Below are 252,200 nucleotides of genomic sequence, written 5' to 3' on the forward strand. Positions count from 1 at the left end.
GAATAAACGACAGTCCCTTTAACTTGTGTATCGTACTCTGTAAAAATTAAACGATTGTTGCGAAACACCGAAAACCAAACGCATTGATACTGGATGTCAAATCATTCTGATGCAAAAGGCCATTTTGCATTGCAAGGAACAAATAATGTGAGTATAAATTATGATTATGAGTTCTTTGAATGTAGAAGAAGAGAACTTATTTTTACGTACATTTTGATAAAAATGTTGTCTACAGAGTGATTTGTTATAAGAAACCTTGTCCGTGTTGATAGTACACAGTATAATATTAGGCATTTTAGGGGCATAGGGCAGACTACAACTCGCCGCTTGCAGTGTAGACTCTATTATTTATATATTAGTGGAAGTGAAGTTCTTTCCATGATTTTGATTGGAAACATTGTTCGTGTATATTAGTTATTACAGACCCATGTTAGGGCGCACTACAATGTGATTCATAAAAAGGAATCCTAGATTCAACCCTGAAGTTTGCTACGATTCATGTAGATCATTGGGTTTTGGCACAGAGAATTAAAGATGATAAAGGAATCATATTCCATTGTTTGTTTGCTTTCCAGATAACTTAGAGCCATTGAATGACCGAGTTACACGGAGGGATACAGAGCTGGATTGGAAAATGGTCTCAAAAGGAAGATATGTTCTTTTTATTGAGATTATTTTTGTCCTTCTTGGTAATTCTCTCGTCAGGAGTGTGATAACAGGTGATTTGATTTCTATTAGCAATTTAAATAGTGATATTTCAGTGAATGCAATATTTTTTTCATAATCAACATAGACTGTATAGACAGTAATGCCTAGGTCACATTTGCTCTACGGCTAGGATAAGGCGGTCGTACGCCCTCGAAATCGAGAGATACTTGCGGCGGCTGCAGAGATTTTGCGATGGCCTCAGGGTCACCTTAGGGCGCCTCTCTATCTTTACAGGCCGCATTGGTCGCCGTGGGATTATAACGCGGATTTATAATTGTTTGCATTTCTAGGATCGCCGTAGCCATGCCGTAGAGCGGTTCGACGGCGACCGTACGTCGGGCGTACGGTCGCCTTGCGTTTTATATTCTCCAGGGGTGAAGCTAGTCTGACCGCACGGTCGCCGTATGGTCCCCCTTCTGCCGCCTGCGGATACCTTGCGGCTACCTTGTGTCTTCCTTAGTATTTGTCAAAAACTTACGGCTGCCGCAAGAACGCCGTAAGGCGACCGTGCGTCATCACTTCAAAGGCCGTACGGCAGCCGCAGGTTTTCTGCCTCCGCAAATTAAAAATACGCCGTGCGGCTTCCCTAACATATGTAACTGCTACCGTTTGTGACCGTGTGAATGCTGCGGCGGCCCCATAATTGCTATTGGCCGTAGATATTTTAGACCCCACGGCCGCCACGGTGAATTTGACCTGGGATTAATGCAAATACGCACACAAAGATATACCAATTTTCCCCGGACAATGAATTCACCACAGCAGGGTGTAACGTAATAGTTGTACAGATAGATATTTTGTTGAAATAGTTATTAATTAAGATATATAAGTGTTTGAAAAATAGTGATAATTTAATTTCCTTGTTCGTATTATTGCATTATTGACAGAATTATCAGAAACAGCGAAAGCTTGAACCAGACTACCAGAACCTATCTCTCATGATTGTATGAAGGTTGTTTTTAATATTTAAACAAATAATGTCCTTTAAAATCCCGAGCCTTTCTTGCATCATTTTTATTTGAACTTAATTTGAAACGAGAATGATCACCATTTAATGAATAAATCCGAAATGCAATTAGGACCTAGTTTTCTTTAGTGCCAAATAGAAAAGAGAGATAAATTAGAATTTCGATATTGTATTAGAACTTCGAAAATCAAGATTATTCTAGGTTTTATCGTTTTACTAATAGTGGACGTAGAAAACAAATTTCATATTTATGTACTATTGTATACAGTATATATGTAGGCTCAGTCAGTAGAGCGTCCGCCTCACAACCGGGACGTCGTGGGTTCGAACCCCGGCCGCGTCATACCAAAAGACGTTAAAAGATGGGAGTTGTTGCTACCTTGTTTGGCGTTCAACAATAAGGGATAGAGCAACGTCGATCTGGCGCTGCTCAGTGGATGCCGGGCTCACGATCAATTGGGCAAAAAGAATTTCCGTTTCGGTTTAATAAAATTTGGAGTGGACTATTAAGCTATTATTATTATTATTATTATTATTATTATTATTATTATACGCATTTCATTTGTAAGCGATTATTTAATGCCTGAAAATGTTCACGTGACATCCAACGGTTAATTATTATAATAATAATTATAATAATAATAGTTTGTCCTTATATAGCGCATTTCAGGACCGCAGACCCTCTCAATGCGCTTTACAGATATATATTATTACCCCGGTCAACGGATTCATGCTTACCCGCACACAAGGTACATTCTCCACTCCCTGGGGAGCATTCCAGCCAGTCGCCATTTTACAAGCGCCATTGCTAATCAAACCACATTAGCTTTCGCATCCTACCGGGAATTATGTGCACGAGTGTGCTATATATACAACTTTTGGGGGGCACTTTTTGATTTCTTGTTTAAGACCGCAAATGCCTTCAAAGTGCATGGTTATTGCTCTTATTCTTATTTATGACATTTCTAGTGCCCTTTTATAACCTTAAATTGCTATGAAGGTATTTTTGGCTGGAATAAAACGTATAAAGCGGTATCTCGTTTGTTAACGGCTGGTTCAAAATTACCGAATATTTGTACGGCACCACAAATATTAGAAATGGTTATATTTACGAATATTTTATTTGTCTCTGAACCGATTTTCATCAAACAAAGATGATTTTGTCATTTTAATTGTATTTTCTTTCAAATTTGACACTCAATTTTTCATTATCTCACAAACAAATATTTTGTGTAGCGCCCTCTGCAACAAAATTCAACTATCACTTACACATAAAAAGGTACATTAGAATACGCACCTCTCTTCCTTGCGAAGTCCTTGCATTGTCTTAGCTGCGCGCATCTCACGCGAAGGCAACCTGAACATAATTGAGAGGGCCTTAATCCAACTGATGCAAACACCCTCAATTAAATACATTAATTATTGCATGAATTAAATTGTATGAATTTTCTTGTTCAATAACATGTACTCGATACCTTCAAACTTAGAATGTCACGGTACCATTATATTTCAACCTCGGTGAAATATAGCATCACTCGTGGAATTTGAAAAATTCGGTTCATACATTCTTTATTGTATGTTGTACGCCAGAGCATGCAATATTTGTTTAATGAAACGGAGTGAAGGGGAACTTGACGAACCCATTAAGAAATCATGTTCATTAATGACCGGTAAGGTTATTGTACAGAGCGAAAATAAAGACGAGTTGAAGGCTATACATTAATTACGAGGAGCTATTGTTTTAATATTGTTTGTGGATTTTTCTTTCCAGATGTAAGACTTGTCGGTGGTCCAACACCTAACAGGGGCACAGTACAGCTCAAGTTCGGTGGCGGTGCATGGGAGACAACACGCGGAGTAAATCTTGGTATCAATGACGTCATTGTCATCTGCAGACAGTTGGGATTCGCAGGAGCAAGCAGAGCAATAACATACACACCTAATGCTACAGTCACACGGCCATGTTACGGACCTGCGGATGCTTACGTATATTTCATCCGCAGCAAAATTTTGAGATTTTCAAAATTCCGCTGCGGATCTGGGTATGTCTGCGGATCCTGCGGATTGAATTACGGATGGATACGGATGCTTACGGATGATACGGATCCTTGCGGATGCTTACGGACTTTTATCCGTAAGCATCCGCAGCTACCGTAAGTGGCCGTGTGACTGTGCCATTATGGACAGAAATCATTCCCTACCAGAGGACTGATTTGTAATGGTGGTTAGTATGATTTGTTTTCAAAACTCAAGATTACATTATTTTATTCATTATTGGGTAAATTTTTTGTAAACATCTGTTTCATGTCTGATGACAATTCTTTCGGCATTCCTCCCTTAGAGCACTAGACTTGGACAAACAATTATATATCTACGATAATGACAACTCTAAAAACTATTCCCAAGCTATGCCTTATTTGTACCAAGTTTGGTTAACTTTAGAAATAAAATGTCAGAGAAAAATAAGCAGACATATTAAAAACGTCATATTTTTGTCTCTGACTTTTTAATCTCTGGCTTGTATCTCTTGCGTTTTTACTTCTGACATTTTTACCTTCAACATTTTCATCTAAAACATGTACCTCGGGGGGGGGGGGGTGTCATCCGACAGAGACTTTTATTGATTTCGTTTATTTTCAAGGTGGTAGTCATCGGGGTGTCGCATACCAGGAAGTAGTCATCTGGATGTTGCAAACTAGATGGTATTCATCTGGGTGTAGCAGTTGTAGTCATCTGAGTGTGCCATTGCAGGTGGTAGTCATCTGGGTGTGGCATACCAGGTGGAAGTTATCATCTTGGTGTGGCATACCAGGTGGAAGTTATCATCTTGGTGTGGCATACCAGGTGGTAGTTATCATCTTGGTATGATGCATGGTATGCCACACCAAGATGATAACTACCACCTGGTATGCCACACCAAGATGATAACTGCCGCCTGGTATGCCACACAAAGACCTGCATTACAGGTGTTAGTCATCTTGGTGTGGTATACCAGGTGGTAGTTATCATCTTGGTGTGGCATACCAGGTGGTAGTTATCATGTCGGTGTGGCATACCAGCTGGTAGTTATCATCTTGGTGTGGCATACCAGGTGGTAGTTAACATCTTGGTGTGGCATTGCAGGTGGCAATTATCATCTTGGTGTGGCATTGCAGGTGACAATTATCATCTTGGTGTGGCATTGCAGGTGACAATTATCATCTTGGTGTGGCATACCAGGTGTTAGACATCTTGGTTTGGCATACCAGGTGGTATTTATCATCTTGGTGTGGCATTGCAGGTGTTAGTCATCTTGGTGTGGTATACCAGGTGGTAGTTATCATCTTGGTGTGGCATTGCACGTGGTAGTTATCATCTGGGAGTAGCATACCAGGTGGTAGTTATCATCTCGATGTGGCATACCAGGTGGTAGTTATCATCTTGGTGTGGCATTGCACGTGGTAGTTATCATCTCGATGTGGCATACCAGGTGGTAGTTATCATCTTGGTGTGGCATTGCAGGTGGCAATTATCAATTTGGTGTGGCATTGCAGGTGTTAGTCATCTTGGTTTGGCATACCAGGTGATTTTTATCATCTTGATGTGGCATTAGCAAGTGGTAGTTATCATCTTGGTGTGGCATTGCAGGTGTTAGTCATCTTGGTTTGGCATACCAGGTGGTAGTTATCTTCTTGGTGTGGCATACCAGGTGGCAGTTATCATCTTGGAGTGGCATTGCAGGTGTTAGTCATCTTGGAGTGTCTTACCAGGTGGCAATTATGAGCTTGGTGTGGCATAAGCAGGTGGTAGTTATCATCTTGGTGTGGCATACCAGGTGGCAGTTATCATATTGGTGTGGCATACCAGGTGGTAGTTATTATCTTGGTGTGGCATTAGCAGGTGGTAGTTATCATCTTGGTATGGCATACCATGTGGTAGTTATCATCTTGGTGTGGCATAAGCAAGTGGTAGTTATCATCTTGGTGTTGCATACCATGTGGTAGTTATCATCTTGGTGTGGCATTATCAGGTGGTAGTTATCATCTTGGTGTGGCATACCATGTGGTAGTTATCATCTTGGTGTGGCATTAGCAAGTGGTAGTTATCATCTTGGTGTGGCACACCATGTGGTAGTTATCATCTTGATGTGGCATTGCAGGTGTTAGTCATCTTGGTGTGGCATTAGCAGGTGGTAGTTATCATCTTGGTGTGGCATACCATGTGGTAGTTATCATCTTGGTGTGGCATTAGCAGGAGGCAGTTATCATCTTGGTGTAGCATACCACGTTGTAGTTATCATCTTGGTGTGGCATTGTAGGTGGCAGTCGGCATACCAGGTGGTAGTCATCTTTGTGTGGTATACCTGGTGGTAGTTATCATTTTGGTGTGGCTTACCAGGTGGTAGTTATTATCTTGGTGTGGCTTACCAGGTGGTAGTTATCATCTTGGTGTGGCATTGCAGGTGTTAGTTATCTTGGTGTGGCATAGTCACGGAGTGCATGTGGCTTTATACGTGGTAGTCATTCACGGTTTGACATTTAAGTTGTTTGGTTAAGGTATTCCTGGTGGATAATACAAAATATTTATATCTCCTAACGTTTTGTATTCGCAATTTCAAAAGACATTACTTTGTTCTGTTATATTGTCTTAAGACAGTAGATCAAAGATTAAATTTAAAAAGTGTTTGATATTGTTTGAATCTTTCAGACGAATCAGACTTGTCCGAGTGTTTTACGGTTTTAGACACAACATGCTCGACGTCAGGTGCAGCTGCATGTCACGGTAACTATTATATTTTAATCAAAATATTTGGACTCTCAGGTACAGGGATGGTTGTGTTTTTTTTGCAGAGGGCGCTACATAAACAAATGTATAAAAGCAGTAGATGCAGATTCAAGTTCAGCTGATTCCAAGATTTTTTTCTGACTTCTTTTTCAATACAGATCTATCAATCGATCTTATTTACTGGGTGTAAGCCACAAATATGTTTAAATAATTGAAATTTCGCCCAGGAAGCATTACATTTATAAAAAGTTACAAAATAATTTGTTGTGAGATAATGAATAACTGACAAATTCATCTTTGTTTGACAAAAATCGGTTTAGAGAAGGCTGAAATATTCATAAATATAACCATTTCTAATATTTGTGGTGCCCCACAAATATTCGATAATTAGAACCAGCCGTTGAAAAAAATGAGATAGCGCCTTATATACGTTTTATTCCAGCCAATGCCGATGTTCGGTTTTTGATAGCTTTTTCGTGTTGGTCATAATACGCACAACCAGCCGGCCCGTGTATTGTTATCAATCAGGTTAAAGGTAAAAACCAGTTTTGGAAACGCCCCCCTCTCAAAAAAATGAAATGGAATCTCTTATTGCCAATCGTGTGAAAGAATATGTTTTGACCGCCTACTAATTGATATATGTGGTTAAGTATTATATCTATTTGGACCTGATAAATATCACGCATGTGTCGCGCACGTGTCGCGTAGTACCGTAGACACCTTTCTGTGTACAAACTGGGTCAAATTTCTTATCATTTTGATGATTCCAGAACCTTGCAGTACACACCAATACTGATATGCTAGAGAGCAGTTTTCTTCTTTGCCAAGTAGTGTTTTTAGGTTAGGATTCGTCACATGAAGTCTGCGATACATACGATTCCTCTGTCTTTCATATTTAGTGCATGATAACATAAAATGTTCGATAGTTTCGAAAATATGACAATTGTCACAAAGGCCCGTTAGTCCGTGGGCCAGATGGGGCTACCGTGCACCCCCCCCCTATGATCCTACTTTTTGGGTGTCATTTTGTTCATTGGGATCCATAATATCAGAAAAAAGACGTTCCCAAGAAAAAAACTCATTTGGACACTGTTTTTTGGCTCCTTATTTGAAGATATGTAAAAATGTCAGTTTTCGTGTTTTGCACAATTTCTTAGGGTTTGTGAAATATGTGCTTACATTTTACCCTGTTTCTCAGCAGATATAACTCTAATCTCCACTAAATTTATAAACAATCTTCGTAAACTGTACAACAATAGGTAGACAAAATTATTTTATTTTATTTTATTGTCTTCAATTATTAATGACGTCATAAATTTGCATATATTTTGATATGCAAATTTCGGTCTCAAAACCTGTCAAAATCACCTGAAAGTTGTATTTTGTCTGCTATTATCATGAAATAAGTTTTCAAACCCCCTAATTTGGTGTACATTTATTCATTGATATGTTAGCTGATGTTTCCTGCAAAAGAAATTCAGTCAACTCATGTAGACATTGTTTTTTCCCCATTATTTTGTATGTAAACATATCAGTTTTCCGTGTATTATACATTTTCTTAGGGTTTGTGAATTATGTGCTTACACTTTACCCTGTTTCTCAGCAAATATAATTCTAACCTCCATCAAATTAATAAAAAATCTTTGTAAATCATACAACAACAGGTAGACAAACTAATATTTTGATTTATTTTATTGTCTTCAATTATTAATGACGTCATAAATTTGCATATAAATAATATGCAAATTTCTGTCTCAAAACCTGTCAAAATCACCTAAAAGTTGTATTTTGTCTGCTATTATCATGAAATAAGTTTTCTAGCCCCCTAATTTGTTGTAATATTATTCGTTGATATGTTATCTAATGTTTCCCGCAAAAAAATAAGTATCAGTCAACTCGTATGCGCATCCCCCCCCCCCCCTCCCCCGCTTATTACAACTAGTACATTCTGTATATTATAATGTACATTTAATCCAGGTTGGATAGAAACTCCTCTGGTACAGTCCACGAATCACCAAGTCCTGTCAGAGGCTTGACAAATTTGTTGCGTTGCTGCAACAGTTTGATTGGCTTGACTTTGCGGTTCCTTTAAAGGCGCTTGTGGAGTCACAGCCTGAGAAAGCATGTAGTCCAACGAGTGCTGGGCAAAATTAGTGACATCTTTGAGCCGCTGCTTGTTGCCTCTCCCTGTATGGAAGAGTAATGTAATGTCTGAAGTGATATGAGCGTAATGAAGCAATATAACAAATATATCGCTGTTTGGGATTTTGATCTGCACATGATCACAAACTTGCTTTTTTACCGTATTGGCAGTAAAGGATCACGCGTGAATCTGTTTCTTCTTGGGTTGAGTTGAGAGATGGAATCTCAGAACACAGTGTCTCTCTCCCATTCTGAGAAGTGAGCAGTTGGGCTTCTCCTTCTTTGATGAATATCATCTTTTCCCATGCAGCCTCTTAGCCCGGCTCTTAGCCACGTCGTGCTTACTCCAGACATCCAGAAGAACTTGAATAAGTTGTTTGTTATTCTCATCATTCGTTAGGAACTGCTTCCAGTCAGATGGTCTTTTGGTCTTGCCTCCTTTAATCATCATTCTCTGCACACCTACGCCGTGTCCGTTCATTTGACTTCCAAGACTCTGGCTTGTACATGTCTGTGCTGAAGATGACATCGCATTTGGACAGCACTCCATTGTGAATTTTGATGCAAATATCGTGGAAGTATGCAGGCATCTCTTTTAGGTAGTAGAAAACAGCATTACCATCTTCCACTACTAAGGAATTGCCAGTGGTTGGAGGTTGCGAGTTCTCTACATCCTTCCGGAGATAGTGTAGGCCCTTAAATGTATCTGTCTTAGCAAAGAAGTTGTTCCAATGTTCCAACTGAGTAGAGAACAGGGATCAAAGAATTCCCATAGATCAAGTTGGCTGCCTGAACTGTGTGCCTTTACCATCAGCTGGATAGCAATGTCCCCTTGTTGCTTGTACTCTTTTACTTTTCGTTGGGATGTTTTAAGCTTGAATTTCTCTTTTGTCTCTGCCATGGTTTGAGCTTCAGTTTCTTGATGGGGTCAGAGAACGATGTCGATTTCTCTAATCGCTCTTTGATGAACATCTCTTTCTGGTCTTTCCCTGTGGTAATTGCATGCATGACATATCTTTCTCAACCTCAGCTGGAACGTGGGCACCGGAAGAAAAAACATACAATCCATTCTTGTCATCAACATCAACATGATTGAGGAAGCTTTTTACATCATCTATGGCCTTGTTTTAAATACACATCCCTCACTTTTCCTCATCTGAGTTGGTTGTTGATCTCTGTGTTTATTTCCACGGTGAGCATCAAACGTCATAATTATCTGCATATGTTTGAGCCCACCTGTGATATACACTGTAGTTCTCAATTATGCCAGAGACACCGACACCACTACCACCCCCACCGCGAGATTTGCCATGCTTCAGGATTATCTCCTCAATTGTCTTGTCGACAGCACATCGGTTCCCTGGAATGAGCGACCTGGCAACACTTATTGCACCTCTTTTGAGCAATGTCATGGCACCAGGATGTGAATCTTTAAATGTTTACCAAGAATACATCAAGGTAGGTCAGATATCGGGAGTAATTGTGACCAGGTCAGGCATAAGGAACAGGCAGTGCAAGTACAATGGACAGTCACTTTCTTTCACAGACCTGATCAATGAAAGATCAATCCAAACGCAATCAACATACGACATCAAAAATTGTGCCGTCTTCCCAAGAGATCCTCTTCGAACATCAGCTTTGGAGGTATGACTCTATTAACGCCTTCAGATCTGCATTAGCCACAACCTCAGCAAGCCTCTCCTTTGTTGGTGCTCGAATTAGCTCTTGGAAGATATTCTTTGATTCTTCAGCTATACCAACAAGTGCATCATCTTTTCCAGTCATTGACAGGAACTCATAAAAAGGAGCCTTTCTAAGCACTCCACCGTTGTCTTGTGACAATGCAGACTCCTGTCGCAGTTCTTCCCTGTTATGACGTCTTTCATAGACCCAGAAGACATGAGACCAGCTTCCAAGAGGATATCTTCAAGTCCGGATCCTTCCATTTTCTTTCCAAGCATCTTGGAGTATGCACAAATCAATTGGAAAGTGCCAATCAACACAATGTGTTTCTTGTAATTTTATGGATGACTCCAAATGAGAGGATATGCCTTCATGCACACGCCCAAGTCAAATGTTGTTATGACATAGTCTTGGCCAACCTTGCGGCTTGCTTCTTCTGCAGCTCTCGGGCACTCTTGGATTGTATCGAATTCTGTTATGGGATATTTTATAACAGGATAGTAATCTATATGGTCGTCACATTTGAAGGCACCTCCCATGTTACTGAGACAAATCCAGCCCAACCTGGAAGCTCTTGACCTGTCTCTCCACTACTTTTTCGGACAAGCATCCACGCCATATCATTTCTGGCACATTGTTTGAATGCTTTATATCGGTTGACATAACAAGGTGGAAGAGGACCTTCATGTTCAATAGCCAAGGAACGTTCTTTGGTTCATGTACGTGCTTCTGAGGGTACTGTGCTATTTGAAGATTCAACTGTCTCATTGTTAGAAATCTCCTGCAGCATAATCACATGGGCTGTGTGGACAGAGCTAGAACCACTTAAGCTTGAAATGTATTGGTTGAAATCGTCAACGTCTGAATGGAAGACTGATGGCTCCACGGGATGGCGGACTACCTGTCTAGATAGAATACCGAAAGTCTACTGTAGCGCTTGTGCTATGGCAGATTCAAGCTCAAGTGAAAATGAATAGCTTTCTGAAAGAACGAGGCGATTCATGAATGTGATCAATTGAGCACTGGGTAAGAGATGTCTCAGAGTCATTCATACCAGAATATGCTTGGACATTTTCCACTTTCCATTTGTGGCTGCCCTACATATATCTTGCCCAAGAGATATGACAAGACTAGTCACTCTTTGTGATGGTCGAGATGGATTTCCACTCAACAAATGGTTCAGAAACTTCTCTAGCTCAGTGGGAATCTGGTCATCTATACAGGCAATGGCTTCTGCGGTTGAGGGCCAGGTATTTCATCATCTACAATTTAATCTACATATGCTGGCAAATGCTTTCTTGTGGGCTACTTTCATTGTTCTCTGTTTAGCTACTTCATCGTACTTGTCACTTCTTCATTAATCTGGTTCTTAGTTCGCCACATATTTCTTCCGACAGTTCTTGTGATATCTTGCTTTTGCAGCAAACATATCAACTTCCATGATTCTCTAAAGTAGGTCTTCATCACCAACTCTCTTCGCAACATCTACAACATTTTGCCACCCACCAAAATATACATTGGTGACTTTCTGTTGTCCAAGAGCTTTTCACTTTGATTGATTTTGAGCCTTCCTTTTTACAAAAGATATAATCAGGATTGAAGATGATTTTATCAATTGACGATCTGGGTGGACGGGATGTTGAAGGTTCTGTGGCATCAGATAATATCTCTGACAGTCGATTGAGATTCTTGGTAAAAAGTTGGTAGCACTCCCGATGATAACCGTGCACATCTTAAATGTCTTCAAGAATGAGGATGCATGCTTCTTCCATTGCAAATTGTGTCAAGTGAGTTGAAATTCGTGAAATTGTACCCCGCATACGTTTGATTATTCATTTGTATAAACAACAAAACTATATTATAGCATATAATGGGATTAATGACCAACTGCTGAATAAGTTGGCTTTGTCTGATCCCCCCTCTTCAGGCTGATACCATAAAAGGAAACAATGATGTATGTAGTAATATACTGTATTTGATTTAGTTTGATGTTAACAGGCTAGCCCCAGTAGTAATTGAAATACTGCTTGTTGAGCTTTTGTTTTTTTTAAACAGGAACTTTAATTGAATGTACATTATATATACAGAATGTATTAATCGTAATATGCGGGGGGGGGACACAATTTGCGGGAAACATCAGACAACATATCAATGAATAATATTACACCAAATTAGGGGGCTAGAAAACTTATTTCATGATAATAGCAGACAAAATACAACTTTTAGGTGATTTTGACAGGTTTTGAGAGAGAAATTTGCATATTAAATATATGCAAATTTATGACGTCATTAACAATTTAAGACAATAAAAAAAAAAAAAAATAAGTTTGTCTACCTGTTGTTGTATGATTGACAAAGATTGTTTATTAATTTGATGGAGGTTAGACTTATATCTGCTGAGAAACAGGGTAAAGTGAAAGCACATAATTCACAAACCCTAAGAAAATGTATAATACACGGAAAACTGATATGTTTACATACAAAATAATGGGGAAAAAATAATGTCTACATGAGTTGACTGAATTTCTTTGCAGGAAACATCAGATAACATATCAATGAATAATTGTACACCAAATTAGGGGGTTTGAAAACTTATTTCATGATAATAGCAGACAAAATACAACTTTCAGGTGATTTTGACAGGTTTTGAGACCGAAATTTGCATATCAAAATATATGCAAATTTATGACGTCATTAATAATTGAAGACAATAAAATAAAATAATTTTGTCTACCTATTGTTGTATAGTTTACGAAGATCGTTTATAAATTTAGTGGAGATTAGAGTTATATCTGCTGAGAAACAGGGTAAAATGTAAGCACATATTTCACAAACCCTAAGAAATTGTGCAAAACACGAAAAACTGACATTTTTACATATCTTCAAATAAGGAGCCAAAAAACAGTGTCCAAATGAGTTTTTTTCTTGGGAACGTCTTTTTTCTGATATTATGGATCCCAATGAACAAAATGACACCCAAAAAGTAGGATCATAGGGGGGGGGTGCACGGTAGCCCCCTCTGGCCCACGGACTACGTATCATGCCTATTTATTGAGTAATTGTAATAATTAAGTCTACACTTACCGAGACGAAATTGGTGTAAAATTTGTTCATCCTTACGACAAAAACCTATTATCATACATGTATATTTTACATCTCGCTGTATGTTGTAGAGATATCTGGCTTTCTCGGCAGTTTCCCATCATTTCTGCCACGCAGTTTTGTAAAAATCATCACGCAAAGACGTTTGTTAAATTTATATGTATGCACGTGTTCAACGAAAGATGGCGGAATTGAAAATACATTACAGTAGTGGTAGCGATGTCGGTAATATACCCTGCCTTTGAAGGCCCACTGCACTACTTGTAGCTACTAGCGCCCTCTATATAACAATGCCTAATCTGTGACCATTGGTCCCCCATGATCCTCTTTTTCTTATGTTAACTGAGAGCTGAGTTGATGAGATAACCACCTGTCCAGTGACCTTGCAGGGCGCTCTAATCCCTCCTGTAAACTATGGCAGATAAGCTTTAAAGTCACAACAGTGGCTGATAATTTCGTGTACGGGGGCGGAGTGACACAATTCACACAAATATGGGGGAAGCAACGCTGACAAATAGAAATGGAAGTTGGGAAAGGCTTACCTGATTTGTAGGAGTGGGAAATTTCTGACAAGAAAAATAATAATGTATTCACATTTTTGAAAATCCTTACGTGTAAAAGAAATCTCAATAATGCAAAATAATATTTAGAAATGGTTCTCAATGTAGGCTAAAGGACATACATATCATGTCGTTACTTTGAAATTATGGCACATTATTTTGGTATATCCCCTTTGCCATCCGCCAAAGTAAATGGGCCAATGTGTAGTGCATTCATTCAGCCTTTTTGTCGGATGTATGGAGGGGCGGACGAGTGATTCGGTCTTATTGGCTGTTTTTAGAGCATCTTGTTGTATGATTCACAAATGCTTACATAAAGCTGCACCTGAATTACTCGGTGATAAATTTATTAATATCAAAGCCGTATCATCTCGAACAACAAGGAGCAAAAATAAGATGTTAATTAGGATGCCACACGCTCCTACGACTTTTTACCAGAAGTTATTTTTAGTCACAGGTCCATCAAACTGGAATGAACTACCCGGACGCATTCGATTTATAGAAAATATGAAACCATTTAAATAAGAAATGGCAAAATGGCAAAAGAAATCCTCGTTGTCAGCCGCGTACGCAGGGGGGGGGGGGGGTTCAACCCCTTTAACTTTTGCATGCGTGTGTGTTGGAGGAACCCCCCCCCCTTTGTATATTTTTTTATATACAAAATAAAAAATTAAAAAAGTGTGGTAATGGGTGACCCAAATAAGAGTTGTTGCGAAATTTTCGGCGTGATTTTCAAATTCACCCCCCCCCCCTCGAAAAAATTCTGCGTACGCGCCTGCTCGTTGTAATATGTTTATGTTATAATACATGTATAACGCTTCTTTCTCTCCTCTATGGAATAGCTTGCAAATAGAAATACGAAGCACTCCATCTCTCAATGTCTTCAAATCCAAATTAAAAACATATTTGTTCAATTGAGAGATCCTATTTTGTAGAATTTTTCTTTTTTTTAAAGGAGCTCTTAACCAGCGCAGCTTAATATATTTTGTATAAAAGCTGCGCTATATATTTATTATTATTATTATCCTCGTTGTCAGGCGCGTACGCAGGGGGGGGGGGGGGGTGGGGGTATTCTATTGCATCAGCTTCTTGTTTTCTTTTGTTTGTTTCATGTTGTTGCTGTTGTTGTTGTTATTGATTTTTACTGTTTGCTTCAATTTGGATATATGGTATTTACATATTTTTATCATGTACATATTACTCATTTCGTTAGTTTCTATGTTCAAATCCGTTTATTTATAACCTGGTTTGCAATTATTTTTGTTAAAGTCGTATTTTTTGTAATTTTCTATATTTATTTATATTTTGATTTGTTGAAGTGTATAAACTTGTTTGTGTTATGAAGGGTCCCAACGAAAACAAGTATTTGTTGGCTGATTGGGCTATACCCTTTTTTATACAGATGTGTAATAAATAAATAAATAAATAAATAAAATTGACTTTTATTTGTTAAATCTATCATTTACAGGTGAAGGTTATCTTGGATGCTTTGTGGACGAATCGCATGATCGAGTATTTCCCGGTTATAATTTAGCTACCGATCAAGAAATGACCATTTCCTATTGCATCCAGTTTTGTAACGAGTCAAACAGAGCTAGCTATAAATACGCTGGCGTTGAAAATGGAAAGGAATGTTACTGTGGTGAAGCTAGTGATAACTATTCTCGACATGGAGTAGGAACAGATGCTAACTGCCATGTCCAGTGTTCAGGAGACCCTACCGATAGCTGTGGTGCGGCAGGATACATAGCTGTCTTTGGAAGTGAGTATGAATTAGGCCTATATTTGAGAAATATCTAAACCTCGCGCCATATTCCAACTAAACTGGATATACCGAGAGACTTGTAAATAAAACTTCAGTTACACCACTGACCAGGCGCGTACGCAGGATTTTTTCGAAGGGGGGGGGTTAAAATTTGAAAATCGCGCCTACAACGACTCAGCCAGCCGCTGAATAAGCGGGGGGTGGGGGTAAGAGCACATTTTTTTTTTTTGGTCCAGGATTTGATGAAAAATTTCGCAACGACTCAGCCAGCCGCTGAATAAGCGGGGGGCGGGGGGGGGGGGTATGAGCATTTTTAGTTTTGACCCATTTTTTTTTGAAGATTTGGCCGATCGGTATTTCGTTCCGTTGGGGGGGGGGAGGTAAGGGTCACCTGTTCTGGATCACCCATTAGCAAAAAAATATATATATATTTTTTTTTTTTTTTTTTTTTTTTTTTTTTTATTATTTTAAAAATAATTGAGGGGGGTTTCTCCAAAAACACACACAAATTTTTTTTTGAGAGGGGGTTCGACTCCAACCCGACTGAGGCCATTCGGCATTCCGTGTAATACTTCAGTCATACCACTAACTGATTCTAAACCGACTCTTACTAGACCAAGGCCATTCTGTGTAATTTACCTCAGTCATACTCATACCACTAACCGATTCTGAACCGACTTCAACCTGACTGCGGGTATTCTGTATAATTTACCTCAGTCATACCACTAACCGATTCTAAACCGACTCCAACCTTACTGAGGCCATTCTGTGTAGCACCTCAGTCATATCCAGTAACTGATTCTAAACCAACTCACCTGACCAATGCCATTTTGTGTAATTTACCTTAGGCAGACCACTAACCGATTCTAAACAGACTCCAAGCTGACTGCCGCTATTCTGTGTAATTTACCTCAGTCATACCACTAACCGATTCCCATCCGACTCTAACCGGACCGTTTTTTTGGATGTCCGTGTTTATACCTCAATCAATTTTTATACAGACCCCAAACCTGACTGATCGAGCTAGTAATTATCTCAGTCATACTGTATTTTATACCGGTATTACATTGCAGCTTGTCATATTAAACAAGCTAATCGAGGCTGTGGTAAAAAATTGTGTAAGAATAGCTTACATTTTTTCTTTAGAAAGCTTAGCCATATCGGTCCACTTCTTTATTTCCATTGTCCTAAAAAAGGAAAAGAAAAGATTGTCTCCGTGATAGCCTTCAGGTTGCGAGTACGTGAGCGACAGTGGCGCAGTGAGTAAAAACGTTTGGGGGCAGAAAATAAAAATCAGCATCACCACGACTCTGTTACATGCAGGCCCCGCGGAACGTTTTTTAAAGACGGAGGGCGGCTTAAGTATTTACGATCCGGAAGAGCAAAGCTAGCGAAGCAAGTCGAGCGTAAATTGGCGTGGGGTCCAGGGATAAGGCCCCGGCGGAGTTTAAGGGGGCGGAGCCCCATGACGCTTGGGAGTTTTAGGCATTTAGTTACGGTCAGATGAGCATATTTTGATACCTTATTTGTGACACTGGCAGGTCACTAATTAGAGTAAGGTACAGGGGCGGAGCCCCCAGAAGCTCAGGGGTTGTTAGCCTTTTAACAAGGCCTCGGGACTCTGGCTATTTTCCACCCAAATCAGCGGCTGGGGAAATATAGAGACCCATGGTAAACGCGCGATCGAGTGGCGGTAGCAGCGAGAGCCTTTTGCAATCTAGATTTTACTGCTCCGCATGAATTATTCATAGCTTTGGATTTATTGACCAATTAGAACGGCCATCCCCCAGTTGGCTTCGTTCGTGATTCGTTCATTATCAAAACATGTAAGAAAAGGTAAAAGACGTAAACACGTTTTGCTTATGAGATGAACATATAATTGATAGATACAAAATATCACATTCAAATTTAGTTTACATGCAAAATAACAATGAAATAGGAAGCATTTGATGACTTATGCTAACAATCATAAGTGAGATAATTGGAATTTTCCTGTATATAAAATGAACCAGTTTCGTTTTTGTTCCATGAAGAGGTCAGTGGTCTTAGCCCGAACGTCAGTTCATAGTAGGTCCTAGCCTATCCGATAGGCGTCGGGCTAAATGGCAAGTGTACTAATCGCGTTATGGAGACTGACATCGGCGCGGGCGTCAGCCCGAGCGCCTATCATCACTGGTGAACTCGTCATTATTCATCTTATGTGTGTCGTATGTGTGACGAGCGTATTCTCATGCATGATTCATAAGACTAGCCTTATTATTTGGTGATCGATCACTTTGATTCAACCAATCAAATATCACCTCAAGTTTCCTCGTCGCTCATTGGCCTATTGTGGTCCATGCTACATAAATATTCATGAAAGAGCTTTACAGGAGGTTCGTAGATTTTCTACGAACGAAACAATGAAAATGAAAGAAAATAAAAGTTTTTGCATGTACCAGTGATGATAGGCGCTCGGGCTGACGACCGCGCCGACGTCGCCCAAAACGAAAGCACACTATACTTGTAAAGCCCGACGAATATCGGATAGGCTAAGTAGGTCCATGTTTGTACTACGTACAGTTTTTTTTTAAGTGTGTGTGTGTGATGGATACTATATGCTGACGTAATGCGAGGATACGTTCGGTGATTGGACGCTACCATTTCGGTAGAGAATTCCAGTCGGAAACAAAGGTTAACATAAGAAATTCAACCTGGATTGCTAAAGGCTAAGGGGTTGTAAGCATTTAATTACGGTCAGATGAGCAACCAGGGGCCCGCCCTATGGCCCTTGGTGGGGTTCAGGGGGTAGAAACCCCGAAAGCTAAGGGAAAAATCATGCCATTTCAGCAACATTTGTAATTCACTGGTATCGAATGAGAAATAAACCACGTTTTAATTTTACCCGCCTTCCTCAATCAGGACACCAGTAGTGCACGAGAACAAATAGGCCAAGCTTCGTATAATGGAATTCTTTATAATATTGATTGTTCAACCAGGGAAGTGTTCATTACAGCATAAATCTTTGGTCGTATTTGAAACTTGCGTGGTATTATGAGCTATCAATATCATAACGTGTCATATTCTAAAATCTTGCAGATGTATAATGTGTTTGAGTTTATTGGTCCATCATATTTCCTGCTGTAACAACAAATTTTCATTAGTTTTGTACGTAATTTTCGAGTCAACACCTTCCCCTACTACGATTGGTGATACGAGTCCTAATACTACTACATCTACTTCTTCTACTTTTGCATCAACATCGGGTCATGTGGATGTTAACACTGGTAAGACTCAAAGCAATTGCGATCGTGCTCGTGCTCGTCAGTACGGCGGATTTCAGCGAAATGCAGGTTTTTTAAATGTTCAAAGGCAGGGTACTTTACCGACACCGCTACCACTGCTGTAATTGATGTTCTATTACCGCATATTTCGCTCAAAGTGTTCATAAAGCGATTTCTGGTTCTTGTACGGAAGCATCGTCACGTGCGCGTCATGCAGTCAGACAATTTAAAGACAATTCAAAGACACATGAGCATAGGTTTTTGTCGGGAATGTGTCACCATTCGGGCATTCACCTGATGATAGATGTTAAGCCTCGGTCACAGCTGCTAAGAACGCCGTACCAACGATTTTCAGACCATTTCGTAAGATTTTCGTAAGAAGGCCGTACGAAACAAGTGTTCGTAGACCGTTCGTAAGTTTGCGGATTGGTCCGATTGTCCAAGATTTGTTTCAACCTCGTACAAAACCCTTTCTTCGCTTAGCATTGGTTAGTTGTAAGACTGAGGTAAATTACACAGAATAGCCTCAGTCACGTCTGAGCCCTCCCCCATCAGTACTCCAGTGGTGAGCGAGAACAAATGGGCCAAGCTTCGTATAATGTATTTCATTATATTATTGATTCTTCAACCAGGGAGGTGTTCAACACAGTATAAATCTTTGGTCGTATTTGAAACTTGAGTGATATTATCAATATCATAACGTGTCATATTCTAAAATATTGCAGGTGTACAATGCGTTTAAATGTATTTGTTCATCAACTTTTCCTGCTGAAACCAGGCTGAAACTACTCATTTTCATTCATTTTACGTAGTTTTCGAGTCAACACCTCCCCCTACTACGGTTGGTGATACGAGTCCTAATACTACTACTTCTTCTACTTTTGCATCAACATCGGGTCATGTGGATGTTAAAACTGGTAAGACTCAAAGCAATTGCGATCATGTTCGTCAACATGTCAGATTTCAGCGAATTGCGGGTTTTTAAAATGTTACAGGCAGGGTATTTTACCGACACCGCTATACATCTTTCGCTGAAAAACAAAGAAAATGCAATACATTTTCAATAATTTATTGCATTTTACCCGACCCCCAACATTTAAAAAAATCCTCTATGTGGGCATGCCTTGAACCATAATGCATGGCCCTACATAGTAATTGTTCCTGTTGGGGGCTAGGGGAAAATACAATGAATTATTGATAATTAATTGCATTTTCTTTGTATCTTGGTATTTGTGGGGGCGGTGACGTACCCTATAGCCCCCGCTGCGTACAGTCATGATTCAGTGGCTAAGCAATGCCCTCGTTACTGTGAGGCCCCAGAATAAAAACCGTGTCGATCAGCTATATTAGTGCCCTTTTGTGAGGCATTAATCCTCATTATTGTCAGTTAGAACTTAAGGACGTAGGTCCCCTAATTGATAAGCATAGTAGCATACACATGCTTTAGTAGTCACGCAAAACAAACTCTCACAAATTATTATTCAATAAAATCTGAGAATATATAATATTATTTAGATCTATTAGGAATAAATTATTGTCAAGATTATTCCATAAATTGGGGTAAAATTAATTATTCCACCTTTATGACCAACAGTGTACATGACATGTATTCATAATTCCTGCAAAGTTCTACAGAATTTGAGGTTGGCTGCAAAAGGGACATAGTATCTTTAAAGGGGAAGTCCTCCTGATATAAAGTAAGCTTTTATAGGAGCAGAAAATTAAAGGGAGAGGTAAATGAAAGTTTGAGCAAAATCATATTAAAGATAAGAAAGTTGTGAATTTCGAAGTTGTGATCAATCAAACGCAAATTGGCAACTCTGTGATTTATCTTGCGAGCTCCCTTCCCATTTGCTCTTTACTAGAAAACACAAAAATATTTGTTTTCCCTCAAAAAAAAATTAATATCATACATGCACCCTAAATATTATTGCAAATACATGTATATTTGTCTCTAACTTCTTTATGAAAATAATATATTCCGTCATAAATAACTAAGAAAATTAAAGTTATGAAGACAGTTTTATGCATTGCATCGACGCCTTTTTATGGGTTTTCCAGAGTGTAAATGGCAGTCCCCCAAAATACAAGATTTTCCAAAATGGTGTTTGGGATGTGTAAATGGGCCTATTGTCTATAAATTCTTTCTTCATTTTGTTTTTATTCTTCAGAAGTGGCCAGAACTCTCGCTATGGGCATACTACTCGCTTTTGTTACCCTGTATGGTATCATCATAACGTTAATGTACCTGCATCTCAGGTGAGATATAGATCGATTTGACTTTTAAAAGCCCACTGCCCCCATTCCCCCATATAGCGCCCGACCCCAACACGTGTAATGCCCCCCACAATCGCCCCATACCCATAATTATAGTAATGATCATAATAAATAAATAAATAATAAATGGTAATGATGATACATGTAATAATAAGAATGATACTACTAGTAAAAGTAATTATAATAAAAATATTTTGTTTGAATTAATAGTAATGATAAAAACAATTATAAAAAATCATACAATAACGATAATAATAATGATTTGAATAATGTATAGGAGGCGCTGATGGTATAACACAACGATGTTATAACTCCCCAATAATCTATATTTCCTTTATTTCAGACGCTCTAACATCGCTCTAAAGCAGTCAGCCGGTGACAGGGAGGACCAGGAACTCGATCCCTACACGACCTTAGATGCAACAACTATGAAGCAACCGGCCTACGAGGACATCAAAGCAACTAGAGTCATGGAATCAAACTGGGGAGATGCCGATGAGAATACTGAGTCAGATTACGAGTTGCCGATTTAAAAGTGACTCCATGAAGTAGGACACAGAACTTGGAGCTTTAAATACAGTCAAACCTGTCTACTGAAGTCACTCAACGGAAGAAAAAAAATAGCCACTAGCTGTAGAATGGTTGCCGTTCTACGACACACATTTCTTTGCCAAGGGAAACAACATGCATAATATTATACAGACAGAGGGTCTTAAACATATATTTTTGATGATGAAGTTTTTACTTTCCATAAAATGGAACAACAAATTACAAAGCCTTGTTTCATCCCGGGGTAGGGGTACTCAGATGTAGTGTGGACGGGGTGTGCCGCTCAAGCCTCGAAACCCCTACCAATATCATTATTAGGGGCCATTTGGGGGCATTTTTCTCGAAAAAATGCACATTTTCACAATTTTCGGATGTTTTTCGGGCGTTTTGATGGCACCCATGGGACCCATGTTTACTTTTAGGGATCTTTTGTGAAAAAGTGACCCATTAGAGCGGCACCCCAGGTATGTCCTAATATGTGAATTCCCCCCCCCCCCCCCGGGTGCTTCATGAGCATGAATCTCGTTATTAATATTGAAAATTTTAAAAAAAATTAAAAACTCCACCGGCGACCGAGCGATGCCCGGGCGACCGCCGCTCGGTGCCCGGGCTAAATTGGCTAAAAACTCGCTGACCGGCCGCCGAACAGTCTACTTTTGGGGGCTGTGACCATAGCTTTAGGAAGCAAATATTGAAAATATTGAAAACCAAGCAGTGCGATATGATATTTGAATAAATTAACCAAAAATATTCAAAGTTTTTATAGGGGAAAATAAAGGACCAGAATGGGTATAAAAGTCACTCCCTGTAGAAATTCGTAAAGCCTTCTTTAAATTCGCAATTTGAAAGAAGTATCAAGGTGTTTCTTTAATGAATTGTCGCACACAGCATTACAATATGTCGTATATAGGCCGATACTATGAGGGATTTATATAATGTAGAGGCGCGGATCCAGGATTTTCGAATAGGGGGGGGGGGGGGCCGAAATTTGAAAATTGCGCAGACCGTTTTTTCAACTCAACATACCAATACTGACAAGGTCATATTAGAAGCACCATACCAATACAATTTTTGACATTTTCATCGGGGGGGGGGGGGCTATAGCCTCTTGGCCGAAAAAATAATTTTTTTTTTGTTTCAAAATTCGGCTAGTGAACGATGCGAGCTAGCAACAATTTGAGCATAATAGGTATTTTGTGAAAGTGTTATTTATCACCAAAATAAACGAGAAAAGATATCACAAACTCATATTCGGACAGCTCGCTGCCCCCCCCCCCCCCCATTACGTGCGAAGCGCCGAAGCTTTGACCTTTCATTAATTATTAGAAAAAGAAGATGATTTGTTGCACCATTCTCGACTCGTATTCTTTGTCTGATTCAGTTTTCCCCCTCCCGCGGAAGCTTTGACCTTTCATAGTTTAATGAAATTATTAGAAAAAGATGATTCGTTGTTCCATTTTCGACTCTTAATCCTTCTCTGTATTAAGTTTCCCCCCTCCGCGCAAAGCGCAGAAGCTTAACGTTTCATTAAATTATTAGAGAAAGAAGACTATTCGTTGTACCGTTGTCGACTCTGAATCCTTGTCTAAATTCAGTTTCCCCCCCCCCCCCCCCCTCCCCCGCGCGAAGCGCGGAAACTATGAAGTTTCATTAAATTATTAGAGAAAGAAGACGATTCGTTGTACCATTCTGGACTCGTAATCTTTGTTTGAATGCAGTTTCCCCCCTCCCGCGCGAAGCGTGGAAGCTTTGATGTTTCATTAAATTATTAGAGAAAGAAGAGGATTCGTTGTACCATTCTTGACTCTTAATCCTTGTCTTAATTCAGTTTCCTCCCGCACGCGCGAAGCGCGGAAGCTTTGACCTTTCATTAATTATTAGAGAAAGAAGATTTGTTGTACCATTCTCGACTCTTATATACTTGACTGAATTTAGCCCCCCCCCCCCCCCCCCCCCTCCCCCTCCTCCGCGAAGCACGGAAGCTTTGGCCTTCCATAGTTTAATGAAATTATTAGAGAAAGAAGATGATTCTTTGTACCGTTCTCGACTCTTAATCCTTGTCTGAATTCAGCTTCCCCCTCCTGCGCATTTCTCCTCTTCTCCTTTCCTTTTTCCTTCCTTTTTTGCGCCGCCAATAGGGGGGCCGCGGCCGTTTCGCCCCCCCCCCCCGGATCCGCCACTGATGTAAATAATATAGGGAATGGCACATTAAACTTCAATTTATACAAAACTACAATGCATTTCGAATCTTTGTGTACAATGTTATTATTTTGGGCATCCCAGCGAAAATTACTATCTACCAATACTCCAAGAAAAGTATTAACAATAACATTTGATTTGGAAATGGATATTGAGTATAATTATACTTAAAGACATCTCTTTAAGGATGTTAAAAATATATATGTTATTATGAAATAGCAACAAAAATGTTAATTCAATATCATCCAAACCAGACTGTGAATAAATAAGAGTTGTACATAATATATTGCAATATGCGATAGGTTCGAATTATTATAAATCAAAACGAGTAACGGGCCAAGGGTTGATCCAAGAGGAACTCCAAGTGTAATGTTAGAAAATTTTAAAAAAGGAATTATTGAACACGGTGAATTACTGACGCCGGTCATTTAAATAGCTTTTAAAAATTGGAACACAATCCCACTTATCCCATAATAGTGTAATTTGGACAAACGTATTGAGTGATCTACTAATATTGAATGCTTCCGATTAACCCTTAAATATTTCAATACAAAAGTTATTATTTTCTATTGCTAATGTCAATTTTTCCTGTACATCAATCAAGGCATGAATTGTAGAATGATTACGGCGGAATCCATATTGGCAATGTGAAAGTGTAATAATAATAATAATAATGGTGGCTTCTTATATAGCGCACATGTCCGTCACGTTGTAACGCTCCTGGCGCTGCCCCGATTATAATATTTTTAAGGAAATCATACAGCCGATTATAAACAAGTTTATTTCATAATTTCGATATGCAAGTCAGCAAAGATATTGATCGATATTTTCTAAATAAAAAGCAATCATCTTTATTATAAATTGGGATAATCTTAGCAATTTAAAGTTTACTTGGAACTACCAGAGGTTTAGACAATAGCATGAATAATATTGTTAAGCATATTGCATCTAATGGTATTGTTTCCACATGATGTTTTAGTATTCAACGATCTACAGACATTGATTAATTCATGTTCAGTAATAGGCTTGAAAAATAATGAAACAGAATTTGGATTGGTTAATAAGTCAGTATGAGAAGTTATATTAAGTTCAGTTGTATTGTTCAAAACGAAAGAATGAATTAAATTAATTTGCAATATTTTGTTCATTTTCAATCATTTCACCATGTCTCATAAAATACGCATGTAATATGGGTTTAGACTTATTTAGAAGTTGTTAATGTACCTCTGATTTAATTTTTTAGCTTTCCAAACTGTAAATAAAAGTAATGTTTTTTCGCTTTTCTAGAGATGTAATTTACTCTATTCCTATTATTGTTTAACTTATGTTCATTTACAGATGACCTCTTGTCATTTTATTGTACAATCAGTTTTTCTTTCTAATGCATAGTATTAAACTTTCAGTTATCCAAGCCTTCCCTTTTTCAAATCTCTTACTTGGCACCAGTCTACCGGGAAAGGGAATAGAAAGAAAAGATGAGCTACAACTTTAACCATATCTCATTTTCCAATTCACGAGGCGTTACATAATGTGCGCATGAATAGCATAATACAGCAAAACACATTCAATAATGACGAATTGCATATTTAAAAAAAAATAAAAGCCTATATCGCACCCCTACCGGTCGTCCTGCGATCCGCTTTTCGAAGAAATTACAATGTTATTACTTAGGAAATTTCATCAAATATAATCTTCCTGATTTAGCGTTTAAATAATGACAAGAATAGTAACAAACATTGAACTCTTCTAGTTAAAGGTATTACAAAGTTTTGGTATGGGGTCATGAATTTGGTTCAATTTAACATATTGGAAGCGTATGCGTTCCTACAATATTCATTGATCGTTGTCGCGGTTGAAATCGAGTCTAAAATTATGAAATTGTAAATAATAAACTTCTTATGTCGTATAGCTCCCTCTCAAGGTCAAGATATTAATTAAGCTATAAAACAATGTTTTTTGACTAAAATCGACCGATTAGCTATTCCCATTTGGAAATTATATATCACAACTACATATTCTGAGATTTTCATGGTCGCAGCTACGGCCATAAGCGCTTTTTGAAATATATCAAAATTTACCGGGAGCACCGGTAAATTTTTATATTCAATTTTTCTCGAAAACAAAAGTGCTTTAGGGGCAAAAATTGTTAGTGCTTGTAATACATCCACAGGGGCATCCAAATATATCAAAATTGTAAAGATTCACTATCCACCAATTTTCAAAATTTCCCAAAACTTATACCTTTAAGATAAAGGCCGAGCCGGCTTCAACTCCTAGACAATCGCACTACTGGTCTGACGTCACTATACGATTCTCAGCCGATTAAGCTTTTCCTCTTCCAATTAAAGGCACACTGTCCTACTTGTAGCTACTTGCTCCCTCTATATAGAAAACTTCCCTAATCGGTGCCTGTTGGTCCCCCATGATCCTCTTTTTCTTATGTTACATGAGAGCTGAGTTAATGAGATAGCCACCTGTCACAGTGACCTCGCTGGATCGCTGGGTGGTATATAATCCCTTCTGGCTGAAGTAGTAAAGCCTGCCTTTAAGGAAGCATGAAATCTCTTGAAATTTATATTTTTAAAGAATTACAGTTTGACTCTGTTTTTACTCTGATCGTACATGATAGTATGTTTTAGTATGTATTTTGTTTTTTTGTTCTGTTCTTTTGTTCTTGGTTTCTTTTTTTTTCCTCCTGTATGTGTGTTTTTAGAGGTAGGCTTTCATATAAGGAATCCCTCCGTTCTGCCTTCCCCAAATGCTCTTATAAATTACCATTGTAATTTGTTATCACTTTTTTTTTAATTATTATTCCATTCTGTATTTGTATGTTTTAAATGTTTTTATGAAGAGTGTTGAATAAACTTTGAATTGAATTTGAATGTCTATTCAGATCAGGCGCGTACGCAGGGGGGTGACCCCCCCCCCCCCCTTAACTTTTTTAATATGTATGTTTAGGAGGAAACCCCCTCCCCCTTTTGTATTTTTTTTTTTTTTTATAAAAAAAATATTCAAAAGATTGTGGTAATGGGTGACCCTAAAAAGCTGACCTTACCCCCCCCCCCCCCCCCCCCCCCCCATAACGAAACGAAATATCGATCGGCCAAATTTTCACAATTTGGGACACACACAAAAAAAAGACATGTCCTCTTATGCCGATAAATGAATTTGGGGGAACAGTGCTTTTAATAGCCCGACTCCGCGCGCTATATAAATTATGTTTATAACAAGAATACGAATCTGTAATTAGTGTACAGCAGCGCAACCATAACTCTTCGGTCGGCCACTAGCAGGTGACTAGCACTCTCACATACTTACCCGACTGAAATCGGCTTAAAACAACCAAGAAATGGAAGTCGATGAGGATTAAGTGTTTTTCTGAATTGGCGGTAAAGTGAAAGGACAACTATCAGATGCATAGCTTTAGGACCTGAGGTGAGGTAAGTTGCCTTCGAGACTTTTTCTCTAGCTTGTTATTTCCCCCCGGAGAAAATTTTCGATACGCGTACGGTACAGTGTGCCCGCCGCACCCCCCGGCGAGGGCCCGAACTCCGGCTTCAAACACAACCTGACCTTAGCTGCAAAGCTCCAGTGGCAGTGCTTTCGGTATAGTCTATAACTATAAAGTATGATCGGATTTTGCTCAAACTTGCATTAACCCGATCTCTCATATGTCCGTGTTTTAACCAACCTATTAAATATCAGGATCAACTTCTCCTTTAATTGTTTAGCTTTTTCTTTCAAGAATTCACAAAATAATGACACACACAATGAGCCTTAAAAATTAAAGGTAATACAAAGTTTTGGTAAATTTTGAAAATTGGGTGGATAGTGATTCTTTACAATTTTGGTATATTTGGATGCCCCTGTAGATGTATCAAAGCACTAGAAAAATTAGCCCCTAAACACTTCTGCTTTCGAGAAAAATTGAATATAAAAATTTACCGGTGCTCCCGGTAAATTTTGATAAATTTCAAATAGCATCTACGGCCGTACAATGGTAGCTGCGACCCTGAAAATCTCAGAATATGTAGGATGGATATATAATTTCCAAACGGAAATATCAAATCGGTCGATTTTAGTCAAGAAACATTGTTTTATAACTTAATTAATATCTTGACCTTGAGAGGGAGCCATTCAACATAAAGAGTTTATTATTTACAATTATGATATTGTAGTGACGGAGCGGAATATAACTTACTCAGTTACTGGGCCTAAATCTTAACTATAACTACATAAACGACTAGGCCTATAATAAGGATTTATCCTACCATAGGCTGTATACTATACTGCTTGAAGTCTGTCTCAAGAAGCGCTTGAAGTGTTGCTCGTTGAGTGGAGCTCCACCGTCGCTAGTAGTAGTAGACCGAAGAGACAGAAGAGACGGGCAATCAACAGTGTTTGTCGCGTGCAGTCTCAGGTTCAATCTCACGTTCCCAGTGATAAGCACGCCCGCGGAAACTACCGCGGGTGTCGCCTAATGCGGGACTTACGCGCATATGCCGCCAGAGCCGTAGTGGCTCAGGCTGAATCACTACATTATTCCCCACTTAATGAGTTTGAAGCCTACTTCTAACTAAAACTAACCTAAAACTAACTTAAAACTACTCCCGTACCGCAGTGCGGGGTCACGCCGTTCCCGCTGGTGGATGAGTCAAAGACCCTTCTTGCCAGCACCGGTGAAGTTTTGGTCTTTCCAGGAGGCAGGCGCCTTTATCATATCTTAATAAGTACTGTATTCCAAAATCCGGTACAGGAAACATTATGTACAGTACATGTATATAGAGACCGAACAATCTCATAGGTAGAAAAAGAGCATAGTAATAATAGAGCTGCATTCCAAAATGTGGTATGGGAAACATTATATGAAGTACTTGTATACAGAGACTGAGCAATCTCATAGGTAGAAATACAGAATGGTAACATGCGCGCCGAAAAGGGGAAGAGCCAAACGGCTACATATAAAGACAACCAGGACGGTGCATGAATATACAATTATATAATATAACTAGCCAATCCCTTAGCCATAATGGTACATGAAATATACACCCACACAATATAAATGGTCCATCCCATAGTAATAATGGAATATACACTCATACAATATAAATGGTCAATCCCATAGTAATAATGGTCTCCATTCTGGTTACAGACGAGCCATGGTTAAGACTACAAAAACACCCGTTCCCAAAGGAAAATACTCATGGGAATTTCAGCTAGTATATAATGCTGAAAACCAGAAACATCCTAACGTCCCTAGCTTGGTATCCTTAATTCCTAAAATAGGATTCAAGTCCCGGGAAAGTCCCAGGGATCAAGAATATAAAGAAACAGAAACAGAAATATACCAGTTAACCCTTACCGTGCCGGTGTAAGTGTAAGTGACCAAAAATAGCAGTTAAAATAGTCATACATAATAAAATATTGCAAAATATCCGGCACAGGCGTAAGGGATTAACCGGGGTATTACATTAAATTAAGGCAAAACCAGGCATGCAAACCCAGAGTATAATCTCTGGGCATTCTCTGTGGAGTGCCTCATCACCGCCCTAAAAGGCTGCCCCCGAATTCGGGATACTAGTCGGCCAACATCCTCTAACAAGTAGGGGGTGTTGACCGACGCACCCGGGAAAACAGCCAGGTACGGGGAATCAGTCTCCAAGAGGAGCCGGTGGGAGGGAACACTACGGACCATATCTACTTGGGCCGGATTGAATGAAACAGCCAGGCCCGACACCCCGACATACACATTCTGGAAGGCAGCCATCCATGCATCCAATTCTTGGGCATCACCGGTGAAATTGTGGATGTGGATGTGCTGGTGACGCCCACAGAACTGCCCCAGAAGGTCCCTGAACTCTCCGTGCAGGTGATGGCCACACGGATCGCCCTGGGCTGGTCTCAGGTGTAGGACCAACACCATATTCCTACAACCCAAACCCAGGATTCTTCTGACCAATGCCCACTGCTTGGGCCATTCGGGCTGGGGAACACGAAAATAATCGATCCCAAGCTCGCTCACCGCCGTAACCCTGGGACATGAGAATAAGCACTCCAACTTAGCCCAGCCGTCATCAGTGAGCATAGATACACACTTCGGATGTACCCCGACGGCGATATGGAAAAGAGGGAGAAGCGGAATGAGACGGAGGGCCCGATCGAAAAACTGCGGGTCACAGAAATTAACCACACCACCCACCAACTTCATACCTGGGCGAGGAAAGCAAATTTGATCTCCTTTCCTCGCGATGGTATCCATCATGCGATCTAAATGAAAATGGCTATCAAAACCATTCACGAGAACTGAAGAGAAAGGAGCCGGCACCATGTCCTCGCGGACGAGCCGTTGAACTGTATCCGGCAAGTCTCCCACAGGATAGACTAGGGGGGAACGACTTCTAGAGTAAGGAGGAAGAACAGTAGAAGTAGCCGGAGCGAAAGGAAGAGAAGAGGGCACAGTAGAAGTAGCCGGAAGAGGAGAGATAACCGGAGCGAAAGGAAGAGAAGCGGGCACAGGAGCCTGTGGCCCAGTAGGAGCCTGTGGCTGTTCACAAGAGAACGGGGGCACAGGAATCTGTGGCCCGATAGAACTAGCCGGATCGAGAGGACTAGGTTGAGCAAGAGAAGGGGAATCGAATTGAATCAAATCGATAGGAACAGGAGCAGGAGGAGCAGAAGCAACAGTGGGAGGATGAATGGAAGGCGGAAGACCAGGTGCAGAAGGGCTCAGCTGAGGCGCTTGTCCCACTGAACCTGGTGATGGAAACAAAGGAGCAGAAGTGACAGTGGAAGGACGAATGAAAGGCAGAAGACCAGGTGCAGCAGAGCTCAGCTGAGGCGCTTGTCCCACTGAACCTGGTGATGGAAACAAAGGAGCAGAAGTGACAGTGGAAGGGAGACGAGAAGGTCGAACCGGGGGTCGAAGAAAAGGCATAAGGATAGGACGAAAAATAGGTGCCTGAGGAGCCGGCATCCTAGAAACAGGAATAGTCGGTCTCATGAAAAGAGACGGAGAAGTAACAGAACCAGACAACAAGCCTGACTGGTCACTGGGAGGAGCTGACTGAGAGGCAGCGGCAACCTGTGCAGAAGAAGGCACGGACCCAGCAGAGATCAGAGGAGGAAAAGCACTGACAGGGGGAGAAGTAGCATCAGAAACAGAAGAAACAGGGAGAAGAGAGCTAGAAGGAGCCGACTGAGAGTCAGCGGCAACCTGTGCGAAAGAAGGCACAGACCCAACCGAGAGAAGAGGAGGAATCACCACAGGGGCAGAAGAGACAGGAAAAGTAGACGGGGAACCCCAGGAGAAAAAGGTTGCCCGCAAAGAAGGAGAAAGCTTCAGGTGCAAATGCACCAACACCCTCCAGTGTAGGAGACACGCAGGAGAGTTGAGAGGAGAGATAGAAAAAGAAGACGGCATAGGCCATCCCTCAAATTCGATTTGCGCTCTAAGGGCTCTCTCTACCTCCGACGCAATAAAAGGGCGGCTAGGACGAAAGTCCTGATTGACGTAGGCCACCAATCTCCCAACCGGGTCCCGCCCATCCCCCACAAACTGAGTGGCCACCCACCGCAAGAACTCCCCTCGCAGCCGAAGCAATTCGGCAGACGGAGGGTTAATACCTAGTGGTACGAAAGCAAGGTTAGGAAGATGGCCATACACATGAAATTTAACATGCACCGTCCTGATCGCGCAAGCGGGATAGGGGCATGTTTGTTCGTGACGATAGCGCTTCCTCCTTTCCAGGAGGTTACCTGGTCTGTTGCTGGAGCCGCCCTCTGGTCTGGCATCCTCAGCTTGCCTTTTCTTCCTTGGGGGAAGATTACTGGCCCAGGAGCTTACTGGCCGCTTAGGAGGGCCCATGTCAAAAGAGAAACCCTAAAACCACTGGGGAGAAAGGAGAGAAATCCTTATTAGTTCATCATTGACATACACTGACTGGCTCATGAACAAGTATACTGCGCATTTTAACAATACAATTCATTTTAACGCTCAGCCCTAAATTAATCAGCTGATTTAAACAAGTTAATTCACTAAGAAATGCTCTTCTATTTCGTAAATGGAGCTGAAAGGAGTCATATTTAAAGTTAGGGCCAAAATGCGGCAACAATGTGTTAGAAATGAGTAAAGTATATCGACATAAACATATATAAAAAGTAAAGACAATGGAACAAAACCAGATTTACCTTTTCCTTGCCGCTCTGCACACGGGGCACACATAAGTTCCTATAGCCACCGCATCTGCCGGCAAAATATTCACACATGCCCCATGATACCATTCCAGGCACCTGTCACACTCGATCATGAGACGACCATCATCTGGCTTCCTACAAAGGCAATAAGCCTCCTTATTGAGCCGTGATCCCCCCACAGTCGGCAAGACTCGATCCCGACATAATTTCAACCTATCATGATTGAGTACCATTAAAACCTTCTTAAACCTAACCCGGTACAGATAAGGGGATAAACACGTAATAACCTGGGCCGGCCCCCTCCAAGGAGGACAGAGTTTCTTACTCTTACCCTTAACGGAGGCCAAGTCCAAAAAATAAACCCAATCATCTTCCTTAAAAGACTTAAGGTTTACTTTAACATCATGGTCACGCTTCATCCGGGCCTGAGTTGACTTAAGCTTGGCCCGTGCCGTGTCATGAGATTTCCGCATGGCTTCGGACAGGTTACGGCAATACTCATCCGGGCTCTGCCTCTGCTGTGACAAAGGAAGGGGGAACATTAAATCCGCCGGCTGATTAACCTCTCTTCCCAACATTAGCCGATTCGGGGTGAAACCTGTACTTCGGTTTACTGTAGCCCGTATAGCGCTGGCTATCTGTGGAAGAAATTGATCCCAATTATTCTGAGCTTTACCTATAAAGCATCTGACTGCATCCATAAGGGTTCGGTTATATCGTTCCACCTGTCCATTGGCAGAAGGCCGATAGGCGGTGGTACGAGTTTTGTGGATTGCCGTCATCTTACACAATTGTTGAAATAAACTACTCTCAAAATTCCGTCCCTGGTCAGAGTGGACCTGAAAAGGAAAACCAAACCTACAAAAGAATTCATTAACTGCAGCCCGTGCAGTCTCTTCTGCCGTTTGGGAGGGTAAAGGTATGCATTCTACCCACTTAGTAAATTGGTCAACTATCATTAGGATATGTTCATTCCCTTTGAGGGTCTTTGGTAGTGGCCCAATAAAATCGAGATGGACCCGCTCTAAAGGAATCCCTGCATGAAATTGAACCATTGGATGTCGGGAGTGACGAGTGGACTGCTTATTCCTATTACAAACCGCACAGGTCTGCACATACAATTGAACATCATTCCTCATGTGATACCACATGTACTTCAATTGGATTTTATCCAAGGTTCGTTTAATTCCCTGATGGCCTGATGAGGGCAAATCATGATGACCTTTTATGATTGACTCCCTCAATTCCCGGGGAACCCAAGCTAGCAATTTGTCATCCCGAGTCCAGCAGATAACACCATCACGCAGAGCCAAAAGGCTTCGGTTTATCCAGAGGAACTTTTCCTCCGGCCCCCACAGCATGATGGTATTCTGACTGGGTTCTTCCTTAACTGATAACCAAACAAAAATTGACTTCAGGAATAAGTCATCCTTTTGAGATTTCTGAAAATCAAAGCTCCCGTTATTCCAGGAATTATCTAGTACAGTGGCCTTAACAGAAAAACTGTCCCCATAACTAATATGAACACTTTCCTTAGCACTCCCACTGCCCGACGTGATAACCAGGTCCCTAGTCCCGGAACTATATAACGTCACTTGGGAGATATCAAACAATAACCCTGTCCTCGGAACCTTACTACCCGATTTCCGAAGGTCACAGGAAACATTATTGGATACGGATTGAACACACGGCCTCTGGGCCCCTGGCCTCTGGGCCAACGGCACCACATAATCTACCTCCTCAGCAAACTTAGACCAATTCCTATGCGCGCGTGTGCAATAAGAACACCCCCCACATGGCAAATCTTCTAAACTAAAACCGAGCTGATACTCATCACAAGTTGGACCGCGTATTGGAATCCTTGATAAGGCGTCAGCATTGGCATGCGTAAGGCCTTTGCGGTAGTTGATCTGCATGTCATACCGGCTTAATTCCTCGAGCCAGCGGGCCAGCTGGCCATCTGGGCTCTTAAAATTAAAAAGCCAACGCAAGCTACTATGATCGCTTCTAACAAGGAAAGGTTTGCCCAGAAGATAGTGGCGATACTGTCTAGTAAACAGGATCACCGCAAGCAGCTCTTTCCTAGTCACACAGTACTTGCGCTGCTGACTATTCAAACCAACACTCCCATATGCAATCACTCTTTCCTCGCCACCCTGGACCTGCAGCAGCTCTGCCCCTACCGCATTATCCGAAGCGTCTGTATCTAGAATAAAAGGATCTTGTGAATTTGGTAAGGTTAGTACAGGTGCGGATACTAAGAGCCGTTTAATGGCTTCAAAAGCACATTGGTGCTCCGCCTCCCAGTGAAAAGGATGCTTCCCAGTTAGTCCGTAAAGCGGAACAGCTAATTCGGCATAATTCTTTAGGAAAAGACGATGGTAGTTAACTAGACCTAAAAAACGTTCTACCTCTTTAGTATTCTGGGGAGCAGGCCAATTTTCCACAGCCTGAATGTGTTCTTTCATTAGGTGCAAGCTTGAATCACCAACATTACGACCTAAAAACTCAACCTCTTTCCGAAACAAAGTACACTTCTTAGGTTTAAGCTTAAGCTGATAGGACTGAAACCGCCCAAGAACTTCCTGAAGATTCTTCAGATGATCCTCGAAAGAATTTCCCAACACCAAAACATCATCGAGGAATGCTAGGGCTGTGCCCCAATTGAGACCATGTAAAATCAAATTCATAGCTCTCGTAAATGTAGCTGGAGCATTACACAACCCAAATGCCATTCTAACGAACTCAAATAAACCTTGCTTTGTAATAAAAGCTGTTTTTTCTATGTCTGATTCCTCAACTCGAATTTGCCAATAGGCAGAATTTGCATCCAGTTTGGAAAACCACACATTTCCGGCTAAGCTGTCTAGACATTCCTCAATGTTTGGGAGTGGGAACACATCTTTCTTAGTAACCATGTTCAACTTGCGGTAATCTAAGCACCATCTAACAGACCCATCCCTTTTCCTAATCAAAACTGGAGGGGAAGCCCATTCAGAGATAGAAGGCCGGATCACTCCGGCTTTCAACATCTTGTCTAAATGAGCCCCCTCTTCGTTAGCGAAATTGATGGGGGTTCTACGCATCTTCTGTTTAATTGGACGCGCATCACCAGTGTCTATCTTGTGGGTGATAGTGGTAAACTTGCCCAGGTCGAACTCGTCCTTCGCAAACACATCCTGATAATCATGCAACAGGGCCTCCAGCTTCGTTCTCTCCTCCAGCGTCAAAAGAGACTCGGATCTATCGCGCAGATCCTGAAGATGGGCAGGGCAGGGGTCCACCGTAGCTGCAGCCGTGGCCGTAGCTTGTCTAATTAAAGGACCATCGGCTTCAACCGGCTGCAACTCATTCACCTCCTCCGCTACCCCAAGTTGAGTCCCCCCCGACAGCCGGTGATAGGAGTCGGTTACGTTGATTACATAAACATCCAAATCCTTTCCCCGATCAAACACAATCCGAGGTACCCATACGGGGAGCCCGTGGGTGGGCTGGAAAAGGAAGAGGTCACTACCCTGGAGCCCTGGATCCCCCACAACCTTACAGCTTACCCGCTTCACACTGGAAGGAGGCACCATGGCCGTCCTAGCAATACAAACCCTTTGGATGCAGGCTACCTTGGAATCCGTTCCATAGTACATATGTACTTCCTCCCCCCCGACAATAAGCTTGGACTGAGTAATGGAAATATCAATACCATATTTCTGTAAGAAATCCAGCCCAAGTAACATATCATCCTCTAATGGGGCACAGTATACAACCTCCTCAAACCATGACTGACCTAACTTAATAGGAACCGGGCCGATTTTCATCGATGTCATTTTCTGACCCCGGCCGGCCGTCCTTAAGATAACAGTTTGAAGGATAGGGGGTGCCGGATCCAAAAGGGAGAGGAATTTATCCGAAACAATGGTAACTTCAGCAGCAGTATCTACAACTGCCCTTAACTTAACTTTCCCAAACAAAATAGGCACATAAAACATAGAATTACTGCTTACTTTATTCACCACTACCTCCTCCAAAGGCTCCAACGTGTCTGCATACCCCTTAAAGAGCTCCGCAATGAATAAACACTCACCCTCCCACACATCCGGGGGGGTTCCCTGAGCTCGAACGGACCACTTATCACTACTCGGCACTTTGTCCAGGGGACCGACCGAAGAACCAGGTGGGTCACTGACTGTACACACACTACCTTCCCCATAGGATAACCTACCCTTGTCTGGGGGACCGACCGATGAGTCAGGTGGGTCACTTACCTTATTTACCTCAACACTTACTGATTGTAGGCCTCCTCTTCCGCAGATCGGAGATCGACCTCGCTCTCCGATCCCTCCGGGTTTCCCGCCTCCTCAGTAGCCGCAAAGGACACCGACTTAACCGGACATTCCCTTTGAAAATGGCCTAACTGACCACATCCAAAGCAGCCTCTAGATCTAGGAGATGGAGAACGGGTCCTGGAGAACCTGGAGACCTCCAGAGACTTTACAGTCTTCAGAACCTCCGCCAGAATACTATCCATGTTGTCCATGCGGGTCCTCAAACTGGCGAGCTCTTTCTTCACCCCACCCATGTCCACCTTGAGACTGCCTATGTCCTTCCCGACTTGAGCTTCGAGAAGGGTTTTGACATTCCCCCGGTCCTCCACGGGAGCCGGGCGGGGAACATCCCTACCTTTAGAAACTGTTGGGGAACGATTCAGGGGATGGGGTTGCCTAACCTGATAAATTCCCGACTCCTCTCCCGTATCATACCCGTCCCTCTCTGGATCGAACAGGTAAGTCTGCTGTACCCGCTGTCGAGGAGCCGTGGCGATTACGCCATTGTAGTGACGGAGCGGAATATAACTTACTCAGTTACTGGGCCTAAATCTTAACTATAACTACATAAACGACTAGGCCTATAATAAGGATTTATCCTACCATAGGCTGTATACTATACTGCTTGAAGTCTGTCTCAAGAAGCGCTTGAAGTGTTGCTCGTTGAGTGGAGCTCCACCGTCGCTAGTAGTAGTAGACCGAAGAGACAGAAGAGACGGGCAATCAACAGTGTTTGTCGCGTGCAGTCTCAGGTTCAATCTCACGTTCCCAGTGATAAGCACGCCCGCGGAAACTACCGCGGGTGTCGCCTAATGCGGGACTTACGCGCATATGCCGCCAGAGCCGTAGTGGCTCAGGCTGAATCACTACAATATTATCATAACTTTAGACTCGATTTCAACCACGACAACAATCACTGAATATTGTAGGATTACATAATGCTTCCAATATGTTCATTTGAACCAAATTGACGACCCCATACCAAAACTTTGTATTACCTATAAGGTAATCCTTTCAGTAGCCACAATGCTATCCTTGAATGAGTCAAACAATCGTAATCAATAGGGGCATTATAAACACTGCAAGCAAAACCTGCTCTAAATACGTTAGCAGGGATGCGAGGAGAATCATGTGGAAACAAACAGGAATTATTTACTGATGTTTTGAGAGCGACTATTTACCCTGCAAAAACCATCAGAGTTTCGACTTTCGGCCAGCATTTGAAAATAAGAACAGAGGTGGGTTTTGCGTCATGTTTATGAGCAGTTCCCTATCAACTTCCGACAAAATTAACAAGTGTGAGAAGAAAAAAAAAAAAAAAATTAAAATGCCCCTGCAGGATGTACAATAAATGGAGTGTCTGATAACCTTGTAACAGACGTAATGCACAAGTACAGCTTCGTTTACTGTACATTTAAATAAATACTCAACCGTCCCATATGCTAGGGAAACATTGTCCTGCTTTTAAAGTACTACCCCACCCCCCTCCTTAAAAAAGGCCTAGTGTGGAATACAAATGAATTAGAGCAAGCTATTACAGTACAGGATCACGTTGAATGTAATGTTATCCTAAAAAGTTGCTCTCTTGAGAGAGAGAAAGAGAGAGTGAGTGATAGATAGAGAAAGAGAGTGATATATACATAATATACATACAGAGAAAGAGAGTGATATATAGAGAGAGAGGGAAAGGAAGAGAGTGAACAAAAGAGAAAAAAAGAGAGTGAACAAAAGAGAAAAAAAGAGAGTGATATAATAGAGAGTGAGAGAGAGAAAAAAGAGAGGGATATATATATATATATATATATATATATATATATATATATATATATATATATATATTCATAGAGAGAGAGAGAGGGAATTAGGGAAAGAGAGAGAAAGAAAGAGAGTGAACAAAAGAGAAAAAAAAAGAGAGCGATATATATAGATAGAGATCGAGAGAGAGAGATCTCTCTTGATTTTTTTATTCTCACTCAACAGCCAGTATCCATCTCTGTCATTCTACTTTCAAGAAGGACTGTAAAGCTTTAATATTTTATCTTGAATATTTGTCAATTAACAATCTTTTTATCTGTGCTATGCAGGACTTTAAACTGGGACCATCATGAGCTCAGCGGACGACAGCCGTGATGGATCAGGAAAGAAGAAAAAGAAGAAAACTGGCAAGGTTTTTCCAATGAGCACCTTTGAGGAGACGTCAAACGGCCTCAAAGAATTCTTTTTATTAAACAAAGGGGAAGATGGAGAAAAACTGGTGGCAAAGGATAACACGTACGAGTTCCCTGGCGGATTTATGAGTGACTCAGGCTCAGACAAAAACAAAACTCTGAATTGTACAAAAAGACCGATGCATGGAACCTCAGGTAAGCCAATGTACATGTTTCATTCAAATTTTTAAATGGTGGACTTTGATTTGATTGTTGATTGTATTGGTGAATCGATTTGAAATGATTCGGTATGATATTATGTTTTTATTTACTCTAATTTGATTATGATTTAGGTTTTGATTTGGATTTTATTGGATTTTATTGTCCCATGAATCTTAATACTGCAACAATATTTTAATGTTTGCTGAGATTTTATGTTGGTTTTTTTTTCTTTTTTAAATGTATTTCTACCTAAGAATTATACAAAAGAAACCTGAAGATTTAATGAATGAAAAATGTTATATTCCTTTATTTCAGGTTTTGATTTTTTTATAGATATATATATATATATATACATATATATATATATATATATATATATATATATATATATTTTGAACAAAATTGATATGATACTTCAATTGATAGAGAGTATTATAGTAGAAGTTGCTCAGCTTACTTTATTTATAATATTCAGGTTTCAGCTAACATTTCAAATCTCTCTTCAACAGAATTGATATTACACGCATCCTTAAAATGAAGAGTAGCAAGATGATAAAACAGTTGCTGACACTATGAACATGACTGACAATTAAAGCGGACAAAGTATACAGTTCCTCAGGTAGACAAAGGAACATCCCTTCACTGCTATTAAATGTAAAAATGTGAAGAACAGGTGTCACATGGATATTCACCTTTTTACATAATAGCAGTGAAGGGATGTTCCTTTGTCTACCTGAGGAACTGTATATTTTGTCCGCTTTCTTTGTCAGTCATATTCATAGTGTGAACTCATGTTGTATCATGATCTGTATACTGCATACTCAAATTTGTAATAATACAAGTTTCTACTTTATTTTGTTTATTTTTTGTGTAGCTTAGTTCAATCAATGAAAATCACTGTTTGTATTATTTTTCATTATCATTAACCTCGATTTTATCATAATTTTTCCTCATGCTTCGTGCAATTCATGTCATTTCATGAACCATTTACTCAACGTCTGCAAACCTGTGTTTATAAATGTTCATGTAAGTACAAGCTTTCATTCAGGACTTAGTGGCACATTTTTAACTACTGGTATTTGTGAAGTATTACATAATACACTGCAGTGGTGTTGCCTAAATGGTATTCATGTGAGAACTGTGTGTGTGGTATGCTACATGTACTGTATGTTTTATTTGACAGTCTGGCACTCTTTTTTCTGTTTTAAAGGTTATCTAACTTTTCTAACAAATTGAATTGGATGAAAACAGAATATTCAAGAGTAAGAAGTTGTTATAGTAATAATGGTAATGATGATGATGATGATGATGATGATGATGATGATGATGATGATGATGATGATGATAATGATAATGATAACATGATAATACCAATGATCATAATAATGAAAATAACCATCATAATAATAAAATTTTTAAATTATTATTATTATTCCAACAACAACAAATATTTAATAGGCCTATACATAATATGTATAGCGCACAATATTATGCAATATTTTGGCTTAACAAAATAACAATATAACAGACTTCTGTTATGGAGAAATATTTGCATATAATGAATACGAAGCATTATACCAAATGATAAGTCGGCGAAATGATTATTCGACCAATGGATAGCAGACAGGCTGGGTGTAGACCGTATTATATAGGAATAGACCAATTGGGTAGTAGACAAAATTGTAGACCAAATGGCAATAAGCCTTGAGTTTGAATAACATGTACTTAATCTTAACAGGTCCATGCATGGACCCAGCAATGGATGAATGAGCCTCTACAGTATGTTGCCTACCAACAGACAACACAAAGGGACGTCCTCCGTTCATTATTTCATTGTTCAAGGCTTCGCCTCAACAACCCTACACAATGTAATGGTTTGGGATAGCATTGGGCTCTAGGTTAGTCCTTCCAGTTATTGTTATGAAGCTGAGCTGTGTTGTGATGTGTGTAAAGGAGGAGCTAGACAAAGATAATTTGAAGAATAAAAAATGTTTGTAAATGGATAGAAGCTGGACTGGTTAAAACCTCTTGTGGACCACCATGCCCATAGAGATGTGTATTACACAAAACCCTGATGTTAAAGTCCAATTCGGAATCATTTTGAAGCCAACTCTCACTCAGACAAGTTCAGTTTTTGGAAAACCACTAAAATCAATCTTTAAGATTTAAGTTAAGAAATAATCAGCGAGTTTTTAAACTAAAATTTTTTTTTTTAAATAGACAAACACTAGCCCACCAACTCAAGGAAAAATAATACAATTCTGTTTTAATTTGTTATCTAAATGCTCATATTGCATTCTGAACAAAAATTATTATTTGACCTCCTTTTCTCAAGCTATCGAATGCATTGCTGTCCAGACTAGATCAACAATATTGATTATTCTACTCCCTTTCAGTTACATTACAATAGATTTCATTGCATTGTTAAGATTCTATGCAAGTGCTATAATTTCTCTCTGCCTTGCACCCCTTCTTATCTCTCTCTCTCTCTCTCTCTCTCTCTATTCTCTATTTCTCTCTCTCTCTCTCTCTCTCTCTCTCTCTTTCTCTCTATATATATATCACTCTCTTTATCTCTCTCTCTTTCTCTCTATCACTCTTTTTCTCTTGCTCTCTCTCTCCCTTTCTCTCGCTCTCCCTTTTTTTCTCTCTCTCCCTCTCTCTCTCTCTCTCTATATATATATATACATATATAAATATACATTTGTACATATATATCACTCTCTTTCTCTCTATCACTCTCTTTCTCTCTATCACTCTCTTTCTCTCTATCACTCTCTCTCTCTATCTCTCTCTCTCTCTCTCTCTCTCTCTCTCTCTCTCTCTCTCTCTCTCTCTCTTCTCCCATTGTGTTAATCCTTGCATTACAGATATAATGATGTGATTAGGCACACATTAGAGACATGATCAATCATGACTTGAAAGGTCGTGAATATATTTGTACGAAAGCAATTTCATGATGGGACATAAAATAATAAATTGATGTGTATTTCAATTAGGGTAATGAGAAGAGATGAAGAGAAATATACCAAATTGATATTGAACCTGCGGATAATTAGTGTTTGTTTGCCACTATCCGTACTGACAAATTTAATAGGCTTTTGATTATTAAAGGGAAATTTCACCCTGATATTAAGTTGGCTTTAAAAAGCTGGAAAATGAGAGGAACAGGTCTTCAAAAGTAGAGCAAAATTCTGTTAAAAGGAGAAAGTTATGAATATTTGAAGTTGCAATCATCATCAGTCAAACACAAATTGGCAACTCTGTGACCTATTTTGCGAGGTCCTCTCCAATTTCCTCAGTACAGAAAATTTCATTTACTTCCATTTTATTGAGTTGTTGATGATGAAATAGATTTCTTTTTCTTTCCGGTAGTGCTTTAATGTCTGTATATGATGTATATTTTGCACCTTTATTTTGGTAGATGGTATAATAATAATTTTGCAAAAATACATGTACTCCTGCACATCAATGATTACTAACAGGTTTTTTATCATTGAAAAGCTTGAGATGTGTTTCACATTTTTGCAAATTTTGATTTGTGGTGTTGTGTTGCCCATTTAATTTGCTACTATTGCTAAGAAGTGTTTATGTCTTTGCTAAAATGGTGATTGGGATGGTGTATACTATTATCATAACACATTCTAACCTGTATTTCACCTTCTTTTCAACACACTTATGGAAATTAAAGCAGACTTTTGTTATCTTACAGTATGATAATTTATAGAATGTGTTTTATGAATCTGTTTTATGAATCTTCATCAATATCATCTTTACTGTGCAAAAAGACCAAGGGGAATAGAAAATAAGTCCAAGGGTGTTTTAAAGAAAACATAACCATACAATGAATGAAATATATATTCCATAATAAATTACTTTGAAACGATAAAAATAGACAGAAAAGTGTTTTTGAATGAAAGGAAACATAATGAGTGTAAGCTCAGTTGAAATCAATATTTCCATCTTTCTCAACTCAAGATTATAAATTCGCACAAATTGTTGGTTTGACGTTTGAATCTTAATCATTTTTTATATGTAACTTCACAATAAGTATAATATGCAACACCAAAGGGCTAAATACCAGGGACCTTCTTCCCTCCAGGGACCTTCTTCCCTCCAGTAATAATAAAGATAATTTGATGATGTGACAATAATGTTGGTCTCCTCTTTATCTCTATTCAGGAACCTTTGAAACGATCTTTACAAACCACCAGCCGACGGAATCGATCCAAACATCGTATCGGGTCCCGACAACCCGAACGTTGCCAACGCTGAGCTGATCGGCTACTTCGGCCACCTGTCGGTGTCTGCTGACCCTAACATCAACGTTGATTTGGACTACCTGGAGTTGATCTTAAAAAGAGGTGCAGATATCAACACCACTGACCAGTATGGACAAACAGTACTCCATGAAGTAAGTGGGGGGTGTTCATGAATTTCAAAGGGTGTTTTCTTGTTCAAAAGATCAAGAAATTTCATGAAAAAGGGTCAAGTATATCAGTGTAGAGCCTACGTCTCCTATGACATTAGGCTTATTTCAAGAAAATAGGGTACTTTTTGTGTATGTGTACTCACTGAGCCAAAAAATGGGGTCATATTAAGAGCACACTTTGTACCTTTACTCTTTTTAGGCAAAAGGGTGTCAAATGTTGTTGAAAATGTTCTTGCTTTACCCCTTTGAATACAAAGTGTTACCACCACGATTTCAACTGATAATATTTCTGTGCTTGGTTTACTTAAAGGGAGATGGTAGTCAGTTTCCATGTACAATGGGTAATATTTTTGCTGACACCTGACTTGGTGAAAATACCAATTAATGGGTGTACAAGTCTCACACACAGCAAACCCGTGGTCCCATCAAGAAATACCCTCTAATACACTCTAGTCTTTCGGACAGTCTTTTGGTGAGGGAAATGTAAGAATATGACTTTTCCATATGGGTTGATTGGTCATAAAACTGAAGGCTAATAAGCGAGTTCGTAAATAGCTCTGGACCGCATGACCCCAAAATATCCACAGATCTTAGACACGATGGATACCTTCCACCTGTGCATTTTAGAATAATCACTGCCAAAGTGATGGAGGTGCTTCATGAATACCTTTTGTTTGCCTCTTGAGAAGAATACTTCCACCTGTGTATCAGATAAATGTACTGTTGGTGCATAAATGAATACTGATTACATAACTTTCATGAGTATTCGTCTCAATGGTTTTACAATTTGGATACGAATGACCTTTATCTGCCCATGCGCAAATCCTAATTACGAACTCGCTTATACTGGTGATTGACGACACCTGTTATTGGGTAAACACCAGAATGGTGTCAATCTCCTCATTAAAGCCCACTGCTACATGTACATGTATGTGTCTTTCACAGGTTGCTAGAACGTGGGACCCTGATGTGGCTGTGTTCCTCATCGAGCGAGGGAGCAGCGTCAACCAGTCTGATCAGTTTGGCAGGACACCCCTCCATGTAGCTGCTGCTGTCGACTTCCCAGAAATGGTCACCACGCTTCTAGATCATGGAGGTAAGTGATCGTAGTCTAGGATCATCACATTAGGTATGTCTTCATCAGCTTGAGATTGCCAAAAAGCCTGCTATTTCTGATTTGGGAAATAAGCCTGAAGTTACAAATCGCGTCTTTATCAGCTTGAGATGTGACCTTGTCGACTAAATCCACCTTCACAAATTACTTCACAAAGAGCCTGTATAGAACTGCCACAGCAAATTAAAAGTGTGGTGCAAAGTAAATATCTGTATCTTAAAACAATTTACAGATATCTAGATCCACTTTAAAAGGATCAACTTCTGTGTAGTGGTATACTATAGTTTTGGGAAATTTTCAAAATTGGGTGAATAGTGATTCTTTACAATTTTGATATATTATAGGCACTAGAAGATTTAGCCCCTAAAACACTTCTGCTTTCGAGAAAATTGAATATAACAATTTACTGGTGCTCCTGGTAAATTTTGATAAATTTCTAATAACCCCTACGGCCGTACAATGGTAGCTGCGATCATGAAAATCTCAGAATATGTAGCTGTGATATATACTTTCCAAACGAGAATAGCAAATCGGTCGATTTTAGTCCAGAAACATTGTTTTATAGCTAAAATAATATCTTGACCTTGAGAGGGAGCTATACAACATAAAGAGTTTATTAATTACAATTTCATAGCTTTAGACCCGATTTCAACTGCGACAAAGATCACTGCATATTGTAAGATCGCATATGCTGCCAATATGTTCATATGAAGCAAATTCATGGCCCTATACCAAAAATTTGTAATACCTTTAAGGTAGAGAGATGAGAAGGCTCAGAATCCACTAAGCACTAATTTCCTTCACGAGTTGATTAATCAGTGTACATTTGAAACTCTTGACCAAGTTGTTAATGCTATCAGTTGAGAATGAGAAGGGCCCTATTTCTACAATCAATACAATCAAATATTGGCTCTTATACAGTGCGTCCCAGAAAAAATGAAACTGAAAACTATCAATGTTTTATCATAACTTAATCACAATTGGAATTAATAAATGACACATATTTGGAAGCTTAGTTCCTCCTCTTTCATTTGATGCAACTCATATGATGCATATTTCACGCATGAGTGATTATAAGCAATTTGAAGAGAGGAAACCAAAAAGTCATTTGGCGGGCGGTATCTGAATTTCAAGGGGAAAATCATATTTCTCAAAAGTTCAATTTCTGCTCTTTTATATGACACCTCAATCAGGAAAAATGAGCCAGGAATAACAAAGTTCTGTTTGTTTAAAGTAATGCTTATATTTCCATAATTTGATCAATTTTGGCTCATTTTTCCTGATTGAGGTGTCATTTGAAAGGGCAGAAATTGAACTTTCTAGAAATGTGATTTTCTTTTTAAAATTCAGATACTGCCCGCCAAATGACTTTTTGGTTTCCTCTCTTCAAATTGCTTTTAATCACCCATGCGTGAGATATGAATCATATGAGTTGCATCAAATGAAAGAGGAGGATCTCAGCTTTCCAAATTTGTGTCATTTATTAATTCCAATTGTGATTAAGTTATGATAAAACATGGATAATTCTCGGTTTCGTTTTTTCTGGGACACACTGTATAGCACTCTTACAGTAACTGTATCACAGTACTTGACAGAAATTGACTCCTTTAAGTGTCATAATAGCAGCCTAACAACAGCTCGTCTACAGCCACCTTTTTCTTATATCCCTTGAGTGGTCTTCATGCACAGCTTTTAGCGTATCTCTTATCTTACTCTAGCTAACATTGAGGAGCTAACGGTGGGTGAGAAGAAGACCCCCTTACACTACGCTGCCTGCAACGATGCATGTCATAGTCTGAGGATGTTGATTAAGAAGGGCGCTTCCGTTCATCCTCTGGATTACAAGGGTAGGACGCCCCTCCAGGCAGCCGCAGAGCTAGGTGAGCTAGTCCACATCAATTTGATTTCATTTGCAGTTGTCGTAGGCTAGAATCTATGGCCTTACATAGAGCTGTGCCTGTTCAGATGTACTTTCATTTCCCAGACTCACTTCAGATATTCTTTCGGGTCATTATCTCTGTCATATTTTGGAAAATAGCAAAGACGAGGATACAGTGGAAAGGGAATAAATTAACAATTTTATGTTGAAAGACACACATTTCTTTTCTTCTCATTCACAAATTATGTTGTTTGTATGTATATATTTTCATCCAGAGAATCTGGCCTTTGACACAGGCACAACCCTAAATGTGTAATACAGTGTCTAACTGTAATATTCAAATCACGGAGTCAACCATGATTTAAATTTCCCCCTGAATGAAAATAAGCGTGAATAAGCAAACAGAAGCATATGATCATTCATTCATTGGACATGAGCCGGGGACACGTGTGCACTACACTTTTGGAAATTTTGTAATTGGAACAAGCCCAGTCAAGAGTTGAGAATGCAATGTTTTTCTTGTTTGCTACACAGATCGCAGTGAGACGGCTGCACTGCTCCTTGAGTTAGGAGGCAAGGCATCCGACAAGGATTATTCAGGGCACACTGTTCTCCTCCTCATGGTCACTAAGATGCCGGCAGTGGTAAGTCAACATCCTAATATTAATTAAATATTATTATTATTTGTGTACAACATGTTTAACGGTTTGAGTCCCGCAACTGCACCAATATCCTTTAGCAATCGTTAATCTACATTAGCCACACTGTCCAGGTGAGGTAAATGGGTACCTGGCAAAAATTAATGCTTTGAAATGCTAGAGCACCAGCATGGCAGCCATGCTATAGCCGGGTTAAAATCATAGAGTGCTAGGAGTGTCTGACGGACATGATCGAGTGCTGGATACAAGAACCCACAATTATTATTACTATGAATGGTCAATTTGTCATCTCTCCTTTGATATGGTCTTTTTAGGCGATGGTCGGTCTGAATCAGCTGTACCAGTGTGATCGTCAGAACAGGAAGCAGCACTACAACCTTCATCACCTGGAGCCTCCACCGGATAAAGAGAACAGTAATGGCGTAGAGATCAGGACAGTGGTAAGATTAGCCGAACCACTCAATTAATTAACCGTATCAGACATGTGAGCAGGGCAATTTTTAAATTGTATTGCCCTTGAGGTTTAATTGATAACCCAACAAAATTACAGGTGAAAAAAATGTATTGACTGCTCAGAAAAGGCAAAGGGATTTTGTGTGTAATTTGCCAGTCAATATTATTACACAGTAAACCAATGAACAAATATTATTGCCCGATTAAAAAGTCAATGGCAAAATGTGTGCTAAACTAGTGGGCAATGATATTAGAGCCAACATCCAGGTATTTTGTGGACAGTAATGACATTGAGATCAGGACAGTTGTAAGATCACCTTTAGCACTGGATTAATTAAAGGTATCGTTTTAACAATGTTAAATCTAATATGCGTGGCCCTACGTGTTATCAGTGTCTGTGATATGGTGTAATATTAAAGTCCTAACAAAATTGCACTTCAAAATTATCATGAAGTGCCTCAATATAGTAAAAATCTTTGAGTGACCGGCTTTACCATACTCGTTTTCCCCTATAGATTGAAGTTCTATAAAAACTGTTAAGAAAACAAATTTTTAAATTTCGATTTCCAATCATAAATATCTTGATAATCAGACAGGCGACCAGCTTGTAAAAGTCATGGGGTTCCTGACTGGCCTACAGGTTTATAATTATCATTGCAGCATAAGCTAAATCCAGGATTTTGTTTCAGAATCTGAGACAAAGTTACCCAATCCCTTTAATATTGTTCCTTGAAATGCACTGTGTGCTGATAATGGGAGCTAAAGCTAGGATAATATTTTCTGAAAGCTCTTTGAAAGCGCATAGGGACGATATGATGTGATATGCGCTATACAAGAAAGGAATATTATTATTATAATATCTGTATTGTTCTACTTAAAGGACTTTGGTCATTTGTTGCCCCATATGTCACCAAGTATTGTAGAGGTCTGAACATGGATTAAGATCATATGTTTGATATCCATCATATTTGGTCTGATCCTCCACTAGAGAAAGAGAACAGTACCGGTACTGATATAGATATAAGGAGGGTGGTAATATTATCACTGGAAGAGTGTATCAGTGACAATTATACATGGGGGTGTTTCACAAAGATCCTAAGTCAAACTTAACTCTAAGTTGGACTATAAAATTATTGGGAGCCATTTGTAGCCTTAAAATAAAATATATCCAAAAGCAAAAATTCAAGCAGATATGGCACAAAATTTAAATGGATTTTTTTTTTAATCTCATGAACAGAATGAAAAGTCATTGAGATTTAAGGTTCAATTAAATTAATATGTATTAAAAGAAGGGTATAATTATACTGTAAATATAAATTTAAGTTGTATAACAATTAGATTACAAAATTCCTTGTTGTCGACTATCAAAAACATCAGATCTCAACTGCTTGTGGCGTAAAATAATGAGACCCGAAAGAAGGATTTTTTACCAAAGTAGTCGCCACATTTTGAAAAGGGAGGATTTTGTTGTAGAAACCTTGTTTCAGTCTTAATGGTATATAGCACTCAGATTAGAAAGCTCATTGAGCTCTCATGGAGTTATTATGAATATTTTTTTTTAGCTTGTGAAAATTTTCACAAAAGAGCTTTCAGCCTTTAAAAAAAGGGGGAGGGGGAATACAGCAAAATGCATAAAAAACGCTGTAAGTTATTTGCAATTATACTACACCAAAGAGCTCCATCAACAGAAAACCATTTTCTACTCTGAAGTATATGCATTGATAAATTAACAAATTTTGCTATTTTTCTTTCCTTTCAGCTCCAAACTATTGTGGACTACAACCAGCTGGACGTGATCATGCATCCGGTCATCAGGAGACTGGTTGAGGTCAAGTGGCAACAATTTGGACGGTAATTAAGTACATGACTGCATGGTCACATCTGAATTTTGAGATAGTGAACATGAACGTACATATTCTGAAATGAAAATACTCAGAGAAATTCACTTTTTGTAAAGAAAAAGAGACTCTTGGGAATTCATCAGTAGATAGTTTTGAATGAAAGAATATCTTTTATTTGTGAATTAACTGTCGGATGAAATCTCACCTAGTGTAAAAAAGTGCAATTCTAACCCTCCTTTTGACCTGCATTTGAGCCCGGCTTTTGGTAGAGTATGTACAAAGTCAATGAAAAGTATCTGCTTTCTCATCAGGCCCCAGTTTAGGAGAGATTCTTAATGACTGAGATGTAATAATCACCATCATCATTATGATCATCATTATTACTTACCGTCATCATCATCACCATAATCATCATCTCCACCATCATTACCATCATTACCATTATCGTCATCACCATCATCACCACCATCATTAACATTATCATCATCACCATCATCATCATCGCCATCATCATCAACGCCATCACCGCCATCACCATCATCATTCCCATTATCACCACCACCATCACCACCATCATTACCATCAGCAGCACCATCACCACCATCACTACCATCATTACCATCATTACCATCACCACCACCATCACCACCATCATTACCATTATCACCACCACCACCATCACCACCATCATTACCATTATCACCACCACCACCATCACCACCATCATTACCATTATCATCACCACCACCATCACCACCATCATTACCATTATCACCACCACCATCACCACCATCATTACCATTATCACCACCACCATCACCACCATCATTACCATTATCATCACCACCACCATCACCACCATCATTACCATTATCACCACCACCATCACCACCATCATTACCATTATCATCACCACCACCATCACCACCATCATTACCATTATCACCACCACCATCACCACCATCATTACCATTATCACCACCACCATCACCACCATCATTACCATTATCATCACCACCACCATCACCACCATCATTACCATTATCACCACCACCATCACCACCATCATTACCATTATCATCACCACCATCATTACCATTATCACCACCACCATCACCACCATCATTACCATTATCACCATCACCATCATCATCACCTCCACCATCATTATCATCATCATGACTTGAACATGTATAATGATAGCCATATTGATGTTTCTTATTGCTAATTTCAGGATGGGTGCATACAGGCAGCTGCTCTTTAACCTCCTCTTCATCCTCATGTGGACCGTCCTAGCCCTGAGTCTGGAGAGTCCATTTAACCTCGAATTCCCCCAAGACATCTGGAGATTAGCATTGGAGGTAGGTCAAGAGGTCAATTGCTGTTTGGTCTACAAACAATTCGTCTACTTCCCAACTGTTCTTTTCCCATGTGGTCTACACCCAGCCAGTCTACTATTCAAGTGGTCCAATGATAATAATCATCGAATGATTATTAGATCTTATGGATGGTAGATGAAATGGGCATTAGACAATCTGGAAGTTAGTCCAATTGGTAAATAGACCCAACAAGAAAAAGACCGAATGGCGAGTAGACTTATTGGAGATTAGACCAAATGACTATTAGCCTAAATGGTCATTAGGCGAAATGATAAGTAACATGATTATTAGACCACGTGGATAGTAGACAGGCTGTGTGTAGACCAATCGGGAAGTAGATAATCTAGTTGGAGACCAAACGACTACAAACCAGTCAAGAAATGGTGACCCAAGACGCTCCCCTATTTTTGAGAGAAAAAAAATATATTGCTTCTTATTTCAGCATTCAGAAACCCATGTAGGGAAAGGCCTTCAATTTATTACAAGGTGCAGCATGCAGTTGAAGTGCATGTGAACTTGTCACAAATATTAGTAGCCATGTTGTTTTTAATACTAAAGATGACAGGCAAATTTTCCTCCGAGTCCAAACAGAAATTTGGACAAAGGCTAGTTTGGTTCTAGTTCTAGTCAGGTGAGTCGATAACCTGTGTGTGAGTGAGCTGAAACCATGCCGTTGCTCTTCCAGGCACAGTTGAGCGTCTGCATTTGTCTTGTATTATTGAGTAGTAATGTGTAATTATGCTATTAATGATGATGATATTCACTTCTGTATAGCGCATAATACTACGTTTTTACGCACTTTATCTTTTCATTAATATTACCTCAGTCTTTGGATTCAATTGCTATTCAGTTCATGAGAGTGCACACACTCCACCCCCTGGGGAGTATTCTCACCAATTTACAAGCGCACACATGCCAATCCAACCACATTAACTTTCGCATCCTACCGGGTATCCATTTAACACCTGGGTGGAGAGTGGCAAATGTAGATTAATGTCTTGCCAAAGGACATTAGTGCTGCGACAGGACTCGAACTGCGAACCATGTGATCCACAGCTCAGTGACGTAGCCACTAATCCACGACGCCTCTATCAATAATTCTATTTCATTTGTGTTTGATCTACAGGTGTGCGGAAGTCTCCTTACTATATTCCAAATCATCGTAGAACTCAAAGATTACTTTAGTTCAAAGTCCGCATTCCTGGTAAGCAACTTGCTTGTGTTTTTTTAGTATTATGCTCAAACCATGAGATATATATTATTATATAATATCTTAGATATTTCTTACAAATGCATTAAGTGAGAAATAATATTAGATAGGGAATGAAATTTTAAATTGATTCTTTAAATGTTTCTGTTTGAAATCAGATTTTTTTTTTAATGTCCAGCAGCTACTATGTACCAGTAATTTTGTTTTGTCTGGGCTATATGTACATGTTTGTCTCCTTTGTTTTAGTATGAGCAATAAAATGATGTTTAAAACTTATGTTTTGTTTCGCCAGCAAAAAGAAAATTTGAATGAAATTAAACTTATTTATATACCATATGTAATTTTTCTAGTGAATTACGACACAGAGCTCACTGAATATGCGCTAGACCTTTGTTGGGATCAGTTGCCATTAATTTACATGTTTAAAAAAACACGGCGGATTTTTAGCAACAGTTTACCGTGCCATACCCGCCGAACAAGCCTTTATTTTATTTCCCTTTCTTTTCCGTACACCCTCTTGATTATAGAAATGGAAGAAATGGAAAATAAACGACATTAAGAACGACTTCCAATACTGCCATCCAAGATGGCCACAGGAGAGACATTACCTGGAGCAGCAGATCAATGATATCGAGCACAAAGACCCTTCATACTTCTCTGAAGCCTGGTAAGTGATTGAAAATTACATAGAGGATGCACGATAGCTCAGTCGGTAGAGCAGTGGTCTCGTTATCCATTGACCCGGGTTCGAAACCAAGTGGATGCGCTATAGTGCCCTTTGGTAAGGCATTAATCCTCATTACCAGGTCCCTCGGAGAGGGCTTAAGCCGTCGGTCTTCTGGTTGCTTACTAACAAGCATTTATTGCTTTCTTAGCTGTCAATTAAATTAACCACCACTATCACAAAGATTTTGATTTGATTTGATTTGATATGGTCTATTGGTTAAAAAACATTCAAAAGCAGCCAGAGGCTGAAACAAATAGAATTTACAAATGATACTGGTTACATCAGGTAGCACATAACATACACGTACCTGCCAACCCTTACGAATATTCCAAAATATTCTGATTTTTCTGGATTTTTAGGACCTGAAAATTCTGAATATTCTGATTTTTCAAAATTTCATGTGTTTTTTCTGTGTGTGCTAAAGCCACATTATGCTTGTTTTATCATGTGCCGCGATTTGAGAGTTCACGTATTGCGTGCGTTGAATGGCTGCATGATCGAGTAGCAAATTTTTATTCACTTTTTGGTACAGATTTACTGCGTATTGCCAGTTACACTGCCGCTGCAAGTTCGATTTCTTTTTTTCGAAGGCATAGACCTACCTTGCTAAAAATTCCTAATTCTTATTTTCAAATGTTGGCTGGTATGACATCAGTATTGGTGTATAAATTGAGGTTTTTTATTAATCAAAGTTAAATTAAATCGTCCCAGTCTTGCTCAAAATCACATCCACTGTACACAGAAATATGTATATAGGACTAAACAAATATTGTGGTATTAGGTTGTGGTCATTCCTTTAATTATCATTCATGATTTACTGAGAATTCGTGAATTTGTCTACATCAGTGGTAGTCGTTCAGGGGAGTTCAAGCCTGATAAAAACCCGATTTAAATCGGTTTCCCGATTTTTTTTTTTTTTTTTTTTTTCTTCCCGATTTAAAAAAAAAAAAAAGAAAAACTATTTTTTTTTTTTTTTTTTTTTTTTATAAACCAGATTTTTGTTTCCTTCCCTATTTTACCCTAATTTTTCCCGATTCCCCCCTTATTTTCTCTATTCTTCCCTATTTTGCCCTATTTTTTTCCCAGTTTTCTTACTCGAAAGGGGGAATGTTGTTAGATGCCGTTTTTTTCCCCGCGAATCCTCTTCTCTTTTTTTTACTCAAGAGGGACGTGCCGTGGTTGAGGGGGGGAAAAAAAAACCTTTTTTTTTTTTAGTGCTCACTATCACCCCTGGAATCTTAACATTTATACATAATGAACTGATACATTTGCCTTCCATTTAAAGACGTTTCTGTCTGTTTCCACTTCTTCCATTCCTTTCTCTTTCGGTTGAAGTTTGTCTTGGGTTCCTTCATCATTGGTAGTTGATCAGGAGAGTCATCCTAGAAATCGCCCAAGAATCTGCTTAAAGCCCCACTGCACTACTTATAGCTGCTTGCGCCCTCTATATAGCAAACAATGCCTAATCGGTGACCATTGGTCCCTCATGATCCCCTTTTCCCATTAATTGAGAGCTTATTTGATGCAATAACCACCTGTCAGTGACCATGCCGGGAGGTATAATCCCTCCTGGCCAAACTAGTGTGGTGGGGCTTTAATGAACGGAAACATCCAGATGCCATTTAAAGACTTTTCTTTGATTCCACTCCTTTCACGTTCCTTTGAATCACCAGGAATTGGTTTGACTGGTTTGTCTACATCTCTCTGATCTGCATCACCGCCTTACACGTCACCGACATCTTTATCGATAACGACCTCCTGAGCCAAGCAACGCAGAATCTCTTTGCCATCGTCATCATCTTCATCTGGATCAGGTTGATGAAGAGTGTTAGAGCCTTCCAACAGCTAGGTAACCCGGCCTTAGCATTTCATATCGACTGCTATGAGAGGATTGGCTGTTTTATAGACTCAAAGGGGACGTTGTGTCCCCCCATGACCCCAAGGTGCGCTTGGGTGGGCACCGCGTCGAGGGGTCATGGAAAGACACAACGTCCCCGAAAGCCAACAGCCAGGCCTCAAATATTAAAAGCAGTCAATATGTCTTTTATATATCGAATTGACACAAGAATCTACCAAGAATTCTTACCTTATTGTTTTCCTGAGTATAGATTGGTTAAAACATCACAGAAAATCTGGGACACTGTCTGTTAATCTTCGCTGGAAAGATGACTGAATGTTACAATCATTTAGGAATCGCAGACAAAGGGCACTGTATGGTATCCGCTCGCACAAACCAAGTTTTAACACGTAAACCAACAGGGAGCTCATCAACATTTTACTATTTTCCTGGTACCCTGAATCTTGCGGGAATCTCACTCATGAACTATTAACCGGTACTGGCATTGTTAGTTTCGTTACGGGAATTGCTAAAATTATGACTCCAATTTGGACTGATCAGATGGCTAGGTTTCTAAAGAGAAGTATATAATTGTTTACATGAGTCAGTTTTTGTTCATCAAACCCTGGACTTTCCTAAAAATTATTTTCCTTGTACTGACAATTGTAAGCTTGTTGTTCATGTCTTCAGAAGTATATGCTGAGCTAATCATTATTTCTATTTGTTGATTTCTTTCTAGGTCCATTTATTGTGATGCTTGGATTGGTTTTGAAAGATTTTGCAATTTTCATCTTCCTGTATGCCAACTTCTACATCCCGTATGGTAAGCTTCTGTTTGAAATACCTTTCCAATACCATGAATGAAGATAGTAAGGAAACAACAACATGCTCTGGTTTCATTCAGTGGCAGTTTTTTTTGCGATGCACATGTACAATATGAAAACATGATGTCTTTATATGATTTTGTATTCTGTATCATGTCATGACCTGCATGGTATCAATAAACGTATGAATAAAGAGTGGCCTACTTGTTCATTTTTTCATTTACTATATAGATTATTTTATAGGGTGATACAAATGAAGGTGTGGGCATACTGATGTAGTCACCCCGGGTAAATTACTGACTAAACACTGTTTTGTATACAAACATTTCAAGGCTCCGACTCGCAGGCCCAGGTTTACAGTCTTTATAAACCAGCTCGCTGATCTCACATTCTTATTCATATTGTCCAGAAACTTTGCGAGTCTTCTCATTCTATAATGTATCTCAAGTTGGCCACCCAATATTCAAATGTGCATCTTCTTTTTTATCTAAATGTATATCGAATTGAAATCCAGCTTCCACATACATCTGTGAATCTTGATGTACACCCCCTCTTTCTTTTTTTTCTTTTTTTCTCTCTCTCTCTGTCTTTTACTTCTTTTACCAATACTTTTTCCTCCATATTTGTATTATTAAGTATCCATTGAGGGTAGTCATGCTATCAAGCTTTGCTTACTTTATCAACCCTCCTGTTTGGTGTTTTTGATTAGTTATAGGCAGCCTAACTTTATTTTACATTATATTTTTTTGTCATGTGCAAAAATTGCAATGATTTGTTAAATTTTGTTTGTTATATATTTGTAAAACTGCAAAAGAAATAAAAAATCAAACAGATATAAATAAATCAAATCAAATTAAATCAAATCAAATCAAATCAAATCAAATCAAATCAAATCAAATCAAATCAAATCACAATTAATATCTCAGTGATTTTGTTTTGTTCCTTTGAAATCCAGCTTGTGCCTTCTGGATGATCTACAGCAATAACAATGGAACCATCCCCAGCATGTCCACACCAGACTCCATGATGTACAGCCTCTTCAGGATCACCCTGGTCGATGAATACGACTATGATGTAAGTCTGCCCAGAGTGTATTACCACACATGGAACATGCAAGACTTCAGAATGGATTTTTAATAGCTATATTTGTCAGCTTTCCCTTCAACATTTCACCACAACAATAAATCAATGGGTGTACATGTAACTCTGCTAAGTACCCAGTCCATCTTCTAATCACTCTCTCACCTCAATATGTTGATTATTAGGACTTTTGTGTGCTTTATTGTGACTTTTTGTGTTATTTGATCTCTTTCTCTGTCCAGAACATGCGGGAGAAGAATATGATCATGACGTACATCTTACTGGTATCTTTCTTCCTCATCTCGGCCGTTCTTTGCATCAATGTACTGATTGCACAACTGTCTAATACATTCCAGAGGTGAGTTATGGTGAGAGAGGTTTGTATTGAGGAGGAGGAGGAGGAGGGGGAGGAGGAGGAGGCGAGGGGGAGAGGGAGGGGGAGGAGGAGGAGGAGGAGGAGGGGGAGGAGGAGGAGGCGAGGGGGAGAGGGAGGGGGAGGAGGAGGAGGAGGGGGGAGGGGGATGAGGAGGAGGGGTAGGAGGAGGAGGAGGGGGGCATGGATGATAACAGTGATACTGGTAACGAAAGGTACATGTGTTATGATTATGATGATGATAATGATGACGCAAGATAGGATGATGATTCTGATGCTGATACTGGGGATGATGAGGATGATGGCAATTTAATATGATGATAATCATCGTCATCACAGTCTTGCTGATAATATTATAACCTTCAAGAAATATTCCAAATACTCTTTAACATTCCCCCCACCCTTTATTTATGTCAGGGTCTATGACAATGCTACAGCCATTGCCCTTATGCAGCAGACCAAGATCACCCTAGGAATTGAGGACAATTTGTTTAAGGGGACGAGGAAGAAATATTGGAAACATATCGAAGAGAATTGCAGCCCCCTCAGCCTCTTCTACGATGACGATGTCGTAAAGGAACAATGTGATGACCTCAGAAAGATGACCTTTCACATTCAGGTAAAGAGTACTTTAATCTAGAACTTGAAACTTAAAGGATTTTTTGCAAGACTAATACTGTTTCTACCTATAAGAGATTGGCCTTGGGTAAGCCTTTAGCCTCTGCCAATCCCCCCACACACATACTCCTTATAAATTTAATGTTATGTATTATGTATTTACTCATTTTCTAATTTTCATTCCTTGCTTTTTTTTGTTACTTTTACCGATTGATGCCTTCTGTTATGAATATCTTCAGCATACATTTTGCTGCCTCTTTCCGATTTGTTACATTTCTTGAGTTATGTGTAAATAAATGAATTTGTACTTTGTTGTACGCAGTTGCCTTTCATTTAATACTTAGAAAAAATCATGGCAGTATTTTTGTGGTAGTTTAGAGCATCGTTTCTGAACATGGCTTAATATCTTCTTCATTTGAACAATGATATTAATTTCTAGGATGCACTGTTGGATCTCGATGAGTTTGTTCGAGATCAGCATTCCCCGGGACAGCGGGACGACCTGGCAAAGCTGAAAAGAAAGATGGACGTTCTTGAGGCTAACCAGAGGAAAGTCTCAGAGAAAACGAATGCAGACATGAAAACCATCCAGGCCTTGCTCATGACTGTGCTTGAAGAGATGGGCAAAGGAGGAGGAGTAGGAGGTGGAGAAAGAAGAGATGAAGATGGTGGTGGTAGGAGAGGAGGAAGGGATGATGATGATCGCGGGCAAGGAGGACACTCCGGGCGAAAGAGTAGAAGAGATGATGATCCCGATGATGAAAGTAGTGATCGGGATCGGAGAGGCAGTCGCGGAAGAAGCAGATCTTCCCGTCGCGACAGGAGAGATGACGATTACGATGACCACGGAAGAGGGAGACAAAGTCGGTCTGGTCGTGGAACCAATCAAGGAAGAGGGGGCAGAGATAATGGGGTTGGTCGTAGTCATGGACGAAGTGATGATGATGAAGATTATAACAATCAAAGTAGAAAACAAGGACAATCCGATGGACGATCACTGAGTCAACAAACCAGAAGAAACGGTGATTACCATGACGACGGCAATCAGGGCCGACAAGGAGACCGTTCACGAAGTAGATCTTTCCACCGTGAGAGGAGAGACGACGGAGATGACTACAATGGAAGAACAGATAGGAATGACGATAGAAGAGGAAGAGAAAGAGGTGGAAGAAGAAGTCGTAATGACACCAATGACGCAATGGCACGGAAGGGTAAGAGATGTGCCCTGAACCCATATTTACCATATTGCAAGATGAGTTTGATTAGCACAGATTCTTTAAGTTCATGTAACATATATGTAGTAAAAAGAAAATTGGCCTAAAACCCTCTAAAATATAGTAGTTTCACGTTGTTCTGCCTGTATCATTTGATATTCCATTCATGCTAGATCACTACTATACACTGCGCTGAGCTAGGACCTGTCCAATATATTGGCATATCTCATCCAATATTTTGCTGTACTGACCTCAAAACTTTCCAGTATTATACAAATATAATTGTATGATATAAATTTCATGAGATGTTAAATTAATACAATAACATTGAAATTTTAGATGTACATATACATCTAAAATTTCAATGTTATTGTATTAATTTTACTTGTTTTTTTACAAGGTGCATGGACTTGCTGAAAAGTAGTCTTGTTTTGACTGGTTTTACTGTGACTAAATAAATACAATACACATGTACAATGCAATACCTTATGTCTTTGTGCAATGCAGAACCTAGAAACCATTCTATAAGCCCGTCTCGGAGACCAGAGGGTGAAGATGACAGCGAGCCACTGTCTCCAAGGTACTTCAGACGTCGATCAACTCTAATGTCTGGCTCCCTCTTTCATCTACCAGCCTTAGCGGAAGATATCAGGTAAAGTGATCCTTCGCATCAAACGTTCTGTGGTCCGACTCAATAACTTTCGATTCAGAGCCCTAAAAAATATACCAGATACACAAGTAGAATTGGCAAAAAGTCTGCACACTGCATCCATTTTATGTTGCATGAACATATTGCGTTTGATGCTAGGAATTTAAAAGAGGGAAAAAAGCTTTAAAATCCTTAAGCTGGCAAAAGGATGAAAGTTTCAAATTGTTTTTAAATCAAAATTGGCAATGTTATCAACTATTCAACAAAATTACCACCCATGTTTTTGTTTTCAGAGACATTAAATTTTAATGTAAAATTGTAGCAATAAAAGAAAAATATATTTGTAATCAATTAAGCCCTCTTAAAGAATCTTGCCCCGAAAGGGAGATAAGGGAGAGTTCTGGGAAAGGTGAAAATATTTGAATTTTTTCATTCTTTTTGTGTCAGTGTGGGAGAATATCATAGAAAGGATGGCCTTTAAAATGAATTTGTATTCGAAATATGACAAGAAATGTGTAGCAGAAGTGTTTGAACCATATTTTCATGCCCACATGTTTGTGTAGTCCCTTATACATATTTCTGTGTACAATGCATCTGACTTGTAACAATAATAGTAATAATAATATTCAGCTTTTATATAGCGCTTAATACATCTCGGATGTCTCTAAGCACTATACAGATATACTATTAACCTGGTCATTGGATTCAGTGCTTGCCCTCTTAACAAGACGGTCAATTTATTTTCATTGATTCCTTAACCTCACAGTATACATCAATTCTTGCTTGCTACATGATCATCTTCCTTCCAATCGCTTCCGTCAAGGCAGTTTCTTTCATAATGCAATCACATGACTAGAACTCCATTTTAACACATTAGTGAACAGCATTACCTTGTGGTGGTGTTTTTGTGTTATCATTTGATCTAGAATAAAGAGTAGAAATTAAGAATTTGTAAGATTGTTGTTCCATTATGTTATGACATTCATGAATGAAAATGTTTGGAAGAAATGTTAGAGTGTTTTGTTTTGTTTTTGATGTGTTTTGTAATGTTTTTGTTGTTGTTCTGTTTTGTTATATGTATTGTATTTTAATATCCTTTGTACTTTTTTATCTATCATATATTTAACATCATATTATCATGTTACCACATTCAGGCCTGATAAATACCTGATTTAAATTGGTTTCCTGATCTTTTTTTTTATTTTTTATTTTTTTTTATTTTTTTCTTCTTCCTGATTTTACCCCTATTTTCCAGATTTTCACCCAATTTTTCCCCAATTTTCTTACTCAAAAGGGGGGAATAATGTTGGATGCCATTTTTTGGTTGAGAAGTGTTTTTTAGTCCTCATTATCACCCCTGCACATTATCATATGCATGTATCTGTTCATTGTAGAGTGGTTTATTCTATCAAGCTTAGAAATGTATTCTCATACATGTACATGTATATTGTATGCATATGCTTAAATAAGCCTGTGGTTTCAACCAGCCTTGTGAAATAAATGGTACTTGATACTTTATATATAAAACAAGTGGAAAAAATGTTTAAATTGGCAACACACCATGGTATTTTCTATTTTTGTGTAAAAAGTGCAATTTGTTAATCTAGAACTAAAATGAAACATAAGCCCTAACCTTTTTTTCAAAGAGATGTAATCTAGAATTGTCCTGCTTCTTCCTTCTTCCCCCTTTTCCTTCTTCTTTTATCTGTTTTCCTTCTCCTTGTCGTTACGTGGTTGTTTGCTGTTTTGTAATATTGTCTTGTGTTTTCCAAGTCTTCATAGGCACAATTTGAAACAATTTTATTTTTTCTGGGGGGGTTCACAAACCATAAGCAATTTCTTGTAATAATTTTATTATGTGTACCGGTAAAGTGTATTTGTATCATTACCAAGAAAAAATGAATTAACGTTCATACTTTCTGTAATATTATATGTAATACCTTTGTTTATCTTTCTGTTGGAAATGAAATAAATATAAATTAAATTGAATTGAATTACTTTTAGAACTGAGAGAAGAGAGAGTGTGCCTCCCTCATCAAGATTCTTCAGGCGACGCTCAACTCTAATGTCAGGATCTCTCTTTCATCCCCAAGCTGAAGAGCTTGAACAAAGGTAGCCCTTAGACAAGGCCTTCTGTCTGATGCTAGAAACAACTGGACGTTGTCAACGGCATTATTAGCCACTCTGCTGTGCACGTGCAAACTCATGAATATTCTCATCCTGTTGACTTCATAAATGATTCACGTACTTTATACAGATAGTTTTCAAGTTTTTCAAGTTTTATTTGTTCCACATTTTACAAAAATATAGACATACATATAAAATGAGCACGTCTCAATGATTCTCAAATCATATAATAGATTAAGTAGAATGTGAGGAACCTATTAAAAAGTAGGGCTGATAGAAATGCCATTCAGCCTTTACACACTTCTGAGATCATGAATATTCATATTCTATGGACTACATTGATAATTCATACTGTTATGCTCTATATGTCATTTGAAAGAAAGACGAATAAATATCTTATCTTATCTTATCTTATTTTATGCAGATAGTTGTAATAGAAGTGGGACTCAGCTTTTATGTACTTGTGAGATTATGAATATTTGCATTTTATTTATACATGAATCATTCATATATTTTATGCAGATATTCTTATAGTATTAAAAACTCATCTGCTGTGCTGGTACATAAAGTGCATATAGTCACGCTTTCTGATTAGTCCCATCTTGTGCTTATAGCAGTGTATTATTAATTATTATGTACCAAATAGTAAAGGAATTCAGTACGTAACATCATCTGTTAGCATCTTCTGTTCAGAGCCAGATAGGCATTCAGTCTTTTTTGAGTATTTTATGAATTACCAGGTAACACCCTTCTATCTCTCAGCAGAGTGAGCAGACAACATTAGAAATTCATAATTTATATCTTCCTTGCATATAGTTCTGAGAGGAAGCCATATGATCAACAACGAAGGTATCAATAGTCGCTTTCAATTAGATGTGTGATATACTCTTCATGTGACTTGTTTTATTTAAAAAAGAAAGCTTGTTTCGTTTTGCATTGACTTGAACAACACACAATGTATGCACATTATCCACTCCCTGTGGAGCATTCCAGCCAGAAGGAATTTGTTTTTCAGATGTGCACCATAATGAGACCAACAAAAATGCTATGTGCATTCTACAGATATTCTACAGATACCCAATCATAACTGTAAACAACTCCTATTTTGGAGGAATGATTTACATTTTTACCTTCAAACAAACCAGACCAGACTCCTCCCTTTTTCTTAAAAGTCTTTGTACAAAGTATACAAATATACAAAATAGACTCTACCAGGTATTCCTACTTTTGCCTAGCGAGGTTTCCTAATTTTTGCTGTGAAATGTTGGTAGGTGGATGACCCATTTAACACCTGTGTTGGAGAAGGAATGTAGATAAAATGCCTTGCTTAATCCGTTTGAGTGCTGTGCCGGAGATTGAACCCATGAGCTGGCATCTGCGAACAACTATTTACCGTAAATCTCTGTGTATAAGATATATATATATATTTTTTTCTTTGCCCGACTCCGTAGCCATCAATCCAGGTCCGTGTTAAAAAACCAACGCGGGAAAGGACCTCCATTTTACTGCGAGGTGCAGTTGGAGGCGCCAATATTTGCTTGTGAACTTGTCACAAATAATAGTAACAATCAAGTTATCACAGTGATGAACATCTAGTTTTAAAAACAAATGTTCATTATTCTGATAATTAGTTTTTAAAACTAAATATGACAGATATTCAGGTAGTGTTGTTCTAGTTTCCGAGTGGTATGACTGAGCTGGGGGACATTGCCAGGTGGAGGGCATAAATCGAAACTTTTTTTTTAAAAATTTAAAAATTTAAAAAAATATTTTTAAAAAATTTGTATCTGTGTATAAGACGCACCCCCGACTTTCAAAAAAAAATTAGGGAGAAAGTGCGTCTTATACACAGAGAATTATGGTAATCCTCGTGACTAAAATAGTCAGTATGGGTCAAATTCCCAAAAGAGGATTGATTCAGCCCACAGTCTTCACCTCTCTTTGAACTCAAATAAGCCTAAAAACAAGTGTACTGATCGATGCATATTATACACATAACTCTGCACAAGTCTCATCTCTTGGAACCATAAGTGTTGGGATCATAAAAAATAGTTTAACTTTCTAATATGGGAAATTCAACTCGGGAAGTGTAAATTACAAATTTTTGGCATAGCTTGGTCCTAACAAATCATTTGACTTGTGCCACTTCAAGATATGCAGAATCAACAGTATTTTCTGTTCCTTATACACAAGGATATGCATGTACTTCGCTTAGGCGCAAACAAAAAAGATGTTGTATTGCCCTTTGCAACCGACCAAAAAATCTTTAAAATATATGGTCAGCTTTTTCCAGTAATTTTTTTTTTTTTTTAAACATGAGTTAACCTCTTTGGTGCAATCCGGCCTATGGGTTTGTGTTACAATTGTAGTCGAAAGGTTTATGGTTCTGTTCTAGGTGAGAGCTGCTCTGTCCTGCTTCTTCTTTTTCTTACTGGTTTCTGCCATTTTAGTGCTACATTTATCTCTGGGATTCTGTCTTCTATCATTCTCAAGACATGCACAAGCCTTATCTTTATGTTTGCTTATTTCATTTACAAGATCCTCTTCTTTTACTTGTCATCTGTTCAGAGATGCAGAGCTAGAGGGGCATTAATGCTTTTATAGTTCATGAGTTAATGCCCTTTTGGCTCCAAACAGATACGTCAACGGTCTCTGCTTACAGTGGCAGATCCAGGGGGGCCTGGGGGACCCACCACCCCCCCCCCCCCCCTTGAGAAAAAATCATGTAAAATCACACGATTTTTACCTTTTGGGGGGTTGGGCCTCCCCCCTGGCGCTCAAGGGGGGGGGGGGGTGCAAATTTTAAAATTTTCGAGGACCAAAAAAAAAAAAAAAATTTTGCTCACTACCCCCCACACACCCCACCCCCCCCCCCCCCCCCCTCCCCCACTGAGCGACTTTTCGGCTGGTTGAGTCGTTGCGATTTTTTTTTTGGGACTCCCCCCCCCCCCCAAAAAAAGTGTCCGCTTACCCCCCCCCCCCCCCCCCCCCCCCCCCCCCCCCCCCCTGGATCCTGGATCCGCGCCTGTCTGCTTATGTGTTGATTTCAGTTCCTTACCAGTTACAGCATATCCATTCTTTCTATGATATCCCTATTCCTCTTTCCTCAGTTTCAATTGTGATGGTATGCTTTAATCCTTTTTCTACCTATATTATATATGTTCCTTGGTGACAGTTGCTCTAGTATTTTGTTATAAAACGGCCATGTGAATCCTAAAGCTTTGTGTGAGATATGACATGGTAAACTGCAGTGGTTTTTGTTATAACTAATTTCTTGTTTGGTGTGAAGTCAGTCTCGTGTTGGAGTGAAGGAGGTATAGATCTAACTTAAACTCAATGTCAAGCCTAACCTCAACTCATATCTATGAGAAAATTCATTTCCACCAGGAGGATATGTTAGTTATCAAGCAAATGCTGGCTCATGAATCCTAAAAAGTGTATATTTTCTCCATGTTCATGCAAACCTTTGAAATCACTAAAGATAGTTGTTGTTGGTTAGTGTTTTATGGCAATCAGTCAACTTTGACCATTATCATTAACAAATTATTTATTTAATTTTGTTATCATATGTAATAATACAAATGACTTCCCTCTTCTTTTTTGTTAGTTATTTTTGTGTTTTCTTTTAAATAATTAATATATATTTTTTATTTTTTGGTTAGGGTAATCATTACACGGTTGATAAATTTTTTACCCGACTGCTAAGTAAGCAACCAGGAGACTGACGGCTTTAAGTCCTCTCTGAGGGACTTGGTTATGAGGATCAATGCCTTACCAAAGGCCTGAAGCACATTGACTTGGTTTTGAACCCGGACCTTCTCCATTACGAGACCACTGCTCTACCGCTGAGCTATCATGCCTCCTCTTGGAGTTTAAGCTTCTACCAAGAATCTACAATTTAATAGCCAAGCTTTGACAATATTCCTAAGTTTGCTCGTCATTGTTATATTTACTTTTCCAGAATGCAAACGATCGAGGCGGAGAACAAGAAAGAACGCAAACTACGCAAGCAGCGGGAGGAATACCTTCAACAGAAGCTATGGAAGGAGGATGCTAACAGGCAAGGTCAGAGGTCACTCAGGGACGACTATCTGGACGAGGAGGAGAAACGTCTAGAAGACTTGGCGGAGCTGATCAAAATGAGAAGCACACCAAAAGTAAGTTTTTTTCTCCCTCCGAATCCCTCACCCTCACCCAATATCTCTCTTTCTCCCTCTATTGCCTCTATTTCTCTTTCTCTCTCTCTCTCTCTCTCTCTCTCGCTTTTTCTGTCTTTCTTTTTCTCTCACCTTCTTCCTGGTATGTCTGATCAGAACCAAAAGGGCTCTGGCTTTGTGTTGATAGTGTATGAGTTAATGCCCTTCTGGCTCCAAACAGACAATTATACTTACAGTTTGTTATTTTCTCTTTATACATGTAGCTATAAACTAATCCTTTCATGCTCTTGCACTAGTTTACTATCTCTCTCTTTTCTCCCCCCCCCCATCCCTCTCTCTCTCTTTTTCCTCTCCCCAAACCCACCTAACCCCCCTCTTTCTATCCCCCCCTTCTCTCTCTCTCTCTCTCTTTCCCTCTCTTGCTATCCTCCTCTTTCACCTCTTCCTAATATTTCTCTTTTTAACATAATGTTTTATTTTGTTTTATCTTCACAGAAGTAATTCTTGCCCCAACATTGCAACTTCGACCACATTCTTCTAGCTGACTGAGCAATGACTCCTGGATGATACTATTACCCTTCAAATCTTACAGCAGGGGTGTTTTAACAAGTTGACTACTGAATATTCTAGTCCCTATAGGCTAATAATAGAGGGATCACTCATTTCCATTAGACAATGGGTTGAGTTTTCAGGTGGGCCAGACATATATTGAATTGGCAAGTCCAAGCTGAATATTGTGTCCTATACGTTACCCAACACATCTATGGTTTTAGGTTTCTAATAGTTCATGTATATCTGATCATTGTAATAGCACTTCTTAGAACTTAATATACAACCATGATGGCATTGATCTCTAAATCCAACTAGGTGCTCAAGATTAAAGGAAGAAATTAAAGCAATCAAATAGAAAATTATGAAAGGTAAATTGTGCTACATTTTACATTTACAGGCAATTTGCACCAAAGTATTATAAGTAATAATGATGTTCAAGTATTTCAGACTACCTGCTGTCAGCAATCAATCAGAAATAGAAATGTGTTTTTATTTAGAGTGTAAAAGAGTTCATCATGTTTCTTGTAAAATGTTTATCCAGCAGGATTTTTTTTTTTTTTACTGTTTTGCTAGTACACCTCTATTTGTGTCCAGTTCAATTTTTTAATTTTTTTGTTGTTGATTTGTGTCAGTTTGTTGTATGATAATTTAATTTATATGTGCTCCTGCCAGTTGTAAATTAATCACCTTGCCTTTCGGGAGATCAAATAATCTTTTAATATGTATATTTTGAACAATTATCATAACTGCCTGTAAAAATAGTATTAACTTTGCACCTTGACTTCTACCTCTTTCATTTAATCCAGTTTTGTTCTTAGGATTGGTATTATGGCAATTAATTATTTCATATGAAAAATGTGCTACTTACAAAATGAAATCAAAGTACAGGTAAACTGTACGTGCGAATTTGAAACAGCAGATTTTATTCTTAGGATTCATGGTTATATGTTAATTTATTTGTATAAAAAGCTGTGCCTGACATATCAACACTGATGTGATGCAATAATCATCATCATCATCATCGTTTAGAGTCCATTTGTCCCACTTTGTGGGGTTGGACATTTCATTTCTTTAATGGCCGCCTTCCAAGCTTTCCTGTCTGAGGGATCCACACGGCCGACACCCGATGTTTTGGCATCCTCTCCGATGGCTTCCCTCCAGGTTTTCCTGGGTCTCCCACGAGGTCTTCTTCCGGTGACCGGGAAGTTTAGAGCCCTCTGGAGCCAGTGAGTTGCCTCTCTTCTTGCCACATGTCCAAACCATCTAAGTCTATTCATCCTCATAACCTGTGCCACCCCCATCAATCCCATTGATTGAAGGAGGACTTTGTTCTTCTTTCTCTCGTGAAATGATACCCTGCGCATCCACCTCACCATCCTCATCTCAGCTTTCTCCATTCGCTGTACACTGGATGATTTCATTGAATCAATAAAGTGAACAGTATTATTTGTAATTCACCTTTATACATTTTATACCTTTGATTTTACCTCATATTTAGTATTATATTCTCCATATCCGGATTCTAGACCATTGATTGGTCAAAGGTGCAGGCATAGATTTCACTATTGACTGCAGGGTAAAATAACAAAAACTATTGCCTGCTCAATAGCTCCATTTGTGTGTACAATGCAAGAACACACAAATTTGCTTAAAATTAACATTGGATACGCAAGGTTCAATATGCACGTTATGATACTGCTGTATATGGTTTGTATTTGTAAATACAGATGAAATGTAACTTATATAATAATAATTGGGTTTTTAAGGAATTGTTTATAATAATATCTGATTATGAATGCATAATTTCGGCAATACAGTACATCTATGCAATACAGTACATCTATGCAACCATTTTTTACACGTGCTTACAATGTCCAAGACAAGATCAAAATATGCTTTTTAACAATTTGTAAGTTTCTTTTGTTTTAAGTAATTAAATGTACCTGATTCCTTTAAATATGTTGGAAGGGTTCTAACAACTGAATTGAATTTCGTAAATATTGTTTTATGGACGATTTATAAACAATACCGGTAATCTCCCTTTTGTAAATGGTATGGTAAACTATGGTGGCAAAATAAAAAAATCATCTGTATCTTTATAACACACAAGTATACGAGTGTGCCCCCCTATTTTGTCTAAAAGAAATTCAAACCAAATTGGAAAAGATTGTTTTGGAGGCAGTTTACCATTTTATATCTGAATGAGGCTACATACAGGCACAATTTGGGGGCCTTCATGTAAATTGTGCCCAAATATTGAAGACATGCATACTCATATTTACGCTGAATGTCTAATATGGTCTAATTGCTGCTAATGCATTTAATTTTTATGAACGTAATCGTTTTTCAAATTGTATGTTTAGGGTGCTGATGAATTATCCATCCAAAGTGTAACGTTGAATAACCAATCAAATCAAAATCAAATTAAATCAAAAAGGTCTTCAATGTTCAAACCAAAAGACAAAATAAATGATATCAAAACCTTTTCTTCTCATTTATTGTGTGTGGAGTTGTGTTCGTTTCATGTATGTTTTTTTTCTAACGTTGACATTATGTACGGTTAACTCTGCACAAGTCGAATCTATTTGGACCACTTAAAATGGTTCAATTCATCAAAAATGCAACTGAAGTGTAAATAACACGTTTTGCATACCGAGTTCAAAATTGAATTGTGCGACTTTATGCCAAGTTAACTGCAGTTCTGTTTGGGGTGTGGAATAATGAAACTCAAAAGTCATAGCACGTCATTGCTTGGAAAGCTTTATTATTTATACACAGTACAAATAAAAAATATTATTCAGGTTTCTTTGGAAACTGAACCTTCCATGATACCAAAATGTCAATAATTATTTTTTCAATTCAACATGACCATTACTAGGTATTTTATGTCATTTTTAATTTATCATTTTTCTTTCCTTATTGACTGTCTGTAATTGCATCACCAAATACGTCCATATACTGTATTTACAGCACAATTATCTAGATACAAAGCACATGCTCTACATTATTATACACAAATCTCATATTGTGTTTCTTATAGCCTTTACAGTCAAGGCCTTCTTAGAGTACATGTAAAGTTTATTAACATTTGATGTTTCACAGCTTTTTCAAGGCAAAAAAAAACACTTTAAAGTCGCAATTTGAAGACTTGGGTTAGTTAGACTGGTGAAACCAGTACTGAATATATATGTCTCTTACAGTACCTTACATATCATTTACCATTATCATTTTTTCAATTCAACACAACCGTTTCCACTGTTATGTTTTCTTCCTTCTTCTTCTTTCTTTCTTCATCGAATGTCTTGTACTGCATTATCAAAGACATCCATTGTCACAACACTATTTGGTACAAAGTACATGCTCATATATGGTACAGTATGCAAAGTAGCATCTACTGTATATTACACTAATTCTGTATTGTCTTTTTTAAACATTTCCATTTAAAATGAAACCAATACTAGATACAAATGTCTTTAAACATATAAATAATAGAGGAACACGATCCTCTCATCACGATTGTGGAAAAAAAGACAGCTACAGTGGTTTGGGCATGTAACTAGATGGAAGAATAGCTTGGCAAACGTCATCTTGCAAGTAACTTGAGCTGGGGTCTATAGAAAAATAAGTGTAATACCAAAATCTAACTATTCAAACCAGTTAAAATTAGGCATGTACATTCATTTATCGAAAATCCAATATCATTTCAAGCTCCACAATTTATAAATATTAATATATAGGAACGTTTACAAATGAGAAATTTGCAGCCATCGAGTATGACCCTCATGGGCTTCTTTAGAGCTGAAAAACAAGTATACAGAGGCATTAGCAGGACTAACCTCAACACTAAGTTTCTGTCAGTATGTCAATATATAAGTTTCCCCGACATCAACACTCTATCAACATAACTGTGTCAAAAAACACCAACAAATAATTTCTTTCTACAGTTGCGATTGATTTAAATCGACCATAATGTGTTACCAATCGCAATTCTGTACTAAAGACAGGACTCAAGACTAATAGGTGCCCAGGGTACATGGGCACCTTTAATCTATGTCCGGGCCGCCAATATTTTGACATTTTTACATAGGACTCTAATATTCATGTACCGGGGTAGACTTCAAAGAAGAATTCAAATGAGACCCCCTTCCAAAAAAAGCTAGTGTGGAACTCTGCCAAAAGATAGGCTTCTGAAAGCTACTGACTGATTGGAAGGTTTGGATCTATCCATATCAAACCTGATTCTTTATAAGACAGACTCTAATACTGAATTCTTCTGTAAACAAAAGAAAACTGCTGACATAGTTCAAATGTTCCTCTATTAATGAAAAGGACAGATTAAGACGGCCCTAGGCGTTTGGCAGTCGATTCTTACAAGGCTTCTATCTTCCATGAGAACTGTAGAGCTTGGTGTTATGAGAGAGAGACGTTGGCAGCCTGAAGATATGCCTGGAGGAACCCGGAAGCTTTGGGATCCAGACCAGCGCTGATCATTCCTGTGATCTGTGAGAGGAGAAAAGACAGCAGGGGGTCATTGATGAATGTCATTGTAGCAACTTTCAAAGTGGATGGGTATAAATAAAAGTCTAAAAACCAAGCAAAAGATAGAATACACTCTGTAAGCAACACCACAAATTACGAGTTACGAGAAGAGACTAAAACATCTCAACTTGCCATCTCTTGCCTACAGACACCATAGAGCAGACATGATACAGATATACAAAATAATGCATGGCCTAGATGAACTGGATCCAGCACACTTCTTTGACCATCCAACTGATAGTAGAACCTGTGGCCATCGATATAAGATCGCTTAGAAGCAAGTCTACTCAAAGCTTAGACATGCCTCCTTTTCTCAGAGATGTATCAATGAATGGAACAATCTCTCCTCTGTAGTTGTGGAGAGCACGTCACTTAATAGCTTTAAATCCAATTTGTCTAAGTTTTGGCCGTCAAGAAAAGATCAATTTGACCCAGAAGAGTCCTTCGCTTGTCCATGCTCGTCAACTGCTGTACAGCGCCACTAAACATGTGTCGCAATATGGATTCTTCATCCTAATGTCAACAAGAGGCAAATAAGTTTTTAACTTTAAATGCCTACTTCCAAGGTATATAAAAACGACTTCTTTCTCAAGGTCTCAGGGTAACTTGTATAGGTATCTTTTACCTGTCCGGGATGAGCAGCGCAGAGTTTCTGCAGACTCTGAGCCAGGTAGATCTTAGGGTTCTGGATGGTTCCACTGAACGGATCTCTCGTTGCCTTGCCTGCGTTGGCGAGCTGGGAGTAGGCGGCAGAGTACGATGGCTGGTCCTCGACCTCGATGAAGTGCTCGTCGTCGGGTACGTTGTCGTCTTCCTCCAGTTCAAAGACATCAATGAGGGCTTGGAGTAAGGGTGTCCTGTAAAAACAAGAGGATTTGTTCATTATGAATCATACATTATTCAACAATATATTCTTCCTATAAATTTGCTTAAGTCATATAAAACCTTTATTTTTTCACATCCATTACCTACTACCGTTACAGTTATCCCACCACCAACATTCTTTGATCTAAGGTGTGGCTAGTGTTTTGTTATGAATGTACTATTTTTAATGATTTTTTAATACTATTGTCTTTTGTGCAGTATCCTTGTGTTATTACTTACCTTATGTAAATTGTACTTAATTCAGTTTTGTACAATATTTTTGTATACCACAATAAATAAAATATCCCTTAAATGTTTATAGTGTCAACTTTAAGTGAGGTTTTATTTTAATTTTTTGATCAAGAATACTCTACATTTATACCGATTGTGCATGAGCAGAAGGTGAAATAATCATGGGCAAATTTGAGTCTATCAATATGGCAGTACATTGTGCCATTCATGAATAAGGGCGATTGAATAAAAGATTAGCATTGGAGTCTCTAAATTGGCAACGCAGAGTGAAATTCATGATCACTATATTTGTGTACAAATATGCAGTTTCCTTTCTTTCTTTTAAAATATGTTATATCCAAACTTTTTCGTTCAATACACATTGTTTTCAAACTATGAAAGAGCAGTAATAATTGATGACATTTTGAGGAGAAAAGGTTGATTCATTTTATCCTTCAGACAACTCTGAACAGCTTTGTGTTAATCCATCAAAATCTTTTTAGAACTAACCATAACTTGAGGTATGCGGGGTTACTCATCATGGCCGGGCACTCGGTCAGAATCTTTGTCATCCCCACGGCAACGATCTTCTTCTCCATTGAGCCTGATGTCTTCTGGACCTCAGGAATATACAGTCTGTCCAGGACCATGCCAAACATGCTAAAACAAACAAGGACAAATATTGGATTATAAAGGGATTATATTCTTACCATCTAGCTCCTAATTCCTAATTCCCAAGATTTCTAATGTATAGATCCATCAAGAGCAGAGACAGCACTTCCCAGGGAAATCACATTTTTACAATGAAATAAAGCATAAGCCAAACTTAACTCTAAAAAGTTGATTTCTGACAACCGTTATGGTAGCACAGAAGAGGTTAACAGAAGAAATATGACCCTTTAAAACAAGAAACATGCTCCCTAAAACGAGAAATATGCTCCTTTAACTTCCACATTATGAGCAACTAGACTGCTAGACTGAATACGAAAATAGAATAGACTTCAGAATACTGGGCATAAAAACAATGATGCTTTGTAGACTACAAGAAAAACACAATTTCAAGACTTACTTGGGTTGAAGACTATCGACGATTTCTACTAATTTACAGGCACCACACTTGACTGCATACAAGGAGAAGAACACTAACAGACCTGCATAGATAAACAAACATGGGCATATGGGGTTTGAGTACTTTTATTCCTATTTAAAACATAACCTTGAACTCTGGTAACCATCAATAATAATTTCTAATAGAATCAAACCAAATCATAATAATAATAATAATAATCTTTTAAAGTCCACTCCAAATTTTATTAAGTTAAACCAAAAATGGAAATTCTTTTTGCCCAATTGATCATGAGCCCAGCAGCCACTGAGCAGCGCCAGATCGACGTTGCTCTATCCCTTATTGTCGAACGCCAAACAAGGTAGCAGCAACTCCCATCTTTTAACGTCTTTTGATATGACGCGACCGGTGTTCGAACCCACGACCTTCGTGTTGTGAGGCGACGCTCTACTGACTGAGCCAACACACCGGTTATAAAATATTTTAGGTATGAATACACATCATCTGCCAAATTATTCTGATCATTCTGAAAGAAAAATGCTGTATTGTTAATGAACAAATAAGCAGATAGACAAGGTATTCCAAGACAAAATCCAGGCCTTGTAACTTTGATTTCCTGCAAATTGTCCTACCGGTGCAAGGTCTTGACTACATGTAGTGATAAAAAACAAGTTGAACATTACTTACTCTTTACAAACTTTGTAGTCTTGGAACTGATCAGTCGATTGAAGAGAAGAAGAAAGATGGATTTGACGTGCTCATTGAAAGTATTACTGAAATGAAATAAAAAATCATGGCAAAAAGATTTACAGAACTATCCAACATATGCAAATGTACATGTAGCATGACATTTTACCATACACATAATTCATACCACCACTTACAACAGTACTCCAGCAATCATGCTACATTTTGAACCATAATCAGCTCAGTGTAAATTCTTTTAACTACATGTTAACATATGTATTTTACCTAACCCATTCCAAATACTGGCCACATTCTGTGGTTTCCTTCAATACCCTGCAAAATATACTAGATTCAAATCAGAAAGAGCTAAATATTCTGAACTTGTTATGCCAATATTATGTTTTATTACCATGTTTGATGACAGGATTAATGAAAGGACAATGAAATGGAATTCCTTCAATTTGGAAACATATTGGAAAGTTCAAAATCACCGTTTATAAACATCACTCGTAAGAAAGGGTGCAGTACATCCATTGGCTACTAATTTCTTTATAAAGGAAATCTTGTATACTTACGCTTCCATGTTCTCTACCAGACTCTGAAGGAGATAGAACCCTTGGTGATCATTCGTCTTGGAAGCCATCAACTTCTGGAACACACCCAAAAGTCCCATCTGTAAAAGTAAAATACACAGTTATGTATCAAAAACAAATATGCTGAGGAATATAAGATATTGCCCTTCAAATTGGCAACCTTCCCCCAAACTTCACAACACAATTATCCCTTTTAACCCTAAAGTCAGGGTGGTTGGGGGACCTGTCCCATCGAGGGGTGGTTGTCATAAGCTGTTCTAAGCAATAACTGATTACAGTCAAACCTGTCTATTAAGGTCACTCTAGGGAAACAGAAAAAGTGGCAACTGTAGACAGGTTTGTCTGTGGAAGTAAGTGTCCTGTGAAGTAGATGTTCTATTGGGTACTGTCCCAGTGAGTAATCACTTTCAGAAATTCTTAACCAGGGCAATCTCCCTGTAACCTTACATCTTACTGATTAGCAGCATGATTCACCAGTTTGTCACTTGCCACGATGCTAACTGGGTAATAATAATAATATTGGATTCTTATATAGCGCACGTATCGACCTTACAAGGTCCTCAAGGCGCTCCAACATTATCCGGCTATGCTAGGCTGCCGATTTCGACGCTCGACGTACAAGGGGCGAGCCATTACCCAGCCATTACCCAGCCTCTTCGACATGTCAAGCAGAAGAGATGTGAGGGTAGTTGTTCTAGGTGGGGTAGTTCACCAGAGGGGTATTTCATCTAGGGGTCGATCATACCATTCTAAGGGGGTAGATCTTCTAAAGGGTAGTTTAATTGGAATGGTTGTACAAAGGGCGACTGTCCTATGGGATAGTAATTATTCTAAGGGGTACTTGTCCAGGGGTAGTTGACAAGAGGCAGTTGTCCAGGCTGTAAATGTACAGGGGTAGTTGTAAGGTGGCATATGGGGAGGGGTTTGTTCCATGGGGGATTCGTTCATTGGGGTACTTGTTTGAAAGGGTTTGTTGTCCTTGGTGGATTAGTTTCCCTTGAAGGAAGCTGTACGGAGTTGGTAATCCTGATACATAGTACACTGTACGACTCAATGACTTACCAGTTTGTCACTTGCCACGATGCTAGCTGCGCCTTTCTCTATGATGGCCTGCAGGAGCCGTACAAGGGGCGGGATGTTGCCTGGTCTCTCCCACAGAACAGGCACCAGCAGGAAAGGGAACAGTTCCATGTATGGGCCAGGGCAGTCCGTACGGGACTCCAGCATCATCGACATCAGTTGGAAGATGTATGGGATGAATTCTGGAGTGGTTATAAACAAAAAATGAAGAGCAAGAAGTGATTGTAAGTATTGCTTAGGGTCTGGATATTCATCAATCACTGCTTTTGACAAGATGTTTGCTCCAGCAACAATTCGCCCTAGGCAATAGATTTTCACAGACGAGTACATAAGTTTAGAGTTCGTGTTACAATCAAGTTTTAGGCGAGATGTGTGTGTGATTGGGTTTTAACAGACATGTATGGAAAGGAAATGCAAAGGTCCTGGGTTCAAACCCTGGCACGGTACATGTCCTTGGGCAAGGCAATTTACCTAATTGCTCCTCTCCACCCATGTCTTGATGGATTACCTATTAGGATGCGCCAGCATTGTTGTTAGATTAGCATTTGAGGGCTTGTCAACAGGTGACTGGCTAGAATGCTCCCCAAAGGAGTGGAGAATGTGCACTGCAATGTGCAGAATTGTCCAATGAATTCAGTGACCGGGGTAACAATACTGTAAGCGTTTTGTTTGATAACCTAGTAACCAGAAAGATGCTATACATGTATGAGAAATAGTTCTTGTTATTACAGTGAAACCTGTATATGTAAAACCACTCAAGGGAAACATGAAAAGTGGTCTTTATGGGTAGTGGTCTTTATGGACAGGTTCCTTTAGTACAGGTTTCTATGAGAAAAAATTGTCAAGGGAAACATATAAATGTGGTCATTATAGACAGGTGGTCTTAATACAAAGCTGGTCGCTAAAGCAGGTTTCACTGTATCATTATTGAACTTACCTTGCACATCTGCTACGAGCATTTCTTGGAAGAGAGGAAAGAGGGAGTTCTCAAAGAGAGCGACGTTGGCATGGTCAGCCTTGCATCCCACCTTGATCGTCACGCTCATTGATTCAAATAAATAGTGGTTGAAATGAGGCTTGGAAGGGTTCTGAAAAGAAAAGAATATATTCAAGAATGGTCACACTCAAATGTATATTGGTTAAAGGGATTCTGCACGATAGAAATGGTCACACTCAGAGATTCAAATAAATATTAATTTAAGTGAGGCTTGGAAGGGTTCTTAGAAGAAAAAAAGAAAATTGTACAACATGAATGAATAGAAGATTAATGAGTGCATTAACTCCTTGTCTAGGGTTAAAAAGGTCCCTCAGCATGAGGGGGTAGAGTGCAACCCTACCCGCCTCCCCTTTAGATCTCAGCAAGAAGGAACAAACATTCTGAAATTTAGCACATGAGATTCATTTATATTTCACAAACACATTTGGAATTATCTCTAATTATTTATTTACATGCTCATATACATGTAGTAGAGATTTTGCAGTATATACATTACCTAATGATAAATGTTCATTTTGGCCATGCACAGCACAACAATTTGTTGAGACGATACCGGTAATTTAAAAAGGATACAAATTTGGTATCAAAGACACTGGGCCACAAAGTTATAAAAGCTTGCGGTGCAAAAAATCACCTTAAAAATAATGCGGGGTGGAGTTTACCCCCCCCCCCCCCCCACCCAAAACCCCAGCCCTTTTAGGGTCGAGGATCTTACCTTACTAACAAGCACCAGTTTTTCTGTGAGTTTGGTGAGTAGAATGGGAAGGTACGGTACAGCTGCGTGCTGGAGGACAGACATACATCTCATGATGGCTGTAAGAGAAAGAAAAAAAGCAATAGAACATTGTTTAACGATAATAATAATTATCTGGATAATGTGCACCATCTCCACTCCCTGGGGAGTATTCCTACCATATGGTCACTGTAATGACATATATGGCAATTACTACACACAACACATCACTCTACCAGGTCCCCATTTCTCTCCTGGGTATGGAGTGGCAAATGTAGATTAATGCCATGCCAAAGGACATTAGTGTAGTGTTGACGATCGAACCCACGACCTTTGCATTTCAAGTCAAGTGCTTAAACCCTCGACTACGACATCTCTAATTGTTTAAAAGATCTGTGGATTTTGGGGGTGATGCATGCTTGGGTAATCTGTAACCATTTGATAACTGGTCTACTATTCAGCAAAGCAAATGAAATAGGAGAAATAGGAATAAATACAGGAATATCATAGAAGAAATGTCCCCTGAAAAAGATTTCACTTCAAATGCACTCGTATTCAAAGTCGACAAGTAATACTTGTAGATGAAGTGTTTGGTCCAAACATTCATGTCTCATTTGGATGTAGTCCCATATACCCATTCATGTGTGCACTACATGTGCATTTCAGCTTGACTGAGCCAATTTCAAAGCCTCGCAGCCTTAATGCAGCATCATAGCGCTGAAAGCATTCAAGGAATAACTTCTAACTTAGTACCCATTTACTAGACCTGGGTGGAGAGTGGCGAATGTAGATTCATGTCTTGCCAAAGGACATTGGTGCTGGGCTGGGACTTGAACCATTGACCATGTGATCCATAGTCCAGTGACGAATCTACTAGAGCTGGAAGGGGGGTGTTTCACAAAGATCCTGAATTGAACTTATCTCTAAGTTGGACTTAACAATTATGGAAAGCCTTTTTTTGAAAAGTTATTTTGAAAGGCATAAAATGTTGATTCAAATCGTTCATATTTTCTATTATCAAGGAGATTTCATGTTCTTAATGTGGAATTTATAAAAAGTCTAATATACTTGAATTTTCGCTTTTGAATATTTTTATTCTAAGGCTACAAATGGCTCTCCATAATTTTAAAGTCCAACTTAGAGTTAAGTTTGACGTAGGATCTTTGTGAAACACCCCCCATGACATCTCTGTTAGGACTAATTTACCTTTCATAATGTATTCATTCTCCTCTGATCCCTGCATTGTGAGTGCATTGAAGAGGTTTGTAAGAAGGGCTTCAACATGAGGCTGAAGATGCTCTGCTTTGATCCTACAGAAAGAAAAAGAAACAAAAATCAAGAACTGAAACATCTGTACCCACAAAAGGTTTAAACATCAAGGTGACAACAATATATAAAGCTAGACCATCAAAGACAGATAAACATCTGGGTTTTTTCACCTCCTCAAAATTTACATTAAATTATTTATTTTAAAAAAAACATGGGTGTTTTTTGCGGAGGTTTCCCACTGCATATCAGAACAGGCTTTGAAGCCTCATTTAGATATGTGGTAGTAAACCGCCGAGTTTTATTTTTCTATATTTTATGACATAATTTAATATGACGTAATATGCTTTACATTTGTTTCTTTTATAAGACGGGTTCTAGAAGCAATCCGATTGGTCAGTTGACATCACATGGGCATGCATTTATTTTACCCACCGTGTAAAACATCTCCCATCAAAAATTGATAACACATGCTCGATATCTGCCGTTATCGCTTTTGCATAATTCAGCCAAATTAAATTTGTGCATATCTAGATATAACGTTAGAATATTCTAGGCCTATATCTAGTTAGATCTAAGTAAGATCTAGGTCTAATATCTATCTATACTCTAGATCTAGACTATATTATAAGAATGTATTGCCGACCCGTCTTATAAAACAAATAATGCACTGTTTACTCGTGTGTTAGGGCACTTCCAGTGCACTCGGGTTAGAACAGTGCGATATCGATATTACTATCAATTATTATTACCATTATCACTGACTAAACTTTGTGCACTGGCCCTGCCCTAACACACTCGCAACAGTGCATTATTTGTATAATAACACACAGCTAAGCAGGACCTATGTTGTGCTTTTTGCAAAGTTTCCATTATTTACACTTTTTAACGCAAGCGGTGGCTTTTTAGCGACACTTTGTTGTGTTATATCTACAGAAGCCTTTATGGAACACCTGTGGCCTACTTACAGTCTTTCATTGCCTTCCTTACGGACCAAGAGGAGTTTGTCCAGGGTGTTGGCTGCGTAGGTATGGACCACCTGACTCTCAGCCTTGAGGAGCTGGACTAGGAACGGTAGCGACCCTATCAACATCTCTGGAGGAAGGATGTTCCTGAATGTCATCACGTACTTCAGGGCATCAGCTTTTAGGACCGGTAGGCTGTCAACTGTTGAGGGAGAAGAGGTAATCCATACCGAAATTAGATTTTATGAGTTAAAGAAAAGAGAATATTGAGCCAATCAAGAGTTGTGGAAATGAAATGTATCTGTGCCTTGGCAGCACTCAATTAAATTGCCAGTGCTATGCATGTTACATAATTTACATAATGCATTGACCCACTACTACAGGAATTAGATGAAAAAAGATGCTCTCTTACATGTATGTCACAGAAAATGATGTAAATTGTCATGGCAAACTTAAATTGTGCAGAACTAACACTCACCAGTGGTGCTTTTACCTTTACGCAAAAGCAGCCAGCTTTGCACAAACAATAACCAGTGGAATGTCTTAGTTTTGATTTGTTATGACAATTACCATAGTTTTAACAACAAAAAAGATAATATTGATATCAGAATACCACCTCAGATGATTCCTATCAATCCTCAATGAACAAGAGAATTCATAAGTCAAGAGGTTTAGTGTGAGGATCTTACCTTCTGCTGACTGTAGATCTGGAAGAATGTTCTCTGTGTAGAAACTTGGAATACTGACGAGCTCACTGACTTGCACCGTTCCATGCTGGTACACAAAACAGGAAATACAAAAGAATATTCAGCACAAAGAACACTATTGGCCCACAGGCAAGGGACAACTTATACATTTGTTGGTATGGGACTTATGGGTTTCTCGGCAAAATTTGTATGATCACGTATTAGTCAAAACATATTCTTTCACAAGATAAGAGCTTCCCTTTCATTTTTTGAGAGGGGGGGCGTTTCCAAAACTGGTCTTTACATTTAAACCTGACCACAACCCTAAACCTAATCCCATATCTTTGAAGTAATACAAATAGAAAGAAATTGTCGCAAATGTTGGAGCACCTAAAGAAAACCTAAACCTGATCACAACCCTAACAGTGAACCTGACCCTTTATCTTTGAATTTCTTGCAGGAGGTCATGACGAAAAATCGTTGTTTAAAATTGAAACCCCCATTTGACTTTCACTACTCCTAGAGCTAAGCCTAAAGTAAACACTAGCGCTAGACAATGCCAGGGCAGGGCAATTATTGGCACACCAACTGTTGATGAACAATCGTCACCAGTTGATGTGTCTGATCACTATTTAGATAAGGCAACATAGTGTCAGAGCATAAAGGTGGTAAGACTCACCCTCTGTGTTTTTGACTTGGATGCTATTGATGTGACCAGATACGTAGCTGCGTCCTTCTGCTTCCAGTTCACCGCCGGGTTGCTCCTGTAACCCTGCAAAAAGGAACAAAAATATTTAAAAAATTGGGTTTCTACATTGTTTCATTTCTACATTTAGAAATAGAGAATCCGGTTTCTGTTTCCAGACTTTAACCACATACTTTGAAATTATCTGTCCCAATTTTCTTCCTTTTTTCCCTCCTAAAATTGTTCAACTCTTAGCAGGATGACTGATTAGCCTTTATGCCTAAAGAAAAAGTAGGATTCAATTTAATTGATTACCTTAAAGCTCCTAAGAGTGTTACGGCTGAACTACCATTTCTTTAGCTAGTACTCAATGTTCACATTTTCTTTTATGTTCTGTCAATTAATTATCTGTATTAATTACCTTGATGAACAAATTGTTAATGGTTATTATACATTTTATTGATTGTACCTGCAACATAAGCTGTACATAATTGGAGAAGATCTCAATGACAGCAGCCTCAAAGAACTTGGTGAGTGCTTTCACCAGATCACAAGCAGCCCTGCGCCTTGTGTCGATGTCTAGAAGAGGGAAACAATAAGAACAGATTAACATCATATGGAACGCCCAAATCAAATGACTTTATTGTATTTATAGCTACATTTGTAAAAATACATGATAGCAATAAACACAACAACACAGCAGCAGCCACTACAACAGCAGCAGCCACTACAACAGCAGCAGCAAAAAAGACAACAACAATACAGAAGCTTAGGAGACATGATCTGTAAACAAATCCTACCCTTTACAGACATAAGTTTTGATTAGTTTCACATTGAAATCTGTACCTACTGTATATCAATACATTTTCGCAGGCATTTAATGTTTGCAAATATCAGAGTACTTCAGTCTCATAAAAGTTTCATGCCACAAAATGGTTGAGTTACAAATGACACTTGCCTCTTGCTGTGAAAATAGTTGTCATTTACAGTTCACAAAAGATTCATGTTGTAGACATTTGTGGCCTTACAGTGTATAATTGCGAATGTGATCCTTGTCATTTCTATTTTGAGGTATGTGTGTGTCATTAAACTGAACAACAAAAGCAGAACAAATAATAAAATAATTAATACAAATCAAGTAGAATGAAGAATATAACCCTTACAACCACATCTACATAATTTTGTGTTTTGGAAAACATTCTGGCCCGAATTCACAAAGCAAGGTTTGAGCTCAGACCAAGGTTTGAGCTCAAACCTCCCTTTGTTTCGCCAAACCTCCTTTTGTTATTTACAAACCTGGTTTATAAATAACAAAAGGAGGTTTGGCGAAACAAAAGGAGGTTTGGGCTCAAACCTTGGTCTGAGCTCAAACCTTGCTTTGTGAATTCGGGCCTTTGAGACTGTCTCAAATTATATGCCATCTTCAAACATCAAAATATATTAGATAGAAAACATAAGATGCTTTAACTTAGGCGTAAAAATTCAAAGTCAATCAAGGTATTTGAGTATTTGAAGCCACCATACCTGAGCCTTCGATGTCTCGTCTGATATACTCTTCAGGATTGAGCTCAAAGAGTTCCTCATCAGCACCTAAACAGGATGGAGGGAGGGAGAAAGCACATACACAAGACTTGTATGAATATTTACTTATTTCTTAATCTGCTATCACAACGATCAAGGAATAGAGTAGATATCACAAGATACTATTTAAGAAAGCAATGTGTTATATTTCAAAAGGAGATTCTGAAATTTGTATAATTATATATACTAAATGTCACAGAAGTTTCTGAAAGGATTTCTAAGAGGTGGAGGAGTTGTCTAGTAGATCCCAGGGTCTGCGGTTCAAGTCCTGCCGCAACAGTAATTTCCTTTGGCAAGATATTAATCAACACCTGCCACTTTCCACCCAGGTAGGAAAGATTTCCTTAAATGCTGTGAGCACTGAAATCGGTATCCTACCTGAGCAGGGATAATATAGGAGGCCTTGAGCACCTTGCGTGGTGGATATGTGTGCCATATACACATCCAATACTACTATTATTGTTATTAAGCAGGAAAAGAATTGATACTGACCTCTAAACTCCATGTTGGGTACGATGACCTTCTCACAGATGCCCTTGAGTGTATCAGGGGACTCAAAGAGGTGCTTATAGTGATCTCTGTCTGCAACCGATGCTAGGAACTGGATGGCATTGCTGATGAGCTAAGAAAAATAAACAAAAAAAAAGAAAAAGAAAAGAAAAGTCAGTCATATTTCATAATAAAAATATATTTCTATATTTTTGCAATATATACTCAAAGAAAAACAAAGTAAATAGCAAAATACTGTCAAATACACTCATTGTAAAAGGTAGCCAAAAACTATTGTAATAATAATTATTCAAAAAGGTATAATAATAATTTAAAACAGGTAAAGTATGAATATCTCACATATAGATTCTTGCTTTGGGTACAAATAAACATGGTAATTTTAATATTGATTAACCGATCAGTGCAGAGTGTCGCCCTTAATACTTTGGAACGTATAAAACATAACATCAAACACATTACACGACAGCAAAAACAGACCTCAAACATTGTAACCCTAAACAAGATTTGAAAAACAAATAGTTTAGAGAGAATTCAAAATATAAGTGGATTGCAGTCGGATTGTATAATGCGCAGTGTCTTTAGAGGAAAGTGCCCTGACCCCTGACCTTTGACACTCACCAGATCATACTTGACCTGTGCTCCTGTGGATACGAGGAGATTCCAGACAGCCATCACAAAGTTGGGTAGGTACTCCTGGAACTCTTCATCATACTTCTGGGCATAGAGGGCGACATTGTCACAGATCTGGGACTTGAGCAGCTCCAGGGGTCCAGCCTCATCTTCATCCTGTAAAGTAAAATTAAAGATCCAAATTTTTACTATCATCAAATATACAATGCCCAATAAAAACATGCCGACTTAGTATATTAACTGCTTTGAGGGGCACGGTTAAAACTATTGCCCAACACGATCTTGAAACTATACTGTACCCCCAAGACGAAGTCACAGATTATATATAGCGCAGTCTCAAGATCACAGAGGAGCTACAGTTTTAACAGTAACAGTAAAAAAGAAGCAGTCAATATTTATTTTATATACCACATGACATCCCGCCTGTTGATTCTCACATAGAGATATTTTAACAAAACAGTGTTTGCCCATCAAAATGTAGTTATTTGTAGGGAAATTTACACATTGAAGAGTAATGAGCATGTCTCACTGCGCATATTCATTTAAATCTTCATGGGCAACCAATGCATCTTTGCATTGTACATGCAGGTAGAACTATGCCCGGTCATTATTTTTGTTGCACTACACAGCACAAAAGACAGTAGCGAATTTCATGCCTGCAGTTTTGACCAATCAGAGGGCTAGACTCTTCAAAGGCGGAGTGTAAAGACATTACTCAGACTTAGTAATAGGGGATTAGATTTACCTTTGAATGTAGCAGAGGGTTGTCTCCCGTCAGAAGGGCAAGAAAATGGGTCATCCAGATCTTCATATTGTCCTCAAAAAATTCTGGTAGGTCCTGAGAAATAGAGAAATTATAAATTCTTAGTCACTAGACCTGTTCGTAACCAGCACATGGTTTAAAGGACCTGAATATCCACAGATCTTTTAAAAGCAGAGAAGTCAGACGTTGTGCATTTTAGAATATTCACTGCCAAAGTAACGGAGGTACTTCATGAGTGCATTTTATTTGCCCTCTTAAGAATACTTCCACCAGTGTTCCAAAAAATGTACTGTTGGTGCATAAATGAATGGTGATTATATTACTGTTATGAGCATGTATTCAGCAGTCGTCTCAATGGTTTTTACAACATTGGTATAAATGAAGCTCTTTCTGGCCATGCACAGATTGTATCTACGAACTGGCTTATAACAATTAAAAAGAAATTCCAAGATGTTTTGTAAATTTCTTTGCCCATCTCTACACCCTTCAACTTATTTCCTTCTTTTCATCTTTATTACCATCTACTTTCCCTTGTTCTCACAAAAGAAAAGCCATCAAGTATTATTATATTAATCGTGTAAAATTTATTTCAATTTTCCATATGACATCTGGTCATCTGCGTACTTATGCCAAAAGATTTTTCAAGTCGGAGCAAAAGCCTTCATTCAAATAATACTACAGTGAAACCTGTCTATAAAGACCACCTACTGGAGACCAGAAAAGTGGTCTTTATAGGCAGTTTCAATGAGAAACCATTTTCAAGGGAAACAAAAAATGTGATCTTCGTAAATGGGTGGTCTTTCTATACAGGTGGTCACTGAAGCGGGTTTGACTGTACCTGATAATTCAAACTGTAGAAGATCTTAGAGATGAGCGTGAGTGAGTCATACAGGATGGTCGTTGATTCTTTGTTGTCCTTATGTTCCACAATCAAAGACATTGTAACCTGCATAGAATGAAAAAACATTAAAAGAATCTAATTCTTACCAAGAGCTTGAAAACTACCAGGTTCCTGGCGGTGGTGGTAATGGATATGGTTGTCGTGGTGGTAGAGGTATTCGTTTTGTAGTTGTTCTTCATCTTCTTGTAGTTTTATTGGCTCTAGTTCTTGTTGTTCATGTATCTACTGTTAATATTGTTGTTGTTGTTGTTGCGGTTCTGGATGTTGTTGATTTCATGGCTGTTGCCCATCAGTGGGTGTCACCGACCACCTAAATCTCATCCCACAACCAAACCGTGCTGTCCTGGTGGCCAAGGTGGTTACTAAACTCTCTCACCAAATGATTATCCTTATTGCAGTTTCATATTAGTTATGCCAATCCACAGTATAATAACGACCTAAAAAAACAATTCATGAAATTTGCTCCATATGACAGGGGCTTTGTTATCCACCTATTTACAAATATTAAACGACGGCTTCATTATTGAATCTCCTGCCTAAACTGTTGTCTAAAATAATTTTCTTAAATCTTAAATTGTAAATGTTTTGAATCATATCCTTTTCAAAATCAGAAGAGACTTACATTGAAGAGTTGTGTGAGCGGAGCAGCAAAGTTTGCCAGGACTAGTTTGATCTCACTCCACAGTGCATTGGATTTGAATTCATAGCGGTACCTTGAATAAATCAAACATAGATGAATTAAACATTTTCTTAAAGGGCCTATCTCACTGAGCAGCGAATGCTTGCGAACGTTGCGAATTTGGATTCGCCAACTTTTCTGACGAATGTTGGCGAAAATCAGCGACATTAAGTGACGTTTAGCGACAATTAGCAACATTAAAGCGAATGTCTCCGAAAGTGTTTGCGAAAGGCAGTTGGCGACTATTAGCGACTGTAAACAAATGTTAGCGACAACTTTTGCAAAGATTAGCAACTATTTGCCAATCCTTTGCCACTATTTGTGAACGTTTGAGACCTTTTGCTAACTACTGGTACTCAATGGGTCGATTTTATAAAGGAACCATATGGTAACGTGGTCGCTAGCTTTGGCGAAACACAGAGAACTGACGAAAACAAAGAGCAAAACCGTTTAACAACCGTTTGCAAAGGCTTACGACTGTTTTGCAAACGCTAACAAACATTTTTTCCATCAATTGGTGCCCATTGTTTTGTGCAATAAACAAAATAATTTAGATTCCATCCTAGAAAGTTAATTCTTATGACAACCTGCATTAGACATGTCAAACCTATGGGCACTGTGTATAAAGGATACACCATCAGAACCATCGTGGTGAAAGGATCCTAACAGTATGAGAGTATGAGACTATATAGCGAAGGGGAGAGTATAACCATTACCTAGCATTCCTTGCAGATATTTAGCCTATAATGCACAGGAAATCAGGGACAAAATACAAAGCGATCTTGAACATATGTTATTCTATACAAGGAGAACATGTGACTACATTTAACATGTTTTTGTCCATTTTCATTTTTTGCTACCAAACTAAGCTTTATTTGTACAGTGGAACCTCATCATTAAAAGCTCTGATAAAATGAGGTATCTGTTATGACAACATAATTTCCATGGTCCCGCGGACCTCGTCATAACGAGGTTCCATTGTAATTCTTTCTTTTTTGTTATCAGAGATTGTCTCTCACCTCTTGAAGAGCGAATGTGCAGTGCGGAGGACTCCGTTGATGACAGGGAAGTTAGAGTTCTCAAACTTGGAGGTGAGTTCTGGAAGAAGGGACTGCCACTTGTCTGGGAAATCCTCCTTGCCTATCATACTGATGGCATCGCTCAGCTAAAACATACAAGACAAATATAGTCATGAGTCTGTGTTTGAATAGCCCCGTCCAACAAATGAGTTTGTACAAAATCATGTCCTATGTTAAAAGGTAATACAAAGTTGTGGGAAATTTTGAAAAATGGGTGGATAGTGATTTTTTACAATTTCCATATATTTGGATGCCTCTGTGGATGTATTACAAGCACTAGAAAATTTGGCCCCTAGAACACTTCTGCTTTCGAGAAAAATTGAATATAAAAGTTAACAGGTGCTCCCGGTAAATTTTGATAAATTTCAAATAGCGCCTACGGCCGCACAATGGTAGCTGCGACCATGAAAATCTCAGAATATGTAGTTGTGACATATAATTTCCAAACAGGAATAGCTAATGGGTAGATTATAGTAAAAAAACATTGTTTTATAGCTTAATTAATATCTTGACCTTGAGAGGGGGCTATACAACATTATTTACAATTTCGTAACTTTAGACTCGATTTTAACCGCAAGAACAATCACTGAATATTGTTTCATATATGTTCATTCGAAACCAAAATTCATGACCCCATACCATAACTTTGTATTACTTTTAAATAGGTTAAAGTAGATATTCATTGATTTTAAAAACTAACTTTATTTTCATTATTGCAAAGTTGAAACTTTGATTCAACAAGATTATCAAAATTTAATGCTTGGAAACATTCAAAGTAATGATTATTATAAATTAAATAACGCTTAAATACAGGCCCGGCATAGCACCTGAAGAGCTCTCCGAGCGCTGCTGAGATGTGTGAGATCACAGTATGGACATGTTTTGCACAAGCAGACGATGTCCCATGACATCTCAAACATTTTCAGTGCCTGTGTTTTCATCTTCTCGAGTTCTTTCTCTTACTTCACTACCGTCAGGCTAAATGTAAAATCTATTGCCTCACTCCAAACCCCGCGCATTGTTTTATTTTGATGACAAATGCAGCGATACATAAATAAAGGAATCTGTCGCTTGTAAACAAAATAAGGCGCCATTGTATATTCAGCTGCACACGCCGGGGTATGTTCGGCATTTCAAGAGGGAACAAATGCCGTCCTTAATATCATTCCGGGGCTTTTCAATTTGAAAGTCTGGTTTCTGTGATTGTTAATTAACCCCTATCCTGTGTATTTACAAGCAAAAGATTTTAGTTATCAGAATCGGGTCATATCCCCTTTTGAATGGTTTTACAAGCCATCACATTTATATACACCAAACTCATTATAATTTGAGAAGTAATAGCTTTGCAATTATGTTCATTCTCTATGGGATGTCGTCTGCTTGGGCAGTGTTGGTCCATATAGTGACGTCATTAAAACATTGTTATTTTTCCAGCGAATCCGTCGTATATCCCAGCTGCTATGGAGGTTGTTGTATTTGTATTTGTATGAATCACCCGATATGTAGTTGACCTAAAACTTGTCCGATGGCCATCTGTTAGCTTACCAGTTTCTAGTGATACATTAGTTGACATATTTGTGATCGTCTTTCAATTTCACCTTTAAGATCTTATTCACCTGGGCAGCATTTCACGAAACTTCCAGAAGTATCACCGCCATCCCAATGACATGCATGTTAAATTTGATTCATACACGCATTTCGGGTTTCGTGGAATTATGCCTAGTAAATTAGCAGTATCCCTTTAAAGGTAAAGACCAGTATTGGAAACGCCCCAATTTCAAAAAATGAAATTGAAGCTCTCATTACCAATCATGTGAAAGAATATGTTTTGACTAATACATGATGATACAAAATTTGCCGGGAAACCGCCTAATAATTCATATATTTGGTAAATTTGTTTCTCTCATGGTCTGTGAGAGATATAGGGTAGTCCCATATACATATTTCTGTGTATAGTGCTTGTAACTTTACGAAGAATGGGCCAAATTTCTTATCATTTTGATGATTCCAGAACCTTGCAGATGCTAGATGCTAGATGATCAACCTTTTCTGATCGATTCCACAACGTTTCTTTCACAATGCAATCGCATGACCATAACTGGTCTTCACCTTTAAACCTTTTTTAATTCACATTACCTGTCTCTGAAGCTTAAGTGGGACGCTCAGCATCAATCCAACGATTTTTTGCTTGATTTTGTTGCGGTCATCCTCTGTAATTTTGTTAGCTTCATCTTCAACCTGTAACGAGAAAGGAAGGAAAAGTAAGGAAAAAATGGTTTGATTGGAAAGTGTAACAGTAATCTATCTAGCTAGCTGACATATTGAAAGGGTACCAATAAGGAAATTAAATAGTATTTTGCCCTGTATGTTTGGGATTTTACAACGCTATTCCACTTTCCATATTACAGTGAACCCTGCATATAAAGACCACTCAAAAGAGACAAGAAAAGTGGTCTTTATGGTCAGGTGATCTTGATGGTCAGGTGGTCTTGATGTACAGGTTCCTCTGGTACAAGTTTCATTGAGAAACACTATTCAAGAGATACAGAAAATGAAAACTTTATAGACAGGTAATCATTTTATTTGGGTAATCATTATAAAACAAGGTTTCACTGTGGTAATATTCATTATTCCATAATAATTTGGTATTAGACATGGAACATAAAAAAAGGACCAAATACGTTGGATCCTCTAACTGGAAAAAAGAGCACCCACAGAAAAATACAAAAATCTTGATATCAAGGGTTGTTTTACCACTCTCCAGTCACATTTGTCCCCCCCCCCCCCCCCTAAAAAAAAAAAATTAACGTGATGTACAATGACTATGAAATGTTTGCATCTGCTGGGTCAAAAGGACCAAATACCTTGGAATGGCTCGATGTGAAGCAAGTACACCCTCCCCCCCCCCCAAAAAAAAGAATACATTTTGAGGGATGCTTACCACTCTCCAGTTGCGTTTGACAAAGTTCTTGAATGTGATAGACGCTGATTGGCGAATGGTGGCATCGACGCTGTCAAGCTCAATCAGCATCAGTAGCAAGATGGCGTAGTTTGGACTGCCTTCCACAGACTCAAGAAACTTCTCAGCTACAAACAAAATAAAAAGGTCACACCATTTACAATGTGCAGGAAAGTGTCCACAAGTACTAGACAAGTTTTCAACATATTCAACTGTTCTGCATGCTTTTTAGCAAAGGATGTTCTTCACAACACAAAGCTTGCCCAAGGCTTGCCCAAGGCTTGCCCAGCAAAGCAACAAGTAATGTATGCAGACTAGATTCCAAGTATTGTAGTTCATTCCTTAATAACAGGGTAATGGAATGACTTATCACTTGCTCCCCAGAAAAGAAACATCCATAAATTTGTATGTTAGTAAACCAATGGGAAGGATTAATAATGTAGTACATAGAAATTGGTGAATACCATAAGGTTTAGGATCATTAACATTTTAAGAAAATATGAAATTGTCTCCATCTTGCTGTAAATGTCACATGCACTCCACAAATAAATGGGTATGAGGGACTAGTTCAGTCTACTAAATGTTTTGACTTTTTTGTCAAATTTTCTAATATAAGGGCATTTGAAGGGCAATCCTTTTCAGGGCATTTTTATTGTGATATTCTTCCAAACAAACATATAAAGCAGAATAAGAAAGCTCACAAATAGATTTATACCTTTCCCAGAACCTAACCTTATCTACAAGTATAAGTTATAACCTCTAAATGTACAAAGGGCACATTCACACCAACAGGGGTGCAGTGCCCATGGGCTCTCAAATATTTACACACCTTAAAGGCATCGTTTAACAATTTTAAATCTGAGAGGCATGGCCCTACGTATTATCAGTGTCTGGGATATGGTGTAATATTGAAGCCCTAAAAAAATTGCACTTCAAAATGATCAAGAAGTACCTCAAAAAAGTAAAAATCTTTGAGTGACCGTTTATACCATACTCGTTTTTCCCAATAGACTGTAGTGTATTTGTAATTCCAATCAAAAATTTCTTGATAATCAGTCAGGCGATTGGCTTGTAAAAGTCATGGGGTTCCTGACTGACCTAAAGGTTTATAATTATCATTGCAGCATGAGCTAAATCCAGGATTTTGTTTCAGGATCTTAGAAAAAGTTACCGGATCCCTTTAAGATTTTAGGTCCAGATCCACTCTAAAAACAAAATAGTATAGAGCTATATATATATACATGCAAGGGATTTCATAGGCAATTCACAAAGGGATACTTTGGGGTTTCAATTGATGTTCATTATATCATTAAATTCATAATGCTTATGAACATATGAGACATCAAATGACTGATTATGTTTGACTTGGCGTATTAATTCCCATAAAGCACATTTGATACCTTGTTTTCTCTCAGTGATGTTTGGTGACAGAGTCTGCTGCAGACAGCTGGCAAGGTTCTTCAGGTCTTGCTCACCCGATGCCATCTTTAAGGGAAGACTGCAGATGGTGCTGTTGACAGAATAATCACAGAAACAATAAATGGCATTTAATGACACATAAAGATGGAGTCTAGTTCTGGGGGGTGTTTCACAAGAATTATAAGTCGAACTTAACTCTAAGTTGGACTTACATGTAAACATTATGGAGAGCCATTTGTAGCCTTAAAATAAAATATATTTAAATGCCCAAACTGATGTATTTTAGATTTTCCATAAATTCCACATCAAGAACATGAGATCTCCTTGACAATAGAAAATGTGAATGATTTGAATCAATAGTTTATGTTATTGTCAAAGATGCTAACGGCTTTCCATAATTGTTAAATCCAACTTGAGTTAAGTTCAACTTAGGATCTTTGGGAAACACCCCCCTGGACATAAAGACACATATGGGTTTTCGAAGGGGAATTTGACACTATTCAGGTATTCAAGTGAGGGCCCCATTTCACAAAACTTGTCATCAGTGACAAATTACAGTTTTTGTTATAAGCTACTGAAATCCTTGCTTCTGATTGGTTATCAGCAGATTTGTCACTGATTTTTGTCATTGAAAAAAGGCTTTGTGAAACGGGCCCCAGGAGTGGCCTTTACTGTTATGACTGACACTAGATATTACATGTACCGTATATGATGCATTGCATCATCTTTCAACCGTCCCATAATGAAAGCTCATCATCCTAACTTTCCCTTATACAAACTACAAAGACACTGAGAGAATCATGGGAGCTATTTCTTAGGACATCAGTTTTTATATATCCTAGACTAGTACATCCATGACAGTAATGGAATTTTTAAAAAGCCCTATGTCAGAGAATGGGGGCATAGGAGCATAATGTACAAGAAAACAGAAACAGATACAATGAATGGCTTTGTCTGTTATTAATGTGATAACTGTTAATTAGAGTGTCTACCCGCATGTGGACACAAAAGGCCACCGATTCACTCTTCCCAAGCGAAGGGGGGAATTTTCATGGAGAGTGAATCAGTGGACTTTGCATCATCTGTGTGGGTAGATGTACAGGGGTTTAACAATAGAGAGTAGAGATCTACATCTACATGTATATTTTATCATCACAATGAAAATGGAAATCAAATTCTACAATTTCTGTACCATAGTCTTAAGTCAGTCTTTTCTGAACAAATGAGAAAGGAGTAAGAACGAGCTATTATTATTATTTTTATTAAGAGAATACAATACAAGTGCATACTGATCAAGGGTGTCAATTTGTATCCATGGTTGGTGGGGGGATGATAGGTGCCAAAATATTTTCGGCAATGGATCAAAGCAACCAAGATGTAGAAGCATGTGGCAGGTTGCATCCCCTCCCCAAGCGCGTAGCCAGGATTTCATTTAAGGAGGGGCGGTAGTGAGCACGCAAAGCGTGCTCCCTATAGGGGGTTGAGTGCAGGAAGGAGGAGTTTCCCCCTTTCCAGCGAGGCGCAGAAGCTTTGAAGTTTTATTTAAATTATTAGAGAGAGAAGACGATTCGTTGGAACGTTCTCGACTCTTAATCTTTGTTTGAATCAAGTTCCCCTTCCTCCGCGCGTAGCGCAGAAGCTCTGACGTTTCATTAGATTATTAAAGAAAGAAGACGATTCGATGTACCATTATCGACTTTTAATCCTTGTCTGAATTCAGTTCCCTTCCCCCCCCCCCCCTCCCGCGCGAATGCTTTGACGTTTCATTAAATTATTAGAGAAAGAAGATGATTCGTTGTACCGTTCTCGAACCTAAATCCTTAATGTTTGAATCAAGTTCCCCTTCCTTCGCGCGTAGCGCGGAAGCTCTGACGTTTCATTGGATTATTAAAGAAAGAAGACTCAATGTACCATTCTCGACTCTTAATCCTTGTCTGAATTCAGTATGCCCCCCCCCTCTCACGCAAAGCGCGGAAGCTTTGACGTTTCTTTAAACTATTAGAGAAAGAAGACGATTCGTTGTACCGTTCTCGACTCTAAATCCTTGTCTGAATTCAGTTTCCCCTTTCTCCTTGTCTCCGATCTCATCACGAATTTGTCACAGAGTTCATCTATGTTTACACTGTCTAGGATTGTCTGATGTGCATTGCAGATTGCTACTTTTGCGCTTTGTGCATAACATTTCGCTCGTTGCTTTTTAACGCTGCGTCTTTGCATTTGGTGCATTGCATTTCTATGATGCTGTTGATTGAACAAATTGAATAAATTCATGAATTCCTGATGAAGCCGTATGCACGAGAATTCAATTTATTCTTCACTCACATAATACGGTTGTCTCTTTTACTTCGTATATATGTATGTATTATGAAAATGAGATAGCAAAATGTGTATATTGATGGTCATATTGCGAGTAATAATCATTAACTACTCTCATCAGGCTCTCATCATTAATTTTTCTCTTGATTTTTTTTTTGATGGTGAATTATTGGGGAGGATGATTGTACAGGCCATCCCCCCCACCTGAAATATTGGGGGGGATATATCCCCCCACCCCCCATCCCCCCGGAATGGACACCCATGATACTGATGGTGATCATGGTGGGTTGCGGGCGAGCACGCGCCTGTGTGAAGATATCTACCGTAATGAGGATCTGAGACATTACGGTAGATAACTTCACACAGCACAGGCGCGCACCTGCCCCGAACCCACCATCGGTATGTACTTGTATTGTGCAGCAGTTTGCTGTGAAACCTGTGAGAAAGTGTATATTAATATCAACGTTTTTCCAAAAAATACTCCAAAAATAACAAAAAAAATGACATGTAACAGGTAAGAAACATAACAACTTTTAACTCATGTTCTTTATTTTGACATTTGATGAATATTTACTTCATTTGGGGTATGTTTTGAGAACTGATTCTGCTCCATGCACACACATCACTATCCAGTTTAAACATACATGTATGTATGAAAGACAAATGTTCACTTGACAAGACTTACGCCCGAAGAGAGATGGAAATGTTTTTAACCCAATGATCGATGAACAGGCATTGCCCTACAAGCATCGATGGATTAAAGTAAAGTAAGTAAGTAAAGTATGTTTTAGTAGTCTCTCCACGCCGGAGTAATACGGGTCAAATTTTGGATAGTCTACTGCTCTACGACTACGCCTCTACTCTAGGCTTCTGAACTTCTACAACTAGCGCCGATTTCGCATTTCAATTCAAACAGAAACAATCATTCAATTCATTAAATAATCATCATAGATCTAGATCTAGATCTATCATCATCTAGAGGGTCTAGGTCTAGACCTAGTCTAGGTCTATTCATTAATTATAACATGTGAATTGTGGAACCAACATGAACGACAAGGTGACAACTTTCTTATTATTAATTTGCTTTTGTTTTGCCACTTAGTACTAATTTTGGTCTGATCCTGCTGATTTATTTCAAACTTTCGCCATTCTAAATTTCTGTTTCCTATTTTTTTCTCTCATTAAAAAAATGACTAGAATCTAGACTAAGGTCTTGTAAGAAAGTGTTACTTTACTGTTATAAGTTACCGGTAAAATATATCTGACAATCGAGTCTTCTCTCCTCAGGCTCAGTCAGACTCTCAACTCAACAAACTTTTTAAAAAGTTTAAAGTGAGTCGTGATCAAGTCCTGTACAGTGGCCGTGGGCGCAAGCAGAGCTCAGAGTTTGTGCTCGGTACGTAGTTCCGTAGAGTTGGATGGGTCTGCGAAGGTGATGTATACCGCCTCTGTGCTGCACTGCTGAATGCCGTTGTTACCCCTATTGGCTATGCGGAAATATTTTCTTTCATTCATTCACGTGTGTTGTTCGTCTCGCGAAGAGCTCGCCGCGCTAACAGTTCAAAATGGCGAAATTAAAGATTACCCTCTAAAATAATATGCTAATAAAAAATTATTTGTTTATATTTAAAAAATATTTAAAACAATTAATACATTCTAAAATATTATTTAATTTGATACATATTAATCATTTTTTACATTTTTAGTTTTTTACGCTTAAAACTATATGTTTACCATGCAATAATAAAATCATAATGTAAAAGGGGAAAAGTACAGACAATCACGTGACATTTGACCAATCAACTTCTTCTTTGAAAAAAGCCGCCATCTTGACTATTCCACTGTGAATTTCAATGGAAACACTGGAAGTTATTTCTTAATTTCAAAGATTATCAACATATTCTGTCTAACTTGAAGGTTGCTGTGGCGGACAGATTACATTCAACTAGCCATGGCAACCCCGTCTGGTGGTAAATTTCGCCCAAAACGTTCTCACTACTCGCGTAAACCATACGAACGTCCAAAACCGAAGGTGAGTTTATTACGAGCACACACGCCGCAGTGCATGCAAACCGCGTTGAAAATACATGTCGATCGACGTATCTCACACGTAGCGACTGTGCAGTGTACATGCATGCATGCAATATGCATGTGTGAGCGCGCGAATGAATGGATACCCATGATACCGTGGCACTATTCAACAGCCACAGACTTTACATTAAATATATCAGTATCCCACAACATTATTGACTTTACACAATATAATTCAGTAAAGATAAATCAGCGATTTATATGCCTTTACTAAATTTGACAATGAATGTGCGATAGCCCTGAAAAGTGAAATCCTGTGCTGTGTCATGGTGTGAACGAATGAATGAAAAGAATGATGTCGGAATGATGAACTGAACGTGCTGCGTTATTTAAGTTGAGCAACCACCATGTCTATCAGACTTTGTCTTCATGCCATCATGGTCTTGTGTAGGCGCTAGTGTACGTGTTCTTTTGCACTGCATGGTCATGGACAAGGAATGAAAGGTGCAACACAAATGGCCAGTACGGGCGCTGGTCCGAGAATAAGGATCGTCTTCATAAACGAAGATCGTCTTTGTAAACGCGGACCATTGCGTCCTCAAAAACAAGGATCATCTGCTAAAAAGCAGATGTTCCATATTTTTGATCGGCACATCGGCGATGCAAAAAAACGGATTCCCGGATGATTTTCTTGATGCATTTTACATTGACTTTGTACAGAGACCGTCACATTTTGAGCAATAAATTCTTGGGAAGATGGACAACCCATAAAAGTAGACGGTCAACTAGGGTTATTTTCCCCTGGGGAATCCAAATTTGGCATTGCCAGCGGGCGGTTCGGTTCGGTAATCCGAAACCCGCAGAGCGCCGATGAAAAAAAACGTCCGCAAAAATGCAGACGATCCTTGTATATGAGGACGCATTTTGTCCGCGTTTATGAGGACGATCCTCATTCTCGGACCATCGCCCCTAATGATGGCAGATGAAAGAGTTGCATGGCGTGCTCTCATAAAGACCACAGCAGCACTTTACAGCGCCACCTGAAGTTGATGATGATCGTCATGCTGTTAGTAGATCTAGAGTCGAGACGAGTCTACTCTAGACAAATTCACACCAAAATTCCAAAAAATATTTTCACCACATCGACTTAAAAAACGCATCAGACTATTAATTAGAATCATGTCATGGGCAAATGGGACAATTTGAAAGATTTCTTTTTAGGTGCTGTACAATTAAAGAATTAAGGGGAAAACTGATCAGATATTTGTACCAGAAATTGTACATGTCAATCTTCCACAAGACAAGATTCATCAGCAGTAGGGAGATGATGATGATGATTTTTATTCGACAAGCTTCCAACATACAACAATATACAATAATAACAGATCAAAAAAAGTCAGCTTGAACAGGATAACCCACGAAAGCTCGAGAGCTTATTTCCAGTGGGGTCCCTTACAGACATGTATAAAATTAATAAGTTAAAATAGTAATATTTACAGACAGATAAGAAAATTAAAAGAACTACTTATTAAAGATAATAATAACAACATTTAAACTGATGATAGAAATGATATTAAGTACAAGAAGAAAAAGAAGAAGGGGAAGAAGAAAAAGAGGAGAAGGAAGAAGAGGAAAATAATGATGAATTTGTAGAAATTCTATAACGTACGAAAACATAAGTATATACAACATGAAAAAGTATGAACCGACAGAAGAATAAAAATTTCAATCATATAACATGTCATTCACTTCTCTTCTCTGACTGTCAAGTATTAGGTATTCCTTTAATTTCCTCTTAAAATGATCATAGTTTCCTATTTCTTTTACACCATTGGGAAGGGAATTCCAATGTTTTATGGCATTGTAATAAAACGAATTTCCAATACTACCTACTCTTTCAGGTAAGTTAAAGTTGAATCGTCTATTTCTTGTATTATAATCATGTACGTCAGTAACAAGATCGAAGTTGGATCGAATATAATGATTCGACCTAGTATGGTATATTTTATGCACATGATGCAATACGAGTTGTTTTGATCTTTGGTCGACTTCAAGAAAACCAGCTTTAGAAAGTTCGCTGTAGCCAACATGAGTTCTTGGACCAGAACAGTTGATAAATCTCACCATTTTGTTCTGTATAATCTTCAACTTCTTTTGATCTGACTTGTTTATGTTACTATACCATGCAGGGTTAGCATAGTCAAATAAACATTGAATAAGAGCAAAACAGAGTGTACGTCTTGCTTTTAAATCCATACAACTTTGATATCTGTACAAAAATTTCAGACGAGAATTTGCTTTTTTTACAACTGATTCTACTAAAGATGAAAATGAAATTGCGCTAGCCAACTCAATGCCTAAATACTTCACAGACTCTTTTCTCTTGATTGCTTGATTATTGTGTGTCACTTTGAATTCAAATGACTTTTTAGAACTACTTTTAGAACAAAATAAAATGCTTTCTGTTTTTCCCAAGTGTAAAGAAAGCTTATTATCAGTCATCCAATCGACACACGTAGACAGCTGTTCACTGAGCTTTTCCTCAATATATTTAGGATCAGGATTTGAATAGAGTAGTACGCTGTCATCTGCGTACAATAATAGTTTGAAGTCTTTTATACATATACACATATCATTTATATAACTTGAAAATAGAATTGGGCCTAAAATGCTTCCCTGAGGAACACCGCAAGTTATAGGCATTAGTTTGGAACGAATATCATGAATGGCCACTACTTGGTGCCGATTAGATAAGTAGGATCTAAACCAATCTAAACTTGCCTTATCAAAACCCATTAGTTGTAACTTCTTCAATAAGACGCAATGATTAACTGTATCAAAAGCTTTTTGCAGATCAAGGAGCACCATACCAACAAAGCGCCCTTGGGAAGTTTCTCTCCTCAAATAATCAGTCAAATGAATTAGACATGTTTCAGTCGAATAATCATGTCGAAAACCAGATTGAAATTCATAAATTATATCATTTTCTTTGAAGTATCTTTCAATTTGAACACAGACCGATTTTTCTAGAATCTTTGATGCTACGCTTAAAACACTAATAGGTCTATAGTTGCTAACATCAGTTTTATCTTTCTTTTTATAAAGTGGAGTCACTTTTGCTATTTTCATATCCTCTGGAAAAGTACTCGTCAAGATAGATAGGTTCATTAAGTAACTTAGAGGCTTAAATAAAACCTTCGCACCATCTTTTAGAAATTTAGCTGGAATCAAGTCTAACCCAGTACTTTTTGATACATTCAACTTACGTAACTCTTTGAAAACAAATTGTTCACTGATTGGTAATAACTCGAAGCTGTTTTCACGTACACCTTTTCTTTCGTAAAAGTCACGAATACAATCATTGTCTGCGCTGAAAAAGTCTTTGGAAGGGGGGAGTTTGTCTACTAATTTGGCAGCCACATTTGTGAAATGAGAATTGAATTCATCAGCGATGGCCATCTTATCATGACATAATTCCCCATCAATTTTAATGACAGATTCTTGTTCTTTTCGCTTCTTATTTTTCAATCCTAAGCTTTTTAGATTCTGCCAAAGTTTTTTCGAATCTTGTTTATTTTCTTCTATCTTGTTTTGTAAGTAAACGAGTTTAGCCTTTTTCACCTCTCTTTGGACCATATTTCTTAATACTCTGTATCTTTTATAGAGCTTCTCATCTTTTGCTTTTTTCCTCCATTTTTTGTATACTATATTTCTCTCTTGAATTAGGGAAAGAATATCTTTAGTCACCCAAGTTTCTGATCTTTGTTTTATTCTTATCCGTTTCAGTGGCGCTATCATATTCAAATTTGAGATAAAAACATGTTGAAATATTGACCATGCCTCATTTACATCTGTACAGTCAGTTATTCGTGACCAATCAACAACAGATAGTTGAAGATTGAAAGACTCTTCTGTATATTTTTTCATGGATCTGATATCATTAGTCCTGTGATGACCTATAGCCAGTCTAACATTTTTCCGTGTACAGAAAGTAAAATAATGGTCGCTAATACCTAGATCAATGACACCACTTTGACTTATTTTATTTTCTTTGGTACAACCAATATGATCCAATAGAGAAGAACATGTAGGTGTAACGCGTGTTGCCTCTTTAATGAGTTGACTAAACCCATGAAGACTCAACAAGTCAATATATTTTTTAGCCAGTGGCGATTTGCGAAGAAGACAAATATTCATGTCTCCTAAAAGAATTATTTCGTCATCCTTTTTTAATGTATCAAGAATATTGGACAATTTCTCGATAAACAAATTGTTTTTCGGAGGTCGATACAGAACGCCAACAACAATTGGTTTTGATCTTGGTATAAGCAAATTTATCCACAGGGATTCCGTATCTCCAGTACTTATAGCATCCATAATATTAAATGCAATATCATTTTTGATATAGAAACATACACCACCTCCAGAGCGGAGGGGTGCTGGTCCGAGAATAAGGATCATCTTCGTAAACCCAGACAGATGCATCATAGAAAATAAGGATCGTCCGCCTTTTCGCGGATGATTTTTATTTCCGATCCGCGCGTTGGCGATACGAAAAACATATTCCACAATGATGCTGCTAGCCTTGATGCAGTTTACACTTACTACAGTATGCGCAGAGACTTTCACGTTATGAACGATAAATCCTCAGGAAGACGGACAACCCCTAAAAGTAGACGATGAACTGGGAGTATTTTATTATGCCGGACCCGTTTTCGTATTGCCAGCGCGCATATACATTTGTAGGGAAACCATACCCCCACAGAGCACCAACGAAAAAAAACCTCAGAAATGTGGACGATCCTTGTTTTTTAAGACGCGATTTGTCAGCGTTTCCAAGGATATCCTCATTCTCGGACCAGCGCCCCTAGGGCCTACTGTTCATTGTACAGCTGATGGACAATGGCAATGCATACAGGTGCATAATTCTAGTAATGTGTGTTACTGAAACTAGAGTCGCACCTTAGGCATGAACAAACTGCCACACACACTCTCAGTGTAACACGAATGGTCTGTAGTGGGAAGCTAGTGGGCTTATAATTGGCCAGCGAGGCCACTTGTTCTTCTTCTTCTTATTCTTCTTCTTCTTTGGTGTAGTCTGCTTCCTTCAATCTTGAAGATTCTTGCAGAAAATTTGCGCTGCAAACCTGAAAAAAACATCATGAAGTATTCACATTTTCAACCTTTGAAGTTTTCTTTCAAAAAAATGAAATTCTGGGGATTTCATTTTTTGTTTCATTTTGTCCCTCTCTGCCACAGTCTCTTTTAGCTCGCGTTTCTGACTCGGTCAAAGACTTCATCACACCGTCATGGCTAAACAATCTGTGGAACAATCCCAATGATGACGATGGAGAGGGTAGCTCGCGATCCTCGACCCCAGAGCTACCCCAGCCTGATGGGCATGTGGCAGGCACCCCCAACTTCATGCCTTCTGCAGTTGCAACGAGCACCCCAGACATCAATCTGCGGACCGGTAAAGAGGCCCTGAGCATGCCTGGGCCTTCCAGGATGGAGACCACACCCATAGTGCAATTGCGAGAGGATGTTGTGCGGGATGGAGGAGGTAGAAACGTTGGGAATGAGGATGATGATGTGGTGATCATTGAGGAGGAACAGCCGAGTACCAGTACGGGGGTCAGACACACACCTCTGCCCTTCAGGAACTATGCTAACCCTATAGGAACATCAACTCCTAATGAAGACATGCAGTTGTTGGGTGGAAGGAAGCAAGTCATTGATAAAGGTAAGCTCCAGTGTAAAAAAAGATGCTTTTCTGTTTGCAGAAGCTCTTTTAGGATTTGGTGTTGCATGAGTGTAATTTTCTCAGTGACATTTAAGTATCTTCTTGTTTTTACCAGACCTCTTTTGAAGCTTTTGAGAAATTGCTCACCCCTCGCTTTATTATTTGTTTTTGCTGGTAAGCTCACAGACATAAACCTTAGATTTATGTACGTCATTCAAAATACAATTATGCAATTAGATACTCACCTTTCGGGACAGGCAAAAAATTAAGTTTTTCATTTCGGGGGCTCCATTTCAGATTTTTGGGAAATTTTCGGGGGCTACTTTTTCAACTTTCGGGGGCTCTTTTTCTGGGGCTACTTTTTCATTAATTCATAATAGGATAGGCAGGGAAAAAATTAATATTTATTTTTCGGGGGCTACTTTTCAAGTTTGCCTGCATGAAAATAACATTCTAAAATTTGTTTTGCATTGAACTCTATGCATATTTACAGGGGCTTTTTCTGATTTTTGGGGGCTCTTTTAGGCATTTCAGGGGCTAATTCGCCCCAAGCCCCTGTGTATTTTTTTCACTGAGGATAGGCCTACAGTTTGTTGAGATTTGTTTAGTAGGCTAAGGTTTCAGGCTTCCTGCTTCATAATTGCCTATTTTTAAAAAAAAAACCTTTTTCTAGTTCAATATCTAAGTTTTCATGCATTGATTTGATGCAAGAACTGTAACATAATAGACCGTAGATTGTGATTATTTCTGACCATGAATTTCAATAATCACAAGAAAATCAGACAGTCGTTTAAAAACGTAGACATTAGATAGTAATACTTTTACTAATTCTAAGCTCAGGTTTCGTAAATCTATTCACGAAACTATATTGACATCCCGGCAATAATGATGCAAACCAACAGATAACAATTTCAAAGTGTCAAATCTCTTTGACTCGAGCTCAGCTAGCTCAGCTCAACTCTCACACACTGCAACGTAACTGCAACGTAACTCCAGGAAGCTCCAACACCGGCGCCGCAGGCATCGGACGCCTGCGGTGCCGGTGTTCAAGCTTCCTGGAGTTAACTGCAGCTCAGCTCAACTCACACACACTGCACAACGGTGTCAGTCACAGTGATTTTGTCTGATTTTCTTTACTTTGAAAAAATAATTATCAAAATTACGAAAACATGGCGAGAATAATCACAAATAGGCTTTAATTTCATACCTCTATTTATGGAAACTTTATAAAATTGCGGAAATCGTGAATTTGTGATGGAAATTGATTGCAGTTTCATGAGTTTCGCTTTAAATGGTCTAGGTTCAGAAAATTTGATCTACCAAAACAAAATCGACCGCCAAAAACTCGACCCCTACGGATCTCGCAACTGCGAAAATGTACATGTTTTGGAATACTTGCGTGCGACATGGTAAGCCAGGTAAGGTATTGAATATGGTTCGAGTTTTTTATGACCGATTTTTGTGTATACAATTTTACACAAAGATTCAGTGCGCGGACCAAGAAATACACACAATGAATACGAAGCTAGAAGAGAGCGCGCAGCCACTCGTAATGGTTACGGGGGTGATTTGAGATCATTTCACTTTTTGATGTCGCCCCTGAAATAGGATTTTGAGCCTATTTCGGGGGCTGTTTATGGTGTTTCCGGGGCGAATCCGCCCTCCGCCCCTGTGTATTTTTTTCGGCTGTTTCGGGATTAAGAAAAGGTATACCTCCCCTTTCAGCATAACCCTTATATGCTTTACAGAGAATAACAGTAGTAAACATGAAGATGAAACATTGAATTAGCTCTATTCTACCCCTCCAGGAGAAATGGTGGGCTACCCAAATCGTTCATCGCAGTAGAGTATATTTATATAGAAGCTCGCATTATAAATTGATCTAATAGGTATTATTGTTAAGATTGTCATTCAAAGCATTTCATTGTGCATAGTGCATAGTGCCAGAATATAAAATCAAAATGCAAGTGAATGAATAAAACAATGAGATGATTGTTTAAATGATAGACAAGAATCCAACTAAGGCTGTGCACAACAGTGTAATGAGGTACCCGGGTACACTCCCAGGCTTGCAAGCAAATACTCTAATATTTATTCAAAGTTCACTTGCATGACGTGCGAGAAAAATTGCGAGTGGAAAAACACAAACATGTATTATTGGTCTCTTGATCGCTTTAAAATCTGTTTAGGTTACGTTAGCATAATAATTTCGTCGAAATAATATTTATTTCCTAATTTGTTCGCCAAATGCTGCAAATCCTGCATCAGTTTTGATATTTGAAGCCTCAGATTCATGCTCCGTTTCGGATCTTGATGTTGTACGATGTACGAGTGGACGCCATGTTGAATAGCACTTGTCTGTAGTCACTTTCGCTCAGTGCGTATAGACTCAGGGTACAGCTGTTATTCATCAGATTTGCACTCTAGCGCCATCTCTCAGTCATTCTTAATATTTACATGATCGTATTCTCCAGTAAATTCTCTTTCTTCTTGTATCAAAATTGAATTAAAAGTATGTTTTTCTGATATAGAAAAATTGTTTCAAACTTTTCACTCTGATTTTTCATGATCTTTTTGAAACATACCCCCATCATTTTTTATATGAAAATAAAGCTTAAGATGTGCTCTTTCCAACCAGTGGATTTTTAAAACTCAAAGACAAATGGCGTTCAAACGCATTGAGCTAAAACTAGTGATACGAACCAGCGATCAAATAAAAATGGGGACAAACGAAGTGACACGGTACAAATTAGAGGGTAAATCACAAGCAACTGTGTCGTAAGTAATTGATGGATTTTGATGAAAATGACATGACATGAAAGACAGAATCCTGAGCTTTCGAGAGACAATTTTATAATATTTATTTTTTCCATGATATAAAAATCTTCCTTGATAAAGAGAGAATTTGCATGGTTGAGCTCAACGCAGCTTTTCTGTGATACCTACTGTCAGTGCATTTAAGAAATATCTTTTTTTGTTTTAAAAAAAAGATTGTTGAAGTTGCCTTGAGCAAATTTCTAGTGACTTTTCCTATTCACACAGAGCCTATAAAGCAATGTTCAAATCCTTCCTTTGTTAATCCAAAAAATAATGCGTGACTACAATGTTCATACTATCATACATTATCCACTTTTTTATATTATAAAGCATTCGTTTCATTAGCATACAGAATAAATTATGGCACATCCAAGAAAAAAAATCCCTTGTCTCGAAGGAGATTAGTGAAGTTGTAGGAGTTCAATCTTATGCATTAATCCTCATTTCCTGCTCTTAGGTTTGTCTAGAGTGCTTAAGACCCTGCAGCTGCATCTGAGTTATACATGTCAAATTTGTGGTATGTGATTGAAATAGAAGACATCTTAATGATGTACATGTAACAATTATTCTTGAGTTGTCCTTCAATCATTCTGGATAAATTTTTTTCTACATTGAAACCTGCCATAAAGACCACCCAAGGGAGATAAGAAAAGTGGTCTTTATAGGCAGGTGGTCCTTATGTACAGGTTCCCTTAGTACATGTTTCAATGAGAAACCCTTTTCAAGGTAAACTAAAAATGTGGTCTTTGTAGACAGGTAGTCTTTCTATACAGGTGATCACTAAAGCAGGTTTCACTGTATTATGAATCCTTTTCGTATAAGAAAGGTAATTATATCACACTTGATTATTGTCTTGTGGGGGGATGAAATTCCTCACTGAGCGATTAATATTTTGATAAGGGTATAATTTGTTTTTACTAATTATGTGGTCTCCCCCCCCCCCTCATTTTCTTTGTCTCCCATTCCCTTTTCTTCTCACCTCACCTCCTTTCCTTACCTCTTCCTTTATCTGTCCATCATCCAGACGATGCCTCTGATACGTCCGTCTCAACCAGCGGCTGTTCGTCTCTCGTACCCCATGTAGATAGAATTGATCACAGAGAGAAGTTATCCAAGAAGAATCTAGATCGGTTATCAGGTGAGCAGATTTATCTTATCAAAGTTTCACTTTCAGGTCTTAAAGGCATACCTAGGGACAACTTCAATATAAACACCTTCTTTTTTTTGTAATATGAAATAATTTGTAAAAACATGTTTACATGTATACAAATGGACCATGTCACAAATAGTGTAGCTTAATTAAGTTAACAGTTTACTGGTATTCAGGGCTCTAGGTATCAACTTTATTTTGTCCCAGGTACTGTAATTCTGGAACAAAATTAATTGGTCCATGAACTTGAAATGAAAGATCAATTTTTCCACATGATTTTTGTTTTCATTCTTATAGTTACTGACATAATTATTTTAGTTTTACAGAATGGTGACTTTGACACTCGATGCTCCTTATGGTTTTATGTAGGTTTTTTTTTTGGGGGGGGGGGCTAGACTTAAGAATCGGTCAAACACTTGCGTGTCTTATAAAAATATTGTCACACAAGAATAAACAAATTTTGTTATAAGATTATAATCAATAAATTTTGTACATGCATGTGGTTAAAAATAATTTGTTTATTTCATGTTGATTCAAATCAAATTGAAATAAAATTGGTTGAATCCTCTCTTTTTCTTTTCTTTTTTTCACTTTTCTTTTTTTCACCGACAGACTTTGGGCACCTATGTGTTCCGGGCACCTATGTGTTCCAGGCACCTCTTAATGTCAAGCCCTGTCTATGTGATTACTAATGCCATTTCTACTATTATCAATTTATGTAAACTTAAACTGTTCTTTTCCTCCTGTCATCATCTCGCAGAAATGGGGCATTCCAACTCTCTTGCCAAGAGCAGCCTTTGGACAGACCTGTCTAGCGCAGGGCCCTCTAGTGCTGGTGCTGCTGGCTTATCGGCATCAAGACCACAGCCATCTGTTAGCAGTGCCAAGAGACCAGCCTTCAATAGCTCGTACTTTGGCTCGCCCAAAGTGGTGAGTGATTGACAACACCTGTTATTGGGTAAACCAAGAAGTTACTAGCCATGGAGTACTAGCTAGCACTATGAATATGACTGACAAAGAAAGCGGACAAAATATACAGTTCCTCAGGTAGACAAAGGATCATCCCTTCACCGCTATTATGTAAAAATGTGTAGAACAGGTGTCACATGCATATTTTTTTTTTACATAATAGCAGTGAAGGGATGTTCCTTTGTCTACCTGAGGAACTGTATATTTTGTCCGCTTTCTTTGTCCGTCATATTCATAGTGTAGCGAGAGCCGTCTGAGCGAGGTTCGAAGCCGACTCGTAAACTCAGCGGGTGTTCGCGAGATGATTTACGACAGCTGTTTTGGGTTCGCTCTCGATATCGCGCAGTGTGAGCATGCGCAGTTGCTACTTTCGTATTTTGCTTTCTTGGACTAACTATTTTGACAATCGTAAACAATGACTGAAAGCACCGATTCCGAGTACAACTTCGATTTAAATGACGAGTTATCTTTGTTATCTGAAATCAGTGAATTGAAACTCTTTCCAGATGATTTGAAAATCGGAATTCATAATGAGTTTGTTGAAGTATTATTACAATTAAGACTAGATCTATTAAAAGGAAGCACAAACGTTAGAGTAATGACTTCGTCTTCAGTCCCGTACATTGCATTCCGTGTTGGTTTTGCAATGTTTTGAGGAAATAGCCTTGCACGATTATGACAGGCTTTTCACATATCTTTTCAATGGTTATCATATCATTAAGTAACATATACATTAGTTCAAACCATCATGAATGATGTGATGCATGTCAGTAACTTTTAATGTAGATTTTGGATTTTGACAATGATCAACAGAATTATTTTCAAAAACTTCTAGTATTATCATTAGCAAGTTTAGCAAAATTAGACTTGATTTATCATTGTCGAGATCCAAGACCAATATAGACCCCCCTATATATTATAACGAAAATACAGCCATTATTATTTCCTGAACACTACTCCCCCCCCCCCCCCCCCCCCACCTCCCCCTCCATCAAAATCAACTAGGCCTAGGGTCTAGACCTTACTCCTTCCTTAGCCTTGCCCTGGAAAAATGACACTCGGACAGTCCTGAAAACAACAAAGTATAAAACATGTGATGGCTAAAAATGAAGTTTGAACCATCATGAGTAACTTTTAATCTAGATTTTTAATTAAGACTATGATCAAGGATTATTTTCAAAAACTTCTAGTATAATTATATTAGCGAGTTTAGCAAAATTAGACTCAATTTATCATTGTCGAGATCCAAAGTCCAAACACTATAGATTCTAAATATTATAACTAGGCTCTAGACCCTACTAAACTAGTAGACTAGACTAACTTTAAATTTGATTGTTCATAAAAGATTAACTTTGATTTACATAGACGTTAGACCCTGTAAAATTATGGAGATCGAGATCTAGAGTGATTCGTTAGATTGCACTCAGAAAAAAATAAACAAGCCAAATAGAAAATCAGAATCACTAGGTGCACAGAACACGAATTTAAACGCCTAGGGCTGGCATATCTTTCCCCAGCAGACGGCGCAATCCAAGCTGACCAAATGCATAGGCATCTTCACATGCAAATCTAAACGCATGGGCACCCCTGGGCACTCTTTCAATAGGGTGGGTTTCAAAGATAAAAACATGCTCTTTCGAATAAAATACAATCTAAATTCTGCAAATGATCGGAACATATTTATAACGAATTATGAAATTAGTACTAAAATTTAATATGGAGTCATAAAAAGTATCATAACTAGCCCATTTCTGGGTAGATTTTGACGAAAAATACATCGTTGGAATCAGAAAAACAATTGGAATTCGATAACAACAACTGCGCATGCTCACGACTAGTAGGTCGGTACCCAGTTGCTTTGTTCGTTTGCGAATCTTTACTCCACTCAATGTGAATGGGTTTGGACGGCGGCTTGGAAGCTTGTACATCAGAGAGCGGCCTAGCTGTTGCCTTCGGGCAAATTCCGGCGAGCGTCACTCTGATGTCGGTCGTTATCTCGCCTGTTGCATAATACTTCTGGTCGTAAAAATGCTGGCTGTAACTCCATTGCTAGTAACTTCTTGGATAAACACCCAATTGGTGTCAAATTCCCCATGAGAATTTTTTTTTTTTTTTACATTGTAAGTAATGTGTGACCGTGAAGGGTCTGTGATATGAATCTTTAAGAAATGTAGTGTGATTATAGCAGGTTGTAGCACTCGTGTTCTGGTAACAATTGCTCCACAGTCGTTATCATACACGAACAGAATTACTAACTTCAATCCTAGCTAAGACACTGTAACTAAACCTAGAGCTAACCTAAAACCCAATAGCACTAACCCTACATCTTTGATGAAATAAAGCCTGGAGCATTATGTCAGAACACCATTATAGCATGGCCCTACTAGGCCAGCATATTGATATTAAATCTCTCCAGGTTACCTTTGCTACTGGATATGCAGCTTTTACAATTGTATTGAGCAATCCCCCCCCCCCCCCATTGTTTTGCTCATAATGCAGTGAAAGGAAACAGGTGTGTAGAAAATGAATGTTTGTTCAGGCTCCTAAATGTGTTGATATTATTCTCACCTGGCACCCAGTACAAAACAGTTACCAATTTCAAGACTTGATCAATCCTGATCACTGTACACAAGCTCTCCAGTATGCTGCATGCTCAGTGTGCAGAAATAACCTTCAGTGACAGGAGCCCTTTTCGTATTTGTCATAGTAAAACTTGTTTTACCAGACTTCATTTGGAGTTTTTCGTAGCTCAATAGCTTCAAAATAACAGTCAAACCTGTCTTAAAAGCCACCTCTCCATATAGACCACCTGTCTATAATGTTCACCCACATAGGAAACGTGTGTTGTAGAACCTGTCTATAAAGGCCACTTATCTACAGTGGCTAGTTTTCCTGCTCCCCTTGGACTATCTTTTTTTCCCGCCTTGCTTCATCTGTCATTTCTGCTCTCTTTCTGATTCAGGTTGGAGAGCCAAGACCAAAGCATGCCTCTCCGTTCTATCCCGGGAGGACTCAGTTTGGAGGGTCATCAGCACAGCGTAGTGCCCTGAAGAGACCCAGGGATTCCCCTTATGAGGTAAGGCTGTCACAAAGTACCATTTGGTCCAATACCACTTCGTCCAGTTATCCACGTGCGTAATGATAATAATAAACCATTCTTGTGTAATCTTTCATCACTTCATCAACATTTTGTTCAATAAAATCATGTATTTAATTCCCTTTCTTTGGTCGAGTTCAATATTGTTAGCGTGTTGCTTTTTCTTTCGTACAATACGACACTTGACCGATGGAGAATCAGCATGCAATATCGTTACAATATTGCACGCTGAGCGTGATTTCCGAAGCTGCGCACAATTATATCAGCGTGCATTTACTGCAACACGTTTATTGCGCATGATTTTTTATTCAACTCTATTTGGGGGTAGGTTTAGTTATCTGAGAAGTGATTGTCCGGGAGTGATTTTCTTTGTAGCTTACTAGCATTCAAATTAGAGTAACTCAGTGTCTCATTCAGTTGGAATTATTGCCATGACAAGTCACCTTCAGTCTTGCTCATATTCTGCATGGGAACCAAATTTCTTTGCAACTTACGACTATGAAATTTTAACTTAACCTTGATTGTTGACCAGGTGCACCTGCCGGTCAAGAGGAACATCCGGCCCAAGCCAGCCCAGCTGAACCTCCAGGATGGCCTGGGAGCAACCAGCTCTACGGCCAAGAAGATCCTGGATACCCTAGAGAGGATGTCCACACCGCTCCTGGACGTCAAGAGGATCCCTCTCTCACCTACCGCTTCACCTTACTCCTTCAGGGTTAGTGTGAACACATCCGTGCCCCGTTTCGTTATGATTCAAAAGTGTTATCAACGGGGCTTTAGCCTAAATTCGAGCCCTGCTATCTCTTTGCGTCGGGCTCTTTCAGTTGTCCTGGGAGGTGTTTCACAAAGATCCTAAGTTGGACTTATCTCTAAGTTGGACTTAACAATTATGGAAAGCTATTCGCATGTATTAAAATATTTTGTAAAAAGCATGAAATGTTGATTCAAATGATTCATATTTTCTTTCATCATGGAAGATTTCATGTTCTTGATGTGGAGTTTATGAAAAGTCTAAAATACTTGAATATTTGCTTTTGAATATATTTCATTATGTGTGTGGAATGTACGGGGCTCCAACATTTTTTGTCTATTTTCAGGCTAATCCCTATATCATATCTTCTGAAGCATCCTTGTACATTCAAACCTGTATATTAAGCTCCCTCAATTGAGACAAGAGAAGCAGGTGGTCTTCAACCCTTTCTGTGTCGTTTTTTAAACAAATTTCAATGAACTTTCAAGTATGCAGTAGAAATTTATAGTTGATTACCCTATGGTAGATAGGAAGATAATATCATCTTTAGGCTCAAGTTGCAAGGCAAAAGTTATAGAAAACGAATTCTCACAGAATCAAACAAATTTTATACTGAATGTTCAAGATTACAAATAATTGTCATTTGCCAAACAATTTCGGTACAAAATTTATAATGGCTGAGTAATGAGCATAGAAAGATAAGGAAATGAAGGTAAGTAGGCCCGACACCATTTTTGTAGTCCCATAAACATCTTTCTGTGTACAGTGCTTGTTACTTTACCAAGACTGGGCCGAATTTATTAGGATTTTGATGACTCCGGAACCTTGCAGTACACACCAATACTTACATGCTACATAATCAACTTTTTCTGATCCATTCCACACCTTTTCTTTCACAATGCAATCGCATGACCAGAACTCAACTTTATCTTTAAATAAAATGAATGTTTGTGTCTTTACAGCCGACAAGTCGACTCACCGGCAGCCGACCTGGGACCTCCAGAATGAACACTCCTCCAACATCAGGTCTGCGTATCGCTCATCAGGCAAGCATCAAACAAAACAGACAACCTCCTGTTTCCACCGTCACCACAGTGATTGATCTGGACAGGGAGGAGAGGGTGACAGCGCCATCTAGTGCTGAGGTAAAGAAATATTCAACTATCCAAGGGTATAGATTTATAAATGTTATTTTTCTTTGTTATTTTGGTGAGAAAACAACTTGCGCTTATTCAAAATAACCTAGGGGTGACATTTTGAAAACTGTTATATAATAAATTAGTGAAATAATGTTGATTATCACTTTCATGATTGTAAAATATAACCAAGTTTATAGGATACAGCCCAATACTTGCAAATGAGGAACTGTTGTTATTAAATCAAATGCATATATTCAACACTTCACGCTTAATCTAATATGAATAGAATATGAAACGTGTCAATTTTCATTTGCACTTTATACTCTCTCCCTAGGTCTTACCAACAAGTACAGCTGCGCCAACAATAGTTACAGCGCCCTCGTTCCGGTAAGTTTGATTAATGTGGTTTGATTCATAATAACTATTACAAATATTTGGTTCTTGTATAGCGCATATCACAATATATAACGTCTCTATGTGCTTTCAAAGAGCTTTAGAATTATTACCCTAGCTTTAGCTCCGGCAGCTGCAATCAATGCACAGTGCATTTCAAGTAATAATCCTACCAGGTACCCATTTACCTCACCTAGATAGAGTGTGGCAAATGTAGGTCAATATCTTGCCATAGGACATTGGTGCCGCGGCGGGACTTGAACTGCAGACCTTGTGATCCACAGTCCGGTGACATATCCACTCGACCACGACACCTCTACACGTTTCATTGATGTATTTTCTCTTCACATCCACCCACCAACTCTGTCAGGGTTTGATAAAGGTCCAGGAGGCAGGGAGAAAACTGAGACAAGGTTAAGTCAAATTATTCACAGAGAATGTTCTCATTTCTCGTTTTCTCTTTTGTTTCTTTAGATACGGAGCACCCATCACCTCTTCGACTCCGGCTGAAGGTCCGGTAGGCAGAGAGAAGACTGGTGGCAAGATGAAATCAAAGAGTAGGCATACAATGCATTACTCAGCTCAGAAGGCTGACGAAGAAGTAAGGACAATCTACCTATCATTTGATCAGAGCCACAACGGCGCGAAGTATAGAGTAAACGCCCATTATGCTCCCATCAGCTATATTCAAAAGTCATTTCATGTAAAGTTTTCTGTCAATTCTGTGGCACTCTTTAGGTTTACATCATGATAATAAGTTAATAACATACTCTTAACATGATCTAGATTGAAAATTACAATTTGTATTACTTGACTGCTCCAAAGTTAAAAAAATAACTAGTTTTATATTTATTATGTGCTGTGTGTTTCAGAATCAGGTCAAATTTTGTATTCAAGTACTCAAACTTCTTTCAAATCTTGGTATGCTTTTGTGCTCGTGAAATGATTTCCTATTCTAGCAATTGGTTTACAATTAGGTTTTAGACTCTGTACAGGTTCGGGAGGGGATGATGTATAGCGTTCACTCCTGGATGGAAGTTACATGATTCATAAAGTGGTTGAAATTGAACACAGAACAACTATTGCTGGATCGTGTGACATAGAATGCACGAAAACATTCTCTCATGCTATATGATGAATTAATAAGTGACCTCAATCTTCCCACCTTCTGTTTTTTCAGTGTGAGATTCCAGATTTACCTGAGTTAGCACTTCCCTTACCCAAGGGCCTCCCAACATTCAGCTTCGGATCATTGACGTCGTCGTCATCGATCTCCAAACCCTCGTCATCATCCACTGCTGCCTCAACAATGGGCATTGGCCTTCTTAGTAGTAGTAGTAGTACCAGCAGTACAAGTAGAAGCAGCAGCATTAAACCGAGCCCAGCCCAGTCGTCATCTACAGTGCCATCGTTCAAGTTTGCCTCTCCGGCATCATCACCAGAAGGTCCTCAGTTCACGTTTGCTTCACCCATTATGAAGCAGACCGGCACCGGTGGTTCCACTTCGTCCTCAATTAATAGTTCTTCCACTGTGGTGAGTTCTAGGATACTTTGTTCAGTCAGTCCCACATGTTTGATTTCATGTGTGCAACCCCAGAGATTCTACATTCACTTCAGATATTTCTATCCATCACTACTATATCATGGCAAATAAACTTCTTTCAAAGCCCTCCAATTTTGTTTACTTGTAATGTTAGTGAACTGACATTGCTTTGGCTCTATTTTCATTATTGTATTGAGGGTCAAGGTTTTGATTAGGTTTGAAATAAGGTTTAAGTTCTTGATTGATATTGTGTTGTGTCCAGAGTTGAAAATGTGTTGTTCAATCATAATATATTTGATCAGTTTCTCTACTTTTTTTCTGCGATAAATTGAAGTCAGTCACTGTTTCATTTCATTAGTTTCTTGTCCGTGGAATTAACTTTAAAATGAGGCATTCCTCACCGGAACCCTATATAGAGTCCAATGTTTAGTGTTATTTCTAAGCATACTTTGCAATCATTGGTCCAATCTTTCCATCTCATCATCATCATCCTACTCTTCTTGCAGACCACCTTCAAATTCAGCATGCCACGCCAGACCCCCTACTCAACGTCCAGACCCTCCAGCAGCGCCCCCCTAGGGGGAGGTAAGAAGCCCAGTTTCGAGACCCCCGAGAGGACCAGGAGGAAAGGAGACGATGACGAAGACGTTGTCCAGGTTGAAGATGACGATGAGGAGGAGGAAGAGGAGGGTGGCATCAAAGTGGCGAAGGAACTCAAGACAGGAAGCTGTCTAGAAGCCTTTGGTATCCGTAAGTTCACAGTTCAGCTCCATTTGGTTACCGATAGATGACGTGAATCCCTGTGTTCAAGTAGACATTGCCTGGGGTGTTCACAATTGGAGAAACGAAAATAATACTTCACCCTTGGAGCACTACTCAAAATATATTATGGAAAGTATACTATTACAAGTCTTCTATAAAATTTTAAAGATTAAAAAGAGAAACGATTATCCAAGGTCATTCATATTGAAGGAAAATAAATGCTAGTCATTTTGTGTGTTTGAAGAAATGGGAATGTAGACCATCACAATATCACAGTGACATTACCGATTCAGTTAATTTAAAGAGCCCTTACCTTAACCCTATTTAGCCCGGGCTATTTTGAAACTGCATAGCCCGGGGGGGGGGGGGGGGGGGGGGGGGGGGGGGGGGGTCCCCCCCCCCCCCCCCTCCCCCCCCCCCCCCCCCCCCCCCCCCTATGATCTCGGCCGTTTAAACAACCAATCGCCGCGAAAATTTGCATACATGTCAAGTGAAGTGTATAGAATACTATGGTAATTTCAATTTTTTGAAAAATTCACTCATTTGCATATTTATGGTAATTTATGCAAATAAGGTCATCAAATTCACATTTTTGCCCATATATCAGACATTATTCATATTTAAGCATTCTTTCTCACTACATATATTTGTTAGACCATTTGGAATAATAATACAACACAAAAAATTGAAAAACCAGGGTTATTCCTTATTTTATCTATTGTTTTTGTTTTTTTATTCATTTCCAACTATAATTCAACTATTTTGACCCCAAAATAAACACCTAAACTATAAACAAGACCAAATAACCAATGTTTTATCTCTTTATTTGAAAAATGAGATTTCCATGTTTTGTACACAAATCACAAAAATGAGCGATTTTTTGGCTGACATGCAAAGACAAAAGGACAGGTGACTTTGTAACGGTAGATCCGATTTTTGAAAAATTTCTTTCAAAAGATGCGCAAGACTCGAAAGAAAAAAGTCACAAAATTTCAGTGCAAGATTTTCTTGCGTTAAAAAATTATCGCGAGAAATGTCGAGGAGGGGCTTCTAAAGCCCCCCCCCCCCCCCCCCCCCCGGGCTAAACAGGGTTAAGTGATTACAATTTTTTTTTAATCAATGAATTTTTTGTCAGATATGATTCATACTTTCGCCAGTCTCGTTCTCTGATCTTTCTACTTTATTTTTAGAGTTGTTTGCTATCAAGGTTGGATTTCCCTTTGAACAGGTAGAAAAAGGAATGTTTTGATTGATTTGTATTTTGACTTTTCTTCTTCATTGCAGGACCAACCAAGAATGGTCCCATTCCTTCATCGAGTTCAAAAGTGAGTATATCATTTCAGTCAAGGTTGAGTTATGGGGAGAGGTGAAAAATAATTTGCGAGCGTTATCATTGTTATTACGTAAGTGTGGAAGAACATCAGAGAAAAAATGTTCCCTGAAAAGCATGGCTCTTCAAATGCCTTCATATTTTAAATATGACAAATAACAGCTTAAAAATGAGGCATGATTTTCATGCCACATGTTTGTGTAGTCCAATATACATCTTTCTGCGTACAGTGCTTGTTACATTACCAAGACTGGGCCAAATTTCTTATAATTTTGATGATTCCAGAACCTTGCAATACGTACACACCCATACTTATATGCTTCATGATCAACTTTTTCTGATCAATTCCACAACTTTTCTTTCACAATGTAATCGCATGACCAGAACTCAACTTAAGCTTTAAGTGGAGGGTGCCGTTATTATAATTCACTTCCCCGGATGGGTATCTTTATTATTACTACCTTTCATTTGTTTAATATATTTCACTTGAGGAGGAGGAAAAAAACTTCACAGCAGCTTAGGATCTTCCTATATCATCTAAAATCAAAGAAATCTGACAAAAAGTTTTGAGAAGTTTCCAAAACTGAATGCGACCTCTGAACAGTGACCTCTTGATTAACATCCTGAGACACGGTCTCTGATTTCCATATTACTTGTGTTTTTTTTCTTTATCAGGTGCAAGAACATCTAGTCAAGGCATCCAAAACAAATATGGACAATGGTCCCTTGACAGGAGGTCTTAGTCACAAACCTGGTGCAAGCAATCTTCAAAACGACACCTCTAAGACATCAAACTCAATCTTTAACAAATTCAAACCACCTGCATCATCACAAAACAATGAAGATGTCAGTAAATGCGTGGCGTGTACGACGCCAAAGCCCGGACAGAGTGCCACGAAACCAGCAACGTCGACCGCCCCTGTTGGAGCTCAGTCTAACTCTCTCTTTAACAAATTGAAGCCAGCTGCAAATTCTTGGGAGTGTGATGCATGCTGGGTACAGAACAGTGGAGATGCTAGTAAGTGCGTGGCGTGTACGGCGCCCAAGCCGGGACAAAGCGCCTCCAAACCTGCAGCTTCGTCGATATCAGACTCCAAACCGCCCCCGGTCTTCAATAGCCTGGCAGATAAATTCAAGAAAAAGTCTGATGAGTGGGAGTGCGATATGTGCATGATCCGAAATAAAGACAGTCTGGACAAGTGTGCGTCCTGTACAACTCCAAGGCCGGGCAAGTCAAAGGCAACAAAGACGCTACCGAATGATCATGGAGTGAACAATGTGATAGCGGAGAAGTTCAAAGCGCGTGCCGGCGAGTGGGAGTGTGATATGTGCATGATCAGGAATAAAGCAACGATACTCAAGTGTGTAGCGTGTGAGACGCCTAAGCCAGGGAGCCAACCGACCTTGAGCGCACCTCCTGGTAAGTCTCTCATCCTACATTTGATCCTGAGAGGATTGCTCCAGGATTTATTTGATCATAGGTATAAGGTTCAGGTTGGGATAGGGTAAGGTGTGGTGTTGGGTTGAAGGTTGAAGGGAAGAATTTTGTTTGTGTAGGAGATTGATGCGAAGCAATTGTCACAGAAGCAAGTGTCTCACAACTGGTTAATCGCATTTTTACATTTCGATGCTCTTCTAAATTTAAACAAAAAAGGTGTTCATAAAAAGGAAGAAGTGTGATCTAATTGGAGGCCCTTTTTTGAAGGTATATGTGATTAAACCAAAAGAACAGCTCTACATTTGTAGCTAATCCTAATAGTCCAGAAGTATTTTTTGCTTGTTTTATATTATGGTTTGGTGGTTGGTTGTTTTTATTTTTGAAATGATATACTAAAGTGCTCTTTGAAGTTAGATTCTGTAACTGTATGTTGAGTATCACTTTTTAGCTTGCACGGTAAAAATATTGAACAGTTTATTAGAAGATCTGGACATTGTTCTTTACCCATCAATCTAATCAGCACATGTTTGACTTTGTTTTTCTTTCAAACCAATTTCCAGCTTCATCATTCAAGTTTGGAAGTACCCCCATGAGCAATGGAGATGCAACCGGTGCCTTTAAGTTTGGTAATTCCACAACCTCAGACTCGTTGAACTCAAACTCAAATGCCAGCGGTGGCGGTTTCAAACTTCCTGCTGGTATGAGTCTAGGGCAGAGTCTAAAGCCCGCCAGCACAGACAGTAACAGTATAACAACTCCTTCTGCTGGGGTTGGCTTTAAGCTACCACCCAACTTTTCTTTGTCCAAACTGTCCAAATCAAGTAGCAACTCGTCAACAACAGAGACATCAGCTCCGTCGGAAGCCAAAGGCGTAGAATCGTCCGTGTTAAGCCAAGCTAAAACGGAGCAAAAGCTTGAAGTCAAAGTGCCCAAGGGAATGAGTTTTGGAGCCAGTTCGTCCGAGTCAAATACCACAAGCAGTGGTTTCAAGGCACCCAGTGGAGGATTCAAGTTTGGACAGAACGATGCTAGCTCAAAGTCAAATAGTTCAGGTAGTATAGGGGGTGGATTCAAATTTGGACAAAGCCCTGCCACTGTGGGACAGACACAACTGGACAAAGAAGGGCCTCCCCCAAATGTGAACATTTTCCAATCAAATGTGACAAAGGGAGACGGTCCATCAGCGAAGAAAGCATTCAGTTTTGGTGCTGCCGCACCCACTAGTGGGGGAACCAGTGAGAAAAAGACTGATGGTGCAGCAGCAGGACCAGGACTCTCGTTTGGCAGCAGTTCCTCAACCAAAGAAACAACCTTGAACGCTGAACCCCCTGCATTTCAGTTTGGAGCTGGTGCAGCGGCCTTTGGTGGTGCAAAGACAACAGACTCTACGGATAAACCACCGGAAAGTAAACCTGCATTTAGCTTTGGAAGCACTGCAACATCAATTGCAAACTCCTCGGCACCTACCAGCTCTTCCACAACACCCAGTTTCAACTTCGGCAGCAGCAGTGCCAGTAAGCCTGATTCTGCGAAAGCATTGAATACAGACAGTAAGCCAGGCTTCTCATTTGGTAGTTCGGCCCCTTCCCAAGTCGCTGGATCTGGCCTTTCGTTTGGAGCCAAACCCCAAGAGCCTGCTGCCACATCCGCAAACGCCTTCACATTTGGACAAACTCCTGTAGCACCGGAGAAAGCAGCTACAGCAGCAGCACCAGCATCTTTCAACTTTGGTGCTGCACCAGCACCAGCAAAGACCAAGGAGGAACCGGCTAAAGGGTTTACGTTCGGAAGTCAGAACCCGAATAGTAATCAAGGTTTGTTCATGTCTTTATCAAAAAGCTTATAATTATGCAAGGTTCATGGAAATTTTTGTTTGGGGGGTTGGAGAATTAATGAGATTTAGGTAGATAAATAGATACCGGTAGATTCTTTTATTGATCCATATTCAAAACACAAAAAATTGGCCTCCACTGGCAGCACATAAACAAAATACAATGCATTTACAAGATAATTGATAAACACTTAGGCGTATACGTCACATAATGTACATAAATTCACACGAGAGTCATGACATTTTTTTTTTTAAAGCATGAATAAGAATTTCGTTATAATAGGGAAAACTTAAGAAAGGAGTCAACATTTAAAGATTTGATTCTTTGCCTGTGCAGGTGGATCGGGATTCAGCTTTGGAACTCCAGCTGCTTCATCAGCAGCCCCAGCTCAGACAACGACGGCGCCATCTTTTAACTTCGGAAACGGTGAGCATATACCCTGTATTCTTTTCAACATGGCATCTGCCAAGAACCAGAAGAACGTTTAACTCACATATTTGAACACATTCAATACCCCTCTAGCTTTCAATAGATGATGACTTGGTCTTACCAATTGTGGCCATACTGTTTTCTATTGCGCTTTGAGGTAACTAAGGGCATTTCTGAATAATTGTATGATTGGTATTCATAAATTCTACATCACATTCCATATATACAGTACTTGTTTGCATTTAAGACCTACTCTGCTTGCTAGAAATGCCTCGGCTACAAAGTACCCAGAGGCGTTATGTTTTTGGGTTTTCCGAACGTCCCGTTCTCGTGATCTCATTATCTCAAGAACTGATTAATGGATTCCCGCCAAACTTGGGTCATGTATGTATCTTGCAGAGCCAATGAACTGGTTGATTGTGGGGTTGACGAGGTGAAAGGTAAAAGGTCACAGGGTTCATTATGTATTCAAAAGTAGCTTGTGATCACGTTATCATTAGAATTGATGGATGGATTACAATCGAACTGGAGACATGTTTATGAAGATAGGTAAGGCAATGGAAACAAAGGAATTCCATTACATCATCATCATCATTATGGAGGGAGGGGGTGGACAGTGTCTGTATAGGGTGTTTAATATCATATTTGATTTTGTTTTACAAGCTTTGTGATTTTTTTTTATTAAGGCATTTATTCATCTTTTATTTGCCAATTATGTATTTATGACTGTTCATTTTTTATTTCCATCCATTATTTAGCTAACAAGGCACCAGCAGCGCCTTCTACAGGAGGGTACAACTTTGGAGCTACACCAAATTCAAACGCTCAGTTTACAGGTATGACATTCACTTTGTGTAAATACACTTGTCTCATTACTGACTGGGATATACAGTCAAACCTGTCTATAGACTAGAGACCGCCAAAGGGAAACACAAAAAGTGGTCCTTTTTAGACAGTTGGTCTTTGTAGACAGGTTCCTTTAGTATATGTTTCAGTAAGAAACCACTTTCAAGGGTGAAAAAATGTGGTCTTTGTAGACAGGTGATCACTATAGTAGGTTTGACTGTATATGCCTTTGGCATGTGACAACCCCTGGTATGCTTGATAATCCCAAACTTTATTTTGCCTAACAACCTAAATTATAGATAGAGTTAGGCCATTTTTCTCTTGCATGTATTCCATTGTAGAGTTAATGTAAATGGGTACACGATAACAACAATTCTTGGAATATTGTGAGCACTAGCTTAAAGCCCTATAAATTATCACGCCACTCTATGGTGATGTTTTCTATAGTTAATTTTAGATGCAATTTACGGATAGTGTATATTTTTCTTTTAGATTAACCACCTCTGATCTTCAATTGTTTTACCCCATTCCCCAGGGTCATCAACAACAAGTGGATTTGGAGGATTCGGTAGCAACAGGAGTAGCACCAACCCCTCTCCAGCATTCGGTGCCCCGCCTGCCGCCTCCCAACCCCCCTCAAGCTTCTCGTTCGGCTCCACAGCCCCCACGACAGGCGCCAACACCAACCCCTTTGGTGGTAGCAGCACCCCCTCGGTCAATGCCACACCCTTCGGTGGACAACCCACCAACCCCACCTTTGGATCGGCCACCACCCAGCCACAGGGGTTCGGAGCAGCCACGCCCACCCAGGGGTCGGTGTTTGGTGGTAGCAGTACCAACGCAACCAGCAACAGCACCTTTGGGAGTGGAATGGGCGGTACCACCACAGGTGCCCCGGCCTTTGGCGCCTCCACCACCAATGCAACGCCAGGGTTTGGCAACAAACCAGCTCCAGCCTTTGGGAGTGCACCTGCTAATGCCACACCAGGTAGGAGCTCCCAATGTCTTCAACTCTTAAACAAAAACAAGGACTCGGGGCGAAATAGCCCCTGAAAGTCAGAAAAGAGCCCCCTTAAATTTGCATAGAGTTCAATTAAAACAAATTTTAGAATGTTATTTTCATGCAGGCAAGGTTGAAAAGTAGCCCCCGAAAAATAAATATTAATTTTTTCCCTGATTCCCTTTCATATTCACTGTTTATAAGCGACCAATTAAACCAACGACATACATTGTATGTTGATAGAAAACATAAAATCATCCCTTAGAAAACAAAATGGGCATTTTTTTTTTTTTGTTGTTGCTAGCTATTTAAGAGCATAAATGGGAGATTTTGGGATTCAAACTGACATTGGTGACACTTCATGTGCACAAAAGTTTATGCCTAGTTGTTGACTCTTTCAAGCTCAAATCCTTTAACCTGTTTTATAGTATTATATTAGGTTAAACTTCTATATCTCATTGCAGAGGTTATGATAGTAATATGTTTAGATAAAGAATGACTTTACCAAAGGAGCTTTATTCATTTCCTTCTTTCTTTCTTTCTTTCCTTCTTGTTTTGAGAGTGGATGCAGGTCTGTGTGAACAGTATCAGAATAGCAGCATGCAATTCACAAATGTATCTCCTAGCTTAACATACCCATTACATTTCTTCCTTTTCCATTCAGGTGGTTTCGGGTTTGGCAAGACGGCACCCTCCTTCAGCTTCGGTGCGACCAACAACGCTACCCCAGCTGCACCGGCCCCAGGAGGCTTCCAGTTCACCGGCAACCAGCCCAACCAGGCTCATCAGGTTGCCCCAGCGGCAACGCCTCAACAAGCTGGTGGCTTCAACTTTGCCGGAGCTGGGCAACCGTCCTTCAACTTTGGGGCGAGTGCTGCTCCGCAGGCTGGTGCTACAGCGTTTCAGTTCCAGTGAGTATTCACCAGCTTCTTGTGCAAAATTTGGCCCCATTTCACAAAACTTGTCATCAGTGACAAATGACAGTTTTTGTTGTAAGCTACTGAAATCCTTGCTTCTGATTGGTTATCAGCAGATTTGTCACTGATTTTTGTCATTTGTCATTGAAAAAAGACTTTGTGAAATGGGTCCCTGGTTGTTGAAAATACTTTTGTCAATGTTTCGAGTTTGGGGACAAAGTAGTACCAAATCCCTGAAAGTGTCCTCTTTGTATCATATATCGGTAACATTAGTTGATTTACTGGAGATTTATGATTTTTCTTTACTTTTTATTTTTTGTGTAGGTCCTTTTTTGTGTGTTTGTGTTAACATTATATGTCTTTTACATATTCAACAATATCTGAGGCAACCTTTGTGAAAAGCATTTTTTTTTTTTTAACCATGATGTAAAAGGAAGTCATGCAGTTTTGGATACTTACTTCCCATACACAAATCACTAACCGGGTAAACAAATACAAATGTATGTGTCATATGCCAATCCAGCTATAACATACGCATGGAAAGAATGTTAGCCCGCTGAATACCGAGTACAAGATAACTTGGGTTGAGTCTTTATGGGAATTGTGTGTTATATCAATATGGGTATCCAAAAGGTTAAACCATGCCTAGTAAAAGCTATAACTTTTACTTTTCTTCATGCAGGGCTACATACTAACTTTTTTGGAAGGCAGTCCAGTCTGAATTTTTAATAATCTGTATGCATGAGCCCTATTTAAAAAAAAAAGAACTTCTTAATCTTGCTGGCATGTATAGACATTGATTGTGGCTGCTCATGTGTCCTAGGCGCCTGTTAGTGTTGAGCATTGTCTACATGTGACCTTTTCTTGTTTTGGTTTTGTTTACAGAGGGTCCGCTGGAGCCATTGATAGCAACCCATTCAGTGCTTCCGCGACACCAGGTGCTCCTCAGTCCGGTCGGAAAATCAAGAAGGCAGTTCGTCGGCATGTCAAGAGATGAGAAATATTGTTGAAAACAGAGCTTGATCAATTCCCTTTTCTGTACTCCCTCCCTCTCATCTTCCTCTCTCTCTCTCTCTCTCTCTCTCTCCCTCTCTCTCTCTCCATCTCTCCCTTTCATATCAAACTCATTGCGATGCCTCTAAAAGCAGCCCTCTGTGACCGAAATCTCACTTTTCATTGAGTCTCGGTGAATGTTCAAAATCTGTAAAGAAATGTTTTCGACGTTTTCATGTTGCATTCCAATTTCAAGTAGCCCAAATGCATTACCATGTTACTGTATTCAATTACCAATGCTGAAATGGTCTGGCTTCAAAAAAGCCCTGGAGAATCTACCTGTTCTGTGAAGAAATTTAACGCCTAGTATTGCTATTTATAACAATCCATTTAAAAAACGTACTTTCTTATGATACGCAACTCTGTGGGTCTTTGTTGCTTCAAGATAAAGTATGGTACTGGGCCCTGTCGTGTAAAGAGTTACGATAGATCCAATTTCAATCGCAAGTCCTCTTATCAATCGCCAGTTTGCAGTCCCCTATCTCTTATGCAAATATGTCGCGATAAATGTCAACTCTTTATAAGACGATGCCCAGGTCATGCTGTTATGTGATAAAAACTGTAAGAAAGGAATTGGGAAAGGTTCTTTGTGTAGCACATGTACATAAACTTTGTTAGTAGACTGTGAGGTTTTCGAAACATGAAAATGGAAAGAAACTGGCACAGTCTTCCTGAACGTTACAAGCACTGCACACAGATATTGGTTTATGGGACTGCTACACACATGTGGCATGTAAGTTTGGTCCTAAAAATTCAAATTCAGCCATTTCTGACTACTGCTATACTTACACCCTCCTTGCACTGAATTACAGAGAAAAGATGCATCTGAACATCACACTCTTATTAAAATGAAGACCATGCAAGTTGGTTGTATGAAAAGAATTGTGATTTGTTGTTATCCCAAAGTAATGTTCGGATTATAGGAATTTGTTATTTATTCAAAACCTATTACCTGGTAGACCAATGTACAAATTTGTTATGGAAAAATATGTATTATGTATTCCGGTAGCTGGAAATCTTACATTTTACCAAAACAATTGGGCATTATACCTTTTAATTTATCCATTATCTCAATATAACTTCTATATGCAAGAAAATGTAAGATTGCATAGTTCTACCTGCCAATTGAATATTACAGAGGATTGGATAGGAGGTATAACCGATGGGATATGTTCCCAAGTGCATGACAATTGGCTGTTTTGAATTATTGTATCTGTGTAACAGAACATTTACAAATAGGCATGGCTTTATGATAACAAAGTTATGTGAAGAATAGATGTAATGCATCAGGCCGTATATTGCCATGTAAAAACTACCATTTGATTATTATTATTCTTAGGATTATTATGTCACTTTCTGGGCTAATTGAGTACAAACCAACTTCATTACAGCAAAAAGGGCATGGCTAAATTAGAGGGGCAGGCATTGCGGGCAGCAAGTAGGACATCCTAGCAAGATGCTTGATCATTTGGTTTATGATTGTGACAAATGAGCAGTGAGGGAGGTGTTGGAATGAGTTACAATTTGAGGAAGATCTAGCAATTGTGTTGTAAATATTATATCATCTGAACATGTGATTGTAAATTTCTTGATTAGTAGTGGAGCCATTTTGAGTAGTATGACAAGAGTTTGCCAAATGTTTGTATAGAGCATCTGTTAGTACTGTGTAGACTTTTTTTTTTTTTAATTATTATTATTTTGTTTTATTATTGATTTTGTGTCTCTTTTTTTGGTTGGTACACTATATTTTATTTGTTTTTGTTTTAATCAGTGGACTTTGGAGGGACACTTAGAGTAGGATAAGATGGCGTATGTGCAAAGATTTGCTAAGTTGACCTGGAATGAGAATGTACTTGTGTTTCGCTTCTCTCACATCAACCATTTTCACCATCACTATTTTTTTCACTTGTAATCTGTTTGATTAATTTGTGTATCATAATTTGTCCTTGTGCATGGCACTTAATCATTGAGCAAGGTATTTCAATCTACATTGCTCCTCTCTACCCAGCTGGTAAATGGGTCCCCAGAAAATTGCAAACGTTGTGGTGTTTGGATGTAATGTGCAAGATCGCAAATGAATCCAGTGACTGCTGTGTAACTGGACATGAAACAGATATTCCCCCGGCCCACTTTTGCAATGGTAACAAAAGATGGAACAGGAGATCTGAAGCCCGAGCCCTTTTCCATTCATTTTATATGTTTATATTTCTCAATTAGGTGCTTCATACCCAATGTTAAACAGCTATGCATGTGTTTTAATGTGATCGAGGCTATTTAAATTGAACAAAAAGGATAAAGCAATGTCTGATTAATATCCTAGCTACTCTTTCTTGTCTCCAAGGGCAGTAATAGAACACTTCAAATGTTGTGTTTGATGACCTTCGACCTTTTCAAATGCACCAACCACCATTCATTGCGTAATTCTTCCCTGTAAATTTGTGTTGCGCTTGAAAATATCTTCTTTTCATGAAACCTCTATTGAAATGCCATCATAATACCCTGCTTACAATGCAATTGAATGCATATGCCCTTTGCTATGCATATGTCCTTTTTACCTGCATGTACGGTTAGGTTTTGTTTTTTCATGTTTGTAATGTTCCATCTTCTCCATTTATTTGACTTTTTTCCCCCATTTTGGGTCACTGGGTTACTGACTACGAGTACATGTAGTTAACTGTACACAAACTTTCTCTAGCTGTTTTCCTTTCTGTTTTTAAGTATCATTTGAAGCAAAGGTACACAAATCAGAACCATTTCATTCTTGATATTTATATAGTTTATTTTCTTTCAAAATTATCCTTTTCATATGGTCACTACTTATTTTATGTCTTCAGAGTATCAAGTTGTAGATGACGTACTGTAAGTTGACGAAGCACTTTTGTTATATATATATGTATGTTGAGCAAGCATCTTTATATAACACACACTGATTGAGGTGTGTTGTGAATAAGTGCACTAACTTTGAAAAACGTTGATTATGTCACAAAAAACGCAAGTCTCCAATAGTGGAAACACGCTTGTCGCTCTGATACTCTGATGTTGTATGTCATTTCATGTTATGTTAACACAGATACCAGGATTATGGAGTAAAACTATTGACCTACCAGTGTGTGCATAGTACACAGGCCTATATAGACCAGGCCTGAACTTTGAACTTTGACATTCAAGTGTGAGAAAGTCACGCATTTCATCATTTCTTTGTTTATCTTATGATGCAGCAAAAGTGACTTTTTCTCACTTAAATGTCCATTTTGTTCACAAACTCACATTTCTTTTGTCTTGATTATGATCTGATAACGTTTATTTGTGATTGTAATCTGTTCCACAGGGAACAGATTATTTAAGCCAAGGAAGGAAAGAGGTGATAATGTTAAGGAAATTATTTTTAATATCTTTTTTTTTTTTCTTTGGATAGGCAAAAATCAAAATAGTTATCATTTAAGAAAGCTTAAAGAAAGCCGTGAAAGAAAAAAGAAATCAAGCCAGCTAAATTATTTTTGTATTAAAATGTCTGATGAATGCTTGGAAAAGCCTAAAACAATTTGATTATTCATATGAATGAGAAAAGAAATGTACCTGTACATAAATTTATATATATCTAGTGTCTATGTATCGGCACGCCTGTAAATAGCGCACTCTACTGTTACTTTTGAGCCATTTCGAATTTTATTGAAGGTATAATCACTTCTATAATGTACTTATAATTTTTTGGTTACATTTTTTGAGAGAGATGACAATTATGAAAATGTGTGAGAGCTGTATATCAGGGTATGCAAGTGAAAATATATGAGAGAGAGATACAAGAACCTTAAAAATTGTCTAGAAAAATATTTGCTATTGTGTATTGATATGCAAACGAAATTGTAACTCTACTCTACACGAACTTGATGTGTGTCTATGAATTTCTACTTTCAACAGAATTAGAAATGGTTCAAAACAATTGATTCAGTTGTATTAAATTGTGTAATTAACGTGTATGATTGACCAGTAATGAATGAAGAAAAAAAATGATTTTTAATTTTTCCATGGAATGTAATGTATATTTGTACCGGCTGCACCAAACGTTACGTCTTCTGAGAGATATGTTTTCTTTATTACAGTTTATAAGTACTCGGAATTGCGAAGATTGTGGACAAATTTAAAAGAAATTATCTATATTATAAGAGACATGAAATTAATCTCTTGAATGCGTGTAGTATGCGTTTGACATTGAGGATGATTGTCTAGTTTACTGAATTCAAAGTGTGGACTTCTATGAATGTTATGATCTAGTGTACGCGTGCGTGCGAAAAATAGTAAGAATTTATTTCCTTATACATTGCGTGAATGTGATCTCTCAGAAGACGAAATTTGGTGCAGAACATGAACATTTGCATAAAAGAAAAAGATTTAATTTTTTGTGTTTGAATCTGTCTGGGACATTCATTGGATCGTTGATAAATAAAAAAAGAACTGGGAGAAAGCCAGCGTCAGTGATAAATAAAAGATCATTTATGTTCACATATACGACAAACGAAATAACTTTTGTGTTTTATGTATTCTTTAGTTTGTCAAGATTGTGATTTGAGAGAGGGGAGGGTCTTGCCATTCAAGTAACGGAGACATACGAGATGGTAAAGAACGAAAACGAGCAATAGAAACATGATTGCAACTACTTGAGAAAAAAATCACTCCAGGGCAATTTTAATAGCCTTGGCCATTACCTATTGAAAAGTGCGAACATGACGATGATGTATTCGGCAATCCAAACATGGTTTCTATGGAATGGGTATTGAAATTCGCTTCGTTTTGATATTTTAAAGGTACATTATGTATATGTAGATGCGATCATGTACAGAGGAAAAGGTGAGAAAATTGGTGTGGGGTGGGAGGAGATAAGGGATGAATGTACAGAAACTGGGTTGGGGAAAAAGAAATGTGACGCCAAGTATATCTGGAGACAACGAGTGAGAAAGTGTAGATTGTATATACTGTATGTTGTAGCCGTTCATTCCCGACCCCACCCCCCCCCCCCCCTTTTCCCCCTCTATTTCTCTCTCTCTCTCTTTCTATTTATCTCTTTCTCTTGCTCGCTTCTACCCCCTTTCTCCTTTCCTTCTGCCTTTACATGCACTCCCCTCTCTCGCCAGCTACGTTATAAGTAGCTCCCTCTCTTTCCCTTCTCTCCCTCCATCTCCCATCACTTTTCCTTCTCTCTCCTATCTCTCTCTCTCTCTCTCTCTCTCTCTCTCTCTCTCTCTCTCCCTCTCCCACTTTCATGAAAATATATCATAACCTTTCCATGCGCTCACCATATTCTCTCGTCTATCATTCTTCTACATGTATTATCAAATTCCCTCTAAAAACCAATTTTCTGCCACCTTTTCTTATCCCTCTTCTTGCCTGTTCTTATTCTCCTCTTGCCTGTTCTTATTCTCCATCCAATTTTCTCTTATGAAAAACGTCTTCTAGGTTTGTTTCTCTATAAAAACGGTACACTTCTAATGCCAACATATCAAACGTGATGTATATCATTTTAGTCATTATTTATTGCATAATCCCGTTTTAACATCACACAAAATATCATTTGAATTCATAAACAGAATGCAACAATAAAACAAGATTACATTATTCAACTGTTCATGTCTACAAACCAACTTAATATTTAACAACGGCAAAAAAATGTTTAACTTAGCTGCAAACTAAAAACGGTTTTCTTAACATCCGCTGACAAATAAAAACATACCCATGTTCGTGTTTCATCATTTTTGTCCGGGGCGTGATTCAAAAGGTTACAGCGACAAATTCTTCCATCACAAGCCCTCATACTCGGTATAATAATCCATTCTTTAAAAATAATTTTTGAACATTTAATTTAACGGGAATTTTGTCCTTTGATCACTAATCTCAAATACTATACTCATATGATACTCATGAAGACTCGGCAATACTTAAAGAAAAGTGGTGGGTCAAGGGGAGACATGACCTTCTCAATCTCGATCCAATCTCCTTCCGATTCATCTTATATTTGGTGTGAACAACACCGAAAATAAAAAAATTAAAAAGTTTCGTCACTCTCGTGTCAGTGGTTAATTTAAAAAAAACAGTCCATTATCATCTTTTCGTTTCTGTCCCTTATACTCCGTCCTATCCCTTAAATATAAAGTTGAGTTCTGGTCATGCGATTGCATTGTGAAAGAAAAGGTGTGGAATAGATTAGAAAAAGTTGATCATGTAGCATGTAAGTATTGGTGTGTACTGTCTGCAAGGTTCTGGAGTCATCAAAATCATAATAAATTTGGCCCAGTCTTGGTAAAATAACAAGCACTATACACAGAAAGATGGTGTCGGGGCTACTATAACCTCGATTTCCTAATCTTTCTATGCTCATTACTCAGCCAGTGTACATTTTCTACCAAAATTGTTTGGCAAATGAAATTTATTTGTAATCTTGAACATTCAGTGAAAGTTTCATTTGATTCTGTGAGAAATTATTTTCTTTTTTTTACCAGAACTCAAGTTTATCTTTAAATGTCCAATGAGCGCATTCTTTTAACGAAAGAATATATCAACAGCCTTTACAGTAAGGCTATCACATGGTGTTACCGAAAGCCTCAAATTGTAAATGATTTTGTCATCATTAGAATTCTGATTACTCAGTGACACTTTCTCTGTCCAAGCAGAAAAGTTAGTGAGAAAAAAACTTCTGCTGAGCAGCAGTTTTAACAAGTTAATTCTTTCTCGGACCAAGACAAGTCGTTTCAATCACTTATTTTATTTTTTTATTAGTTTTGATCAAATCATTAATATCTCATATCATAGACATATCATAAACATGTACCACACATTTTGATCTACTGGCAATGGTAATTTTCATAAAGTAAATGGAGTTCTATAGCGACTACTATGGCGTCCTTTGCACTGCGTTATTATCTGCGCCAATCAAACCTGTGAAGACAGTTAGCCCATGCGTCAATAATTAAACGCAATCTGTGCACTGTTCATTTTGCAATCACGTGATGCGTCAAAGACCCTCTAGTCACTGACGCAGTGCTACGTCAGACAATTATATGACGCATCGTGAGCAACAGACTAAAGACAAAAGGCTAAAGACTCACGCAAGTGGCATGGATGTTGGACATGCGCTACAACTACGGACGTAGAGCCACTCTTCAACCATCTGCTGCCGTGTTTTGTACTCGGTGGCCAAGCAGAACATGGGAGGTTCGTCCAAGATGATTGGTTTAGGCTTCTTCGGGAGTTTCTCCGTGATGTCTTCAACGGGTGGGGGCTCCTCCTTCACCGGCTCGGGTTCGGGAAGGGGCTCCGCTGGAGGCTCGGGCGATTTCTTCTTCTTCTTCTTCTTACCTTTGACCTTCGCACTGCCACTCTTGCTCCGCGCGCTCCCCGGGAAATTATTCTTCTTTCCCCCGCCCGACGAACTACGTTTGGGAGATTTTGTTCGTTCTCTTGGACTGATCGTCTTTGTGCTTGTGAGTTTCTCTTTGAAGCTAACTTTCTTCCCTCCCGTAGTACTCGAGTTGTCGTCTGCCTCGCCATTTTTCAGAATCTTCTTTCCCGCCTTTTTCTTTGATGAACCGCTGACTTCCGACATTGAATCTGACCCACCTCCTTTCCCTTTCTTTCCTTTACCTTTCCCTTTGCCTTTTCCCTTCGATTTCCCTTTTCCAGTCGTCGACATCGTTGATAGCGTTTCGAGTTTGGTGAGAGCCTCATCGCGCGCCTTTTCGACCTCGGTGAGTTGTGCTTTGATCGCTTCCGACTCTGCCCGCGCGAATGCTAACAGTTCTTCCGCTTCCTTCCTCGCTTGCTCCTCGACTATCAACCTCGCCTTCTCTTCTTCCCGCTCTCGCTTCTCCCTCTCGATGGCCTCTACCCTCGCCCGCTCCTCCGCCTCAATTCTCGCCTCCTCCTCCGCTTCCAAACGTTCCTTCTCCTCAATCGCTTTCTGCTTCCAATACTCATCAGGTGCTTCTTCCTTCTCTTTGTCCGTGAAAGCCTCTCGGACGGAGAAAGGTCTAAGACTGTCTTTATTCGCTACCTGCATTCGATGAACATCCTTCTCAATGGGTGGATGCGGTGACGAAATGGGACCCATCGCATGGGCTACTGCATACTTGTTCAGACTGCCCCTTACAAAGTACGTATCAAAACGTTCATTTTGTTGCACAAGCGCAGACGTACAACGTGTCGGCTTCACGTTCAAATATCGTCTACTATCGAAAAATCGCATCGATTCCCGATTCGCAGTACCGCCTCCGGTGAACGAACTTAAATCGTCTACAGAAACTGAGCGATTAGAAGATCTCGATTTTAAGTTATTGTTGTTATTATTAACGTTAACTTGAGTGGGAATGCTTCCCGATATAGCACCTTCCTCTGCAAACTGTACCGTCCTTTCGAAGAGGCATTTTCCCAACTCGCGTTGGAATTCAGATTCGAGGTCGCGCACTCGAGGAATCATAAAGTTCGAATCGACGATGTATCCGCGCGATTCCGAAGGATGAACCTGTCCCGTTCGGAGCGGCATTGTCGTGTTCCAACTGGCTCGGAGCCCCCTCCCCATCCGAGCGCTTACGCTACGAGGTCTCTGATTCGTTGAAGTCGCCATGTTCACTTCCAAATTCCAGACGAAATATTCTAATCAAAATTATCTATGAAATGTTTTGTTACGGGCAGCGTAGAGGCTAGTAACTCGTCATTTTGTTTACAGCTGTAGATCTAGAATCGGAGGAGCCACTAAATTCATTGTCGAGTGCGTCGAAAAGTTGGACAACATTGCGACTAAAGCTCATTATCTCTTTTCGATCGAAAAATCAGCGTCTCCTTGGAGGGTTTGGTGACTGATCAAACAAAGCTTCCTAATCAAATAGTTACGACGATCTGTCACAAGTGGTCGCAATACAATTACTGTTTAACAAGTCTGTTTGTCTTCTGTATAAAGGCACCTTCCACCACAACAGAAGAATTTTGATTAGATGAAAAGGGCTTACAAAGGCCGAAGGATCTCTAACGAAATGAAATGCAAATTGAAAAATCCGACCGCTGTTTGTTATGAAGCTGTTCTGCTAATCCATAGTTAAACGTTGATGTAACTCACCTCAAAGCGAGAACACTTAGCACTTTCTCCGAAATAAAAACAAGGGTGAACTGTGGTCTAACACATTCAAAAGGCCTCAAAATTGAGGATGACCAAAGTTTAGTCTCACTTGACTCGCATTTCATATCCTTCGTATTTCAAAAAAACCGAAACCACTGACAATTGTTAAATTTAGGGCGCGAAATTGGACAAAGATTTTCTGGTTTAGGTGTTTACAAATATTGATGCGGCGGTTGAAAACTCATTCGGATTCACAATGCTCGACCTTGAACATTAATGATCGACCGCGTTCAGAAAATGACGTATCCTTACTGTTAGTCAAATGCCATGTAGCGTATCACATGCCAATCGATGACGAATGAACGACTTTCTGAAGCTCGGGAATAGTGACTTTTAAGATCCAAGATTTACCTTCATTGTACTATAAACTTGACAACAGACTTGGAACGGTCATGAAAACTTTAATCCGTTGAGTTCCTTCCGTTCAGGTCCCGACTAATGACTCCTCGCACGCAAAGAAACACAAATGAAAGTTCTGTGGCTCCAAATCATTCCAACCTAAATTGCCGTTTTATAACCTTCTAGGAAGATTCTCAAGAGTTCTTCATACAGAACAGTTAATAAAGAACATCATTTCGACGGGATAACTGTTTGCGCGAAGTATTAACGATGTTGTTCTTGGCGAGATCTCGAGTGGTTTTCAGCAATTCATTCAGAGTCCTTTCTTTGAACACGATCGATGTTCTTGGAGAGTTTCTAGGCCTGTTGTTAGTCCAAATTGTATATAGGTTTCCACGAAGGGATGTGCGTTGGAGATGATAAATGCTGCGGTGCTTATAATTCGCTCAATTAGATCCGTCCAAAAAAAAATTTAAATGATCCTTTATTGGGTCGAGTCACTGGGTTCGCGTGCACTTCTTGAACAAACGCTTATCCAAAGATCGTGAAAGGTATAATAAGGCCACTCTGGTAATATATCCTCTAAGATGGGGTTGGCATTATAAAATCCACTTCTAACAAAATAATTGGCCGGTAAGAGTGTCAAGTTCCTGAACCTATCAAAGATAAAAATCGAAAAGAAAAGGGTCACGATAAACATCATCACTATTGAAACAACGGCAAACAATGGCTCACACGAAGATTATGTTTATGAATTTTCAAATGTGAGTTCATAAAGCGAGCAAGAATCCAATTTCAAAAAACATAAAGCTGGCAACCCATTACACTGACGTTGTTACAGTAAAGGGCATATTGTGGGCAAGTCGAAACACCACCACTATCGCATGACGAAAAAGGATCAAACAAATAAAATTAAAAGAAGGAGATGAGGAAAAGGGAAAAGGGGAGAAAGGGAAATAAGAAGGACCCACTCATGCACGCCCAATCGTTCTTTGTAGTTCATGCACCATTGCGACCAGTGCCCCCCTACCCCCCCCCCCCCCCCCCCCCCCCCCAATGATGCCAGTTCTTCCTCAATGTCTGGGCCAACACAACGAATCAAAAAGAAAGACACAAAAACATGAACTGGTTGTCATTTTCCGCAAGCAAATAAAATATGACAAGTTTATGATATTATGTTTATGAATCTACCTCATTTAATCACCCTTCGGTAACCTTTGTAACATGCGTGTCCTACTTACGCGGAAACTGGCTGTCCGGGGAAAGTCCCCTTCCTCTTGAGGTACTCCCCTCTTCTTGAATATTCCCAGACGGAGCGTGTTAGTTTCTCAAGCCTGTCAACATCAACAAAAAGAGATACGAAACATAATATAATTTATATAGATATCTATTTAAGAAAAAAATAATTACGAGAAGAAAAGATATATACAAAAAGCGGTGAAGCATAATTACATTCCGATTGAACCAAAATAAAAATAAAAGTGTAGGCTAGATTTCATTTCTACAAGACAGAAAATGCCAGTATATTTCGCTTTTTCATTAGAATGACAAAAATATAAGATAAACGCAATCATTTTGTTTTTCTTTTGTATGTACCTCACATGGATCAATTATTGAGTAAAATCATTTAGTTCTTTGCGACATTTTCTAGGTAGGGGCCTACTGTCATTAAACAAAATACACGTAACCTCTTTTGGTGTGTTTTCAATTAGTGTTTAGGAATGCTCTTTGCTTAATGGACACTATTACAGTACGATAAAAGCTAAACATACATGTATGTCTTTACAATCATGTATATTTTCTCTTTTGATTGATTTTATCAAGACATTCTAGATGCAAAAGATTCCAATTAATACTCCAAATCGGTCATTAACTGTTTAACATCACAATTTTCCTTTGTGTTTGTATTACAAAATTGTAAAAGTATGTATTTTGGAATAACTATTTAAATATTTGTGTCTTTTATACTGCATAATAATGTATAACTAACTTTACTTCTATTTTGCTTGATTATTATGAACGTTTTGTTTCCAGGGGTTTATTAATAACCATTATTATAATCATAATTCTTTCGAATTGTTATTTTGATTTGTAATGATTATGGACTTAAAATAGCCTTTTTTGTTTTAATCGATGATCATATGTTATGACAACATTTATATTTTAAATGGCAATTAGTACCTGGACTACTACTTTAATATTGATAAACCATATTGAATTGAATATTATTGAGTTGATTACTACTTTGTATTTCAACTCTCATAATGAAAGAAGCAACAGATTTAGAAAACCGCCTAAATTATGTATTTCCTATGTATTTCCTATATACACATAAACTTATATACATGGACATCAAACCAGCTTTATATTGGATTTACATTTACCATTCGAAAATCATTGCCGACAACAATGTCATATCTCGACATCCCTCAAACAAATCCATCATAATTGCTACTTCGTGCCTCCGTACAATACCAACCCCGCCAAGTGATGCGTCAATTTTAATCAACAAAATTACGATGCCATACAGTTTGCACGCATGCCATGGTGATGAAAACCACGCATCCTCTTTCGAAAATGAGATTCCGAAACCATTCGATTTATATTTAATATGGCCTCCTGCAGATGTGTGGAGTATTGTGATGCTGAACAACAATGGGAGCTCAAAACATCGCGTTCAAAAGGGGAAATTAATATACGAGAGCTATTGAGTAGGGAAACGAGAAGCGATGTGAGTAGCACGCGATGGCGGTGATTAAAAATATTATAATATTATGGTCGTATATGTCAATCAGATGACTGAGTGTTCATTATCGTATATACCTGCACGTATACAAATACATATCAGTGGTATGGTTTCTAATATACAGTGAAACCTATGTTAAAAGACCACTCAAGGGAGACAACGAAAATGGTCTTTATGAGCAGGTGTTTTTTATCTACAGGTTCCTATGATACATTTCAATGATAAACCACTTTCAAAGGGAACAAAAATTGTTCAGTTGGTCTTTCTATACAGGTGGTGACTAGGGCATGTTCGACTGTATGTACATGTAATAATGATTTCTTTTTAAATCACCCTATAATGTATTAAGCACGGAAACTATATTTGTTTAGACGGAAATTATATGTTTAGAACAGAATGAATATTATAATGGCCATTTCTTTTTATCGTTTTAAAGGTAAAGACCAGTTATGGTCATGCGATTGCATTGTGAAAGAAACGTTATGGAATCGATCAGAAAAGGTTGATCATCTAGCATCTAGCATCTGCAAGGTTCTGGAATCATCAAAATGATAAGAAATTTGGCCCATTCTTCGTAAAGTTACAAGCACTATACACAGAAAGATGTATATGGGACTACCCTATATCTCTCACAGACCATGAGAGAAACAAATTTACCAAATATATGAATTAGTAGGCGGTTTCCCGGCAAATTTTTTATCATCATGTATTAGTCAAAACATATTCTTTCACATGATTGGTAATGAGAGCTTCCATTTCAGTTTTTGAAATTGGGGCGTTTCCAATACTGGTCTTTACCTTTAAGAAACGTGTTCAAAGACTGTATTCAAATGTTAATACCTATATCAATATTGATTAAAATTTTATCAAACATTTTTAATGGAACTCCATGATAAGATTATGTGTGAGCTCTTAAAAATGTTATAACATGATCTTGAAGATAATTTGTTTATAAAATAGTATGAACATTGAAATTGGAAAAGGTAAGATTATTTTTAATTTCTACTTTGCTGATAAGCTCATACTGCAAATATAAATTTGACACTATAATGCAATGGTTAATATATTAAGTTATAGTTTTCACATTTTGTCTGAAATAAGGACAGTATGCCAGATTATTGTTTCCTTCACTTCTGAAACGGATTTTTTTTTTAATTGTAAACTTAGCTGGGCATATTGTGCTCCTTGCAACTCCAGGATGTAATGTTTATAGATCTGGGCCCCGTCTTATAAAGAGTTGCGATTGATCCAAATCATTATCAAGTCATCTAATCAATCACAAGTTTACAGTCCCCTATCTCTGAAGTACATTGATGCGATTGAAATGAATCGCAAAATAGTTGTGAATAATATCAACTCTTTATTAGATGAGGCCCTGAAGTGTGATATGGGAAATTAAAATGGCACCTACATAATAACCTATTGAATCCAGAATAAGTATCTAAAAAACATGAATCTCGACACATACGTTTGGTAAACATGTAGAGAAATGTTCATACACACATAATTAGATAGTATGTCAGATAAAAACATGTATATATATATATATATATATATATATATATATATATATATATATATATGTGTGTAGATAACGAATACGATGATCGAAAGACACTGTCTATAACTTACCAATGTGGTGTTACATCTGTCTACATTGTACAGTACATATGCAGCGAAAAGTGTACTCATGCCCGCAGTTGAATAGTTACAAAGTTCGCTTCAACATAAATATCCAAGTAATTCACGGCTGAAGTGAGAACAAGTAGCACTTTATGACACAATTGTCCCAGTAATTTCCACCAATTTAGCAATAAATCCACGAAATAACCCGTTAACAAGTGGAATACCCTTAGTAGTGTAGGGGAGAGTACACGCCGTTCACTTTGCTAAAGTTTCGCGCACAGCAGTTCATACGGCACAGTCCCACATATCGATCGTAGTGTGGGGCTTTTGAGTCCCCGATCTGTGACCTCCTCGCTTCCCCGTTGCTAGGCCGTTGCTATGCAGTGTCGTCTGACTCTATCTAACCCCTGTTATACCGTGCTACGCCCACTTCGCCTTATCAGCTTTTGCAAGTATTTGCTAACAACTATATCAGTTACATTCTACAGCGGTTTATACTATCTAGTGGACACTTATACTGATAAAATATGATAAACTTGGTTATTCATTGACAGACGTTAGTGACCATTTTCAGGGGTGTTTTGAAGTTGTCTACGCTGTGCGGCGAGGCGCGGAGAATGGGGTCCACTTATTTGATTATCCTCGCTTTAACAATGGGTCCACAGGGACTGGGGGCAATTGTTCACCCTTCGTAAGCCCCCTTAGTCTTTTTGTCCCCGTTACAATTGTTTGAACACTTTAAAGGATGTTCTAAAATCGTCTCGGTATTACCACTTGAGCTTTGCTGGCATTGTGTTGAGCACCATGTTTCCAGTGTCTAGGCAGAGCTGACATGGGCTCAAGAGGTTTTTTTGATCAATCCGAACATATTTGAAAGTACTCTTATTATCGATCATGTGACAGAAATAGAAACATGTCGTGAGTTACGGGAGTGTGCCATTTAGTAGGATTTGTTTTACATTTCGTCGTCTTTAAATCTCCGGAGAGAAGAATTACGAATAAATGTAATTGTTATTAACAGCTATGGTGATTAAAGGACGGGATATACCAATGGCGAATAAAACAGAATAAGTGTGACGAAAGTTGATTCACGATATGATAAATAGGTCGATTTGTTTTTCATTGGCCTTCAAAGACTTAGCTCCCGTCCATAAAACTCTAAAATGATAAGATTAGTTTTATCATTATTATCATTACTTCTGTATTGCAACCAAAACGTGAGGTTGAATTTCAAATAAAAATAAAAATACAAACCTAGATAACAATGGTAGAAATAATGTACACGAAGTCAAATTAATTTGCGAGTCTGATCCATAAATATATGAATAGCAGTACAATCAAATTATTACATATTATGAAATGAATTAAAATAAGCTCAGGACAACAATATTTCATAATGATTGTATATAACCTCAACATTAATTAGGGTATGTGTGTCTATAAACTGAGCAGTTTGGAATGAAATTGATAATAATAATGGATAAGAAAATAAAACACAGGTCACAAATATGATATCGATTCATAATCGAGTTGTGACCACCGTGTATCGTCTGCTGAGAGACAGAAGGTCGCAAACTCATAATCATTTATACATTCTTTTGTTTTTGATAAAAGAAGGGCACCAACAGACAATAATTGTCTCTTTAAGGTGTTGGCATCCAAATAAGCTTCCCCCCTACTCTCTCATTATCTCTCTCTCTCTCTCTCTCTCCCTCCCTCCCTCTCCCTCTCTCTCTCTCTCTCTCTCTCTCTCTCTCTCTCCTTCTTTCTTGATCTACCTATATCCAGCTCCCTTTTCTTTTCTTTTTTGCAGCTCAACCCGGAAAAGGTATTACATTATCATTTTGTTTACTGAACGCATATATCTAATCACAGTATACACACTTCAAAATATGAATAACCTAATAATCTATGCAATCAATCTCGAGGGCTGATTATCATCATTTATTTGAGCAATACGATTCGTGATAAGGCATTCAAATGGATAACAGCTATTTAAAAACAAACTTAATCAAAGAAATAATAATATGAATAAAATTAACGAACAGATTAACAAAAAAGCTTTGAAATTAAGAGACCTTTGCTGAAATATAATCACGTATTAATGACGGGAAAAAGAAAGATTTGAGCTAATGGATAGAAAGCCAGAGATACAGTAGGGGTGTGGAGGAACCCGATAGGGAGAGAAGGGGCAGATGGAGAAGATAGGGAAGGGTAAATTGGGAGAAAGTGGGGTGAGGGAGGGGAATGGTAGGGTATAGAGAAAGGGTTAAAGAAGGAACGTTGAGAAATAGAGAATGTGGGGTATATTAGCCGGAGATACAGAGAGACAAAGATGGATGGATAATTTAGAGAAATAGAAATGTGGGGAAAAGTTATGATATTGTAAATAATAAACACTTTATGTTGAATAGCTCCCTCTCAAGGTCAAGATATTAATTAAGCTATAAAACATTGTTTATTTACTAAAATTGACTAATTAGCTATTCTCGTTCGGAAATTATATACCACAACTACATACTCTGAGATTTTCATGGTCGCAGCTACCATTGTACGGCCGTAGGAGCTATTTGAAATTTATCAAAATTTACCGGGAGCACCGGTAAATCTTTATATTCAATTTTTCTCGAAAGCAGAAGTGTTTTAGGGGCTAAAATTTTTGGTGTTTTTAATTCATCCACAGGGGCATCCAAATATATTAAAATTGTAAAAGAATCACTATCCACCCATTTTTCAAAATTTCCCAAAATGTTGTAATACCTTTAACTCTCTCTCTCTACATCGTTCTCTCCCTAACCTTTTCTCTCCCTTTCGGTAATTGTTTAATCATGTTTCTATGATAAATCCTTATATATTGTGTAGCTTTATAGACATTCAATGCGCATTACGGTTCAAAATTAAACAAATCTTCAGTACTTACTTGTTATAACTCCATTAATCAGCCTCAATTTATATTTAAAATATGAATATTCCTCACTTAACAATGATTACGGAAAACAAAATAATGCCGAATCTATTTTATTTGTTTCATCAATTTGTTTGCAAATAGGGAATATGTAATTAGTTATGATCTACCCGACTGTGTATTATGTGTACTTGTCTATATCTAAGTTTGTTGAAATGCTTTTTAATACATGTAAAACTTGCAATGTAATTTAGCTTTCGGGCTACCATTTTGAAGTTGTCTAATAAAAAACCATTCTACTACTACTACTACTACTACTAAAAGGGGTGAGGTGAGAAAGTGAATGACAATATAAGAGAGACAAAAAGAACGAAAAATAGAAATATAGACAGAGTGAATGAGAGAGAAAAAGACAGATAGAAAGATAGAGGGAAAGAGAGTAAGTGAGTGAGGGAGGAAGAATTGAGAAGGAGGATACAAATAATTTGTTGTAAGACCTTTAAGTTATTGCATGAAACAGAAAAGTAAAACACCTTACGCTATGGTGGCTAATCTCTCCTTGGGTCACAATCAAAAGAAAACAAACCCGATGCATAATACATGATCCTTCTTTTCTTCGCACAGTTTTAAATCTTTTATTTGTAAGAAAACCCTTGTCATTGCATCATCTTCAAGGGGACACCAGTATTACACACATATAGGGCTCACTGATTTTATTTGAATTCCTTTATCGATTTAACGGGATGGTGTGCAATGGGATGAATAGTTATAACCTTTGAGGGGGTAGGGCAGATTGTAGCAAACCACTTTAAACAAGACAGCTTATACCACTTAAACTAGATTATACGATAGTTATGGATTTGGGGGTAATTTGTGTTTTCCTTGACGATCCATGTCATGCTCGTTAGTCATGCACGGGCCCTGAGACCGAATCGGACATTGGTTTTCTTATTACGCTCTGAAAGCGGCATAGGCATTGCGGAAATATCTGTTTCCAACTTTCAACACAAGTCTATAGTTTGCATGAGATAATGAAACACCGATAACAACAACAAAACTAAGAGGTCGTTTTGTTGAGAATCATTCGAATTAAGCTCGATGAGCATGATGATAAATCACGAATTATTATCTAAGAGTACCAACAACACAAGACATTTGTAATTTCTAACAAACCCTTTTTGTGCAAGTTATGATCCCGCAACTTTAATCCCAATAATGATGTCGTTTAATTTTAATGTCATGTTGTTTATACAATGGAAAATAAATGATTTGATTTGTTTACTTATCGGTGTCGAATGAATCCTCAGACATGAACATGATTATAGTCCGAAAATATTATCGTTCCTTGAAGGACAAAGCATTTGGGGGCTTCGTTCAAACTTTATGCAGTAGTAGATGTAAAGATTAAAAAATCGATTAAACATCGAAAAATCAAGAAATCGTGAAATTTAAGATACTTTTGTACTTTACTTCTATAACAAAATATTGTTCATGTATGGGCGTCATCTGTTTTGAATAAAAGAAAGTTTGAGAGCGCTCTGCCTTTTGAGACGGCTTTTCTGAACATTCGGAATGTTTGTTAGGTTTATCTTTTTCAAGAACATCGTTAAAGTTGTGCGGATAAGTCTTCCCCATGATACATTTCCTCAAGAAAGTTCAAATCGCTTCATCAAATGTGAAGCTTATCAGCTTATCTGTCACCAAAGCAATAATGATAATAATGATAAAGGTATTAATAATAATAACGATAATAAATCTGTTTGATCCTGAGGGCCCTACAACTATTATTACTCCAGGTAGCCATTTACACTTGGATGGAGAGTGGCAAGTGTGGATTCATTGCTTCCATTCCAAAGGACTTCAGTGTCAAGCTGATATTCGAACCCTTAACCACATGATTAAGAGGCAAGTGAATGAACCACGATACCACGGCACCTCCATTATGTCAATTCACGTCAATTCAATTCACACTGGCTTTAGTTTAGAATTTATTTTTTCAAAGAAAGTGTTTACATTTGAAGATTTAACTGCAAAAATGGTATATAAGAGTCAAATTAAAAAAGAATGTAGATACAAACTCGGCAGGCGGCAATTTAATGACACTTTACAATATTCCAAGAAAAGAAGTAGAAAAGATATAATTATGTTCAACCAAGGATGTGTACCTTAAGTAGTAAACTGCGAGAATTTCAGTTCAAACTATTGCATAATATTGTGTATACAAATCATCATTTACATAGATTCAGGTTCCATGAAAATGGGTTGTGCTCATTTTGCAAAAATTTTGAAGAAACTTATCACCATGTATTCTTTGAATGTAATACAATAAAGGAAGTCTGGGGGAAATGTGGAGATAGACTTAATTTACCAATTCTGAAGAAATTATCCTGGAAAGAAATTCATATAGGAATAGATGACACTACTTTTAAAACAGAGCAATTATTGAACCACATTTTGATTTTGATTAAATATATGATTTTCCACAGTAAAGAAAAGGGAAACCCTCCAAAGCAAAAGAAATATAATATAGATTGTTGGAAAATAGAAATGAAGAGAAAAAACTTTCATTGGAAAGAGACACACTTTCAATTCATTTAAGGAAATGGGAAGCCTTGGAAAGCTTAGAATAAATGTTTTCAGTTTTTAATTTTCTCAATATACAACTTCCAGACCCTCCTCTCTTCTCTACTTTTTTTTTCTTCTTCTTTTTTCTCTTCTTTTCTTTTTCTTTTACTTTTGTTTGTTTGTTCGTTCTATGTTGGTGTGTTTTTTGTATACTGTTGTACCTGTTATGTGTTTAAATGTTGTGTGGGGCGAGGGGTAGTAGGTGTTTTCTAGCTCTTTCTCTTTTTATATATATATATATATATATATATATATATACATATATATATATATATATTTTGTTGTCTCTAAAGGAAATTGAAGAGGAATATAGGTTAACAGAATATTGTGGAAAAGAAATAATTTGAGATTTATAATCAAACTGGTCGAAAAATTAGGGGTTTTTTTGGTGAAAATATAATTTTGTTTATGTGAATATTTTTCATCTGTAAATGTGTAACTTTTGTATGTAAATGTAAAATTTCATTGGCAAATTTATTAAGACCTATGTTAAAATTATTTTGTTATTTTGTATACAATGTTATAAATAATGTACAATTTTTCTTTATGAGAGAAATGAATAAAAACCTATGAAAACAAAAAATTATGAAGAAACAAAAATCAGAACAACAATTACATCATAATGCAGGAAATGTGGATATTTGTTCCAAATTTCAAATTTGATCTAAATAGCCCCCCCCCCCCCCCCCCATTCTCTAGCGACGCCACTACATTATACGGTATGTTTTGTATCCCGGGATAAGGCACAACTCTTCGTGATATACAGTATGTTGTTATGGGGGAGCTGACTTATTTATTATATACATTACACATTGACGACGTAACAACATGTCTGCAAGCACATTTTTCAAACAGCATGACATAAATACTCTCACACCAACAGGCAGACCGTCCCGGTAAGGGGTAACATTGTGGTGGTAGAGGGGGTATGGGAGGGGGTGTTAGCAAGGTGTGGGAGGGGGTTCAGAGAGGGTCGGAGGGGTGGGAGTGATATTCATTGGAAGGCAAAGGGATGGTGATGGATAATCATAGGTTTCGTACTGTATACGAAACTACATTGTATATAGGATATTTTCTCCAGCCCTGAAAATCATTATTAGAGGGTTATGATAAGATTCCCCCTCTCCTTCTGGCCCACATAGTACTTACATGAGGCCTTTCTCCTTGAACCCCTATCATGTCACTGAATTCAAGAAGGTACCCTTCATCTCGCCTCCCTCCTCCTTTGATTGTAAGCATACCTCCTCGCAACCATTGCGATGCCATCCCCGCTTCTCGAAAACACGGAGAGGCGTATCCAGCCTCATGCTATAAAGAGGGGCGGAGTGACCGTTTTTGTTAATAGTTGGCATTCATCATTACTGATAAGCACCTGTTTAAGTTTTAGGGGGAGTGGCATCAGACACTTATAATGGATGGGTTAACGATCTGATTGCGCGCGTTTAAGCATGCAGGGGAGGGAGTGATAAATGCACCCGATGCCGCCCCTCTTCCCGAGTCCACCGCAAGGGGGCCACATCCGAGTAGCGGATTTTAGGCGCACATCCGGCACGCACCACACCTTTTTATACCCATAATGTAAAATTTAGGTAGTTTATACAACAAAAATTGCTCCCTTAGTTGTGTAATTTTTTTCTCGGAATTATGCCTCCATCCCCTTAATATCCGGCACTGCTACACCCCACCCCCAGTAAATCGCTAACCTCCATTTAGCGCGAGCTGAGATGTGCTGGGAGGGATGACATGGCCATTTGATGCCAAGATCGATGCTCTTTCTGCGACGTGTTGTATCTGTGTCCAAATGAAAACAGTCACTCGCAGAAAGACTAAAGTTGCATTGCGCGCATACTTTCAACAAACCCGCCTCGCGTCAAGTCGCTCTCGAAATTATTTCTACCCTACACGCCGCGACAATCAGAGAGTATGAATGGCACCTGTGTCTAGCTGCTCTATAAGATCCACAAGTGAGCATATTATAGTTCTTTAGCGCGTCTTCAGCACGTCTTGGGCAAAGGCCACCTTCCTCAGAATTAGCTAGAAACCTTCTCAGCCATACTGGTAAGATTTTTTTCTCCGATTCGCGAGTGACCTGAGTCGAGCCCGAGTGACAAACCCGTACTGGACTCGGGCCCAGAATATCTCCGTGAGGAAACACCGGCTTAGCGCCAGGGAACTTAAGCAGCGCCGCCATGGTCTTGGAAAAAAAGATCCAGAGAGCAGGGGACGGTAAGAACCTTCAAACCTGCCCCTATTTTTTTCATCCATCATATTCTTGCATTTTCATTTCATCGGATGTAGGGAGCGAAAGTTGATTTTTTTTTTCGTCGAGCAATTGGTATCGGCAGACGATAACATACGGGCATGTCGTCCGACGTGCGGGAATTATTTGGCGGGATTAATATTTGGTTTGCACTTTGCGCGCGCCGTGGTGGTGTAACATCTGACACCGATCAGGACTTGATTGGTATGCCAAATGGGAGGCCCCTTCCTCCCATATAAGAATAAGTGAAGGGGCACGTATCCCGCTATTCACGCGTAAAGAAAATCGCATTGACTGTGGGGAATCGCCTTAAACTACATTAAGTGGAGATGGTGCACATTTGTGCAAGTTAAAAGTTAATGCTGAAACTTGAACGCTACATCTAAAGACGATTAGTGACTAACCAGTAATAGTTTAACATTTGGGTTGAACGATTTTATGAGTATCATACTTATTTCAGAGACTCTGTAAATTCATATACATGTTGTAAAAAATGTAAATTTGGTGTAACAATTTGGTAGAACAAAATTAATTCATTATTACATTTTTGTTTTATGAACGTTTCCATATGGTAAATTTTGCAAATAAAGAAAACCTTATGTATGTTTTATGAATTTGATTTTTTTTCTTCTTTTCGATTTAATTATTTTTCATCATAGTCTATGTTATTACTCTGTTACTATGATGTATATAATGGCAAGCGATACAAGAAAGCAGCCTTTTCCTTGCACTCGGCTTGCCCCGCCATTCTACTTAAATTTATGATTTTACTTCTACTTCCACTTCTATTTCTATTTCTTCTTCTACTTCTCCTTCTACTTCTTGACTACTTCTACTTCTATTTCTACTTCTATTTCTACTTCTACTTTTCATAATCTACTGCTTCTTCTAGTTCTACTTCTCACTCTACTTCTACTTCTACTTCCACTTCTATTTCTACTTCTACTTTTCATAATCTACTTCTTCTTCTAGTTCTACTTCTCACTCTACTTCTGCTTCTACTTCCACTTCTATTTTTACTTCCACTTATATTTCTTCTTCCACTTCTACTTCTATTTCTTCTACTTCCACTTCCATTTCTATTTCTATTTCTATCTCTACTTCTACTTTTCATAATCTACTGCTTCTTCTACTTCCACTTCTCTCTATACTTCTACTTCTTTTCATGATTTTACTGCTTCTTCTATTTCTACTGCTATATCTGCTTCTACATCTACTTCTATTTCCATTTCTTCTTGTACTTGTACTTCTCTTTCTACTTCTACTTCTAATTCTCTTTCTACTTCTACTTCTACTTCTCTTTCTACTTCTACTTCTAATTCTCTTTCTACTTCTACTTCTACTTCTACTGCTGTTTCTACTTCTACTTCTTTTCATGATTTTACTGCTTCTTCTACTTCTACTGCTCTTTCTACTTCTACTCTTACTTCTGCTTCTACTTCTACTTCTACTACTTCTACTTCTCTTTTTACTTCCTACTTCTTCTTTTACTTCTACCTCTACTACTCCTTCTACTTCTTCTTCTGATTCTCTTTCTATACTTCTACTTCTCCTATTTCTTCTTCTACTTCTACTTCTTCTTCATCTCCTTCTGTTTCAACTTACTACTACTAATTGTATTAAACTTTTTCTTGTACTTCTGCCCCTATCTTTTTGCCTTTGTAAATAATTTTTGTCATAGCGAACCATGATTTAAACAACATAACAAACAGGAATCGTCAAACAAAAATCGCAGTAAAAATGCGACCATTTCCATCAATATTGTTACAGTTAAGATATCTTTATTTTAAGCTGTTTCCTTTAAAGGTACTATATCCCATTTGCAGGCCCAAAAAATGAAAAAGTTAAATTCCAACTGCATTTGAAAGATAATATTAATTTAGAACTTCCCTAAAAAAGGTGGGGCTTGAAAATGTCTTCAAGTGGGAAAATAATGACTATTAGTTGTCAAATGGACTTTAGGGCTGTAGAGCCCAAAAGTAATAGTCTTGATTTTCAGACAATTGTACCGAATGGTCATACGTTGTATGCTGCGCAAAGATTTAATCAGTTTAATCTTGGCCATCACAAGAAGTGGGTTATTGATGTAGACAAATGCTCATGTATCCTTTACAACTCTTTTCATGTATGTTATTACCAAAGAAGGAAAAAGGCCAGCCAGTCACTCAATAGTGTCTGACAGTGAAGTCTAGCAAGTAAACAGGTTTCCTTGCATAATTTGAATATGAGGACACTGCTAACGTTTAAATTTCACAGATAGGACATACATGCCATATTCATAATTCCTGCAAAGTTCTACAGAATTTGAGGTTGGCTGCAAAAGGGACATAGTACCTTTAATAGTTAATTTTTAGAGGTTGGTTTTTGTATTTGTTTTTGCTCGCTCGTGTGTCTGTTTACTTGATCGCTTGCTTGCTTGCTTGCTGCTGTTGTGTTTTTTTTAAATTTATTGTTGATGTTTTTGTTCTTGCTGTACATCTACAACAGAATTCGTTCGTTTTTTCAACAAAAAGAAAGGGAGCCCGCTAAGTTACATTCAGTGGGAAGAATAGGTTTGAGACACAGTGTCTAGCGGCAATGGTATTCTAATCATCCCCATGAGATCTGTTACATCTATTAGGCATGGCGCGTTCGTGTGTATAGTTGTATGGATATCATTCATTCGTCCAATTTGTGATCTCTTTCTTGCAATCATTTTATACTCGTCTCTATGTCTGTGACGTAGTAGCATAGCGTGGATCCTGCAATTAAGGGGAGGGTCAATGGTGTCTTTCTATTTTCTCTCTCTCTCTCTCTCTCTCTCTCTCTTTCTCTCTCCTATATCTAAATTTACCGTCTTTTCGTTTGACCTCAGGAAGGACATACCCACAGGCTGGCCAAACATGTGTTGTGCATTACATAGGTAAGCAGTACGTCTGTACATTATTATTACTTTAGATATTTGCTAAATAAATCTGATGTGTATATTTCAAAACAGTACTTATGTGATCCATAACAAACTGAAACTTCATTAATTGCTCATCATCATCACCATCACCATCATCAATGGCATAAACATAGTCATCATCATTCCTACCATCATCAGTTACTACCATCATCATTATCAACAAAGTTATATCCACCACCACCACCACCACCACCACCACCACCACCACCACCACCACCACCACCTCCACCACCTCCACCATCATCATCATATCATCATCATATCATCGTTACCCGCATCAGTATTGCCATCGTTATCATTGTAATCATCATCACCAATTCTATACTGACTTCATCAATGTAGCTCTTCCACGGCTACCAAATATTATGTAATAAACCCATTTGGGTTTAAGACCCTTCAATCCAACTGCAAATGTTATTAATATTTTAAGTCTCAAAGTTATGAGAAACAAATATTTCGTTAACCCTAATAAGGCCGGGGGGCCATTATGCTCCCCCCCCCCCCCTCCACGATTTTTCCGATTGCTCGGAAACGCATAATTATGGATGGCGCCCTGCCGCTCGTTGACGTTTTTCTTCCGAGTCTTGCGCATCTTTAAACAAAAAATTGAAAATCGGACCTACAGTTACAAAATCACGTGACCTTTTGTTTTTGCAGGCAGCCCGAAAATCGCTCATTTTTGTGATTTGTGTACAAAACATATGGAAATGTCAATTTTTTCCTAAAAATAGATTAAACATTGGTTATTGGGTCTTGTTTAAAGTTTAGGTGGTTGTTTTGGGGGTCAAAATAGTTGAATTGTAGTTAGAAATGAAATAAAAGAAATGAAATAAAACGGCCGCGTCATACCAAAAGACGTTAAAAGATGGGAGTTGTTGCTACATTGTTTGGCGTTCAACAATAAGGGATAAAGCAACGTCGATCTGGCGCTGCTCAGTGGCTGCCGGGCTCACGATAAATTGGTCAAAAAGAATTTCCGTTTTGGTTTAATAAAATTTGGAGTGGACTATAAGGCTATTATTATTATTATTATTATTATTGAAAAAAACAATAAAATACATACGTTAAAAAAACAATGAAATACATAAGAAATTATCAAAACAAGATATAACATAAGGAATAAGCTGGCTCTTCCAATTTTTTTTTGTCGTATTTTTATTCCAAATGGTCTAATGAATCTACACGTGTATGTAGTGAAAAAGAATACTTAAATATGAATAATATATGATTTATGGGTAAAAATGTGATTTTATTACCTTATTTGCATAAATTACCATAAATATGCAAATAATAAAGTGAATTTTTCAACAATAAAAAAAATGATCATATTATTCTATACACTTCACTTGACATAGCCCGGCCTTTTTAGGGTTAAAGTATGTACAATCTGAAATTGAAAGCACTCCAATGTTTTTCAGGTACCCTCACTGATGGAACCGAGTTTGATAACTCAAGAAAAAATATCCATACACCGTTTGAATTCAAATTAGGCAATGGGGAGGTGATCAAAGGATGGGATGTTGGGGTTGCACAGGTAAGTGTTTTCTCTTATTCAATTCTATCTTGTTGTTTCTGTTTATGTATTGATTTGCGTAAGCCTTTGCATTGGTGTAGCTACTACGACAGGGGTCCTGATGAGCGCCCCACATAGCATTAAGCATTGGAAGATTGTACATCTTGCTTTCGGGATTCTGGAACCTATAATTCATTAATGTTAACTTGCTCTCTTCGGTAGCTACATGTAGCATGGATCGGACGAGCGGTACCCCATCCCCTTGAACGGCAGATGGAAAGGAGAAGGGGGAAATGTGAAATAGGGAAAATGAAAGCGAGAGGGGGGAGTGGGGAGAAGATAATACGAGTACTCTCCCCATAATGGGTCGATACAATTTACATCCTACCACTAGAAAGATGTCTCCCCCCCCCCCCTACCCCCAACCCCAACTCAGTGAGTGGGCATTCGCTCAATCGTTCAATGTTAAATAGTAGGAATGAATTATATATATCACCCTATAAATTGCAACTGTCTCGCGACCCTCTCCTTCTACGATGTTATCTCGTAAACAGTGGTGTAGATTGTGTGTCCTGATATTAGGAGGGAATCAATATCTTAGGCGCAGGGGGACCGGTCTTATTACTCCGTAAACGAAACGCCAAATTGACGAGGCTCTCGTTTAGGGGAAATTGTAAGAGGGGTCTTGTTATCTTCTTCTTTTCTCATTAGTTTTCCCCACTCACTTTTCTTTTTCATTCTGCCCTCTTACTTTTCTTTGTCAATTTACTTTTTTTTTCTCTTTCGGATGGGGGTACATGCCCCATGCCCACACCAGTAGCTACGCCATTGTATGTAAAGGTCACACACTAGGGTCAACCCTAATATCTCGTGTACGGAACGTGGACATGGAACAAGAGTGGAAGGTTGGAGCATCGTGAAATCGATATTATGAAGTGATTGTGTTTCAGAAACAAAATGATAGCCCTAGCTCGCTATTGTATTACCCTGACTGTTTTCACCGTGCATGCAGCAGTCCGTCATTTGCTTTGTTAGCAGGCCTTGAGTTGATTTGAAATCATTTCGAATAGGGCTAAGGGCGTACAAAAAGCAAAGAGAGAGAGAGAGAGAGAAAACAGTGACAGAGGGGCGGAGTGATTTTCAGATTTTCATATTTGTTGGCAAGGGTCGAACGTTGTTGGCAGATTTTCAAAGTTGTTGACAGATATTTATCCTCGTCTTGATATTCTTTTACCTGCTATCTCATTCTCCCTCATCTTTTAACCCCCACCCCCCCCCCCCACCTATCCCCTTCCCTTGCGCTTCTCCTCCTCCTCTTTTCCTGTTAAACCTTCCACATTTTCATTGTATTACCTTACCTCCTCCCCTGCCCCCACTTCTCTCTCTCTCTCTCTCTCTCTCTCCCTCTCTCCCTCTCTCTCTCTCTCTCTCTCTCTCCCTCTCCCCCTCTCTCTCTCTCTCTCCCTCCTACCATGGATCGTATCATGCTTCCCCTTTTCCAATATATTCCTCTCCTCCCTCCCTCCCTCTTTATCGGGTACCCTTCCTTTCACCCCCCCCCCCCCCGCTCTTCCTCCCCTCCCCTTCTCTCCCCTCTCATTCCCTCTCCCCTTCTTCGACCTTATCCCTCCTCTTTCTTCATATCCTCCATATCCTCTTACCGTTTCATATAAATATTGTGTACATAACTATACGCCGTACTATCTCTCTTTCCCTTTACATATATGTTTTAGTTTAACTGAGGGCTGCAAGCACGTCAAGCTTCATGCTTACGCTGTAGCTCTCCTATATCATGATTATCTTATTCATATTTGCATTAATTTCTCGACTTTTCTAATTTCTATCCAATGTTATGTAATGTAATGTCCTTTGGCAAGATATCAATCTACATTTTCCACACTCCACCCAGGTGAGGTAAATGGGTACCTGGTAGGATTATTCCTTGAAATGCATTGTGCGCTGATAACGGCTGCCGGTGCTAAAGCTAGGGTAATAATTTCCAAAGCTCTTTGGAAGCGTGTATATAGGGACATAATATCGTAATGTGTTATCATGGACCTACTACAAGGTATTATGCATATACAAGAACGGATTATCATTATTATGTACGGTTTGGGTAAAATGCATCAAACTTAAATGAATCAAATGTAAAATATCACATTGATGAACATGAATATGTATGTTAAAAAAGATGATATAAGAATCAATAATTTTTTTTCTTGTTTTCCTTCAACGACAGATGAGTGTAGGAGAGAGATCAACACTAACGTGTTCTCCGGATTTCGGATACGGATCATTCGGCTATCCGGGATGATATCCTTTTATTGATTCATCGTACTTCAATTCAGGTTCATTCTCAAGATAAAACCATACTTCATTTTCTTGTAGTCCGGCGCGACATATTATTTTTTATTTAATATTCACCATACAATACTACGTAGACGACGTAGTACTTTGTATAACTTCAGCAATACATTACTTTCATGTAATTTGACCTTAGGCTACCTCATTAAAAAATGAAGGTAATGGGCTCATTTAAAAATTGTGTGGGTCATTTATTTTATTCTTCTCATCCTCTAGTATATTTTAGATAATAGGATTTCGATTTATCTCTCGGCAAAGAGGTTGTGCTAGAATAGCTTACAGTTTGCCCTTTCGCATCGTTTGATAACTTTTCCTTGACTGCCGTGCACCATCCCACCTAACGCCACTCTGATGTTCGACATCGAACTCATCGCTATCAGGGAAGCATGACTCCCGTGAAATCCAAGAACATAGTTACCTTGATAACCCGACAAACCAGGAAATGATGGAACTTTACAGAAAGGAGAAAGAAATTATATTTGGTTTAATAAAGAGAGACTTGAGGGGGAATTGCAATACTGTTTGGTAGAGTTCAGATTATAATCCTTAAACCAGGGATGTCGAGTTTAAGGAGATTTGAAGGTAGTCGCCCTCCACCCCATCCCCAATATAAGAAAAAGGGATAACCTGTTTCTCAAGTGCGGTGTATGTGTCCAATGAATATGTTGATATAAGCGACCACTTCCCCTCCTCCCATCTTATTGCGCGTAGCACACGAGGCGTCATCCTGGTGACGCAAGGTTGCGTCAGAGATTGGCGGGGTCTCTGACGCAGCGTGTGAGAGTGACGTAATAATGGATGCAAGATTGACAGTGGAAACACTGCGTTGGATTAACGTGCGCTAATCGACTTCTTGGGGTTGGTATTAGCGTAATTAATAAGGCAATTGATATGACATCTCGTGTGCAACGTGCATAGATATTGGTCGACGTCTCTGCGTTAAAGTTAAATTTAAAAGACGTATATCGATGATTTTTTCTTTCTTTTTTTAATATACGGATAACGAGTAGACCAGCCTAATAAAGGGAATCATTCAAAATATAATAGAATAATTTGATTATTTTGAATATTAAGTCAGACAGGTAGTAGCCTATGGTACATCTGGTTTCACAATATGATGCTTACCTTTGACCAATTCACTTCGGTTGGTACAACATTGGTGTTCCACAGGGACACATATTCGGTACTCCGAATGTTTATATTTTAAATTGCCTTAAGGCGATTAACTGTATTCCAATGTTTAGTGTTGTGCTTAATGTTAAACTCTGATGTGTAACTGCAGGCTTTATTTTTTGTCCGGTCTTATCAAATGTGAGATAGTTTCACAAGTGTTTGCAGTGATATCATAGGGTTTGTAACGTTACTAACGTTTTCTCTCTTTTTTTTTCTTTTTTTAGTTTCGATTTCACAGGAATTTATTTTTGATCTAATCCTTTGCTTTAAGAATTATGCGTGAATATAAAAGTAGAAAAATAACACTCTACCATTTTGTGCTAAATGCTTGGCAATGAACATAATATTTGTTCATTTGAAAACAATTATGTATAGCCATAAACGTCATATTTTGAATTGTATGTGTTATTTTGTTTCCTCTTGTTTTAATTTGTTCGTGTTGTTTGTTTTAATCAAGTCAAATTAAATCATATTTAACGAACAATTTCGTCATTTTGTTCCACACCATACACATATGCAATACTTTACGGATTCTTTTAAATCTGCCTTAAACTCTAAGTACATCTTGCCTCTCCTTAAGCTACAATTTTCGTGTTAACAAGTTTTTTCACTTTTGTGCAGGTATATGAAATAACATAGATAAGTTTTGTCGTTTACAAGTGCATATTTTCTGTGAAATTTCCACGAATGAATTGTCGAGGACATAGAGATATACATCTATCTTTGTTGTCGAAGTTCAATTTATTTTTCAGAATATCGTGTACAAAAAAAAGAAATTATATTATTCATCTTCCTTTTACTTCTTTCTCCCTCTCTGTCTGTTTCCAATTCTATCTACCTTTTTCTCAATTATTATTTCTTATTATTATCCACGTCTCTCTCTCTCTCTCTCTCTCTCTCCCTTTCTCTCTCTCTATGTTTGATCTTTCTATTTTCTCTCTTCTTCTTTCTGCTTTTCATTTCCTCCCCAACATTGCATGCTCAGTACTAATATAACAAAAATACAAATGTTACTTGAATTTGTTTGTCCAATAATTCTATTCGTGGTAATAAATTCTATCTTTACGTCATAACAATCCTATCTATTTTTGTTCATTCTTTTGTAAAATAAGATTTTTACTCGCGTAGATCAAGTAGATACAAACTAGGGCTTCTGCAACTTCTATAACTCATTATGGAGATTATGGAGGTCATAAAAATAATTAGTGGTGCTGGTTTGGGGATTCGGTTTATGACGATGGTGGTTGTCATGGTGATGGCGTGTAAATAAGAGTACTGGACATGATGGACGTGGTGGTGGTGGTGGTGATGACGACGATGATGGTCATAATGGTGCCGGAAATGAGGGTAATAATGATAATAATGATGTTGATGTATTGGTAGTAGTGTTGGTGTAGGGGTTGTGATGGCAAAGTAATGACATTGTAAAAAACACACAACACATTAATATACTGAAGATGGATAGACAGGTTAAAAATGTTGGTGAGAAGATGAAGGTAATAGTGGGCGTGGTCAACATGGTAACTGTTTTGTTGGTGATGATGATGATGGTACAAATTGGTGTGGATAGATATGAATATGGTATATAATATTGAAGATGGTGGTGGCGGTAGATAAGAAGTGTTGGTGTGGGCGGTATTAATGATGAATTTGATGACTGCTAATGGTATATTAAATGGTGTTAAATGAATAGCCCGTAGGATGCGAGCGACTGTCAATGTTGGTCAAACAGTTTTTTAGTGTCAAGTAACGCCTGGTTGAATGCTCCCCAGGGAGTGGAGATTGTGCACACAGTGTGTGCGGGCAAGTATTGAATCCAATGACCGGGGTAATAGTATATCTGTAAAGCGCTTAGAGGCATCGTAATTGTATTAAGCGCTATATAAAAGCGGAATATTATTATCATATTAAGGGCTGTTGGTAGTCATGATGCGGATGAGGTGATAATAAAAGGTGTGTAGTTGAAGATGGTAGTGGTGGTGGTGGAAGATTAAATAATTTTTGTGTAAATGGTATTATAGGTGACTGGACCTTTTGAACGCTTATGGTATAATGCCGGCTGATGGCAGTCATGTTATGGATGAGAAGATGATTAAAATGTATGGGTGATTGTTTGAGATGGTGGTGGTGGTGGTGGTGGTGGTGGTGGTGGTGGCGGTGGTGGCGGTGGTGGCGGTGGCGTTGGTTGTGTAGATGGTAGATTAAACAATCTTGGTATAGATATTTGAAACAGAATGATGGACTTTTTATATTAATGACAGTGCAGGCTTGTGGCCGTCATGATGCTGATGAGAAGGTGTGATGTTGACGGTGACAGGCCTATATTAAGATGTAGTAGTGAAGGTACAAAGGGCCTACTAGTAGTTGCATAGTCCCTGCGGCTAGTAACAGTGGTGATGCGAGTGAGAGGATGGTGATGATTCTGAGTGACGACTGGTAGAGTTTTCATCTTCTTACCATAAATTCTTTTCAATATTAAAGACCTTACTTAGACTGAGGTTCATAGACACAGAGGGCGCTAAACAGAAAAATACTCAATACACATTTAGCCTTGCTAATTTTTGTGACTATGTGATATCGAGTTCAATCATAAAATACGAATAATGTATATATATATATATATATATATACATCTCCTAATAAATGGCTACACAAGACTAGAGATAACTGTAATCTAAGATGTGCAGCTGAGAGTATTTCATTATAAACAATAGTGGGTTTTAATAACATTTCTGCAATCATTATTTCGATCTAGGGGAAGTTAACGAGAGAGTTGAAAATATACATGTGATCTATCTGTAAATTGTGAAATATATTATGGTCTATGTTGTCTATAAAATTTGATATAAGAAATCAGAGATAAAATACGGATATAAAAAAATTGTTACTCTGAAAATGAGTATATAATCTATAAGTGACGAATATTACAATTTTGACACCAACGTCCTGTCTTATATCAATATAAATTCATGATTTACATAATAACGCAAAACATTTCATAATTCAACTGTCGAACCAAACCCTTCTTTAGGTAAAGTCAACAATGGGACTTGTAGCCCGTTGATCGGTAACGTCGCCGACTCTGTTGTTCTTTCAGTTGGTTCCGTTTCTCCACCCATGACATTGTCCGTGGTACTTTTTTCTTCTTCTTCGTCACCCTTGGTATCGACCTCCTTTTCAATGACGGTCTCATTCTCTTCTGACACGGCGACGTCGACTTTCTTCTCCACTTTGTCCTCATCGTCCGGTAGCAGGATGATGTAATTGTTGAGAAGCCCATCATCATCTTCAACCGTTTCATCATCGGCCATGACGTCGTCGTCGATTTCATCGTAAGTTCCGCTTCGTGGACTCAACGGATCCACGTACTCGCCGCTCGGCAACCGTGGTGGAATTTTCAAACTCTCTGGATGCAACACTTTAATCGGTTCCAAGTAATCGCTGTCGGTTACTAACGCGTCGCTTTTGTCGTACGTCAGACTTTGCTGCGCGACCGCGGTTGTACTTTCGCCGACGTCACTCAACCGCCTCATCTGCCTCAGCTCAACTTCTTGACCGCTTCGCTCTGCGGGCGGTGACGGGATTGGCTTCCGAATGGAGTAATATGTATTCTCCGTGCTGCGGCGCTTTCGGCTCGACGCGGACGCGTGAGGCAGCGGTCGGATGTTCTTGCGACGAGAGTTCAGGTTCTTGTTCCTGACCGCGGCGAGGATGATGATGATCAAGATGGCGATGAGCAGTAGGATGCCTAGGGCGCCAACGATGCCGATGAATGTCCAATCTGAAAGGAGGGCCAAGGAGGAGCCATTGATTAAATGATAATGCTTTGGGTACAGAGCAACGTCAAAACCACATTGTTAGAAGAAAATTATGATTGTTTTTTTCTTCTCCTGGGATCGTTTGATACTAATTACATACTAAGAGACAGTTATCATCAATTCCAAACTATCGTACTATAGTATCAGCTTTATCTCACCAATATAATAACATGATTTTGTTCTGAAAGGTACCAATGATTAAAATGCCTGTGCTATATCATCGTAAGATCTGTGACTTTGTCACCCCGTCACCTCTTTAGAGAGGAAAATGTATTACAACACCATTAACCAAACATCTTGTACAAAATAAATTTAAAAAACTGCTTGAAAATGATGGAAGTATACCTGGATCAAGAGATGGCTGTGATGTTACCGAAATAGTAATGGAAGCTGCAATAATAGATACAAAGACAGGAGATCATCATGAAGACAAATTTTATAAAAAGAGAAATGTAGACATGACAAGATATTTATTCCGATCGATGAAGCCAAGCCTTTTCCTTTTTCCGTGCGTGTCATCAATTTCCATAATCCTTCTCCATCCTTTTCCACCTCCTCTTTCGCTCTCGTCCAACTCCCCCCCCCCCCTCTTCTCTCTCTAACAAAGTTGTTGTAGTTGCCCTAGTTTGGTGTTTTTGAGTCTTTACAACAAGGTTTTATTTGCTGTTGATAGATCAATAAAATAAAATAAAATAAGTCATAATCAATATCTTACTTTCACAAAGTAGATTTGGCGTGCTCCAAACGCCGTTCTGACGACAGAATGCGAAAGCGTCTCCCTCAACCGCGTACGAACCGGTTGGGCAGCGGTAAACCGCTACACCGCGATAAGAATTAGAAAGCGTCTCCTCCAGATTTTCTGAAGTGGGTCGGGTCGAGCACAACTTTCCTACAGTGGTGTAAATGAAATGAAATAATGGTTGCTAGTGGTCACATACATAAATAAATCATCATCTAAAAATATATATACAAAGACACACAAAACCTTTTTTTTTTATTCAGAAAACGGGGATTTAGAGAAATGGTTACATTTCCAAATGTAAAATAACATTTTCAAAGCCGAAGATAATGTAATCTTAATTTATTTGTAACCATATACTGCCAAAATTCCGACTGCATAGGTTTTCAAAGATCGGGCAGCGTTCAAGTGTAAATAAGTGCACAATAAAAATTTTAAAAACCGTTATGTGATCACATTCATTGCCGATTCGAATGGAGGTTTTCTGGCTCTTCTCTTAACCCCCCCCCCCCCCCTTTAGCGACGTCCCTGTCTATACCTAAGTTCATGCTTACGTTCACAGGTTGGTAGTTCTTCGCTCCACCTCCCCGTACTCTCGCAGGTCGACGAACTTTCTCCGACCAGCCTAAAGCCGGGGTCACAGCTAAACGTGATCAAACACCCCTCTACAAAGAGACCATCGTCGTTTTCATCACAGGCCAGGAGGGTCCGGCTACCGTGCAGCGGCTCACCAGGGTCACCACATATCCCACTTTCACCTAATGATAGAAAAACAAAAATCATGATAATCCTTTATGCAAAGTGTAACAACGTCCCTGGTACCTCGGTCAGACCGGCAAACCGACTCCGAACCAACATCGAACCAACCGACTCATGGCTATTCGGGGTAACACAATATTTGTTTGTTGGTCTGGTGTTGTTCTCCTCGGTATGAGCCCCCCCCCCCCCCCCCCCCCAAGAAGTGGATGATATCATTTTATAAGATGATTACGTGGATCCTAATCAAATGATTGGTTGAAAGCGTACACGTGACCAAGCATTTATTTTGCCTAACGCGTAATTTGGATAATGACTGGTCATTATCCAATTCTAATGACCGGTCATTAGTAAATCATGTTATAAAACATCATTTGAATTGAATTGAATAATCTTATAAAACAAATAATACACATCATTCTGTTCGGGCATTAGTAAAAGACTGTTCCAAAGGTACCTTGTGTGGGTAATTCTTACTAATGCCCTCACTGATGTATCATTTGTATAATAACTTTAGCTCCCGGAGACATTATCAACGCACCGTCTTTTCTCAATGAAAATAACCTGCCAGATGCCTTTATAAGACCGGGGTGCTTAGAAACAATAATTTTTTTCAAGTTCAAGTTCAAGTTCAAGTTTATTTGTTTCACATTTCACAAAAAAGAATTCACATAATTGACAAAATTAGAATACAATATGAAATTTACTAAAAGTGTCATATTATATAATTAATTCTTTGAAAAGACGTCGAAATTAATTGTATTGAATAGAACGTTATACAGGGTGAAATGTGAGGAACCTATTAAAAAGCTCAGCTTTTAGATGTTCCCAGAATAATAGATAAACAGTCTTTTCTAAGGACATGCGTAACGGAGAAGATCCGAAACATTCTAAATAACAGATGCTTAGATTTAGTTTTTACCAAATCGACATACAATATGCCCTGTACTGTAGCTGATCCTTATTTGACAGAACTAGAGACCGACAGAGTTAGGCTCTGATAAATATACTTTATGTAATTGTGTCAAATGAGAGTCTGTTCTTGCAGACTACGTACCGGATATAGAATTTTAAAAAAAATCTAATTAACAGATATATTGGGTATTTCGATTTTATTACTTACCAAATTGACAAATGTATCTCTGATCTATACTGCAATTGTTATCATTCCATTCGAAATCCATGGCGGAGTCGAGGTCGACGCACTCCCCTCTGGAGGGCGAGTCCGTGGCTGATGTCGGTTCGCCAGGACCCCAGAAAACATCATCGACCAGAGTACCTGACAACAAAGAGGTAGAATCGTGTTGGGAGCCGGACTAAATTTCAATATAATATATGAGATAGTACCATTCAGGCAGTTAGCAGACGAGTGTTTCCTCATATCTAAGCTTGCAAGCAAAAGCGAAGTCATAATATTATAGGGAACAGCGGTTACCCCACATTTTAGTTTTCGAAAAGGTTAAATCATCGTTATATGCCTTACCCAGTGACCATTGACTTTCGCGGTTTTTAAAGTATTTTTCAATCCGCCCTCCCCTTTCGGATTCCAAAAGCATATAAGGTTCTAACACACCCTTCTGAAAATTGCAAGAAGGCCCACGAGACCGACAGTCCACAAGACCGACGTGGCCTTATGAACAAAAGTTAAGGAGGATCCACCAGACAGGTTTTTCTCTACATGGGCTGTCGGTCTAGTGGGATGCCCCTCTTTCAGACAGTCTTGGATCCGTCTTACCGTTCTGGTAAGTATAGTCATTTTTTTTTTGTAAACGGTGCTTTCCACCGTTTATGATTGTAAAGATATATATAACCGTTCTTGACGTTAAATTTAAAGGAAAGAGAATTATTGTTCGTATTTCCAACATGTTAAAAATGATAGATCAACTTTTAAACACTTACTCCCGAGTCCCGAGCCTTTTTCAGATGTGATTTAGCAGTATTTTGTTAACGACGTCACTCGCTTCCCACTCATTAAAATATTGTACTTATAACTTTATCAATCATTTTTTAAACTTTTATGGACAAAAATAATGGTAAATTTGATGGATAATTCGGTGTAACTGACTTGATCAGATGACCTACCATCCACCCATTGCCAGTTCCTGGTCTCCTGCACCACGCTGCTCCGTCGTTCTTCCGCTCCTATCCAAAAGCGATCCGAACCATCGACATCGATGATGTCCGCCAATGTCATGCTGATCGTCTCCTGCGCCTCGTCATCGCGGATGATCACGAGTGAGCCCGAGTCATCCTGGCATCGCGCCTGGGCCGTACGCCAGTCGAGTAGGTCGTCGCTGAACTCGAGACAGACGTGGTCGTTCAGATGGGAAACCGTTCCGTTCGGTAGTACCGGTGTATTGCAGTGAACTGGACATAGCATAAAATGAGGAATTATTTCGGTGTATTATTAATGTCATTCGGAAGATCTTGACTAGAAGCGTCGCTATATTTATTATTTTGAAATACGTGAAAAATTTCTACATAACAAAAGAAAGGATGCAACATTATGAATCTTTCAAATGTATCTATCCCCAAATAAATTTTTGTCCGAAAGCAAAATCGTGAAAATGGTAATCAATTTTGACCGTGCTCTAAAAATCCCCAATATTTCGTCAGAAATTTCTTAATATCGGTACGTCACACCCTCCAACATCCCCCCCTCCCCCTCGGCACCCCATATCGTGACATGTTTTAGTACATGAAGGTCCCTCAATTTCAAGATGATTCTGTAGTTTCATATGTATACTCCCTAAAGAGTAACAATGTCTTGTTTTAATTCTGAATTGTCTCGTCATGATACTAAATGGGACAGAGAAAGAGAAAGAGAGAAACAGAGAGAGGGAGTGATGCAGGTTTGCTTGGTTAATCATATTATAGTAACTCTTTTCAAACTTTACAGTATTATCCTGACTCCTGAGAGGAAGAAGGGCGTTAAAGGGCAATCCAACTTCGTAAATGAAAGCCGGAAAATAGAAGAAATTAAATTGGCAATTTTGTTAGTGGATTTTGACATAGTGATGGATAACTCTCCCGTTTGTCGTGTACACAAATATCACTAATTTATGTTTTTCTCCCAAGCGAAGAGCCTATACCTGTTGAGCATGCAACTTTAAAAAAAATTGTAACTGTCTTATTTTGGTCCGATTACATTCAAACTTTCACCTATCTTCTTCTCTGATTTATTTGATTTCTTATAGAGTAGTTTTTTACCGCCTGAAATGGTTTGGACATGTGGTACGTATGCCACAGGAACGCCTACCAATACAAGTCCACACCAATGACTTTACTGTGCCACGACCACCAGGACGTCCTCCCCTGAGGTGGAAAGACCAAATCCGCCAAGACTCTGGATTAAGCCTGGAGGCTGCCCAACACCAAGCCCAGGACAGAAATGAATGGAGGCAGACCACCCGTAGGAGCGCAAGGGGACACTCCGTCCTGAGCATTTAAGTCAAGTAAGTCAAGTTTTCTATCAAGGTTGGATGTCACTTTAACTCATAACCACATAATCCAACAGTTAGCGCCTTTCTTGCCCTCAACAGAACCTTATTGTGCTCACTCACTCTTGCATACCGGTGGTGTCTTCGACCACGTCCCGTCGCTCAAGCACTGCGCCGACGCGGTGCCGAACCTCCTGTAGTACCTGTCGCATTGGTAGAGCACCACCGAACCGTACTCGCCACGCCCAGTCAGGTAGGTGACGTTCCCATAGGCGGGGACTACGGGCAGTTGGCACTGGACAACTGGGGGGGGGGATGAAAGAGGGTCAGAGTGTGGATGTATTATATGTCGAGGAGAAGGTAGTAAGCGGCCGCAATCACGGTCAAGCGTCGCTTACGATGGTGGTCTCCTGCACTTTTCCCAAGATAGTTAGTACATACTTTGAATTCGTTATTATTGTTTGCATATTTGTATTATACCTTACGTTTACATATTTTCTGTTATTCAGTTATTGTATTTTATAAAAATAAAATTGATATCAACATTAAATGAAAAGGCGAAATAATATGTTTATAATGGAAAACGAAAACAAATGTGAGGTAGGAGAATGTTAACGGGGGGGGGGGGGTCGATAACAGAGCAGAAAGAAAAGAAGAATAATACCAGTGCCGTTTCAACAGCTGGGGTTCTATGATACAGTGTATATACATGTAATATAGTGGGCGTGGCACTTTAATTTTAAAAATAGGACTGGCATCTCGGTGATCTCGATAAAACGCTTATTTTTCTATTTATTTTTAAGGATACATAAAGTGTTATCCACAACAAAAAGGGGGGGGGGTCGGACGTTCATTCCATTTGGCGATGCCGCAACTTCTCTTTTTCCCCGGGAATGGGAATGTTTGTTGATGATAAATATATGTGTAGGCTTCTTACCGATACATTCCGGTCTTATACTGCTCCTCCAACTTCCATTTTCGTCGCAGTATGCGACAACGGTTTCAGCGGGTCCAGTCATCTCATACCCCTCTCGACAGGAATATGTGGCATACGCCCCCAACGTTCGGTCGCTCCATTCGACTTTGGAATTTGGGAAATCAGTTGGAATCGGGCACAGATTTTCATGGCCTGAAGTTAGAGTTATGGATAGACAGAGAGAGAGACAGACAGACAGAGAGATATAGAGACATAGATACAGAGACACAGAGACAGACAGAGAGAGAGAGAGAGAGAGAGAGAGAGAGAGAGAGAGAGAGAGAGAGAGAGAGAGAGAGAGGGAGGGGCGGATATCAAATATGAGGGGAGAATTAATAGAAAGCTGAAGTCATAATACTTCATTCCTCAGCGTAGCCCCTGGGATAATCAACTCTAACACAATATAATCAAATCAAAGCAAATCAAACAGTTTGTCGAAATAGAATCCACAATTTTGGATTATCATTAATACAACTGAATTACAACAGAAGAATAACAACTGGTTACAAATGATTAGTTGAACATTCATCAAGAATACAAGTAGTTAATAACACAATTACAAAAAGAGAAAAAGAGACAATGTGAGATTGTCATCAATGTACACGTAATATATATTAAAAATATGGGAAAATGGAATTAGAACGATATAATACATGAAATAACAAAAGAAACGATACATGGAAACTAAGAGGAATAAATATTAACTGATACTAAGTAGAAGATTGAACAAAATTGAGTAAAACAAGATACCATGTCGAAATGTGTCTTTAAAAAAAATAAAGCAACGAAGTATAAAAGTAAAATAATCATGGAACCAATTATGTAGAAATGAAGAAAGTGAAAAGTGAAAGAAACGAGACTAAAAGAGAAATGAAATAAAGATGGGAAAGAAAATAAAAAGAAGAGTATAACAGACTCCAAGATAAATCATCTTAAATCATATTCACTGTATCTATATACAGACCACTTTTAGTGAAACTAGGACAATTTGATACCTGTCTTTGTTTGTTTCAGATAATTATCATGATTTTAATGACCAGAGTTTGCCAAAATGTTAATTTAGTTTGTTAACATCATTACCCTCCCCTAACCCCAAACCAAACCATATTAATGGGTGATTAAGGACATCATTTTGTTCCTTGGCATTACACCAAATACCTTATTCTTTCACTTTCAAATCATAATGAGAAACATGCCCTTGGGAAGAAATGACCCAGACAATTTCTCGGGTTTCGCGCCTTCTTCCTTGTAATACAAGTTCTTTATTACATTGATGTTCCTATCATTGTATTGTTTGAGCAGATGTCAAATATGTTTGTCAAATTGAATGGAAGAAAATAAATGTTCATTTGAATTGAATTGAATTGAATCTCATTCTCTCTCCCTCTCTCCCCTCCCTCCCTCCTCTCCTTCCCTCTCTATCCCTCATTTTGCTTATATTATCTTCCTATGGGTTTAGAAACATAGTAGGCCTATTAAACGCTTTTTAAAATAATGTTGCACATTAATTAATCTTGTTTAAACCTTGACCAAAACAACCAATGACATTTGTTTGGTCATGTAAGTTGGAATTGACCCTTTTATGGTGGGTAAAACTCAGCTCTGGCATTGCAATATCTTTATAGTTTGAGGGAGTGTGTTTGATATTGCACTTTGCCCGGAAACAACGTCAAGGAAACAAGGAACATCCTTCATAAAAACAGATTCCGGATAAAAGCTATTGAAGGTTCGTTTATACAGATAGACTATCACAAGTTATAACCGCTCTACAATGCTATATAGCTGTCATATCGTGATCTATATACATGCTTCTCTGAATTCAGGTAATAGCAATGAAGGTACAAATCAAATCAATTCAAATCAAATCAAATCAAATTTTATTGAAATAGAATCCAGAAGTTTGGATTATCTTCAGAATTGTTATCTTCAAAAATTTTGTTTACCGCTTGGCACTAGAGTATATTTGAATACCTGGCAGGAATTAATTCCTCGAAATACTAGAGCGCCAAAATGGCAGCCATGCTAAAGCCGAGGTAATAATCGGGAGCGCCAGGAGTGTAAAATCTAACAGATAATGACTGATATACAAGAACCCATTATTATTATTATTATTATTAATAATATTATTATTATTATTATTAATAGCAGCTGCGCCATTTCAACCGATCTTATTATTACCCGTATTAAAACAAGTTTATAGCAAATTTTCAAATCACAAAGACGCTCTGCACTCCCCTCCCCTTACAAAAAACACGATTTTGTTTTCACCCTTACAGATAAAATTAATGTTATTCGTATACTTAAAGCTTCATTGATTATTGAACTACAGCCTTAACAAAATGTGTAGCCATATTGAATCATTCCATAGAATAAGGGTAACTCATATTGTGATGATTACGGATGTAAAATGTGATGATGATATCATTTGGCAACACAACATGTGTTCTGTTAAAAAAAAATGATCATAATGATAAATACTGTTATTGTCGTAACGCCTGGTTGGAATGCTCCCAAGGGAATGGCGATTTTGCACAAAGGGTGTGCTGGCAAGTATTCAATCCAATGCCCGGGTTAATTGTTGTATATCTGTAAAGCGCTTAAAAACGTCATATATGTATTAAGCGCTATATAAAAGCGGAATTATTATTATCATTTCAATGTTTTGGTCAGTCGATTTTATCATAAGTCTGTCTATTACTAGTAGTAGTAGTAGTAGTAGCAGTAGTAGTAAAAATATCATCATTATTATTATTATTATTATCATTATTATTATACCACGACAATAATGCTTTTAACATAATAGTAAAACTTACCGAGAATGGGTACCACTATTTGAAGTATGACTGTCAGGATCAAGCGCAGAGATAACATTAATTTCGTCATGGTCAATAGGAATAGTTGTTATTAACGACAATTTGATGAAACAAAATGTCTCACTGCACTAGTTTTACTCAACAGACGATGTGTCGGTGTATAAATCTATTCATGATGAAGATATTTACTGGACTCAATCACGTTATGAATGATAAAACAGGTCTCCAACGGTCATCAACAAAATAGCAAAAGTCGTCAAAGAATAGTGATCGCTTCGGCGTTGATACCGGTTGCTGCTGAATAGTTAAAAAAGTGATATTCAACTATATAACTTTCAATCAAATTTAATTGATGCACTCCTCCAATATGTTCTTAAATTGCGATCGCCCTTCAACAATCGTCGTTATATGAAGTTATGAAGTTATTCCAATGGTGCATGTGTTCATTACACATACGTAAAAAGCAGATAGGCTTATACTTCCTAGTACTAGCCTTGTTGTTTCGATATAACACAAGGTAATGTCCTCTCTGTTTGGATAAGATAAGTTTCTATATACCCAAAATGAGCTGGTGGTTTAATACCGGATAGATCAGAGCACCGGGTTCGGTCCAATCTCAATCACACCAATCCTGATGTCAAGTGGATTTCCGTTTGACTTTTGTTGAAGTGGGTGCGTAATGTCCGTTGCCAACGAGACTTTATTCAGTCGATTGCGCTATTACCTGCGCTAATCAATCCGTTGCGCTTGTTTTTAATTAAACACAGTAGTAGCCAGTTGTACGATATCTCTCTCACATGGCGCATAAAAGGCCGGAGCATTCACTGACGCTGTCCTACGTCAGGCAGATAACGCCTCGTGTGCAACAGACGCAATGCATTTTGCACACGAGGTGCCATTCTGCTCGCGTTATACATGTACTTGTAATCTTGTGAATGCAATTTTATTAACCCATGCGCCAGTGATACAACGCCGCGCACTGTGTTCATTTTTAATTTGTTTGCAGTCATCTATCAAACGGTTTTACCCATGCAGGGGTGGTGTTCCCTCAGATAGCGCTTCATATACCATATTATTCGCTAACGCAGTCCTACGTCAGACCTACGTCAGACAAATGACGCCTTGTATGCAACAGTCATAATAACGTACATGGATACGCAACCAGCTCTGTGGTAAAGGAGCATTGGTCTTCGAATCGGAGGGTTGTGGGTTCGAGGCCTATACATCCTCTATGCATTTACCCTAAATCTTGGTTTGAACTTTAAAGGGTCATTACATTGATTCCCGTCAGAAATACAGCAGAAGAGTCTGGACAATAGAGGCGTGCTAATTATTCTTTCCTGACATGACTCAAATTAGCAATTCATACATACTGTATAAGCCTCTTTCAAATTGCCATTTTTTTACGATCGAACTGAACAGCCAAAATGCCACGCCCACTAATGAATTGACACGCCCACAAAGGCATGGAACCGATCGAAGCCCATGCAGGGGTGGTATTCTGAAAATTGTTGTAAGTTTTTTTCTTATCTTTTCTTGTATCTTTCGGACATAATAGAGCGCTAATACTATTGCAAGTTGGTATTCTGGAAATTATCTTATATTAGGGCTATATCATCTCTTGGGGGACCGCCTCTATCTTATCTTTGACACGCCCATTTTATGGACTCTACCAATCAAGATATATCTTAACCGTAATGTGTTGGACCAATCACCGCTAGCCCTTCGCAATATGACGGGAAAAGTGGGTCTTGTATTTGCCCATATTTAAACATTCTGGAACCGTTGTCCTCCTAAGCAGCAGAGACAAATAAGAAGGCACGAAACCAAAAAGATTTATGACGTCGTTTTGGCACCATCATTCTTATAATAAAATGTGTTTAAATCATTTTGAGGCCGAAATTAAGTTTGGCGGAAATGGATTCTTGGGAACCACATGTCACGGGATTGTAAACAAACTTGTAGATTCCGGGTAAATACTTTAATGACAAATTTGTTTTTTGTTTTTTCCATTTGTTACTAAGGGCTTCAACACTGAGGTTGGTTATGATTTTGATGGCGCTCTTTGTGGTCAGTTGAATAGACGGATGAGTTGTGTCTTTTGCCGACCCCCCCCCCCCTTCTTCCCTCTCTCTTTCTCTCTTTCCCTCCCTCGATCCATCCTTCCCTCTCCCTTTCTCTCTCTCTCTTCTCTCTATCTTTCTCCCTCTCTTTCTCTTTATATATACATATATATATATATATATATATATATATATATCCTTCCCTCCCTCCCCCCAATCCCTCTCTCTCTCTCTCTCTCTCTCCCCCTCTCTCTCTCTCTCCCCCCCCCCCCCCCCCCCCCCTCCCCCCCCCCCCCCCCCCCCCCCCCCCCCCTCTCTCTCTCTCTCTCTCTCTCTCTCTCTCTCTCTCTCTCTCTCTCTCTCTCTCTCTCTCTCTCTCTCCTTCCCCTCTGTCTCCTTCCCCAAGCAGTGATTTCCTTCTTCGTCTTGGAGTTGGATTAATACTTCTCCTTGAGAGCCTCAAAGTCACTCTCTCTCTTTCGGGGGAGAGTACAGGGCTTATGTTAGCCGACTGTCGGTCAGGGTTGCCTTTAGCTTTCTTTTGAAACGTAGAACCAGTTGGTGCCCCCGGTGAAAACCGGGTGAAAATTAGTTCCTTCCGGCCTTGGAGTGACTATCATTTTTTGTGATGCTCAACATGTACAACGGATCACAGGAAATCATTACGAAAATGCAGGAGTGTGTAAAAGCGCGGTTCTTTGTCTTTACTGCTGTGAAATCACGAGTATTTTTTATCATTTAGAGCAGGACTACATCTGAAAATAATAAATAACACTATCTAAGAAATCGAGGTTTGAAAACCTTTAGCGAAACTGAAAAGAGATAATTTTCTTTGCCTTGCACCTGTTGCGCTGTAGAGCGACGTCATCGACGATTGCAGACTACATACCGAGATCGTTGATATCGTTCATACTCACATGATTCAATATGGCCGCTCCCTGGAGAATCCGGAGATAGTCACAGATTCACTGCTGGATATTCGCTATTTTCAGTTTTATTTGTTTCACAGAAAGCTCCTCGTATAATATGTAAGTATTCCATTATTGTATTCTATACAACAGTTTCGATGGTGAGCTTATCGATAAGGAAATATTCAAGAAGGAATGCGGGGGCGTAACCTGGAAGTCACTGAGCCGGTCCCATACGTGTATTCCCGTGTAGGTTTTTGTGACTTTTTGTGTATTTTTCTTATTCAATTGTTATTGATGAATTGAATTGACACCATAAAGACGTGACTATATTACATTATTTATTTAATCCGAGATGATCCTGATCATGATCAATTGCCGTTTCATTTTGCCTTTGAATGGCAATCTGTTCAGTCACAGTCAATCATTCAATTTCAATCATCAATGATTTCAACTTTTCTAACTTTGTCTTTTCTTTTAGCCTTTATTTTTTAAACTTTTGTTTTGATTAGTATTATTTTGTAAACTGTTTTTGTGGATTGCATTGTTGTGTTATTTCTTAGTTCTTAAACTAAATGAAGCTGAGAGTGAACAAGAATAGCCAGCAAAAAAGTAGATAGACTAGTCTATCTAAGAAAAGAGAAAAGAAGGTGGAGGAGGAGAAGTCAAGATTACCCAAGAAAAAGAAGTGAAGAAGGAAAAGGAAGGAGGAAGACCAAAGTTGAAGAGAAGAAGAAAAGGGAAGAGGAGTACAAGAAAAAGTAGAACTAGAAGAAGAAGTAATGATAAAGAAGAAGATGGAGTAGCCTAGGAGGAAGGAGGAAGGAGAGAGATTTTGAATTTATCAACTCTTATGTTTGCTATTTCAGTTTGGTTTGGGATTTTCTGACACAATTTTATGGCTTTGTTCAAATTTTGATAACATGCCTGGGGATGGGAGCAGTGATACACATTGAGAATCTTACACAATGAACAGCAGAGTGCACCTCTTAATTAGACTGTCAGAGTCTTACTGAAAGGAATAATCTACAGTCAGTAATTGCTCCTAGTTTGAATGTGTTCAAGAGATTGTTGAATAATCATTGGTCCAATCTGGAGGATATAATTAATACAAGTCCCAATTCTAAAATTATGCCCTTAATGTCTCAATGAACCTCTTATAAGAACTTACCAAAAATCTTAAAGTCCATTACCTTTTATTTCTATTTTTGTTTAAATGCTCCTTTAAAAAATTGTTTATTAGACCTGACTGCTAAGAAAGAGAATTGATGCAGAAATGTACATGAATATATACAAGAAAGGGTTAACCATTGGACCTGCTGTTTTTAGTCATATCTGAGGGACTTTATAATTAGGTAGCGATCCTTATCAAAGGGCATTTGGTTTTCAAACCTCCATCTTCTGGTTATGAAAACTTTCTTGCATAAGCCATCACATTTCCATTTATTGGGATGGCAGATTTTTTCAATTTTGCTAACGTAAGTTCATAATCATTTCCAAAATCAAAGGCTGTAAAGAAACAGCATTTCCTCTTCTTTTGCATGAGCCAGCAGAAGATAATAATGAAACTATTTTGAGCAAAGAAATTTTCTATGTAAATATCCAAATGCAGTAGTCAGTGTTTGGGATGAATTGCAATAATAGCTATAGATTTGTGTATTTTATTACATTGTTTAATCTGATCTTATGTTTGCAATACATTCTTTGTTCCTTATTAACGATACTGTCACTTTCTTTTTTACAATATTGCAGAAAATGGGAGACTTTTTAGCCGACAACAACCAGTGTGGCCAGACAGCCCTGAAGCTGGTCTCAAGAGGGAATGCCATCATTGCAGAGCTGTTACGTCTCTCCGTCTTTGTACCACCAGTGTTTCGCTTGGACAACAAGCATGATCAGATGAAATATGGAGATATTCTCTTTGACTTTTCATACTTCAAGTCTTTTGACTACTATGATCACAGGATTGATTCAAGGCCGGTGAGTATTATTTAGACTTGTGTGGGGGAAGCTACATTGTTTTGTTTAGCCACCTGCTGTATAACCAGGGCTAAACACCACCAAGGATCATTCAATTTTTAACTCTTGACACCCACAATTTGAAGTTCACATAGAGCATCCATGCAAACAGACCTTCAATATTTTTTTTTAAAAGGACCTCCTTTGAGTTAGTGTGGAGCCCTGATATAAAATGTGAACATTCTGACAATTTTGTTTTGAAAAAGCATAGTGAGAGAGAGGAAATAGCCTATTTTATAAGATGATGACGTGGATCCTAATCAAACGATTGGTTGAAAGCGTACACGTGACCAGGCATTTATTTTGCCTAACGCATAATCGCGCATAATTTGGGTAATGACTGGTCATTATTCAAATCATATTAGAAAACTTCATTTCATAAAACAAATAAAACATAATCTTATAAAACAAATGTATACATGTCATAATGATGACACATAATATTCATTGGCAAACAACATTGGTAACTTAAGAAATGTTTCCATATTTTTATCCTTATTTGTGTGTGTGGCGTATGGGTTGTAGCACTTCACGTCTTTATTCCACCGTCAAATAATGCTCATCTCTATATATAATCGCTCTGGCTCTTACATTCAGGAACTGCAAGACCTTGATGAAATGTTCCGTGAGAACCACATGGAAATCCTGAGGCGTTTCTACCTCGCCTTTGAGAGCATCCACAAATATGTCATGGATCTAAACAGGTACAGTGTAGGGCTTGATCTTTGATTTTTGTAAATGTTTTTTTTTTGTTTCATTTTGTTTTGTTTTGTTTGTTATTTTGTTCATCTAACTTTTTCTGCCTGTCTCTATAAAAAATATTGAAGTTGCAATCTGGAAAAATTATCCATTACTCCAAACTTGATCAACCACATACTTATGCAGATGGTAAATTGCCAATTAATTCAAAGCCAATCGGTCTGGTACCCAATTCCTCATCTTACATTGTGTTTAAACTCAATTCATCTACCCTCTTTGAGGTCTTCATCACATTGTTTACTTTTCAGTATGTCCACTTGTCAGTTTGTCCAATCCCTGTTGGTCTCTTACCTATTGAAGGCCAGTTTCTTAAAACATCAAGTTCGTAGACATCCTATAGAAACGTGTGATATAGAATTAACACATGTTTCAATGGAATGTCCCCAAATTTAGATATATGACAGTTTCAAGAAACTTGGCCCCTGGTTCGCACATAATATCCATTTGATCCAGTGACAAAGCTTGCAAGGGCCAAATTACACTTTTGGTTTTCTCTTTAACATATTAAGGAGAACATGAAAAATATTAATGTGTCTGTCTCTCCTTTTGTCATTTATGTGAATAGATTTTTGGAAGAACTTGATGAGGGTGTCTTCATTCAACAAACGCTAGAGACTGTACTGCTCAATGAGGATGGTAAACAATTAATGGTAAGACTTTAATACCACTCTTCTGATGCAACAATATACATGTATTTCTTGCTCATTTAGGTAACCTCATTGAATATATCGCAAAGTATAGCTGGCTCACTTTACCCAGAGGTAATGTAAACTTTGAGTCATATTTTGTTTCACGTTTTGATTTACATTGCTGTAATGATGCTGCATTATTGTAGAGCGCTTAGAGACTTCTGATAAAGTAAGTGTTAGGCGCTATATAAGCAAGGATAATTATTATTATTATTAACAAGAAAGAGTATATTGTTTAAACTGTTTTTTCACTATTTCATATAAGGTATGTTTGTTTGTTTGTTGTTGTTGTTGTTTTTTGGTTTGTTTTTTGGGGGGGTTCCTCTATCTTTTCTCTCTTTTTTATCAAAGCATCAAATCAAGATTACTTTGCTGTCATCTTGAGCATCACTGGGTTAGGTATCTGTGTGCCTTCAGTATTGTCACTACACATTTAGCAATGAATATTTCACCCATTTCTGTAATTCGTATTCCTTTGCAGTGTGAAGCTCTATACCTGTATGGTTGTATGCTGTTGATCGTTGATATGAGGATTGAAGGAAGGGTCAGAGAGAGGATGCTTGTCTCTTATCACAGATATAGGTAAGTTTGAAAAACATTGTGATATACAGTAGGCTTGCGGGTGCACCATGAGAGAGAGAGAGAGAGGGAGGATTGAAGGAAGGGTCAGAGAGAGGATGCTTGTCTCTTATCACAGATATAGGTAAGTTTGAAAAACATTGTGATATACAGTAGGCTTGCGGGTGCACCATGAGAGAGAGAGAGAGAGAGAGAGAGAGAGAGAGAGGGAGGATTGAAGGAAGGGTTAGAGAGAGGATGCTTGTCTCTTATCACAGATATAGGTAAGTTTGAAAAACATTGTGATATACAGTAGGCTTGCGGGTGCACCATGAGAGAGAGAGAGAGAGAGAGGGGGATTGAAGGAAGGGTCAGAGAGAGGATGCTTGTCTCTTATCACAGATATAGGTAAGTTTGAAAAACATTGTGATATACAGTAGGCTTGCGGGTGCACCATGAGAGAGAGAGAGAGAGGGAGGATTGAAGGAAGGGTCAGAGAGAGGATGCTTGTCTCTTATCACAGATATAGGTAAGTTTGAAAAACATTGTGATATACAGTAGGCTTGCGGGTGCACCATGAGAGAGAGAGAGAGAGGGAGAGGGAGGATTGAAGGAAGGGTCAGAGAGAGGATGCTTGTCTCTTATCACAGATATAGGTAAGTTTTAAAAAAACATTGTGACAGTGTCTGACATTGAACCATAAATTCCAGTAAGTGTGGCAGTAAAGGAAACATCCACTATGATAAAACGTTGATGTAAGGTAAAGTAAACTATAAAAAATTACAGAACTATGTAAGTAAAAGTGTGAGAAAGACGTGATTATAGAGTAGTTGTGATTTTTTTGTTGAAAGTTTGCAGATCACATGAAAAATTGGCAACTCCATGATATCCTGTTATTGTTTTCGTTGTTTCTCTACTATTCTTTCTACCTCTCTCTATCTCCTAATCTATCTCTATATATTTTAAGTCTCTCTGTGTCTTCCTTTCTGTATTTCTCTCCATCCTTTCTCTGTCTTTCTCTCTCTCTCTCTCCCTCTCTCTCTCCCTCTCTCTCCCTCTCTCTCTCCCTCTCTCTCCCTCTCTCTCCCTCTCTCTCTCGCTCTCTCCCCCCCTACCCCTCCCCCGTCTATAGTAACATCAATGATTGATGCCTGTTAAAGTATGAATTTCTTGTGATGTATTACAGTGCATCCAGAGCATCAGTAGATTCTAACATGGACGATGTATGCAAGCTACTGAGGAGTACTGGCTACCACCCCTCCCCCGCCGCTAAGAGACCCCCAAACTACCCAGAGGAATACTTCAAGTAAGTAGAGTCAAAGACTGCTCAAGACAAAGAAGTAAAAGAGGCCTGCAAAGTGGACAGTCTTCATTTATAGGTCCCTTTAACCCTAATTTACATTGCTACCACCCCTTCCCCATTGCTAAGACATCCCCCACCTACCCAGAGGACTACTTCAAGTAAGCACAGTAAAACCTCTAAATAAAAAACTGCTCTAGAAAAACAAGAACAGAAGTCTTTAAAATCACATAGTCTTTTATACATACAGGTTCCGTTGATCCTAAATTACATTGCATCACTACCTAGAAATTTGTGTGATTACTTCTTAGTGCAAGAAAGTCTCATCTTGTTGTTTCATGAACTTTTTGTTTTTAAAGTTTGCGCTGATCAGTCACTACACGGCTGAAATCTTGAAGGGGATAATCACACCCCTTGACTTTTAACCTTACAAAGAGCCTCTCTTTAGGGTTCATTCAGGTTTCAATGACCATGTTGTCTCTATAGCAGGTGTTCTTTAAACAAGTTTCTCTGTGCACATGTATAACCAAAGATAATCTGGTGGGGTTTCCTATGAGGGAATTTCCATCATCTGCTGATTTTGGTCATCAAGCCTATTTTTTGGCCATTCATCTTTTATTCTGTTTGTTTTATCTTTGATATAAGATTTGGTCCAGGTGTGGGCTTCACAAAATGCTGTAATGTGTTAATTGCGCTGAATTGTACATAACAATCATACATCATTATACATGTACATGTATATCCTCTGTCATCCCAGGGACTTTAACTTCCAGTAAGTTATGCACAATATAATTTACTCATTCACTTGTTTTGTTTTTATTGCAGACGCATTCCTATCAGCAGAACATTCATAGCTATGGTGATGGGAAGGTTGCGATCCGATGACATCTACAACCAAGTATGCAATCCATTTATTCTTTTAATATTTGTTTGTTATTGAGTGATCAAACTGATAGGATGCTTCAGTATCTTAGCAATATGACACAGAAAAAGTTTTAAAGGGATCAATCACATTGTCTATCCATGACATTAAATAATTCATAAAAGCTATTATATGTCAAAGGTTGAAGAATAGAAGTACTAGAACATAAATGGGTAAAATTCTATCGTTTGGCCCACAAAGCCTAGTGCATTTCAAGGAATAAATCTTGTCAGCTACCTGATAACACTAGGGTTGAGACAATTTACTGTATTCAAAACATACACACACAAAGATTTCAGTTTCAGTTCTGCATAGGTGTTACACTAGTGCAAAATAAGAAATCACATATTAAAAGATTTATACTCAAAATTACAAGATGAGTAGGATAAAACATAGGAAATACAAAAAAGGAGATTAATTAATTTTATAGTAGAGAGTATCGTAAATCTCTGTGTATGAGACGCACCCCTATTTAAGGATTTAATGATTTATCAAATTAATATTGTACTATGGAGCAGAGCAATGGACACAATGAAATACATGTAAAGCAAACAAATCTTGAAAACAGCAGACAAAGCATTGTACCGTGTGCAGAGAGCCAGAAGGGCTTGAATACCAGGCAAAGATTCAAATCCTTACACTATTTGTGCTTTGCATTCCTCCAGATCTCAGCGTACCCCTTGCCAGAGCATCGTAGCACAGCCCTGTCCACCCAGGCAGCCATGCTGTACGTCATCATGTTCTTCTCACCCGATACACTCAACTCACAACAGGCCAAGATGAGAGAGATTGTTGATAAACACTTCCCCGATAACTGGGTCAGTTGGTTATACAATAATACTGGCAGTATTAATTATGATGATGATGATGGTAATGGTGATGAGACATACAAAATATGATCTTAATATGATCTTTATAGAAAAGTGTTTCTTGTTCTTTATAAATGTGTCAAGACAGGTTAAACATCTGACTGGGTTTTCAACTTAGTTGTCATTCTGGGGCAGAAATATTGCTCTCTGTTCCTGTTCCGAATAATCGAAATGAGACTTTTACATGTTCATTAATTATTTAAAGATCTAAAATTTCCAGATAAATTTGCATATTTATTCACGGTTAACAGAAAATAATGTGATTGTTGTAAAGATTATAATGTATCACAAGTATATTGGCACTTATATTTCAGTATTAATAACAATCATTTCATGAGGATAATTCCTTCACAGAAGGTGAAGTTAAACTTTCATTATTTTCATTGTAGGTGATCACTGTATACATGGGCATCGTTGTCAATCTAGCAGATGCATGGGAGCCTTACAAGGCAGCCAAGACAGCACTCAACAATACACTGGACCTTAACAATGTCAAAGAACTGGTGAGAAATATTCCAATTTTGAATTGAAATTGAAAATAGAATTTTGAATTGAATTTATTTGCCATATGAAGAAGCTATAAAGACAGCACTCAACAACACATTGGACTTCAGTATTGTCAAAGGTCTGGGGATAAATTTTCCAAGTTGAAATGAAATTAAAATTGGAATTAAAATCGGAGTGAAATTGAAATTTTAGTTATTTGCTGTATAAAGCAGCCAAAACTGCACTAAAAACACAAAGACCTCAACAATGTCAAGAACTGGTGAGAAATATTCAATTTAAAACTTTTTAAAACTTTGATTGCAATTTACTGTAAAGAAAAACATACCTAAATATCTTGATGAACATGAAAGAAATGAGGAATTTTTAAAATTGGGATGAGACATGAGACTTTTGCAAACCGTTAGTAACAGTCACTTTCATGGAGATACTTTACTCAAATTTATGAAATTTTGAGTTTGCTGACTTAATTTGTGGCATGAAAGTTTTGCAAGTCATGACCACTCTAACAATGTAATAAAGTTTCATGCTCGCAAACGTTTGTGGTTTCATGGTATAACAACTTTCTATCCATGATATACTTCAAGTGCGGCCCGAGAAAATAGTTACGAGATAAATTGAAATACTTAAAGATAAACTTGAGTACTGGTAATGAATTGTGAAAGAAAAGATGTGGAATGGATCAGAAAAGTTGATCATATAGCATGTAAGTAATGGTGTGTAATGCAAGGTTCTAGAGTCATCAAAATCATCATAAATTTGGCAGAGTCTTGGTAAAGTAACAATCACTTACACAGATAGATGTATATGGGACAACACACATGATGTCGGGGCTAGTACTACCCTGATTTCCTTATCTTTCTATGCTCATTACTCAGTCAGTATACATTTTCTTCCAAAATTGTTTGGCACATGACATTTATTTGTAATCTTGAACATTCAGTGTAAGTTTCGTTAGATTCTGTGAGAATTCATTTTCTTTTTTTACCAGAACTCAAGTTTATCTTTAACTCCTCTTCTTCCTTGCAGGCTATTCGTCACAACAAGAGGCTAGAACAGCTGATCCAGATGACCAAGCACTACCTGACTGAAGGAAACCTGACAGAGGAGTATGTCCTGGACAACATCCCCAAACTCATGAACTGTCTCAGGGAATGCAACGTTACCATTAGATGGCTCATGCTGCACACAGCAGAAGGACGTAAGTACAAGATGAAATAAGGTTGCACATGGTAACAGGACATAAGTTACAATTGAAGTCTGATGAGACAGTACTTTTATTATATAGGTAATGAACTATATCAGATGGCTTATACTGCATACTGCAGTAGGACGTAAGTACATATTGTAGTTTAGTGGATTACTCGCCAGAGTGTAGATCACAAGGTACGGGTTCAAATTCCACATTTGTCAAGAAGCACATAACTATTGAAAGAAGCGAAACAAGACAATTTAGCAATCATAATTTAATGTAGCCTTACAATCTGGTAGCTCATTCTTCCTCTTACAGAAAGACACAAGTGCCAGAAGATAATTAAGACTGAAAAAAGGGTCATTTTAAGTGAACATTACACAAGCTTGTGGAGGTGAATAAACACTAAAGATCAGTAGAAGTGTAAAAGTACTTGTGTCTGTAGAATGATACTATAGAACTCTGATCACAAATTGATTTTTCATCTTTTTCTTTGATATGCATACAGCATGGGACCATAACAAGAAAGTACGTCAGATAAGAGAGCAGCTTGTACAGGAGGGCAAGTACAGTCCTCAGAAGATGTTTGAGTGTCTACTCAACACTGCTCAACTAGAATTCAAACTCAAAGAGGTAAGCTAACCCCTTGACAACTGAATTCTCTGATTCTCCATAGGTTTAATACATAAACCACCCGGTCCCAGTAGGCAACGGGTTAAAGCAGTAGTACAACTGTTCTAAAGGAACAGGTGCATGTTGACTGGCGGTGTGTTGTTTCATTGTAACATTGGGCATAGAACTTATTTCATGGGAATGATGTTTACAGTCAAGATGCCCGCTTCTGTTTTCGAAAGAAAAACTTTGCCAATCTTGGTCTAAACACATTGGTTACTGCTATATGCTTTGGTAACATGGCAGTGCATTATGGCAGATTGGCTATAGACAATATAGGTGCTTTGACATCACTTGGGGTAGATATGTGAGCAATACAAATAAAACTATTAACTTTTTTTTATTAAGTTCATGATGTATAATGATGAAGAAAATAAAATAATTCTTCTTCCTATTTTTCTTCTTCTTCATCTTCTTCTCCTTCTTCATCTTCTTCTTCTTCTTCTTCTCCTTCTTAAATCTCCTCCTCCTCCTTTTCCTCCTCCTCCTCCTTTATTCTTCTTCTAATAATAATAATCAATATTATTGTTGTTCAAGTATTAATATTATTATCGTTGTTATTATTGTTGTTGTTATAATTATTATTGTTGTTATTCCTGCATGAATGAATGATTATCATTGTGTGTTATCTATGTAGATGTTCAGGAAGATGTTGGTTGAGAAGCATGATAAATGGGACACCTACAAGACAGAAGGCGTTGAGAGGATGGCCGAGCTCTCAGAGGTCTTCTCTGGAACCAAGCCGCTCACAAGAGTCGTTAAAAACGGTGAGAAACTGAAAATGTGGCCTGACATAGGAACAGGATATGTTTACCCTTCTATACCATTAAGGTTTTCAACAATTGTCATAAAATTAATGAACATGTGTTACATTATGACTGAAAATGCCTTGTTTCATGATTTACCTGTATTTTTACATGGGAACAAACTTACCTGTGAGGCTCCATGCACTCTTAACTGTTTCAGAGGGGAGAAATGTAGTGAGTAATTCTTGGTCCAGCAATTGGTTCAGTAGTACTATTCTTGAACAAGATTTATTTATTTGAATCTGTGTGAATAAGGTTTAGATAAGACAACAAAAATTGCCTTTTGTCGTTGAACAGTAGGAAGCAAATCACAACCCACTATGTGTTGCCAATTTAATGCTGTTGAATTCATGTTTTTCATTAAAGTGCTTTAATTTGTGTGTCATTTTTTTAAATTCAACTCTTCCCCTAATGTATTTTGTATAATTCATAACATTTTTTATCAAAAAGTGATGCAACAATGCTTGACAAAGGGGAATCTTTACACAGATTGGTTATCAAATATTATATGTTCTTTTCATTTTTGAATATGTTCAGAGAATCTGCAGGCTTGGTTTGGTGACATGTCGAAGCAGATCTCATCCCTCGCTTACGATGACTCTACAGCAGCCGGAAGGAAGATCATTCAACTCATTCAGGCTTTGGAAGAGGTAATTATCCAGTTTGATTGCGGAATGATGACCTCCATGTCATGACTTCATAATACTGGCATAGCTTTCCAGGGCATACTTATCTGAGGTGGTAGTTGTCTGTAGTCTAGGGCTAGTTATCCTAGAATCCCCAGATATTGATCATATGTCAACATATGTTTTAGATCTCATCCCTGCCTTATGATGACTCTACAGCAGCGGAACAAAAGATCATACATGTACAACTTATTAAGGCTTTGGAAGAGGTAATGTCCACTTAAAGATAAATTTTAGTTAATCAAAATTAAAATGGATGTTTCTTGTAAAGTGCACATGTCTGTCAGGGCATGACGCTCCTATTGCTCCAATGTTATTACCCCAGCTACAGCCAAGCAGCCAACTATGTGGGTCTCTAGCAATTCAATTACCCATTTCAGGGCTCAAATTATTTTTTTGTCCACGGGGGCTCTTCCCCCCCAAAAAAAAGCCACTGTGAGCCTTCTCACGGGGGCTCTTTAAGTACTGACGGGGGCTCTTTTTTATACAAATATCCATTGAATTGGTACCTATGATACTCATCAATTATTTGCTATTTCATCATTATCATTTCAATCAGCATTTTCCCTCTTACAAATTTACAAGCTACATGTACATAGCTGTTACTGGCCTGTGTATATAATATATACGCATACAACACTGATCTTTATGATGTCTTTAACGTGACATATCTTCTTCTTCCCTTGCAAACGAGAAAGAAAACAAGGTCATTAAAAGGGATTAAGCGACAAATAATGATTGTGATTCAAATTGATAAGCACTGCTATTCACCCAAATCTTTTTTGTAAAAACAACTTTTACAAATCTCAGCCATGCTTACTGAGTTGAGACGTTCCATTCAATGTAAAATACTCATTAAAGAATACACTTCTCCTAATCTGAAAGTGATCTTACAACACAGTGGCAGATTTGCATGGCTGAGAGTTGTAAAAGTTGTTTTTACAAAGAAGATTCTGGTGAAAAGCATTGCTTATTCAAAAAAAATCCTTGCATCAATTTGAATCACAATGATTATTTGTCGCATGATCCTTTTATTAAATAACCTTGTTTTCTTTTTTGTTTGCAGGGGGAGAAGAAGCTATGTCACGTTAAGAAATCATAAAGATCAGTTGTATTATGCGTATATACATATGATACCAGAACAAATGTTGATTATCAGAATGGGGAGGAGGGGGATAAACCCCCTAACCCCCCCCCCCTGTAGATCTGGCCATGTTACCATATCATTCCATGACATCTTGGTCTTCCTCTTCTTCTCAATAGGGACTTTTAGATTTGCGTGGACGTGTTATGTCCTTTTAAGGCACTGGCAGTCACATGTGACGTCCTTTTAAGCACTGGCACTGCCTTAAAAGGAGGTCACACGTTAAAGTCCACGTTCTTGTGCAAATCTAAAAGTCCCTAATATTGATTTACTGGTCGAGGTTCATTATTTGCTGGTCATTTGAAATCACCAGATTTCAGCGGGTTAACGCTTTCACAACGAAAAACTTCTCCATGACCATGTTTCTGCCCTTGCGCGATCGCCTCCAGCTCCAGCAGAGATGGCGTGGCAGCATGCACACATATCGTTACTAACGGCGCAGTATGCCTATAACCACTGCTAACGGCTGCACTGCACTGCGAGCTGAATTGGTAATAATAGGCCTACTCATAAAACAAGAAATCTTGCACGCTAATTTAAGTTCCATTTCATTGGTTTAAGGTTTGAAAATGGAAACTCAATATTGTGTTAAAGTTATAACAGAAAAGATAATCTTTATTTTATAATTCCACAGGGGCGATTTTTAATTTTGCAATCACCCCCGTGAGCAACCTGACGGGGCGATTATGTAGCTCACGGGTGCGAATCGCCCCCGTGTATTTTGAGTGCTGACCCATTTACACCTGGGTGAAAGGTAAATTTTTTTGATGGACTGGGAATCAAACCCTCAATCCTTGGATGGAAGGTCAAATGAATGAACCATTTATAATATAACATTTCCTTACAGTTCTGGAAGGAAAAACGATATTGGAATGAAATCTCTTGAATTTGTTCTCTAACTGGACAACAACACCTTTGGACATCTACCAAATTTATGGTCATTCATTACAAATTCTTCTTTTCCATGGTAACATCAACAGGTGCAAGAGTTCCACCAGCTGGAAGCAAACCTGCAGGTGCGTCAGTTCCTTGCGGAGACCCGGAAGTTCCTCCACCAGATGATCCGGACAATTAACATCAAGGAGGAGGTTCTCATCACCATGCAGATCGTTGCTGATGTGTCATACGCCTGGGAGATCATTGATAAGTAAGTCCCTTTAGTCCTGGTAATGTAAAATTTGTTCCAGCTATATTTGCTCAGAGTTCATTAAAATGTAGAACCTTGTGCATCCATCTACATGTAGTAATCTTGTGAATCTTATGAACCTAATTGAACATCATGGACCATTTGAACATTGTAAATCTTATGAACCTAATTGAACATCATGGACCTTTTAAACATTGTAAATCTTATGAACCTAATTGAACATCATGGACCTTTTAAATATTGTAAATCTTATGAACCTAATTGAACATCATGGACCTTTTGAACATTGTAAATCTTATGAACCTAATTGAACATCATGATCATGGACCTTTTGAACATTGTAAATCTTATGAAACTAATTGAACATCACGGACCTTCATGAAATTCATGAAGTATACATAAAGTATATTAAGTATATTAAGAACATTGTTAACCTTATGAACATTTTAAACATAAATTGTATAAATCATGGACCTTATGAATAGGATGAACCTTATGAACCTTTATATGCTGTTTCTTGTCAACCTGTTTCTGTTCGCCCTTTAGTTACACACCTTTCATGCAGCAGGGGATCAAGAACTATCCAGCATTGGTCATCAAACTCAGAGCTACATTCCTCAAGGTAATTCATTCAAGGAATTCTTTTATATTGACTCCTGTAGTCAATTAAAAAAAGTTGGTCCCTATTAGAATTGGTCCCTGTTAGAATGAAATAATAATCCAGTTGTCAGTAAGATAAGGGGTTTCAGATTGTTGGAAAAGGTGTAAATTTTGTGTAATTTGTGTTATTTTATGTCTTTATACACCAGCTCGTAGTCTAAAATCACCAGCATCTTGTTAAGATCCCCAAGACATTGGTAGCCTGTGGTGAAAGGGCCTTTTCAGCTGCAGCACCTTCTCTTTGGAATAATTTACCATTTAATTTGATAATCATAACTTCCTTAGAGACCTTTAAATCCAAGCTGAAATCTTATCTTTTTTAACAATACCTGTACTTGGCACTATGACATTCATCCAAACTCTCTCATTCTTTCTATTTTCCTTGTTGAAATTACATTGGAATATATAAGTTTAGGATTATATAGTGTTTAGTCAAGGGTTGAAGTTAATAAATTAATCATATGGCAATTGTAGCTTGAGCATGTGTTATATAATCATTTTAGAGTTTTCATGATTTTAATGAAATTGTAATTATGACCTCTTATATTTAATCTAGCTTGCCTCAGCTCTTGATTTGCCACTGATCCGGATCAACCAAGCGAATAGCCCTGATCTGGTCAGCGTATCGCAGTATTACTCCAATGAGTTGGTAGCCTATGTTCGTAAGGTAAGCTGACACTCTTGATTTGTAGAAAATACAACTATGGTTGAATTGTTCAATTTATTCTTTTTCCCTCATAAGTTACAACTGAATTAATTCTTGAATTTTGATGGATGTTCATTTTGTGAAAAAGTGACTGATTGTTTGGTGTTGTTTATCATGCATTAGGTTGGCAGTTTGGATCAGCAAAATGTAAACAATATAACAAAATCTTTCTGGAAGTATCATTCACTCAAACCATGTTATGTTGTTTGACACATTGTTGAGATGACTAGCTCTTTTTTACATATCTTTTTGTTCAGTATTCATTCACTTTTCAACTTAAATGTTTGGGAGCCACCTTATTTTAGTTATGAAATGTTGGTATAGGCTTGGTTTGATTCTTTGAAGTTATTTTCTGTCATTTCCAAAATTCAAAGACAACTAACCGTAAATCTCTGTGTATGAGGTGCACTTTTTTGCCGCCGAAAAAAATTGAAAGTTGGTGGTGCATCTTATACACATGTACAATTTTTTTTTTTTTTTTTAGTTTCGATTTATGGCGCTATGCCTGGCAATGTCTCCCATGTCAGTAATCGGTGTGTTGACTCACCACTCGGAAACTAGAACAACACTCAAATTTTTCTGTCATCTTGGTTTGAAAGTAATCTTTTTTTCTTTCTTTTTTTTGTTGCTGTTGTTGTTGTTGTTCTTGTCTTCAAAATAGGGGTGCGCCATATACACAGGTGCGCCTTAAATGTAATACCGTATTTTTATTTTCCCTTTCGATTGCAGGTTCTTCAGATCATCCCCCAGACCATGTTTGCTCTCCTCTCTCAAATCATCCAGCTTCAGACGCATCACATCAAAGAGGTCCCAACACGACTAGAAAAGGATAAGCTCAAAGACTATGCTCAGCTAGACCAGCGATACGAGGTAGATATCTGCAATATTGCAACAATTTGACCATATTAAAAGTACCATGTAATCATTTCACAGTAACAGAGGTGTCGTGGTCTAGTGGTTACATCACACAACTGTGGATCACATGGTTTAGAGTTCAAATCCTGCCACGGCACTAATGTCCTTAGGCAAGACATTAATTTACATTTTTCTGCACTCTCTACCCAGGTGTTAAATGGGTACCTGGTAAGATGTGGAAGTCATTGCAGTTTACTCAGCATTGAGAGAACCCAAGGGTAAAATCTTCCCAACAGGTTACCATCAACAGTAATAGACATGTCAATACATACTTTGTACCTGCAAAAATGCTCTTGTCCTCCCAAAGCATTTTTGTGAAGTGAGTTTACTGGACCGGTACTTAATTTGGTGATGGATATATATCAATGCATATTGTTAACCTGCTAAAATGCTTGGCTCCTCTCCAAAACCATCGCTTCTGCTTGTTCGCTGCAACTGAATTTGCAGTGATGGTGATTCAACCTTTTAGCTAAGAGCACAGTATACTATATTTGGGTAGATCTTGTGAGAAATCTACTTTGCTTTCTGTTTTTTATCTCTACCAAGGTTGCAAGGTTAACCCATTCCATCTCGGTGTTTACAGAAGGCATCCTCATGATGAAAACAACTCTTGTAGGAATCATCAAGGTGTGTAATTAGATGATGATGATGATGATGATGATGATGATGATGATGATGATGATGATGATGATGATGATGATGATGATGATGGTGATGGTAATTGTAGTGGTAGTGACAATGATAATAAGGATGATGATGGTGTTGATGGTAATGATGATGATAATGAGGGTGGTGGTGGTGATGATGATGATAATGAGGGTGGTGGTGGTGGTGATGATGATGATAATGATGATGTCCATCTCAGTCTTTACAGAAGGCATCCTCATGATGAAGACAACTCTTGTAGGAATCATCAAGGTATGTGATCAGATGATGATGAGGTTGATGATGATAATGGTGGTGATGATGGTGATAATGGTGGTGATTATGATGATAAATATGATGATGATGATGGTAGCGGCAGTGGTGGTAGTGATAGTGATTATAATGATTGTGATAACCTTGATTGTGATAATATTGATGGTAAAGATAATAATTAGGTAAATGATGATGAGGAGGTGGATGAAATCATAATAGCTGTGAAGGGGATAGAAATGGCGGTAGAGATGGTGATAAGAGTTATACAAGAGGGTAATGATAATGATATTAGACATGGAGATGATGATGATAAACATATGTTATTGTCTCAATAAATGAATCACACATGACTGCATTCAGCCAATAATATGTAGAAGTGAGTTGAATATTAAGAACTTGAAGTTTACCAGCCAGTTTGCATTGTAGCCTAGATATTGAATGTTTTTGTTCAAATGTTTATGCACTTTATTTCCATTTTATAGATTGATCCCAAGCAGCTTCTTGAGGATGGCATCAGGAAAGAATTGGTCGCCCAGGTAGCCAGCGCTCTTCATAGCTCTCTCATCTTCAATCCCAAGGCCAAGGTTTGTCTTCTTCTTTGCTTCTCTGTATCTGTCTCTCTATCTCTCTTTCCCTCCACGTCTTTCTATATGTGTGTTTGTGTATATATCTCTCTTTTTTCTTGCGCTGTCTGTCATTCTCTTTTCCTATTTTTGTCTCAATCTTCTGTTTAGTTTTGTTTTTGTCATCCCTCTTTCTCCCTTTCTCTGTCTTTCTTGTTTTTGTTTTATTTCTTTTTTCATGTGAAAAGGAGCTCTTAACCAGCGCAGCTGAATATATTTTGTATAAAAGCTGCGCTATATAAATTTATTATTATTATTATTACTTTTTTCTTGGTTTGGGTACATTATGGATCAGTGACCAGTGTGTTATCATCCATGTGACTATGCAAATATGATAGAACAATTAAACAGTACCGGTATACATTTTTAAACTTCACCTCGGTTGCATTACACATTGATTAAAATATATAACTATTCCTCAAGAAAGAAAAAAAAACTATGTACATTTTCATGGTCTCAAGATCTTGCAGTGACTGGAAAGATGATACATAAAAATAGTTTTTATTATTATTGTTGTTAATGGTAATTCAATGTGAATTGCTCCTCCATATTAGGTCTGTGAATTGATGCCGAAGCTTGAAGCACTTGGAGCTAGGATGGACGGATTCATCAGGTCGTTCGAGTACATCCAGGACTATGTAGATATCCATGGTCTTAAGATCTGGCAGGAGGAGGTCTCAAGGATCATCAATTACAACATGGAGCAAGAATGCAACAGCTTCCTCAGGACCAAGGTAGGACCATCTTCAGCTAATCTCATTAATGTGGTGGTGGTTGTGGTAGTGGTTATTTCACCTGACTGCTAAGTAGGCATAAATGCTTGTTAGTAAGCAACCAGACGGCCAACGGCTTTAGGTCCTCGCCGAGAGACCTGGTAAAGAGGATTAATGCCTTATCAAAGGGCACTAGCGCATCGCCTTGGTTTCGAACCCTGGTCACCGGATTACGAGACCACTGCTCTATCGCCTGAGCTATCGCGCCTCCTCATCAATTAATCAAGCAACCAATAATCTGATTAATCAATCGGCAAGCAACTAGTCAATCATTTATTCTAATGATTTAATCAACTGATGATCAATCTATCAAGTGATCAATTAATAATTTGAAGCAACTAGCTAATTATATAATAAAATAGTTCATCGACCAGTTGAATTAATTAATCATCCGATCGATTTAACACCCAGTCAATTGATTAATTTGATTTGATATTATATGATTTGAGTTTATTATGATTAATCAAGCAACAAATAAGTGATTCATCTTCTGACAGGGCAATTTATTTTTTATTTCATTGCATATCAGTCAAATCAATTAATCAATCGGCTACTTATTCAGTGAATCATCCACTAGCCAGTTGTTCAATCAATCAGGTTATTTTGTTGAATTCTGGTAAAAACTTATTTTTGATTGTTGCCAGAACTCAAAATTCAATTTCATTCTTACCACACCTGTTAATGTTAAGATTATTATTTGAGTAAGAATAGTTTGTATTACTTTTGGTTATTAGTAATATATCTGTAGTTTATGTTGACCATTGGTCGCCTTTTCATTTTGTAATATCTTAGTTCTGTTGAAATTTGATTAATAACCATACATGTATTTTGTAATGTGTATGATTTGTAGATCTGTGCGCCAAGGGTGCCTATATGTTGGCAGAGTTATTACTATTATTATTATAAAGCTATATCACATATGTTAATCCTTCATTGACTTGGCTTGGCAGGTGCATGATTGGCAGAGTGTATACCAGTCCACCACCATCCCCATCCCAAAGTTCCCCCCGGTAGATAACTCCATCAACTTCATGGGACGGCTAGTGAGGGAGATCCTTCGCATCACTGATCCAAAGTAAGTCAAACCTTCAGTCACCACCTGTATGCAAAAAAGGGTGGTAGTCTGAAAACTATGTTATCTTTTATGTGAGTGAAACAATGTTAAAGACACTGTCGGAAGTGAAAATGAAATAGATGAATTATTAATGAAAGAAAAGCTTATAAGCCACAAATTACAATAATATCAATTAAATGCCATTTTAGTGTCTGTCGTAGAAGTGACAGCTCTCTGAAAAGTTGAAATCTAAAGCTTGAAAATAGGAAGTTGTCGACCTAACTAATTAACCTAAACTAGCTATCGACTTCATGACATCATCTTATGTAGACTATGCATATTTAAGTTCAAGTTTCAAGTTTATTTTGTTTCACATTTCACAAAAAAGAATTCACATAATTGACAAAATTAGAACATAATATGAAATATACTAAAAGTGTCGCATTATATAATCAGTTCTTTGAAAAGATGTCGAAATTAATTGTATTGAATAGAAGGTTATACAGGGTGAAATGTGAGGAGCCTATTAAAAAGCTCAGCTTTTTGGCTTTGACTTTGCATTGATTAAGCACAGCTCATCGTCTCAGCTATGTAGGGGAGCCGATCGGGTCCACATGTTACGTCATCACTGTAACTGCTGCAAATTTGACCCCTGTCGACCCTTAATTGGAGGGGTGAGAAAGCTATGAAGGCATGGTGTGACTTGAAGACAGATATCTGTTTAATGAGAGAAAACTGATTCTTTTAAACATTAAGTCCTCTTTGTGTTTGGCTTTAAAGCCTGTCTGCACTCCTTTAGCCCGGAGAGATCAGACCTCCCTGCAAGGTCACTCAATCAGCTCTCAATTAACATACAAAAAAGGGGACCATGGGGGTTCAATGGTCACTGATTAGGCACTGTCCGCTATATAGAGGGCGCAAGTAGTAGCTATAAGTAGTGCAGTGGGGCTTTTAATAATGATCAACTCTTTTCCTTTTTGCCCAGGACCACCACCTACATAGATGCCATGAAGACATGGTATGACCTGAAGACAAGAGCAGAGGTCCTGGACATGAAGGTCTTCTCCAAACTACAGGTGAGTCTACCAATCAGCTCTATCCAATCCAGTTGTGGAACTGTATAGAGTGTTGATACTGTCTTCTTGCATAGTGCTCAGTGGTGTATCCAGACCTTGGCCTCATGAGAGGCAAAATATCTGAGCTTACCGTGATCAGCAAGGAAACAACATTGTGTAGAGCCCTGGACCCTGTTACATAAAACTTACCATTGATGGTAACTTTGCCATCGATGGTAGCTACCATGGTAACAGGGCTCAACGGCCAATCAAATTTAAGGTTTCCATGGTAGTTGCCATTGATGGCAAAGTTACCATCAATGGGATGTTTTGTGCAACGGGGCCCTGGTTTGTTCTTCCAGGGTGGAGGATATCACCCAGAAACCTAGAAGACTTATTTTGGGAAGAACAGGGGAATAAAAATCTGAAATTGACACAAATAATGACATAATATGTGCAGGCTGCCTTCATTCCATAGATGGAAATCTGTCAGTTGAAGCCTTTGCCCCCTTTTTAAAAACCCTAGTGATAGTGCCTATATCCAACACGCTCGGTGCTTCAGGAGCTATGGTGCAACACATAGCTTCGACAACATTTTTAATGGACTTTATACAGTAATTAGAGGATTTACATGTAGGAAGAGGGTCAGGATTATGATTGAATTTTATGTAAGGTTTAGGGTTAGGGTTAGATTGAAAGAATCTCAGATTTTCTCCATTTTGTGGGCATCTGCATCTACACTGCATCACATTTTGTTCTTTATGCAATGGAGCCTTGAAGTCTGTACAGTAGCAGAAAGGTTCCAATCAATGTTACGAAAAATGTTGATCTTCCTTTTATTTGTATGCAAAAATTACATGAGATACAGTCCTTTATTAATGCTCGTCTGCTCTAGTTTGGCCAGGGGGATTAGACCTCCCTGCAAGGTCACTGACAGGTGGTTATCTCATCAAATCAGCTCTCGATTAACATAAGAAAAAGGGCATCATGGGGGATCAACGGGCACCGATTAGGCATTGTTTGCTATAAAGAGGGCGCAAGTAGCTATAAATAGTGCAGTGGGGCTTTGAAGGAGATATGGTTGCATTTTTGGCCTTACAAATCACTTCATATTAATAATACAGGGTCTTGATTTATAAATCAATAAACAACGTCCAATTTCATTTCACTTTCTTTTTTCTTGTTGCAGCAAAGTATCGGTACCTATGGACTGACCGGTCTTGACCGTCTGCTGTGCTTCATGATGGTCAGAGAGCTCCAGAACTTCTTGACCATCATCGAAAAGGGCGTCCTAAGGGACAAGGCCTGGCTGGAGATGTTTGGAGGTCTGATGAAGTCTCTCAATCCGGTCAAGGGCATCATTAGTAAGTAGTAGAACTAGATGGGAATGATAGTGGGGATGGTGGTGATGATAATGAAGATGATGATTATTGAGGTGATGATTGATGGCGCCAAAGATAATGATGAAAATGATGATGATGTTGGTGGTGATTAGTGGAGGTACAATGGTGATTATGATAATGATGAGCCTGATGCATGACCATTATCATTGCCATCATGCTGGTGATATTGAAGATAAGAATAAGGTTTTGAAAAAAACCATGAACACATTTGTTTTCCTACCACACCTGCCATGCAAAACTTTTCCCATCAATAAGTGATAACTCATGGCTTTAATAGGGTATCATAAGATAGGTTTACGAATCTGGTCAATTGGCATTTATTTTTCCCACCGTGCAAAACATCTCCCATCAAAAATTGATAACCAATGCTCGATATCTACTGATATCGCTTTCGCAAAATTCAGCCAAATTTAATTTGTGCATAAATCTTTTCTTGAAATCTTACTTTAGAATATTCTAGGCCTAGATCTAGTTAGATCTAACTTAGATCTAGATCTACTATCTATCTATCTATACTCTAGATCTAGACTATATTGTAAGAATGTATTTCTGACCCGTCTTATAAAACAAATAATGCCCTGACTCAGGTTTAATAGTCAGTGCGATATTGATGGTCACTGACTAAATTTCCAGTACACGAAGGTTAGTCAGTGCCCATCAATATCACACTGACTAACCTTTGTGCACTGGACACACACTCACAACATGGCTAATCTGCTCATATGGGTATCTCTGGTGTGTACAAAATTAAGATGCAATAAAATGCATATTAATGAATGAGGGGGAGTGGAAGGCGGAGGGGGAGGAGGAAGGAGTAAGGAGGAAACAAATCTTGTCTCATTTCAAATTCTTTCTTAACAGTTGAACTATGAATAGTAAATCACTGATTAAACAGTAGTTTATTTGACCTGCTGAGTGCTAATAATGCAAGGCAATGCACTTTTAAAGTCATATGTTTATGTTTCATTCAGTTCATAACGGCATTCTTACCCCATCTCTTTGCAGCTAACCCCTCCAAACTGTACTCACACTACATGACCAAAGCTGCTAAGATGTGGGTACCATTCATCAATGTTGTCTTGAAGGTCAGTGAAATTTAAATCTTACTTTTCTGTTATTCTATATGATTATTAATAGAAATCAATGACCAAGCTATTTTTTTGTAAAGGAAATAGTGGTTTTGATGCAGAGAGGGCTTTTTAACAATGGTAATTGTGCAATGTGCTTACGCAATAGAGATGTTGTTTCACAATCATCATAGACACTTGGTAATTTCACCTTTTTTTCTGAATGAATGGTACCAATTAAAATCATTCTCAACCCTTAATTACAAGTATTCTATTGTAATTTGTTTACTTTCGGTTTTGATGAGCGAATGACTTCTGCATTGGATTGTCTCCAAATCTATTAACAGTTGCTCTCAATTCCAGTTAATTTTTTATGAATGTTACCAATTAAAATCATTTTCAACCTCTAAATATACGTATTCTATTGTAATTTGTTAACTTTCGGTTTTGATGAGTGAATGACTTCTAGATTTGATCGTCTCGAAATATATTAACAACTTCCTCTTAATTCCAATAATACCGTCTATAGTTCCTAAGAGGAAACAAATAAATCAATTTGTGAAGCAATATCTGCTGATTTTCACAATTGATTTCTCAATCTATAAAGTCTTTCTGTAAAGGGTTCACTGTTTGAATGAGGGAAAGTCCAAGGTATTTGGTCATTTCCTGTCCCTAACGTTACCAAGAGTTGAGAAAAGTGAACAAATAATAAATATTGTACATGTAGATGTCATTTTCCTTGTTACGTCTCTTTATCCAAAAATATCAGTTTATGTTTGTTCAAATGTGAAACTGCCACATTTATGCAAAGATATTTGCCCCTTGGAACAAGGGCAACTTATTCTCATGTACATGATGCTAGAACGATTTGACTTATGTTTGTTTAATGTGTGTCAATGACATCATGTACTTCATTAATGAAGAGCAAATAATCATGCATGTACAGGGTATTCAACAACAAAACATAAGTCTTGTTTAGAAATGTAGCTGTCACATTAGCACATAACGTTCTTTATTAGACAAGAGAAATTCATTCTCATATAGAGTACCGTATGCTACAAGATTATTAGTTTGTGTTTGTTTGAATGTACATCTGTGACATCCAGACAACATGCATGCGCTTTGTTAAGAGATTTGAATGTCATGCTTACATTTAGAGTACTGGGCCCGTATTCAATTCCATACTTAAATTTGAAATATGAGTATTTTACTTAGTCTTCGGCTTAGATAAAAGTTTGCCAATTTTGGTATTCAGTTCAAACTTTTGGCTAAGTATTTTACCCTAAATTTAAGACAGCTCCCTACCAGAATTAAGCCAATTATCTGGAGTCCTTGATTGACAGCCATATGGTTTTCTAACGCAGTATCATAATCTGCGCACAATTATATAAGCGCGCATTTATTGCAACGCATTAATGGTGCGTTACTTTTGATGGACCGTGTGATGTCACAATGCGTATCGGTAAATATTTTACTTAGATTTTGTCTTACGAATGTTGTCTAAAATGTGATCTGAATACGAGATAACTAAAGTTCTTAGCTTAGCAATATACTTAATAAATTTGATACTTATTCTAAGTATCAAATTTAATACAGGCCCTGTACTACAAAATATTATGTTTTTTTTTAATGTGCAACTGTGACACTTTCAGAACAATAGTTGGTAATGTGATTATATGTTTCAATTGCTTTTGTTTGTAGGTTGGTCAGATGCAGTTACTAAGGAGGCAGATAGCCAATGAACTCAACTTCTCATGCAAGTTTGATTCCAAGTTTCTAGCGAGTGCCTTGGAGACAATGAACAAGTAAGAATCAAGCAATCTTTCTTTTTCTTTTTGTGTGTGTTTAGACTGATGTGTTTGTCCCTGTACTGTATTTGCCTAACTATCTGTTTCATGTCTCTGTGTCTTACTAGCTAGGCTTATTTTCTTTTAATTAATTTTATCCTCCTGCATTCAGATTTTGCTCCCCAGTATTTTACAATTATCTTTCATTTTTTTATAGAACATGATAAAAACTTAACCCTATTTAGCCCGGGCTATTTTGAAACTGCATAGCTCGGGGGGGGGGGGGGGGGGGGGGGGGGGGGGGGGGGGGGGGGGCCTTCTAAGGCCCCCCCCCCCCCCCTATGATCTCGGCCGTGAAGAGCCCGATCGCCACAAAAATTTGCATACATGTCAAGTGAAGTGTATAGAATACTATGGTAATTTCAATTTTTTGAAAAATTCACTTATTTGCATATTTATGGTAATTTATGCAAATTAGGTCATTACATTCACATTTTTGCCCATAAATCAGACATTATTCATATTTAAGCATTCTTTTTCACTACATATATTTGTTAGACCATTTGTAATAATAACACACAAAAAATTGAAAAACCAGGGTTATTCCTTATGTTATCTATTGTTTTGATAATTCTTATGTATTTCTTTGTTTTTTAACTTATGTATTTTATTGTTTTTGTTGTTTTATCTCATTGCCAACTATAATTCAACTATTTTGACCCCAAAAATAAACACCTAAACTATAAACAAGACCAAATAACCAATGCTTTATCTCTTTATTTGAAAAATGAGATTTCCATATGTTTTGTATACAAATCACAAAAATGAGCGATTTTCAGGCTGACATGCAAAGACAAAAGGACACGTGACTTTGTAATGGTAGGTCCGATTTTTGAAAAATTTCTTTCAAAAGATGCGCAAGACTCGAAAGAAAAAAGTCACAAAATTTCAGTGCAAGATTTTCTTGCGTTATAAAATTATCACGAAAAATGTCGAGGGGGGGGGGGCTTTAGAAGCACCCCCCTGGGCTAAATAGGGTTAAAACAACAATTTTTGAGTTGGTGGTGTATTTGACGTCTTTGGTCAATTACCCCCCCCCCCCCCCCCCCCCCCCCCCCCCCCCCACCCAGAAACTGGTGGGTCTGTCATATATAGGGCTTTCCTGAGGCTTAAGCACCCCTGCCCCCTTAAAAAAAATCACCTAATGCTTATAAATTGCTAGGGCACTTTGCATATTTTGACTATCCCCCCCCCCCCCCCCCCACACACACACACACTTAAAGAATCTTACCACATTTCTTGAAGCTAATGCTTTCATATTTTTGTTTAGGCCACAAGTTTCAGTTGGTTATGGGACTTTCTGTCTTGGTGTGTTGTGGTTTGAAAGTCAGCATGAATTGGATTAGGATGTGGTGATAACCTGAGCATGCAGAAGTCTTAGGTCCGGTTTCTCTTGATTTTTGTATGACATATGGTTTGGCAACAACTACTTTGTGGTTAATCTCCTACGCTCAATGAAACCCTTACTTCATTTGTGTACCCAACTCTTTTCCTACCCTTTACCCTTAAGCCTGATCATGGCGACTCAGCTACAGCTGGGGGAAATAGTATGATACCGTACTTTGTATTAAGCACAATAGAGTATATTCGTTTATTAGCTGCGCTATAAAAACGGACCTATTACTATTATTAAACCAACTATGAATCCACTCACTTAATTTCATGTAATTTATAACCTCTTCTTCGTCTAGACTGTCACACTATAGCCCAGAGTGAATGTTGCTGAAACTTGAGTAGAGCTGGATCACCGAAACATAATTCTCAAGTTTACTCTCTTATTTATAGCAATTTTTAAAATCCAGAATTGTCTTGACCTATCTTATTTATTGCACTAAATTCAGTCTACCATTAACTTTTCAAACCTATCACATGTGATTACAATCATTCCATGCAATTTTCCCAATGCGACACAAGTCGTTTGTCAATGTATTTCAAACAAAATTGAAAAATCTTGTTCTGACCATTTACTAGTGTTAGTAATAGCAGAAAGAACCAGATACCATAAGACAATCACCACAAAATAAGTGGACATAAGACTATTGTTGTTTATTTTCTTTTTTTTCTTTTCTTTTTTCTTTTCTATTTATCTTTTCTAGGAGTCTGATGGCAGATGTAGAAGCTCACTACCAGGACCCCAACCTTCCCTACCCCAAGGAAGATAACCCTCTTATGTATGAGCTTTCATCATACTTGGAATGTGCTGGTATCGGAAACCCCCTCGGCAAGGTAACATCGATAGTTCTCTCAATATAACCCCTCCTAATCGTTCTCCTCTTATTATCTATCACCCCAACCTTCCGTATCCCAAGGAAGATAACCCCCTTACATATGAGCTCTCCTCTTACTAAGTATGTTGGTATCAGTAATACCCTCGCTAACGCAATCTCCATTCTTCTCTCATCAAAGCCCCACCCACTTGCTCTATCGCTAAAACCCCACGCAATTGTTCTCCCCTTATTATTGCCCCAACCTTTCTACCCCAAAGAAGATAACCCCCTTACGTTTCAGTAGTATTGGTTAGGAAGATTCATATTTTGTATGAAAAGAACATTTTAGAATACTAAATCTTGAAAGATAAGCTTCTGTAGTACAGTCAAACCTGCTTTAGTGACCATCTGCCTACAAAGACCACATTTTGTGTTTCCCTTTGGCAGTCGCTATAGACATGTGTGACTGTAGCTAATTTCATGACATTCAAATCATGAAGGAATCATGTAGTTTCCATAGTGACATCTGCAATATTTTGATTGAGACAGAATTGAGGGCAGTTCTGATCAAATTCAACCCCACAGAGTACAATATTCAGATCTCAATTCAAGAATCATTATTTATCCAATGTTCTGGAACCAAGGAGACATGCAATCTTAAAGCATATCTGTACTAGTTTGGCTAGGAGGAATTAGACCTCCCTGCATGGTCAGTGACAGGTGTTATCTCATCTAATCAGCTCTCAATTAACATAAGAAAAAGGGGACCATGAGGGACCAACGGTCACCGCTTAGGCATTGACTGCTATATAGGGGGGCCAAGGAGCTATAAGTAGTGCAGTGGGGCTTTAAGATTTCATTTTATTTAAATTTTCCAAATCATTGCCGCAACCTTCAGTACTGACATTTTTATTTCCTTTTTTTTCTTTCTCTCTTTCTCAATTATAGATTTATATTACGACCAAGAGGCTACCATATTTCTCTCTCTTCACCTTCCTCTTTGTTGCGGCCCAGCTCCCCAAGCTGCAGTATGTCAAGACTGTGGGTAAGTTCTTGTTCTGGTTCTGGTTCTGGTCGGCTACTGCATAAACTCCTCAGCTGGGATGTAATATGCAGGTGCAGTCGACTGAGCAGTGTACTTAATTTATTTTGCCCATGTTGAGCTTTTGTAAGTTATCTTTAAAGGCTCCAAGTGTTGGGGTATTTCTAATATGGGTCGGGAGAAAGTTCCATTTGTGTAATGTCCTAGGATATAGGGAGTGTTTATAACAGTCCTTTACAGCGGATAACATCTTGAATGATACTGAAGACCGTATTCTTGTAGATACCCCTACTCCAGATGATCCGTTTTGGTAGTGGTGAGTATCAACAACAATTAAGTTGTGGATGGATTTATAGAGGAAAATTTTCCTTTATATTCTAAGTGTTTTCCATTATTGGATCAGGCATGCTAATACAATTTACCCTAAATGTACTGCTTTTGAAGTTGTTGTTGTTTTGTTGTGGGGTTGTTGTTGTTGTTGTGTTTTTTCTTCAAATAGGTGAAAGTAACACTTTTATTCCAAACTTTGATATACATGTACATGTTCATGTTCATGTTGTTCAGCATTCCTTGAATGCTTGGGCAGGATTTGCCATGAATGGCATGGGAAAAATTGAGGTCCAAACAGAGGTCATTCCGGTACACGTAGGCATGTTTGTTCCAGGTTTCTAACATGAATTACCATTTCTGTGGTTTAATCTCTTATTTTCAGACTTTTTGACATTCAATTCAATTAATTTCAGTATTCATGAGAAAAAAATTACCATAGAAGCAATAGAAAATTCTTGCCTGTGGTTAGATTGTGTCATGTATCTTTTCCATCAAGTAAATGCTTAGAGAGTGCTTCTTATGATTTGACCGGTAGTGCAAAGAAAAAGACATTGAATAAAGAAAGAAAATTATTCCTCTTAACATGACAATTTGACATGTATATCTACATATCTTGTATCTATCAAGGTATCTTCTCCAAGCTTGGAGGTTGATTGTAACATTTATCCACACATCTCTGTTTTCTTGCCACCCTAGTACACTCAAGCAGTGTCATTCCACTCCATGTCCTAATATTCCCCTCCAAGTTGTTCTTAATGTCGCTCTTGGTCTGGTACCTTCTACTTTGACTTCCAATAAATATTTCAAGAAAGTTTGATGTCTTTTAAAGTATTTTGCCCCTCTTTCTTCAACCATTCCTGATATATATTTTTTAATTTGATGTACATGTATGGCAATATGGCACTTACGCTAAATTACTCAAATCAAATAAAAATCTATTCTTGTCTTTTTTAGGGAGCATCATTGGCAAACTACCGAAGGATCCGATCGATGGACCTCCTTTCATCGTCGGAGTCCTGACCCTCCTCAAGCAGTTCCATTCAGAGAATACTGATCAGTTCCTAGCACTTCTTGGACAGTACGTCAGGTCTCTGGTAGAGTCCACCGCTGCTGGGTAAGTCCTAGACTAGACATGTTAGGTTGGGTTAGTCCTGGACTTGTTTGGGTGGTTATTTTACCTGACTGCCAAGAAAGCATAAATGCTTGTTAGTAAGCAACCAGATGACCGACGAATTTAGGTCCTCTCCGAGAGACCTGGTAATGACGATTAATGCCCTACCAAAGAGCACTAGCGCATCGCCTTGGTTTCGAACCCAGGTCGCCGGAATACGAGTCCACTGCTCTACCACCTGAGCTATCGCGCCTCCTCTAGAGTGTGTTGGGTTGGGTTAGTCCTGGACCTGTTTGGATGGTTTAGGTCAGGACCTATTTAGATGGGCTAGTCTTGGACCTGTCGGGATGGATGGGTCTTAGACCTGTTGATGGGTTGGATGGGTCATATCAAATATCATATTAAGCCTCATTTCGATATGATACTGTAAACTCACTTTTAAATATCTCTGAGATAATCATAGTTCATCCCACACTTCTTTATCCTATAACAGATAGATTAGTGATTATGCTTTGAGACCTTTGATACACTTGCTATTCATTTACCCATAAAACAATCTTAAAATTGCTGCAGTGATTAGTGTGTTGTGTGAACTAAACTTTAGGTGAGCTTTTACAGTCCTGTTTCATCCAGATCTGATCAGTCTACATCTGATGCACGACCGTCTGAAGTATGCAATTGATCCCCAGTTTCACACTAGGGTTCAGTAGATGCCTTCTGAGATCTAGTCAAAAAGACAGAAAGCTGACCATTAGATAATTCTCACCTCCGTTTCTCATAGGCAGTTGTTGGGCCTAAACAAGAAAATTTGACTTTCAAGAACTTCACGAGTCATGGAGATTACTGGTAGCCAAAAGTTCTTGCTTCAAAGTAATTAGATTTTGCTAGAGCTTTGATTTTTTACAATTTGCAGAAACAGCTGTCATTGACTGTCTTATGAATGACAGTTTTAAAGTCCCAAAGCACTAGTTTGGCCCGGAGGAATTAGACCTCCTTGCATGGTCACTGACAGGTGGTTATCCTATCAAATCAGCTCTCAATTAACATAAGAAAAAGGGGTTTGTGGGGGACCAATGGTCACCGATTAGGCATTGTTTGCTATATAGAGGGCACAAGTAGCTGAGTAGTGCAGTGGGGCTTTAAATCTGAATGTTTCTATTTCTTTGCATATTTTCATTTCAGTGGACGAGCATCTGAGCTTCCTCAGGAGGCAGTCTGCATCCTGGCTTTCCTAGATGACTTTGTGCACTATGCAGCCCTCCCAAGACAGGTCAGTATATAATAGCACTGAGTAAAATGATGATAGTGATGATGACATTGTGAAGATGATAATGGTGATGCTGATAATGGTATTTGTGAAAGTGATGGCCTTGATGATGATAGTGACAATATCGATGTCTAGGGTGACGATAGCGATGTTAATAGTGACAGAAATGTCAATGATGATGATGATGGTGATTGTGGTCATTGCTGATTTTCATAATGGTGTTAATGATGATGTTGATGATGATAATCAAGGATGTTTGTGGTGACAGAGATGTCGATGCTGATGACAATGGTGACCATGATGATAATGATATTTGTGACTATGATGACCTTGATGGTGATATTTTTGTACAAAATTTCTCTTGGTGACTGGAAAGCTTGTCGGTGTTTGTCTGACATAGCGACGTGAATTCCATCCATAGAGATGTCAATTTGCATGGCAGGTGGATGGAATAGATGGTACTTAAAGGGATCCAGTAACTTTGTCTCAGATTCTGAAACAAAATCCTGGATTTAGCTCATGCTGCAATGAGAATTATAAACCTTTAGGTCAGTCAGGAACCCCCTGGCATGTAGCTAATCGCCTGTCTGATTATCAAGATATTTATGATTGGAAATCGAAACCAAATTTTGTGTTTGTCTAACGGTTTTCATAACACTACAGTCTATTGGGGAAAATGAGTTATGGTAAAACCGGTCAAAGATTTTTAATTTTTTGAGGCACTTCTTGATCATTTTGAAGCTTTTTTTAAGGGCTTCAAAATTACACCATATGACAGACACTGATAACACGTAGGGCCGTGCATCTCACATTTAACATTGTTAAACGATCCCTTTAACACTTTGGAGACGACGGGCTTCTACAGAAGCCGAGAAGTATCCCTAATATATTGACAAAGTTTTCCAGCTTATTATTAGCTATTATGTGCTTAACTTCTTTGAAGTATTATTTAGATATATTCATTCATCTCATCTATCAAAAAAATAATAGAGTTACGTGGAAAAAAATAGAGAAAAAGTGATTTCATTTCAACTTTACCCTCAGTTAGTGTTCGGATCGAAAAAGGCCCTCGAAATACCCATACAACTGGAGACAGACGCGTACGCGCGCGTCGGTTCTATAGTCTTCCCAGGATTCTTGCTTGACGACGAAACACTACTTCCAAGTTCCACGCTTCCGCATTTCAGATATTCGTATTATCAGTTCTATTTCGACCATAATTGCTTATTTATATTTATCTACTCTACCGGTGTGGCATTTTTTCATCATACACTGATCTAAGCATTATCGACATAGTGTTCCAACGAGACAACAACATTTATAGACACCACCGAGGCCGAGGTAAGCCAAGCTCGTATTTCTCTGGTCCCATTGCTGTACTTTCGTGTATAGAAATGAAGTGTTGATTTTTGTAAGTTCTGTATCTGTATCTGTATGGTTTGGTCAGTATTGGGGATTGGCTAGCCTATTGGCAATTGAAGAAGGAAGGTTGTTCCAGTGAATAAATAGAGAATAAATTCAGTCACTTCGCTTGAATAAACTAGTCTAATTATACATGTAGATCTGACGCTAGATCTTTACTTTTTTGTGGGAAGAAAGCCACGGTGAATGAACAAATTTGAACAATGAAAAGCCTTGGTTTGTAAGAGGTCAATGCTATTTATGTTTTGACCTTGAATATTGGGCGCTAGTGTAGTTCCGTATCCAATTTTTTTTTAGCAGTTTCATATCCATTCTTAGCGAAGGAATTTTAGCCCAATTTTTTACTTATTTTAATCATAATCATAAAGATTTCTATCACATTTTCCACCTGAATTTGGATCACATCCGACATCGGGAAGCCTCCGTTGAGGGCTTTGATGTCGACGTCGTCGCTCAGTACCGTCTCCGCGCTAAACTCTATAGCTCTGCACCTCAAACTGAAGCTATCAGTTTAAAATTATGCAAACTTCTCGTATGGGTTATGGTATCGTGCATGCGCGTAATACCCATAAACCATACAAGAAGTTTGCATAATTTTGGACTGATAGCTTCAGTTTGAGTTGCAAAGCTATAGCATAGAGACGGTACTGAGCAACGACGTCAACATCGAAGCCCTAAATGGAGGCTTCCCGATGTCGGATGTGATCCACATTCAGGTGGAAATTGTGATATATGATTATGATTAAAATGAGTAAAAAAATTGGGCTAAATTTCTTTTGCTAGAAATGGATATGAAACTGTTTAAAAAAATGGATACGGAGGTACACTAGCGCCGAATATTGGGCGCTTGTTCAGAAGCCTATCAAAAATTTGACCCGTAACTCCTGCGTGAAGATACCCTACAAAAATATACCCCAAATGAAGTAAATACTCATTAAATGTCCAAAAAAAGATCATGAGTTAAAAGTCGTTTCGTGTCAATTTTCTTGTTATTTTTGGAATATTTTTTTGATAAACGTTGATATTAGTATACACTTTTTTCAACGGTTAGACGACAAATCGCTGCCAAATACAAGGGCATACCGTAGATACTTCACACAACAACCCACCATTGTTATGCACTTGTATTGTGCGTGGTTTGCCGTGAAACCTGTGAAAAAGTGTATACTAATATCAACATTCTTTTCCGAAAAACAAAAAAAAAAAAAAAAATACCAGTTAAAGTTTTGTTCGTATCAAAGCAATAATATATTTCCATGGATATATCGGCCATTGTCTGTCATTTTTAAACTATCTGATTGAGTTTTCAATTTTTTGTTAAATGAACATTATTTTTTAATCAAAGTATTTTTTTTAAATCTTTCAGGGTCTTGATAGAGGAGGCGACATGCCCAGAAGGAGGTTCCTCAACGAGGATGAGATCCAGGAGGTCATTGATGGATTCATGGCTGATGACAACAGCGAATATGGAGACAATAAATTTCTTCTTGATTTGGAGGCTCGAGAGGCAGTGTCTGATGACGACGGGTCTGATGGCGATGGGTCTGATGGCGACGTGTCTGATGGCGATGTGTCTCATGGCGATGTGTCTGATGGCGACATAGAACAAAAGGACATCCAAAATGACATCGTAAATGACTACATGGAGAATGCATATGATGATATGTGGTGTCGTGCATTTGATCATCGTGTTGGACCTCTTCTTCGCGAACCTCTTGATGAAGTCACACCCAGTGAAGTTTTTTCGGACTTCTTGTCAGCAGAGATAGTTGATAGAATAGTGGTGGAGACTAATCGTTATGCTGACCAGTATTTCAGGAGAGTAGGAGGGAAAGAGAACTTGTCTCCTCGGTCAAGGGCAAGGACCTGGATTCCAACTGATCCAGCAGAGATGAAGGCCGTTTTTGGAATCATTTTGTACACCGGCCTTGTTCGCTTGCCGGCTTACAACCTAATGTGGAGTACAAACTCACTGCTTAATTTTGGCATCAAGAGCATCATGTCACGGGACCGCTTCATGCAGCTGTTGTCATTTCTTCACCTGGTAATCAACGAAGATGCTCCTGAAGGTGACAATAGAGATCGACTCTTCAAGGTGAGAGGAGTCATGGACATGTTCACAGATAGATGGGCAGCAAAGTTCTACCCTGGTCGTGAAGTCAGTGTCGACGAGACAGTGATAGCATTCAAGGGGAGGACTGGGTTAAGGCGCTATAATCCAAACCAGCCTCATAAGTGGGGGATGATAGCTTGGAGCATTTGCGATGCCAACACCGGCTATGTCCAGAACTGGAACATTTCCACGGGGCAGGAAGTCCTGGAGAATGATCGTGGGGCCATGCACCAGATAGTGATGGATGTCTCGACTGGATACCTGAACATTGGACACCATATTTATATGGATAATCTGTTTTCTTCACCGAGTCTTTTTGAAGAGCTGGCTAGCAAAGACACCGGTGCATGTGGGACACTGAGGGCCAACCGGAGAGATGTCCCCAATGATATCAAATCACACAAGCCCAAGAAGGACGATCCACCTTTAGTGGTAAAGGAAGGGGATATCACATACATTTCATGGGCAGACAAGCGAGCAGTAAAACTTATCACGTCTGTGCACAATGGAGACACGTTCATCAAAGAAGTCAGAGCAAAGAATGGTCCAGACCACATTAGGAGATATGTCAAACCCAAAGCCATGGAGCAATACACATAGAATATGGGCGGAGTCGACCTTGCCGATCAGCTTCTCTGGCACTCCCTGAACATCCACAGATCCTGCAAGTGGTGGAAGAAGATCTTCGTTGCCCTTCTCGAAGTTTCTTTCTGCAATGCTGTCATTGTACTTAGGTCCCTCTACGCAATGAAGCCAGCTCACCTACGAAAGAGGATCGACGTGAACAAAGTTCGGCTATCCATCATCACTGGCCTTCTCGCAGGGTATGAGAAGCCGCGTGCTATCCATGTGGGACCAAGACTAGAGGCTGATCAACCACTCGGAAGACTGACGGAGAAGCACTTCCCTGCAAACAACCCCAAGAGGAAGGTAGATGGGAAGCCATGTTTCCGAGACTGTGAGGTGTGCTCCAACAGGGAGGGAAAACGTCACCAAACATCAACTGTTTGCAGAGACTGTGGGAACATCCCCCTGTGCGACAAGCCATGCTTCAGACTGTACCACACCAAAAGGAAGTACAAGACGGCCTGTACTCCTGCGTTTCATCTTGAGATTGACAATGTAATGGATGCGGAGCAATAGATAGCAAATATTATCTATTCCAGCTGGAATGAACTATCATGTGATACCTCCAGTGGGATTTTATTCATGTCCTTACCGTTATATGAATTTATTTGTCATTATTTAATAATTGCAATGTAATATCAAATAATACAATGACATTTTTCTGTCAGGGTCTAGATGCGAAATGTTTATATTTTTCCATTTTGCTGATAATAATTTGCTCTACAGATTATTCGCTATCATGTGATACTTTCTATTGGATTCATTCATGTTGCTTCCCATTTATTATTGGTGTAATAATAATATGCATTATTATCAAGTAAAGTAATAGCTGCTGATTTTCAGGCAAAGATATTTTGATCAGGTGTTGTGGTACACGTGATTTCTTTTATTGTTAGTATTAAATCGCTATGGACCCATCAACTATTTTTCCTTTAATTGGTTGTTTATTTTTTTTAATTTTTATAGTACATGTATTTATATTTCATCTTTTTATGATAGTATGTCCTAGATAAGAGCATAGACATTGTCCACTATAAGTCAATGCGGAGAGAGAAAGAAGGAAGGGGATACAGAGAGGGAGAAGAAAATGGAGTGAGAGGGACAAGAAAATAATGTGAGGGAGAGAAGAAGGGAGAGTGAGGGGTGAAAATAGAGTGAAAGGGGGAAGAAAATAGAGGGATAGACTGAGAGGGGAAAGAAGCAAGAGGACATATAATTTAAAATCATTCAGAGAGAGAAAGAAGGAAGGGGATGCGGAGAGGGGGAAGAAAATGGAGTGAGAGGGAGAAGATAGAATGAGATGTATGGAAGAAGATGAAGAGAGAGGGAAAAGAAGATAGCGTGAGAGGAAGCAGAAGGGAGAGCGAGGGGTGAAAATAGAGTGAGAGGGAGAAGAAGATAGAGGGATGAGAAGATAGAGGAATAGACTGAGAGGGGAAAGAAGAAAGAGGACATCATTTTTTTTAATAAAAACAAAACTGCAAAAAGTCTGATCTTTCATTTCTACATTTACTAAAAATAACGAAAATGACTGAATGAAGCGCAATGAGCAATGGAAGTAGAAAGCACCACCAAATTTTACATTACTGGCGATGTAACCGAAAATCGCTCCGTCACAGGGGAAACAATCGCTGTGCGCGGGATCGCTCTTAAAGGGTTAAAGGTCGGGAGAGAAACATACATAAATTGATTACATTAGTAAACAGGTCTATTCAGTATGAAGTTTGTCTGCTTTGGCTCAGGTTTTATCTTTGAACTTAGTGGCTTATTGTTGTAGTGGCATGCATAATGGATATATTTGTGAACTGGTTTAGTATTTTGTGACATTGTTTTTACTATGTCAAACAAGCTTCTGACAAACTGTGGGGTCATCACCACAAACTATCGTAGTACCACGATGCATGGTGCATACTGTATTTAAACTAAATTATTGTTGTACTAGTCATTTTTCTCTCGATTTTGTTTTGATTTCAGACCATCGAGTCTCATATTCCCGCCTACATCTTTGATGAGTACAAGAGCAATGCCCAGTAGGCGGATCACCGCAACCAAACAAATAAAGGAGCAACCAGAAATGCTATCAATGGGAAATTACCACTTGGCCTGTTCACACTCATCAAAGTTTCAGGAGATCTACTTTCAAGGGAGAGATTACCAGTGCAAGGTGTTATCTAAGAAAGAGATAACTGATTGATGGTAAACAGAGACTCATCTTTATCTTTAAAAGGAGAAAACTGTCACTGTGTCACTACTTTTACTCATAACATGTATAGAGCAGTCACAACTTTCGAAGCAAGTTGTCAGAAACTTTCTATATGGCATGCACGTATGTTAGCAATATTCTGCCAGAGGAACGACAAAAACACGATGTGAACTTTTCCTGAACCATTTCCATGGCACCATGCTACTTTGGGGCTTTTATTTGCCTGTTTACGAGGCTCTTGTGCCTGGATGATAGGGTACTTCAAGGAAATGGCCAAGGTTTCCATGGTGGTTGTGTGCTCGTTGCTCTATGGGAATTCCCACAGCTTACTCTCCTGGTCTGTACACTCCATTTGGGACTAGTACCCATATTTTGCAGTTAAAGATAAAGTTGAGTTATGGTCATGCGATTGCATTGTGAAAGAAACGATGTAATATCTTATCAGAAAAGGTTGATCATTTACCATAAGTATTTGTGTGTATTGCAAGGTTCTGAAATCATCAAAATGATGAGAAATTTGGCCAAGTCTTGGTAAAGTTACAAGCACTGTACAGAAGGATGTATATGGGACTACACGAACACGTGGTGTAAAAATCTGTCCCGATTTTTACGATGTTACATGCCATATTTAGAATATGTAGGCATTTGAAGAGCCATGCTTTTCAGGGAACATGTTTTATCTGATGTTCTTCCACCCTTGCATAATAACAATGATAACGCTCACAAATTATTTTTTCACCTCTTCCCAGAACTCAACCTTCTCTTAAACTGTTGAGCTGGTATTTTTTTAAAACTTTCATGTACATGTATTCTGTGCATGTAAGCCCGATGTTAAGCCAAGCTAGCATTGTGCATAGCAGATCAATGCTCCAAAAGGTGTCAATACATGTACATTAAATTATCAGTTTATTTTCAAGTGTTTCAAGTGTAATTCCTCTTACCCCACAAATCAATGCCACTGTCTGTAATGATGTCCCTACCACATGTGTTCTGTCTCTCTCTACTCTATTGCGTAGGGAAATGTGGTTGCACAAAAGACGCATCCGGAATCCAAGACAGGTGCCTAAAGTATATGTTTCAATGAGAAAACTTTTTCAGGGGAAACAAAAAAATGTGGTCTTTTCGTGATACTGCATTTCGCTATTAAATCTACCTAGATAAGAGTGTTATTAGTCTGAATCATCTACATGTAATTACTCAGTAATGACTTTCACATTATGTTGCAATACCTGTATATAATGGGAAAAACCCTTGTCTGTCTGGTATTCCTTCAAGATTAGCCTTTGGGAATTCCACCCTGATAACTAACTTATGCATGTATTAATAAAAGCAGAGAACAAGAGAAACAAATAAGTTTGTTTGAGGTCCTCTCCCCAAGCCCCCCCCCCCCCCCACTCAGTGTTATTTAGGGTACGCATATGCTTGTTCCCTCTTTTTGAAAGCAGCCCCTATCTGAGGACTGCCAACATTTCCGAACCCCCCTTTCGCAGACTTTTCCTGCCTTGGAGACCCCCCTAAATCATGAAAAAGGCTCAATGTACCCCCCTAAATTCGGAATAATTTCTCAGGAGTCCAAAGAGATGAGAGAAAAAAAGAAAAAAACACCCCCTTTTAAAAAAAAATCTCCGGGTGAAAAGTTATTACACCCCTTTTTTTACAATTCTCGGGCCGGAATTTGTCGCACGAAAAGTACCCCTAGTTTACCGGACATTTTGGTAACACGCATGGGGTCCGTCCGTTCTCGGAGTGGGGGGGGGGGGCCGGGTCCTCTCCCTGCATTTTTAGTTGCTCTATACAGAAAGTTTCAAAGACTTCCTTGTTGTAAGTTATTAATGACAAAATAGATTTGTTCCATCCACGGGTTGTATAGAAACACATTTGCAACAATTATATTTAGGGTGCATGTGTGATTGAAAAGTTCTTTTGGGAGGATAGAAATGTATGGGTTTTTTAAAATACAGAGCAATGGAATGGGACCTAGCAAAATATGTTGCAGAGTTTTCATTTCTTGTTTGATAGATCGCACCTTCAAAAATGTATAACTTTCTTATTTTTAATCTGATTTTGCTCAAACTTTCCCTGACCTGTTCCTCTCATTGTTCTGTTTTTATTGAAACCAAATAAATACCAGGGTAGACTTCCTCTTTAAAACAGTGTTAAAGAAATGTAAGTCTGTTTTTCACAGATGTCCAATTTTATTTTTTTTTCAATTTCTTTAATGAAAGATATCTTTTATTCTGAAACAGTGTAAAATGTGTGCCTATGTTCGACGAAGATAATCATATTTGGCTCTTTAATATGGTTCACCTAATTAAATGTAACCAACACCATTTTGTTGTTATTCATGAGGAATTATTTCCTGGTATCAGTACCTGCTGTCCATATATAAATATTTTTAAAAGGACATTTCAATGACCATCTTCCTGTCATATGACTGTAAAGATTGTCATCTTTCTAACCCTATTTATTCTTTGTATCTTTTCTTTCTGGAAGGGCATTACAATTTCCTTGGAAGATTATCGTGCATGAATGTATTACATGAAACATTAAATGCCTGGAAATGCCATTTTGAGACACAGGTATGCATGATACACTCATCCTGAAACGGACCAAAATCATCAGCAAACTGATAAATAAGGAAAAACAGTTTCAAAAGAGATTACCATAAAAAAAAAAAATGTTGAGGCATACCTTTTTTAATCCAAGAAAACACAAAAAATCATGAAGAAAAAAGTTATCATGGGTGGTCTAGTCATTGCAAAAGTCCACTCTTATTTGCTAATTTATCTGCAGTTAATATCTCATTCTGCCATTTTTTTTGGTATTATTAATCTATGTACATCTTCACATCAGTTTTATTCTCTAAATATTAATATATCATTCTTAATACCAGAACAAACTGTTTCTTTTGTGACCACTTCATCATCGTGACTTTCATGACCTTTATCATCAGTGGATGTTGTGTCAATAGTACATGAACCTGGGGATTTTACTGGGATATATGCCAAGAATATGCATGATTTTTCTATCTCAAAGTTTACTCTCTGCTGTGCACGTGTATGTAACTATAACTGTTGATATTGATAAGAAGGTTTGTGATTTCTGAGAAGGCTATAAAGGCCAGTCTTAGCCCTTAGTTTTCTTGGGCAGTGAGAGGCAGACCACATTCGCAAAGGGTCTTGGGTAATTAGGACTCACTTGGAAGTTTGCTGCTTGCCCCAGCTTTGCTGATGCTTGCCTCTTCTTGACAGCCATAATTCTGTGCTTTTTCATAGGTTGACTACATGTATAATCCATATTTGAATAAGTTACGGCTAGTTCAGATGTGATGCACCAAAACCACAGATTTTTTTTCAGTGATGACAAAAAATGTGTTACTCTCCACATTTCTATATCTTATTACACAGAGCTCAGTGAGTATGTGCAAGTCCTTTGTTGCGCGCAGTTGCCATACATTTTTCACGTACAAAACCCACGGCTTTTTTGTTGCATTTGTTTACCACGCCATATCTGTACAAGCCTTTAGTTTGCCACGTACATGTATTTAAGCCATAACAACTCAGTATTGATGGCGCTTTGCCGGCTTGAAGCCAGAAGAACTTTAACTAATACTACACCTTAACACAGATGTAACAGCCTTTTGGCTCTAAACAAACATGGACTTCATGTTTCATGGACTTTGATAGAGGAAGCAAGCGCTTTCCTTCATATAAGAAATCTAATTAACAACATAATAAATATGACACTGAATGTCACATGCTTTTCACACTTGGGTTCTCTTAGCTGCTCACTATCCTTAATCCTACATTATCTTTTTTTGGTACTTCCCCACTTGTATTTTTAGATTCTATACTATTTGTCTAAACCTTGCTAACAAATTGTTCTTTTGGATCTTCTCACTCAAAATAACTGACACAGAGCTCGTTGGATAGCATATGGATATTTATAAAGCGGTGGCCCTCACCGCAATTCTTTGATTCATTTCTTGCTTAGCCCTATCTTATTATGCGTAGCCCATCCAAAGGTGGTGCTAACCCTGCTTCTTTCTAGGGCCAGTAAGTCCTGTTAATGGGGCTAAGGGGTTCCTTAGCCCCAGGCCTCCTTTAGCCCCATCAATGGGACTGGGCCAGATGCATGTAAACATATTGTTTTTAATGTGTTGGTAATCATTCTTTACATCCTTTTAATGTTGTTATTGTTGTTGAAGTGTCAAGTTAATTACTTCCCAAGAGGAAATTGTTTTAGAAGAAAGATGCATGTAAGCACTATTAATTGCGAGTAAGTGAGAAAAGTGTATTATGCCACCAAATGCACCAATACCTTTTTTTATATATAACACTTTTCACATGGAGTCTATTGATGCACATCCTTGTTGACAAAAGGAATGTATCGAAAGTCACTTTGAAAATCACTTTCCATTCTTGGAAAAGTCAAGTGTTTACCAAGATCATAATAATAATATACCGCGCTTGCTATGAGCCCTCGGAGCAAAGACCTACATGTATTACTAAGATATAAGTTGCAACATGTCTATGCTCAGAGGTTTGTTCATGCGTCACATCATGACAATGGACTACTCATCTGTAAAGTGAAATTATACTTTTAGAGAAACTATTCATTATGATTTTAAATTGATGATTATGTTTGTAAATGGGAATATTTGCCTTTTTGTATATGATCTGCCAGGTACCTGTTTCACAAAGCCTTTTTTCAATGACAAAAATCAGTGACAAATCTGGTAATAACCAATCAGAAGCAAGGATTCCAAGTAGCTTATAACAAAAACTGTCATTTGACAACAAGTTTTGTGAAACACCCCCCTGGCATTTGTTTTAAGTTATGATTAGGATTAAGATTTGGTTCAGGTAGAGTATTAGGTCCTTGGTTGAAGTTAGGAATACGATTAGTGTGAGAATTGACCATAGTGTAATTGTTGCTGTAGTTCTATTGTGGGTATTTGAAGAGAGACGTTGTAGTCTCTCCATGACACGAGACTACTTGTACACGGTACTTGCAAAATAAAGAGAAAGCTTCTCATCCCATCAAGAACCAAACATGAACATTGTATAAAGGATATTATTAATTACAATACTTCTCGTTATCCCCAGGCATGTGCTTTGTTAGAGACAAACCATACCTAATATGGTATTTTTTTTAAAACTTTGGACCCTATGTAGAAGGGGCAAATGTATACCTTTCATTGCGCAGGAAGCGATTGACATATCCTTCCTGCTAGGCCACATATTCAAGAAGTTCAAGTGCAATGTGTACTTGGATGATATGTTAAGCATTACAGAGTCACATTAATGAGGAATTTTGTACTGCTCTTCATTATTTTATACTGTATTTTACACACAAGTACCATTGAAAATGACTGTAGTGACAAAGCGGACACTAAAATGTTCTTACATTGTTTAGTTATATTGCAATGTACCGGTATATAAAAAAATGGAAATATAAATCAATTTGATTTTCTTTTCATGGTTACCTCAAATTATTAGACAATTTATATTATTGAATACTTATAAAGCGCAATGTAAGTCGATATAAGTCAGACCAGTTAGCCACGTATTACAAAGAGTTCATATTAATCGCAACTTCAATCTTAAGTATCTACATAAGAGATAGGAGACTGCAAACTTGCGATTGATTTGGATCAATCGCAACTCTTTGCGAGACGGGACCCAGGGGGGTGTTTCACAAATATCCTAAGTTGATCTTATCTCTAAGTTGGAAAGTCATTAGCATATTTGAAAAGGCATAAAATGTTGATTCAAATCATTCATATTTTCTATCATCAAGGAGATTTCATTTTCTCGATGTGGAATTTATGAAAAGTCTAAAATCTCCATAATTTTTAAGTCCAACTTAGAGTTAAGTTTGTGTTAGGATCTTTGTGAAACACTCCCAGGGTCCGTTGGAAATATGTGTTATAATATCTTATTCAATGGGTTTATAATAGCCCCCAATTTGACAGTGAGTGTTTGCAGGAAAGTGGATTTTGAAGCAAACACCATATCAGAAATTCTGTCATGGAATTTGATGTACTTTGTGGCTGTAAAATGTGCCTTTTTTGTATAAAGTGTAAATATGGAAAACAGAAGTATTCAGTGCATGAGCGTAGAGTGCATGAGTGTATTAAAGAGTTTAGATGGTTTTGAATTCTCCTACCGTATATATCAACTATTCTTTCAAATATATATACATGTATATACTTCTTTATTAAAATGAAATAGTATGCTTGACTGAACACTTCAGTTTTTCAATGAGCTGTGAATGTAATGTATCCGATGCTTATTGAAGTAGTAATCTTTTCCTTTCTAGCATATTAGTTACTGAAGTGACTCTCTCTCTCTCTCTCCTCCTTACTTTGCACATTAACCCTATACATAAAGATACATGATCATGTTTTTTAGCTGACTAGAAGGAAAAAAAGTGGGGAAAATTAACATTTCTAGATGTTTATTATTTTAGGAAAAGCTTGTTTTGCTCAAGTAGAATGTTAGATGATATCCCATATGTTTGATGTATTGTAAGAGATACCATCATCCTACTTCCGTAATAGTCTAAAGACAACAGAATCATTTTCTCATGATGTTTATTTGAGGGGTTAAGTGGCGCAATTAGAAGTACTGAAGACTGTCACACATTTTGTAAAACTGGTTTTGTGATGCTGATAAAGTTTTGGGAATTATATTCATTTCTGAAAAATGTAATGGCCTCCATTCACTCTGTGCATTCTTCTGAAAAACATTTGCTTTTACAGATGAGGTTATCTCTCAGGATGTTTGAAAGGGAAATCATAAAATCCTTCTCCCTTTTATGGTATCAAACTTCCTGTATTTTGATTGGTTTCCTCTCAAAAAGTAACCATGTTTGTGTCATATTCTCTTTCCTTCATGATCGCAAGGACTTTAAATAATTCAACCATGGGCAATATCAATAGCCTCTTGTGTTACCTATTGAAATGTGCACCTAATGATTTATTACATGACGTATCATGATCTCTATAGGCATTACAATAGCATATTCAGATTGTGTTTTTCTTTGTTTTAATAAGGTTGATGGCAAGGCCTTTTTTTGATGAAGTTACACAGGATTTAGACTATTATTCACATCGAAATGTCAAAGGAGAAAGGTTGTAATTGTGTGAGCAAAAGAATTATCCATGTGTCAAACCATGACTGGACAAGTAAATTAAAATGAAGGAATGAGTAAGTTTGAATTATGCTTGTTATGTATCAGATTGATCTGAAGATAAATGAACAAATATTATGTATTACATTCTTTAGATCAAATGATATGCCTACTAAAACATTGCTTTTACTGCTGCTAAAAGATATCCGCTTTCATACCCAGACATACTTAATATTTCAATGATATCATTCAAGTCATGCATGATGTACATTTGTATGTTATAACTACACTTTCACTTCATAAAATCAAGTTTCTATGACTGTTATTCATTGTTTTGTATGTATTACAAATTTTGTTTTCTTTCCATTCCTAATAAAATGTTTGTTGCCTGTGGTCACACTCAAACCATTTCCAGTAAGTGTAAATTTGTAGAAAAGAAAAGTATATTTTTAATTATTTGTTCATTATAGACTTTATATATGTAATTGTATATTTTATATATACAATGTACCATATATTAAAAGGTGTACCTATTTCTTAAATAGCATATTGATGTTATATGCCTTTGGGATGTTTTTGTTATAGCTGGCATAATGCATTTTCATTGATTAATGGGTTTGTGAATATATATGCAAGTTAAGGTTTTGCAATTATAAAATTGTTTTCTGATGAAGCTTTGCATATCATGTAGAAGGTATAATTAATTAGGATATAACTTTTTTTTCTTCTGTATGTATCTTAATTTCTGTTATCACAATATGACAATAAAATATTAAGTGCAATCAATATCTACTATTTTCATATCTTAGTGTCTTTTATGTTCTTCAAATTAAAGCAATATCTAGTCCATGTGGCTTTTGCATTTGACTAGAAATGTGAAAATCTTAGAATATTGCCTTTAATCATTTTTAGAGTGAAGAGGTGTCTAGATAGTATGGCTTTTGCATTTGAATTGGACGTGTAATTCTTGTAATAGCTTTTGAATCGATTGGATTTACTCTATAGTCATAACAGTAAATTGACTGGTGAAACTTTTTTCCACGGTGAAAATCTTGAATGTTGCTCTCTGCTTTTGAAAGGAAGTACTCCTTGAGTGGTTGCAGACGTGATTTGCAGTTGGTATTGTCTTAGCATTCGAGTGGTTGGAACTAGAGATCTGAACAGATTTTTGAAGGCTTTCATCGAAAGGGTGCGGTGCGGCGCGGTGTGGTGTGCTCAACGCACCCATTCGATAAAAGAGGGGGGAGGGGCTTTTCTCGAAAGGGTGCGTTGAGAGCGGAGTACCGTTTTAACACACCCTTTCGATAAAAGCGGGGGGCTTTTCTCGAAAGGGTGCGTCGACTAGTCTTTCGCATCAGTCGTTTAAAATGAGGATCTGGGACAGAAGGTAATAGTTGCCAATTTAAGTATATCGAAAATGTATTAAATAAAATGGAATGGTTGTTGTTGTTGTTTTAGTTTTAAGGGCGTGTGTCATTCAATTATGATATTTACGCCGTCTTGATTACAGAGTGATCTCTTTCGTTATTACTATGTTGATGGGGGAGACAGAGAGAAGGAAAAAGGGGAAATGGAAAGGGAAGATAAAAGGAAAGAAGGAAGAATAAGAAGAAAAGAGGGAAACGGGGGGCGAAGGGCTCTTGCCTCCTCCTCACCCCCGCCCCCGCCAAAAAAAATAAATAAGAGAGAGAGAGAAGGGAAAGGGAAAGGGAAAGAAAATATGAAAGGAAAGAAAGAAGAGGAAGAAGGAAAGAGGGAAACGTGGGAAGGTCGAAGGGCTCTTGCCTCCTCCCTCCCCACCCCCGCCAAAAATAAATAAGAGAGAGAGAGAGAAGGGAAAGGGAAAGAAAATATAAAAAGGAAAGAAAGAAGAGGAATAAGAAGGAAAGAGGGAAACGTGGGAAGGGCGAAGGGCTCTTGCCTCCTCCCTCCCCACCCCCCGCCAAAAAATAAATAAGAGATAGAGAGAAAAGGGAAAGGGAAAGGGAAAGAGAAGATAAAAGGAAAGAAAGAAGAGGAAGAAGAAGAAGAAAAGAAGGAAACGGGGGCAAAGGGCTCTTGCCTCCTTTTTTTTCTTTCTTTTCCTTTCTTTCCTATTCTCCCTCTTTTTCGTTTTTCTCTTTCTTTTTTTTTTTTTTCCTTTCCCTCTCTTTTTCCCCTCCCCCTTTTCTCTTTTTTCTGACGGCAGCGCAATTTTACCGACAATATCCTGACAGGTGGGGGGGGGGGGGGTGTCGCACCCCCACACCCTCTTTGGAGACGCCCCTACCTACGCCACTGTTGGCGACCAAAAGGCTATCAATACAAATTAAGACATATTAATGAAGATTCTTTTTCAATGTTGCAGAGAGATAAGTATTTTCTCTATGAACTTGTTTAATGGAAGGATAATAAATAATATTAAAAACATGAATACTATAGCGGTATAATGATGAGAGAGATGATTTAAGTCATACCTTTTTTCAATGTGATTGGAGTAGACTTTGAGGGTGGGGGGGGGGGTCCCCCTAAGATCTCGGCCGTTTTACAGCCGATCGCCGCGAAAATGTGCATGCATGTCAAGTGAAGTGTATAAAAAACTATGGTAATTTCAATTTTTTGAAAAATTCACTCATTTGCATATTTATGGTAATTTATACAAACAAGGTCAGAGAATTCACATTTTTACCCATAAATCATATATAATTCATATTCAAGCGTTCTTTTTCACTACATATATTTGTTAGAATAATAATACGACAACAAAGTTGGAAGAGCCAGTTTATCCCTATGTTATCTCTTGTTTTGATAATTTGTATTTATGTATTATATTGTTTTTGTTGTTTTATTTCATTTCTAACCACAATTCAACTATTTTGACCCAAAAACAAACACATTAACTTGAAAACAAGACCAAATAACCAATGTTTTCTCTTTTTTTAAAAGAATAAATGGTATTTCCATATGTTTGGTACATAAATCACAAAAATGAGCGATTTTAGGGCTGACATGCAAAAACAAAAGGTCACGTGACTCCGCAACTATACGTCCAATTTTCAACAAAAAAATGTTTCAAAAGATGCGTAAGACTCGAAAGAAAAAAGTCATAAAATAAAAACTTTATATCTGCCGCGGTTCCGGAGTAGTCGCGAAATTACTAGAGAGCACTAATCTTTTTGGGGGGCCCTCGAAAATTTGAAAAATCGTACCCCCCCCCCCCTTGAACGCCAGGGAGGGGGGACCTATCTCCCCAAAACAGTAAAATTAACGTGTTTTTTTACACGTTTTTTTCACAAGGGCGGAGCCCTCAGAAGCTCAGGGGTATTAAACATCAAAATTAATGTCGGATGAGCATAATTTTATACCTTATTTGTGACAGTGGCAGGACACAATTTGGTGTTGGGTCCAGGAGGCGGAGCCCCCAGAAGCTCAGGAGTTTTGTACATTAAATTATTATTATTTTATACCTTATTTGTGACACAGGGGTCACGAATTGGCGTGGGGTCAAGGGGGTGGAGCCCCCGGAAGCTCAGGGGTTTTGGGCAATAAATAACGGTCAGATGAGCATATTTTTATATCTATTTGTGACACTGGCAGGACACAAATTGGTGTTGGATCCAAGGGGCGGAGCCCCAAGAAGGTGAGGGGTTTTATACATCAAATTATCGTCAGATGAGCATATTTTTATATCTATTTGTGACACTGGCAGGACACAAATTCTTCTTCCTCTTCTTTCTTTCCTTTTATCTTCTCTTTCCCTTTCCTTCTCTCTCTCTCTCTCTCTCTTATTTATTTTTTGGCGGGGGGGGAGGGAGGAGGCAAGAGCCCTTCGCCCCCGTTTCCCTCTTTTCTTATTCTTTTTCCTCTTCTTTCTTTCCGTTTAGATTTTCTTTCCCTCTCCCTTCTCTCTCTCTCTCTCTTATTTATATTTTTGGCGGGAGGGGGTGGGGAGGGAGGAGGCAAGAGCCCTTCGCCCTTCCCACGTTTCTCTCTTTCCTTCTTTTTCCTCTTCTTTCTTTCCGTTTAGATTTTCTTTCCCTCTCCCTTCTCTCTCTCTCTCTCTCTCTCTTATTAATTTTTTGGCGGGGGAGGGCAAGAGCCCTTCGCCCCCGTTTCCCTCTTTTCTTCTTATTCTTTTTCCTCTTCTTTCTTTCCGTTTAGATTTTCTTTCCCTCTCCCTTCTCTCTCTCTCTCTCTTATTTATTTTTTTGGCGGGAGGGGGGTGGGGAGGGAGGAGGGCAAGAGCCCTTCACCCCCGTTTCCCTCTTTTCTTCTTTTTCCTCTTCTTTCTTTCCGTTTAGATTTTCTTTCCCTCTCCCTTCTCTCTCTCTGTCTTATTTATTTTTTGACGGGGGGGGGAGGGCAAGAGCCCTTCACCCCCGTTTCCCTCTTTTCTTCTTATTCTTTTTTCTCTTCTTTCTTTCCTTTTAGATTTTCTTTCCCTCTCCCTTCTCTCTCTTATTTATTTTTTTTGGCGGGAGGGGGGTAGGTAAGAGCCTTTCGCCCTTCCCCCGTTTCCCTCTTTCCTTCTTCCTCTTCTTTCTTTCCTTTTATATTTTCTTTCCCTTTCCCTTCTCTCTCTCTCTTATTTATTTTTTGGCGGGGGGGGGGATGAGGAGGAGGCAAGAGCCCTTCGCCCCCCCCCCGTTTCCCTCTTTTCTTCTTATTCTTCTTTCTTTCCTTTTATCTTCCCTTTCCCTTTCCGTTTTTTCCTTCTCTCTGTCTCCCCCATCAACGTAGTAATAACGAAAGAGACCACTCTGTAATCAAGACCATTCCATTTTATTTAATACATTTTCGATATATTTAAATTGGCAACTATTACCTTCTGTCCCAAATCCTCATTTTAAACGACTGATGCGAAAGACTAGTCGACGCACCCTTTCGAGAAAAGCCCCCCCCCCTGCTTTTATCGAAAGGGTGTGTTAAAACGGTACTCCGCTCTCAACGCACCCTTTCGAGAAAAGCCCCCCCCCCCCCCTGCTTTTATCGAAAGGGTGTGTTAAAACGGTACTCCGCTCTCAACGCACCCTTTCGAGAAAAGCCCCCCCCCCCCCTCTTTTATCGAATGGGTGCGTTGAGCACACCACACCGCGCCTCACCGCACCACACCCTTTCGATGAAAGCCATTTTTGAAGGCCATGGCACAAGACCAATAATTATGTTGGTCGAGAGACATTTCTGATAGCTTGTTTCAAGAATCGCCATACCAATATTATCGGTCTCTTGGTCTGTGGGTTTTGTGGGATGTCAGTCTTGCGAAATGTTGATCGCGAGGGCTGTCGGCCTACTTGGAAATACCATCTATTAGTTTTATATTAAAATTAAAAGATAACTTCAAACTTTCAAAATATTTCCCTCAGTTTTGCCTACCAACCGGTCAATACCATCCTTTTATTTTTTGTTTTGCCATTCGATAATAGTTTTGCCACTAATCAGAGGAATAAAGTTTTACTAAAGATTTTGCGATAAATTTCATATTTAGGTCTACTGTATATCAAAATGAGCTCATGAGATACAATGTTATGACATGACATGAACCATATCTGACATTCATTCTGAAAAAACAGGGGGAGTGAGAAAGAAATAAGAGAGAGAGAGAGAGAGAGAGAGAGAGAGAGAGAGAGAGAGAGAGAGCAAAAAGAAAGATAGAGAGGAGAAAAACAAAATCACCTTAGCATTTTGAAATGTAAAAAACATTTTTCTAACATATTAAGTCATTTTATTTTATCGAAGGCAAATCAAGTCGTAACAAGAAATTTCTATAATTTTGCTAAAAGTTTGTGGAATGATTTTGACAAGAAAATCGGTAGAACCATGAACCCGGATATACACAAATTCATGTTTTTACTGCATGACTAGTTGGTCCTGTCGTGAGAATTAAAACGAAAGAAAAACAGTGCTACCAAAGGAAAGTGACAGTGAAAGCAACTTCCTCTTTATCTGATTATAAGGTAAAATACTTATAAGTGACTTTTCTAGTCGAAATGAAGTGGGTTCTTGTATTTTTATGAAAATTGTAAAGAATATAGTTCAGTTTCTCTTACCCTTTTGTCATTTTCCTTTGTTTTTCCCTCCTACTCACTGAAAATGTATCACAATTCGTGCAATTCACTTTCTTCTATAGTTCTCACTAGTTTTAGAGCATTATTTTTATCACGATTTTGTTTATTGATTTTTTAATTTTGTTTATATTTATCTTGCTTCAATGTAAGAATTGGCAATCTTTAAATAATAAGACATTTTAATAATTATAAATTTAATGATGATAATAGTAATAATAATAATATTAATAATAACAATGATAACAATGATAATTATAATAATGATATTATCAAAAATGATTATTTAGAGATGCTGGATTAAAAAAAGTACCGAAACGCTCATTATCAACCCTGGAAGTATTTTTTTAGCTAACAAATTGCTGGTTCAATTGTTACAACCTTGATAATTTCAAAACCTTACATTATTCCCAATAATGTGCCGACTGTTTCTTTTCTATGCAATCGCATTTCATTTTCGCTGTAGGAGGGCATTGAAGGCCTAACACAGTAACATGATCTCATATGAATGTACAAAGACAATTTGTGTACACCTCATTAGTTCATTGTTTACATGATAAGGTTAGTTAAGCATTAAGGGGATCATTTACAAATTACACGATCGCAACTTATTTGGTCACAAAAAATCAACATAAGGCATTTTTAATGACCTGTTACGTATCGTACTGTATATGACTTTGTATTCATCTATTTACGGCAAAAGATCACTATAGATTAAAACAGACTGCTTTTGGGGCGGGTCCGTGCACATTGTAAAACAATCAAGTAAAAATAACACAATAACATTGACGAGCAAATATAGAACAAAAATAAATATCTACAAAATAGATATCTATAAACAAATAGTCCTTATGAAATATGCGAACATTACGTATTACGTAAGTTGAACTCGATACACAATTATAGGGCATGGCTTCCCAAACGCCGGACGCGTTATTTTTTCTGCAGCACATATTGGGGTTAGGTGCGTGTTGAGCCTATGGGAAAGTTTAGGGTTAGGGTTAAGGTTAGGGTTAAATCAAAACCTCTTTTTTTTGTGAAGCCCCAATCTACGCCGCAGAAAAAAATGACGCATCCCGGACCACGTACTATTGGAACTGCGTATAATTTCAAAAATCGCCGCACTGCTGAAATGAAAATTTCCCAATAAATTTACAAGGCAGAACTGTCACTTCGCAGATATGTGAATAGCTAATTAGTAATCATTCAAAAGCCATTTTAAAGACATAGATATGAAATTGCATTGACTTATTCTTTATGAGAAACTCTATCAATATGCCAATTCATAATATTTCGTCATGGCCACGGCCGAGATTCTAAGGGGGCGCCCCCCCCCCCCTTTTTTTTGACTGAGAGCTCGTTTCGATTGAGTTTTTGGAAATAATAATTATTTGAATTGAATTGAATGGAGTACAAAATAACCCGGTCTTTTTAGGGTCAAATTGTAACAATTCCCCTTAGATATAGACATAAACACAAGCACAATTTTCTTCAGGATACAAGTGCCATTACTGTAAATTTTAGGAGTGGATTGTCTTTTTTTTTCTTCATCAATGCCTTCGTCTTGCAGTCATTCCATTTGTGGTTATTGTTTAAGCAGCTTATTGTCGTTAAACAGTGCTACCTTTCTCACTGGTATACCCTACATGTAAACCAGAACTTCCACTTATGACTGTCTTAACTCGTGGCATGAAGGTACGTGTAAAAACACGAATGTATACCACCAAAAATATATCAATGTAAACTAAATTTGGCTATTGTTTCGGATCTTTTAGCTTTCATGAAAATCACATCTGGACCGTTAAAAAAAAAAATTGAAAACCTCCGCAATAGGGTATTGAAATTGAAATTGAAATTGTTATCAAAAACATGTCTGATCAATTAAGTTTTGACCTATTGTCTGATCTTCCGATGAGGATTTTTTTTTTGTTGGAGCCTTGAGAAGGGCTAAAGAAAATCATTCGATGTTAAAACAGGAACAGCCAGATTGGCGCATGGTCTACAAAACGTGGGCGGTAAAAGTTTGTCACAAATTTCTAAAAAAGTTTAGCTCCTACTGTGCCAAGAGGTTTTTTGTTTCGTTTTTAAATTTTACTAAAAACATTACTTTCTTTTCAACCACCTGCACTTCTCTACCCATCGTCGCTTTTATTGCAAAATATTGTTAACAATAGTTGTGGGGGATTTATCTCTCTTTTTCATGATAGCAAACATGCCGATTTTGATTTGTATTGCGCGTGGAATTTATTGAATGTAACTAAAACGAGTTTCTGTTTAGTCATTAAATTAAATTTTGTTGAAAAATAATAAATTCTGTCTCCCATTCGTTTACTACTGTTTGATATAAACTTGAAAAGAGACTCTCTACAAAATCTGCACTTTGCTCAAAAAATTGTAAAGTAGTTTATAGGTCTAGAACTTGTTCAATATTTATAATGCTAATTGCATCATGCTAAAAAATGGTATAAATCAACCATTGTTTATATAGGCCCTGTAAAAAATATTCATTTTATTTGTCACATAATTATTAATGTAACACCGACACAACAAGAAGGAGTTGAATAAAAACACTCTTCACAAAATAAGTTGCTTTGGAGAAAAGAAAACCCCAGAAATCCCATAGAAACTAATGGAAAATCTTCAAAGAAAAATCGGACAATTAATTTGAAAAGAAAAAATAGAAGTTATGAACGTTTCAATGATATAAAGATCGGTATCCCGTAGAGGCATATTGGCATCTCTGTCACAAGACTGCGATATCAAAGTTTCCCTATTCACTTTTTGTTGTGTTGTGTATGATTTTAATATCCTAAATTTCTCATTTTCCCGATAAACCTGATTTCTTTGTTCTTTGCCATATATAGGAGGGAAATGGTACTTTTGTATTTTCTTTCATAAACGCCCACACAGGGATGTGTTTTTATGTTTCTGATTTTCTTCGTCCTCTGTTTTGATCAGTTTGTTTTTAAAGCGAACTGTTTTGGTGATGACTGGTTTCCCTCAAAGGAAAGTGAAAGCAATGGATAGGAATAAACAGTCAATGTGTGGGAGGTGCACGGGACAAAATAATGGAGGGAAAGACCCAGGGGTGAGAAGACGGGAAATGAGAGGGGAAATAGGAGAACTGTAAAAGAAAAAGAAAGAGAGAATGGGGGAAGAGAGAGAGAGAGAGAGAGAGAGAGAGAGAATGTCTGTATGTGTGTGTGTGTGTGCGAAAGAGAGACAGAGACAGAAAGACAGACAGAGACAGAATTAAAGAGGGAGAGACAGAGAGAGAAAGAGAGGAGAGTGTGTGTGCATGTGTGCGTGTGAGAGAGACATAATTAAAGAGGGAGAGAGAGAGAGAGAAATAGTTAGACAGAGACGGAGAGATAGAGAGAGAGAGAGAAAGAAAGAAAGAGAGAGAGAAAAAAAGAGACAGAGTGAGACAGAGACGGAGACAGATAAAAAAAAAAAAAAAGAGAAAGAGATTAAGAGAGAGAGAAAGAGAGAGAAATTGGGTGCTCGGACACTTTGTCTTTGTATTCAAATAACAAATACGAGCTGTGACGTTAGTTGTTTAATCTCACGGAAAATATGCATGGAGTAGGAATGCAATGAGTATTTGCTTTTTGTGATATTGTCAACATGCCTTTTGAAAGATTCGTGAAATATTGTGAGCCATCTTGTTTGATTTAGTGTTAGAAAAAGATCTTCTAAGTTTTTCTTTCAATAGCATAACCATCATAACTCGTGATCATGATATCGGTAGGTCCATGGTCAAAGCAACGGAAATTACCATCTATGGGCATTGAACCGGTGCCAACCCGGATACACGCATGTAAAATAAAACAGAGGTGAACCAACATTGATTGCATTGAAATAAATACAAGAACAAAGATTCCCCAAAATATTCGTGAAAGAGAGTGATTCCCATGCATACATCCCAAATAATAGTATAGAGAAGGGGACGAAAGGTGCACTAAACAAATGGGAGAATAAAACTGGCATAAAGTGGGGAGGGGCTCAGCTTAGCCTATAAAGAATACTAGACCGATAATGTTGGTTCTCGTAGGCTTTCAAAGGGGTGTCAGTCTCAGGGGGACTTGAGTCGAGTGAACTTATTTTTTTTAAAAGTTGCCAGAAGACCTACGAGACCTGAATTATCGGTCTTACTAGTGGACTTAAGGTCTTGTGCCCATCGGTTTCGAGGTCGGTATATAACCAAGGAGTTATTATGTTTCCTCCCTGATCCAACACAAGCACTTACTAGATGCTCATCCACCCCACGTGTTTTCAAATATCTTACATCATGTTCCATTGAAATGTTTGATTTCAACTTACATGTAGTTCAGCCTATATTAACTCTTCATTGCAAACATTAAAATATATAGATATACAAAGTTTATCAAGGGTAAAAAAACAAGGTACATTAAATGAATTTATACCCCAAAAGTAGGGGCGCAATTTCAACAACAAATCTCCTACAAGCCAAGATAGGGGTATCAGAATTTTAAGGGGCATATTTGGTATTAACAGATCCACCCCTTCTCTGATTCCAGGGACTTGTATTTAATTTAGGAACCCCCCCCCCTAAGCCTCCAGAACCCCTAGTTTGTTCAGCTCTGTATATTTCTTTCAATCTATTTTGCAATGTTCTTGCTGTCTGTTTTTTTAATATATGGAATTCCATTTTAACGATGATTTAGGACAAATTGAAAGTGGTTCAATTTGTTGTGCCGGAATTTTCATTAAATATTCTGGAAAGATTCTGTCATAAAGACGAATGTCAAATGATGAATGTAAACTTTAGATGGGTTTCCGTTAACCCCCTACCCCCCCCCCCTCAAAAAAAGTGTAAGAAACTTTTAGTATAAATTGAAAACCTGTTCCTACAAGTTACTTCAAGTTTTACCAGTTTTCCTTTGTTGTCCAATTATATATACAAATCAAATCCTGTATAATTTATATGATTTGACTTGCCCAGATATTGGTGATCAAGGCTTTTAGTTTACTTCTATCTCTAGTTCGCTGTAATGTAACGTTACTTCTGTTACCAGACAGCCCAATTAACTTATCCATGTATTTTATGCACTTTTATGTCTCCCTCTTATTTTGTTTCCCTCAATTTTCTGTGCCTTCTCTACTCATAATATGGACAACAAACTGAAGTTGTATTTTCCCGTGACTTGCCTAATTTGTTTTAAATTCAAATACAATAGAATGTAAAACACAGACAAATCCAACAACAAATGTATCTCATTTTCATTTACGGCTATGTTTTTATTCTTATGTGAGTCGAAATACAAAATTCTCTCTTTCCCTTCTTTATTATCCTTCTCTCTTAGTATCCTCTCCAATTTGTTTCTCCCTATCTATCTTTTGTTTCAACTATAATCTTAGTTGGACCCCCTTTTTCTTCTAACTGCACATCATCCTCGTCTCGCTCTTTTCCTCATTATTTCCTTTCCTCTCTCTCTTTCTTTCTTTACACGTTCTTGTATATTTGTATTAATTAAGTGGATCTAGAGTATTACAAGCTTCGCTTCTCTTATGGGTTCCCCACGCGCTCTCTCTCTCTCTCTTCAGCTTGAAACAAAACAAAAAATATTATGTTCTCTTTCATCATTTGATGATACAGGCTATATTGTGTAAGAGTTATTAATATGTTAAAATCTATGATATTTATATTTGTTTTTCAATGGTATTATGTTTTGTACACAGTGTTAAAATTGTTTGAGATGTGTGGAAATAAATAAACAAACTTGAAAGTAGTCTTGAAGTATTATTGCACTTTATTTATATACATATATACATAGTCACAAGCAAAACATAAGAGATAGGAGCTCAATATTTATATACAATAACTTAAACTGCAAACCGTTTATGCCTTTTTCCTTTTCCTTCTTTATCCTCCTTATCTCTAACTTCCCTGCTTTATTTGGTATTCGCCGACACAAATCATCCCAATTGTCCAGGTACTGTTGGAGTCATCGAGGCCCATAATTCTAACGAGTACCTCGAAAGGAAGGTGTGGGATTATTTTTTCGTTATATCCTGCATCATTTATTAATTATTTTTTTTATTACAAAAATTAGAATTCTATCCAAAAAAAATTTAAATAATTTTACAGTTAAAAAAAATTATCAAAATTTGTTTTCAACTCCTAAATAGTACTTCTGCTCCCAAATAGTACTCCTAGATAGATTTAGGAAGAGTATTAAAGAATAACCTATTTTTATAAAACTACTTTACCATGATAATAAACAAACAAATTGATTACAATTCACCATCCATTTCCATAATCATAATATTCAGATTTCATGGTAAAATATCACATTTTTTCTCTATTCTAAGAATATAGTCGTTGTATAGTCACAAAATTTGTTGCAATAAATAAGTACAATCTACTTATATATGTACAAACATGCGAGCAAAATATATGTGTCAGTTGTATTTGTTTTGATCTAGAGACGATCGATATATATATAACTTTAAGCAGAATATCAAGATTTCGAAGAAAAAAAATATCAAAGGATTATTTTACATATACCGATCCTTGAAGGAATATATTCTGATACGTAACAAATCACGATATTTCCAAATTGAATAATAACGTCGCTGTTTTCACGAAGTGACGGTAGTGACAAAAAATTGCATTTACTTTGCGTTACGATTTTCCTCACTACCGTAGATTGTGTACTATTGATTAAAGACCGGGCTGCTAACCAAACAATGCCTTTGAAAGCTAATATATACATCTCAAATTGGCTTTTAGAATGAATCACTAGATTACGACGTATACAATAAAGTAATGCATGATGAGAAGTGCGATATCCATATAACATAAAAAAGCTGCAGTGGTATATTGAGAAGTTAAAATATAATTCAAACAAGATTCAAAATCAACATGATCAATAGGTTTGTATAACATGTCTGTATAACAAATATATTTAAAAAAAGGCATATTCTTGATTTCTGGAGCAGAATTATGCACATTCTAAAAAATGTATTCAAGTTTAAATCTTGATGCCATAATTCGACAGAGAAACCTCTCAAATTCGTCAGCCTTGTGTCTATCAACGAAACATTGAATAACCAAACAATATTGAAATTCATTTATCAATTTGAAACTTAATGTATGAATTTAACTTATACTTGAATATAAGAAACATATACATGCATATCGAATGAAATAAACAAGTTTGGTCCTTTCGTTTAAAAAAAAAAATATATAATCATGCTCAAAAGACTCATAGTGAGACGAAAGTTTTTGCATAAAATTATCTCGAATGTGCATAATATATACGTAAGTATGAATAATAGATATCATCATATAATCAGAGTTGTTTTAAAGTGCAAAGCGATCGACTGTTTGATAAATGTACGTATTCGTTCAAATTCTATCTTAAACTTGATAAGCATGATTGTGATTGTGCGATAGCTATTTCCATTTTCAGTGACAAGGAGCGGCATGCTAAACAATTCTATTCAATTCAGCTGTCATAATTATGAAAGTTTTTCTCTGAAAATAGTGTTTATCTTTCGCATTGTTTTCTTTCTATATATATATATATATATATATATAATTCATATCCTTCTCTTCATATCAATACATAGAGCACAAGTATACTAGATGATATTATGTGCTGATCGTGATATTTAGCAGCATATTATCAAAAGGGCTACATAAATGTTATATATCGAAAAATATTCACATCTATGTAGTTTTAATTTTACGTGGTAGCACGGGAAGTTACAAAAAAGCTTTCTACAACGGCCATGTAGGTCTAGATTAAGTACATATATAATATGATTAAATATTGAAATTATAAAAAGAATTATGAATAAATTCTTTATAGATCTAGGCCTACATGCACCAAACCATGATATTAATTATAGAACATATTTATTACAGTAAACTCTGAACAGTGATTTCGACATAATGTAGGGACAGATTATAATGATCAATATTCTTTATAGTTTTGAAATATTACTTATATATATTGTTTGACATAAGTTTTGCAAATAAACAAATATATGTACGAAGTACAAGCACCTTCTACGCACACACAATACACAAAGCCCGTTTGTAACAAAAATAATATCTTTATCGAAGGGATCTACTGATCCAGTGGATTGCAATTAACACTTAAAATATACCCCGTTTATATCTGTTTACACTCAATTATATCACTCGGTTTCACACCGGACGACCGTCAGTGTGAACGTGACTGTAGAGACGACCGTCAGTATGAACGTGACTGTAGAGTCGACTGTCAGTATGAACGTGACTGTAGAGACGACTGTCAGTATGAACGTGACTGTAGAGACGACCGTCAGTATGAACGTGACTGTAGAGACGACTGTCAGTATGAACGTGACTGTAGAGACGACTGTCAGTATGAACGTGACTGTAGAGACGACTGTCAGTATGAACGTGACTGTAGAGACGACTGTCAGTATGAACGTGACTGTAGAGACGACTGTCAGTATGAACGTGACTGTAGAGACGACTGTCAGTATGAACGTGACTGTAGAGACGACCGTCAGTATGAACGTGACTGTAGAGGTTGCAATACAGTCATGATAATGTGTACAAATCAACAAGGGATGGACGTTGCATGTACCTTATACCTTATTGAATATTTGTCATACTGAGTTTATAATGGGTGTCAATCAGACATGCATTTTGCGACTGGGGCTATCCGAAAGACGTAACCGTGTTTCGAACCGGGGTCCATCAGAGTCAGTTTGATGGCGAAGACAAGATAGGTGACCGTACCACTGGACCAGCTATCTTCTATATTATGCTCCTATACTGGTTCAGATGCAGGCCCTCCTTTTTTTTTTCTCCAAATTACTAAAGCTATGACGATGATGATGATGAATACGAGAACCCCCACTACAATGCCCACTGTTACCCAATTACCACCGCCGCCACCACCACCACCACCACCACCACCATCGCGTTCCTCGGCTGTGGAGAGTAACACATATCAGGATAACGGTTAATAATGAAAAATGATTTGTTTTTATTTAGAGTAACAGGGCATTTCATGATCAATTGTTTTCAAGCGACATCTTCTTCTACGATGTTCTACCGGACTAATATATTACAGAGAATGAAAAGGCTATCAAACAATTTTGTATAAATATTTACCAGAACATAACCTTCACTGTAATATTAATTAATTATCGTCACATAAAGTCATTCAAGTTTATTTAGATTTGATGCGGTAAGCCGCAGCAAAAAAGAGTAAATTATTGCAATCTGCGCGCCCCAATAGGTATGTTTCAATTTATGTTGTTCCGTTGTCTCTTTTTTTTTTTTTTTCTCAACAAACACTTAAATGATAATAATGATAATAATAATCATAATAATAATCATAAGCATCATCATCATCATCACCACCACCATCATCATCATCATCATCATCATCATCATCATCACCACCATCATCATCATCATCATCATCATCACCATCATCATCACCACCATCATCATCATCATCATCATCATCATCATCATCATCATCACCACCATCATCATCATCATCATCATAAAACATCGTTCATTAAAAGATTAGAAATGAAACTCATGTTACCTTTATTTAAGACAACTACGTATTCTTCTTTGGTCAGCCCGGCGGTTAGGTTAAAGCGGATATCGGATGACGACGTGAGGTCGATGACATGGACTATATACCTGGCCGTGATAGTGATAGAATTGTCTTCATTGCGGGTCGTGTTCTTCGTATCTTCTTCGACGGGTATATCGAGGGAATCGACCGTGAGTGTTGGGTTGAGTGTGGTTCTGAGTCCGGCCTTGATGAGGGTGAAAGTGAGACTTTCGGTTCCGTTCGGTACGGTTACTCGGCAGGGCGTGGACTGGTTTGCATCCGTGACATTGCACTCCAATACCCGGAGCGGGGGTTCTATGTACAGAGAGAGGGAGAAAATAATGATGTTCAGTGTCATGTTACGAATATGAGGGGAAAGGGATCATGGGAGAGAGAGAGTATAGAATATAGAGATAGCAAGAGATGGGAGAGAGGGAGAGAGGATGAGTAATTCGAAGAAGAAAGAGAGAGTGGATTAGAGTGAAGGAGATGGATAGTGAGAGACAACGAGGGGCATGAGAGAAAGAGAGAAAGAGAGACAGAGAAAGAGAGAAAGAGAGACAGAGAAAGAGAGAAAGAGAGACAGAGGAAGACACTTTCAAAAAGAAACTTAAAAGTAAAACCCAACTCTTTCCATCTTGAATCCATAATGTACATTTTGAGTAGCTAAATTTTCTTTTTGTTCATAATATCTTAATTACTGTTCCTTGTTTAATTGTTATGATTTGTATGTCTCTTTTCTGTTGTATAGCGCTCTGATCAGTTTGTCTGTAGTAGCGCTCAATAAGAATCAATTATTATTATTATTATTTATTATTATTATTAAGAGAGAAAGATGAGGTAGGAAGAGGAGCGGCAGAGCGAGTGAGAACGGGGTATAGAGAACATAGACATTTAGTAAGAGGAGAGTAGATTTGAGAAGGAAAAGAGGGGGTACAAACAAAGAAAAAAATTAATCCCCATCACCGTCGCCATTGTCATGATCATCTTCATCATTACCACAACCACCAACACCACTATACAACCACTATCATCATCATCATCGTCGTCGTCATTGGTGTTTATTATCATCATTTATAAGACATTTCGTGAAGGGGCACTAGTGACGTCTGGCCATTGAGGGATACTGGCATCGTGAGAGGGGGGGGGGGGGGGTGGGGGCGGGTACACCGTTCCAAGTTAGTGGAAGAAACGCAAAATAACCACTTAACGATTATAGGGGAAAGGTTTTGGAGGAGTCTGTATAATCATCTTTTCATCTTCATGCCCCCACCCTCTTCTCTCTCTACCTCTCTTCTCCTTATTCCTCCCTCTCTTTCTCTTTCCTTCTCTTTCCCTCTCCCCTTGTCTTCCTTTTTATCTTCACTTTTTGTTTTTTCTCTCTCTCTCTCTCCCTCTCTCTCTCTCTCCTGTTCTGCCTTTTTTTCCCCTCAATGCAATCGGGGGCGTGTACTCCGCCTCGTGCCATCATCATCTACACCACTGATAATTCCCTCTTTAGTTTTGCAGGGACAAGCACATTGTCATCATCACCCTCCTCATCAACATCCATATCATCGACATCATCGTCGTTGTACGCACCTAAAACTGTGACCCTTGTACGAGTTTTGATGAACTCATTCGGTCGCGAATAGTCACAGATGTACACCCCCGTTGCAGAATAGTCGTTCTGCACTGAAAGCGACCCATCATCATGGAGTTTGGTGACATTTGGATTCGCCCGTTGGTACGTCACGCGTCCGTTAACACGTAGAACCAAATCCTCCTGCTGATCATCTTTTGTTAAAGAAAAAAAACACGGGAGATCGTATCGGCATGTCAATTTATGTTTATTACATTCCCATTGCATAGTAGGCGTCACTTGCCAGGCGTATAATAGACTACGTCAGCGACCGGCGCGGTCTTGGAGGATGAAATGATTTATAAGTCCAGTGAATACAAACCAACAGTTCAAACATTGCGTTGAATTGCTGACGCATGAACTAGTAACGCATCAGCTTGATTAGCGTATGTAAAAGCGCAAGCGAAATGACCCCTCGTGTGAAATTGACAATGGGACATCTCTGTCGCATCCGGAAATCTAGCAACCATCTTTGAATGATTATATTTTAAGACATCCTTTCTTCTGGACGTTCATACATTGATATAACTTCTGTCAGCAAATTTAAATTCTAAAAAGCAACCCTTCCCTTAACCCCTATCATAAACCGTATATTTTCTCAACTTTCACAATAAATTATAGATAGAGAAAATCGAAGTTTTAGACAGATTATTTTTTAGTTATAAGCATATCCAGCATTGGGTGCAGATATTTTGATATTTCTAAATAAAGAACGCCCCTGATTTAGCTTCATTTTAAATAAATAATAAACAGAAAATCTTAAATGGACTCAAGCGATCTGCCAGTAACTGCATGGCGGTCCGCACGTCAATAGCCACTTCGAGGCAGTTTTGTGCAGTACCTTCTAGAGCCATATATACATATATTTTGACCAACTTCGTTTCTTGGCGTTGTTCTTTAATTTTGTTCTTGCCCAACAAAGCAGTATTCGCCATGGTGCCGAACTCGAACCTGGAAGGCCAAACTCTCCTAATAAATGGCTTTGGTACCTTCAATACAAGACAAATCGAGACAACTAAATATGAAATTCGTAGTACACTCACTCTTCCAATAGATGTCGGTGTTATTGATAGTTTGTCCACCGGATCTGTCAAGGAAACATGGGATGTCGATGTCTCCAGAGCCCCATTCTCTCGTCACATTTTGCATGTCATTATCAGCTGCCTCACTGAAGTACATGAGACAGGCGATAATACCTGTAAAGACAATGGTTATGATAATAATAATAATCACACTAATAATAACACTGTATTACCAGTGGGTCGTTGTATAGCGCTCATGTCTATCAGGTTTGACTCCTAACACTCCTGGCCCAGATTAGGCATGGCTGCGCTCTAGGATGTCAAGGAATGAATTCCTGCTAGGTACCCATTACTTCACATGGGTTGAGTGTGGCAAATGTAGATTAATGTCTTGCCAAAGGACGGTTGTGCTTAACAATAATAATAATAAGAAGAAGAAGAAGAAGAAGAAGAAGAAGAAGAAGAATAACAACAATAATGATAATAATGATAATATTAATAACAACAATAATAATGATAATATCAATAATAATAATAACATTAATAACAAGAATAATAATAACAACAACAACAACACTTGGTTCTCATAAATGGCGAATAATAATCATATGTTTAATCATACCTAATCATACGAAAAGATAAGAATAATAATGGATTAATCTCTTAGTATAAAACCTTTAACTACCGTAGGGGATTTGACAATATAAATAGCTTTAAAATAAATGCATGCTAATGCATCATGGGGTGGGGGTCAAAACAATTCAAGCAGAGAGTATGTAATGGATTACTTTCAATTTAGTATCAAACACCATTAGCATAAATAATGTACATGAATATTTCGGTTTATGACAAATAAATTAGAAAATGAATAGTAACGACAAATGTACATTCCAAATGATTATAAATGTAAATTTACTTATAACATATGTTAAAAAGATAATAATGATAATAACAAAAATGATATGTACTACTTATTGCGTATTGCATAATCCAATAAAAATTAAAACGATCACCTAGACTTTCCAGAAACCAATAGCCTTGTTCATCCTTTTTTTATAATCCTATTGATTTAGCTTTGATATCCTAAGGTACATATTTTCGATTTCTCAAAAAAAAGAAATAATGTCATCTATAAATCAAATGTTATCAGAAATTCTATTCCAATGAGACGCAAGACGAGCTCAATTCAAGTGACTAATTAGATGGTGGAAACGCAGTCACGAGCAGTCATGTCAAAACAAAAGATTGCGTTGGGGATTTCCACACTCCTAGTCTTAGAAGTGCAGACTTGATAGTTTACTTATTAGTATGTCCTGAATTGGTACACAATGATAATAGTCTGGAATTATACAGCGCTTCTGACTGTGTACACTTCATAGCTATTTTTGTATTTGTCGTGAGATTCATGCATGCACATACACAACGTGTGCACCATCTTTACTTCCTTGAGCCCCAAGTCACCGCAAAGATCAATTTTATGGCAAACAAAATCACATTGCCTTCGTCGTCATACCTCGTCCCCATTTTTCTCCTGAGGAAGAAGTGGAAAATGTAATTGCAGTATTGAATCTCGAACCCAGAGAAGGAGGGCTAGATAGAGGGCGAAGGAGGGGGGGGGGGGGGGTGGGGGTGAAAAGGAACGAACGCCAGAAGTTGGTAGAGGTTACATCAACAAAGATATATTGTGCAGTGTGCATTTTACAGATTAACAATGTAATTTAACACACTCCAATCACAACAAAATGGAATTTATGAATACAAATCCGTTTGACGTAAGTTTATTAAAAAAAGAAGAGATTATCCCTTTTATATACTGGTGTTAACTTTTTCTTAATTTGCTAATCTATTCGCGGTTAATTGTTATTTTCAAATGGTATTGGTCTAGTGTTTCCCTCTTGATGACAAGGTATGTTAACTAACAGACTAAGCTAGCATCTCTATCTCTCTCTCTCTCTGCTTTACATCTCGGATAGCCCATATTACTGTGGGGGGAAACCCACAGAAGATGAATTGCCATCGACTTAAGCATATTCAAGCATTTCCCAGGGTTCTTGTTCTCCTCAAAGGGAATCACGGATGACAATGTTGTTTGACTAAGGATGTTCGTATGTGCATAATGGCGTGTGTTGTATTTAAATACGATCACCAAGACTTTCGAGAAATCAACTCACGTGCAGTTTTGAGCCATTTTCTTGCCTGTAATGAAATCGTACGTATGATTGTATTGCAATGTTCGCGCAATAGTTTTTTCAGAAGGTAATACACTATTGAATAGGCCTTTTCTGCTAATATGGGGGGGGGGGCGTGGTGGCGATAATGCTAAAATTGTGAGTGTTGAGCCCATTTGACGATGTGACAGGGGAACTTTTCCCAGTGGGGTAATGAGCAAAAACGGTTGGGGACAGAGAAAGACAAAAACGGAAAATCCTGTAATTTCAGCAACATTTGTAATTTGTAAATCACTGGTAGCAAATTAGTAATAAACAACGTTTGAATTTTATTTGGAGGGTTACTGCCCCAGGCGTCGTTTCAAATCGCTTATTTTTTGTTTTACCTGCGCATGCATTAAGCGAGTCTGTGAATGCAGTTTGATTCTTGACAATAGAGAAACTCAATTAAAAAAACGTGATAAAAAACATAAAAATTGTAAATACCATGGTAATGGGTTGTGATTTCACAGATTAATTTCTTTGTAAATGTATTGATTCATATGCCCACGCATTCAAAGGCATTCAAACTTTCGGTGAACTATCCTCGTATGATCATTGAATCCATGAGCCTTGAGGTGTGCCAGTATTTTTTTCAATTTCGTGAATGAACCGTAATAGAAATTCCATTAATGGAAGGTATACCGGTGCTGCATTCAGTTGGGTTATTTATTCATGTAAATGACATTCACACCAGCTTGTTCAGTTAGCAAAAATTTACACACAAACATTATTATTTTAATGTAAAGCATAAAATACATGAATAACGTACAAACTTAAATGCTTCAAAAATAGTCAAATGATCAGAATGACAAACATTGGGTGATTAATTATTATAGAAGACTGAAATCTAATCTGGTGAACAAATAGTGTGCGATACGTTTAGAATTATTATTGTTATCTATCTGAACACTGAGGCTTAATTTCTGGGTTGATAACATAGAATCACATCCAGCCCTTCCCTGTCCGAGCCATTTTGCCTCTGCATCATCACCCCGCCCCCTCACCACCCCATCTCTCTTCTCTTTCCCTCTCTCTCTCTCTCTTTTATCTCTCTATATAATTATATCTACATCCATGTCCTCTCTGCCTCCCCATCTCCCCATCCCCTCGAATTTGGCCATTGATTTCTAATCCGACCATTATACAGTACACTATCCGCATTTATTGTAAACCCATGCATGCCAGACTCTGCAATTACATCAGAAGAAACACTATGTAATACCTTCTGCTGAGTGCCAGACGGGCATTAACTGTGTGTAAATCTTTATGATTGAATGCCCTTATGGCTCTTAACATACGATATAAAGAACCCCAAAAGCGATCGCAAAGACTTTGACCAGAAAACAAAATCAACCTGACCTAGGTAATTTCAAGAGCATTGTTTGTTACCTTTTGCAATATGCAACATCAAAATGCAACACGGCATAATCCATACATGGTTTCTATGCGCAATACAGCAGAGTATCGAATTGCCCTTGGTTTGATTTCGTGTAGGTCGTTGCAATCGAGTTCTGACAGAAATTTTAAAAACAGAGTCGATGCCTTGAAAAGCATAACAAATGCATCGCATGAACCACTCCCGCTTCGCTCGCGATCCATATTTTAAATTATGCCAACTCAGAATATAAAAACTTACCGAATGCTACGATAATGCCCTTCATTGTTCTTGTTCTAAAACGTCCACTCTGATCACAACAAATTCACACCGTCCGTCCTCGACAAACGCTAAAATCTAATATGACCGTAGTCTTGTGATCGTAGTATTTATATTGTGTACATTTCGCAACGCGCGTTTAGGGGATTCCCCTTTTCAAAGAAAATGGACCAATCAGATCAACAACCCCGGGAGAAGGGGGGGGGGGGGGGTGTGAGGCTAAATTCACGGCTGGGAAAGAAGTGCGTAAAATCACGTGCATTACTTTGTGTCTCTGTTGTGTAACATCGTGTGCTTACCAGTCTACAGTGTTCATTACAAGGGCCTCTATCTTACTATATTGTTGTATATTTTAAAATGATACTTTAGATTAATTAGAACCTTAATATGAGTAACTTACAAATGAAACAACGTTATATTGGATAAAGCTGAACTAATGAATATAGATTTGAAAATATACATAAACGAGTATAACAATTACAAAGAATACAAGAAAAGTAGGTAACGAAAATACGTGTCACTTCGATTGACGTGCTCACATTCGGTTCAAATGTAAATATCAGACTGATATTAGTTGAGTTTATATGTTTTATATTGACGTCATCTTCCCATCCCGTTTATATATATTCAAAATAATGCTTGCTTCCAAATGCACTTTTGTGAGATGTTTTTAACATGACTTGTGGACATTTTGAAATACTACTCTTCTTTTTTTTAAATGTTAATATTCATAAGTCGCCCACGCGATCTCGTGCAAGAGTCGGGTTCATAAACGTAACAAAGAAATAAGAATGATGTAAGAAAGAAGCTTTCTGGCAGGAGGCCAAAAAAACATGTGACTTGGATATTATTGCGCAATGCAAACTGGGGATTGTATTCATGTTCAACCAACATCACAAAATAACCTGGATGCTTTGATAAAATGGTTTATCATAAACAAAAGGAAGATAAGTTCTATTATACAAAATGTAGATTTGTGGTCCCGTAGTTTTGAATGATTTCTTGGAACGATCACGTCTATTTGTTCGGGTTTGTTTCGGCACGCATTACAGCTAATGAAGTGTATAGCACATTCCTTCCGTTACTATAGTCCGCACTTGCCTTGCAATACGGATGAGCAGTGGCGTAGACAGGTTCGTACACCTGGGGGGATGACTCAGGGGCGGATCTAGCTTTTTGCTAAGGGGGGGGGGTTGACCAAAATAGTGACGATGCAGAGCATCGTCCACGAGCCGCGAAGCGGCGAGCCGATTTTTTTGGGGGTGTTTATTTGAACCCCGTGAGTGATGTTTTCCTGGCATCTATTAACACAATGGAGACCATAAAAAGCAGTGCATGATAACGTCTTTTTAAATCAAGTAACAGTTAAATACACAGTTATATCCAGAGTTATCATGTGTTTGGTTAAGTTACCAGATGAGTTGAATAGCTTCTCACAATATTTGCACTTGAAAGGGTTTCTCTCCAGCGTGCGTTCTTTTTTCTTTCTTTTTTTTTTCTTTTTTTTTTCCCCCTTGTTTTGTGTTTGTTTTTTGGGCCGCCCAAGGGGGGTTTAAACCCCCTAACCCCCCCCCCCCCCCCCCGTAGATCCGCGCCAGTTTAATCTTGTGGTTATCTTGTGGTTTCCAAACCACAAGATAACCACAAAATACTTGTAAGATTTTCTTTTTTTTACCGTCTGAATTGGCTTTCACCGTGTGAATGCGGCTAATAACAATAAACACAATAATGATGAGGATTATCATTATCATCATCATAATTATTATTATTATTAATATTATAATTGTTATCATTATTATTATTAATATTATTATCATCATTATGACTTATTAAGTAAGCAAATATCATTCCCCAAAACCTGGGGGGATGATTGTACATGCCACCCCCCCCCCACCTTGTGAGGTAGGGGGGATGCATCCCCCTCATCCCCCCCGTTGTCTACGCCCCTGCGGATGAGTATCGAAACTTGCTGTGATTACTAACTTATCAGCTCTTAAAAGAAGCATGCGGTGTTTGAAATAAGAGAAAAAATATTTATTTTGTCTTTGAAATATTATTCAATCGTTATGGTTATATTAAGAAGGATTTTATAGAAAGCTGTTTTATTATTCCAATATTAATATTTGTTTTAGCCTGATTTATTCATCGTACATGAATAAAAAATGACGGCTAGAATGTTTTCTTTCTATTTTTGCCTCAGTTGTTTAAAACTTTTAGAGGCATGATAATGGCACTAAACATCACCAAACATGGACAAAACTATAACTTCATATGAGATATCCCGATTTTAACCAAGGTATGCATGTATATTATTTTGCTATTATATAAACTTATAGTCAACTTTAAGGGGCATATTTTTCATCGCCATCCAATTTCGTGAAACGGTTATATTTTTTTGACCCGGGTACCCGGTTTTTAGTCCCAGCCCTCTTATTATTGGATGGCGAACAAAATAAGAAGTATATTTATAGAGAGTACTAAAGTATGTAAGAACACCCAAGGAGTATATTTGGCAATTCAATATTATTGGTATGCTTAAATATGATATAATTATAAAATCATGAGAACTTTATCTCCTTAAAGTTGAAGGATTGAATATTTTGAATTTTGGAAGATAAACATGTTCCATACTGTACCACTTGCATATTGAAAAGATTACTTAAAAAACTCTACATTTAGATTCGGTTGAACAAAATTCGATGTATCATAATTTATAGTATTAAGACCATGCCTATACCAACATCAACATCAAATTCATTGCACAATCTATAGGGGCAAGACCGTAAATACGTTTATATAATTATTCGTACTGTCCGTTTTTTGGAGTTTAAGTATTAATTCCCTGTTTTTAGAGGAACAGTTCCCCCAAACTGAAAAAGCATAATCAATGACAGATTGTAAATTACTGTTTACAGTTGAGCTGAGTCTTCCTAACGCATGTACTTTTAAACGAAAGTAATCGACATAAATTTTTAACGTGAATATCCCATGTAAGATGACAATCTATACATCGACTCCAAGATATCTCACATTATGTACTTGTTGTAATATATTTCCCTCAAGATTAATTTTGAGTTCACCTTTTTGTTTTGTATTGAGCGTCGAAACTAAGCATGACACTTGTTTTAATTTTGTAACTTTTATTTTTTGAACGATTTTCATAATACAATTATTAATATTATCAATACAAATGTTTTTTTCAGCCAAATTTGAACCAGAAATAATATATACAGGGGCGGATCCAGACATTTCTTTCTGGGGGGCACATGGTGGGAAAGAGAACATATATATATATTTGTTTTAGTCCCAACAAAAATCGCAACGACTCAGCCAACGGCTGAATAAGCGGGGGGGGGGGGGGGGGGGGGTAATAGGACACTTTTTTTTTGGGGGGGGGGGTCACGAAATTTTTTAATTTGGCATTTTGCTCCGTTGGGGGGGAGGGGGTAAGGTCACCTATGCCCCCCCCCCCCCTCGCCACTGATATACTATGACATCGTCAGCAAATATGTTACAACTTCCACCAGAATCACTTTGAACAATATCATTATTAAAAATCAATTAAGAAAAAATCTGGTCCTAAAACCCCACTTTGTGGAATACCTACAGTTAACTTAATTGGTTTAGATTGTCTTCCATGACATCAAACAACTTCCCTTTTATTTGAAAGATAACTTATAAACCACTGAAGCTCATTCCCTTATATTTAAAAAAAGTTAAATAAGAGTAGCTTATGATAATTGAATCGAAACAATTAGATACATCTATAGAAAACAATCGCCAACCATCAATCTTTGACGATTATTAAGGGCTTCATATACCAGTCATGGCAGTCATCAACAAGACGATGGAGGCATGTGACAGTTGAATGACGTTTACAAAACGCAGATTGATCAATGATTAGCATATTCTTACCAATTAAGTGTTCATGCAAGTTAGTCTGAATAATCTTTTCCACAATTTTTGCAACATGACATTCAAAAGATATTCGTCTATAGTTGGAGCATACATCTTTTGAACCATTACCCTTATAAATTGTTGAACTCGTGAACATTACCAGTCATTATACCTCGTGTTACAATTCCAAATTTAATCGAATAATTCAATAATATAAGGTTGATGATTTATATAAAATTATACAAGAAGCTGTTATTTTAAACAATTTCGAATCTATGTCTAAATTACTGTCAGGACCAAAACTGGATGATAGTTAAAAGAACATCATTTTTCCTGGATAGTTCCCATTTAAAATTCATAAACGCATTCAAGATTTTTCCATTTAAGTTAATATAAGAGATTTTGCTAAAATGTGTCTGAAATCACACATCTATGCGGCATTTGCACAACAAACAATGCCTAATCGGTGACCATTGGTCTCCCATAACTTAATTCTCCTTTTTACTTATGTTATTTGAGAGCTGAGTTGATGAGATAACCACCTCTCCAGTGACCTTGCAGGGTGGTCTCATCCCTACTTTACACTAGTAAAGATGGCCTTTAAGTAGTCCCATTAAATTAAGAATGTCATTATCCATCCAAGGACCATATAATCCCAGAATTTGAAGAGGAACGTACAAAGCATGGGATCTCATTTGAAAGTGGCAAGTTGAGTATTATTTACCCGGATTATTTATCTCATTTTCGACTTAAATCTTTGTAACCCATTATATACCTACAAAAATCAACATGATACTTACTGAACAGGCTAAGGTAATCTCCATGCTTCACAGATATAATCAATTTTCCATTCATTTTTTGAATCGTTCAAGCCTTGCACTTTCCACAATGATAAACCAAGGAGTTGGATAAACTTGCTATCCCGTCCCGCGGTCGTGAATTGACAGTAATTTTATGCTGCAGAGAGCGACCACGAAATTCATACAATTCGCAATGCATAAATTATTGAGTAATGAGAATTACACTCCAGTATGAAGCCGCTGTACGATATTCCCACCGTGGTACGATAATCAGATAATGTCCTACGTCTCTCCCAGTCGTTTGCTATTCTGTGTCTTTGGGGGTTGAGGGCTAAATTTATATAAGGTCTGGGTGAATTTGGAAATCCCCATATTGCAATGTCCTAAAATAATTAATTGTGATGTCATCTCAATGTTTTGAGTTACGCACGCGTAATTTTAAGTCAGCATTGACCATGCAGTCGCGAGTGGCGTGCGAGTTTTGCGCAAACACGCGTGCGGTTATGCTGTAATTTAAATTCAGCCCTTTCGAGTTCGACTTTGAGCCATGATTTGAAAAAAAAGACCAACAAAATCGAACAATGTTATATGATATTATTTCGTTGAAAACTTACAACATCAGAACATTTTGAGTCAATGTGCGAAAGCAGTGTTATGCATTTTATCGAAATACTTGTTTATTTTGGCGTATCCAACAGAGGATTAAGCCGGCATATGCATGCCCCCGTCCCCCCTCCCTGTTTAGAGCCAGCGTAAGCTTTAAATGAAATATGACGTGCATTGAGAAATCACACGGGCTGCTTAGGTACATGTAGCCCCCCCCCCCCCACGGTTTAATAATTTCTGTTTACATCCTGCCAGGTTGAAGTCCAAAGACATTACGTTCTTGAGCTAGCCACAAATAGAAAATTACGTCAAAATGACCCATATTATATGAGATTAGCGGGAAGCTGCCTTATTCATGCTTGTAGCAACTTATTTCCTCTCTGTATATCACAACAACAGGGTGATATATTTTTTAAAGAGTTTATATTAATCTCATCAAAGGGCGAAAGTGGCCGCTTCATCCCCCTACACACACACACACACACACACACACACACATAGGCGTCGGAATTGGGGGGGGGGGGGGGGTAACACTAACCACACACACATAGGCGTCGGAAGTGGGGGGGGGGGGGGGGGTAACACTAACCACTTATTTCCTCTCTTTACAAAACGCATTTTGCCCCCCCCCCCCCCCCTCCAAAAAAAAAAAAAAAAAAAAAAGAGAGAAAAAAAGAACATAATAATAAAAACTTGAAGACCCCTGTTACACATACGTCTGAAAGTGGACTGAGGCCGGCCCCGGAGGCGGCTCGACGTATGTGTAACACCAACTTTTTTTGAAAAGCCGGACTGAGGCCAGGTGGACTCAGTCCAGTTTGAGGCCGGCCTCGCAATCAGTAGGTGTAACACCAAAGTGGACTCGGGGCCGGCTTATAAGCGGAAGTGACGTGACACATATACATCGGAGGCCTTTGCCACCTTCTCTTATGTTATTCTTTGTTTTTATCATTCTATCACTTTCTCTTTCCGTCTTTCCTTATGTTATTCTTTGTTTTTATCATTCTATCACTTTCTCTTTCCGTCTTTCCTTATGTTATTCTTTGTTTTTATCATTTTATCACTTTCTCTTTCCGTCTTTCCTTATGTTATTCTTTGTTTTTATCATTCTATCACTTTCTCTTTCCTTCTTTCCTCATGTTATTCTTTGTTTTCATCCTTCTATCACTTTCCCTTTCTGTCTTTTTTGAGTGCGCCCCAATGCATCTCGTAAACAGGCGACGTGAGGCCGGCCTATATGTGTAGACGCAAAATTGCGGGCCCGAGATCATGTGTAACAGGGGTTTGATGATCTCGAGGCGGCTTCAAATTGCAGGCGTGAGGCCGCCTCCGGGGCCCGCTTTAAAAGCCGACGCATGTGTAACCTATAAAATTCCATTCAAATTAAAGGAAAGTTAACAGGAATTAAATTTCCTAAAAATTCCGCATGCCACCTATATTTATCAATTAAGTCTTTGTAATAGCGATACGAGCATATCGTGGAAATTTTGTGAGAGGATGGGAAGGCGTTTGTGTTTTTCCTTATAGGGGTGCGAAGACATGAGCACCCGAACGCTGGCGTACGGATGGGGGGGGGGGGGGGTGGTATATCTTATTCGATACCAGTGATTTACAAAATGTTGCTAAAATGACATGATTTTCCGATATTTTTTCTTAATTTTTGTTGTAAGTCATACCTTTTTATGCGTTTGTTGGAAAATTAAAAATTCCCAAATTTACACTCGGGCGAAAATATGCTTACTTAGAAGCCTTCATGTCAGGGCCTGTAGAACGGCTGGGCTCGGGGGCTCGAGCCCCCTCACTTTTTGGAAAAATATGTTACAGAGAAAAAGAAAGAAAGAGAGAGAGAGAAAAAATAAGTGACCTGCCAATGTCACAAATGAGGTATCAAAATATGTTCATCTGACCGTACTTAAATACCTTAAACCCCTGAGCTTCCGGGGCTCTGCCCCTGGACCCCACCAAGGGCCCTAAAGCGGGTCCTGGGTGCTCATCTGAACGTAATTAAATATATAATGCCCCTGAGCTTCAAGGGGCTCTGCCCCCTGGACCACATTAATGGCATTATAGAGGGCCCCTGGATGCTCATCTAACCGTACTTATACCTAAAACCCCTAGACTCCCCGCCAATTAGTGACCTGCCATTATCACAAATAAAACCCTGTCTAAAAACCCTGAGCTTCCGGGGGCTCAGCCCCTTGAACCCCTGCCGGGGCTCATGCCCTGGACGCGTCGCGCCCTGGACCCCACGCCAAATTACGCTCTATACCTGATCGTTAATACTCCACTTTGAAAAACGTTCCGCGGGGCCTGCATGTATAGTGGTGGTGATGCAGATTTTTCTTCTGCCCCCCCCCCCTTCCAAACATTTTTGGTCATAGTATGCCACTGCCCCTGGAAGATGAGCCCCCTGGAATGTTTGCCTCCCCCCCCCCCCCAAAAAAAAAAATAATAAAAAAATAAATAAATAAATAAATCCCAAACTGCTTCCGGCGCCCCTCCTCTTGTTACTTTGCATACCTTAAATAATACATAACAAATCGTGACCCCTTAATCTAGTAGTTTTTCGACATCTAGCCCCCCCCCCCCCTTTATTCTGATGATCCGCCCCTTAAATATCATTTTATACATCATCCCTTACCAAGATCGTCCCCCCCCCCATTATTCTGAATCCGCCCCTTAAATATCATTTTATACATCATCCCTTACTAAGATCGCCCTCCCCCCCCCCCCTGTATCTGCAAGAGAACTTGTAAGAGAACAACCGATACATTCAACGAAGGCGGCACCGACGACTTCACCTTAAATATACACCTCTGAAATCTATATCCCTATTAATTATATAGAAGTCTGTTATTGTTTTCTCTTCTTTTCGTCGACTCGTTTTTATTTTTGTTGTTCTGCTGATATTTGTTTGATTTTTTTGTTTAGCTTTCGGGTAAGATCGTTTGTTTGTTGGTTTGTTTTTAGCTGGTTTATTTGTTATAATTTTTGTATCGCTTGTTTTGTTGTTGTTGTCGTTGCTACAGTGTGTAGTTGTTTTTCCCACTTTTGTCTTAGCCTTAGGCGGTTTCAAACAAGTATTCAGGATTTCATTGAAGGGAAGAAGATTGAAATGTATAGACGAAAAATGTACAGTGTTATAATTAAAATGTACGTTCCTATTCTTTGGGGAGACCGGGTGTGTTATGTATTTTAATTATTATAGCCCCTAATACAGTAATAGTCTATACTTTTCAATTTGTAACTCAGTTATCTATTTATTTATTAAGTCAACAAAGTGATGATTCAGGATAAAACCTAAAATACTATTTTTTGTTCAATTAAGAATGAATCTATAGGCCTACAGAATAATTGGAGATCAAAACATAACGATAGATATGCTACAAATATTCCTTATGCATCTCGAGCAATTCTCTATCAATTTTGGGTTTGCATCATTTAAATTGCTGCTATACGGTCAAAAAATAATTACATTGAGTTCTATCTCAGAATAATTTTGACAAAAATAATAACGCTACATTTTTATTTAAAACAACGTACACTATCGAACTATTTCAATCATATTTAAGATCTATAGAAGTCCTAGCTAGGACAAACGCCAGGACAAACTTTGGCACTGGCAAAAAGGTGAATTTTTTGTTCCGTGAATGCGAAATGAGTAGAAGACTAGAACTTGTGAAATGTTTTGAACCCGGCTGTGAATCGAGAGTTTCTCTCTATGACGTGACGTGAAAGTATGTTTTTTGTAATTTTGTCAAGAAAAATAACACCCATTTGCATAAAAGCGTACACATGAAACCCTATACGATCAAGATCAACATCTAATATCTACAATAAGTATCATGTGCAGTACCCGACCTTTTCGTCGCTTTGAAGTTTTCATCGGGATCTTGCATCTCTGGTTTGCGGAGACGATTTTAGTTAGTTGGTCACGTCGACAACATTGGAATCGGCACACAAGTTGATAGTGCAAATCAATACAGAATACCAGCTCATATGATATATGTAAAACATTATATTGTTTGATTATTGTAATTGTATTGATACAACACAAATATAGTATCAATAACCAAATTTTGAATACATAATAAATATAGGGCTAGTTAAGAACTTCTACCCATTTTGAGACACAGGTATGACAGCGCACAGTCAGGCTTTTTGCATGCGCGAAGCACGAATGAAAATGAAGCAAGTTAAATTTTGCGTTTTTTATGTGCTAACTTGGTCAAATATTTTGCTTTGATATTTCGTTGCGCGTCTTTTTCATTAAATTTGTTTAATATCATTGTATACTAAAGAATATTAATTTTATGATTATCACAACACATTAGTTGGAATATTTATAAATATTATGAAAAATAAGAGATTAATTTTAAAATCAGGAACGAGATTATTTTTTTTGATGATTTAAACTTAATTTTCTCATTGGACAAGAGTTTGTATGAAAAGTCAATTACATATAACTACGGCGTAATTCATAGTTTATCTATACAAACTGGAAAAAATGTTCTAATCAATGAATGTTTAGAGATAATTCAATGTTTTCATAACTACTAACACATGTAACATTGTCATATGCCATTTAATCCTGTGGTATGTTTTGAAGCAACGCGCAAGAAGCGATGTCTTCTCCTACGTCCGCAATAAGTTATTAAGTATAAGAGCCGACGCGCGAAGAATTTATCAGTTCACTTTCGCGTCTTCTAGATCTAGTTCTATTCAGCGTACGTTCAATTGAGTCTACAACAATGCCTGCTTCTCCGCAAAAGCGAGCTGCGTCTCCCCGAAGGAGCCCGAAGAAGTCTCCCCGCAAAAGCCCAAAGAAGTCTCCGAGGAAGAGGTCAGCCTCTCCTCGTCGTCGTCGTAGGAGCAATGCTCGTGCTGCCACCCATCCTCCCGTCCTCGAGATGATACGGGCAGCCATCACCGCCATGAAGGAGCGCAGGGGGTCATCCGTCTCCAAAATCAAGAGTTACATCGCCGCCAACTACCGCGTCAACATGGCCAATCTTCAGCCCCACATCCGCCGTGCTCTCAGAAGCGGCGTTACCAGCGGTGCCCTGAAGCAAGTCACTGGCACTGGAGCTACAGGAAGGTTCCGCGTAGGAGTCGTGCCTAGACCCAAGAAGGCCAGGAAGACATCTGCTGCTGCCGCTGCCAAGAAGCAGAGGGCTCGCGCCAGGGCCGTTGCCAAGCGAGCCAAGGCAGCCGCCAGGAGGAAGGCTGCTGCTGCCAAGAAGAAGGCCACTGCTGCGAAGAGGAAGGCTGCCAGGAAGGCCAAGAAAGTAAGGAGGCCAAAGAAGGCAGCTCCTAAGCGAAGGCCAGCTGCCAAGAAAGCCGCCAAGAAATCAACAAAGAAGTCTCCCAAGAAGGCGAAGAAGGCAGTAAAGCGCAGGCCAGCTGCTAAGAAGACGAGACGCTCTCCCAGGAAGAGTGCAAAGGCACGGCGCCGATCCCCAAGGAAGGCCAAGAAGTAAACTTCTTCTGACCTCATCTTGACAAATCTTTGTCTTGACAAACCCAACGGCTCTTCTAAGAGCCACCCACAACTCCAAGAAAGAATCAATTGTGAAACTTTTTTTTCTCTCTCAAAAGTTTTAAAATAAAGAATTGTCCCCTCTTCCTGTTTCAGATTTTAAAAAAGTTCTTTCAAGATTGTTAAATATTTTCTGTTTTCTTTTAAAAGTTGAGACTTAAAAATAGACTAAATAGATCTCAGATCTACCGGGATCAGGGCCCCGTTGCATAAAACTTACCATTGATGGTAACTTTGCCATCAATGGTAACTACCATGGAAACCTTGATTTTGATTGGCTGTTGAGCCCTGTTACCATGGTAGTTGCCATTGGTGGTAAAGTTATCATCAATGGTAAGTTTTATGCAACGGGCCCCTAGATCTAGTCTAATATTAATAATTCAAACACTCTTTTCAAGACGCTTGAAAACAACTTCTTCTCACTCCAAACTGTCCGTTAGATCTAGGTGAGGTCTAGATATAGAGTCTAACAAAACTTAGACGGCTCTTTCCTACTTTATTTTTTCTAGATCTAGGATCTAGACCTAGAGTCTAGATTTGATGAAAAAAAATCTAGGTCTAACGTTAGATCTTGAGACGATTCCACGTTCAAAACCCTTCGGAATCCTTAAAAAATGCAGGGGAAAAAAAATTAATGTAGAATCTAGATCTAGATTCTGGGAGTCTAGGCCTACATTCCTACCATCTGTTTTGAAATCGATGCAGTCTCATTCTGAATGTCTTGGTCTAAAAATTCTTTTCTTTTTTAAAGAGGAGGTGGGGGGGGGGGGGGGGCAGGGGATTACAAAAAAAAATTCTCCTTCAAGAGCCCTCGATTACTGTAGAGGGTCTATTATAAATCTGGAAGAAAAAACAAGTAAAGGTTGTTTAATCGGGTGCGTTTCCCACATCTTCTTATTAGAGTCTAGGTCTAGATCTAGACTCTGCTAAAAAAAAAAATCAAAAATGTAATTGACTTTTCCATTATAAACCTTTACTCTTGAGGCCTAACAGTTAGACTATTCCCTCTTTTTCCCCTTCTTTTTTTGTGTAAATTACTGGTAGGGTCTATATAGATCTAGGTCTAGTCTACAGATATTAAATCAGAAAGAAAAAAATACATTTGAAATGAACAGTAGTCTACTGGTATTAAAAATAGAGTAGACAACTGCTCACCAGTTTAAAAGAAATGCGTCCGATTCCGTAACTATAGACTGTGCATTTCATTCAAACCTTGGTTTACTAGAATTAGCCTTAGAATATTCTAATGATCTCGGCTTGCCTACGCGCGAGCCCCATATGACGTCACAAAGCAATTCCACCTCATGAACTTGACCCGCTTTTCCTATACATTGTGACGTCACAATGTGGCTAGACAAACGCTTATAATCGTTGCCAACTTTTTTTTCCCTCCAAAGTTATGCAAAAATGTAAAAGAAAAATCTGTTGTTATGCTTTAATCTTGAAGCGTGCACACATATTTCCGGCATTTAAAATACAGGGGGAGGGGGACTATCCACGAATATTGCAAAATGTATAAATCAACTACTTCCATTATACAACATTTTATGATTGTAATATATATTCAATGTTGATAAAAACAGGAATTACGTACTTTAATGCGATGTTTATTGCAAATAACAGATTATTGATCCTGATAATCAATGCATTAATTTTCTTTACTAAAAAAAAAGGGGGTTGAGTCTAGGTTCAGATGTCCCGATTCCTCCTCCCTCTTTGTTTAACGGATTCAAATTGTTTATATCAAGTTATAGATTAAGACACTTTTTCACGTGATATTTCATATAGACTACATCAAAATTCCAAGACTACGCAAAAGTGAAATGTACGTCTTATAAAATGAATAATTCTCCCCTCACTGCCTACAGGAACCGGGTTGATCATGTATGGTGGTGGTGGGGCTGTATACACACTGTTGCTCATAAAGTTTGAATATTTTTTTTTTACCCCAATTTATGGAATTATTTTGACAATGATTTATTCCTAATAAATCTAGATAATACGTCGTTGTTTTCACGAAGTGACGGTAGTGATGAAAATCGTAACGCAAAGTGAATGCAATTTTTTTTTCTCACTACCGTCACTTCGTGAAAACAGCGACGAATAGTATACATTCTCAGATTTTATTGAATAATAATTTCCCAGTGTTTGTTTTGCGTGGCTGCTAAAGCATGTGTATGCTACTATGCTTATCAACTAGGGGTCCTACGCCCTTAAGTCATAAATGACAGTAATGAGGATTAATGCCCCACAAAAGGGCACTAATATAGCACATCGACACGGTTTTGATCCTGGGACCTCACAGTTACGAGGCCATTGCTTTGCCACTGAACCTTGACTGTACGCAGCGGGGGCTAGGGTAGGGTGCAGTTCCCACAAATAAATTTAAAAAACAAAGAAAATGCAATGAATTATCAATCATTTATTGCATTTTACCCCGGTCCCCAAAATAAAGAAAAATCCTCTGTACGACCATGCATTATGGCTCAAGGAAAGGGCACACAGAATTATTTTTTCTGTATATATAGATAATGTTGATGTTGCTTGGGATATGTGGTTGACTCTATTAAATAATATAATCAACAAGCACATATCAGTTTGTAAAAAGCGGATGAGAAAAACGGCATGTCTATTGACATCTGACGAGATTGTTAAGCTTTTGACGGAACGTGATAAAGTTCTCAAAGCTGCTAAAGCTAACAAAAGTGATGATCTTTGGGACACCTATAAATATCTAAAGAATTCAGTTATTCATCTCATGAGAAATAGAAAAAAGAGAATATAATGCAGACCAGATTTCACAAAATCATCCTAATGGTGTACATGAGCATCATACAAGGCAAATAGACAGTGGATGTTAACGTGTGCCTAGATTTCACACTGATTGTTATAAGTGTAGCCCAATTGTTTCTTCTATATTTTAATGGAATAATCGAGATAATACGATGAGAACGGCTTCCTCTGTCAATCCATTTAAGAGATTGTTTAAACAAAGTTATAATTTGTGAATGGCTCAGCCGAACATACACTACGTGTATGTTTTGTAGTATTAACATGACTTATTCACATAGTTGCGACTTAATCAATATTTTCCTATTGACATTCCTGTTGAACTAGGTTAATGATATATGTTTATTTTGCTACGTCTATTATTGCTGTGTCATATCTTTCTAAATGTACTATGGAACTTTATTTTAACTGTTCTGTATAAACGTTATGCTTTTTGATGTAAATTATGTTCATGTTTATGCAGGTCCCCATGGAAGACCACTACTTATTGGGGAATGGGCTGCCCTGACAAAAGATTATAAATAAATAAAATAAAATGAATTAAGCCCTTAGAAAGAGGGAATTCAGTAGTGAACGGTTTAAGTTTGGTTGGTTGGTTCTTCGTTTAGATGGCGCTCTTCAATCTCAAAGATTATTTGCGCCAGTCAATTTCGTGTATAGCTTTGGCGTGGGCTTCGGAAATCAAGCCCACGAGCGACTTTCCTTGGTGAAATGAAATTAATAGTGATATGGTTTTATAAAAAAAAAAAAAAAAAAAAAAAGCTGCAATATTAAAATTGCATAAAATGCACATAAAAGGCGAGATGGGAGTTAGTTGCAATTGTTCATGGAAAAACCGCAAATACTTCATTTTATATATTATTACAGGATCGACATAAGTTAAGGGGATCCCTGATAGCTTTAAAAGCTATCTAAAACGATTAGTATCGTATATGTAACCCAATAATTCACGAGTAAAAATTGGGTTAGACATCAATAATTGTTTCAGATTGGGGTTGTTCAATTTAATCCTTTCTTTTAAGAGACGTCTATCTTTGTCGTATTTTGTACAATAGAAAATAAAATGTTTAATTGTTTCATCTTCTTGACAAACTTCACAAAGACCAGTATCGTGTTGGTTAATTTGAAAAAGGTAATAATTTAAACTACAGTTACCTACTCTTAGTTGTTGTATCAAGCATTCTTCTCTGCGAGATAGGCCTTGTCTATGTATGGGCTTTGAAACGTCGCTATGCAAAGCATATAAAAATCTACCGTGTTCTGCATTGTCCCATTCTGCTTGCCATAATTTGTTATAATGGATCAAACGAGAGGCTGCCAATTCACTTCTTGTATTTGGTATAACTATGTCTATACACCTTTTCATGGCTCCTTTTTTGGCAGCCCGATCTACGATCTCATTGCCCCTAATATCGCAATGTGACGGAATCCATTCAAAAGCAACACAAACATCCTTAAACTGCAAAATATTAATTATGGATAAAATTTCATTTACAATAGCACATCTAATAAAGTATGAATCGATCATTTGTAAAGCTGACAAAGCGTCGCTAAAAATTACCACCGAAGAGGATTCAATAAATGTATTAATCCACTCTAGTGCCATTAGTATGGCCACTAGTTCTGCTCTCATAATACAGACATGGGATAATCTAAAAAATTTCACCACATTATAATGAGACACATAAAATGCGGCTCCTGTCTTCCCATCCTCGAGTTTAGAACCATCTGTATATATATGTAAAAACCCATTCCATGAATTTCCAATGCTATCTAGAACAATCGATTTTATTTCAAATGGAGGCATAAGTGGTCATGTTGTGTATATCAACACGAGTTGGCGCAAGACCTAACTCGGCACCTAGGCAATACTGGTCGGCCTATCACTTGTTGATAACTTAGCGATTTAAAGATACAAAAAATACAATGTCCCTTATGCAGCCAAAATCATATTATGTAGAACTTTGTAGGAATTATGAATATGTCATGTATGTCCTATCTGTGAAATTTAAGCGTTAGCAGCGTCCTAATATTCAAATTTACAAGGAAACCTGTTTACTGGCTAGACTTCATTGTCAGTCACTATTGAGTGACTGGCTGGCCTTTTCCTCTTTGGTAATAACATACATAACATGAGCTATAACCCACTTCTTGTAATGGCCAAAATTAAACTGATTGAATTTTTGCGCAGCACAAAACTCATTTGAGAACTAAACTACCTGTTTTTCAAGAGCTAGGTCAATTCCAATTAATGTTACACAAATATGTGTAAATTTATTTGACCAGAATATCTGAAAGATAACCTTAGCAAAGATGTTCTTATGTAGATTTTAACCGATAGAATCATGGTCATTTAAAGGCCAGTTGTACTATAGTTCAGCCAGAAGGGATTAGACCACACAGCGAGGTCACTGACAGGTGGCTATCTCATTAACTCAGCTCTCAATTAACATAAGAAAAAGAGGATCATGGGGGACCAACAGGCACCGATTGGGGAAGTTTCTATATAGAGGGGGCAAGTAGCTACAAGTAGTATGGTGTGGCTTTAAGATGTCCAAGACTGATTTTGGGGCTGAGTATGTACCCCCCCCCCCCCTATCCGCCACCGGCCATGAATCCGTCCTCTCTAAATCACCCTTACTTCAAAGATTTGTGAAAATTGTAAATTTCGATAAAATAAAAACAGCTCTAATTCCTTATTCTGCAAGAACTCTGATTGTACACTTAACCACAATTCCTCAAGCCTTTAGCAGAGCCTAGATCTGTCGGTCTATGGCGTGTCTAAGTGCAGAGCCTATGCAGTCTGTTGCCAGCCTAGTCTCATAGTGCAGACACCTTAACTCAGAGCGCCCGACTGACAAGGGTTTGTGCCTGCAAACTGCCCATTTTTATTTAAAAAAAATGTTTGCCCTTATTCAGATTTTCATAATTATACAAAATGATAAAGAGGAGCATAATTGTTCTTACAGTATAAACATAGTACATTGTCTCATACATTATACACACAGACATATTTAAAAAAAAATTTCCGTAAGTATCCAAACTAATATAATACATATTCAATCAAGTATACAAATTGTGAAACAATTCTGTCATTTGGGAGAAGAATATGAAAAAGAAAAAAGTAACGGTAATACTGCATATTAATATTTTCGGATACAACATCATAAAAAGGAACACTTTTTACAGTATAAACATATCTTCTATGCAAATTAATTAGTTCAATGTAAATTTAGCAATCTGAATAAAGATTTTCTTATATCTATATATATATATATATATATATATAAATTGGATAAGGCAGACTAATGGAACATGGTTGCAACTCCGACTTTCACGCCTTGCGAGCGATCATCAGGCAACTGGTAGCATGATTACTCTACAAGTATAAATATATATATATATATATTTACAAAAAGTATAAGGTGAAGGTGCTGCTCCATAACCCATAATAAACCAATTTGCTTTATTTACATAGAATGACATGGTGCATTTTGTTTAACTCCTAGATTTGATTATAATTATATGAGGGTCTCGTAGCATTGGAGGTCTGGTTATTAACAAAAAAACACATTAAAACACAAGCAAACAATGATAATAGATAAGCGGCAGGATCGATGAGAAAGTGAAGGAGTGAGCAGGAATTTGAAAAAGTGTATATATATATATATATATATATATATATATATATATATACAATTACATTTTCCCATTTGTTACAATGTATTGGCAATTTGTCCTTTATTTTATTTTTTCTTATTGAACTGTTTTTCTTCTTCAACAGCCCTTCATATTTCTTTGCTAGTTGGAAACTTTCCATTTTTACGATTACTGTAAATCATATATTTGACCAAAATCAATACATGATTTAACAATATGTCATCTTTCATATTTTCTCTGAAACCAAGTAACACATCGATCCATTGTATTATTTAGAAACTGAAACATTTTAAAATTGTTTCCCACCTCAATCCATATCCTGGACCCTTCAGAACATTCATAGAAGATATGACGATAGGTTTCTATATCTTGTCTACAAGAGGAACATAAATTTAACTGTATTAGTCAAAACTAATTCAGTTTATCATTACAAAATACGATGTTATGTAATATGCCCTTAATTTCCCATCTTGAGTGGAACATCTGGGGATTTAGAAACATGTTGTAATTGCCGACTTATCTAGATTTAAAATTATTACCTCTGGATGTTTAAAAGCAAACGAATCTTGTATTGTAGCAATAAAATTATAGAGCATTTTGGAAGACACAGACTCAAATGAATACACTGTTTTGTTAATGCTAAAGTTAATATTGGAAAGATCAATAGCGTCATTCAGAGTATCATCTCTCCCTCTGCAAATTGTCTTAATATAACAGGCAGCTGGCAATTAGGTGTATAGATCATTTTTTTTAAAACCCGTCTACATTAAGACATTTCCTTATGAAATAGTCCCCTGATCTCATTTCGCCTTCTGCTTCTGTTAAAGATAATATGATTTTCATTATGTGTTTCTTTGACAATATATTCCTTCACTTTTAAATAATTCCAGATATTCAAAAAGTCCAAGTAAAGATTGTTTGCCTTGATATTGATTAATTTGGAATAATTGCAAAAAAATTCCATGCTGGAACTTTGGTCTAGCGCCATCTTGCGTTGAGCGATTGACGCTCAATTACGAGAGTTGTCATTCCTCGTTATATTTCGAGAGGATGTGGTTGATACCCCCAAAACAAACGGCATCCTTTTCCGTGTTAGAGTGTGCGCTTCCTGCCCCTTCCCGCTCCGCTCATTACTCGCGAGTAAACGAGAGTTTTTTTTGTACATTCCTGGTCCAAAGCCACAGGAAAGAAACAAATAAAAGGAGATATAGACTGAGTGTGTGCTGTCCTGTTTGTGAGCGACAGAGTGCGAATTTGGCGGAAGAGGGGGGGGGGGGGGGGGGGGGGGGGGTGGGAGAGAGAAAAAGAGAACAAATGTATGGAGATTATGAATAGATGAAAGTATCTTAACAGAGTAGGAAATAGATATGTAACCTTGAAGCTTGG

General features: G+C 38.1%; 10 protein-coding genes across 17 annotated transcripts; 5 read left to right on the plus strand and 5 right to left on the minus strand.

Annotated features, from left to right (window-relative positions):
- Nucleotides 1-27,210: 27,210 nt before the first annotated feature.
- Nucleotides 27,211-66,568, plus strand: LOC100890058. Of its 4 annotated transcripts, none has more exons than XM_030982738.1 (22): nt 27,211-27,419; nt 38,576-38,854; nt 43,075-43,274; nt 44,238-44,388; nt 46,125-46,286; nt 46,820-46,929; nt 47,259-47,384; nt 49,157-49,248; nt 50,473-50,599; nt 51,744-51,821; nt 52,355-52,494; nt 54,228-54,403; nt 55,131-55,214; nt 56,171-56,289; nt 56,538-56,653; nt 57,086-57,287; nt 57,726-58,497; nt 59,008-59,152; nt 61,154-61,261; nt 62,093-62,125; nt 65,238-65,433; nt 65,929-66,568. In XM_030982738.1, exons 2-22 carry the CDS (start codon nt 38,596-38,598, stop codon nt 65,932-65,934), a joined length of 3,402 nt encoding a protein of 1,133 aa, XP_030838598.1. In that variant the 5' UTR covers nt 27,211-27,419; nt 38,576-38,595; the 3' UTR covers nt 65,935-66,568. The 4 variants fall into 4 exon arrangements, with proteins under 4 accessions (XP_030838598.1, XP_030838599.1, XP_030838600.1 ...); XM_030982739.1 differs by having other exon boundaries at nt 27,211-27,414; XM_030982740.1 differs by lacking the exon at nt 62,093-62,125.
- On the minus strand, nt 28,248-32,944 carry LOC105437668. Its single transcript, XM_030982743.1, has one exon. It carries the CDS (start codon nt 31,841-31,843, stop codon nt 29,456-29,458), a length of 2,388 nt encoding a protein of 795 aa, XP_030838603.1. The 5' UTR covers nt 31,844-32,944; the 3' UTR covers nt 28,248-29,455.
- Nucleotides 66,569-68,729: 2,161 nt separating the features above from the next.
- On the minus strand, nt 68,730-94,778 carry LOC752406 (exportin-2). The gene is made up of 25 exons (XM_030982742.1): nt 94,463-94,778; nt 90,880-90,989; nt 89,462-89,607; nt 88,657-88,758; nt 86,461-86,606; nt 85,385-85,475; nt 84,700-84,807; nt 83,844-83,936; nt 83,087-83,254; nt 82,451-82,580; nt 81,902-81,967; nt 80,847-80,956; nt 80,372-80,464; nt 79,696-79,780; nt 79,010-79,208; nt 77,982-78,085; nt 76,758-76,855; nt 75,983-76,133; nt 75,028-75,227; nt 73,948-74,045; nt 73,373-73,458; nt 72,689-72,770; nt 72,130-72,279; nt 71,150-71,381; nt 68,730-70,485 (listed from the first exon to the last, which is right to left on the minus strand). Exons 2-25 carry the CDS (start codon nt 90,962-90,964, stop codon nt 70,396-70,398), a joined length of 2,913 nt encoding a protein of 970 aa, XP_030838602.1. The 5' UTR covers nt 90,965-90,989; nt 94,463-94,778; the 3' UTR covers nt 68,730-70,395.
- A 232-nt stretch (nt 94,779-95,010) lies between these two features.
- On the plus strand, nt 95,011-126,972 carry LOC588760 (nuclear pore complex protein Nup153). The gene is made up of 19 exons (XM_030982744.1): nt 95,011-95,246; nt 100,505-100,988; nt 104,830-104,943; nt 105,716-105,885; nt 108,887-109,000; nt 109,554-109,736; nt 110,735-110,917; nt 111,246-111,298; nt 111,779-111,905; nt 112,485-112,838; nt 113,354-113,597; nt 114,894-114,934; nt 115,615-116,359; nt 116,938-118,191; nt 118,546-118,635; nt 119,397-119,474; nt 120,020-120,472; nt 121,149-121,395; nt 122,287-126,972. The coding sequence occupies exons 1-19, from the start codon at nt 95,166-95,168 to the stop codon at nt 122,396-122,398; spliced, it is 5,127 nt and encodes a 1,708-aa protein (XP_030838604.1). The 5' UTR covers nt 95,011-95,165; the 3' UTR covers nt 122,399-126,972.
- Nucleotides 126,973-129,217: 2,245 nt separating this feature from the next.
- Nucleotides 129,218-136,835, minus strand: LOC100890646 (caldesmon). Of its 2 annotated transcripts, none has more exons than XM_003731090.3 (3): nt 136,332-136,835; nt 133,195-133,287; nt 129,218-132,609 (listed from the first exon to the last, which is right to left on the minus strand). In XM_003731090.3, exon 3 carries the CDS (start codon nt 131,063-131,065, stop codon nt 129,548-129,550), a length of 1,518 nt encoding a protein of 505 aa, XP_003731138.2. In that variant the 5' UTR covers nt 131,066-132,609; nt 133,195-133,287; nt 136,332-136,835; the 3' UTR covers nt 129,218-129,547. The 2 variants fall into 2 exon arrangements, with proteins under 2 accessions (XP_003731138.2, XP_030838605.1); XM_030982745.1 differs by having other exon boundaries at nt 133,145-133,287.
- A 6,886-nt stretch (nt 136,836-143,721) lies between these two features.
- Nucleotides 143,722-152,884, plus strand: LOC115922948 (peptidyl-prolyl cis-trans isomerase FKBP1A-like). Its single transcript, XM_030982746.1, has 5 exons — nt 143,722-144,081; nt 146,970-147,017; nt 148,481-148,596; nt 150,815-150,888; nt 151,269-152,884. Exons 1-5 carry the CDS (start codon nt 144,045-144,047, stop codon nt 151,327-151,329), a joined length of 336 nt encoding a protein of 111 aa, XP_030838606.1. The 5' UTR covers nt 143,722-144,044; the 3' UTR covers nt 151,330-152,884.
- A 1,924-nt stretch (nt 152,885-154,808) lies between these two features.
- Nucleotides 154,809-165,469, minus strand: LOC100890496 (CUB and sushi domain-containing protein 1). The gene is made up of 9 exons (XM_003731089.3): nt 164,655-165,469; nt 161,803-161,994; nt 160,989-161,168; nt 159,508-159,792; nt 158,549-158,704; nt 157,224-157,427; nt 156,646-156,819; nt 156,276-156,320; nt 154,809-155,893 (listed from the first exon to the last, which is right to left on the minus strand). The coding sequence occupies exons 1-9, from the start codon at nt 164,722-164,724 to the stop codon at nt 155,109-155,111; spliced, it is 2,091 nt and encodes a 696-aa protein (XP_003731137.2). The 5' UTR covers nt 164,725-165,469; the 3' UTR covers nt 154,809-155,108.
- A 1,898-nt stretch (nt 165,470-167,367) lies between these two features.
- On the plus strand, nt 167,368-204,696 carry LOC589137 (WASH complex subunit 5). 3 transcript variants are annotated; one of them, XM_030982747.1, is made up of 30 exons: nt 167,368-167,745; nt 169,378-169,605; nt 170,242-170,348; nt 170,969-171,053; nt 171,574-171,674; nt 172,837-172,956; nt 173,776-173,848; nt 174,538-174,690; nt 175,131-175,244; nt 176,275-176,446; nt 176,946-177,070; nt 177,747-177,876; nt 178,453-178,565; nt 180,726-180,892; nt 181,439-181,514; nt 182,109-182,219; nt 182,988-183,128; nt 183,720-183,800; nt 184,574-184,675; nt 185,269-185,448; nt 186,438-186,562; nt 187,527-187,617; nt 188,786-188,960; nt 190,005-190,084; nt 191,768-191,871; nt 194,010-194,139; nt 195,069-195,165; nt 196,447-196,606; nt 197,786-197,873; nt 200,659-202,956. In XM_030982747.1, exons 2-30 carry the CDS (start codon nt 169,381-169,383, stop codon nt 202,003-202,005), a joined length of 4,773 nt encoding a protein of 1,590 aa, XP_030838607.1. In that variant the 5' UTR covers nt 167,368-167,745; nt 169,378-169,380; the 3' UTR covers nt 202,006-202,956. The 3 variants fall into 3 exon arrangements, with proteins under 3 accessions (XP_030838607.1, XP_030838609.1, XP_030838608.1); XM_030982749.1 differs by lacking the exon at nt 200,659-202,956 and adding an exon at nt 204,007-204,696 and having other exon boundaries at nt 167,373-167,745; XM_030982748.1 differs by lacking the exons at nt 167,368-167,745; nt 169,378-169,605; nt 170,242-170,348; nt 170,969-171,053; nt 171,574-171,674 and adding an exon at nt 172,258-172,306.
- A 20,495-nt stretch (nt 204,697-225,191) lies between these two features.
- LOC754270 lies at nt 225,192-238,843 on the minus strand. Of its 2 annotated transcripts, none has more exons than XM_030982750.1 (5): nt 238,220-238,843; nt 229,680-229,832; nt 228,597-228,791; nt 227,001-227,330; nt 225,192-226,372 (listed from the first exon to the last, which is right to left on the minus strand). In XM_030982750.1, the coding sequence occupies exons 1-5, from the start codon at nt 238,272-238,274 to the stop codon at nt 226,209-226,211; spliced, it is 897 nt and encodes a 298-aa protein (XP_030838610.1). In that variant the 5' UTR covers nt 238,275-238,843; the 3' UTR covers nt 225,192-226,208. The 2 variants fall into 2 exon arrangements, with proteins under 2 accessions (XP_030838610.1, XP_030838611.1); XM_030982751.1 differs by lacking the exon at nt 238,220-238,843 and adding an exon at nt 233,505-233,595.
- A 4,710-nt stretch (nt 238,844-243,553) lies between these two features.
- Nucleotides 243,554-244,438, plus strand: LOC591814 (histone H1, gonadal-like). The gene has a single exon (XM_791365.3). The coding sequence runs from the start codon at nt 243,577-243,579 to the stop codon at nt 244,303-244,305; it is 729 nt and encodes a 242-aa protein (XP_796458.1). The 5' UTR covers nt 243,554-243,576; the 3' UTR covers nt 244,306-244,438.
- Nucleotides 244,439-252,200: the final 7,762 nt, after the last annotated feature.

The sequence above is a fragment of the Strongylocentrotus purpuratus genome, unplaced genomic scaffold, assembly GCF_000002235.5.
Source record: "Strongylocentrotus purpuratus isolate Spur 01 unplaced genomic scaffold, Spur_5.0 spur5_scaffold_13, whole genome shotgun sequence".
Classification (NCBI taxonomy): Eukaryota; Metazoa; Echinodermata; class Echinoidea; order Camarodonta; family Strongylocentrotidae; genus Strongylocentrotus; species Strongylocentrotus purpuratus.

Coding starts and splice junctions, on each gene's coding strand:
- LOC105437668 (XM_030982743.1), bottom strand. CDS start 31,843: ATGGGCCCTCCTAAGCGGCCAGTAAGCTCCTGGGCCAGTAATCTTCCC.
- LOC100890646 (XM_003731090.3), bottom strand. CDS start 131,065: ATGGCGACTTCAACGAATCAGAGACCTCGTAGCGTAAGCGCTCGGATG.
- LOC754270 (XM_030982750.1), bottom strand. CDS start 238,274: ATGAATGGAAAATTGATTATATCTGTGAAGCATGGAGATTACCTTAGC. Junction 228,792..229,679: donor CACCGACATCTATTGGAAGA/GTGAGTGTACTA, acceptor CTTTAACAAAAG/ATGATCAGCAGGAGGATTTG. Junction 226,373..227,000: donor CGTAGTTGTCTTAAATAAAG/GTAACATGAGTT, acceptor TACTCTCCACAG/CCGAGGAACGCGATGGTGGT.
- LOC589137 (XM_030982747.1), top strand. CDS start 169,381: ATGGGAGACTTTTTAGCCGACAACAACCAGTGTGGCCAGACAGCCCTG. Junction 181,515..182,108: donor TCAGAGCTACATTCCTCAAG/GTAATTCATTCA, acceptor TATTTAATCTAG/CTTGCCTCAGCTCTTGATTT. Junction 188,961..190,004: donor TCCGGTCAAGGGCATCATTA/GTAAGTAGTAGA, acceptor ATCTCTTTGCAG/CTAACCCCTCCAAACTGTAC.
- LOC588760 (XM_030982744.1), top strand. CDS start 95,166: ATGGCAACCCCGTCTGGTGGTAAATTTCGCCCAAAACGTTCTCACTAC. Junction 95,247..100,504: donor ACGAACGTCCAAAACCGAAG/GTGAGTTTATTA, acceptor TCTCTGCCACAG/TCTCTTTTAGCTCGCGTTTC. Junction 109,737..110,734: donor CTTCACCTTACTCCTTCAGG/GTTAGTGTGAAC, acceptor GTGTCTTTACAG/CCGACAAGTCGACTCACCGG.
- LOC752406 (XM_030982742.1), bottom strand. CDS start 90,964: ATGGCATCGGGTGAGCAAGACCTGAAGAACCTTGCCAGCTGTCTGCAG. Junction 88,759..89,461: donor TCAAACGCAACTGGAGAGTG/GTAAGCATCCCT, acceptor TTCTCGTTACAG/GTTGAAGATGAAGCTAACAA. Junction 84,808..85,384: donor CGCTCACACAACTCTTCAAT/GTAAGTCTCTTC, acceptor CATTCTATGCAG/GTTACAATGTCTTTGATTGT.
- LOC100890496 (XM_003731089.3), bottom strand. CDS start 164,724: ATGACGAAATTAATGTTATCTCTGCGCTTGATCCTGACAGTCATACTT. Junction 156,820..157,223: donor AGAACTACCAACCTGTGAAC/GTAAGCATGAAC, acceptor ACACCACTGTAG/GAAAGTTGTGCTCGACCCGA. Junction 155,894..156,275: donor ACAGCCATCTCTTGATCCAG/GTATACTTCCAT, acceptor CCCTCCTTTCAG/ATTGGACATTCATCGGCATC.
- LOC591814 (XM_791365.3), top strand. CDS start 243,577: ATGCCTGCTTCTCCGCAAAAGCGAGCTGCGTCTCCCCGAAGGAGCCCG.
- LOC115922948 (XM_030982746.1), top strand. CDS start 144,045: ATGGTCTTGGAAAAAAAGATCCAGAGAGCAGGGGACG. Junction 144,082..146,969: donor GATCCAGAGAGCAGGGGACG/GTAAGAACCTTC, acceptor GTTTGACCTCAG/GAAGGACATACCCACAGGCT. Junction 147,018..148,480: donor ATGTGTTGTGCATTACATAG/GTAAGCAGTACG, acceptor AATGTTTTTCAG/GTACCCTCACTGATGGAACC.
- LOC100890058 (XM_030982738.1), top strand. CDS start 38,596: ATGAGCTCAGCGGACGACAGCCGTGATGGATCAGGAAAGAAGAAAAAG. Junction 56,654..57,085: donor CTGTCTAATACATTCCAGAG/GTGAGTTATGGT, acceptor TATTTATGTCAG/GGTCTATGACAATGCTACAG. Junction 58,498..59,007: donor TGACGCAATGGCACGGAAGG/GTAAGAGATGTG, acceptor TGTGCAATGCAG/AACCTAGAAACCATTCTATA.